This window comes from Pleurodeles waltl, chromosome 9, assembly GCF_031143425.1.
Source record: "Pleurodeles waltl isolate 20211129_DDA chromosome 9, aPleWal1.hap1.20221129, whole genome shotgun sequence".
NCBI lineage: Eukaryota > Metazoa > Chordata > Amphibia > Caudata > Salamandridae > Pleurodeles > Pleurodeles waltl.
The window spans coordinates 1,137,807,328-1,138,095,685 of record NC_090448.1 but is presented as its reverse complement, the minus strand read 5'-3'; the positions used below and the strand labels follow the sequence as shown (position 1 = coordinate 1,138,095,685).

The window sequence follows — 288,358 nt, the reverse complement described above, 5'->3', positions numbered from 1 at the left end:
GCCGCGCCACTGGCGCGCCAAAGGCAAGCTCGTCTGCACCCATCCGCACCTGCACCGCCCCCAGCGCCAGAACCCCTGGCCCCGGCAACAGCCACCCCATCAGCATTTGCTATAACGCCGACACCCTCCACGCACTCAATACCAGCCGAGACACCACCTTCTTCCAGGCCTCTCCAAAGAGCACGCACAGACCCTTCTCCTGCCACAACTGCAGCTTCACCTGCAACAGAGCCCACAAACCTCCTAGGATCAAGACCAACCACCTCCGTTGCATACTCCTCAACACCCGCTCAGCAAGCAAGCACGCCATCGAAGCCTGGGACAGGCTCGACTCCGCCTCCCCGAACGTGGCCTTTCTAACCGAAACTTGGTGGAACGACTCCTCAGCACCCGACATCACCATAGCCATCCCGAACGGATACAAAGTCGCTCTCTGAGACCGCACCAACAGAACCGGAGGAGGCATAGCCATCGTCCACAAAGCCACCCTCAAAGTCAAAACCACCCTGGACGACTCCTTCAGCGCCACCAAACTCCTTCACTTCCAAGTCCGCACCGACCCCAACACCACGCTCAGAGGAACACTCATCTATAGACCCCCAGGACCCAAGTCACCTTTCAGCAACGCCATCACCGACCAGACCAGCACCCACGCACTCGCCTCCACGGACTACATCCTCCTCGGGGACCTGAACTTTCACCTCGAAAACAACAATGACACCAACTCCACCACCCTGACCGAAAACGTCGCCAACCTCAGCTTCACACAGCTCGTCAACACACCCACCCACACAGCCGGTCACACCCTTCACCCCATCTTCTCCACAAGCAACCACGTCACCTTCAACCATACCACTGAACTCTGCTGGACCGACCACCACTGCATCCACTTCACCTTCAAGAAACAGACAGAACACCACCTACCGAACAACCACCACGCCGACGATGGGACATAGTCACTGAATTTCAACTAACCAACCCCCTAGCCCAGAAACCGCCCGTCAATCCCACTGACCCTGACATCGCCGCACACAACCTCAAGCTATGGATCAACGACTGCGCCGACCGCCTTGCTCCACTCAGAAAACCCTCCAACAACCACATCAACAAAAAAGCCACCTGGTTCACCCACGACCTCCAAGCCTCCAAACGCGACTGCCGAAAACTCAAGCAAATATGGCTACTCAAACGCACTCCAGACAACCACACGGCACTCAAGCATGCCACACACAAACACCACCAATTCATCAGGCTAGCAAAAAGATGCTCTTTCAAAACCCACCTAGAAAACAACGCCCACAACTGCACAGAACTTTTCAGCATCGTAAAAGAACTCTCCAACCCAAACGCCACCATCAATGACATCACCCCCTCCCAAGAACTATGCGACGCCCTAGCAACCGCCTTCCACCAAAAAATCACAGACATCCACGACAGCTTCAACTCCCCTCACACTCCGGACGCTCCTACCCCACCCACCACGAACTCCACCTGCTCCAGCCGACTGACCTCCTGGACCAGCATCAGCGACGACGTAACCCGCAAGACCATGAACTCCATCCACTCCGGATCACCATCAGACCCCTGCCCACACCACATCTTCAACAAAGCAGACATAGCCATCGCACCACACCTACGGAAAGCCATCAACATCTCCTTCGAAACTGCAAGATTCCTGGAAAGCTGGAAACACGCCGAAATCAACGCCCTGCTCAAGAAACCAAAGGCGGACACCAAGGACCTGAAAAACTTCCGACCCATCTCTCTGCTCCCTTTCCCGGCAAAGGTCATCAAGAAAGTCGTCAACACTCAGCTCACTCGGTACCTTGAAGACAACAACATCCTCGACCCCTCCCAGTCCGGCTTCAGACGCAACCACAGCACTGAAACCGCCCTCCTCGCCACCACAGACGACATCAGAACCCACCTCGACAATGGAGAAACATCAGCCCTCATCCTCCTAGACCTATCAGCCTCCTTTGACACCGTCTGTCACCACACCCTAAAATCCCACCTCCACGCAGCAGGAATCCAGGACCAGGCCCTCGAATGGACAGAACCCAAAGAGTCCGCCTCCCCCGTACCAATCCAAAGCCTTCAACATCATCTGTGGCGTACCCCAGGGCTCATCCCTCAGCCCGACGCTGTCCAACATCTACATGGCCCCCCTCGCACAAGTGGCCCGTCAGCACAACCTCAACATCATGTCCTACGCTGACGACACCCAACTCATCCTCTCCCTCACCAAGGACCCGCACACCGCCAAAACCAACATCCACGAGGGACTAAAAGCCATCGCCGACTGGATGAGAGACAGCCGGCTGAAAACTTAACTCGGACAAAACAGAGGTCCTTATCCTTGGGCGCACCCCCTCCGCCTGGGACAACTCATGGTGGCCGACCACGCTGGGTCCTCCACCGACACCCACCGACAGCGCACGAAACATCAGCTTCACCCTCGACTCCTCACTCTCCATGTCAAAGCAGGTCAGTGCCATCTCCTCCTCCTGCTACAACACCCTCCGCATGCCTCGCAGAGTCTACAAATGGATCCCAACAGAAACAAGAAAAACAGTAACCCAGGCCCTCGTCAGCAGCAGACTCAACTACGGCAACGCCCTCTACACCGGTATCTCATCCAAACTCTTACAACGCCTCTAACGCATCCAAAACGCCTCCGCCCGACTCATCCTCAACATCCCCCGCCACTGCCACATCACCCCCCACCTAAGAGACCTTCACTGGCTCCCCGTCAACAAGAGGATCACCTTCAAGCTCCTCACCAACGCACACAAGGCACTCCACAACACCGGACCAACATACCTGAACACCAGACTCAGCTTCTACACCCCCACCCGGCATCTCCCCTCCACAAACCTCGCCCTCGCCTCCATCCCCCGCATCCGGCGCAAATCTTCCGGCGGCAGATCATTCTCGTACCTTGCCACCAAGACCTGGAACACCCTCCCGTCGGATCTACGACAGACCCAGGACCTTCTTTCCTTCAGAAAACTCCTCAAGACTTGGCTCTTCGAGCAGTAGCAGCACCGCCCCGCGCCTTGAAACCCTCACGGGTATGTAGCGCGCTTTACAAATTGATTGATTGATTGATTGATTTTACCTTTAAGGAAACACTTGGTACCTTTTATGTGGGCTATCAGGTGTAGGGTGCTTTGTGGCTACTGAGAGGTGTCATTCTTTCTGGTCCATCAAGACAGCAATTCAGGAGACCTTCTCAGCATTCCCTCCTTGACTAATACCACCACCAATAGAACCACCCCCGCCATTATCGACACCACCAATACCACATCACAACACATTTACCATCACCATCTCCAATTCCACCACAATCACACCATCAGCACCACTACCACTAGTATTAAGCACTGGTAAATGCAATGGGGTGTCATTACTGTGCTATCACATGGAAACATCATTGCCAGATGCATGTGTTGTTACATTAAATACAGAGGTATTGGCTTTGCTGATCCTTGTTAATCTTGTACACAGCTGTGCAAACATCAGGTTATATAACATGGGTTAAACGTAACCACAAAGGTATCGCACTGTCAATCAAACCCAAAACACAGTAGCAGCCAGGCCCTCTTCCTGCATCCTGGGTTTATCTGAGTTTTAGAATGTGGAGTGGTGCTCTCAGACACCTTTGTTAGTACAGACCTGTGTTCAGTGAACGTTCAGCTGTGTATCAAGATTCAGCCTCCGACATAACCTCCTCCTAAGGTCCCCGTGAAGGAAATAAATCTCACTTTCTGCATTTCTCCAGGAGCACAATGGCGTTGCTGTTTAAATAAGCAGACCTACCCCAGTTATTAGGTAATGGCCAAACAGTAGATAAATCCCTATTCAATGTATGAAAAATGCTTGTAATGTGAGTCAGACTACAGACTGTGTCATTTTCGAACTATTCCTAATATACCTTCGGTTGTTGCCTGCAGAGGAGAATGAGAAATGTGGAACCACATGCAGAAACAAACATTGGAAACGCCAAAAGGTCTGGCTTTGAAGGAATGTCGTATGGTAATATGAAACATACAAGGTAGCACAGGAATGGATATGTATTTGTGTGGAGGCAAATAACTGCAGAATATCATTGTTGCAGGTTAAAATTTCAGGTGTCATCTCAGGCCTAGGACTGCTGAAGGTAAATGGCTGTCCTCCTTCCATCTGTGATGCTGCGGAAGAAAAACACCATAAATGATCGAGTTAGCTAAGAAACTTTAACAGCATTACAATGTCACTGAGCGCCCCTGAAGGTTCAAGCTCAAGCAGCTGACGTGTGGCTGAAGCAAAAGCCCCTCTCCTGGTGATTCTCACATAATTGTCTGGTGACAACTGCGCTGTCAAGCCAGATCAAAAAAAAAAAAACTCATTGACCACACTCATGTGGATTCTTGTTTGTACACATGTTTTGTACATGTCTGCGGAGCTACAGGAAATACAGAAGGCAGTGCATTAAGATGTGAAAAGGTTTCTTCAGTAAACATTCAGAGTAAGATGTAACATCCCATGCCCCTTAGCTGCACAAAAGTAAGTATAATACTAAATATTGTTCTAAGACATATGTTCTTGTATTCCTCTCCCATGCCCTAAAACAAGCATCGGCAAAGCAAAATGTGTCAGCTGCCAGATTTTTAGCTTGTTTTGTTTTGTTGTGTTTTTGTAAAACGGTATTGTAGAGAGAGTTGCAATGTTAAACAAGAATTTGCAATGCAGTGGGTCTTATGTTTGCTCGAGTTAGAGCTATTAGTGTGGGTCATCTATGCGTCAGCCCACTTAGGTCCTCCTTGTTTTGTTTAACTAGGTCCAGTTATTGTTCACTGACACTTGTGTGGTGCACAATCACCTATCAGTAGGAGCTTGCAGTGACATTTCTTTCAACATTTTCATCGCAGAAGGGGTGTGATGCAGTTTAGTGGAGGTGCACAGTTTGTGTCTGGCAAAGATGTGTGTGTGGTTAGCAGCATCAAGTGCGGCTGGGTGCCTTCAGACCAAGGCACTTATAAATTCAGGACGAGTTGGGCATATGTGCAGCATTCTCTCTTAGGCCCATGTTTATGGGCTGCTGACGCAGTACAGCGCAGCAAATCACCTTGCTGCGCTACCAGTGCTTAATTTGTGCTTGTTGTATTTGTTAGGGCCGGGGCTTATTTTTCTGCCTCAAGCGTTTGCTGAGAGCAAAAGACACATATGGGAAAGACGGAGGAAGGGAAAAACTAAAAAGCGTCATAAAGGGAGAAAGTAGAAAGCTTCCAGAGTGAGCTGAAGGGGCAGGGAGTGCCTGTAAATTGAAGAGGCCCGAGATGGCTTCATGATTACGCTGCCTCTGTATTCGTGTTCACATATTTAATTGCAGCAGCTGCTTGTTTAAGAGGAGGGCTTTGGGCACCAGCACCTTTTTATTTACAAATTTAGCACTGTGCGCTACCATGCGTCAAAGGGAGAGGGCAGGAATGTGCTGTATCTATGCAGTAAGGCACATTACTGTCCTTCCCAATGCCCTGGCACAATTTTGGCAGCCTAGCACAAACGCAGACACTCTTGCACAATGGTGCAAGAGTGTCTGTGTTGTAGGCAGGATCAATCCTGTTTTTTTTTTCTCCTTCTACGTGTGCTGCAGAACGCAGCACACGTAAAAAGAGGAAAAAACTAGGAGGAATAAAGATAATTCTCCTTGTTGCGCCTCCCCTAGTGAGGCATGAGGTTTTGGTGCATACCCAAGTTTACAAGCTCTTGTAAATCCGGGGATGCGTTAAAATCCATGGGTGTTGTGTGGGAACACCCACCTCAACGCCCATATTACTCCTCCCTTATGCAGAGCAAGGCAACGCAGGGATTTGCACTGCCTTGCCATTCAAAGCAACGCAAAGTGACTTTGCATGGCCTCGTAGACATGGTTGAAAGGTTTGAGCCGCGGTTGCGCCACTAATTGTTTGTATGTTATAGGTTTAATCCCCATCACTCCATGGCCCAAAAACCTAGACAAAATCACTGAAAGCACTGAAGTGACTGGTAATCCTTTACATGTAGATAAACAGGGCAGGTGGACCAGGACAAGATGTACTTCAATAATGGACTGATGATTAGACTTGAGGTAGCTTCATTCCTACCTCTCTTTCTATTCCACTCCTTTGACAATCAGTGGCCACACTTACCACTTAATATCTTGTGTTCTCCAAAAACATTTCCCCTAGAATGGAATCATGACCAGATTCTCTGGTGTAATGAAAAGGGCCACATTTGTATCCATCATGTCCATAAAGACTGTTACTGCACCATCCCTGCTTTGTTTCAGTCTTTTTCCTTACTGTATTTACTTTGCATGCTCTGCTGCCTATGAGCACTCTCCATGTCAGTCTGTTTAGTATCAGTGTTGGAACTACAAGAACCTTGGTGTCCAGGTACACTTCCTTCACTCTCCCACACCTCAGATGTCAATTGGTACTGAGGTGGTGAGCGTCTGCCTTGAGACCCAACTCATCGAAACCCCAACGTCTGAGAATGAGAAAATGGGGTATGACACCAGAATATCAAGACCAAAATATTGTGTGACCAGAATATAGCGGTCATACTATCATGATTACAAAAATATAGTAGACAAAAAAAGTTAAGTTTATATTTGTTCTAGTTTTTTAAAACAATATACAAATTTTAAATATGGTTTGGCACAATACTGTTTTTGTTATACTATTTCAGTATGTTCCATTATGCTTTTATTTTTATAATGATTTTATTGTGCTTGTTACTTTTATTTATTTTTAATAAAAGTGTTGCAATGTTTAGTTTCTTTTTTCATGTTGTTGAGTTTATTTGGGTATTGGTGGGAATGTTAATTTTAATATATATATATATATATATATATAAAACTTTATGTTAATTGATTACAATATTATTTGTATATATTAAAAGTGTTAATTATTTGTTTATATGTTTCATTATTTTTATTTATTTTATTTTCTAGTTGTAAGGTTTATTGTAGGACTCCGTGGGTAGTATGTTAATATATACTAATCGATCTTAATTATCATATTATTTGTGTATTTTTTACATTGCCAATTATTATTTACATGTTTTATCATTTGTAAATTATTTATTAGCTTTTAATTTTTCTAATATTTATAGGGGCTCTGTAGTGTACTGGCGATTGGGAAAGTAATTTAATTAAAATATGTATTAATTCAAATTAATTGACTATTATAGTAATTATGTTATTTTTATATTGCTACATATTTATTATCATGTTTAATTATGTTTAAGGTATTTCATTATTTTATGCCACTTATTGGTGGTATGGTTGCATACTTTTTTATTATAAAAATATTAATTGCCAATAATATTTTTTTAAATAAATGTACTGAACTTTTGAGGTTGTGAGATTATTTTGGAAGTACTATCACAATTTATATTAATTTTCTTTTTGATTTGAGGGAGGTTGAGGGGTACTTTTTATTTTTTAAATAATGATGTATTTATTATTTTGAAATGTTGTTTCAAAATTATATATAGTGACGTTTTATAATGATTTAATGAGTGATTAAAATCGTAATACATTTATTTAAACTTTATTTCTTCTAGTTCTGTAAACGTTATGAAAATATTTATGCCGTTTTTTATTTTTTGGATGTACTGTTAGCCGATATTTTTAATAATTAACAGGCAAGACATAGGGTGAGGCAAGAAACAAAGAAGTAGATACAAGAGAAGACATAGATCTGATACCCGGAGGCCATGGAGGACCAGACAGTGACAGCTGGGGCTGAGATATAGTTGGAGGGCCTTCCACGCCATACAGAAACAAAGAACCAATCAGAGTAATGGAAGAATTGCATCCAGGGTGATTTAATCAGTAAAGACAGGGGAACAAGTTGCCTCATAACTTGGTGGTATTGTTCTTGTTTGTTTAGTTTCTGAATTAGAGTTTTCAGTTCAGTTTTAAAGTTGTCAAAAGAGTGGCAAACGCAAGTGTGAGGAGGTAAGGAGTTCCGGTGGAGTGGACCTATCAGGTAGAAGGCACAGAACATGTAGGTGGCCCTGGATTCCTTAGACGATGAAAGGATCTTCTGAACTCCTGATCTACAGTTGCAAGTTTGCGTCTGTCATGAGAGTGCATTGGAGAGGTAGGTCGGAGAGAGATTGCTTGTGGATTTCCACACTAGTATTAGCAAATGTTACTTCTTAGAACAGAACCATCAACCCACAAGTGGCTGAGTGTTCCCCTTGCCACCCATCATAGAAGGAGAAGACATAGCATCTCTGATTCTCACTCCCAGCACTTGGTGGGAGGTTTCCCATTGCTCTGCCTGGCCTGGATCAGAGTGCAAAGGTATGAGGGATGCAAAACATGGGTGTTAGAAATGGGGTCTCTAGTTGGTAGTTGGTTTGCACCCTGTCCAAGTAGGGACCCTCACTCTAGTCAGGATAAGGGAGATACCCGCTCAGATAACCCCTGCTCACCCCCTTGTTAGCTTGGCACGAGCAGTCAGATTTATCTCAGAAGCAATGTGTAAAGCATTTGCACATAACACACAGTAATAAATGAAAACACTACAAAGGGACACCACACCAGTTTTAGAAAAATAGCCAATATTTATCTGTGTAAAACAAGACCAAAATGATAAAAATCCAACATACAATGCTAAAGATATGCATTTTGCAAGGTTTCTTCAAAAATGCAATTCCTTGAAGTCGAGAGCTCCACCTGAGGCTATCACAGCGTCGTGAACAACAAAACCAACAGTTCAGGCCGGCCGCGGTGTCGCCGGCCAGCTACGGTGTCGGGGAGACCTGAAAACAGTATCTTTGGAATTGCAGGGCAGTGTGATCCTCACGGTGAGCTCCAGAGAGCGGCGTCACTGGCGTCGCGGTGTCAGTTCCGGAGTCGGTGCGGGGGTTGTCGGGCCCTTGAAGTCACACGCATTGCAGATCGAACTTCGGGCTGATGAAGTCAGGAGCACTTGTGTGGATGGTGTCAGGGCTGCGGTGCGAAGCAGGACGATGCAACGTGCGTTGCCCACAGGTCATGGTGCAGGCAGAGGCTCAGTGACGGCGTCCAGCAGCATCGGTGAGACCAGGGTTGCGGTGTGAAGCGGGGCGGTGTGACATGCAGTGTCACCAGTTCATACTGCAGGCAGCGGCATCGTTGTTGCTGAAGCACTGTCGTCGGTAGGCCCAAGCCAGCGTGAGGGATGGGACGGTGCTTCATGACCTTCATAAGCGGTGTCCTCAGGCCACAGTGCAGGGAGGGATGCCTGATGACGACACTGGAGTCAATGATGCTGGCGTTGGTGGACCTGGGCTGTGGTGTGGGACAGGACGGTGTTTTGTGTACCTCACGAGTGGTGTCCACAGGCCACAGTGCAAGCAGCAGTGCCAGTGTCAGCAAGAGCAGCGTCATCGGGGATGCCCTGGCTGCGGTGTGAGCAGGCGATGCCGGAATACAGGGCCCACAGGTCGCAGTGCAAGCAGCGGCTCGTGAAGTCGCCTGATGACGGCGTCGGTGAGACCAGGGTCGCGGTGCAAAGCGGGGCAGTGCAGCTTTGTGCGGTGTCAGCTGGTCACGGTGGAGGCCAGCAGCATCGCTGATGGTGTCACAGTGGTTTTTCTCCTTGAACAGCTCAAAACACACAGTTCGCAGAGCTGCAGGAAGAGGAAACTGAAGTCTTTGGTGTGCCTGAGACTGCCGACAGGAGGCAAGCTCTACTCCAAGCCCTGGGAGAACTTTCTCAAGCAGGACACACAGCAAAGTTCACCCTTTGCACTCTTTTCAGACAGAAGCAGAAACTGCAGGCCAGTCCAGCAAAGCAACACAGCAAAGGGCCAGTACTCCTCCTCCAGCTCTTCAGCTCTTCTCCTGGGCAGAGGTTATTCTTGATTCCAGAAAGATTCTAAAAGTCTGGGGTTTTGGGTCCTCTTCTTATACCCTTTTATGCCTCTGAAGTTGACAAACTTCAAAGCAAAGTCTCAAGTGTTTGCAAGATCCTTCCTTGTCCAGGCCAGGCCCCAGACACACACCAGGGGGTTGGAGACTGCATTGTGTGAGGGCAGGCACAATCCTTTCAGGTGTAAGTGACCACTCCTCCCTCCACTCTAGCTCAGATGGATCATCAGGATATGCAGGCTACACCCTAGACCCCTTTTTGTTAGTGTCTAGAGGAGAGGTGTGAACAGCCCAACTGTCAAACTAACCCAGATGGGGAATCCACAAACAGGCAGAGTCACTGAACGGTTTAAGCAAGAAAATGCCTACTTTCTAAAAGTGGCATTTTCAAACTCACAATCTAAAAAACAGTTTCACTAAAAGATGTATTTTTAAATTGTGAGTTCAGAGACCCCCAAACTCCATATTTCTGTCTGCCCTCAAAGGGATTCTGCGCTTTAAAGTTACTTAAAAGCAGCCCCCATGTTAGCCTATGAGGGAGATAGGCTTTGCAACAGTGAAACCTGAATTTGGCAGGATTTCACTGTTAGGACATGTAAAACACATCAGTACATGTCCTACCTAGTAAATACACTGCAACCTGTGCATGGGGCTACCTAGGGCCTACCTTAAAGGTTCCTTACATGTACCAAAAGGGAAGGTTTGGGCCTGGCAAGTGTGTACACTTGCCAGGTCGAATTGGCAGTTTAAACTTGCACACACAGACACTGCAGTGGCAGGTCTGAGCCATGTTTACAGGGCTACTCATGTTGGTGGCACAATCAGTGCTGCAGGTCCACTAGTAGCATTTGATTTTCAGGCCCTGGGCACCTCTAGTGCACTTTACTATGGACTTACCAGTAAATCAAATATGGCAATTATGGATAAACCAATCAGCAGTATAATTTACCTAGGGAGCACTTGCACTTTAGAACTGATTAGAAGTGGTAAAGTGTGCAGAGACAATAAACCAGCAAAAACAGACCTGAAAAAATAGGAGAAAGAAGGCAAAAAGTTTGGGGATAACCCTGCAAAAAGGACCATTCCCAACAATTGGGATCTTCCTTCATCTGCCATTTCAGAGTAACTCCATTGCCCTGGAGTAGGCTTCACTAACATATCTGTGCCTTTACAAGAAAGTCATATGTTCAGTAATCACTTCCTGAGGCTAATATAGTGCCAGCCTCTTTTTTCTGAGATACCATTTCCTGTCCAGACCACACATAAGAAGGTTTGTGCTGGAAAATATGTGTTGCAAGCCATTTGTTCCCTGAATTGTAAGTGTGTTCATCACCTACTCGGTTATGTTTTTGTCCCTGCATTTTTTGCTATATTTTTTACTCTTGTGTACGATCTCATACTGTGTGACATTTTACAACCCTGATTTCAGGGTGGTTTTGGTGCCTGGCATTTCGACCCCGATATCAACCACCCACTGCCAAGAAGTTTTTTCTGCCCTTCGTTGCTTTTTCTAGTTAACTGGGACCCTCTTATGGAGACTTGACACCTTTCACAAGAATGTTACTGTCAATCAAGAAATAAACTAGAGACCTTCACTGCATCCATTCTTTGACAGAAACCTGTAGAAGGCTCTGTTATTGACAGTCAGTCAATATGTTGTCGATATGCAAAGGTGAGGTTTTCCTGTGGTAGATTGAACAGAACCCAGGTTGCAAAATGTATAACTCTGTTAAGTGGTGTAGAGAGGTAATTTTCTAGGCCGACTGGAACGCTCTCACAACAGTGATTTTCCACACTCGTGGGCTTATAATAGTGTTAAAAGGTAGAAACGAATGGATCTTGCATTTGTTAAGTATGCATGCAGCAAGGGCTGGTTTGGAGATGAATGTCTCTATCGAAATGGATTTGCTGAATAGAACACCCAGGTGTCTGGCGGATGATGAAATTGCCAGTAAGTCTGGGTGGAAATGGAGGGCTTTGGAGAAAGGAGGGTGTTATGTGAAGTCAGAAAAGTAGCTAACTTCTGTGTTAGAGCAGATCAGCATAAAAGACCACAGTGCCATCCAGTGGCGGACAGCGGTAAGGCAGTATCATGTGCATGATTGAAAATGAGATGAAAGAATTGGAAAGGATGTTTGGGAGTCGTCAGTTTAGAGGTGACAGAAGAAGATACAAGAAGCCAAATGAGGAATCATCTCGCCAATAGTAGAGGTGTACACTGAGAAGAAGAGGTCGCCCAGGACTGATCCTTGAGGGACACATAATGGGAGCGGGGTTGAATTTGGCTACTCGTGGGACTGAGTAGGAGTTGTTGGAAAAATGGGACTTGAGGTGGTTGAGAACCTAGTCAGTGAAGAGAGGGCATTACTGGTGGATGATGAACAGTGCCAACAACAGCAGAACGATCTGGGAGCATGAGCATATGGGAGAGATGATTGTGATGGGTGGTGTTTATGAGACAGAGCACGTGCCATTGCTGGTTCTGTCGAGTGAGAGTGTGAAAGCCTGGCTGGGGGAGGCGAGGTTGAATAGGTTGTTGGTGAAAAGATAAATGGTGACTCGATAGAGGACCAGGCGTTCTAGTATCTTTCAGAAGAAGTGAAGCAGAGATACTGGATGATAGATGGTATGGGGAGAGGGGGAGCAGGGGATTGGTTATAGAGGGGAAAAACCATTGGCACTTTGAAACATGAGTGGAAAGTGGCTGTAGTGAGCGAGTGGTTGAACACAGACATGAGGCATAAGTGGGTGTTGGACCAAAAGACAGGAGCTTGATGCTGAAAGAGATAAAGGGAGCACAGGGTACATTCACTGCCTTGAGATGTGTTGACATGTGTCAGTGTTACAGCGTTTTGATGGGTTAGGAGTGGTGTGTAATAGGGTGGGCAGCTCTTTAAGTAGTGTGAACAGTCTTTCATGATTGTAGAGACTCCTGAAGAGAAGTGTGTGGCAAAACATTGCTGAATGACAGTGAAGAAATGTTGATGTGTGCCCTGGGAGTGAGAACTGGGAGTTTAAGATGTGTGCAAGACGTTGGGTCTGAGGTTGGAGGGAGGTGATATGGTTTAAAGATATGAGGAAATAGCCCTGTATAAAGCATTACAAAATGTTTTAAGGGCTAATTTCTATTCCTTCAGGTTTATGAGGAATTAACTCTTATTTCTCCGTCATTTGCATGGTGGTGCCACTCACTTTGGTCCAAGGGCCCTGATGCTTGGAGTGATCTATGCTTGTGGGTTGGAAGTGGTGAGGGTGAACGTCTGCAGTGGGCACCGTGCGCTGCATCAATTGAAGTGGTCAAATTACATATTGTGTAGGTCCTCATGAAGAACTTTCAGAAATGCTGGGAGCTGGCCTGGTGAGTGTTTCCTTCTGGGATCTTCGAGGAGACTAGTGCAATGATCAGAATCTGTTAAGGTTATGGTAGCGTTTAAACGAGTAAGTCTGATATGAGCATAAGATGGAGGAGTTTATCTAGGTGGTGTGTGGTTAAGGTGGGTATTTGGCTGAGGAATGGTCTGACAGAAGCTGTGAGAAGAGGATATGTTGGAGTTCACTGCTGAAATAAGCAACAACTATTAAACGTATTCTGGGTGACTATGCCAAGTAAAACCTCAAGTTCTTCAAAGAAGTGGACAGGTGGACCATAAGGGTGACAAATAGCGATGATGTTTCCTTTATCAGGTTAATAATGGCTGTGCAATGTTATTCAAAAGATGAAGGAAAGGTAGTGGGCATGGGCGATGGATTGATCACGAGTGGGTTGGTGACAAGAGATTTGATTTGTTCAAAGAATGCACCCTCCTCTGCCCAAGTCATGAATAGGAGGAGTGGGGGAGAAGGTAGTGAGGTTAGTATGGAGTGCTGCAGGAGTGGCTGGGTCATTGTGGTTGATTCATGTCTTAAGGATAGCAGTAAAAGCGAGTGTGGGCTTGTAGGACTGATCAGGCATTTCAGTGGCAGAATGAGATTGTGTTTGCCTTCGTTGACTTGTGAAGGACCTTAATGGTTTGCTTTAGGTTTAGGCGTGGCGGGTATATGTTGGGATTGCTGTTTTCTTTCGCACCAGGCCTTAGTAGATGTGAAAACAGTGAGTAAGGTCTGACATGAGATGAGTGGTTAATACGGGAAGTTGGGCACCGAAGTAGATGGTGTATGCAAGTAGTTTTGACGAGTGCAAGGTTGACAAGGAAAAAGACTGGTATAGCATTTGAAAGCACGTTGGTGTGAGGAGGTGTTGTGAGTGATGCCGTAGGGACCTGTGAGTAGTGATGATAAATGAATGACACCTATTAGGAGTCATTGAATCTTTCACTCAAAGCTCACTCTGAGAATATATATAGATATAAATAGCGGTTTCCTGTTTTGTCCATTATATATGGAAAGTAACACTGTGCACATTATGAGGATTTTGCAAGCCACCAAGGAGTTTCTTCACCATATGGAGGAGCGAGGCAGAATGCTAATGCCTTTTTAAAATTTTCCTGATCTATTTGCCTTAACTGGGCTGCAGCCTCCTGTTGGGAAAGTTTCCATATTTCATTGTACACTTCGACAAGAAACGCTTCCTACGTGGTGTCTTCGGGCCTGACAAAAAATCTTGCAAGTCAGTGTTATTAGACAAGAGAGTGAGATGTGTCTTGACTGCATCTAGTGAGGATGATCTTAACCATTGTTGGCACAATTTTCCCACACTATATGTAGTAATTATGTCAGCATGTTCTGGTGATATATAGCAAGGGTCTGCCCGACTCGCCCTGAAACCCCCCGATGAGGTGACAAAACGTTGATGACACCCGTTGGTGTCTATAGGCCACAAGAACCACCGCCCGGACGTGTCAATGAAGTGTTAAATGTACCATTATGGACCCAGTCTGTAAGCTCACTAAAAGTGGCATTTATGTATTTCTGCCAGTTATTAATTTTTGCAGGGACAGGTATACTAGCCATGGTCAATTCTCTAATCGTTGCTAAGCCCAAACAGCTAGTCTGTTGTACTGTTTCATTTAAAAAAATCATTTGGACGGGAATGAGACATGCTCTAAACAATGTTTCTCTACCCTTTGTCTGCCAATGTTTTGTTCCCCAAACACTTTTCAAATCAACATTATTTGACCAATATTCATAACCTTCAATCGACAGTCGGGAAACAAAGGAATCTGAGTTTATGAATTTCGTATTAGTCAACAACATTTGCTTATCTTTAGACAGAGTTAACTTAAAATAATATGACTTAGCATTCATTTGATGATGCCCAGAAAAATACGTACATTTGTCAGAATAGATTTTGGAACTCCCTTGCGGGGGAGTTGGGCAATGTTCCCATTGCGTTAAGTCAAATATAGTTTTTGGACTACTTGCTTTATGTATAAAATGGTGCCCATAATAATTATAGCAAAACATGTCACCATAATTGTCTTTAAACTGGTAAACATCTTCATTTTCATAGACAGTATAATATTGTAATTCAGTCATCATGGAATCAACTGTCTTCACATCCCAATCATCAGATACAATGCTAGGTATTACGATATCATTCATAGATAACTTTAGGACATACAGTATTTTAATTATCTCAGTGGGACCGTATATATCAAACATGACTTTATCCCACACAATCCCATCCTGAATTGGCACTGCAGAAATGTTCACAAAGGACAAGTCTCTTCAAACCTTATGTGATGAAAAATGTGGCTTCAACAACTCCTCCACCTGTTCAACCGCTGATCTCTCAGGAAGAAAATGACCATGTATCAACAGAAAAAAGGTAATGACAAATCCTATCCAGAGAAAAAATGCTGATATAGTCAATAGGAGCCACAGATAGTTCCAAGGAAAAACAAAATACGTATCTACAGCCAAAACATCAGCTTACGTGGACCTGGGTCAGTAGTTGAAGAGGCAAACGAGTCCGATAGACCATCGTTGTTGTTGGCAAAGTACCCAGAGGCAGTTCGTGCAAAAGGTGTTGCCGTATTCAATGGAGGTGTTGGTGTTTCTCGCGGTGGTACACTGTAGATAGCACCATCCGCAACGTCAGTAGTCATGGTGACTCGATCAAATGTTTCTAAATTATTTGTTGTCAGTGGAACTAAAGCGAGATCATCACCCACCCTCCCCAAGCTCGGAGAGGCAACAGTGTTGGTATAGATAACTTGGAGCGGAACATCTTTCCCAGTAGTGAGAGGGATTTGGGAACTACTGGATGTTCCTCTTGGTCTGCGGTACAGAATCAGCCACATGTTATAATTTGACATTGTCAATAGAAACAAAGCGATTTTCTTTGGCACCCGGCAACGGTGGTAAAATAACAGTCCTCGTTCCTCGTATCCCCAAAACAGGGACTGGTGCTCGATAGGAAGGGCCTTTTTGACCTTTTCACGCACAAGATCCCCAACTCTGGGAATCCAACCAGTAGTTGTTACTGGCACATCCTTAATTCCTGTGGAGGCAGCACTTTTAGAAGAGTTATCTTCACGGAACTGTTGTAATTCCTGCAAAACAGTGACACGATCATTTATGTCAAAAGGCGTTTCCGCTGCCTCCACACCAGGACCATCAAGATCCAGAACAAACATTTGTGTTCCGAACAGGCACTCATATGAAGTACGACCCCCCAGGGACCTTCTAGGCAAGTTATCTAGTGCTCTCTGAACTCCATACAGGTGGGTTAGCCAACTACGACCCGTACCTAAGACTCTTGCTGTTAAGGATTGCTTTAAATCATGGTTTAATCGCTCCACAACAGAATTTCCCTCGGGATGAAATGGAGACGAGAACTGGAGCTGGACCCCCAACAAAGCCATGATGTCCCTGACTGCCCTTGAGGCAAAAGCAGGGCCTTGATCCGAATGGAATGCCGCAACTGCATATGTACCGACAAAGACACACAAATCTTTAATAACAGTTCGAGCGTCAGCCGAGCGCTGTGGCCACACCCACACAAATCTGGAGCAAGAATCAACAGTGACTAGTATATATTTGTATGCACTATCCGGTGTGAGTGGACTGCAATGATCCAAGTACACACATTGTAATGGTCTGTTCGATATTAAGAGGGGTGTCTGCGGAAGGCGCTTAGCTGTTGAAACTTTAATTTGTTGACAAATGTCACAACAAAGGACATACTGCTTAGTCTCTTTATAGAGACCAGGCCACCAGTAACGGGCCTGTAATAGTGAAATTGTGGCGGCCACGCCAGCATGTGCAGATGCCACTCCCTCATGCGCTGCATTAATCAATTGTGGTCTTACAACTTTATTGGGGATCTCGCGTATGCCTACACTAGGTATTCTAACCTCAGCGTTGAGAATATTTCCCATGATGAAGTATTGATATTTATTAGGAAATCTTTTAGGATAGGGCGTGCCATCAACCGTAGCTTTTATGGCAGCCAGAATCTCTGTGTCTGGTTTGGAACTCGAACGAGTCACTGCGGCCACAGTGGCAACTGCCTCTGCCGACTTTGCGGCTTCATCAGCCAAAGTATTCCCAGCAACGTGTATTCCAACGCGCTGGTGTCCAAGAGTATGTACAACATGGACTTTGGGTAGCGTCTCCTTCAGGTCTGCTACCTTCCCCCACAGTAGTCTGTGTTTTATGGTGTTGCCTTTCGAATCTCTGAACCCATTCAAGCGCCAGTAATGTAGGTATTCATTAAAAGACTGGACGCAATAATATGAATCACAAACAATCAGTGTAAACTGTGTCGGATCCGTATGTTCTAATGCCATCAGCAGAGCCTTCAGCTCAGCCAACTGTGCCGTACAATCCCCTAAGGTCTGTGTATAAGTATGTTGGGGGCAGAATTTCTCCCCCTCCATATGGCCGCTCACTACTGCACATGCAGAAGAATATTGGTGTTTTGTCCCCACCGCCGGTTGCGCAGAGCCATCGGTGTACATGACTACTTATTATTGATCAATAGGCAACGTGTCAGCGGGAACTGGATATTCAACTTCATATTGCAGAAAATCCTGAGTTTGTAACTTTGGGTCAAAAATGTAATCTACATCAGTGGCTGTTAAAGACGTAGCCCATTGTATCCATCGCGGGTGTAGTGCTTTTGCGTTAGGAACGCTCGCTTTTGTAACAGCCTCCATGGCCGGAATAGGGGAAACGACTATAATGCGTTTACCCTGGGCAAGAGTTAGTTCCTTAATAACAGCCATCTGTACAGCAGTGAGAATTTTCTCTGTTGGTGCGAATCGTTGTTCAGCAACCGAATACAAGTGGGACTTGTATCCAATCGGGACTGTCTCACCTTCATTAAATGTGACATACATAAACCCAATGGCCCCAGCTATCACCCTGATGACCAAATGCGTCTTATTGTCCCGTGTATGTAAATGTTTTGCAGCTAGGAGATCTGCTTGTAACTCCCGAAGAGTATGTGTATGTTCAATTGTCCAAAATTTGCTTGAAAAATCAGGACGGATTAATTAGTATAAAGGTTTTATGCGTGTAGCATAATCAGGAATGTATGTTCTGCCAAAATTTAGAAAGCCCAACAATGATTGGAGTTTCTTAATCGTATTAGGTGGTTGCAATTGTGCACACTTTTCTCAAAATTGTGGCGCTAGGCTCTTACCTTCATTCGACAGCTCATATCCCAGGAATATGACGCTGAGGAAGGCAATTTTAGATTTTTTGAAGTTAAATTTGTAGCCAATTTTGGCAAACCCTACAACAATGCGGGCTACCCGTCTTAAATGTTGTAGTAACTTGTCATCCGTGAGATATATATCATCTACATATGACAATGCTTCAGGGTCCAACTCGTGTAAAATTGCAGTCACACGAGCCGCAAACAGTCCCGGGCTATTCTTATACCCCTGAGGCAAATAACAGATTTTTTTCTCTGAGCCTAATGCGCTAAAGCTTATCAAATCCCTACTTTCGGGTGCTATATTCTGGCATTCGAGATGTCTAAAGTCGTTTTATATTTTTTCCGCACAATGTTGTTCATCAACGAGGCGCTATATGAATTTTGAATAGCATATGTACGTGTATGTACGTTCAAATGTCTGTAGTCTAAGACTATTCTATATGAATGGTCCGGTTTAGCTACAGGGAATAAGGGATTATTCATCGGTGAGACACAGGGTTCAATTACCCCCTGGTATTCCAGTTGTGTAAGTAATTCCCTCACCGGTGCCCTTGCTTCATGTTTTATTGGATACTGCGGTTGTGGCTGAGGTTCACCTTTAATTGGAATTACATGATATGGGGAATCCCTATCCCACCCTACGTGATTTCTATATAAGGCAGGTGCTTGTGCTAGAGCCCATTTGATGCAATAGGACTCCGCGAGTTCCCCTGGAACAAGTGGTGAGAACGAAGGTTTAATAACCTCCTCCCCAACTGGGCAGGTGCGAGCAAAGTCAGGTGGCCAATCCTGTTCAGCCAGCAAAATGTCATATATCTTGACTATACGATCCCAAAAGATTGCGTTTATAGTGCGTTCAATGTCTCCTTCCAATTTGTGAAGTCACTGTATACACCCTATCGGGTTCAGAGACACGCATATCTGCTGTTTCAACTTTTCATCAGTTGCTTTCACCTCCAGATGCTCTAGAAGATTCCGGAGACCTATTGTGACCTCTGCCGCGCTGTCTAGCAGTGCTAGTGCCCATGTCTTGTTCTTCAAGAGAACTCTCTTCCTGTGTGGCATGTCTAACTGAGACTGCCGCCACCTTTTTCTTTTTAAACTGTTGTTTTTGTTGCATCGGTTTCTCTTCCTTCTTGACAGAAACCTCCGAAGAGCGTTGTGATTCCTGTCTTGGTTTCACATACTCTGTTCTTCGCTCTGACCGCCCACCTCTCTCATTTCTCTTTTCCGATGAGTCCTGAAAGGAACGAGATTGGCGTGTATCAGTATATTGATATCTATCAGGCGTCTTCAAATTATCCCTATTTCTGAAATTATACCTATTCTGCGGGGTCTCCGTACGCGGAGATTCTCCCCTTTCTTTTTTAGGTGTCTGTTGTTTTTTCTCCCAGCGCTTCTTATTACCCTCAGGTTGTTGTTTAGCATTGTCTTTACTAATTTTTCCTTGAAACTGTGGTTTTTGCGGTCTAGCCCCTAGGCTATCTTGACCGATACTGGAATATGTTTCTGCTATTATTTTAGGCAGTTCCCGCTCCTGATCTAGTTGCGGGACGTCACGAAGACGCATACGCACCGCAAGTGCAACTGCCTCCCCTTTAAGATTACTTAGTATTATTGAGGAAACCGTGGCAAAGTTGCCCATTAGTTGCATTCCCAAATCTAAGGCTGGGGCAGCCCCGTACTCATCCTGAATCTGTTTAAGCACTTCCGGTAGGTTGGCCAAGGTCGGTGTACCGTGTGCCGTTGTATAGAGCGCGGCAAACACCGTGCCCCATGTATTACAATGTTCCACTGTGGGAACCATGCCAAATGGTAAACACATAGTTAATATTCTATGTTTGTCCTGAGGTCCCGTATGGGGAAATACCGCCTCCAGCGTATTAATTTTCTGTGCCAGCCAAAATGGAGTCTCCTCCCGTTTTGCTGGAACTTTACCCATGATAGAGTGTACAGTCGCCGGGTTTATACCTGGAGCTACTGCATGTGGTTGTGCTGGAGCAGCATCGCTGGGTTTGTATTTAGTGTCTGCATCACAAATTGTACTAAGCGTCTATATGTAGCCGTAAAGTCTGTATATAAACAACGAACTTCAGCCACCGGCATATTTGCAACCGCAGGATGTGGTGTAGATGTGGCCAACAAAGGCCAGGTCGGACCATCATTACTCAGTGGACCTAACCTTACTGGCAATATTGTATGGGGTAGGGCGCCATCAAGCCAATTATTATGTTCTTGATAAGATAGAGGTATCTCTAGGTATGCATACGCCCTGTACTGGCCAGGCGTGTTCGCAACCGTATATGTGTGAAATGCATTTGTATTCCCATCAACTGCTGGGAACGTGACACAGGAGTAGAAAAGTTCTGTTCTATAGGCTGCATGGGCAGCCACCACAAACATGACTGGACCACCCTGGATCGTAAGACCATGTGCAAGCAAATGTGCTGTGAGCGGCTGTCTCATATTAAGAGCTATTTGTATTACCTGGGGATTCGCCATTAGAAAAACAGCAATGGTTCAGAGAAGGCACACCAAAACGGGGTCTTTCCTTTTAAGGTTCAAGCTTGAACAACCATCCACTATATTTAGGGTTACCTATATCGCGGTGGTGGAAGTCCTCAGTGCCACGGACGTTTCCGTTAAAGGAACTGAGGGATCATTATCATATATGAGACCGAGAGAGACTGGTGGACCCGAAAATTAGAGCCAGACCAATCGTTGGCGGCGCCATGTCGCATAGGCTCTCATTATCCTAATGAGACTACTGGATTTTTGGGCGGCAAGATCGTTAACCGTGTGGGGGACTAAGTCTAACCCACGGTGAAGGACCCTTGTCATCCCAAATCCGGGTTGAGCTATGGCTTACTAGCAGTGCCTCATCTCTCCCGAAGGGAAGAGACAATTGGGCAGCCGAGCGCATGACATCTTAGTGCTTCCCAGGGAAGTCGTGGTCACTCAGATCCCAACCAGTTCTCTCATACACAGTGTTGTCTCATATATAAATGACAAAGGCAGTTTGAGTTTTAAAGATTGGTTTAATAAAACAACTGCATTTTAGATAACAAGGCGTGAGCCGCCATAACCAGAACCATACAACACACTAGGATTGAAATAGTAACGAGGAGAGTGAAACATAAGAATAACGCTATCATGGTGCAACTAGATTACGTTCTCTTTTCTAAGTTCTATTCTGAGCACAGCATGTTAAGCTCTAAGCCTGCCTTTCAGGTTCCCCCGGGAGGACATCGACCCTCATACCTGAGCAAAGGCCTGTGATCGGGATCAGCATCTGCAACAGGGCAGTCAGCGTCTAGTTGTGGGTTCCTGGTCTGAATCTCCCTCTCAAGTGGACCAGGACTAGGAAGTGTTTTTATAACTAACACGCCGGTGTTCTAAGAAACGTCCCTACGTAAGAATGTGTACTTTCTACGAACCCTAAAGACTAAACTTCTACCACGTCTATCGGCAATGTACCAGACTGTATCCTTGACTGAAGCACAGAGCGAGCAAGAATGTATTGTTTGAGAACTTCAGTGCTGAAATAAGCTAAACAGTGTGATAGAAGAAAATAAAACAAGACCGTGAAACTGGTTATTGTAAAATAACAGTGCGAGGCTAAATAAAATGCATCTAGGGCAAAGTGCACAGAGGCCTAATACTTTAAGCAAACGTGCAGAAAGCTACATTAAAAATGGCTACACTACAATTATAACCTTTTAAAGCTGACTTGCAGAATCCTTTTCACATAGGCAGAGTGTATTTTATTCCTTATAATAAATTGTCACACCATCACATTTAAAACAAACTGCTTAAAGCTTGCTCTTCTCTATTAAAGAGACAGTATGATTGCAGATGTGAAGAATAAAAATGGAATCTGTAGTGCAACACTAAACACACCTAAAATCAGTTTCGTCCAGAACTTAGCATAAAATATCTACAGGTTTTATAGTAAATCTTCTGCCTTCAGAACGATATCAAATAATAATCAGGAGACACCTGTTTGAAGATGACCACATGTTTCTCCTCTATGCAAGTTACCTACAGCAGAAGTACTTCCCCAGTGTTTTTGACACTTTTGTTTTCTTTTCATGGATTACCACATACCATTATTTCTAACAGAGGTACCCATTCTGTTTCTTGTTTTTGGAAAGTGTTGTGTAAGTCATTAGGAGTTGAACAGGTTTTTTCCTCTGGTTATCATTTGGAGTCAAGTGGGCAAACTCGGGTTGGAACGATATCTGCAGTGCTACAAATTGCAGAATTTTCTTATATCTATGCAACTCATAGTGCTATAATGATTCCCATTTGTTTCTGTCTGTTTTATTCCATGAGTTTATCTTGCGTCTCCTTGTATCCTTTGGTTTCAGCAGCTCATGGTTATTTGAGTCAGTTACCTAAACATAGATAATTGATTATTGAACGTTTATTCTGTTCTTAAGTCAAGTTAAAGGATCATGCTGACAATGTAAGATCAGAGTCTTCTCCTTTAGCTCCTGGAGTAAAGGTTGGACTGTCATTTTGTTTTCTCCCTGTTGACAACAGTCATATTTCAACCTCAATATTACGGTCCATTTGTCATCAGTCATTAAATTAATCCTGTCCTTTTGTTGACCCTTTGGTTGAAGTTTCCTGGGAAGACTCATCCTGTTGCTCATTCTTCACAGGTGAAACCATATGTTCAGGATTGTTTTATTCTGAGCCTTTAGCCATTAAGATTCAAGGAGAACCAAATTTGGCTGTCAAGAAATCTGAAATTTCTGGGTGGTTTAAGTTTGTCTTCAATTCCTGGTTTACTGTAAAAATTATCCATCTATGAGCACTCTTGGTAAGATGCTTCCTCTTTTCATGCTCCTTTATTGGTTTGACATTTTTTCCTGCAGCATCTGGATAAACCTAGAGCTTCAGGAAGTGGACATACTGTTACATCCATGCCAAAAGCTTGTCGGAAGCAGTGAGCCTTTAGAAGAAGATGGAGCCCTGCTTCCGCTGTGCAGTGGTGCTGCTTTCCCGGCTGGACAGGCCGGTTTATTTATAACAAAGCAAGGTTGTCCTCTGTGAAAGCGCACTCCCAACAGGTTATATAAACAGGAAGAAAAGCAAAGCCAGCAACTCACAGTGAATTGCTGTAGCGGAAGCAGGTCTGTGTGACTAAAATGGATTGTCACATTTGAACAATTAGGTTGGGATATTTACAGCAAATCCGACAATTTCACTTTGTATTTGCCTACATAGCTTTTGCACTTTTTTCATTATTTCATCTGGCTCTGGCAACCCACTTGGGGTAATATGATATTATGTGCAGGACTACCGGAACCAGCGTGCATTGTAACTCACTTGAGGCCCACTGGGGCAAGGCTGGTATTTAAACAAACTAATCAGGTGCCTGTAATTAGACAAGCTGAAGAGCCACACACTCGGTCCTTCAACAAGGAAAGAAATATTTGGAATATTTCCAGCAATGACTACACCTACGAGGGTGAAATATTTGTATCTTTTTCTCTGCTGATGAAGGGATTTAACCCAGAAACACGTGTCCAGAGATGATTTTACAACGTAAGGCCTGGAATAATGAAAATGCTTTGAGAATTCACTGTGAGTTGCTGGCTTTGCTTTTCTTCCCGTTTATATAACCTGTTGGGAATTGGGTTTCACAGAGGACAACCTTGCTCTGATATATATATATATATATACATACATACACATATATATATATATACACACACATATCACCTGCTGACGGTCGCCAGTAAGTAGTTCTAATTAGGACCTAGTTACTATAGAAAAAGCGTTTTTTATTTGCCTATATCTTTGGTGCCAGTTGACGAAGCTTTGCAAAATTTTCCCCCAAAATGTGATGCTCACGTCAGCTGCTGTCTGGAAAGTTTCAGGGTGATCCATCAAGCGGAGGGCCGAGAAAAAGGGGGGGAGGTCTGGGATTTTGAACAGGAATAGCATCCAACTACTAGACACAATTACACCAAATTTGGCAGAAAGTTAACTCTTGGTCCAGAAAGCACCCTTTTTGTTAGTTGGTGTAAATCCATTTAGTAATTTTTGAGAAATTAAAGAAAAAAATAATTTGTATCTACAAAGTCACGAAGGCTGTTCGAACCTTTCCGATCTCGTGCTGAGATCCCATTGCCCGCCAACACTTCAACAAGGAAGTGTTGGCAGCCATGTTGGGACTCGGCTTCAGCTGAGTGCCAGAACAAAAGAGTAAAAATACAAAAAGGGGACAGGGTAGGGACACTGTGACCCCTGATCTCTGGTACTGGTGTTGGGACCCAAAGGGAAAAAAGCTTTTTTTTTCAGCGGGAGACGCAGCGGATCTGCTGAAAAAAATGTTTAATAAAAGATGCACGGGCTCCCGCGCTTCTTTAAATGCAGCCCCCGGGTGGGCCAGGTCCAGGGGGCATTAACATTTTGAATGTGGGGGGCCGCCCGCTCACAGCCCCAGGCACTGCCACCTCCCCAGGGCTAAACTCATTATGTAAGTGGGCAGGTCTGCCAGGCGCCCCCCAGCCCCATGGACCGGCGCCTCCTCGGGCACTGAAATTATTAGTGCAGGGGGCCACCACCTCCCCAGGGCTTTGAACAAATTGAATGTGGGGTATCTGTGCAGCTTCCCTGCAGCCCTGGGGCCCGCCACCTCCCCGAGGCCTTAAACAAATTGAATGTGGGAGGGTCACCTGAACCTCCACCCCCCGCAGCTCGGGAGACCATAACCTCCCCAGGGCTTTAAACTAAATAGATGCAGAGCTACTGCCCTCCTCCAACCCCGCAACCCCCAGAATTGCCACTCCCCCAGGCCATTAAAATTATCAGTGCAGTGGGCTGTGTGGCCCCCCTGAAGATCTCAACATAAGAAAAATCCCACACCAATTTATAAAAATAGAGTACATTTTAATAAATTATTTGACACCACAAGAACAAAAATCCAATGAGTAGAACCGGAGTTATATATTTAAAAAATTTAAGGGAAAATATAGCACCTAAAAGATCAGAGCGCCAAACGCGGACATCTGGTTGCGCGAGATCGGGGCAAATTCAAAACAATGACTGACCGGGATGGAGCTTGAATCGGATACAAAAAGTGGATTGTACCCAGTTGGCACTTACCTTCGATCTCATAAGAAATTCTGAGACAAATGTTCTGAGAAGGTAAAGTTCAGTGGAGCAAAGCTGTAGGCGGTGTCTGAGGAGGAAGAGCGTTGTCGTTGAGGAGCACCTGCACGAAGCCGTGGTGAAGATTTCTACAGTTTGATTTAGTCTCTTTTTTGGAAGTAAAAAATATCCAGAGGAATGAGGCAGAAGGCTGAGGCCATCAAAAGGCTGGATATCCCTTTGGTGAAAGACCACTGAACAGACTTATCTGCTGCAGAATAAAACAGCAGTAGCTGCTGTTAAGCCAGGCTGATGGGTGATGCAACATGGGTGAACTGATGAGTAGGTTGGCCCTGGTCTCTCTCGTTTCTCTGAGCAGTTTTTAGCCAAAACATTTCAAAGTCCCAAGATTTGGATTTTGGCTACCTGGGCACATTTAGCACCACCACCAAAGATCCAGGACTGAAGGGGAGACACTTGCAAGGTTATGACTCACTCAGGCTGGGTCTAGATTTGAATCCAGGCTGGAGGGAGCCTTTTCTGTCACTAAGACCCTGGCAAACTAGCCATGGGAGTCACTCCGCTCGTTCAGGGTGCAGGTGATGAAGCATTTCTCACGCAGCAAGGCAGGCCTCTGAGGGTTCAAAGCAGGTTCCAGGCAGCAAAGCAGTTCTTTCAGATACAGCAAAGCAGTCATGTGGACTACACAGCAGGAGGCAGTCCTCTGAGAGTCCTTACGCAGGTCCAGAAACTGAACTGAAGAGTGGGTTTGAGGGTCCCCTTTTTATACCTGGTGTCTTCTTTGAAGTAGGAGAAGTTTCTCGAGAATTCCCTTTGAAGTGCTTGAAGTTTCCTGACTTCCCTGCCCTAGCTCCAAGCTGGCTGCATGAACAATGCAGGGGTGACAAGTCATTTGTGTGAAGGCAGACCACAACCTATTCAGTTGCAAGTGCGGCTGTGTCTAGCTCCCCCGCCATCCTGCCAGCTGATGGCCCATCCAGGCATACCTAATAACTCTATTGTGTGGCTGTCTGGAAGGAATAAACAAAGTCCAACTGCCAAACACACCCAGTCAGGTGACCTAGGACTGTCTGCAGACACCAAATAGATTAGGGCAGGAAAATGCCCTTAAAGTGGCATTTTCAAAGTTGTAGCATACACTCCAACTTTACCATTAAAGAGGATTTTTTATTACAGTTTCTCAGGCATCAAACGTAAAATGTTCACCTGTTCCCAATCAAAAACTAGCATTTATTAAACATAATAAGGCAACCCAATGTTATTCTACAGGCGAGGTAGGCTTCACAGCAAGAGTTTTTCACTACCCGGAAATGTTAAACTTAAAAGTACATGTCCATCTTTTTAATTACAATGCATTATGCGCTATTGGCTACCTAGGACCGCAAAGGGGTGGCATATGAAATAAAAGGGGACTTTAATGCTAGGTAAGGGGGTTATTTTGCCAAGTCGAATTGCCAGTTTGAAACTGCATTCAGGCTGCAACAACAGGCCTAGGGCATGTTTTAAGAGACTACTTAAGAGGGTGGCACAATAAGTGCTAGAGCCCTACTACTAGCATTTAATTTGCAGGCCCTGGGTATATGGCATACTACTCTACAAGATACCTATAAGTAAATTAAATATGCTAATCAGGTATATGCCAATTTTACCATGTTTAACAGATAGGGAGCACAAGCACTTTACCAGCGGTTAGCCGTGGTAAAGTGTATAGAGTCCCAAGGTCAACGCAACCGAATTCAGCAAAAATAGGACGAGTGAAGGCAAAAAGTTTGGGGGTGACCCTGCAGAGAGGGCCAAGTCCAACGTCTCTGTTCCCTTATTTGTAAAAACAAAAAGGGGGGGCACATAGAGGTGTTTGCATTCTGATTGAGGCTTATACAGGAAACCTAATACTTTCCTCAATTAATGCAGTATACAATAGTTGTGAAAAACGCATATTTTGTATATAATGCATGCAACTTTCAGGTGTTACTCTGGTAATAACATCAGAATTAGTGCACTGCTAAATGAAAAAATCATTGCAAGCCAAGCAATCATTGTGTAATTCTGCTGTAAAAGAATGGTGCTGAAAGTCAATAAATGAAAATATCAGGGGCTGTAGTGTGGTAAAAGTCAGACAGTTGCATTGACTTAATTTCATACACAAAATTTAGAAAAGTGTGCAAGGGAAAATCCGATCGTATTTTTTTTCGTTTGTTAAATAATTCCAGAAGCTAAAAAGATATCTATACAGCTATGTTTGGTAATTTACTTTCGCCGCAGGATCCTGCAATCATTCTTAATGTTACTTTTACGTTTTAATGCTGTTTTACGGATCTTTTCAAACAAAATCTCACCATAATTGTATTAAAAAGTTTTATCAAACAGGACGGTCAGCCAGAGATAGGTATCTCCAAACAATGTTCAGCAATGACAGACAGGAGTTGCCTTGCTTGGTATTCGTCTGTATGGTGGTTTCATATGCTTTACGAGTAGTGCTTTAGGGGTGTCAAAAGCATATATCAGTCACTCTCAACCATGTGCAATGCGTGGCAAAATGGAAACATCACCTATTATGAAGCAAAGTAAAGCACTTTCAATGGCATACTGTGAGCATTTTTGAGTCGTATCAAGGGTGCCATGGACCTTAATGCAAGATAGGGAAATGGCCCTCTCATGCTGTATCTGGCTAGTTAAAAACTGACCTAGTTTGGGGTACAATGGACACCTCAGACCTCTGGGACCCGCTGCCACTACACCTGCTGCACTAATGATAGGATAGCAGCAGACCTGCATTCTTGGAGTGATTGAACTGAAGTTGGCATAATAGTGTTAGAGTGTAACATTAATAAAAGTGTGAAACTATAACGTAATGAAATAACATGTATTAAAATGATTAAACTGAACATTTGTGTTTTGGAAAATGTGATCGCTTTGGTGGCAGCCATAATGTGGTTCATAAAAATAATAAATAACTGCCTACTGAAGTATATTTTGTCTATTCATAATTAAATGCACTGAAAATGAATATTAATATGTACTAAAAAAGGATTAATAGTTTAAATATTATGAAATGTTTTATTCTTCGTGTTTTAGCATTGGTTTTAAAAAGGCAAAGGCGTCCTGTCCTAATGAATTTTCTAGAAGGCAATGTTTACAATGTTAACGCTGTGAAATATTTCTGTAAGCATCCTGTGTGATTTGCTCACTGTGGAAAAGTCATGTTCTTATGTTATAACATTTGTCTGTCTTCCTTCTATGAGATAATATTTACCCTGGAACAATGGTTTTCAGTGCTTATGAATAACCTGCAACAATTGTATTCTACTGCAGAAACTGGGGACTGCAGTGAGAGAAGATGAGCCAATCGTGAATGCAGAAAATGATGAAAATATACTTCTGAAATGTGGAAGGAAGCTAATTGGTTCAGACCTAATTTACCCCGAAGACTGACCAATAGTAATCTAGTTTCTAGTGTTTTAATATAGCAGTTAAAGGATGATGTAAGAGAGATTCTTTTTAACTTTCGATGCCTGCAGATCTGCTGCTTTGCTATTGCTCAATGGTTCAGTTGCACTAAGCCCAGTCTTACTGAACTGCTTCCCCTGTCCTGAATGAAGACTGAAGATGCTCTTCTGATGATGATTTCGCTGCTTGCTGTTCCGATCCGTTAAGGAGAGTTACAAAAAGTGCATTTGTCTCTTACAGGTTTTTGTGTTTCTCCTTTAGAAATCCAACTGCTATTTTTGATTAGTGCCATAGCTGGTTGTTTGCCAAATTCATATTTTGTCTGTTTTTCTCTTTTTGCATGTGTGACCAAACATGTGTGTCTAATTAGAGCTTAGTTAGGATGTCATTTCTGATTTGACTGTTTGAACAAAATTGATTATTAATTCATCTGTGCTGGCTCAATGTATTCAGTCTTGTTATTCCACATTCTCTTGTTGATTCTCTGTATGGTTATACGCGAATGATAATTACATTGTTTCGGTCTCATGTAATTCTATATTTGCTTTGGGCAACCAGTTTGTTTTGTTACTTTTATCATTGGTGCTTGATATGATCTATGTGACCTTAGCATTGTTAATATAGGGAAATAAATGTTTGAACTTTATTAAACTGATTTGGTTATTCATGGCCAAATGTGTCATGGTGTGTGACTAATGATTGTCTCTTTATGAAAATGTATTTAAATATTGATTAGATTGTTGTGCAATGTGTTTAATATTGTTTAGGGACGTTATCACACTCCTATCCAAAGATCCGTGTCGAGATCTAAGGGTAATCGATGGTTTCCTGTACGTGTCACCTTATAAATAAATTATCATAGAAATATAAGGCTGGACACACCCACAATAGAATAAATCCTTGAAATATGGCAGGCCTGTTTGCCATAATTTAAGCCATATCCAACATAATGGCTCTCATTGTTGACAAACTGGTGACATTCTCGCCATAACCCTAGCGAGTACTGCCATAGAGAAGGTCCTCGCATAATGGTGCACATCCAGGTTGATACCAGCCATGACATAATTGTTGTAACAAGCCCTGGTATAAGAGTGGCCCATGCTTAACAAATTGTAGGTGATCTTTTAAATACCAGCCAAAATTTCGTTCTACTGGTGCCAATGCTTTCTTGGGCATTCATGACAGAATTCTGACCACCCCTGGCAAAATAGTGATAGATGTCTCTGATATATGTGATTATACATGAGCATTAAAGACAGAATCTGTCCACGTGTAACCAGTGCTTAATTTGTGCTTGTTGTTTCCGGTGCTGAGCACCGGCACTTATTTTTGAGGGCCTGGGCTTATTCTTCTGCCTCAAGCATTTACTGCGAGCAGAAGACACATATGGGAAAGACGAAGAAGAGAAGAACGAAAAAGCGTCACAAAGGTAGAAAGTAGAACGCTGCTGGAGTGACCTGAAGGGACAATGAGTTGCTTTAATTGGATTGAAGAGGCCCGAGATGGCTTCAGGACGCTGTGTCAGTACTCTAGGGGCCAGATGTAGCAAAAATAAAAATTGCGACTCGCATTTTGCAAGTTGATGCGACTCGCAAAATGCGAGTCGCAATTTGGAATGCCAGAAAAAAAACCGATCTGATTTTGCGACTCGCAGCCGGACTCGCAACGCATTGAGCGAGTCCGCAGATTGCGAGGTCGCTTTTTGCAAGTGTGCAAAAAAACGAACTCGCAATTAGCGAGTAGATGTCGCAAATTGCGATTACCTCGAAAATTGCTTGCAGGTGCAGCAGAACACTCCAGAAAGCACACCAGAACACTCTGGAAACATTTCCTGGCACATGATGATGACATCACAGCCAGGAAGTTTACTAATACACCTGGGAGGAGGGAGGACCACACCCTTTTATAACTGCCAGTCTTCACACAGAACAAACAGCAGCTGCCATGGAGGGAACCCCACGAAAAAGAAAACTAAAATTTTCTGAGAGGGAGCTGGAGGTGCTGACAGAGGAATGCTGTCAGCACCATGATGAGCTTTTTGGGAGAGCAGCCCTCAATGTTCCTGAGGCCACCAAAAAAAAACTCTGGCAGGACATCCAAGATAAAATCAATTCCCTGGGTGTGAGCCACAGGACAATCGAGGACATTAAGAAGAGGTGGTATGACCTCCGCTCCCGGACCAAGGAGAGGGTGGCTGAAAGGCTCCGGGAGATGAGAGGCACTGGAGGGGGACCATCATCTGTGCCACCACCCACACCCCTGGAAGAAAGGGTGGAAGAAACATTGGAGCAGGAGGCAGTGTGTGGATTTGGGGACCTGGACACCTCAGAGCCCAGCACATCAACCGGTGAGTACCATGTGATAAGCCTGTACCCCTATCAATGTCAACCCCCACCCACCATGTACACAGGTGCATGCACAACCAAAATAGCTCCATTTCAGGGTAGAAATTGCCAGAATGATGCATTATGGGAAATGTAGTCAAATAGGCAGTTCATAGACAAATGTTTAATAGGATGTGTGCAATAGATAGTAGACACTGACAGCCTGTTCCCCATGTCCCACAGGTCTCCAGCAAGACACCCCCAACACCCCAAGCACCCTGGCCCAGGAGGACACCCCAGGACCTGCCAACACCCCCACCTGCACCGTCAGCAGCATCCCTGCAGTAGTAACACCTGCTGCAACTTTCACGCCAGAAGCTGCCCCAGCAACAGGCAGGGAGGACACAGGTGGGAGCACAGGGCAGCCACCGCTGCGCAGGCGTCGCAGGGCAAGACCATCTGGGCTGCTGTCTGCATCCAGGAGACTTCCTCCAACCAACAGTGAGGCACATCTGCTGCGGGGTCAGCGCCTGCAGAACAGAATTTTGGGCAGGATTAGTGGTGTGCTGCACCGCTTTGTGAGAACCAACCATGCAAGCATGCAGCACCTCAACAGACGCATGGACATGATGTGCCAGAACACTGGGGACATTGCCCTTGCCATTAGGGAACTGGCGGGAGGACTGCTGGCCCAGGCAGAGGCTGGGCGGCGCAGAGATCGCCAAATAATGCAACGACTGGACAGGATGGCCACATCGATCGGCAGGCTCGCCATTAATACAACGGGCCTGTCGAGGAGGACAGTTGGGCTGCAAATAGAGATGGGCCATTTTGCTGGGGATGTTGCCAGAGGCCTGGGACGTCTCACCCACATAATAGAACTTATGGAGACACGGGAAATGTCAAGGGCCACAGGGGAAACACCCCAAGACAGTGAAGAGGGCTCAACAGTGAGCAGTGTCTCTGCCACTGACAGCAGGGTGCTGAGGAGTGGTAGGCAGAGCACCATGGACGCAGCAGGGACCAGCCAGGCTGGCAGGAGGGGCAGGAGAACATAGATAACACCCAGGACCATTAACTGTGGCACATGGCGTTAATGTGCCACATGACTGGTTGGCATTTTCCTGCCCATGGACAATTTCTACTTGTATATAGTTCTTAATTACAGTAATAAAACAGTTATTTTTGTTCCACTTAACAAATGGATCTTTTGGTTAATAGGTGAGTATGGTGGGAGTTGACACGTACCGTCCAAAATATTGTGTTGCAATGTGTTCCCGTCTCAGTCTGCCTTGATTAGCTAGACTCCTATCCCCATGATGGCGATGTGGTTGTTCTTGCTCTTCATCATCAGGATCTGGGTCTGCAGGGGTGAGAGGTAGCCCACGTCGGGTGGCTATGTTGTGGAGGATGGCGCATGCGACCACAATTTTGAATGCGGTAATGGGGGTGTATTGGAGGGCGCCTCCACTGCGGTGGAGGCATCTGAATCTTGCCTTCAGGAGTCCGAAGGTGCGCTCTATCAGGTTCCTGGTCCTCTTATGCGCACTGTTGTATTGCCTCTCAGATTCAGTTCTGGGTGTTAAAAACGGAGTCATGATCCAAGGCCTGAGAGCATAGGCACTGTCACCTGTTGGGCACAAAAGTACACTGTTAGGAAGTCCAGATGACCTGTGTGTATGTCTGCAAGTGTCTGTGGCTCTACCTAGGAGGTAACCGTCTCCGAATTCCCCACGTTCCAGGCGTTGATGTATCCCACTATGCCTAAAAATGTATGAGTCATGGGTACTGCCTGGAAACTTAGCTACGATGTCCGTGATGACATAATGGGCATCGCACACAACCTGTATGTTGAGTGAGTGGGTACACTTCCTGTTGCGGAAAATGTGTTCCAGATTTGCAGGGGGGCATATTTGAATGTGTGTCCCATCTACACACCCTATGACATGGGGAAAGTGGGCAATGCGGTAAAAGTCCAGCTTGGTGCTGTTCATTTCTGCCTCATTCCTTGGTAAGTATATGAAGTGAGACATGTGCATGACTAAGGCATCTAGGAAGGCCCTGAGGAACCTTGACACTGCACTTTGGGATACCCCACCTGCCACAGCAATGACCCCCGGATAGCTCCCTGAGGCCAAGAGGTGCAGTGAGCATAGTACTTGCACATGCGTAGGAATGGCGCAGCCACGCAGAGTCTGGTGTTCTAGCTGTGGTTTGAGTAAATCTATTAATTCTAGAATGGCTGCGCTGCTAAGGCGATATTTGTCGTATATGTCATCCTCAGTTTGCTGAAAAAGAGTCTGCCTTGTTCTATATATCTTCTCCTGTCTGTGGCCCCTCCTCCTCCTCTGCTGTGCGGCGTGGACTCTCCTCCTCCTTGCTATCACTTATATCTCAGCCATCTTGAGTAACCCAGATGCCTTCTGGGTCTCCTTTTATACTTTGGTGATGGTTACCACCTGCTCTGAGTTAGTGGTAAATGGGACATGCAAACTGGGCTTTTTGCGACTAGTCGCAATTTGCGAGTTGCAATTGCATAAGGTTTGCGACTCGCAAATTGCGACTTGCTATTTGCGGGTCGCAAAATGGGGTCGCAAGGGATGCGACTCGCAAACGGGTCCCATCGCTTTTTGCGAGTCGGAAATGGGCTTTTTGCATCCCATTTCCGATTTTGCACTGTCGCAAATTGCGATTCGGCCCGTTATGTTCCCACATTTAATTGCAGCAGCCGCGTATTCAAAAGGAGGGCTTTCAGCACCGGTAAGTTTTTATTTACAAATTAAGCACTGCGTGTAACAGCATGACAAATGAGTTCTTGATGACAATGACAAGGCTTGACTAGCATAGAATGAAAGTATTGGGAAAAGCTTCGGGGGGGTGTTTGAGTTGTTACACTCCTCCAATAGTAGTATTTTCTGATAAATAGTTGCACACAGGTGCTTTCAGTCGGGTATGGTGAGATGTCTGTCAGATTTCAACTCAAATGTTTACAAAGACAAAAAAAATGCACATGTGTTTTGAAAGTCCTCAAAAATATTGGTTATTTAATCAAATATTTTCTCTTAGTACCCCTCCCAATCCGCATTCCTCTCCCTTTCCACTGCCCCCTAGGCCACTCTCCTGCGCCCTGCTCGTGATATCATGTATTTTTACAACATATGCCAGCCTGATTGTCAGAAAATCTGAAGCTCCCACCACCCCCAAAATCTTACTGACCAAGCTATGCCCCCGAGTATAGGATCATGTGGGGTGAGAATGCCACTGAATCCTGTTGAAAGATTTGTTTGCTTTGCTTGCTCTTTATCACACAGACTGGTATTTATGTCCCACCACTTCCAAAGTTCATCAGTTTACACCCGACCAAGGTTTACTTCCAAGGCGCTTCGTGAATTAACACCCATGTTCCTCTCTTAAACAAAACACGTTTTACATTAATGGGAGCTTTGGGTCCTATGAATTTATAGGATCATTTAAATGTGAGAAACTTGTTTTCTATGTACGTAGTGGATTAGCAACTGGCTACATCTTTTAACTTGCATGGCACTTAATTTCCTTTATGGCAGTATTTACTGACAACTTAAAAGTCTAACCAGCCCTACTGAGATATTAAGTACCAACCACTGTCTGAAGGAAACACCGCCACTGTTCATGCACTCCATTAATTTAGACCTGCCTGCTGCCATTTTGCCAGCGTCTGGGATTCAAGTTTCCATCAGTGGGACTAAAAAAGGATGCTGTTGGCTCACCCAGGATATTGTACAGGTGTTTACACTGCCTTGCTATTTAACATTCTGTTATTCTCTGTTCTGAATACAAATTGCAAACTTCATATTAATAACTGCATTCTTACTATTTATACATATGTATATATTTTTCCTTTCCTAGTAGCAGATGTAACCTGCTTAACCCATATATTTTGCATATCTTGGTATCTCATGTGGGTTAGTTGTATGTTGAGCACTCTGTCGCCCTTTCAATCCAGTCCAATCCAGATTATATGTAAAAATCAAAAACAAATAAAGCCACTCCAAAAATCAGTGAATGTCTGATACAGCGCAACAATAAATTAACATTATTCATTAATATCAATACTCTATGTAAATACAAGCCACCCAATTGTTATGGCTGATTATTGTTCAAATATTCCCCAAAAATATGGTATTTTGTTGTTTTGATTGCGGTTAGTGTGAATTTCCCTGCTATTTGTTGTAAATGTCTATTTTTTGTTTGAACCCTGCTCAAAATAATCGAGTTTTTTTAATACTAGAAAACGTACTTTGTTAATTGTATGACCGAAACAGATACATAGCTTTCCGATGCCAGCGTTAGCGTGAACTAAATAAATAAAGTTTTAAAACTGCTAAAGGGGCTGTATAATATTTAGACAGAGCCTTTGAGAAGAGCGCACACCTGCCACTGATTAATTCATACTGCGTCTCCCTGCTAGTATTGCACTATGCAAATGTGTTCTGTGTGTGGAACACAGTGTTCTCTGCAGAGAGCCACCTGGCCTCTACATTCAAAATGTATCCATTTCTCACCCCGAGGGCCGGGCTCGTCCGGAGGGATAAATAAACGGACTGAAGGTTGCACAGGGCCTTAACCGAATGATACTACTTGCTGCATGTGTCCCTTTGTGTGATAGCCTATGCACTAGGCCTTCAGCGTTGTGTTATAGCCCTACCGCCACCCTACATTAGCGACGGGAGGCGCAACCCCATTCCCAGGCCCACTCTCTCCGCTGGGCTTCGAGACACCAGGCTGCTGCTGCTGTACGGGGCCGTTTAAGTGGGGTGAAGCTCTGCCCCTCTGTTATGTTCATACCATGTTGGTAGTCAGCAGCAGGGGTGTTCAGAGATGCGGCGCGGACGTTACCATGCTACACCCCTCTGCTGTAGGGCATGAATGGTTTGGCTCCTGACGTAAGCAGCGTACGAATAAAGGTTCGCAGGTTTGGCGCCAAAGGGCCAGACACGAGTACAAATCTAATGGTGCCGGTTGTCATTCTTTTCACCTTACCCCATTTGCCGTATCCACCGGCGTCCTGTCCCCACAAACCAGTATGCGACACCCCTCTACTTTGCTGGTATCTGCCACTCCACGCTGCCAAGGTCCAGAGCGGTAATCTCTCATGGCCTGCAGCTCCGGTGGAACGCGCTGTTCGCCCCCGACAGTGCCCGTGACTGTTCCTGCTGCTGCATGGTCTGCCCAACAGCTCGAGCCCCCCTTGCCGGTTGGGCGAGTGGCTAGAAGAGGCCTAGCTGGGCTCTGCTGCCTGTTCCGGCTGTGTGGGATGGACGGAAGTTGCTGCTCCTACAGCCTATGGCCTCTACAAACCATGGTGCAGCACTGCGTTGCTACGCCCTGACTTCACTTCTCTTGGCCCACGTGGCTCTCACTCTCTCCCCTCACCGCGCGTGTGCCCCCCGTTGAAGATATCCACTAAGGGCTCTGTCTCCAGGTGTCTTGCCTCAAAGCCCCTACTTGTCATCGCTTGCAAATTAACAGTGACTGAAGACAAAGAGACTGTATTCTGGGCCCTCTGCTCTTTTCTACCGCGCACCTAAGGTATTGTGTGGCCAGCTGGCCTTATAAACTCTGCACTGAACTTGACTGGGAGCAATGTCACACTGCCTGGAGTGAAGGCAATATACTGCTGAAGACAAATAAAAATGAAGGTGGAAAGTGAACACTTGGCATCTCTGCGCTGCTGCACGCCCCCCCTGCGCATCTTAGTAGGCACTTGACAATCCACACAAACCAATAAGAGAAAAAGCGAGGGACACACTCCAGGGGTGTGATACGTGTGTACAGAGGATCTCCTACCTGAATAAGGTGCAGAATAACACAGCACGATAAAATGAGTTTGTCACAGCAACCGGGGCAAGCATGCCCTGCTCACGCCCCATGCACACATGCCTCAGTGACACACTTTAGTCAACTGTCAGGTCCCGCCACGGTGGCACTGAGGTGGTGCTCTAGGTTAGGATGATTGCATCACTATTTTCACACCACGAGAGAGGCAGACGGCGTGGTGAAGAGATCCTTACTGATGCACTTTGGGGGCGAGGAACTGTATGAACTCTTTGAGACTCCACCAAAAACTGGAGCAGATGATGACTTTGACGCGGCAGTGGCTGCATTAAATAGACATTTTGACCAGCAGTTGAACCCTGACTACAAACTTTTTGAGTTGCGCCAGGCCAAATAAACAGACACCGAGTCAGTTGACATGTTTTATGCTAGGCTGAGAAAGTTAGCAAGCATGTGCACAGGCATTAATCAGCGTGAGGAGATAAGGGTGCGGGTCATACAAGAGTGTCAATCCAACATGCTCTGACAGCTCATTCTCAGGCAGCCAGGTGTATCCCTGGAAGACATTTTGATCCTTGCCCGGACCCATGAACTCTCCAGTAGCTGTGCCAATGACATGGAGGCAGCTCTAGGCCAAGCCACAGCCACAACAGGATCGTCAAAAAACAGTACAGAAGGAAGAATGAATGAATGGCCTCCAAGTGTGCCACACTCCCCAACATCCACCTAGCACTACATTATCAGCGAATGTCAGCTGCGTCAATTACAGTTCACAACATAAACACCAGGGGTGTGCCCAGCAAAAGGAAAGACATGCTTGAAGTTTGGTCAAGTCAACCACTTCACAAAGGTTTGCTGTGGGGGGAGGCCAAGAATCAGATTTGGGCAACTGAAGCGGGCGGCTGCAGCCCCTGCTGCTTTGCTGTTCCAATGGCTCTCACAAGATTACATTGTCGCAGATGGCAGTTGGCAACCCCCACTTTGGATGTGGGAGTAACCCAGAAAAAAGATGTGACTGTCAATGTCAGAGCGAGCCAAAGGAGACATGCTTGGAATACTGAACTTCCAATTGGAGACCAGGTTCTCATGAAAGACCAACACCACGGGTGGAAGTTTTGGAGGTGTGGGGGTCATCAAGCTCAACGGAACCACTGTCACCGTTCAGAGAAGAGGTCGGACAGTAGTGACAAATGTATCAAGGTTCAAGAGAATGGCTCAAGAAGACTGCATGATCAGTGAGGGATCGGACGACGAGAGTGGAGATGGAGTTGGAAGTTCCCTGTGCAGATCGGACAACCCAATGGAGCCCAAACAATCCAGGTGAGACCAAGGTGGAAACATCTCACTAACCAAATACATCACTGAACAGCAGCTGTCGCCGGCTCAGAAAGCTCTGAGAGTTGGTCGCCGAGAAGACTAGAGTGAGAAGGTGTCCCAAAGCTAGAGGTATGGACTTCGTTCCTACCTTGCTTCCAGCCAGAGGCTGAAAGACTTTGTTTGTTGTCTATAATATTTTGTTTTGTGTGCTATTTGGTTTACTAAAAGAAGGGAGAGGTGTAGAAAGCCACCTGGCCTCTACATTCACAATGTATCCATCTTTCACCCGGAAGGCTGGGCTCAGTCCGAGGAGACAAATAAACGGGCTGAAAGTCACTCGGGCCTTAGCTAAATGATACTATTTGCTGCACGTGTCCCTTTGTGTGACTGCCTATGCACTAAGCCTCCAGCATGGTGTTTTTAGCCCTACTGCCCTACATTCTCCAATTCAAGCTGCTGACCCACACACACAAGGCTCTACACAACCAAGGACCTGCATACATAAACAACCGTCTGAATTTCCATCAACCGACAAAAAGACTACGCTCTGCCTCCCTTTCACTTGTCCATACTCCCCGCATCTACCTAAGAAGAAGGTGGAGGACGCTCCCTCTCTCACATTGCAGCAGAAACCTGGAACAGCCTCCCAACTCACCTCTGGTCCATCATCTCACTTCCGGAATTCCGAATAGCCCTCAAGATCTGGCTGTTTGAATAAGCCTCCGGGACCTGCAAGCACCTGCAGAACCTATTGGGTGATTAGCTGTGCTTTATAAATACTGATTGATTGATAAATTCTCCCTTTCACCTACTTTCATGTTTCAGTAGATCCGTTTGCACATCATTTGAAGCTGGGGGAAGCGGTGTGTGTGTGTATGTGGGTGTGTGTGTGAGAGAGAGAGACTTCGAAAGCTAATATTTTATAGCACTGTGACACATTATTTTCAACTGGTTAAATAAAAAGCATCAACATCAAAACCAGGAGTGTTCGATGACTAATGGCAATATGTGAACACTAGAGGGCAGACTACGCATAACCGATTTTTTATGCGCGAATGAAACATCGACATATGTTCTTCGGATGCAAGGAAATATTTTTTTCAGTGTCTGTAAAAGTAGCTTCTTACGTCCACGTTTAGGCCTGATATTTGTTCAAATGTCTTGCGACTAGTGTCTTACAAAGGATGCCATGCTTACTCTAGATGCATGCAAAGGCTTTAGGCCAGCATGCTTTATCCACTGTCTTTGTCAGTCACATTTTAGTCCCTTTCTCTTCAGTCACAAAACTTTTTGAAGGTGTTCTTTTTAAATGTTCTTTTTTGTATGATATCTTTAAAAAAAGCTATATATTTTGCTTGCTCTTCAGATGGCCAGTTAGATGGCAATTTACATTATTTATCTCCTTTTTATGGGCGAGCACAAAGTGCTCCGTCCATTCTGTAATCTCTCTTTGGGCTTGAAACCACGCCCATGCCACGTCAGTCACTTACATTGGTTCGTGGGCTTGCCTTTTAAAATCCGCTTGCTTTCATTTGTGAAAGGCATGCATACGTCATGCCTTTTCTGGTGTTTAGCCCACCTACACAACACCGGTAAAGTACAAAAATCATTCGAGGCTCGATGTTTTCAGCCTGGAGTCCGGACTACTCTATCTGTTTATTTTCCACGCAGCGCGATCGCGCTGCATTTTACATAGCGCGATAGCGCTGCATTTTTTTTTTGCTTTACAACGCTAATAGCTCTAACTCGAACAAATGCGAAACAAGTTGCATTGAAAATGCTTGTTTAAAGTTGCATTTATAAAGGCTGTAAGTGCCACTGTGACACAGTAGCTGTCTGCAATTTGACTGCTTTGTAGAAAGATGCTCGCTTCTTATCCCCTTCATAAAAACTAATGGGAAAATGCAGGGCACAACCGAAATGTTTCTTTCCTCAAAATTTCCACTGGGGAAACAGCTGCATCAGTGAATGTTTTTAAGTTTTATATTTGTATTGAAAGCATAAGGTAGACATTTAAGTGGTTTATGTGCATTTGCTTGCAATAAAAGGTTAACAAAAAAACCTTAGCCATTGCATCAGCACGCTAAGGCCTGGCCTATTGGATTTGTTGGAAAAGTGGCCTCCAACATGGGATGATAGCGACTAGAAGGTTAGTGTGCTGGTCACAAATGTAAATATTGAACTATGATCCTTACTCCTTCTAAGAAGAAAGTCAATTGAAACTTGTTCTGACTGGGAGGAATGCTGTGCAGTAGTCACTTAAATAATCAAATATACTAGAAACGAAAATACAAGATTACAACATTTACAGAAGATTGCACTTTTGAAGACTGGAACATCAGCCTTTTCTTCGTCCATATGTATTGAGAATAGATTGTATCAACAGCAGTGACACAAACGTCCAATCCCCATCTTTGTTTCATTGCCAAAAACAGTCATGGCAATAATGCTTGCTTTTCATGGTCTCTCGTCAAGTTCTCCTTCGCGCTTCCCACTAAACCCGTAAAATGTCACAGCAGAAATCAGGTATGGAAGTAAATTAGGTCTAATGAGAGGTAGTACCCCTGGCACTGCGCCTGCTATCTCCGGGTTCAGGCTCATGAAGATAGTGGAAGGAATAGGAAGTAAAAAGGGATTAAAAATTGTATTTATGTTTTTTTTTGTAGTTTCTCAGTGGCAGCTGCTGCCAGTCAAGGGTGGTGGTGTAAGAAGGGGAAGGGGGAAGTGTCGTGAGGAGGGGGGGTTAAAGATAAAAAACAAGAAACTTAGCTGCCGCTCCCGATCCTGGCTGTCTCTGTCGCTCCTCTCTTCCCGTCAGTCACTGGGACACAGGCTTCCAATCCAGACGCTGCTCTCATGCTATACCAAGCATGAGAGCAGCACCAGGACTGGTTTAAGCGGGCTGGTTTGACGCTCGTTCAAACGCAGGGAGCCTGTGCCGTTTCTCCAAATCAGCTGTGTAACACAGCTGGTTTGGAGAAATGTAAGTGTGCATGTCGGTTTGGCCATTCTAAGACGGCCAGCCAAACCGACATGTGCACTTTACAGTGCCCAACACCCCTCCCACCTATGGCGTGGCCCCACCCCATCCTAGACTTGCATGGCTCAGTCAGAAAGTGACAAATAAAATTATAAGAACATTATTTTATTATTATTTTATTGGTGGGCATGGCTTGGAGGCCAACAATGGCGGACGCGTGAGAAGAGACTCCTCCAGAACAGCTGCTAGCAGACGATCCTCAAGGCAATGAGGAGGCCTCCATACACACGCACCTAGTTAAGGTGCTAGGAGCCATTGCAGACACTAAGCAAACACTACAGCAAGATATTGGCACGGTGTCAGTAGGACTAGGCTTGCTGCGGGCAGAACACCACAAATTGGCAGAGAGGGTCACCAGGGAGGAGACCTCCATCGAAGAGATAAAACCGGAGCATGCTGAATTGGCATGAACAGTCGGGGACCTAGTCGAGAAGGTGACTGTACTGGATCAAACTGCAGAAGATGCAGAAGGCTGCAACCACTGCAACAATATACATTTGGTGGGATTACCGGAAGGGGCACAGGGTGCAGACATGGTGGCATTCTTGGAGCAATGGATACAGACGGAGGTGGCCCCGGAAGGTCTCACCCCCTTCTTTGCCCTAGAGAGAGCTCATGGGGTACCGATGAAGCCATTAGCACCGGGTCGTCCACCTCACCCAGTGGTGGCATGGTTGCTACATTTCAAGGACCAAGATACCATGCACCATAAAGCACGCAACAATGGACCATATACATTGGGTAATGGGAAAGTGCTAGTGTTGCCAGAATATACTGCCAGAGTGCAGGCACAAAGGGCGTCCTATCAAGCAGTGAAGAGGGCTCTCAGGTAGGCAGGACTGCAATATTCACTCATGTTTCCAGTGAAATTGAGAATCATCCAGGATGGCATCACACACTTCTGCACCTCATCCGAAGATGCCTGGACTTGGTTAGACACATATAAGGCAGGAGCACCATGTCCAAAACCCAAAAGCAAACCCCAAAGGCCCGACAGAGGACCCAGGAAGAAGCCTGAAGGCCAACACAGGGGGAGTCGCTCCGGGCTAGGCCCACCCACTCACAGACGGAACGGGAGAGAGTGTCAGCATTGCAAGCAGTGGCGGAGCTGGGGACAACACACAGAGGAGACGACAGATCGGATGAGGTATTGGAACCAGGCTCGAGCAGGACAAGCTCTGGTTCTTCATGTTCCCTGGGGGCGAGACTGCAAGTTGTAACCCCACAGACAGCCGAAAACACCGTCTGACAACGGAGAGGTGCCGGCAGGCTGGGGGGCTGCTGCTGCTCCCCTCATAACTGAAACAAAAGGGTTGCATTGGGGTACCCTGGACTGAGAGGTGTTAAATACGGCCCAACACAACACCATACAAGGCTGGAGTGGAACATTGGGCTTGGCCTCTATTCGCTTCCCCCCACACAAGAAGACTTCCATACCAGGGATCTCGAAGTGGTGATCTTCTAATAATGTTTTCATTTTTCAGATTTGGACGGTCTGCAGTTGCTGGATTGCCCTGGGGTAGGGACGTTCAATGTGGGAATTGTTGTTGCAGGTCTGGTGAGTGAAGGATATGCATGAGGGCTTCACAGTGCAAAGTAGGGAACACACAGCAGAGCAAAATACACCCATACACCTATGGTGCAGATAGATGAACCACAGCCCAAACTGTCATTTATATCTGGAATGTTAGAGGAATGGGATCAGCTGCTAAGAGGTACAGCATACACAGATACTTAAAACTCAAAGGGGTGGAAATAGTTATGCTACAAGAGACCCATTTAATACAGGGCGAAGTCGAAAGGTTACTCCGCCGATGGCAGGGCCACATATATGCAACCACATACTCTACCTACTCAAGGGGGGTGCTCATATGGGGACATGCAGGTGTCCCATATGCACGTATACACACAGTGACTGATAAGGAGGGGCGGTATGTCCTCATCAGGGGAAGGTTACTGGGTAAGGTAATAATCTTGGGATCTATCTATGCCACGAACCAGGACCAAATACAGTTCTTAAATGAAATATGGACCCCTTTGGCTAACATGGGGGATGGTGGCCTACTCTTAGGTGGGGACTTTAATTGTGTAGTGAATGAGGAACTAGCTCAATCAATACCCCCTTTGTCGGGGGGCCCGGCGTGGAAAGTGTCTGAGGGACTACGACACTGGATGAACCACTGGGACCTGCTGGAGATCTGGAGGGCTCACCATGCTCAGTCAAGGGAATACTCTTATTACTCACCGGTTTACAAGCTACACACTAAATTAGATATGTTTCCGTGCCCCTATCCGCTAGGGCATTCTGCACTTTCTGCAGAGTACTTGGGGTGCACCCTCAGAGCCCGCTGCTATTACAGCTTTGCCTAGTGCAGGCGAGGCCGACGATCCCCCTTTGGCGTCTTAACCCCCCTTTGCTGATGCTCCTTTTAGGGAGACACTGCAAAAGGCCATTGAATAGTTTCTTGAGCACAACCAAGGTACAGCCATGACTAGACTGGCAGAATGGGAGGCCTTGAAGGTGGTGCTCCGTGGGCACTGTATTGGCCAACAGGTGACGGCCAGGAAAGAACTAGAAGAAGAACTTAAGGGGCTGGAGGATAAACCTCAGGAGCTAGATAACCAGTTGGGGTTAGACAGCAGGGGGGTGACTTACATGGAGACACTAGAACTGAATACTTTAAAGCACTAGACCGTCTCTGCTGTTTAGATTACAATGACTATGTGGCAAAGATGCACGATGAAGAGGGCAGAGCAGAGAGGCTTCTGGCCTGGTTGGTCGCATCACCAACTAGGGGAAGGCTAATCACACAGTTGTTAAGAAATGGCGGACTTATAGTCTTCTCGCCAAGTGCTATAAACGAGGCTTTTAGGAAATATTATGAATGCCTATACTGTCTCCCTGGGGTCCCTATAGAGAAAGACATGACTGACTGTTTGAACTGCATTCAACTAAACATGATAGACCCTACCATACAGGGCACCTTAGGTGGATCTGTAACAGTGCAGGAGATTTGGATAGCCATTAAGGAGATGGCACATGACAAGACCCCTGGCCCCGATGGCCTCCCAGCAGAGTTCTATGCTGCCTTCTCCACAATACTTGCACCCAAAGAAGAGACACAGTATGCTGAATCACTTAGAATGTGGCACTTACCGATGTTTACTAACGACACACTGGTGATCCCACTGCCCCAGTCGGAGGCACAGGGAGCGCCAGTAACAGCATTCCGCCCCCCTCCATGCTCAATTTAGATTTTAAAATACTAAGGGCCTGATTACAACTTTGGCGGAGGGGGTTAATCCGTCCCAAATGTGACAGATATCCCGCCCACCGTATTACGAGTCCATAATATCCTATGGAACTCGTAATACGGTGGGCGGGATATCCGTCACATTTGGGACGGATTAACCTCCTCCGCCAAAGTTGTAATCACGCCCTAAGTAAGGCACTAGCCATGAGACTGGCCCCACATATGCAGACCTTGATCTATCCAGATCAGAATGAGTTCATCCCGTAGAGAAGCACTTTCCTCAATATACACAGGCTGTACCATGTTATGTACGACCCGGAAGTGGAACTCCACACGAATGCAATGTTAATATCCATAGAGCTGGAAAAAGCCTTTGATTCATTTAGGTGGGATTTTCTAATCGCGGTTATGCGACAAATGGGGTTGGGCGATGTGTGGGTGAAATGGGTGAAACTACTATATACTGTCCCCGCAGCCAGAGTGTGGATGGGCGGAGTGGTTTCCGCCCAATCTGCTACTATACATAGAGGCACTTGGCAGGGGTGCCCGCTGTCACCAGTCCTGTTTGCATTAGCAGTTGAGCCCTTAGTGGCAATATTTCGCGGAAAAGGGGCAGAACTGGGACTCTTACTGGATGGCCAAGAACATACCATATCTCTATATCCTGACGACTTGCTTGTCTTTCTGAAAGAGGGCACTCACGAGGTGACAAATGTCTATTCTGGAGGAATTCGCTAGATACACTGGCTTGCATGTCAACACCACCAAAACCTACTTATATCCCCTTGAGGGTTGACACTCCTCGGCCACTTGTGATCCCACTTGGACTGGAATGGGCCCCAACCTCCTTTAAGTGTCTGGGAATTTGAGTCTTCCACTCCCGTACGGACCTGCGGGATGCTAATCTGGGGGCCACCCTTAAATCGCTCAGATCATGTGTGACATTTTGGAGGCCCCTGAAGTTACCACTAGTGGCTAGGATCTCCTTAACCAAACTGATAATGCTACCCAGATTGCTCTCTTATTTTGTTAACTTATCGGTTAGGATACCGACCTCATGGTTTAAACAGCTAGACTCCTTGTTCCGTGAATTGATATGGCATGGTGAACGGAATAGAGTTGCGCCTGAGGTCCTACACAACCCCCTAGACGAGGGAGCATTGTGAGTACCAGATTTTGAATTTTATAACATAGCGGCGTAGATGCAATGGGTGGTGGAATGGTTGGGAGGCGCTAATCTCAGAGAGATAGGGGACACAGGGGGTGACAAGGTCAGTGGCCCCTTCTGGCCAAACTACTTAATAAATCAGTGACGGCCACACGCCCACGTGTATTGTTAGAAGTTGCCTCGTAGACATTGAGGAGGTGCCTCAGTAGATCAAAAGGGGCCTGGTATATGCGCTGGCGGTATCATTGGTGGGACTGCCACACAGAGACCCGCTGATGGTATTCACACATAAGCAGCTGGTGTCCTGGATAGAGATGAGACTAACAGTGGGGGACTGCTTTCAGGAGGGAATTCTTTTGCCCCTTGTGGATCTGGGGGAATATGGTGACTTATCACCAGGGCAGTTTTTAACATATCATTCCATTCTGTGCTCTTTTAGAGACCTATGGCAGTGCACTGGCTGGGAGCCAGAGACCCACTTAGTACTACAAAGCTTATTGACCCGAGGGGGCTAGGCACATAGTAAAATGGCTGTACCAAGCACTCTTTAACACAAATAAGAAACCCCTGATTAAGGCCAGGCAGTGATGGGAGACATTAATGGGGCGTGAGATATCGGGCACAGACTGGAAGTAAATATTGTCCTATACCCTTAAGGTAACCAGGAATACTAGATTAAAGTATACTCAATTCAATTATCTGCAAATTACCTACTTAACATCATCTAGGCTGCAAGCCATATATGGGGGATCCAAAAAAAATGCCCAAGGTGCCCATCCCTAATAGCTGCCTTTGGCCATATGACATGGACCTGTCCTGTAATCCGGGAATTCTGGGAAGTGGTTGTTGATAAATTGAATAAGGTGCTGGGGTGTAATCTTGCATGCACCCGGAGGCTTTCTTGGGCAATACCCAGGGTTGGACGGAACAGGTGGGCAATAGATTTGTAGACATGGTCATGATCGTTGCTAAACGAGGCATAGCCAAACAGTGGAAGTCCTGGATGGGCCCACGAGTATTAAGCTGGACACAGGAAGTGACGAAATGGGCGGGGCGGAAGAACCAGCACTGATTCAAGAAGACACATGGGGGATACAGAGACAGACATTAGCAGAGCTGTGGTCAGACATCCTGAGAACATGGAAACATCAGGGAGCAGATACGGGGACAGATACAAGTTCAGCTGCCTCTCCCATATGAACACTTAGGAGGTCTACCTAAAAAGATAGCCATACTTAAAGCTACCAAGCGTCAGAATGAACGATCCCAAGCCAGTAACGTTTGGTGAACCAATAAAAGAAAATGAGGCAACCTGTAGACGAAATAGAAGGCAGGTACAGGCCAGACACCCAACATATAAGCTTATCTAGTACAATATAGACAGGGAAGAATCAAGGGAGCCCTCAGACGAATGGATATACAAAAAAAAATACATCAGTATGAACATAATAGACCCTCGGAAAGACCTCACTTTGGTTTGAAATGTTTTTAGTCTGCATTACAATTTGATCCATCTGGACTGCCGATGAACCTGGTTGTAGAAAATAGCTCAAATGACAGGTGCAGAGGGAACATATGCATCCCTCTCTTATGGAAAGATATGAGGGATTGATAGGAGCGATGTAAGATTATACCACCAGATAACTGAAAAACGAAAATGTTTGTAAGTAATGCTTCTGAATGATAAAATGTAAAATTTAAATGTTTAAGATACATGGTACAGAAAAACAATAAAAAATATGGATTAAACTTTATTATCATGTTATTTGTCGCTGCCTGACTGAGCGGGGGGCGGCGACACTCCTCCGCTATCACGGCAGAGCCGCCCCTTTAGTTTCTACTTTTTGATCTTTGCCTTGCCTCTCAGCAGCAAAACTGCGGATGGTGGAAGGCTATAGTGGTGGGAAGGAGTCATGCTGTGATACCATAGATGGACTTTAAAGGGTGTGTGTTGTCACTTCTGCTAACCCTGGCAATATAGTGAATTCATTGTTGACATCCATGAAATCAGGTGACACACACTTGCCGCCTTTGTTACATATTCATGCATGAGATCAGTGAACAATACTTGCCATTAAACTATCTAACCTTACAAAAGTAACTGATGGTTGGATATATTGGGAGGGATTGGAGTCGCATCGAAGAGCCTGCTGAAACATGACTACCATGGAAGACCATCCTGGCAGGTGCCTTTTGAGGGGTCTGAGGTTCAGAAGGGAGAAGGATGGAACATAAGAATTATGCAGGAGGCTGTTGATCTAAAGGGGAGTGTCAAGAAGGAGGCAGCCCTCAGATTTTGTGCAGAGCATGAGAGTGGGAATACGATATTTGGTCAGAATAAAAAGTGCACATCTTCAATGCCTAGATATTTTGTCTATGTAGAAAAGGCGAGGTGATTGACTGTGGGTATGATTGACAGGCTGACTGACTGCGTCCATGCTCAAACCCAGATGTGGTCGCCTTCGACCCTAAGTGGCAAAGCATCTTCTGCAGTTTGTTAATAATCATGATTGACTCATGTAAGATACTATGCATTATTTTATGTCGATTTGCATGGTGCAGCTGCTCACCCATAAGGGTATCCAGGAACTGAATGACCGTAATTTGTGTGAGAAATTGGGTTATTATTTGTGAAGGATGTGACTCCTTCACAAGTAATAGGTCTACAATTGTCTCCTTACTGGAAACCAAGCACCCCATTGTAGCATTTGATTCCCTCAGGGGTAGTGAAGCAGAGCAGTCCAGGGTGTATTAAGGGGGAGGTGGTGTGGGCTAATAATCCCCATTCTCTGGCACGCAACAACAACACTCAGTAAAATAGTGTCCAATCAGTGCTTTTTGTTTTCAAAACGGAATAGTGCATTTATTACACATTGTATTGAATACTACGCATTAAATTACAACTATATATATATCAGGTAGATGGAATACGTTTGGTAATTAGACCACATTTCACCCCTAGTGGGTGTTGTACTCATAATCACAGTACCCCTCTCTTACCAGATGCAACATCACAATGTAAGGGGTGTCAATTTCAATATATTAGGCCCACTGGCTTGGTCAAGATGTCATTGCTTTAAAATACATACTACAAACCTATTGGCTTTGTCTAGAATTCACCAGATTAATCACGGTAGGAATCACCATGAAAACCATTGGTAACACTAACCGTACTCAAAACCAACTCAGTACCAACCATTGGAAAATTAACCATTACAATGTTAATTTCCCACATTATCAATCAAGCATTTATATTTAAGAACAACCACTTATATGTCAGACCCTTTCTTTTACACTCTTTAGGACATATCAAAAACAGCCATTGACCAATTATAAGGAGTCCATGCACTCCAAACCACACAAGCAAAAGCTCCAACACTTAAAGTGCCTCAATTAATGAGGCTCATTCTGAGGGGCATGGATTTACTACCCCCTAAAACTTAGGGCAACTTTGTAAAATATTCTTTATGGGGGTTGATGCACCTCCTGCAGCCCCTCACAACATACTGGCAAAACGTTGATGGTTCCCTGTTGAGCCTGTGGTCAACACAAGCAACAAGCAGATGAGTAAATTGTCCCGCAAAGGGAATTATGGAGCATTTGTGGCAGGGAGAATTTAATTTCTAATGAGCAGCTTTGCTGCTTTCGTTTTTTAGTTTTTTTGTTCCGTGTTTTCACCTGGGGCACTCACTGCCTTTATTCTTCATTTTCCTCTCATTTTTTTAATCTTACATGGCACTCCCACCCTCGCGAGCTGTCTCCCCGCCTGGTCAGAAAGATCCTTGCTGGCGCAGGCGCCTGCAGCTTTCTTGTCTCCAGGCAGGGTGTGCTGCTGCAGTGTGTGACCAGCTCCACCCCCTCCAGTTCATGGGCATGGAAAGGGGAGCCGAACAAAGCCATGCAGGGGTGCCCTGTCCTCTTGGCTTCGGGATTCCTGCGATGGGCACTTTCAATCAGGTGCTGGTCCTCGACAGGCTTTGGACTCACATTGGCCCTGGGGGAAATGAGGGGTAATTTTAAGAAATATAGCAGAGCCCCACATGTTTCATTATCTTCAAGGTCAAAGGTCGAAATCTTTATGTATTAATATATCTCAGCCCTGTTGGGCTGATTTCGACGATCAGGGGATCGTTTTACACCTGGGGGCAAACTATAGCCACCAGGAGCATTGTACAAGCTCTGGCCACCAGGAGCTTTTTTCACAGGCCTCTTAGTATCTAAAGGGTCACACCTCTCTAAGAACTAGTCTTACTGACTTCTTGTGCCATTTTTCTTCTCTCCTGGCTCCTGGTGCTCTTCTGTTGATAGAAGCATCTTACGCAACCCCTCTGCTATGAGCCAGCAAAGTACCCTCCTGCCAGCACTTCCAGACCTCACAACTGTCTGGATTATCAACTCCTGGGCATTGGAGTCCAGGTCTTCCCCAACTGGCCCTCAAGGAACATAAGGGAGCCAGCACCACTGGTACTGGAGAGACCCTTCTAGTCCTGGGGTCAGCTGGGGACAAAGGCGGTCAGTCTGACCGCGGCGGTCCATGACCGCCAGGGCGGAGGGCAGCGGAAGCACCACCAACAGGCTGGCGGTGCTTCCTGGGCTATTCTGACCGCTGCGGTCAGAAAAGGGGAACCGGCGGTTTCCCGCCGGTTTTCCCCTGGCCCAGGGAATCCGCCATGGCGGCGCTGCTTGCAGCACCGCCATGGGGATTCCGACCCCCTTCCCGCCAGCCTGTTTCTGGCGGTCTTCACCGCCAGAACCAGGATGGCGGGAACGGGTGTCGTGGGGCCCCTGGGGGCCCCTGCACTGCCCATGCCACTGGCATGGGCAGTGCAGGGGCCCCCTCACAGGGCCCCATACAGATTTTCACTGTCTGCTTAGCAGACAGTGAAAATCGCGATGGGTGCCACTGCACCCGTCGCACCCCTGCAACTCCGCCGGCTCCATTCGGAGCCGGCTTCCTCGTTGCAGGGGCTTTCCCGCTGGGCCGGCGGGCGGCCTTTTGGCGGTCGCCCGCCGGCCCAGCGGGAAAGTTGGAATGCCCGCCGCGGTCTTTTGACCGCGGGGCGGTCATTCGGCGGTAACCGCATGGCGGGCGGCGACTGCCGCCCGCCGCGGTCAGAATGACCGCCAAAGTCCTTAGAAAGGTATCAGGTGACTTCTCCTGCCTGCTATCCATTACTCCACTGTTGTCACTTTTCAGGTCCTGAGTCTTCTTCACTGGAGGGTACTGTGGATGCCACATTTATCTCTGGCACAATCTTGTGCATGGAGGAGACTACTGGTACCTCCCTAACAAATAGGGTAAAATGTCTTTGGGGTAACACTACCCACTTTTGCGGCCTTTCCTCTGTGCCCTACTGCAAGCAATCCCATTGTGCCTTTCTCTGCCTAAATCCAACATGGCAAAACTTTTCTTCCGTTGTGCAGATGCTCCTTTGCCCACCCAGAGGTGTAGCCAAGGAAATAAATAGCACCTCCTTTGTGGTCACTCTAAACCAGTTCTTGAAGCAATCCCCCTCCCACTGGAATTGGAGCCATGCTGACTAAAGAGAGAAAAAGGCAGCGGCCCCGGGTGTCAGCAACATCTACCTGCGAGAGGGAAAGCCCCTTTAAAACTAATCAAATTACTGGTCACAGCCCCCAAGCCATCCAGTGAAGGAATGCCAACACCTCCCCAAACCCAAGGACCTTTGACCCTGTCCTGGGAGCATTTCACCCTCACTACTGGAGAGCCATTCAGCAGTGAGGGGACGGGTGAATACTTACACAAAGGCATAAAGAGGCTTTAGGAAGGCAAAAGGTAACTTTTTAAAAGAGTAGTTAGCTTAATAGTTAGACAAAATTCGATTTTACCATTAAATTAGATTTTGAATAACTAATAAAAATGACTCATTGAAATACTTTTCTATCTGCTACCAAACTGAAATTAGCATTTATTAAATGTAACAATGTAGCCCAGTGTTCTCTATGGAAGTAGCGGAGGCAGAGGGTGTGGCGTAACTGTCCAAGCTGCTGACTTTGGTGCTGGGGGATGAAGGTTTCAGTCATGGCTCACCATCCTGTGATTCTGGGCAAATCACTTAATTTCCCCTTGCCTGCAATTCAGTGCCTTGAGACCCTACCAGGTGATGTGCTGTCTTTACAAATCCTGGATTTATTATGTATTCATAAGTATCCAGCCTTGCAACAGAGAAAAGAGGTTTTTTTTTACTGTAAGGACATGTAGAAGATTAAACATTTACATGACCTACTTTTAAATACCATGCAACCTATCCTATGGTCTATAAGGCCTGCTTAAGCTTCACATATTACTATTTAAAAGAAAGGTTTAGGTCGGTCAAAGGGGATTATGCTGATATGTCGAGTTTACACTTTAAATCTGCTGCAAGCATGCTACCTGTGTGCCTGTAGTCTCTCATGTGCATCCCGCACATATGTGTGCACACGTGTAACTAGCCCAGTGCCACTTAACCTAGCTGCGCTGAGGAGGCCTTATCGTAAAGACTCAGGCAGGGAGACTCACCCACAGTAACAGTCCCAAAACCCAGATGATCAAAACTGGAAAATCCTGGGTGAAACACGTTTGCAACAATTTGTTTCATGCAACCAAATGTAGCCTTTGTGGAATTATGTTATACCTGTAAATGGTCCTGTCGCAGGTCGAACAGTATAAAGACCACTGAAGCGTTGTTTAGTTAGGGGTAAGTGGTTTATTATTTTTGGTTTTAGTTAGGCGGAAAGTAGGGTATGTGCAACCAAACCACAAGTATTATAGTCTTTCTTAGTCGCTTTGTTCTTCTTCCATGTCTTTTCCCAGGTTTGTGATTATATGTTCTTGCTTCTTGTTTTACGGGTGACCAGTCTGCCTCGCTCGCTCGTCGGAGTCCGGGTGGATGCCGAAAATAGAAGGGAAAATGCTAAGGTAAGTATGGATTTTTACTTGGGACTCTTCCCTTTTCTCTTATCTCTGGACTGGGAGGTGGTACACACGAAAGGAGGGGGTTGGTGCTGGTGAGGAGTGTTTTAGGGAAATAGTGTGACCACAACTATTTTTCTAGTGTAGGAATAAGTGACACTGGTGAGCTATTTATATTGCCCTTCCCTCTACCTCCCTTTCCAACCCTCCTCTATGACCCCTCCCCAGTCCCTTTCCCTCCAATTTCCCTTCTTTTAGTCCAAATGGACCGTACCTTGTTTAGCCACGACCCTCCAGGGTCGTGGCTGGATTGGTAGTGTTCCTCCTGCTGGTCTCCTGGTTCCAGGCTCTGGGGCTCTTCTTCTCTCCCTCTCTCCTCCAGCTCCTCATCAGCTTCTCTCCTGGTCTTCTGTTCTTCCTCGGTCTTTCCGTGCCTCGCTGTCTCCGTGGTCCTCTCCGCTCCTCCTCTGTGTCCCCTTCCCAGCGCGTCTCCCTCTTTAGGCAGCCCAGCCCGGGAAACTGACGTTGTTTCCCGGGCAACGCCGTCCCGCCTGCCGCTCTCGGACCGCGTCTCCCCGGCAACGGGAAGACGCGGAAATGACGTATCGGCCTCGGCCGATGCGTCATTCGGCTCGCTTGTAGCCGGGATCGCCCGACTACATACCTCTCCCCATGAAAGGTCCTGCTCGAGGACCATAGCAGTGTCTGGATAACGAGATAAATAGTCAGCTGGGGCCTGTTGGTGACCTGGGATGTGACGGACCTGAAAGGAAAATGGTTGCAGTTCAAGGAACCATCTTAAAATCCGGGAATTGGTATCCTTATGGGCAGATAACCACGTGAGGGGAGCATGATCGGTAAAAAGTATGAAGGGACGTCCTAGAAGGTAATATTGTAATGTATCCACGGCCCATTTTATGGCCAGACATTCTTTTTCAATGGTCGGATAGTGTTGTTCCCGGGGAAACAATTTCCTACTGACGTATACTACCGGATGATCCCTACCGTCCCCATCGGGTTGGGCCAACACTCCCCCTAAACCCACATCTGAGGCATCAGTATAGAGATGGAAAGGTTTTGAAAAATCCGGGCATCGGAGAATGGGATCTTTGGTTAGGAAGGATTTTAGTTGTTCAAAACTGGTGTTCTGTTGATCCGAAAAGGGCGCTAGCCTATTAGGATGTGACTTAGACAGTAGGTCCGTGAGTGGGGCGGCTAGTGTAGAATAATCCAGTATGAATCTTCTATAGTAGCCTACTAACCCTAGGAAGGTTCGTAACTCTTTCTTTGTTGTCGGTTTAGGTGCATGAAGTATGGCCTCTACTTTTTTTGTTTGAGGTTTTAGATTCCCTTGAATAATTTTGTAGCCCAAGTATGATATGTCGGGTGTTCCTATGATGCACTTTTTAGGATTGGCAGTTAATCCAGCGGTGATAAGTGTGTGGAAAATCTGGTATAAATGTTTTAGATGATCATCCCAGGTTTCACTAAAAATCACTACATCGTCTAGGTAGGCTGCTGCAAAAGACTGGAAGGGATTTAAGAGTTTATCCATTAACCTCTGGAATGTAGCTGGTGCTCCATGGAGACCAAAGGGAAGCACCGTAAACTGATAAAGACCAGACTGGGTGGCAAACGCTGTTTTCTCTTTATCTTCAGTGGCTAAGGGAATCTGCCAATACCCTTTTGTCAAATCTAAGGTAGTCATATATTTGGCTTTTCCTAATTTCTCTAAAACGTCATCAACTCTGGGTATCGGATATGTGTCAAACATGGAGTTTTCGTTAAGCTTCCTGAAATCAATACAGAATCTAACAGTGCCATCGGGTTTTGGTACCAAAACAACCGGGGAGCACCAGGGACTAGTGGATGGTTCAATCACCCCTTGTTCTAAAATTTTCTGTATTTCAGCCTCCATAATCTGCTTTCTTGCCTCAGGTATACGATACGGCCGTAACCGCACAATTTTCCCTGGTATGGTTCTTATTTTATGGGTTATCAAGGTGGTTTTGCCTGGTAATGCTGAAAAAAAATCTCGGAAGTGTTCTAGTAAGCTGTATACCTGTTCTTTTTCGGCTTTTGTTAAGGTTTCATTTACTGTGGGTAGTTCTTCCCCGTTACTGTGTTCGGTGGGACAGAACTCAATACTTGACTTGTTATTGGGACATAGGAATCCTGCCAATACGCTGGTAGTGTTTGAAGGGTCTGGTTCTTCCCATTTTTTAAGGAGATTTATGTGATAAATCTGTGATTTTTGGGGAGTGTGCGATAATTCAACCAGGTAGGTAACCGGAGATACTGCTCTTATTATCTTATAGGGGCACTGCCATTTGGCGATTAGTTTTTGTTCTGAGGTTGGACGCATTATCAAAACCTGATCTCCTGGTTGTAACACCCGTAACTTGCTCCCTCGGTCATAATATTGTTTTTGAATGGTTTGAGCTTGTTCCATATTTACTTTGACTGAGTCCCATAGACTTTGTAACTGTGATCTCAAATTGTGAGCATATTCTAGAAGGGGCCTTCCCCCTTCTTCTGCCTCTTCTTCCCAAGTTTCGATGGCCATGTCAAGAATAGATCTCGGCTGTCTTCCGAACACCAGCTCAAATGGGCTATGGCCTGTAGAGGACTGTTCATGTGTTCGGATGGCATATAATACTAAGGGTAATTTTTGATCCCAGTCTCTCCCTGACTCTTCTATCAATTTTTTTAGTAAGGTTTTTATTGTTCGGTTATATCGTTCCACTAGTCCATCCGTCTGTGGATGATATACCGAGGTACGGATTTGAGAAATACCCAAGGTCTTACATACTTGCTTCATAAGAGTGGACATAAAAGGAGTCCCCTGGTCGGTAAGTATTTCATGCGGGAACCCAACTCGGGAAAAAAGATTTATCATTGCCTGGGCCACTGTCTTAGTTGTCATACTTTTTAAAGGAACGGCCTCGGGGTATCGGGTGGCATAGTCAACCATGACTAGGATATATGTGTGTCCCTTTGTGGATGGTACTACAGGTCCAATCAGGTCCATTCCTATCCTACTGAAGGGGACGTCTATTATGGGTAGGGGCATCAACGGTGCCTTCCTAGGTCTGCCGGGTTCAGTAAGTTGGCATCTGGGACACTGGGAACAATATTTACGTATGTGAGCAAACACTCCCGGCCAATAGAACCGTCTCAGAAGATATTCTTCTGTTTTTTCCCTCCCATAATAACCTCCCCCGGGTTGACAATGGGCCATCGTTAGGACCTGATTTCTATAATGATCGGGTACCACTAATTGTTGTTTACGTTCTCGGGTACCAGTAGTGGTTATCCGATATAAGAGGTTTTTCTTAATGAGGAAATAGGGACCCACCTCTTCGGTTTCTTCTTCTCTGGCCGACTTCCAGGCATGGGCGAGAGAAGGATCTATTCTTTGCTGTTGGGGAAAACTAACAGGGACTTCATGGGTTTCTGCAATAATGCCGGTGTTCGATCCTGATCTCTCTTTTCCCAAGTAATTCAATTTCTCTATTCGTTTCTCTCTACGGGATAACTTCCTCCTGATTGTGGGGCTTTCTATACTGCTATCAGAAAAAGGAGCGTCTTTCCACCAATCCTGTGTCAGTTTGGGTTGTCGAACATCATCTAGTATTTCTTGGAAATGTTCATAATCAGTTCCAATAATACACTCTTCAATCAGATTGGACATTAGACCCATCGGTAAGACATCCCGGTGTTTTCCCCATTCTACTGTGACGTTACATAAAGGGTATTGTTCCTTATCTCCGTGTATGCAACATATATTCACCCATTGCTCGGTTCCTTTATCAACGATGGGAATTATGTCTTTTCTCACCACTGACTGGCTACACCCTGAGTCAATAAGGGCCCATATTGTTTTTCCGTTGACTTTCAGAAGCTGTTTAAACTTCTGGTTACCTTTTCCGGTACACAGTACCCGTCGCCTAGTAACTCCGATTTCCATTGGCTCACTACTATCCTGTTTTCTGGGGCACATTCGGGCAATGTGGCCCCATTCCCCACAGTTGTAACATTGGGGTCCTGCTACCGGTGGAGGGTTAGGAAATCGGTGAGGTACTGGTTCCTCTGAAAAGGTCCGTGGCGTAATTTTAGGAGAGGAAGTTCCTGGCTTTAGGCTGGGTCGGGGGGATATATTTCTTACATCAGTGGAGCGATGATAAGCACACGCTAGATCAATTGCCATCTCAGTAGTCACTTTTGGATGCTGACGGATCCAGTGCTTAGTGGTGGTAGGCAAGGACTCTAGATATTGTTCAAGGACAATTGTTTGGATCACTTCCTCCCTACTATTTCCGGAAGAACCCAACCATTTTAAGGCCAAATCCTTTACCCGATAATAAAAGGTTCGGGGATCTTCATTCGGTCCCCATTTGATTTTTCTAAATTTTACCCTATAGTATTCCGTGTCATGTCCCACGCGTTCTAAGATACTAGTCTTTATCTCTTGGTATGGGGTGGTTCCCCCCGGGTTTGCTGCTTGATATGCTGCTTGTAATAGCCCTGTAAGTAAGGGGGCGACGTACTGACCCCATCTATCCTCGGGCCATTGAGCGGATGATGCCACTCTCTCAAAATTAGTGAAAAAGGCTTCGGTGTCTTCTCCGTCTTGATATTTCTGTAACACGGAACTTGGAACATTGGGGTGTACTTTACTACTAGCAATAGTCTCAGTCAATGTTTTCATAGCCGTCTCATGGACCAGTTGATTATTCGCAAGGATGGTCGTCTGACTTTTCAAAGCGGACTGTAACGCTTCCCTGTCCTCTTTGGCTTCTCGCTGGTGAGCCTCCCACACCAGCTGGAGATGACGTTGGCCCTCGGCCAATTGCTTTATCATATCCTCCAACGAGGGTTGGTGTAGGAAGTTGGCTCTGTATGTGCTATTTCAAAGTAAGGAATAGCATGCACAGAGTCCAAGGGTTCCCCTTAGAGGTAAAATAGTGGTAAAAAGAGATAATACTAATGCTCTATTTTGTGGTAGTGTGGTCGAGCAGTAGGCTTATCCAAGGAGTAGTGTTAAGCATTTGTTGTACATACACATAGACAATAAATGAGGTACACACACTCAGAGACAAATCCAGTCAATAGGTTTTGTATAGAAAAATATCTTTTCTTAGTTTATTTTAAGAACCACAGGTTCATATTTAACATGTAATATCTTGTTTGAAAGGTATTGCAGGTAAGTACATTAGGAACTTTGAATCATTTCAATTGCATGTATACTTTTCAAGTTATTCACAAATAGCTACTTTAAAAGTGGACACTTAGTGCAATTTTCACAGTTCCTGGGGGAGGTAAGTTTTAGTTAGTTTTACCAGGTAAGTAAGACACTTACAGGGTTCAGTTCTGGGTCCAAGGTAGCCCACCGTTGGGGGTTCAGAGCAACCCCAAAGTTACCACACCAGCAGCTCAGGGCCGGTCAGGTGCAGAGTTCAAAGTGGTGCCCAAAACGCATAGGCTCCAATGGAGAGAAGGGGGTGCCCCGGTTCCAGTCTGCCAGCAGGTAAGTACCCGCGTCTTCGGAGGGCAGACCAGGGGGGTTTTGTAGGGCACCGGGGGGGACACAAGCCCACACAGAAATTTCACCCTCAGCGGCGCGGGGGCGGCCGGGTGCAGTGTTAGAACAAGCGTCGGGTTCGCAATGGAAGTCAATGAGAGATCAAGGGATCTCTTCAGCGCTGCAGGCGGGCAAGGGGGGGCTTCCTCGGGGAAACCTCCACTTGGGCAAGGGAGAGGGACTCCTGGGGGTCACTTCTGCAGTGAAAGTCCGGTCCTTCAGGTCCTGGGGGCTGCGGGTGCAGGGTCTTTTCCAGGCGTCGGGACTTAGGTTTCAGAGAGTCGCGGTCAGGGGAAGCCTCGGGATTCCCTCTGCAGGCGGCGCTGTGGGGGCTCAGGGGGGGACAGGTTTTGGTACTCACAGTCGTAGAGTAGTCCGGGGGTCCTCCCTGAGGTGTTGGTTCTCCACCAGCCGAGTCGGGGTCGCCGGGTGCAGTGTTGCAAGTCTCACGCTTCTTGCGGGGAGATTGCAGGGTTCTTTAAAGCTGCTCCTTTGGATAAAGTTGCAGTCTTTTTGGAGCAGGTCCGCTGTCCTCGGGAGTTTCTTGTCGTCGTCGAAGCAGGGCAGTCCTCAGAGGATTCAGAGGTCGCTGGTCCCTTTGGAAGGCGTCGCTGGATCAGAGTTCTTTGGAAGGCAGGAGACAGGCCGGTGAGTTTCTGGAGCCAAGGCAGTTGTTGTCTTCTGGTCTTCCTCTGCAGGGGTTTTCAGCTAGGCAGTCCTTCTTCTTGTTGTTGCAGGAATCTAATTTTCTAGGGTTCAGGGTAGCCCTTAAATACTAAATTTAAGGGCGTGTTTAGGTCTGGGGGGTTAGTAGCCAATGGCTACTAGCCCTGAGGGTGGGTACACCCTCTTTGTGCCTCCTCCCAAGGGGAGGGGGTCACAATCCTAACCCTATTGGGGGAATCCTCCATCTGCAAGATGGAGGATTTCTAAAAGTTAGAGTCACCTCAGCTCAGGACACCTTAGGGGCTGTCCTGACTGGCCAGTGACTCCTCCTTGTTGCTTTCTTTGTTCCCTCCAGCCTTGCCGCCAAAAGTGGGGGCCGTGGCCGGAGGGGGCGGGCAACTCCACTAAGCTGGAGTGCCCTGCTGGGCTGTGACAAAGGGGTGAGCCTTTGAGGCTCACCGCCAGGTGTTACAGCTCCTGCCTGGGGGAGGTGTTAGCATCTCCACCCAGTGCAGGCTTTGTTACTGGCCTCAGAGTGACAAAGGCACTCTCCCCATGGGGCCAGCAACATGTCTCTAGTGTGGCAGGCTGCTGGAACCAGTCAGCCTACACAGATAGTCGGTTAAGTTTCAGGGGGCACCTCTAAGGTGCCCTCTGTGGTGTATTTTACAATAAAATGTACACTGGCATCAGTGTGCATTTATTGTGCTGAGAAGTTTGATACCAAACTTCCCAGTTTTCAGTGTAGCCATTATGGTGCTGTGGAGTTCGTGTAAAACAGACTCCCAGACCATATACTCTTATGGCTACCCTGCACTTACAATGTCTAAGGTTTTGCTTAGACACTGTAGGGGTACAGTGCTCATGCACTGGTACCCTCACCTATGGTATAGTGCACCCTGCCTTGGGGCTGTAAGGCCTGCTAGAGGGGTGTCTTACCTATACTGCATAGGCAGTGAGAGGCTGGCATGGCACCCTGAGGGGAGTGCCATGTCGACTTACTCATTTTGTTCTCACTAGCACACACAGGCTTGTAAGCAGGGTGTCTGTGCTGAGTGAGGGGTCTCTAGGGTGGCATAATACATGCTGCAGCCCTTAGAGACCTTCCCTGGCATCAGGGCCCTTGGTACCAGAGGTACCAGTTACAAGGGACTTATCTGGATGCCAGGGTGTGCCAATTGTGGAAACAATGGTACATTTTAGGTGAAAGAACACTGGTGCTGGGGCCTGGTTAGCAGGGTCCCAGCACACTTCTCAGTCAAGTCAGCATCAGTATCAGGCAAAAAGTGGGGGGTAACTGCAACAGGGAGCCATTTCTTTACAGTTGGTCACTCATTGTTTCCCAGTCCCTTTCCCTCCAATTTTCTTTTTTTTTTTGTCCAAATGGACCGTACCTTGTTTAGCCACGACCCTCCAGGGTCGTGGCTGGATTGGTAGTGTTCCTCCTGCTGGTCTCCTGGTTCCAGGCTCTGGGGCTCTTCTTCTCTCCCTCTCTCCTCCAGCTCCTCATCAGCTTCTCTCCTGGTCTTCTGTTCTTCCTCGGTCTTTCCGTGCCTCGCTGTCTCCGTGGTCCTCTCCGCTCCTCCTCTGTGTCCCCTTCCCAGCGCGTCTCCCTCTTTAGGCAGCCCAGCCCGGGAAACTGACGTCGTTTCCCGGGCAACGCCGTCCCGCCTGCCGCTCTCGGACCGCGTCTCCCCGGCAACGGGAAGACGCGGAAATGACGTATCGGCCTCGGCCGATACGTCATTCGGCTCGCTTGTAGCCGGGATCGCCCGACTACAGGTCCTCAGCTGTTGAATTTTAAGATATGTGATCCCTTCAATCCTGTTTTCTTTCCACCTCAATTGATCTTCTCTATCTGCTTTGTTATGGGAGAAATCTTCTCAGTGGGCAGCGTTACAGGGCCCTTATGTCCTACTTTGCTGCCCAGACAGCAGCTACTTTGAGGGAGATGCTGCTAAGTGGGCTATATTGATGCCTGATTAAATATTGTGCAGAGTGGTTTTTGGTGTGAATTTCTGCACAATTATCAATTATCCTGTGTCCCCGTCCTGGATTTGCTGACCAGTAAAATCACTTTGGGAAAGGGCTGCATTGCAGATCTGACCTGTTTCCCAACTCCGGCTTGGCTTTCTGCCAAGGCATTTGGGAGCATGAAATGTTCACCCCTGTCAGACAACATCCTCCCCTGCCCTTCCCCACCATCGTCACCCCTACCCTGCACAGGAGCCTTCACAAACATTTACCATCTCCTTAAAGCAGGTGGCAATTTTTTTTATTGAACCTCATGTACTCAGGAATACAGCGTGTACTTTCGCCCAGTGAATTCTTGTCCTGATAGATTTTTCCCATTTTGAGGGGTCTAACTCATAATTGTGGGAATGTTATGCAGGAAATCTGGCTGTTATCAGTAATTTCTGCTGCCAAGAATCTCATGGAATTTCTCACAACTCACAATTGTGTAGCAAGATTAGTTAGTGCCACACAAGTGGAATTAAGACATAGAAATACTCCTTAAAGACAGGACAGGGAGGTCACCATGTGCTGGTCAACAGAATAGCTACCTTCCACATAGATGTTATGTGGACTTTCAGTCATTCTGTCTGTGCTTCCATGCAGATACTCCCCATCTCAGCAGGTTGTTACACAAGGAAGGGGTGAAGGAGCCTGGCCAGCCTCTTTGCCTTGCTCCTGTTCATCTCTCAGAAAAGATTGAGAGAATATATTTGACGAGCCCTTCGGATGGGGTTGTCAGCATTTGAGAAAAGATGGGTGTGATTAGGCCTGGTTGACATTTTATTTACATTTGTGAAATTCATAAATTTTAGGTTAGAAGAAATTGAAAATACTGCATTCTGCCACTTTGTGTTACTTTGGCTCAAAGGAGACTGTTTTGAGCAGAAAATGTTTTGCAAAGAGACAATTCCTACCTGAATGAATTTGCTACCTTTATCTCACATGTATTTCTGTTACCTAAGGTGCCACTTGCTTTAAAAATTCATGTGAAATACTGGCACACTACATTTTGCACCATTCGTTTTGCATAATTTTTCACAGAATTTTGGTAAAAATTATTACGCAGTTTGACACAGCATTATGAACAATGCCAGTGTCTTGGTTTCTACTCGTTATTTAGCTACACTGACTCAGTATCTGGACTCTGATTCTTTTCTGATTTACGAGTGGTCTAGTCCAGTGGTTCCCAACCTTTTGACTTCTGTGGACCCCCACTTTATCATTACTGGAACCTGGGGACCCCCACTGAACCATTATTGGAATCTGGGGACCCCCACTGAGTCATTACTTAAAGATGGGGACCTAATCTGTTAAGATTATTTAATTTTCTAAGCAGTCGCGGACCCCTAAGGAGGCTTTGCAGACCCCCAGGGGTCCCCGGACCACAGTTTGGGAACCACTGAGTGGCGTACAGTGCATAGAGGTTGAGTGGAGTGGCATTTAGTGGAGTGGTGTAGACTGGAGTGGTGTTCATGGAGCAGGGGTAGAGTGCAATAACATATAGTGGAGCAGCATAGAGAGGACTGGCGTCCAATGGACTAGCGTAGAATGGAGTGCCGTAAGGTGGAGTGATGTACACTGTAGTGGCATAGAGTGTAATAACGTATATTGGAGTGGCATACAGTGGAATAGTGTGGACTAGAGCACAGTGGATTGGTGTAGAGTGGAATAGCGTATAGTGGATTAGCGTACAGTTAAGTGGCATTCAGTGAAGTGGTGTAGACAGGAGTGGCATACATTGGAGTGGGGTAAGAGTGTAGTAGCATCCAGTGTAGGGACGCTCATTGGAGTGGCATCCAATGGAATAGCATAGAATGAAGTAGCGTAGAGTGGAGTGCCATACACTGGAGTGGCACAGGGTGGAGTAGCAGAGAGTGGTGTGGCATACAGTGGGCTAGCGAAGAGTGGAGTATTGTAGAGTAGAGTAGTATAAAGTGGAATAGCGAAGAGTGGAGTAGTGTACAGTGTGAAGACACAAAGTGGAACAGCATATTGTAACGTGTAGTGGATTGGCGTACATGGAGTGGTATAGACTGAAGTGGTGTAGCATGAATGTGCGTATAGTGTAAGAGCATAGAGTGTAGTGGTGTACAGTGGAGTTGCGTACAGTGTATTAGCACTGAGTGTAATGGTGTAGAGTGGAGTATTTTACAGTGGAGAGGAATATAGTAGAAGGGTGTAGAGTGGAAGAGCATTTAGCAGAGTGGCGCACAGTGGTGTGGTCGTAGAGTACAGTGATGTACACTAGAGTGGTGTATATTAAAATACCATAGAGTGGAGTGGTGTATAGTGTAGTGGTGTACAGTGGAGTGGCGTATGGATGGGTGTAAAATTTAGCAGTAATGTAGATTATGGTGTGCAGAGTAAAGCAAACAGCCAATTGTGCTTCCTTGCATTTCTCCAGATTTACCAACCAACACAGGACCACGAATGGTAGCCTTGAGTTGATTTGGAAATCTGACTTAGGTATTGCCTTGCCATTGTGACACCATGCATGACACAAAGGTACCACAATGCAATAATACGGGTAGACCTTAGTTATACTTTGGGCCACCGTATCCCGCAATAACTTTGAGACATGCAGATGACAAGCCAGTATATAATTTAGAGGCACTTTGTCTGTGTTTTTACTACACTTTGGCTGTGTTCTGTGTTAAAGCGTTAGATAGTAAGTAGTAGGTTTTATTGTCGTGACCTACCTATTACCACTTTAATAAAATGGTAAATGGTGGGGAAATATATTTCTTTATTGTATATATTTTTAAATATGTTTACGGAGCACTGCGCTAACACCTAGTAAGTACTATATATTTGAGAAAATTTTGAAGGCACTTCCTCGGTTGCCCATACTCTTTTTTTTTTAACAGAATTAAATACGTTAAAAATTGTAAGTACAATGTGCTACACTACACTTGTGAAATATGGGGCCAGATGTACCAAAGGATTTTACCCATTCTGTGTCTATGGGAAAAAGCTTTCGTACATATGGCCCTATGGTATTACAGCGCTTTCTTCAATGTTTAAGATATTTATTTATTTAAAAATTTCTTTTAGTGCCCTAGTACTTCCGAGGTAGTACTGCAGTATTTTGTAACATTTTTTCAAAGTATATGGGGCCAGATGTATGAACAGATGTTGCACTCGCAAACAGCGAAATCGGCCGTTTGGCAGTGCAAAATCGAGGTCTGCAATGCATCAAATGCATTCGCAGACCAAAAACAGAAAATCGCAAAAATTGCGATTTTGTGCGTTGCGACCTGGATTTTGCGAATCGCAATTTGCGATTCGCAAAATCCAGGTCGCAATGCAATTCTGCAAAAAGTCGCCAATTGCGATTTTTCGCAGAATGGTATTTTGCAAGTGCAAAATACCATGACCTGCAACCAGGTGGTAACCTGGTGCAAAATTTAAAAATGCTGTAAAACTGCATTTTTTAATTTGATATGTAAAGCACACATGCCCTTTTGGCATGTGTGTACTTTACATGTGGAAAAAAAAATAATGGGGTGCAGGAGAGGGGGCCTTAGGCCCCCAGCACCCTGGTCCTTTGCTTTTCCCAAATTGCGATTTCTGTTTCAGAAATCGCAATTTGCGAAATGCAAATAATTTGCAGCTATGGGCCAACAGGCGAATGGGGCCAGTATCGCAATTTGCGATTCGGTAATTGCATTTGCGATTTTTAAGAAATCGCAATTACCGAATCGCAAATGTGATACATGGCCCTTTGCGAGTCGGCAATTACCGAATCACAATGGGCCAGATTCATACATCTGGCCCATAGAAACCAATAATTATTTTCCCTACCTAGTACCATTTAAGAAAAGTGGTAATAGGTAGGGAAAATATTAAACGTAATACTTACCTAATTCTAAGTCCCTAAGCTAGAACACTGGCAAAGTAGCCTTAAAACAACATAGCTGCCTTAAACTTTTGTAAAGGCATGCATTATCCAACCTGATAGAGCCTTGTTTTTGCCATGTACTACAGTAGATTCACAAAATTTTACAAAATTCTGCGAAAGTACAGCAATCACAGATATCACTATGTTTAAATTCCTTATAACATCAAAAATACCTAACTTACTTACCCACAGTACCCAAAAAGGATCCTCTGTGCACTATAATGTATAATCCTGTCAAATGTCATGTAAATATGTTCAACTGTCAAACACAATAGTCTATGGAAAATGCATTGATGGAGAAACATGTTTTGTGACTCCCCCTCCCCCCATTTATATTTACACCCACTTAACAATTCACCACAAAAACGTACACCATCGCAAAATGTAGAAAATGCTATAGGTCTAGAAAGTTTTTGGGTGATTTGTCAAACAGCTGGAAAGTTATTAGGGAGCAAAAATCCAAGGAATTACTACCTCTGGGAATCCTAACTATAACTACAAAGTGACAATCAGATTTAACGTAATTTCTTTCTTTTTATTAATTGTATTTGTCATGTATTTGTTTAGTGCTTTGCATAATCATGTGACCATAAACGTGTCTTTTAGTTGTTCATGTAGTAATTTTGAAACTTTACATATGCAATTTAGTTTATTTTTTGTTTATTGCTTTCCATTGCCATCTGCCCATAAATGGATCTTTCAGTTGTTCATGTAGTAAATCTGAAACTTTACATATGCTGTTTAGTTTATTTTTCTTCTTCCTTGCTACGTTTAGTAGTATTGTTCCTCAAAGATATCCCTGATATCTTCATAACAACTTCATAACATCACTTGCAACAGCAAAAGGGATCATCTTCATAGTTTAAGGTACATTTCTGTGAAATTTCATTACAATCTGTTTAGCCGTTTTGCCTCTATGTCCAAAACAAAGGGTCTATGTAAGTCTTTTTTCTTGGCACCCCCTTGGCACCCCCTTGACCAAATGGCGCAAAACTTTCCATCCTCTGCCAATATAATGGGCAATAGGTCTGGAACGTTTTACAGAGATTTGTGAAATGGGATGAAATGTATTAATGGGCAAAAACCCAAGGGATTCCTATCTCTGGTGAGCCTAATTCTAACTACGGAGTGGCCACCACATTTTTGTGTTGCTAATAACTTTGGCCCCATTTGACGAATCTCCACAAAATGTTTCCAAAACGTTCTAATTTTTGCTCTGTGTGCACCCACCCATCTCACATGGCCAAACGCCATATGCAGTATGCGGATGGCTGTCTTTGGAGAGGTTGGCCACAGGCCTTGACCACAGGCCAGGCCTTGTGGCCAACCTCCCACTGTTGTGATTTGATGTAAATCCATTCAGTCGTTTTTTAGAAATAAGTTGCAGAAATATTTGTATATCTGGATGGTTGAGTTGGAGGGACTTTCACAAAAGTCCCTCAAGCTCAATTTTAAAAGACCTGATTGCTCCAGAGAGCTTTTTTTCAACCGGGCCACTTCACTCCCACATAAGCAGGTGCTCTGATTGACTTCCAGCAACGTGAAGAAAAATGCTGCTGACAGCGATTACAGGACTGGGCGACCTAGTCCCCTGCCCTGAAAATGTTTTAAAAAATAATATAAGGGAGCAGAGTAGGGATACCCTGCCCTTCTAGGTCCTGGGGCCAAACACTTAATGGGAGAGGAGTGGGACAAATTGGTCCAGGAAACCCCTGCCCCACCCAAAGACCAAAAGGGACCTGGGAACCCCATTACCCAGGGCCAAAGAATACGTAGGGTTGGGGGTGCACAGCAAACATTGCTCATGCCTGGGTGGAACATACAAAAAGAGCTGCTCCCACCAGCAGGGGCAATGCCGGCTTCCACAGCAACAGTTTATTTTTTGGGTGCCCCAAGTGGGCTCCAGGACATCCACTTGGATGGGAAAAGGATGGTGCCTTCCCTATAATATGTGGTTGACCCTAAGTGGGCTCAGGGAGGGGTCCTAGTGCCCCCTTCCATAAAATATCTGTTTTTGGCCTGAGGGTATGGGGTCTTTGGTGCTCCTAAGGCTTTGGGAGGGTTGTCTCCTCCCCTAGGATTATTTTTTGGCCCATGAGTATGGTGTCCTGAGGCCCAATTAGGGTCAGGAATGGGGGCATGTGCCCCCTCTCCTAAAAAACTTGTTTTGGCACCAGGGGAGATATATGTATATTTTACCTAATGGTGACTGTCAGTAGGTTGTTATAGTTAGGCCTAGTTTCCACAGGAAAAGTGTTTTTGTTTTGCTAATAACTTTGGTGTTTTTGAAGAATCTTCATGGAAGTTTCAAACCTAGTTTGCCACTCACTTCAGCTGCTGTTTGTTAAGTTTTAGGCTGATTCGTAAAGTGGGGGACAAAAAAAGGGCGGGTCCCAAAACACATTTTCCTAATGCAATTTCCCATAGGGATTTTAGACACAGCTACAACCTGAACCACTCAACGAAATTACACCAAATTTGGCAGGAAGCAAGATCTTGGTCCAGAAAGAGTGCTTTCTAATTTGGTGTAAATCTGTTAAGTAGTTTTGGAGTTATTAAAGAAAAAAATATTTATGTATATCTAGAGACGCAGATCCATGTGCCAACAGCAATGTTGTGATTGGGACTGTCTCCCCGTAGCTTTGGCCACTAAAGGGGCAATGCAGGTTTAGCGAAGGAGGTCCCTCAGCAAACAATGCCAATAAGGTGATCAGGATACTTAGCTGGAACGTGGCTGGTCAGGCCCCCGTCATGGCTAGCCCTAATACTGAAGGCTTCTTAAGAAATGCAGATATTCTATGCCTACAGGAATCTTGGACGACTAAGCCCTAGTTCATACCAGGCTTCATAACAACACTGTCCCCTGCACAAAAGAGGAGCTTATTTGGAAGACACATGGGTGGACTTGCAACATACGTCAAACTAGATCTAGCGGTTAAGTTGACGCTTTGGGAGAAGTCAACCAGTGAAGTCCATGTGATAACTATACACGGTCTAGCCCTCTTCAAAAAAACTACACCATTGTCAATCATAAACTTGTATATAAACCCTAATCGGGAAAGCAAGAAGGCAAGGGTTAAAGCCATCCTGGATTTATTAAAGGAGTTCTTAAACAAATATCCAGACCACAAACACCTAATCGCAGGAGATTTTAACATTCAGCACCTTGGTCAGGAGGAAGGACTCCCCGGAGACTCTATAAGATCAAACCTAAAAACCTTTTTCAAGGAATACAACCTGAGAATGGCTAATTGCAGTAATACAGTAGCAAGCATCCCAATTCCTACGTTTAGACAGATGTCCACACTGGTTTACATCTTTTAAAGTCCAGCTTTACTAAGCAGATGTGCATGCCATAAGGTGATAGAAAGATCAGAGAGTGACCACAATCCCATAGCAATATATATCGACCTCCAAGCAGCGAGACACTAGACCTACAAAATCAGGGGGCAGCATCAATCAACCAATCTATGCACTATGACAAAAACGATCAAATGGAGCATGCCCTGCAAGATGAAATCCGAACAATGGAAGCAGGCGAATGGCCCATTAAATCTGGAACGTTAGAAAAGCAGAACTAGTGACCAGTGGGCAAACATGATAAAGAACTTACATGATTCGCTATGCAGCTCAACGCATCAAGGGCTGGCAGGAATCACAACAACTAGGGAATACAGGCAGTGTAAGAGAAAATGCAGGCGGGCAGGGACATACTGGAGAAGGAACAAAACCCTGAAGTGGAAGCTTTCAAGAGGTTGGCGAGGAGAGACCACAAAAAAACTAATATGGGGTTTGAAACAAAAGGAAATTGAAGAATGCTGGATCCATTTACATGCACTATTACCACTGAGCAAAAGCAAAGGATTCTGGGTCTATGTCAACTCGCTGCTCCATAATACAACAAGCAAAGATAACGCAATATCAGCCCGCTCGTGGGAAACCCACATGGGTAATCTTTACGTGGACGCAGAACATACCACAGCCCTGAGCATTAAGGGGTGGCAACACGACCTGGAGGGTCTAGTGGATACGGCAATAGTGACTACGGTCAATTCAGTGAAAACAGTGATCGGTACCATTAGGAGGGATGAAGCTGCGGGACCGAATGGCCTCCCAGGGAGCATATTCAGAGATGACCAAGATTTTTGGGCTGAACTCCTGAGCTCTCTTTTTAACCGCTGTTTACATCATTCTGTGGTCCCAGAAGCATGGAAAGACTCAGTACTGCACCCAATCCATAAAAAAGGTGACTTCACTATCCCGGGAAACTATAGGCTAATAGCCCTTCTGGATGTGGAGGGCAAAGCATATGCAAGGGTGCTGCTACAAAAATGGATTAAAGAGAACAATATTATACCAACATATCAAACCGGCTTCAGACCTAGTTCTTCCACCTTAGATAACGTACTAGTCTTTCATACCTAGGTCAGAAAGCACTGAAACCATCTGCTCAGCCACTGTTTGCATGCTTCATTGACTATGGTGTGGCCTTTAATGGCGTGGTTCCGCACATCCTCTGGAAGAAGCTGGTGACATGGGGGATACTAGGGAAACTGCTAGCTTCCATAATCGCGTTATACTCTGATACCTGGCTGAGAATTAAGATCACAAATTCACATGTGGCTAGGAAAATTTACACCAGCAAAGGCTTAAAACAAGGCTTTGTCATTGCTCCTACCCTTTTTAACTTGTATACGGTAGATCTGGGAGCAGAATTGCTTAAAGGAAACACATTTACCCCGAAATTGGGTAAGACAACGCTCCCCATAATAGAATATGCGGATGGCCTGGTCTTGCTCGCTCAGACCAGGATAGGTCTGAAAAGGGGCCTGGACATACTACATAGTTACAATGAAAAGAATGATTTAAGGGCGGATGCGGCAAAAACCAACGTACTGGTTTTAAACACCAAAGAGAATGGAAGCTCGGTCCACTAACAATAGAAACAGCAGATAAATATCACTACCTTGGAGTCTGGCTATTGAACATTGGGAAAACATCATACCACATAGCGACAATAAGATCTAAAGCAGAAAGAGCTACCTACGCCTTAGCAAAACTCCACCTTTGGCTGCGCTCAACAACACCACAGTCAATCCAGATTGTTATTACAGCCAAGCTACTACCAGCTATCACTTATGGCATCTGGCATACCCCGGCAGGATGACTGCATCATTAGAGACATGCCAGATGACAGCCCACAAAAGGATATTCCAAATCCCTAATTCAACCAAACATGCAGGGCTACGTTTCGAGTTTAATATCACAAGAATGGATACCCAATGTAAAATGGACATAATTAAGCTCTTTCTTTGTGTCTGCAGGGCCAACCCGAATGGCGTGAGGGGTTCCCTTAATATAATCTTTAAGGATGACACAAGCAGTTGGGCCATCTACCTCAGGCAAGCTGAGGAACACTTCAACTTAGTTCCCACCTATGAGCTGGGCCCTCTCATAACGAAGGCACTGTTAAAAAAAACTTTGAAAGCTCATGGTGTGCAAACTTCTAGAGAAAATGATATTGCCACAATCAGGAATATCACTGGAGCAGAGGGCTTGGCTGTGTCCTACTTAACTAACAACGTCCAACCATATATGGAAGTACCAGTGGGAGCTTGTGTGTTTTGGAATATTCTGTTAATGCGTCTCCTAACACCCCCCGTCTGGGACTTTAGACGCAACTGGAAGCCCACATGGGGATATTCTCAAGAATGTGCATTATGCAAATATCACACTGAATCTATAAAGCACACAGTATGTTGCTGTCCACGATTGTCCTTGGAGAGACGTCTCCTACTAAAACTGCTTTTCCTGAAATATGGCGTGAGGTCATGTATAGAAGCCACAAAGCTAATATTCAGGGCTGACATCCCAATGGAACTTGCTCGCTTTGGGACATTTTTTACTATAATGAGATTGGCCATACAGAATGCCTGGAGCCACCAACGTGCAGGATTGAAAAGGGGAGAGGTGACCACCAAAGATACATTATTAACAAAGTGGCTGAAAATTGCACACCAAAGGATGAGCCAGAGCGGTAACTTTAAGCACCTCCAGTCATCGGCACTCTAGTTTTAAAGTTTTAGAATTTTTATAATATTAAACTCATTAGATGGCAGATCTCAAGGACAGCCTTTGGCTTGAGCATCTGCATCGATGTGAAGATAGCATTATATGTAGGTTGCTTGCATATTTAACGTCATTTAAATTGATAACAATTGTGGTGTTTCTGATTTTATAGCACAATGTGCACTGACATTTGCATTTGGTTGCAGTGAGTTTGATGACTGCACATGATTAGAAGTTTTATGGTAAGGTATCTGTATTTTATGCAATGATTGTAAGTAATTATGTAATAAAGTTACTACTACTACTTTTAAAAATGTGATTGGTGCACAGTTACTGTAGATTTTGAGTATTTTGTTATGGAAGAAGTCAGAGAAGCTGTTGCAGAGATCCTGCAAGGTGGTAACAGTGTTGGTGGCAACCGCTGAGTTGGAGAATTCTCTGACAATGTTGAAAAGTTTTTTGCCAGATTTGGAGCAGGATTCCAGTCTCAGTATGAGGGCTGCTTTCCTGGCTTCTTTGATCTGGGGTGTGATACCTTCTGAGTGAGGATTTGTAGTTGTCTCCTGAGGTGTTGTCTCAGCTGGTTCTCCATATTCTCTCTAGTTGCTTACAGTTATGTTTAGAGTTTCTTATATCTTGATCGTTAGTTCTTGCTTACCTAATTTACCTTAGAGAAGGCAGTGTTCTGAGCTGTTATCCAGTTGTTGAATGAGGTTAAGTCTTTCTGTAGAACGCAGGTGAGGATAGGCTGGTTGGATCCGAGGGTGTAGGTCTAGCTCACCTCTGCTATTTTGTTCCAGTTGCATTTGACGTTCCTGGATTGCTTTGGCTTGCTGGAGAGGGGTGCGTTGATGTCAAAGTGTACAACAAAGAATTCCATCCATGTGAGCAGGGTGAGTTGGCTGAAGGTGATGTTGTTGCTGGCTGCGAAGATGGGGTCGAGAGTGTCTCAGACAAGCTGTGTGCATCTGATGTTGTCAAGGCTCTTGAGAAGGGGGGTAGTATTAGGGTCCATTGGGTCATCAAGATGAAGGTTGAGGTTGTCGAGCATTAGAAAGTCAATGGGTTTGATGGTGAAGGGAATGATGAAGTCAGTGAGGAGATTGCTGATGGTGGTGCACTAAAGCAAGGGTGCCTGTGATGGTAGAGCGTGACTGACTTGTAGTCATAAATAAATGAGCTCAATTAACGAGGTGGGTTCATCCATAGAGGTGGTGCAGGTGGTAATGTCTCTATGGATGATTGCAAGACCTCCTCCGGGTTTGCAGTGCCTGTCTCGGCAGATGATCCTGTAGCCAGGAAGGATGGCCTCAGAGATGGCAGGGGTGGATGTCCAGAGAGTGTGTGTCAATCAGGTCCCAGACTTTAGTAGCATGCTTGCAGAGAGATCTGATGTTGAGGAGCATGCATGTGATATGTGGTGAGGCCTGTATGGCAGGTGGCGTAGGAGTAATGCTGCAAGAGAAGCAGCAATAAGAATGGTCCTAACGTGGAGAGAAGTGTGGAGCAGGGCAGCAGTTGTGGCAGGGTCAGGTGTTAAGTGTTTGCAAGTTGCAGGAGAAGTAGCAGTGGCGGTTGGACGGGCCAGAGTCTGTGACAGTGGTCTCGGTCCAGGTATGGATGGGTGCAGAGAGACTTGCTTTTGGCGTGTCAGCGGTGCAGACGCACAGCGGCTGCCCTTCAGTCGGTCCTAGGAGGGGGAGGAGCATGGTGCAGGGCTAAGGAGGAGCGGAATCAGAGGTGGAGAAGCCTCAAGAAAGATGCTGGAGAAACGGGTGAGGAGAGGGAGCTGGAGGGAAGGGGGAAAGCACAGGAGTGGGGAGGCCAGAGAGTCCCTGAAGTGGGGGAATAAACAAGAAAGAAAAGAGAAATAAACAGTCACGGGCACAGAAACTGGCACAAAAAGACAATACAGAGCACAAAACAGGCACAAATGACGGGGCAAAGCACAAAACGGGCAAAATAAATGGGAGAAGCGAGAGTGGAAGGGATCACGGGTGAGAGCAGGAGGAAGCAAGAACAGGAGTGCAAGAAGAGTCAAAGACTGAGTGAGAACAAAAGGATAGCAGAGAAGAGTCAAGAAGGCCAAGCGAGAGTGAGAGCAAAAGGACAGAAGTGGAAGAGAGAGGGGAGGAGCGCATGGAGGTGGGACCTAGAGGCAGAGAGCCGAGTGCGAAAGGGCCTTTTGACTGGTCGGAAGACCAGTTCAGGTAAGTAGGAGCTGGGGCCTAGACTCCTGCCCGATGGAGTCCCACAGCTGCCACCATTAGGTAGCTCCTAAGAGGGTGAGGAGTGGGGATGGCGGGGTTAGAAGGGGCAGGAATCAGAGGCAGGAAAGGCATGAGGAAGATGTGGGAGAGACAGGTAAGGAGAGGGGGAATGAGGGAGGTGGGAAAGCATGGGACTGGGGCAGGTGGGAGACCTTGGACCGGGGGGAGAAACAGGGGAGAAAAGAGGATGAATGGTCACGGGTACAGAAAGGAGAATGAGCACAAAACTGGCACAAAAGATGGGGAAAATCACAAAACAAGCACAATAATGGGAAGAAACAACAGTGAAAGGGAACCCCGGTGAGAGCGGAAAGAAGAGAGAACAAGAATACAAGAAGAGTCAAAGTGAGTGAGCACAAGAGTACAGCAAAGACCAGTAAGAGGACAGCCAAAAAAGTCAATAAGCCAAGAGCGAGTGAGGGCAAGAGGAAAGCAATGGAAGAGGGAGAGAGGAGGAGCACAACAAGGTGGAACGGCAGGGTCTGAAAAGGACTTAGACCAGTTCATGTAAGTAGGAGCTAGGGCCTAACCACCTGCTCAGTGGGGTCGTGCAGCGGCCACCATTAAGTAGTTCCAAGGAGGAGTCGCTATGTGAGGGGCTAGGGAGGGGTGGGAATCAGTGGTGGGAGAAGGCATAAGGAGGACGAGGGAGAAATGGGTAAGGAGAGGAGGATGGGGATGAGGGAGGCTGGAAATCGCAGGAGGGGGGAGGGGGGCGAGTCAATGGAGGGGAAGAAAGGTTGGAGAGAAGAGGAGAAAACAGTTACAGGCACAGAAACAAGACTGAGCACAAAACAGTCACAAAAGACGAGGCAGAGCACAAAACGGCCACAAAAAATAAGACTGAGCACAAAAGTGGCATAAAAGATGGGGCAAAGCACACAAGGGGCACAATAATGGGTAACAGCAAAAGTGAAAAGGAGGACAGCCAAGAGCTGAAGGAAGTGAGAACAAGAGTGCGCAAACAGTCAAAGAGTGAGTGAGAGCACAAGGACAGCAGTAGTAGAGGGAGAGAGGAGAAGCGCAATGAGGCGGGACCTCAAGGCAGACGGAGGGATCTGAAATGGCCTTAGACTGGTCAAAGGACCAGTCAAGGTAAGTGGAAACCTTTGGGTTTTTCGGTGAATATATATATATATATATATATATATATATATATATATATGCTGCATGAGAAGCAGCAGTGAGAGCATGAGAATGCTGCGGGCTCTCAAGGCTACAGTGACATTATAGTTAGGGGTAGTACTAATTTCATACTTCACAGTATACTGAAAAAAACGAAGGTTAAAGTGAGGTTATAGTTAGTTGAAAATGTCAGTAAAAAATACAGTTTTAAACTACAAAAACACTGAAATTCACTGATTATAGTTTACTGTGCAAACTAACTTGTGCCCCCTCCAAGCACTGCTAATGACCTCACATATTACATCACTGAGGGCATATCAAATGACATCATTGAATGCATCACTGAAAACATCACTGATGGCATCATCCACCATACTCCTTTTCAGTTTACACTATAAACCAGTAAAGCCTTTGAAATATGAAAATAAGTACTACATGGCACAGAATTCTGTAGCATACATTGCATAAATATATGGCTTTTATAAAATAATTAGACTGTAGTCCTCTGCCTCCGGACACACAAGCCATATTAGGTGGCCAAGGCTCTACTAGACACATTGGCCCTCATTATGACCCTGGTGGTGTGTGATAAAGAGGCGGTAATGCCGCCAACAGGCTGGCGGTAAGTACCACCAAATTATGACCATGGCGGTGATAACTCCCATAGACAGCCAATGTACCACACCAACCGCCAGGGCAGAAACAACACTCACCACGGCGGTAGTTGCCAACAGCCAAGCGGAAGAGAAAGTACCGCCCACCATATTAAGACACATCACTCCGCCATCTTTTCCTGGGCGGTACCAACGCCATCAAAAGCCTGGCGGAAATGCATCACTGAAGAGACACAGGGAAGAACAACGCCGCCATGGAACCCGAACTGCAAGTCTTTCCGGCGATCTTCTACGTAATGCTCCACCTGGAACACCAATGCCGGCGACGAAGGTGAGTACAGCTGCCTAGCACACAAGTGAGGGAGGGAGGAAAACAAGAGTGACACACACATGCATGACACACACCCGACACACACACACACCATACACATAACCAACTGCACAAAAAAAACAATTTGTCCCCAAAAAACGGCAGAATAAAGCAAGGACAACAGGAATAGATGAAAGTGATTGTGATCAGAAAATTACTAATTCGATTGGTCAATGAAACAGATATGTACACATGTACACAAAGGGGCACTGCCCAGTCCAATGTTCAAAGGCCCATATGGCCACAGGGCACAGTCTAAGGCCCGACTCGAATCCTGACCACATACGGATAGAACACTGCAGGGGCATCAGTTTGCTAATAGGCAGGAACCTCAGGGGGGCAGGGGGCACATCAGCCAGATGCAGGAACAAGCCCACTGGTTCTGGAGGGGGCTCCATGCCCATTGCTCTGTCCTGGGGAGTGCAAGGCCACAGTCTCTGGAGTGGGTGACTTTCCCACTGGTTCTGGAGGGGGCAACTTGCCCATTGCCCTGTCCTGGAGAGTGCAAGGCCACAGTCTCTGGAGTGGGTGACTTTCCCACTGGCTCTGGAGGGGGCAACTTGCCCATTGCTCTGTCCTGGGGAGTGCAAGGCCACAGTCTCTGGAGTGGGTGACTACCCCACTGGATCTGGAGGGGGCAACTTGTACAGCAGCCCCTGGAGTGTGGCCTACATGGTGTTTGCTGGTGGTGACGGCTGCAGTGTGGTGGTGGATGGAGGAGCTTCCTTGGCTGCCTGTGCACTTTCTGATGGTTGCAGTGTGGTGGTGGATGGAGGAGCCTCCTGGGCAGCCGCTGCACTTTCTGGTGGCTGCAGTGTGGTGGTGGATGGAGGAGCCTCCTGGGCAGCCTCTGCACCTTCTGATGGTTGCAGTGTGGTGGTGGATGGAGATGGCTCCTGGGCAGCCTCTGCACTTTCTGATGGCTGCAATTCATCAGCTAGCGGTGGGGGCCTGGGACAGCTGGTGGTGGTGGAGGTGTCACTCTGACAGCCTCTGCAGGAGTAGAGGGCTTTGTCTCCTCCAGTACATGGGACGTGGATTCCTTACCCTTCCTGGCAGAGGTGGATGGGCTCTTCCCCTTCCTGCCTGGTGGTGCAGGCTTGTTCCCCTTCTTGCCTGGTGGTGCAGGCTCCTTCCCCTTCTTGCCTGGTGGTGCTGGCTCCTTCCCCTTCTTCGATGGAGGTGTGGTATCATTACCACCACGAGTAGGTGGTCCTACCACTGTCTTCCTGGACTGTTTGGCTGAGGTGCTGGGCTGTGTCCTTGGTATCTGTTCATATGGGCAGGACGGGGGGAGGTAGAGGGAAGAGGTCAAGTTGGGAAAGGAAAAGCTTTTTAGGGACGTTGGGGCGGGAGGAGGGATGAGTAATGGGAGTGGAGGTTGAGGGAGTGGTTGTTGGAGGTGTATGTCTGCTGGATTTGGGTGCAGGTGCATGGGCTGTATGCTGATGTGAGGTGGATGGCTGTTGGGTGCGTGAGTGCTTGCGTTTGTGTCCTTTGGGGGGGAGGAGAGACAGGGTGGGAGAGGACAGAGTGGACGCTTGCATGGCTGTTGTGGAGGCGTCTGCCAGTGAGATGTGTTTTTCTGCTTGGTGTGGTGATGCTGGTAGTGGATGTTGATTTAGTGCATGCAGGTGTGAGTGTGGACGTGACTGGGAGGTGGTGGAGGAGGAGGAGGAGGGGGAGACAGTGGAGGCAGTGGATGTTGTCATGTCTGCAACTGTATGGTGTGTGCGTGAGTGCTTGTGGGATGAAGTGTGGTGCCTGTGTTTGCCAATGCCACTCTTGGGTGTTGTCTTGTGTGCATACTCATCTGTATGTGTGCCTGGGATGGGTTGGGGTTGAGGAGAATGGGACTGGGAAGTGGTAGTTGGAGGGGGGACGGTAGAAACAGGGACAATGGCTGCCATCAGAGAGGAGGCCAGAGCCTGAATCGATCTCTGTTGGGCCGCCAATCCACTGTGAATGCCCTCCAGGAATGCACTGCATTGCTGCATCTGGGATGCCAGCCCCTGGATGGATTTCAAAATGGTTGACTGCCCTACTAAGATGGATCTCAGGAGGTCAATAGCCTCCTCACTCAGGGCAGCAGGGCTCACTGGGGCAGGGACTGAGGTGCCTGGGGTGAAGGAGATGCCCACCCTCCTGGGTAAGCAGGCACAGGAAACTCGCTGAGGGGCTGCTGGGAGGGCGGTGCTGGTTCAGGGGTGGTGGATGTACCTGCAGCTGTGGTGGTCACAGAGGTGTCCGCCACCACCAGGGAGCTCCCATCGGAGGAAGTATCTAAGTCTGTGTTGTCTCCTCCAGTCTCCACCATGGTGCTCCCTTCGCCCTCCATCCCACTGGTTCCCTCGGCGTCGGTGGACTCTGCCTCCTGGGTCATGTGGGATGCAGCTCCCTCTGTCGCTGGTGCCCCTGCTCCTCCGTCAGATGATGCTAATGCACACAAGGTCAAGATGACAAAACAAGAAAGGGAGGAGAGAGAGACAAAGGATACACTGGGTCAATGACTGCACCAAACACCACAGTTGGCATACACATCACTGTCACACACAGGGAAGAGGCTTAAGCACTATGCATTGCACTACCAGGGATATGGCTAGTCACTAAGGCAAGATGAGGACCACACCCAGCCAACTGCAGCACTACTGGGACCCACAATGCCCTGGCTGAAATGGACTGCTAACAAGCTAGGTCACCTGTATTTGCCATACATCCATTACCCTTCAGATGACCCACGCTTCAGTGTCTGGCCTGGCCTTAGGGTCACCCACTAACACACATCCACCACCTGGATACCACCGACCAGCCAATATATGTATTGATACCCACTGTACTCATCCCCTTGTGGCTGCTGTGAAGCCCTCAAGTGCCCATCCAGCTCAGGGTAGGCCACAGCCAGTATGCGGGCCATCAGAGGGGTCAGGGTCTGACAGGCACCCCTTCCTCGTTGGGAGGCCAACGCCAGCTGGTCCTCCGTGGTTTTCCATGCCCAGCGTCTCAGGTCCTCCCACCGTTTCCAACAGTTAGTGCTCCGCCTGCCATAGACCCCCAGGGTCTGCACGTCATTGGCGATGGCACGCCATAATCCCTTCTTTTGATGGGCGCTGACCTGCAGAGGCAATACAGACAGGGGAACCCCATTAAACAAACAGTCCAGCCTGTCACACAACTGGCCCACCATACCGTTTCCATCACCATTGGCAAACACATAGGCCAGCGCACAACATGTACACCGCCAACAGATAATCCCTCCACCACCCCACCCACCCTTACATGATGCTTGCACACACATCTCCATGCATCCTTGCCACATGCATTGTGGCCAAAGTGCACTCACCTGTTGGTCTGGAAGCCCATACAGCTGTCTGTACTGGGGTAGGACCCCATCCACCAGTCGCTCCAACTCATTCGAAGAGAAGGCAGGGGCCCTTTCCCTAGTCACATGGGCCATGGTAGGTTCCAGACACAGGTCACAGCAGCACACGCAGTGTAGGTCTTCGCCTGTTGAAAGTCAGGAAACAAGTGAGGATTGAGACAGAAAATGGCGGTCACGTCTGCGGCGGTGTACACTGTCACCGCTGGCGTAGATTCCCATTGGCCACTGTACTCTATAGAGCCCCCTATTATCCAATGAGGAATTGCACGGAGGTGGAGGTGAGGTAACTCCGCCTTCCGCCACGACGCCCAACGTCGGCGGAGTTACCTCACTTCCACCTGTCTCTACATACAGGACAGGCGGTCGCCATTTCAGGGGGTGGGGGACAGGCATACCAACTATTGCTGCGTCACAGATTAGATTGGCACATACTTTGCGATTAACATTGTCCTAATACATAAGTGCACCATGTGGACTGCTGTTGTGGTTTTGTTGTTCAAATTGTGACAGCCTACTCACTCTTGTGTCCCTTAGATACCTACCGCTCTGGTTGAATAAGAGGAGGAGATATACCCCGTGTACAGACCCCTGGAGGACTTAGCTACACTGGAGGACAGGCACATTATGCTCACCTATAGACTGGACAGAGCCACAATCACAGAGCTGTGTGCACAGTTGGAGCCCGACCTGATCCCAACTATCCATTATCCAACTGGGAGCCCCCCTCTTGTGCAGGTGCTATCAGTGTTCCATTTCCTGGTGACAGGTTCTTTCCAAGTGACAATGGGCTTGGCAGCAGGAATGTCGCAGCCAATCTTCTCAGTCGTGCTGGCAAGAGTGTTGTCTGCCCTGGTAAAATACATGTGCAGCTACATTGCTTTCCCCAGGTGGAAGATTTGGCCACTGTGAAGGCCAGATTCTATGCACTGGGACATAGCCCCAATATTACTCGGGTGATTGACGGGACACATATTGCGTTTGTCCCCCCCGCCAGAATGAATAGGTGTACAGAAATCGTAGGAGATTCCACTCCATGAATGTGCAGATGGTGTCTCTGGCGGACCACGTCAATGCTAAGTATCCTGGATCGGTGCATGATGCCTTTATCCTGAGGAATAGCAGCATCCCAAATGTGATGTCCCAACTACAGAGGCACATGGTGTGGCTAACAGGTGAGCCTTGGCCCAACCCAGTGTATGTTAGTGCATGCCTTTGGTGTTCACCTCATAAGATTGTGTGTAGCTAAATGTTGTTCCTCAATACCTGCAGGTGACTCTGGCTATCCAAACCTACCGTGGTTGCTGACCCCTGTGAGGAATGCCAGGACAAGGGCTGAAGAACGTTATAATGAGGCACATGGGTGAACCAGACGGATCATCGAAAGAACCTTCCGCCTCCTGAAGGCCAGGTTCAGGTGCCTCCATCTGACAGGTGGATCCCTGTGCTACTCACCGAGAAGGTCTGCCAGATAGTTGTGGCATGCTGCATGCTGCACAACCTGGCTCTGGGGCATCATGTACCTTTTCTGCAGGAGGAGGAGACAGGAGATGCCCCTATGGCTGCAGTAGACCCTGATGACAGTGAGGATGAAGAGGCTGAAGATGAGGATGAGGACAACCCAATCTCATTTATTCGTCAGTACTTCCAATGACACACAGGTGAGACAGTGCAACTTCACAATTCTATGACAATGGCTTAGGCTGTGGCATGATGGCATTAACTACCTTTAACCTCTACTTACTGTCACTTATGGTTTATCATTCTACAGATGTTGGTGCTATGACAGCTGTGTACTGATGTGCTGACTACAGCCAACTACAGGCCATTATTTCTATGCTCTCACAATGTACAGTTCATTTGCAATGGATGTAACTGTTTCCATAAATACACTTTTTCAACACATGACATACAAGTAGTCGAGCCGTGTTCAAGGGTGTTTATTTTAGTGCTAACAAATTGAGGGAAAAGCGCAATGGAATGGGGTGATGATGGAGGAAAGTCCAGGGTATTTTCCCAGTCTGTTTGTAGCACAGGTACAGTGTCCAAGTGGCCTTAGGAAGGGGAGCAACAGCAGTTCAAGGTGGACAAGGTGACTGTGTGGGACACAAGGGGGATAATCAGGAGAGTCTCATTTCCTGGCGGTGGTCTTGGCAAGTGTCTCTGGCTTCTGTCTGGGTCGCAGGGAACGTTTGCGGGGTGGTTCACCTTCTGCAGGGGGAGGGATGCTGGTGGCATGTGGGTCCTGTGGCGGGGCCTCCTGCCCACTAGCGGCAGTGGAAGTGGAGGGCTGGTCAATGGACTGGCTAGTGGCAGGGGCCCGCTGGTGTGCTGTTGCCTCCCTCATGATGTTGGACATGTCTACCAGCACCCCTGCTATGGAGATCAGGGTGGTGTTAATGGCCTGCAAGTCCTCCCTGATCCCCTGATACTGTCCCTCCTGCAGCCGCCTGTTCTCCTGCACGTTGTCAAGGATCTGGCCATCGTGTCCTGGAAATGTTGGTAGGCTCCCAGGATCTGGGAGGGTGCCTCCTGGAGGGTCAGTTCCCTGGTCCTGTCCTCCCCCTGGCGCACAGCAGTCCTCCCAGTGTCCCTGTTGGCATGTGCCTCTGTCCCCTGAACGGTGTACCCACTGCCACTGACCCCAGGTCCCTGATTGTCTTGGGGGCGAGGTGTGGCTTGGGGTCCCTGTACAGGTGGGCACACTGCTGATTGATGTGTCCTGGAGACAGAGGTGTGGGTATGCTGGGTGGGTGCTGTGGTGTTGCATGGGTGAGACTCTGTGGTGATCTGTGAGTGGGCTTGGGTAACTGGCTGTCCAGTGGTCCCTGAAGGGGCAGGTAGGTAATCTAGATCCAGAAGTCCATAGTTACTGTCATCACTAGGGGCATCTTCTATTGGGGAACTGGATAGCCGTGGCACCTCCCCTCCACTGACATTGGCTGGGTACCTGTGGGGATGTAAGTGATGTATTATGCTTCATGTGTATGACATTTGTACATCCCTGGCTTACTCTCTATCGTAAGTGTTGCCCTGCCACATTTTGCTTGTGTATGGTGATGTATTGTGGGAATCTTAGTTTCCCTGTGCTGTGCATGTTTTAGTGATGGTTCGCCATACAGGGCTGGGAGGGGTGTCCATGCATTAGTATAGCATGCAGGGCTTGGCATTGGGGTTAGTCATATGTGTAGGTGCAGTGTGTGGGATGGAGTGGAGTGATGGGAGTGAGGGTGAGGGTGTGAGATGGCATGCAGGTATGGGGGGTGATAAGTAGTAACTATTGACTTACCAGTGTCCAGTCCTCCAGGGAGTCCCTCAGGATGCAGTATTACGAGTACTTGCTCCTCCCATGCTGTGAGCTGTGCGGGAGAAGATGGGGGTCCACCGCCAGTCCTCTGTATGGTGAGCTGGTGCCTTGCTGCAATGGAACGTACCTTCCCCCGTAGGTCGTTCCACCTCTTCCTGATGTTGTCCCTTGTTCTTGGGTGCTGTCCCACGACGTTCACTCTGTCCATGATTTTCCGTCATAGCTCCATCTTCCTTGCAATCAATATCTGCTGTACCTGTGCTCCAAACAGCTGTAGCTCTACCCTAACAATTTCCTCTACCATGACCATTAACTCTTCCTCAGTGAAACGGGGGTGCCTTTGTGGTGCCATGGGAGTTGTGTGGTGTGTGTTGGTGAGAGTACGTTAAGTAATCTGGTGGGGTGTGTAATGTGGGGTGCGTGAGGGATGTATGGGTGTAATTGGTGTGTGTCTAGTTATTGCAGTCGTCTTGGTGTCAGTCTGGTGGCTATGATTTGTATTAGTAAAGGGCTGTGGGTAATGTGGGTGTGTGTTTTATAGTGGTGTGGGAGTGTGGGTGTGGTGTGTGTATGGGTGTCAGGTGTGTGTTTTTGGTATTGGCCAATGTGGTGTCGTTTGTATGTGGGTGTACATTCTGGGAGCAGCAGTATGTACCGCCAATGGTTTACCGCCGTTGAATGTCCACTGTGGTCGATTCGTGAGTCATAATGTGGTGGACGTTGTTTTGTTGGTGCAACGGTATGGGTTTGGGGACCGCCACTTTATCACTGACCTTTGGTCTGGCGGATTTCTGTATGTGACTGTATTCTGTCGTATTGGTGTGTGTGTGTCATAATATGGTGAACGGATATTTGCCACTGCGCCGGCATGTCGGCTGCCGTCAGCATGGCGGTAGGCGGCATTTACCGCCAATGTCATAATGAGGGCCATTGTTTGCAATATTCACAAATTTTCACTGAAAGTCCACTATCTCCAGACACTCAAGCCCAATTAGCGTGTCAAACCCCCACTATGTACAACCTTCGCCCTGACCAGAGCTCTTCGCGGACAGCCCGTTCCCTCCAAGCACCCAAGTCCTACTATGTGGCCAAGCTCCTACCATGCACAGCCATCACCCTAAGTGCAGCCTTTCATGTAACCCAACTACCTACAGACTCTCAAACCCTGTTAGGTGTTTAAGACTACACTACACACAGCCTTTGTCCTATGGACTGCTCTCCACAGAAATCCCACACTACTACACCTGCAGGTTACACTTAGTAGCAGTACAGAAGCTGTTGAAAATTTGCTCTTGATGTAGCTCACTAAATACCTTTCAGTGTCAGAAGCAAATAAAAACTATCATACTCACTGGAGAATAATGTTGGAGATGCAAGTTATAGTTCCCTCAGCAAACTATAACTGGTGAATTTCAGTGTTTTTGTAGATTATAATTGTATTTCAACTGACATTTTCACCTAACTATAACCACACTTTAACCTTTGTTAAAGAGTTGAGGTGGAGCACAGGATCTGACAAGACGTACCCTGAGTAGCCCTTCGGTGTTTACAGGGAGACTGCTCCACATCTTAAAGATAAAGACTCGGCCAAGTTTGGCTCTAAATTGATTGCATTAAGTGCACGGGAGTAACAAGAGACTGCAGACTGGGTCAGAGGGAATTCAACTCCTATTGGCCACTGGCCCTGAAAGGGGATACCAAGAGACTATAATCCTGTGGTTAAAAGACTGAAAGATGTGGTGTGATATCACTAGAAGACAACCTGATGTAAAGAATAATAGAATTAGACACCACTAGAACTGAAGAATATATTTTTATTAAGTGGGTAACAACAGTTTGTATTTAAAAAGTCCAAAGCACTTAGACCAAGCCTGTACTGAGCATTTCCCCGGGAGGCTGGATGGGTGGGGGCTGTTTTTGTTGCTGGGGGGCGGTTTTGTAGCAGTGCAGCAGTTTTAAAAGCACTGTAGAGTTCCTTGTGTATCCAACAGTTTGAAGGCAACAATACAAGTGCCAGGATAACTCTGGTGATTTTTGTGCTAGAGAGAGATTGGAATTTTGTCTAATCGCAGTTTTGACTCATCTAAGGTTGCACAGCGGGTTAATATGCCTGCTGCAAAGAACGTGTACTATGCAGATCATTGAACAATATTTTATGTGCAATGCTCAGTGGGATACTGCTTCTGTCATTGAGATAATTTTTTTACTGTGCAGTTCATAAATTACAATCATAATCTAGCACGGTGAGCTATGAAAGGCTATCAAGAGCTGTATGCCAACTGCGTGGTACAGATTAGAATGTTATGTTTTCTCCAGTCTTTGATTGTCCTCATTTTGATTAAAAAAGGGTTGTTTCGGTCGAAAAATAATAATAATAAAGTCAACGCTGACCACTGTGTTACGTTCTGAATCCTTATTTTATGCTACCAGTATGGATGACGTAAATCCTATACCTTGAGGTCCTCTTTGTCTTATGATACATTTTCTGTACACAGATTTACACACATATCATTCATTGTCTCTATATGTGTGTGTGATGCAAAGTGCTCCAACACCCTATGCTAGTAGGAAATGCGCTGTAAAACTAATGAAATACATGTGAGAGAGGGGCTATAGAGAGATGAGGGGCACCGTTAGAGGGTCATGGTGAGTGAATCAATGATAACCCAAATAGAGATTGCTGTATCCTGGTGCAATAGGTCATCATTTACTATGCTGTCAAAACAAATACAATTGAATATATAATGTAAATGTAGAATGTGCAATTTTGGCATTTTTTCCCTAATCTTCTTGGCGGGAGAACCTCCAACCCCCATTGTAGTGGTCAGGGTCGCTTGCGAAGCACCCTATAGGGGCTGGTCTGACAACTTTTGCCAGGCTGCTTTGGGTTACCATTCTAGTCCTGACTTGGGCAGGAAGACTACTTGGAATTTAATGTTAATTCTACAAAAAAGAGGGGGTAGGACTAGCTGGCACACTCAAGGCTGTTTTCAGAGTGTATCCAAAAGTTCTTAGTGTCATTTTTAAAGTGGTAATGCTTTGGTGTTCTTAGCTTTAATTATAGCTACCTGCAGCCATAAACGTAACCCTTATAGCTGCAAGCCATCCCTCTCAGTACGTCCACGTCTTTCCCACAAGGCAGGCACCTCAGAGAGCAGAGGATGAATGGGTTTCCCTGCAGCTGCTTTAATTTTTCCCTGTGCATATAATCCTCTTTACTCTCAGCATCACAAGAGGACACCCCTTCTTATCTTCAGCCCATAGAAGGTTATAGCCAGTATTAGCTGTGTTCAGGAACAATTGTTTTATAATTTTAAAAATATGTAAAGGACCTGTTTCTGTAAAATCAAAAACAAAAAACTTGAGAATGTCGACTCCAAAAGGTCCTGCCCATTTCGACTTCAGTGACACACAAAGGATGACATTAACAGGACCAAGATGAGTGCAAAAACATTCTTTTTGGAAGCATATCACCCAGGATTGTGTGTACAGGTTCCAACGTCAGAAGACTTATGAGAGATGTATTTACACATTTCTAAGAGAGAGAAGAGACAAAAAATGAGTATGCAGTCAGTGGCTGTGTAAATAGTGAATCGTTTTCTATTTGCTTGGTCTCCAGGCCTCTGATATATGTGGCCACACTCCAACAACCAGGGCAGATTCTTGGCTTTTAAGCCTAGCTTCTCTTCCCACTCACCAATTGCATTTAGGACCTTGTACATGTATGTTTTGTTGTTAATTTGATATTTTACAATTGCGCTAAGCCTTATCTACATAGTTAATATACCAAAGTTCTAAAGCGTTATGGTTATTGTAGCTTTATATGTGACAATTTATGTCCTTTCGGTTTGTTTCATCGCAGCTCCTCATATGTATTTCGCTTTATTAGAAGCTCTCAAGAGTGTAGTGTGCCTTTTCTAAAGCACTTATATTTTGACAACAAAGGGCCTGATTGAGAGTTACTCTGTCACAACAGTGATGAATATCCTGTCCGCCAAAATATAAATCCCATTATCCATTTTGACGGAGTAACTTGTGTCTTGGTACTACATCAGAAAAAGCTATATCTGCCAGGAAACGTCTCCACCTGTAGGTTGACATCAGCCCATTAGGAGGTCACAACTGAATTCCAAAATCCATACTGTGGACGGAGTCCACCAGCGCAACAGTAATTTCAAATGCATTTCACGTCCTTAATATACCTTCTTCTCTTTCTGGTTTACATTTGCATTGTGGTTCATGGAAAACTACATATTTTGCTACTGACATGCTGCTGCAAGGGTACAACCAGTCCTTGGCTTACTTTCGCATATGCTGAAGTCCCTGTGTGTGTTGATAATTGAAGTTGTTCATACATGCTCTCGCGTTTGTAGCCAACAACCAGATAAATATTAGAGGAACCTAACTTTTTTTCTTGGCAACTCTCTAAATAGCCACCTGAAAAGATCAAACTAAATAGAAAATATACATAACAAGCATTGGCAATCCCAATCGGCCTGGTTGCTAACTGAAAGTGCTTCTACAGTGATAAGTCTAAGTACTCAAGACCGATCGAATATGCACTGTGTCACTCATCTTTGCACTACTGCATCCATTCATCTGCTCAGTAACTCATTCTTACATTCATTCACTCATTAATTGACAATAAAACACACACAAGCTCAACAAGCATAGACAAGACAAATTAAAAGGAGAAAAGTAGAAAAATGAAAATGTTACCACATGAACGTGGTGGACATGTGCTTGCAGTTAAGAATAATTAAAACTTCAAACATAGCATTGACAGCATTGAGCAACCATCATAGAATAATATTGTGAATAGTTATTAATTTCTGCACCAATCCAAAACGGCTTATATGTTGCTTCTAAATGTGGTGGTCATCCTGGGATGGTAAAACAATGATACATTACAATTGATCTCCTTCAATATGGTCACTTTATTTAGAATACGTGGCCATGCAGGATCCAATGCACTGCAGACAAAATGAGCAGTAAACTAGCACTTTCAAGGAAGCCACCAGGAGCTACAAAATAAATAAATACAAATTAAAAAAGAGAGAAGGAAAGGAAAAGATGGGACCTATAAAAGGAAAAATTGCAAAACTAAAGTGCTTGGCCCACAATTCCTGGCACCGCAGGAAACTCAATTTCAGGTGGATGATCACATGTGATCAGGCACAGTACTCTAATAGCTCTATAGAGACTATAGCTTAACTGGGCTACCTCTTTGCTCCCTTCTATATGCTGTCATGGGCGGAGGCAAAATGTGAATGACACTGAAATAAACCAATTGCTGAAGAGGACTGAGCCAAAGTCCCTCTATCTATGTATTTGTATGCATGTATTTTTATTATTTTTGTTTTATCAAGAGCCTAGAAAACAACTAAAGATGCCATGCCAGACATACACAGGGCTAAATGCTACGCACACAATTAAAAACATGTAGACAATTGCTGTTAGTAAAACAATCTATACAAATATTTCCATGAATCATAGCAGGGATCCTCAAATGCAATTCTTCTCCCCCTAAGGCGTGTCAAACAGGGTAACAAACACCAAAACCTTTATTTACTATATAATGTGTCTGACTCTATGTAACATAGTTCCTGTCTACAGTTTTAACACAGTGTAAAAACAATCCATCTTTAAATACCCATACTCTTTTTCATCTGCTTTTGCTATGAATATATATGACCTAATGCCTTTTTCACAGCTTTTTGCAATAAATAGACTAGCCATTCAACTTTTCCAATTAACCAATCAGGTCTATAGCATTCACCATTGGCCTTTCACCGTAACCAACAAAAGCATACTGTACAGAGCATAAGCTTTGCTACAAGGCCAACACTAAGCATGCATTGAAAAAATGAGAAATACATACAAAGCAGCATACAACCCCATCCTAAGTGAGCCTAACACGGATTCTCACTGAGAAAATCTGTCATGTCCTGATGGTAGAAATTTTGCACGTGAGATGCTTGTCAGAGAGAGTAATCAACACCAAACCCCCTTGCCTCCCACATGATCTGCGAGATTGTTTAAGTAACAAAATACCTGTGTGCTGTTTTACCAAGTTTAAAAACAAGCCACTCTAAAAGGTCAACTGGTTTAAACATATGTTTTTCAGAATTAAGATGTCGGATCTATCACCTTTATCGCAACTTTTAATAATAAACAGATTTGACCTATGGCATCCGACATTTTTCCGAATGAACCAATCAGGTCAATATACTTTGCCATTGGCTTGAAACTATATTAAACTCAGACCTATAGTATTGAGCATCAACGTTCTAATAAGGCTGTAATGAGGCACACACTTGTAAAATTACATTTGGCAAACATACATACAACCCTTTTTAAGAGGACCTAACAAAGATCATCATCATGCAAATCTCCCACTTCCAGAGTTCATCAGAAAGGGTAACCAACAACACCCTCTGGCTTGGTAATGTGTGAGATTCCATGTGACAAAATATACGTATACAGGATTTAACACCGCATAAGAAAAAGGAGGTGTTGGGTTTACCATCTGGGTCTCATAATAAATGCATCAGGCCTACTGCCTTTGATATAACTTTACAGAATAAACATATCAGACTTAGGACATTTAATTTATTTTCTTTCGCAATGAACCAGTCATGCCTAAAGCGTCTGCATTGCTTTGCTGCCATGACGAAAACTCTGTCCTACAGTATGGAGCTTAAGCTTTCCTACAAAGCAACCATGAAGCATACCATCATGAAGGTACAACTTTGTACAAAATGACCGTTGACAAAAAATACTACCCCTTCTAAACGGGTCTAAAAAAGGATTTTCACAGTGGCAATCATCTAACCTCATGATTAGTCAAAAGTGGAAGCACAAAATATTTTGCTTACTACAGTAACCTCTAAGATTCCATGTGACAAAATCCTTGTCTATGCAATATATCACTGTTGGGATGGAAAAGTCCTTATCATGGCAATGGATGTGGACCCCTGCCCTGGGTGTCTCAACTGTCTTATGGATTTCGGTTTTGTTAGAACTCGATGTGGCACACAAATCGCTAGCCTCATAGTGGTGAAAGGCGACTGCCTTTACCAGGACTTAATCAGCACAAGCACGGTGGTCGCAGCATACCTTGTGGTGATCAGTAGGAGTGACAGGTCCTTTTTACCTGTATCACTGGAGTGAGGACTACAGGCTCACTCATTTAAAGTTCCACTGCTGCTTAGCTCACTCTTGGACTATGTTGGTTTGGTGTGTAGTGTGCACAATGCATGTGTGGTGTACATGTGCTGGATGTATGTGTGCCTGTGAATGGTACAATACAGGGCTAATTTAGTATTGTGAAGTACATGTATGTTATATGTATGTGCTGGGTGTATTTGTGCATGTGAGTGGTACCATACAGGAATGATTTAGTTCTGTGCAGTGCATGTATGGTATGTGCATGCATTGAGTGTATGTGTCCTGTGATAGGAACTATACATGAAGGATGTAGAGCAGTGCATGTATCATGTATACATGTGCTGTGTGAATGTGTGCCTGTGAATGATACAGTACATGGCTGACTCTGGGCTCAATGTTGGAAGAACCAGGGCTGGATGGTGAAAATGAGAGCCAGGCTTCCCCGGTATACTTCAAAGGGTGCTCTTTGATTCAGAGAGAGGTCACAAGGAAGGGGTCGGGTCACATCTCAGGAATGAGATGGAGCTGATAAGAGAATCATAAAGAGTAGTGCTGAGCCCATGGGCTAACCTTTCACACATCACTGTGTTGACATCCAGGTGTGAACTTCTAGTCACTTGTATAGCCTGTGTTGTGAGGCTATCAGCTTTGGCGTCACTCCTCAGTGACAGATAGCTTTCCAGAGAAAGAGAAGGCAGAGAAGTGGACACTTCCAAAGGAAGCAGAACCGCAACATAAACTTCAAAGACTGAGGGCCTCATTTTGAGTTTGGTGGGCGGCGGAGGCCTCCCGCCAAACTATTTAGGACGGAAAACTGCCACTCCGGTTTTCCATCCGCTGGTCCTATTACAAGTTTCCCGCTGGGCCGGTGAACGGAAACAGCGTTTCCACCCGCTGACCCAGCGGGAAACAGGCCACTACATCGATGCTGGCTCGTAATCGAGTGGCGGCAATGTTGCGGTGCGTCAGGTGCAACAGCACCCGTCACGCTTTTCACTGCCTGTAATTCGGGCAGTGAAAAGCGCAACGGGGTTGTCCATGGGGGCCCCTGCACTGCCCATGCCAAGTGCATGGGCAGTGCAGGTGTAGTGCATTGGCAGTGCAGGGGCCCCTAATGGGCCCCCCCTGCATCCCATCTCCACCAGCCTTTGCACAGCAGTGGAACTGCCATGCAAAAGCCGGGTGAGAGGGGAGTCGTAATCCCCAGGGCGGCGCTGCTTGCAGCGATACACTGGCAGATTAAGACCATCGGCACCATCAGGCTGTCGACTGATGGGAACCTGTCGGTGCCGGCGGCCAGACCATGGCGGTTTTGCCAGGGTCACTATGTGGAGGCTGGACCGATGCTTTGGAGGTGGTCCGACCTCCAACGCAGCCCTGGCGGTCTCATGACCGCCAGGGACATAATCAGGGCCTCAGACTCCAAATCACATCACATTTGGTGTCTGGAAATGGACTATAAGAAGGGTAGTTTGAGACCCCAAAAACTGTCATCTTTCAAGCAGCCAGTGTGACAGTGCGAGGAGGGGAACTCTGAAACACATATGCCTGTTACCAGGACTGGGGCCCAAAGCCTGCCAGTCTTCCAGCTGGGTGAGGAGACCAGGGGAATCCAAGAGCACCTGCCTTTGGAGCCTGGAGCACCACCGCCTGCCGGCTTGCCACGACCAGTGTGCCCTGTGAGGAACAGGAGAGCACTGGAGGAGCAAGGACCAGTGTGGAATTCTGATAAGTGGATTCCCTTAGCCAGATGTGAAGAGACGGCTTCTGCACCGATTGGTTTGTTGCCCATGTGCAGGGAAAGTTGGCCAACCTCATGTGCCAGTGTGAAGTAAGCCATGATCATCGATGTGTCAAATGGGTCATCGGCCATGGGCAGTGAGGAGCCGGCAACGCCAGATGCCTGGAGGGGCCACCTTGAAGAGATTGCCTTATGAAGTGGTCCGTCGCCTGTGTGCAGTGGAAAGCCAGTGAACCTAAGAGATTGCCAAACTGAGATTGCCGTAAACCATAAATCCTCTATGCTCAGAGGAAACACCATGAGGAAATCTGCTGTGCCAATTGGGTATGAGCCTGTGCGCAGTGGAGAGATGGTGATCCCTTATGCCAGAGTGGGCCACTGGGACCAAGCAAGAAGTGTGACCTGGTCTGTACCGTCACCGGAGAAGAGAGGCCAACGTGGAGACCCCTATGGCCCTGCACCATGACCAGGGCCACTGGAATTATGAGATTGTGTGGCTGCAGTGATTTTTGTATCATTAAAGATTTGCCACATTATCCATCACCTGCCGCATAATCTGCAGTTTTCACAAAAAAATTGTTTCCAGCTCAAATGGTTCAAAAGTTACAAAAATGCAGCAACATGTGCTGCCACCCCATAAAAGGCCTTTTGCACAGCTGTACTGGTCACCTATCTCTTGCTGATTGTTATATTTGGGTGTTAAACTGGTACTAATGAAGTGCAATCAATGTCCATACAGTGTTACTAAGTTTTAAAATGCTGGAATAATGAAGTACTACTATTACAAAATGTGCCGCATTATGCTGCATTATTTCCCATTCCTGGCCGCATAATGTACTCAAGCCTGCCACATAGGTTGGCCCTCTGCTGCTGCATAATTCCAGTGGCCTTAACCATGACTGAGGACAAGCATTGGGACCTTTGCGGTACTAAAAAATTAGACCTCCTTCCTTTGTCATAACCCTTCATAATAAAAAATATCAGGCCAAAGGCATCAGATGTAACTTTTTTCAATGAACCAATTAGGCCAATAGCCTTTGCACTGACTTATCAAAATGACCAATATAGGGCCACTATATTGAACACAACCTTTCCCAAAAGGGCAACAGGCACACAATAGGCAATAAATATGTACATAATGGGAGCTGTCAAATAATATAAAAGTCCTCCTAAGAGGGTCAAATAAGAATTATAATAATATTGCAAATCTTCTACTAACGATATTTCTCAGAGGGGATAACCAACACCAAAACCCTTGGTTACTAAAAAAATCTGTGAGATTCTGTGTCATAAAATATCTGCCTATAGTTTGTAACACAATTCACCCTTAGAGGCCTGTTGTCTTTAACTTGTGTTTTTTACTTTAAATATGAAAGATCTATTGCTTTTGTTGTTAACATTTCATTAATAAACAGATCAGACATATGACAAGTTTTCCAGATTAACCATTGAAGCCTATATCCTTTATCAGTGGGTTGTCGACAAAGCCAACTGAGGACTACTGTGTTGGACATATGTTTTTGTACAATGTTACCATTGGTATACACTCATAAAATTACAAATATATTCAAAATTATTCTGACTGTATAAATCCTCTAGCCCCAAGGGTTTATGAGACAGGTAAGCAAAACCAAACTCCTTGCCAACTACGGTAATCTGTAGGAGTCCTTACATTAAAATACCTGTGTACAGGCTTTATCACAGTGTAATGACAATTCACCCTTACAGTCCTATTGATTTGAATGCTTTCACTATAAATAAATCAGGCCTACTGCTTTTGTAGTAAATGTTCATAATACCAGATCAGATTGATGGCATTGTCAAAAGGCATAATTGGCTTGCCACTACAACCAATTTAAGCCCACTGTTTTGACACAGGTTTTCCAACAAGGCATAAAGTGTAATACAACCATTATTTTTCAGTGGATGCACACAACTTCTTCCCAATCAAAAGAAGTGGTTAAGGACATCAACATGCAGGAGGATCCAAAATCCATTCTCTTGTAGTGCTTCTTAAAGCTCCATTTCTGTTGATCACATAAGGTATTTGACAACTTTGCTGTTAAGCCGGATGTAGCCGGGAGTTGGAATTCCCGGCTACATCACGGGTTACATCAGGAACGGAGTCCCGGTTTTCTGACCCGTACAAGAAGGACCTTAACGACATCGGGAATCCGGGTGGGTGGATTCCCGATTCCTTGGCGGAACACCACGGTGACGAGGACGCGATCACCATCACTGGGAATCCGGATATCCGGGTTCCCGAGGTGGTGAAAAGAGACAACGGACTACACGCACTGGGTGCGTTAGGAGAAGAGGACGCCAGAGAAGACTGATGCGCGGAGAGAGGAAGGAAACCGGAGCCATCAAGATGACCACCGGACGAGGAACCAAAGGACTCCAGTGTCGAGGACACGGCAACGAGGAAAGAAGATCCAGCAGAGCGCGAACTCCGCCACGTCCCCGGAGGGACGTGGCTCAACCCAGTACGGTCCTATATAAAGGACAGCCTCCGCTTGAAGTGGGGAAGGGAGGGGGCTGCGGGAGGAGAGATCAGGGGAGGGAAGGGAGGCGAAGAGAAGAGGGAAGGGAGGCGAAGAGAAGAGGGGAGGGGGACAGGAAGGAAAGAGGGAAGGGGTTTGAGAAGGGCACCGGAGGAATCACCAAGAACACCATAACAAACAAAGCATAGTAATTATAAGGATCACTCACAGAGGTGACTTCCCTTGATTTCCGACCTGTAGGTCACCACGATATTCTGGGGAGCGGTATCTCTCTCTCTCTCTCTCTCACTCTCTCTTTCTCTCTCTCTCTCTCTCTCTCTCTCTCTCTCCTCTGCACAACTTGCACAACAATATAAAACCTCAGACTCACCGATATTTACGTTCCTCTTATTTTTGCGGTCCACCTGGAAAACCCCTCGGAGCCTGCCATCGCCTGTCACGAGGAACCCTGAGGAAGAAGAGGACAACATAGAATCAATTACCAACAGGCCACAAACATTGGACATTGTCACAGTTAAACTAGATATAATAAAACCAAGTTTACGCACCCTCTCGATTGAGTATCATAGTCCTTATTATCGCCACGCCCACTGCCACACCGGACCTTAACAAACTTTGCCAAAGCCAAAAGGTCTGGTGTTGACCATCAGTCTTTTGGCAATTCTTTTGTCATAGTTTTTACAAAGCGTTATTGTTTGGGAAGATGATGGGCCCTCGTTAAATCTTTTTTTTCAAATCAGCCAAAGGCAGAAGTTTTTTTCTGGTACAACAGTACAACAGCTGAAGTGGGCTAATATTGCCCCTTAATGCAGCAGGTGAAAGAAACATGTGAGTGACACAGTCGTGGTCTAATGGATGAAGTCTGGCTGAAACCCCCTATAACTAATTTTGTTATACATACTCTTAGTAAAATCAAAAGGTCTTGGCTAACACAGACCTAAAAAAGCTATTGTCTGGCATAGGCTGCTAGTCTCCCCATTAAGAAAGAAGGGAAGAACGGAAGGAAGGAGGAGGCAAAAAGAAGAAAAGAGTCAAAAAAGAAAGAAAACAAGAAAGAAAGAAAGGAAAAAACAAAAACTAAGGAAAGAATGAAAGAAAGAGACAAAAAAGAAAGAAGGAAAGAACAAAAAAACAAAGGAATGAAAGAAGGAAAGAGACAAAAAAATGAAAAGAAAGAAGGAACAAGCCAAAAAAGAAAGGAAAGAGATCAAAGAGGGAAAGAAGATAACAGCAAAAAAAGAAAGAGTGAAAGGGCAAACAACAAAAGAAGGAAAGTTAGAAGGAAACAGAAAGAAGGAACAAATCAAAGAAAGGAAAGAAAGCAGACAAAAAGATCAAATCAAATCAAATCATAAGCATTTATAAAGGGCGCTACTCACCCGTGCGGGTCTCAAAGCGCTAGGGACAAAGGGGGTGGTTATCGCTGCTCGAACAGCCAGGTCTTTAGGAGTCTCCGGAAAGCGGAGTGGTCCTGGGTGGTCCTGAGGCTGGTGGGGAGGGAGTTCCAGGTCTTGGCCGCCAGGAAGGAGAAAGATCTCCCACCCGCCGTGGAGCGTCGGATGCGAGGGACGGCAGCGAGTGCGAGGCCAGAGGAGCAGAGGGGGCGGGTGGGGACGTAGAAGTTGAGGCGTCTGTTGAGGTATTCCGGTCCCTTGTCGTGGAGGGCTTTGTGTGCGTGGGTGAGAAGTCGGAAGGTGATCCTTTTGCTGACTGGGAGCCAATGCAGGTGTCTCAGGTGTGCGGAGATGTGGCTGCTGCGGGGTACGTCGAGGATGAGGCGGGCCGAGGCGTTTTGAATGCGTTGTAGGCGATTTTGGAGTTTGGCTGTGGTCCCGGCGTAGAGGGTGTTGCCGTAGTCCAGGCGGCTCGTGACGAGGGCGTGGGTCACGGTTTTTCTGGTGTCGGCAGGGATCCAGCGGAAGATCTTGCGGAGCATGCGGAGGGTGAGGAAGCAGGCGGAGGACACGGCGTTGACTTGCTTGGTCATGGTGAGAAGAGGGTCCAAGATGAAGCCGAGGTTGCGGGCGTGGTCTGCGGGGGTCGGTGCGGTGCCGAGGGCCGTGGACCACCAGGAGTCGTCCCAGGCGGACGGGGTGTTGCCGAGGATGAGGACTTCCGTTTTTTCAGAGTTCAGCTTTAGGCGGCTGAGCCTCATCCAATCTGCGACGTCCTTCATACCATCTTGTAGGTTGGTCTTGGCGCTGGCGGGGTCCTTGGTGAGGGAGAGTATAAGTTGGGTGTCGTCGGCGTAGGAGGTGATGAAGATGTTGTGCTTGCGTACGATGTTGGCGAGGGGGCTCATGTAGACATTGAAGAGTGTCGGGCTGAGTGATGAGCCTTGAGGTACGCCGCAGATGATCTCAGTGGGTTCTGAGCGAAACGGAGGGAGGTAGACTCTTTGGGAGCGGTTTGCGAGGAAGGAGGCGATCCAGTCCAGGGCCTGGTCTTGGATCCCGGTGGAGCGGAGGCGGGTGATTAGGGTGCGGTGACAGACGGTGTCAAAGGCAGCCGAGAGGTCGAGAAGAATGAGGGCGACTGTTTCACCGTTGTCCATCAGGGTTCTGATGTCGTCTGTGACTGAGATGAGGGCGGTTTCAGTGCTGTGGTTGGTTCGGAATCCGGTCTGTGATGGGTCGAGCAGGTTGTTGTCTTCCAGGAAGGTGGTCAGCTGTTTGTTGACGGTCTTCTCTATTACTTTGGCTGGGAAAGGCAGAAGGGAGATGGGGCGGAAGTTTTTCAGGTCGCTCGGGTGAGCCGTAGGTTTCTTTAGTAGGGCGTTGACTTCGGCGTGTTTCCAGCATTCGGGGAAGGTAGCAGAAGAAAAAGAAGAGTTGATGACGGTCTGGAGGTGCGGGGCGATGATGTCGTCGGCTTTGTTAAAGATGAAGTGCGGGCAGGGGTCCGAAGGGGCGCCGGAGTGGATAGAGTTCATGATGGATTTGGTTTCTTCCGTGCTGATATGGGTCCAGTTGTTGAGGGTGATGGTCGGGGATGTGGGTTCGGTGGTGTTTGGTTGGGTCTGGTGTCCGAAGAAAGAACAAAGGAAAATAAAGAAAGCAAAAAAGAAAGAAAGGAATGCAATAAAAAGGCAAAAGGGAATAAAGAAGGAAAGAATCAAAGAAAGGCAAAACAGAAAGAAAGAAAAAAGAGAAGAAGGCAAATAAGAAGAAAGAATAAAAGGAACGACAAAAAGAAAGACTCAAAAAACAACAAAAGAAGGAAAAAGGGACAAAAGAAGGCAAAAGAAAAAGTAAAAAAGGCAACAAAGAAAGAAGGAAACAAAGAAAGAAAACAGGAAAGCATAAAAAGTAAAGAAGGAAACAAAGAAAGAAACAAGATGGATTGAAAGAAGAAAAGAGGGTTCCCAGTATAAACCACTGGATACTAATATCCAAATTACACTCCACCTATATTCATGAGAAACTGTTACAGGTTTCCCACAAATTAAACACCCTAACAATTGGTTTTCTTCCTGGGCAAGGGTTGTTAAAGAATCATTGGTGAAACCGAGTCCAGAAACACACTATGGAATACTGTGAAAAAGCAGCAGTACACTTCAAAACTAATTTACAACAGCACTGGAAGAAGCCAGAACTGATAAAGCTGGAATGGGGCCTGTACTCACCTCAAACATGTCCTACCGTCACATCAGGCAACAATGGCACTAAAGAGAACTATGTTGTGTGTGGATGTGCACCTTGTCCAGAAAGAACAAAATGCAGTCACTCAAAGTGACGTTAACCAGGGGCTTAAGTAGCTGACCCAATGCCCTTTGCTGTAATGGCAAGAAGCAAAATGGGAATGACACAACGGCCTAATGGGTGAAGATAGGGGGCTGAAAGCCCCTGTAAGTAAGTATAATATACATATTAATTTAGTGAATTCAAAACATCTTGGCTAGCAGCAGACCTAAAAAATAGCAGGTTTGCTCATGCAACTTGTTTAAAAAAATGGATGATCACAGATGCTGGGAAGGTAAGCATGCTTTCTGTGGAAGTAGTATACAACTTTTGTTTAAAGAAAAGCGGTATTACTCAAGTGAACTAGGATCTCAGTGAAGTCACAGCGCAGTACTTCTGAAAGCTCTCTTTTTGATAACATGAGGTCTGGCAACAGTGTGCTGTCAAGTCAGATTAAAAAACATGAAATACAAAGAAGGCAACTGGCCAACCCAACTATAACACATCCAAGTATTCTTGGCTAAGAAGCTATGGTAGTCTGAGTCAACTGAGCATTTTGCCGACTTCCCTTTATGTTCTGCGATTTTAGGCATACACTTACTACAAATGGGGAAAGGTGTACTACAAGTTCCAGAAGTCACTGGCATTGGCTAAAAAGCTAAATCTGGCTCTGTGTATGTCACAAGTCACCACGTCCTTTATTGGCGTTGATAAAAGGCAATGGAAACAAATGCTATTTGTCAGGCGTCCCTGGGGGAACAAACATCTGCAAAACTTATCTCTCAATAGTGGCAACGACAAATAACTATCCTGTGTATGTGTGTTTTATAAATTATAAATCAGCATTCGATAGGGTGGACTGGGGAAGGTTCTGGAGGAAACTGGCTTTGTGGAACATTCTGTACGAGTTGTTAAGGGCCCTACAACTATTGCACACTGATATATGGGTCCAAGTGAAACTAGGGGATGGTTCATATTTGTCAAGGGCTATTAAGACAATGCAAGGTCTGAAGCAGGGCTGTGTGCTGGCCACAACTCTCGTTAATCTGTTTTTAGCCGACCTTCCATCGGCCTTAAATGCTGTTAACTGTCCTTCACCCAAAATGGAGAGTATTCAGCTTTCAAACCTCCTACATGTTGATTAATTAGTCCTTGTCAGTAGAACTAAGGTAGGCCTGCAGTGACTTCTAGAAAAAAACTTTGGCTTGTTTAGTGAGAAAGAGCTTTAAGTATCTTGAGGTTTTCTTCAATGCAAAAGGAATGTTTAGTGATCAACTGGAGGAGATAAGAAGGAAAGGTAACACCCTGGCTTTTGGCCTCAGGACCCTTTGTAACAAACTGAAATCTCCAACACTTACTAAAGTCTTGCAGATGGCTCAAGCAAAGGTTCTTCCAACATTGACCTACGGAAGCGAGGCCCTGAGGGTCAGGAAAAGTGTCATCCTGGACAAAATAATACTTAAAGTGTATAGGTCAATTTTTTAATTGCCAGCATATACATCACCGGCCAAAATTAGACTTGAATTTGATATAGCCAAACAATCTCTGACTTGGAAGGTGGCATTTGTGAACTGCTGCCACAGGCTAAAACGTGCTCTGGAGGGTTCTCTGGGACACCATCTCTAGACCGAAATGAAAGACAGGCCTTGTTCTCCTGCACTGGATTATTTACATCTGGCCTTAGTACCCTTTGTCTGTCTAGTGCCTGGGAGTTATCCCTTATCCGCTTAGAGTTTAAAAAACTAGCACTCAGGTGTTATCAATTCCAGAGGACAAAGCCAGCCTGCCTAAAAATAGCCATGGATGGATGGCGCTCTGTGGCTACCCCACGCTCAAACCACAGAATTATTCGCGGGAACTTTGCGGTAACCACGCTAAGGAACAGTTCCTGAAATACAGACTGGGGATACAATCTGTTTTAAAATACTCACCATCATGAAAGCGAAGGGAAGGGCAGGAGACCTGCCGGCTATGTGATCAAGGGAGGGAGGACATCCTCTATGTGCTATGTTTGTGTAGATCTGTTTTGGTGGAACAGTGCATGCTTTTGCACAGGAAATGAAAAGAAAGAGGAATAAAGGTCATGTAAGGAGGCAGTGATTGCTTGTTTTGAATCAACAGATCCCATAGTCAACTGCACAATGGTGAAGTTTCTCTAGAATTTCGGTAAAAAGGTGGCCAAGGATCATGAGGATGCAGTGGAAGAGGCATCAGGCTCAAGCATCTATCTTCTACTGCATAGTGGCCCTCTCACGTAGCAGCACTGAGGAACAATACACTGTAGAGCCAACTGGCATCTCAATCTTAAGACGGAGGGGGATACCCTGTCGGGGAGTATGAGGCATGCATATTGGGGAGGACACAAGCACTTTTGCTTATGCACTTTAGAGGGAGAACTACTAGAACGTGCCTTGAGTGCAATTTCAAAGCTGTTTGGAGCACTTGCACTTTAACCACGCACTGTTCTATGCATTTTAATCAGCTGCTGTCACAAGACGCGGGTGCTGTTCATATTCCTAGGACATTTCAGTAGGGTTGAGCTCCTAGGTTCCACATCCTCAGGGTAACAACATTTGGAGCTGGGGAACCCGCACTTTAGACCTAGGAAGTCCAGTTTGGCATTTTAATCATAAGGGAGTGGGGAACGGTCTAAGTCTTGTTTCCTTAAATTGCTTGTAAGTGAACTGCTAAACTGATGAGGCCAGTATGGAAAGCTTGATACTCTTTAGAGTCAGGCAAAGAATATCCTCGAGAGTTTTGAGGTCTCAGGGCACCTTTGTGCTCCATGGGCTGGAGTTGGTAGGAGTGCCTGTATTTTAGCTTCTCTTTTTACAATTACATGTTCTTAATTGATAATGGGTGAGACTCATAAATCGGCCCCCAGCCCACTGCTATTTGTACATTACATTTTGCTGTCTGTTACTTTAGTCTATTCAGGACAGCTTACAGAATAGGTTTTTGGAGACAGGGTTAACGTTCAGCTGGCTCTGTTCCCATCCACCTTATTTCAAATAAGCAGTCAGGCTTCACTGTACATATGTTTCTTTTGGACAAATATAGGGCTTTGGGATAGCTGGGCATTAAGAAGGATCTTTCCTCTCAACTTACTTAAAATACCCAGGGACAGTAGGTCTATATGACTTCCTTTGCTCAGTGAATTAATTATTTTAAATAGAATCACAGATTGAATATTTTGTAATGCATTTAAGGAAAATGGATCTGGTTGCAAGTGTTTTAGGTACTATATTGCGCTATATGGTACATTCGTATTGAAAGGGCCTTTGCTATCTGTCATTGGGCTCCTGTCACTTTTCTAGCCACGTTTCTTCGTTATGTGGGCGCGGCCTGTTTCGAGCCTTTTTTTTCCCCTAATTCGCGTTTTCCAGGCTAGCTGTTGTGCTTGTTTCTGCTTCTAGCCATTCTCAGCCTCCTGGAGCGGCAGGATTCCGAGCCCAGTCCCTTCGCCGCCGTCCAGGCCATGGCTGAGTACCCGGAGGAGCTGCGCAGCATGGCCCCCGAGCACCTGCTGGAGCGGCTGCGGGACGACGGGCGGGTAACGGTCACTTCCATCGAGCAGGTGAGCGCTTCAGGCAGAGTGGGGTAGGCAGCTGGATGGAGCTGGTGCCCGAGCTTTTGGGGGTGGGGCTCTGGGGCTTGTAGTTTTTTGGTTGCACTGGGAAGAGGAGTGAGTTGTAGGAAGGACTACAGCTCCCAGGATGCTCAGCTCCTGCATGAGCTACAACGCTCCCAACTGTCAGGGTGTTTGAATGGTAGCTTTTGAGGGGTACCCAGGCCCGGTACGCTGCAGGGGGCCAGAGCTGTGAGAGATGGGGTGGCCTCCGCATGGTATCGCTGCAGAGAGCTGAGGCGAAGCGTGGTCCAGGCCTAAGGGTCTTATGGCCTTCTGGTGCAGTGCTGTAGGGGCATGTGGGCACGAAGTAGGCAGCTTGGGTTCCGAGGGCGTGTCTGCGTTAGAAGCTGAAAGAATGTAGAACATTGTCTTCAAACTTTTTAATGCTGTGGCCACCCCCAACCCATCTCGTGGGGGGAAGAAATCACAGGGTTCCCCTCAGAATTGTACACAATTATTCTATTAAGTTGGCAATGTTATGTCTGGATGTACTTAAACAACGCAGTTATGTGGCCTTTTTAAAAATGCAATCAAATACATGATTCCCCCACATACTATCCTGATCAGCCAGGACTTACTAAAGTGTAAACATATCCACATGGTGATTATTAGAAATGGGGCTCGGGGTTTTGAAGAATATTTGGTGTTCCTTCCCTTTTTCACGCATATTCCCAGATAGGATATAAATATGTTAGTAATGGCTAATTACAGAGTGGCTTCATGACGCTCATTTTTCCCCTCTTAAAACAAAGCACTGTTATCTACATTATGCTTCTTTTAGCCACAGCGTGGTGCACCCCAACCCTCGGCATAATTTGAGGCCCCCCTAGGGGGGTCTGCTCCCTAGTATAAAGACACCCGATGCAGAGGTTGGCCCCTAAGGTTCAGTAGACAATGGTTTTCTTATAAACTGTAATCTGTCACAGATAAAACTGGTGGTACCTATGGCAATGGGGGAGATAATGTGTGTTTTGCTCTTTCTAACAGTATCAGCCACCCAGGTAATCTCACAATTTTCGTTTATTAATGCCTAGAGGTATATTCGATACTCTTGAATGTTTCTGTACAGCACGCAAACAGCGGTTTTTGGTTCCTCCAACTCCTTGTGTCACTTCAGAAAATAAAAAATCAGCACCTTGTGACCACGCAAGTCCAGGTCTTTACAGACACTGTGTCCAGTCCTGAACATTCACCTACAAATCTTTGGGTTCAGTGTTGGTAGTCTAAGTACATCAAATGAAGCAAAGCAATACTATGATACCCAGAATGTATTAGGCAATCACAGAAGACCAGGAATGGAAACAGTGGCCATGGTGACTTGGAGGGAGGTGGTCACCTAACCTTGTGAATAGAAATTGCGAGCCTCTGCGTGGATGCTATTAACAGTTAGGGGTGGAGTTCGGGCACAGGACGGGCAGGATTAAAAGGATCAAGGGGCATAGGACCACCCCAAGCAGCCATCCCGAGCTGATGATGCAATAACGATAGCCAACGCCACTGATGGCCGAGCTCTCGAAATAGATGTTGAGTTGTAGGGTAATGTAACCAGGTAACTCTGTTAGATTAGAACCTTGCTTGTTCTTTGATGCCATGTCTTGTGTATTGATGGAGCAGAAGTAATTGGTTTATTTAAATGTCTTGCTTGTACCAGACTTGAAGGACATTGAGACGGTGCACTGAAAAAATTGCAGTACAGAAAAAAGTAGATGCAGTGCAACAAAACATCTTTAAAGACAGGCATACACAAATAATATTACAACAAAAGTGGGAATATGATCAGACAAATAAATAATCATTGACATTGTATAATAGGGGGTTGTATGACAAGCAGAGAAATACAAAGCATAGCTATATCGGTATTAAATGAGTCAGGAGTGCTTCACTAGTAATGATGAGTGACCTTTCATGTGCACAGGGTTCTAAACTATTATCGGAATACGTTAGTCATTCATAGAAACATAATTTGCCAGAATTAAATAGCATCCGAGTGTCTAAAGGTTATATTTCTGTTGAGAGCAGTAATCCCAGATTGGAAATTCGAAGTTCCTTGTCTCCATCACATTGCCAGTATTAGCATAACTGATACTTGTGTTGGAAATTGCTTAGTTAAATAAACTAGACTAATACACTTGATTACCACGATTTAAAACCACACAGGTTTGAACATTTGGGTTCATGCGAGTGAATAAACGCACTGAAGAGTCTTTGCAGGGGGATATTTCAGTGTAAGAAGGGTCGACAAATAGCTCGGGCCTGATCTGGATTGCTGCAGGAAGAGGTGGCCCGGGTCTGTGGGTGCAGCAGACTGCTGGAACAGGGTAGGCAGGTGTGGCCCATCTCTAAAGATGCGCCGTGGGTGCAGCTGGGTCGTTGAAACCTGAGTTGTGCCATGGAAGGCATTCCTGGAGAGCCACATCCATTCAGTTTCAATGATGAGATTTAGAATGCTTCAGGAAGTTGATTGTCGGGGTTGATGCTGTTGAAGTGTGCTGAAGGTGGGATAGTGACATGCAGAGCTCTAAGGGCACAGCATCTGTGACTATGGACGAGGGAAGGTCCTAACCTGGGGGCGCAGTGGTACTTCGGAACATATTTGGAAGATGAGGACTAGTTCTGCAGGAACTGTAAAAGGCCAGGGAAATGCAACAGCAGACCAGTAGGAGGTATTATATGGGTTGTGCGAACATTGGAGGGGGTTCGCAGGAGGGAGTAGTTCAAGAGGGTAAAGTAAAATCTTTAGGTAAAGTAGTCCTCTTGCAGCAGTAGAGAGTGTGCCTGCACCCAACTCTGCAGGTGCCCAACTCCCCGGCGCACACAGCACGGGATTGGGTGCAGGGCCTGGCGAATACATAGCACAGCTGGGGTGGGTGGATGATTAAAAATGAAAAGGCGTCGTTTTGGGTCTCTGGCCCCAGGGTGGGTTCCTCTGAGCACCACCAGGCGAAGGGAGTCCGGGTATCCCTACCATGCCCCCCTGAGGAGTTTGCACTTTTTTGTTTTTTAGGATAGGTTACCGAGTCCCCAAGTCCTAAAATGGCGGCTGCAACATCATTGTTGTTGTTTTGGCACCCAATCACTTCTCATCTTTGGATCTGTCAGATCATGGATCCTCGGTGACATTAAATATGCATACATTTGTAACCTTAACTTCTCTAAAACTACTGAACTCATTTACACAGGATTTTGTTGTCTTGTAACCTTGTGTTTCATATTTCTCCATGGAGATAAAGACTCACTTCAAAGTGTGCCATGGAAAAAACTTAGACTTGCTTTAAAACCTGATACGTTGGTGTGGACAAACTGTAATTTGCGATCCAGAATCCTGGCACTTGGATTGTTTATCCAAGTTGTTATAACAAAACAGGAGACACAGATACACCACTTGATTGAAGTTGATCTAATATCACTCACATTGCAGTTGAAATACAACCACACTGCAAATAATAAATTACTCGCTTGTTTTCTGGTTGCATAGATCTTGTGTATACCCCTGAACAGTCGTAATGTTGGCTTTAGGACAAAATATGAAAGTCGATCAGTGTTATTTTATCACACTCGTGTGCCTACATTCATTGGAAATTTGTAGAAAGCGGAAGTTTGGAAGAACTCTGAAAAGGGCATGTTTTTCAGCAGTAGATTTTAGCTCACAAGCAAAACTTTATAAGTTCAAATTACTGGAGTCTGTTTATAACAAAGACACTGAATGAACAAAAATCTGTTCAGATCTCCTCAACCAGATGAGCCAGAAACATGCGTGCAGCTAAATTTGCTGTTGACGCCAGCACATGTGGATAAAGGCTTTCCAAGAAGAATATTGTGAACAGCTAGATTCCTTAAATGTAAAAATACATTAGATCTAGTACCATGAATCATTTTTACCTTTTTTCCGTTCTATGTCCGCTAGTTTGGGATTTTTTGAAATCCTGCTTTGATGTTTTTGCAAGCAAGAAAAGGGCTGGCTGAATGCTTTTGGAAACCCTAACCTTTAAGAGGACATTTCGGGTCGTGTACTGCTGTACTCCCAAGTCTAATGCTTTTGAAAGTGTCTCTTTGCACTGTAAATAGGGTTATATTGACAACATCCAAAGAAATTTGAAATTTTCACCAGCAGGGCCAACATCATGCCAGTATTCAGATAGAGACCTAATGGTGTTGGTTGAATGTTATTGGCATCTTGTACTTTCGACCCTTAAAGATAGGCTGATATGGAAATATACCCCACATGGTTCTGAACTTCCATTGCAAGTAGTTCATGCAATCTGGGTATTATATTCTGACCTTGTTTGCAGATTAATTGTTTGCATTTTATGATATTGCTTGTATCTTATTCAGTGTGCTACATGTTTTATGATTGTGGTGTGAGGAGCCCGGTAGTTGCAATTTGATGCCAGACTGCTCCTTTCTAAATAATGCACTTTCACACAGTTTTCAAATGTACGGTGTTGGCCATCTTGGTACAGTTCGTTAAACAAAAGAAATTTCTCGGCAGTATCATTACACATACTTGCACATGTGGTGATGCATTCACATGTGGACATGATCAATCTGGCATCACTCTGGGGAGTTCTTACTTTGGATAACAGCAGTAACATTTTTGCTGTTGCTGGACATTATTGGCAAAGCTACAAGGTGAAACCCATTGACTTTGTCAGTACTTGTTTTTTAAGTCTTCTAAATCTTCATTTTATATTGTGGATACATTTATCCAGCAGAGTTGTGGTTGAAATGGTGTCATGACCTTCTCGCTATCGAGTGATCTGTGGATGACATGAATGTCATGACATCTCGATGTTATGTGCTGTCAGTGCCGTTCGCTTCTGTACTGAGGAAGGACGGAAAGGATTGTGGTAAGAATAAAGCACCACAGTGGCCACTATACCGCACTGACACATCCTGACTAAGCCAAGGATCATAAGACTGCTGAAGAGACCTGCAGACCATAAAGTCTGTTCCATTATCTCTCTTTAGGACTGACCTTTTCAGTTACATCCTTTCTCTAACAACAAAAGTGCAACCAAGGAGAATATTTATTGCATACAAAATCTATAAAATTACCACTTACCTACATTCCAAACAATTTTTGATTTAAAGGAGACTTGCTGTGGCTTAAAAGATAGTGAGGTGAAAACAGACCTGTTTTTAGGTTGAGCGTAAGCGTGCGTCCTCTTGTGTACTTCTTCTGTGGTGTGGGCTGTCAGCTATTTCATTTGTTAGTTTAAGTGTCATTCAAAAATCCTTGCTTGCTAGTGGTCAGTCATGCCTCTTCGTCCCTCCTTCTTCTGTGTGGGAGCAGGGACCAACTACTGTATAATTACGCTTTGTCCTGTTTATCTGGGCTGTAGAGGACTTTTTTATTTATTTCTTTTTTTACTTTGTTTCCTGCTCATGTCGAGGGAAGCTTCCCTTTTCATTTGTAGAGCATTCTTACTCTGTGTTAAGTTGAGCTGTAAACAAGTCTATAAATCAGGCTGTTATCATGGTCACATTTGGCCTTTGTTGGCTCTCTGCACTCTCTTAGCTGCCTGGCTCCCGCCCTTCATTGGCTTGGAATTTTGGAATTTCTTAGAGTGTGCCTAGCTGCGATACCTGTGCTGACAGCAAGGACGGAGGATCGCTTGTTTACTTAATTACTTGTTTAATTAATTACTTGTTTTAATTTTGCAAAGGTATTGGAGGTTTTACATGAGTACCAGCTACATTGCACAAGGATATATTCATTTTTAGATGCACAGGGAGATTAAATGATGTTGAGCCGATGCAGTGACTCGAGCCCATGTCCTCTGTTCCAAAGTCAGCAGCTCTAGTCATTGCACCACTCTTTCTTCCTGTTGTAGCATTCTGTATCCGTTGTCTTTCCTTAAACTGCATTCTGCATCAGCTGTGTTTGTCATGATGGTCACACGTCTACTTCTCTTTCCCTAAGCCCTGTTATTCGGGTATGCAGCACATCCACTTTCCAGAAATAGGGCCAGTTTAAAGTAAGTTGTGATGATCAATTATTTTACTTTAGCTCCCAACAGTCTGCTTTGCTCTTCGAGGTGTTAGAGAATCTCACCACTACAAGGGTGCTTATATTGCTTTTCCATCGTCCTTCTCCCCCTCAACATTTTTTAATTAGTCAGTGATATATATTTATATCTACGTCAAAGCATTCAGTGACATTTCACAATTTATTTACAAATCAATTTAGGTAATTTGTGTACTAATTAAAATGATTTAATCAGAAACTGCTCATTTGTAAATAATGATAGTGTGAACCTAATCAAGTATTGTGCTTCATGTGAAATAGTAGCTGAACCTATGACATCATCTACATCCAAGTCTAAGAGTTCAGTACAGTAAGCCTGACTAAGCATCAATGTATATGTCCTGATGTTCTCCATGTAAAGGAGTGCACATTCAAAACAGCAAGTCCCTGTAGAAGTCTGCATGGATTAAGTGCTCTCAGATGTGTCTTGTTTCCACACATTGAACCATCACTACTTTATTGCAACCAGTGGCATAAATAATTATTTAAAACGTTTTCCTCTTTTCAAATCATGTGAAACAAGTAACAAACAAATAATACTGCTGGCAAGGCAGGATCATGGAGTGTCATGTCAGCATTCTTTGCTGCCTAGTCGCCGTGATTGGACACTGGTTCAAAGAGTAATTTAAGTTGATGGGTTTGCAGTTTAACCAATATGCTCAAAATATTAGGTCTGATATTCCTCAATGGTGGCTGAAGGACAGTTATCGCGTGCTACTGAACAATCAGCATACTATTTGTTTAAAAAGTGTCTTTTGTTCTAGAGATTTTTTAGCTTGACAATTCGAGAAATTCATTTATTCACTTCCAACGACTGTTTTTAATATTTAAATCAATGGTCAAATTCCACTTTACAGCTTGAAAATGCTACAAATGTCAAGTGTGGGGACACTGGAATACATTTCATCAAACGTTTTCAGAGATGGATTTGCATTAAAATCGCCCATGTAAAACTGGAAACCCCAATGCATTTGCAAGAAAAATATTGTGGTTTTGGCAGGCTGCAGCATCTGTGTTTATTGTCCAATGGTCAAGTGAAAAACCGAAGCACTGTACTGTGATAGCACCAGAAACTGCATTAGAGATGGATTCAACTTGAAAAAAAAATGCAATAAAAGTCCTAAATATCAACTCTCCATATAGATGTAACCTTTTGAGGATAGCCAAGAATAATGAGGTACTGGGAAATTATGAAAAATGTAGATCTCCTGTATTTACGTAAATGGACATACTACCTTCATTTTAATCACTCAGCAATGTTTAACATAATAGCCACATTTAAAACATACTATCAAAAAAACCATAGCTGTATTTGCTTTTGGGATAAAGGAAATTAATCAAATGCATTTATTGTTCTGCTTTCACTGTCTGTTATTCACCCATATTCATTAATCCCCTTTCTTTATATAGCTCAAATTTCCACTTTACATTTTAATAAAAACACTATCCCTATGCCTGCTGAAACTCATTTGCAACAGGCTTGCCAGCATGCAGTGCCGCCATGTGCCACATGATCGCGGCAGTTTTCACAAGGCCACCCAGTGAACTGCCAATATCACATGGTGAACACAGGGTGAGCCGGAAACCTCTACATGTACTATGTTTCTAATATATTTCTGGAGGATCCGTAGAGTTTAGTTGACTTTCCCGTTTTATAGCCTCCCCAGGCATGAGGAGGCGGATGTTTCTTCAGTGACGGGCACATACGCCTACCCTCTGGCCACTCTACCTCCAGCGTCTGTCTACTGCTATGCCCAGGGACTGACTCAGTCTCACCCCTTCCTGCTCTCCTAGCCATTCCCCAACCCCACAAGACCCTACCTCCTCTCAAAGACGGCGAAAATCCGGCAGGTGAGGTGTGCCCCATGTGTCCAATGGAAGCATTTTCTTTGCCAATCCACGTGAGTGAAGCTAGTGTATCTGGTGCAATAATGTTAGTAGGCAGTGAAAGTGTGCTTACTTTTCTTTGATTTTCAGAAACAAACACCCGGGGAGTCATTTTGTTTCCGAAAACAAAAAAATAAATTATCTGGAGCTTTCCTCCATAGTTTGTGTTGGAGTAGGTTGGTGCCACTGTTTAACAAGAACAGGAAAAATACATTTTTTTTCTGGGAATTGTGTTAGTCAGCGTTAGTCAGATGAAAATGCTGTGCTTTGAAAAGATTAGTTTGGCAACAGACATGGATAGTCTAATCCCCTGAGACACCGCTGCAAAGGTTATGCACTTAAAAAAATGTGCTTTCTTTCGGGACCAGTGGTGGTGCTTAGTTAGTTGTGAGCTCTCTGCAGCACGTTCTCATTGACTTTAATGACCTATTGGTTGCAGTAATTCTGCTAACCGTAGTCCTGGCCACTGAGTTCGATTCTGATGCTTTGTAGCATTCCTGATGTTTTCCCTATGATTGGTGTGACTCCATAAATTTGGGTAGGATCTCAAATAAACATTTTCTGCCCACCTTGGTTCCAGCCTCATTGCCTGTATTACCAATATGGAATAACTGTTCTAAGAAAGATAGTTGACATGAACAGGTGCATATCTTCTTTTCACTTATTTCTTTTCATCTGCGTTAAATAAGGGTATTTAGTATTTTAATTAACTCTCACACAGTTAGCAATATTGTTTTGTGCTACTCTGCTTTATTAACCCCTTCGCTGCCAGGCCTTTTCCCCCTCCTGTGCCAGGCCTTTTTTGCCTATTTGGGGCAGTTCGCGCTTAGGCCCTCATAACTTTTTGTCCACATAAGCTAACCGAGCCAAATTTGCGTCCTTTTTGTCCAACATCCTAGGGATTCTAGCGGTACCCAGACTTTGTGGGTTCCCCTGAAGGAGGCCAAGAAATTAGCCAAAATACAGTGAAAATTTCGTTTTTTTAAACAAAAATTCGAAAAAGTGGCTGCAGAAGAAGGCTTGTGGTTTTTCCCCTGAAAATGGCATCAACAAAGGGTTTGCGGTGCTAAACTCAGCAGCTTCCCAGCTTTCAGGAACAGGCAGACTTGAATCAGAAAACCCCATTTTTCAACACAATTTTGGCATTTTACTGGGACATACCCCATTTTTGCAATTGTTTGTGCTTTCAGCCTCCTTCCAGTCAGTGACAGAAATGGGCATGAAACCAATGCTGGATCCCAGAAACCTAAACATTTCTGAAAAGTAGACACAATTCTGAATTCAGCAAGGGGTCATTTGTGTAGATCCTACAAGGGTTTCCTACAGAAAATAACAACTGATAAAGAAAAATAATATTGAAATTGAGGTGAAAAAAACATCAATTTTTCTCTACGTTTTACTCTGTAACTTTTCCCTGCAATGTCAGATTATCGAAAGCAATATACCGTTATGTCTGCTGGACTTCTCTGGTTGCGGGGATATATAGGGCTTGTAGGTTCATCAAGAACCCGAGGAACCCAGAGCCAATAAATGAGCTGCACCCTGCAGTGCGTTTTTCATTCTATACCGGGTATACAGCAATTCATTTGCTGAAATATAAAGAGTCAAAAATTGCTATCAAGAAAACCTTTGTATTTCCAAAAAGGGCACAAGATAAGGTGTTGAGGAGCAGTGGTTATTTGCACATCTCTGAATTCCAGGGTGACCATACTAGCATGTGAATTACAGGGCATTTCTCAAATAGATGTCATTTTTACACACACTCCTATATTTGGAAGGAAAAAATATAGAGAAAGACAAAGGGCAATAACACTTGTTTTGCTACTCTATGTTCCCCCAAGTCTCCCGATAAAAATGATACCTCACTTGTGTGGGTAGGCCTAGCGCCCGCGACAGGAAACGCCCCAAAGCGCAATGTGGACACATCCAATTTTTTGAAAGAAAACAGAGGTGATTTTTGCGAAGTGCCTACTTGTAGATTTTGGCCTCTAGCTCAGCCGGCACCTAGGGAAACCTACCAAACCTGTGCATTTTTGAAAACTAGAGACCTAGGGGAATCCAATATGGGGTGACTTGTGGGGCTCGGACCAGGTTCTGTTACCCAGAATCCTTTGCAAACCTCAAAATTTGGCTAAAAAAACACATGTTCTCACATTTCTGTGGCAGAAAGTTCTGGAATCTGAGAGGAGCCACAAATTTCCTTCCACCCAGCGTTCCCCCCCCAAAGTCTCCCGATAAAAATGATACCTCACTTGTGTGGGTAGGCCTAGCGCCCGCGACAGGAAACGCCCCGAAGCGCAACGTGGACACATCCAAATTTTTGAAAGAAAACAGAGGTGTTTTTTGCAAAGGGCCTACCTGTGGATTTTGGCCTGTAGCTCAGCCGGCACCTAGGGAAACCTACCAACCCTGTGCATTTTAGAAAACTAGAGACCTAGGGGAATCCAATATGGGGTGACTTGTGGGGCTCGGACCAGGTTCTGTTACCCAGATCCTTTGCAAACCTCAAAAGTTGGCTAAAAAAACACATGTTCCTCACATTTCTGTGGCAGAAAGTTCTGGAATCTGAGAGGAGCCACAAATTCCCTTCCACCCAGCGTTCCCCTAAGTCTCTCGATAAAAATGGTACCTCACTTCTGTGGGTAGGCCTAGCGCCCACGAAAGGAAGTGGCCCAAAACACAACGTGGACACAACATATTTTTTCACAGAAAACAGAGGTGTTTTTTGCAAAGTGCCTACCTGTGGAGTTTGGCCTCTAGCTCAGCCGGCCCCAGGGGGGGGCAGAAATGCCCTAAAATAAATTTGAACCCCCCCCCCTCAAACCCCCCATGCCCGGGAACGACCCGTGCCTACGGGGTCGCTCCCCCTGCGTGACATTGGCTCCAAAAAACAAATCCCCGGTGCCTAGTGGTTTCTGCCCCCTTGGGGGCAGATTGACCTAAAATCGCCCAATCTGCCCCCAAGGGGGGCAGAAATGGCCTAAATACAATTTGCCCCTAAGGGGAGCGACCCTTGCCTGATGGGTTGCTCCCCGTCTCTAAAAAAACAAACAAACAAAAAAAAACCACACAAAAAAAATGTTTTCCCTGGCGCCTAGAGGTTTCTGCCCCCCCTGGGGGCAGATGGGCCTAATAATAGCCCCCCCCCCCCCCCCCCCGGAGCGACCCTTGCCAACGGGGTCGCTCCCCCTGCGTGACATTGGCGCCAAAAAACAAATCCCCGGTGCCTAGTGGTTTCTGCCCCCTTGGGGGCAGATTGACCTAAAATCGGCCAATCTGCCCCCAGGGGGGCAGAAATGGTCTAAATACAATTTGCCCCCCCAGGGAGCGACCCTTGCCTAAGGGGTCGCTCCCCTTGCCTGATGGGTCGCACCCCATCTCTAAAAAAACAAACAAACAAAAAAAAAAACACACCATTTTTTTTTCCCCCTGGCGCCTAGAGGTTTCTGCCCCCCCTGGGGGCAGATCGGCCTAATAATAGGCCAATCTGCCCCCAGGGGGGGACAGAAATGGCCTAAAATAAATTTGCCCCCCCAGGGAGCGACCCTTGCCTAAGGGGTCGCTCCCCTTGCCTAAGGGGTCGCTCCCCTTGCGTGAAATTCATGCAAAGAAACTCCCTGGTGTCTAGTGGTTTCTGCCCCCAAGGGGGGCAGATTGGCCTCATCAAATTAGGCCAATCTGCCCCCAAGGGGGCAGAAATGGCCTAAATATAATTTTCCCCCAAGGGGAGCGACCCTTGCCTAAGGGGTCGCTCCCTACCTAAAAAAAAAAATAAAAAAAAAAAAAAAAAAGTAAAAAAAAATACAAAATTTATCCCTGGTGCCTAGAGGTTTCTGCCTCCCCTGGGGGAAGATCGGCCTAATAATAGGCCGATCTGCCCCCAGGGGGGGCAGAAAAGGCCTTCCCGAAAAAATGCCCCCCCCCTCGGAGCGACCCTTGCCCAAGGGGTCGCTCCCTTATGACAATTTCAGAAAAAAAAAAAAATCCCTGGTGTCTAGTGGGGTTTCAAAAGCCGGATTGCAAGCAATCCGGCCTATGAAACCCTTGGAGAGACTTCAAAGGGAAGGAAATACATTTCCTTCCCTTTGAAGCTCCTCCGGGCCTCCCCCAGTGATTAAAAGGGCGATGGGGAGGCCCCTGTGACAAATCAGCGTGCGCTGACGTCACAGTGGTGAGGGGGGTCGGGGGTGGAAGGGGAAGGTCTTCCCCCTTCCATACCTGCCTTGGGGGGGGGGAGGGGGGTGCACGGGGGCGCGCGCTAGCGCTCCCCCAAGTTCCCCTGTGCCTTGGACGAGGTGACCTCGTCCAAGGCACAGGGGAACTGTAGCCTTGGACCAGGTGACCTCGTCCAAGGCACAGAACAGGTTAATGTTCAAGAACATAGCCTAATTGGATCTCTCATTTTATGACTGTATCACTAATACCTAGAGAATTTTTTGAACAAAAAGAAAAGCACGCTGAGAAGTATAGCTACTGGCTTTGCCGTTGCGTAGATGGGATTGTCCATCAAGCCCGTGGCATTGCTTAGTAGTTACGTTGTACCATTTGTGTTCCCTTTATATTTTGGTGATGTCTATCGAGTAGTTCTTTTGTTGTTAGGCTACATGTATAACCGGAAGAGTAGCATATAATTGAGAACCAACGTGTGTTCTTTGATGTATTTTCTTTGCCGACATGGCAATATTTTACATTTTAATTTGTCTGTGTTTTTTTGGTTTAGGTAGTGCATGCGATTTGGATGTCTAGGGAGATATAAACACTTGGTGCTGCTCACCAACGTTCCTTGAACAATCACGTGATTTACTGCTTTCGTTGTTCACAAAGTAAAGAAGTGTGTTCACATTGGCTTTCTTTGAGATGCAATACAAATATTTCAACCTTCCTTTTGATAGAACTATCTACTCTGAGAATATTGCTGCACATTTCTTTTAAGTTCTGCTCTTGCCACGCCAACTTTATTTTCTGGATCCTTTCCACAAGCCGTACATTATTCAATATCTATGTGCCCCCTTCCTTTGCTTCTATTGTTAAAGCACGTGGTTTTGAGATATTTTCATACACAGATGATACCAGCTAGTCATCTCTTTTGGACATGATATTGATGCAGTGAAAGCTCGTTTCTCTGATTGTATGAGAAAGATAGGAGCCTAGATGATGGAGATTTGCCTGCAAGTGAGTGGTGATAAAACTGAGGTCCTGTTGTTCGGTAAAGGTCAACAGCTATGGACTCAAGATTGGTGGCCCCTCAACTGGGCCCGCCCCATCTCCGCAGTAGACAGTAAACAATCTCAGTATTAAACTTGATCAATCTCTGTTGATGAAGTATCATGGGCCAGATGTATGAAGCTTATTACCGGTCACAAACATCAGGCTACTGGTAAAATGCATTTTGGCATGTTCCAACACTACTTTGCAAGTCGGTAATGTATTACCAACTCGCAAAATAAGGTTTGAGAGTTGCTTTTAGGAACGGGCACATAAAGGACATCCCTTCTGAATAGTGAGTTGCTGAGCCGTGTATGAATGGTTTGCTACCAGAATGCAGTCACAAAACATTCATACATTACCGACTCCGTGAAGGAGGTGGGTAGTAACACATGCGCAAACAGGACAGGGTCCCTAATGGGCCCCTCCCCCCTATGTGAATGGGGGCGCCAACATTTTTTAAGAGCAGGCAGAGGTCCCACAGAGCACTCTTAAAAATGAAAACTTTTCATTTTTATTTTTTAAAAGCATCCCGTTTTCCTTTAAAAAAAAAAAAACTGCTTTATTTAAAAAGCAGTCACAGACATGATGGTCTGCTGACCCCAGCAGATCACCATCCCTGTGAGTGCAGGCCATTACCAATGGGTCGCAAATGGCGACCTGCCTCGTGTATATTGATGAGGCAGGTCCCTTGAGACCCATTTGGGAATTGCTAACAGTGCGAAACACACTGTAGAACATGGCAGTTTATGATTTTGTTAATAACGATTTGCAAAACATCACTATCAAGAAATAGCAAACCACTTCTTTAGTACATCTGACACCATGTCTCTTTCTTCTGTTCCACTTGTTTTGCCACTATGGTCTTGCTAAGGAAAGTGTTCCTTCCTCTGCCAGGAAAACACTAATACAAGCATTAATTATAAGTAGGCCGAACTACAGAAATGATTTATTAATATAGGCCAATGAGACCGATCTCCAAGGTGCAAGTACTGCAGAATACCGCTGTGCTACTTGATAACAATCTTCCTTCAGGCTCTTCCTCTTCATTATTAAGAGCCTTACATTGGCATCCAGTCAGGAAAAGATCAATCTTCAAGCTCTGCTGCCTTATGTACAAAGCACTAATGGGAAAGGATCCAAACTACCTGCAGATGAAGCATAGCTACTACTGTCCGTTTAGAAATCTTAAGGATTCCCATATCCGCTCAGCACGATAATCCCTTATCCCGCTGTCTCACTTTTGACTTTTGGAATAATCTCTTAAATCACATTCCATCTTGCACAGATTATGCCAAACTCAACATAACTATTCTTTTGCGGTGCAGGTTTAATTTGCTACTGCATTATGTTGAGCAAGGGGACCCTACACCCAGCTTCCATACTGCAGTCCAGGATGTTGCTTCAATATTATAGCACCAGAGCACTCTCAAACAGTCATAGCAAGGAATAACACTTCCTTGCAGAAATAAATAGTTCAGAAATACATTAGGCATCCTAAAGTTTCAGATTTTATTCACAAGATGCCAACTCTTCAGTGAGTAATTGCAATCAACAGCTTCGAGGCTTTCAGTTTTCAGCAAGTTTCTTACAATAAACAGCCACATGTTTCGTCTGATACAGTTTTTTTCCTAGTGTTTGTGATCTCTTAAGAAACAGTTGTAGGTTTCAAGTAGTAATGAGTCAACAAGTCTGGTACATGGTTTTAATAAGCAACATGTCGGTGTGTATATATAACTTTGCACCAGTTTGATGAATGTCCGCAAAAGTTTGCAGACCTGCTGCCCTCGTTTCATGGTAGGAGTACTAAAAGTGTTTCCCTGTGTTTGGTCAAGGGGGTGCGAATAACTAAGTGCCCGCCAAAACAGGCTTCAAATCCAATGCATTTTACATAGACTTTTGTATTTAGTGTAGCGCAAAACCAGCCAGTCGGATTTTGCTGAAATTTGGCAGCATTTGATATTAGGGTGCACTGGTAATCCTTTTGGGTACTGCAGTTAAGTAGAGTATTTGTTAAGTTATAATGATTTTCAAGTTATTGATGTCTTGTAGCAAGGAAGCCCAAAAATAGACTAGACCGCATGTGTAAAGTTTCAGATTTACTGCATGACAACTGAAAGACACATTTATGGTCACATGATTACGTAAACCAATAAGCAAATACAATAGATACAAAGAAATAATTTGCATTAAATATGATTGCCGCTCTGTAGTTAGTTAGTATTCCCAAAGAAAGGAATTTCTCAGATATTAGCCCCCTAAGAACTTTCAGTCAATCAATCGAGGTACTTATAGAGCACAAACTTGGCACCCGTGGGGGATCTGTAGGCGCTTTAGTGAATCTGCATGTGTCGTCCTGCTTGAGGTGGTGGCCGAAGAGCCAGGTCTTGAGTTGCTTCCTGAACTCAATGAGAGGGGGAGCCGTGCGAAGGTGGAGGGATAGGTAGTTCCAGGTCTTGGCGGCGAGGTAGGAGAAGGAGCGCTGTGGCTGAGTGGAGTTCTCTTGTCAGTAGGTGGAAGTAGATGCGACTGTTGAGGTAGGCAGGTCCCTTGTTGTGGAGGGACTTGTAACTTTCCACCCGTTTGATAAAACACCACAAAACATTCCAGACCTATAGCATTTTCTGCATTTTCAGATGATGTATATTTTTGTGGTAAATCCTTCAGGGAGTGCAAAGATGAAAGGGGGGGTCCAAAAATGTGTTTTCCGCTAATGCATTTTCCATAGTGTATTGTATTTGACATTGCAAGAAAATGCCTGAATGGATTTACATGAACTCTGGCAGGATTGTATATTATGGTACAGAGATGATGCTTTTTGGGCACTGCAGTTCAGTAGGGTAAGTATTTGTTAAGTTTTTTATAAAGCATTTAAACTTAGTGATACCTCTAACCACAGTAAATTTTCTGAAACTACTGAAGTACATAGCGGTAAAAGTATTAAAAAATATATATATAGAAAAATATAAATTTCCCTACATATTACCGCTTAGATAGAGGTAAGTAGAAGGTCCCTACCTGTTACCACTTTAATTAATGCCCTAACACTGAACACATCCAAAGCGCAGTTAAAACAAATGGCTGGCTTTCACTCTCTAAAAACAGCCGTTACCCAATTCTATCCTGGTTTGTCATCGCCATATACCACGCGTACTGTAAAGTTATCAAAGTTATACTATGGCCCAAAATATAAGTAAGGTCTAGTAGTATTATTGGATTGTGGTAACTTTGCATCACTCATGGTGTTGCATGGGCAATAAAATACTTAACTCAGATTTACAAAGGAATGCAAGGCCACCATGCTGGGCCCTGTGTTGATAGGTAAATCTAGAGAAATAAAAGGCAGCACAATTCGCTGTTTTGCTTTACTTTGCACATAAGATTCAAGATTTGTATTTCGTGATTTGGAACTCCAAGGAGGTCCACATAAAACATGAGCATACAAAAATATAAAACACCTTCCTTTAAGTCATAAAAGCCATTAAACTACTTCCCTCCTACCATACAATCAAATTAACAGATCAAAGGACCAAAGTTTATACTAAAATGTTTCAATTAAAAAATAAAAAGGATTTAAAAAAAGTTAACAAATTTGATACAAAACACTTAATTTGGAGGACTATATAAGAATTGCAAGGCCTCATATTGTCCGCACAGAAAGCTTCAAGAAGAGAGGTCTCGACAGCTTGCGATGACAAAATAGCAAGGCAGGGCAGACAAATAAAACATGCTTCAAGTCCTGGGTACCATTTTGACGAAGGTTTCATACATTTGAGGATCCGTGCCATTTATACCTTAGTACATTTAACAGAGGTATATTCAATCTCATTAAGATCCAAAAGTGCCTAATCCCATGTTGCAAATTCCATGCCAAGGATGGTTGCAAACTTTTCATAATACCAGAATTCATTAATACTTCATCCCTTCCTTTTTTACAGCAGGAGTTGCTGTCCAGACCATGACTTAAATGTACTTAAGATTTGTTTTAGGCTGGCCTTTATTGCGTTGGCAATAAAAAAGATACCACATTTCGATCCAGCACAAGATGGTAAAGTTCATACTTGAAACTTCTAAAACAAAATAAAATAAAAACAAAGACTTTCTTTCTTCGAGTCAAAAAATCTCCTTTCATATAAAGTGCCTTAGGAAGGAAGCATAATTTCTCAACATGCAAAACCTACTGTACCACTCCCACCAAGCCCCGTGTAAATGAACTTTTAATACCAAATTCCAGTCTTAGGGCAGCAGCAATTCCATAAGTGTTACATGAGGATAAACTTCGTAATATTTGACCGTCATCCTTATCTAGAACACCCTATTTTGACACCTCGATTAACTCCGCTGCATACAAGTGGGTGGAATCATATGCTGGTATACTGATTAGAGGTGGGGAATATGTCTCCTACCTACAGCATTATAGAATACACCCAACCCCTTGGCCTATGAATGCGCTTTACCAACACTATTTGAGATGTGATCTGAATCACTTAGGGTACTGGACATCATTTTTCCTAAGAAAGTATGTGATCTAATCCTTTCCAATTTTTGGGAACCCAAATGCCATGAAAAATTACCATTGTACATGCTTTCTTCTCCTGTAAACATAAAATTTTACTATTTGAGGAGGTATTTTTCAAATAATGTATGTCGGCATATTGTTGCAATGCCTCTAAGCAGTTATTTAAACCTTTTTTTTGGTGGTTAGATCAAGGATTACAATGTCATTACCATAAAGTAGGCAAGTTAAAGATCGATCTCCGATACTTGGTAGAAAGCGCAGACCTTCCAAAAGGATGCTGGGCAAATCATATATGCCTAATGAAAATAACAATGGAGCAAGTAAACATCCTTGCTTCAGACTATTATTTTTTGTCAGGAAGCCCATGAATAAACCCCGGTCTCCACCCACCATGACTTGACATCAGGTTGAGAAGTGCAAGGCAATAATGAAATGCAGCAGGGTTTCTGGTTTGCCGAGTTTGGATAACTTTTTTCACAGAGTTGAATGATTGACTTTATAAAAGGCTGTGGAAAGATCTATAAATGTGGCATATATTGAGGAGCCCCGATGGTTTCATATTTTTCGTTAATAAGCTGCAGGGCAGCGATATTATCTAAGGTGCCATGGTTTTCCCGAAAGCCCGTTTGTTCTAATGGGATAATCTTATACCTCTATACCCAGGTATTAGGTTGATCCAGTAAATACCTAGTGAAGATCTTGCCAATTGCATCTAACAAGGCAATTTGATGATAGCGGGCGATTTTGTGTCACCCTTTTTTTAGTCAGTGGAATGATTTCACTTCCAGTCCATGAAAAAGGGTCTGTACTTGAGATAACAGGATTCGAAGATCAGAAAAAGTATTGTTGCCCAGAGTGTAGCCTCCTTTTTTTTTTTTTTTTTTCTAATAAGCAATGTCAGGCCCCCTTGCACCAGACGATCACATTGCGCGGATCAAAGACTCTATTTCACCCACCGAAGGAGGGCCGTAGCTAGCTGTTAACAGCTCTGGGCCAGCAAGCAAATCTTCAATTTGAATTTTAACTCCTGGGTTCTCCTCATAAAGTAATGAAATGTTACCTCCCCACGCATCCTTAGGGATAGGAGAAGTATAAAACCTCACCCTGAACCCATAACAGTTGCCAATGATCTCCTAGAGTCTTCTAGCATTTTTCTTATATGCTGCTTCTCTTAAGTCAACCCACCTGCGATGAGTGCACTGCTATCTTATCCCAGCATTCAATCTGCTTCTTTTCCTCTTCAAAAGAGATATGTCTATCCCTTTCCTTTCAGAGAGAAACAAACTATTCTAATCAATATATTAATGTCCTTATTCAAGGAAAGAAGTGGCAGACATAATGGTTTATAAGAAGGCTTGGAATACATTGGTCGAGCATCCTTTATAATCTGCTTCATGAATAGGAAGAAGAAGCTGAAATTATCGACCTTCCAAAGACCTAAATCTTATACTGCTCTCTCCAACAGCCCTTTCAAATGAGAGATTTTAGAGGGGAACTATTGCAGCCTGTCAGAGTTCTTATTATATTTTGAGTTGAGTCCATCCATTTTCCATGACCCTACAGAGGACAAACTGATCTCTAGGGAAAAGACTAGAAATTTATGATCACTAAGTGGGGAACCTACAATTTTTAAGTAAGTTAGAAGGTGGAAAATAGAGCAGGAAGCAATAAGATAATCAATGATAGAATATCCCTGCGGGGATTTATGGGTGCATTAGGCAGGTGAGTCTTGATTGAATCTTACATTTACAATCACACATTCATTCTTACAGTTCGCACCATAATCTACATTGCTGCTAAGTTTCACATACATCCGTAGCCATGCCACTGTAGCCACTCCACGATACACTATACCACTCTTCGCCACTCCACTGTACAGGACTCCACTCCACTTTATGCTATTACTGTAGGCTTCACCGGTCCACTAGACGCTACTCCATGTACACTATTTGACTCTACACCATTCTGCTTTATTCCACTCAACTCGACTGAAAGCCACTCCATTATACAAAACTTCATTGTACGCTATTCCACTGTATGCCACCCCATTGTACGCTAATCCACTCTACACCATTCCAGTGTGTGGGATCCACCCTACACTTTAAGCTATTACACTGTATGCACCACCACTGTAGGCCACTCTAGTCTGTGTCGCTCCACTGTACGCTACTCTACTGGATGCTATTCCACTCTACGCCATTCTACTGTACACCACTTCACTGTATGCCACTTCACTGTACACTACTCCACATCACTTCACTATACACCACTTCATTTTACGATATTCGATTGGATCCCACTCCAGTCTACGCCACTCCACTGAATGCTATTACACTCTACCCCAATCCACTATACACCACTCCAGTCTGCACCACCCCTCTACGTCACTCCACTCTATGCTGCTACACTGTACATAGCTCCACTCTACACCAGTCCACTCTATGCTATTACACTGTATGTAACTCCACTCTACGCCTCTTCAGTGTATGCTACTCCACTGTAGGCCACTCCGCTATACGCAACTTCAGTATGTTACTCTATGCCATTCTACTGTATGACACTCCACTGTGTGCTATTCCACTCTATGCCACTTAGTTGTATGCTCCTCCACTCCCGTGTATAGCATTCCACTCTGTGCCACTTCATTCTACACTATTTGATTGTATGCCACTCCACTATGTTATTACATTCTACCTCACGCCACTGTATGGCACTCCAGTTTACACCACTCCATTATTCACCACTCCATTGTTCAGTTCTCCACTATGCACTATTAGACTATGCAACTCCACTCTACAACACTTTGCTTTACACCGCTCCACTCTATTACACTGTACACAACTCCACTCTACACTAGTCCACTCTACGGTATTACACTGTATATAACTTCACTCTACGCCTCTTCAGTGTATGCCTTTCCACTGTATTCCACTCTGCTATATGGTACTCCATTGTATACTTTTCCACTCTACCTAACTCCTTTGTATGCCACTCCATTGAATGCTACTCTGCGTCACTCCAGTGTATGCCACTCACTCTACCCCACTCTATTCTACGCTATTCCATTGAATGCCACACCACTGTATGCTATTACACTCTACACAATTCCTGTGTACGCCACTCCAGACTACACCACTTCACTGTATGGTACTTCACTATACGCTATTTCAGTCCACTCTACTCTACTGTACACAACTTTGGTCTATGCCGCTCCACTGTCTGACACTCTACTCCTCTGTATGCATCTCCACTCTGCAAGACACTAGAACACTCTATGCCACGCTGACACTGTTCTCCACTATATGCCTATCCACTCTATGCCACTGTATGACACTCAGCAACACACCACCCAACTTCTCTCTATGGTATGGCACCCCACTCTACGACACTCTTCTCCAATGTACTCTGACACTCCACTTGATGATACTCCACTCTGTGACACTCTACAACACCCTACTCCGCTCTAAAATGCTCTACTCCACTGTGACGGTCTACGGCACCCTACTGTACTGTTCCATATGCCATTCCATTGTGCAACTCGCTGCTCCAGTCTGATACATAACCACTATATGACACCAATGCCGCTACACTTTTTAATACTTTACTACACTGTATGATATGTCACTACTCTCTACTTCACTTGATTCCAATCTGCAATACTCCAGTCTATGACAATAGATTTTACAACACTTTCTTCCAATGTACTGTACAACACTCCACATACCAACTCACGACACTGGACTCTGATTTGAAACACATTTATATTAACCATTTTTAAGAAAACATTAAAATTCAATGAAAAAACAAAGTGTAAAGCTTTGTTATAGTTAGAAAAATGTATTTTCCTTATACAAACAAAGTTTAAACTACACAAAAATTAACAATTCTAGTTCTAACTTTAATTTCCAATTTATCCACCACCTTCAAATTATTACAAGTACCGGACTTCATTTCACACTCTTGTCCACTCTCTAACCAGACAATGCTAACTATAACTCGCCACTCTACCATGCACTGTGTTCTCGCAAATAATGATACTTCACTGTACAACACTATACAGTACAAGACTCTTAAACACTCTACTTACTTAATGCCACTACACTCTACGACACTGTGCTGTATTCTGTGCCACTCTAATCGATGACACTCTACACTTCATTTCATGGCACTCCAGTTGGTGACACTCCACCGTTAAACACTCTGCTCTACTGTTTGACACACCACTCCACTCTACAGTACGCCACTCCACGATACGACACACCATACCAAATCATTGTATAACACTTTACTCCACTGTATGCTACATCCGTCCACTCTACACTGCTCCACTCTGTTCCACTCTACTGTACTCCTCTCTGCGATACTAGACTCTACAATACTCTCCTTTACTCCAATCAATGACACTCCACGCTATGTGAAACACATTTTTATTAATAAAAAAAACATTAACATACAATGAAAAAACAAAGATTACTGATAATTTATCAATAGAAATACATTATATATTCTTTCTATACAAACCCAGCTTACAATACTCAAACATTAAAAAATGTTAAAGGTATAGTTATAACTTCAGTCTATACTTTATGCACCACCTTCAAATTATTTTAAGTTTTGCACCTCTGAACAGTCTTGTCACCACCCTATATTAGCTATAACTCATGCCTTTTCCATGCACTGTTTATACCCTTGCATGCTACATCACTTACAGAATATGAAATCATAGCATTCATAACAACACTTACAACTCCTCAAATTACATTATTTGTCACAACAGAGTGCATGATATAGTGGCAAGTTATAGTTTGTGTTGTCTGGTTAGCGAGCTAAAAAGAGTATGTAACAAGGTCCACTACCTATAATAATTTGAAGGTGGTGGATAGATTGTAAATGAAAGGTATAACTATAAATTTGTATTTTGTAAAGTTTTGTGTAGGGGTTGTGTAGTTTCCTAACTATAAGCGTCACCTTTGGCATTTTCATTAAAAAAATATGTAATACATATGGGAAACCTATTGAATTATAAATATGTTTCTTCATGTGACTGGACTCAATGTTTTTACTGCTTTAGGCTTCACAAAGTCTCCTGTATGTAGTCGTGGTATATTTCAGAGAGGTCTGTAGCCGTTTGGCCATACAATTCAAATTGATGTGTAAATTTAAGTTTGTAGCTGAATGTAATACAAGCTTTAAAAAATAATTCCTAATGTTAATGTGTTTTTTTGATTTCTTCTTTTTAACTTTTCTTTTCTAAATTGCTTCCCATCCCAGATAAAAGTAGAGGACAAAGTTCAAGATGTCTTTAATTCATTCAAAATCACAGAAAGCTGGTTACGGTGAGTTTATTTTCATTAGTATACATAATAAGCAATAATTATTTATTTCCTCTTGTTTGAGCATTACCTTTTTCTGTAGGCGAAAGGTGGGGCTCTGGCATTATAGTTTTGGATTTGAGTTTCAACACTGCAGGTTCAATTTACTAATGATCCCCAATTTTACTTTTACCTAGGTACTGTTTTGCAAATATATATAGTCCTTCGAAATTGATGTGCAATATCTCATTGGGTGACTAGCTCTCACTCCTTTGCCTGTTGTCTGTTGTTAGTTTCATTCTGCAAAGGTTTTTCACATCGGTAAATGTACAACTATCCAAATATGTTATAATGTGTGTTTTCAAGTCAATTGGGCAAAGTCTTGTAATTTTCTTACTGTTTATACCTAATCAAATTAATAAATTCATGGCGCTGAATTTAATGTCAACTGGTCGGAAACCTTAAAATCTGATGTTTTTCGCCCGTAGATTATAGAGAAGAACAATTGATTGAAGTCTTCCAAAAATTTACCATAAAGTGAAATTTATGGGAATATTGTCACATGATACATACCTCATAGCAAGGTTGTGGTTTAGATATCCATGTTAGCGTCAGAAGCCAACAGGGCCAGAGAGCATTTTACAGGTGAAACAGTTTCCTGTTTTTACCTCTTAATAACTTACAAATTGATCTAGTTTGTCTGTAATCTTCTGCATTCATGAAATTGAACAGATTGTGCTTGTACTATGATTTAACTTGTAAGTGGGGAACATAAGTTACAAAATACACTCTTGTCTTAGTCTTATGGAAATGACTATTAAATAAATCTTTTGCAACTTACCTGGATGTTATTTGCTCAGAAGCATATTGTATGCAAAAGTCAAACATAGCTGTTTAAACTGCATAATGCCTAGTGTGCTAACCTATACTAGTAGTCTTGTTTCATTATTAACTCCTGACTCTGACATGTTTTCCATCAGAAGAAAAGGGGGGGCATGGGTTTCTAGTTATCCTAACTTGTGGGCTGTCACTACACTACCAGAGAATCCTTCTCCGTTGAGCACCCTTTGATTTGGTGCTCTTTGAAGACATTGTAGGTTTTTTTTTCTTCTTGTGATGGTTTCTAAGCGAAGCTCAGTGAAGTCAGACTTTCTGTCCATCATAGTTTAACTCCTTTTTGACTCAACCGGCACCTTTAAAAGTAAGCCTTCTCACGTTTGACCTCCATTATTTGCCACTGCACATTGTAAATGCCATTGGGAATTTGGCCGTGGTTCCCCAAACGCCCAGCCAAACAGCTCATCTCAAGAATTTTTCATCCACTTATTTCTGATGGGTCCTCCTGTGAAAGAAACAGTATATCCAGAAATGAGCCACTCTGTATTTTGTTGCCATTTTCTGTACATTCCATAAAATTTTGTAGTGATGAATGTATGTATATACTGTGCTTTAAGTTAGTGTGGTCACAGTAGTTACTACATCGCTACTATCAGTTTAGCAGTTAGAGTGATGGGAGTTGTACCTAGGATCGGATCGGAGGTGATGTTTGGAATTGCGCATTGCTGTATCTGGTAGTATTGGGCCTTAGCAACATCACAAAATAAAAAGGTGGACTTAGTGCTGACACTTTTCAAACACTTACCCCCAGTCACAGCTCTGGGTTTAATCCATCATTATTTTTCTCACCACTTCACCCCAGTTTGGACCCAGCCATATGCAAACCAGTCTTGACCCTCCTTCCCATGGGAACAGTCCAGGCCACCAAAAACAATAATCTTCCGGTGCACATTGCAACATCATAAAATGCTCTCCATCATCCTTTTGTGTTGCTAAAGTCGGCCTAAGTTGCCAGGGTATGCCCAGATGTGGGTTCCTTGCTCACTGTGCCACTGGATTCAAGCTTGCCTGGTTGATGAGGAGTAATGTACTGAAACTGGTACCTGAAACCGCTTGTTTCTGGTCCAGGGAGGACCTGGTCTGGCAGTTCAGGCTGGACTGTTCCCATGGGGAGCAGGATCAAGACTTTGCATTTGGCTGGCTCCAAACAGGGGTGGCATGGTGAACAAAAGAATGATGAATTTTATCCAGATCTGTGACTGGGGGTGAGTGTTTGAAAAGTTTCAGCACTCTGTCCATCATCCTTTAGTATTGGACCATTGCCATATAACTGACATTTAGCTCGGGTATGTGGCACCCCAGAGCTTTATTCTCTTTAATATGAGTGATCTGCCTTCTTTCCCTGTCTTTTGTGTTTGCTTGGCTTGAGGCCTGTGGGCTGGTTGATTCAGAAATTACTGGTTGGAATGTAGTTTTGCCAGCTTCTGCATTTATCATGGACGCCTTGTCTAGAATGCTTTGCGGCTGGAACCAAGTACTTTAAATTTTGATCTGGCTTTCATTGGTAGCCCATGGAGTACTGCAAATGTGTTGTGGTCTTAAACTTTGGTTCCCTATTGCCTAATTGTGTACGTCTTCAGCCTCATGGTGAGCTCCTTGGCTAGGTAGTGTTGTCAGTGCACTTGTGCTGTCATGTCCCAGTCCTATGGCATGAATGAAGTGGAAGATTGACATCTCTGCATATTTTGTACTTTACATCAGGACTATGTAGTGTACTCGGATATAGCACGGTCGGTCTGTGGTTAGTGAACTGTCTGATGCAGTGGCTACTTTGTGTGGATGGTAGCAATTTGTACATGAATGATAGATGAGTCAAATATTATTTCTAAATTCTTTAATCTCTTGACTGGGGAAGCAGTCCCAGTTCTGAGGCTAAGTGAACAGGATAGTGTCATTTCTTTCGACCCCAAAATCAGGATTTCCATTTTGGTGCTATTTAGGCATGGGGAAGTTACTCTACTCCAATGGTGGACAAGGGCTATATACCGATTCTAATTTAAATGTTATTCTTATTTCATTTTTGAAACGGGTAGCTCTGGGTGTTGTCCTCATACATCTAGAATTGTAAGTAATATTAAGGTAGCTGAGCTGGTAGAGTAGTTCTTTGACCTTGCTTTCTAGGTGGGGTATGTTGCCTGCTGTACATTGTTGAAACTCAGGAGTGTAGTGAGGTCCTCCTGGACCCATGTTGGGTCCCTATTTTAGCTTTGTTTTATATTTTACAGGTTTTAGCTGCATTGTTTTTAGTGTGGCTTTTTAGCACTGACATTTTACACACTTTGCTTGCATGATAGTTTTCTAGGACTATATTGTATGAGTTACTTATTTAGTTAGCTGTTTCTCGACATATAATCAGTGCATTCTGTACAAGGCTAGGAACACAGTACACCATATGCTAGTGCTTGAGTTGCCCGTTCAGAAGACTACTTCTAACATCTAGACATATAATTTCATCAGAACTAGGCTTCTGACACAGTGTGGCTTTTATTGACTTGGAAAAGGCAGAGGGACACTCCAGCTGCGACTGTCCTGGGACAAATACTGTATTTGATATGCAGCTCTGCTGGCCCTAATTTACCAGCTTCCCGAGAGGATTGCCATACATACTTCAGGCTGACTCCTGAAGCAGTTTCCAGGTATGGGGTGAAGGCTATTCCCTTGGATGGGGTCAAAGGCAGAGGGTACACCACTGTGCTCTAAGTGTAGCCTTAGGGATATGTAGGAACATCTAGAAATAATTTGTCATGGTTGATTTATTCATCCTCTTTACCATATGTGTAATGCTGATTACTTTACTTTGTTTCATCTGCCCAGCTCATTCTGTCTATGCAAGACAACAATTGTTTGTATTGAAATTTATCTTGTATCATGTGTTTCACCTGGGCATGCATAAAGAATACAATGAAAGGGTGAAGTCTGTTTCCATGACTTCCTTGAAAGTCCCAGTGTCCTGTTCAAGTTGCCACAATTACCTTTCATTCTGGCAGCGTTAGGGGTGTAGATGAGGCACTGTCAGCTAGCCAGGAGTTGGGCTGCGGGTTCTGATGGTGTGGACGAACTTAGTTTCCCACATGGTGAAGTTCGTCCTAATACGCAGCCCTATTATTTTAGTTGGAACCGTATAACATGAGTTCTGGATTGAGCAGGAGTGTGGAATTTCTATAGCCCAATGCCCAGGATATATTGTTTGGGGTCAAGGAGAACAAGTTTCCATTTCTATTTTGTCCTTGGGACAAGTCGGCCCAACCCCCGCAGCACAAACCCTTTGGCTGCCATTTACAGGGAAGGGAGCTCTCTGCAGTTGTGTTAATATTTGTGTCCATGTAAATGCTGGTCACATTTGTATTTATGGTTTATTAATGCAAAGCCTTTATTATCAGGATGAGCGCTTTAATTAAACGTTGTAACCTCACACTGCACTACTGACAGTGGTTCCAGTAAAAAAAATTAGTACGCACGTTCGAAATGTTTAACAATATACGGCTATTATAATGTTTGCAGAATGCTATCTGATTAGATCCAGATGTTTGCAGAAGATTGTAAGCAAGCTTTAAGATTCTTTGCTTTCAAGATAAAATATTCAGAAAAAAATGCAAGTAGCAAAAAATATGGTTTGCTAAATTACCGACATTTTAGGTACTATTTATTTGAAACCATTTAGTAAAATGTGTTGATGCATGATAGTATTTCCAAAAAATATTCATAATGGAAAATCAGTGTAACCAATCTCAACAAGATTATGGGAAACATGAAAATAAACAAGAACTGGCAAAACCAACCGATCTGACATTGGTGGTCAGTCTTTTGGTTTTGTTAACGCATGTGTTGTTTTGACATGGCTTTTGTAAAACTTTATTGTTGTGGGAGCTGCCAGGCCCTCACCATTGTAACAAACATTAGCAAAAAGCCAAAACAGACCAACAATTTTTGGTCTCAAAAAGCATGCATTGCCACAGACGTTCCTAGCACTGAACAAAACTACTTTGTGTGTCAATATGCTCCTTGTGGAAGAGCAGGGGGACTATGACTCACAGTAAAGCCAGCCTATATCTGGATAGAAGAGAAATATAGTTTTAACAAAAACAAAAGGTCTTGGTTAACGCCAGACCTAATTAGGGGCCCAAATCTTCAAGAAAGTCACAATAGTGCACCCATGGTATGTCTTTGCATTACTGCAGAATTATGGCGTACATGAATTTATAGAAGTGGACCAGGAAATTGTACTCCTAGAAAATATTGGTGAACGAACAAATATGCATGTGTAGGTATGCTCAGACGAAAATCTGATATGAAGGGAACCTATGTATTTCTGGATAACAGAGTTTAGGAACAGTGGTTATTTGTCACCTCCTGAATTTTTACCCATACTGTCATGTGAATAAGAGGGTGTTTTGTAAAAGTCTTCTTTCTTGCACGGTGGCTTATGTGTGAACGTTACAAATCCAGAGAAATCCAATTAATAAATGTTCTACCTTTCTGTGTTTCCACACACCTCGTGATTAAAACAGTACCCCACTTGTGTGTGGCTGGGACGAGCACCTGAACACAAAAAACAATCTGGAGACATCATAGTTCATGCAGCAGAATCCACATTTCTTTTTTTTTACAATGTATGTAGCTGTGAATTTTGTACTCTAGCTCAGCCACCACTCAGGGAAATCTAAGTTCCAAGGGATTTCTGATAACTAGACACCAAAGGGTTTGCCAAGATGGTGTGACTTGTGTGGTTCTAACAAGGTTTTCTTATCCAGAAACTTTGAAAACCTTCCTCTTACTCCTGGGAGACACTCACTTGCCTGTTTGCAGGATTACTTTGTAAGAGTACCTTGGGTTTTTAGGGGGTGATAGTCCTTGGGTGAAGTGTCCCACCAGAAACACTGTTGGTTCTGTTAACTCCCTGTTCATCGTGTGCCTTCTGCATACCTGCTCTGATCTGTCCTTGCAGCAGACTTTACTTGGGGACACCACATGGCAAAATACTTTGCTCTTATGATCCTGGCTACAAGTAGTGCTTCAAGTGAAATCCTGCTTCAATAGGACTGGGTACATAATACAACTTTTTTTTGTATTAATCTTTTCACCATACCCCAGAGATAGAATAAGGTTTCTTTTACCACAAGAAGATAACCGAACAGGGCATATTCTTGCTTTATCAGATCCCATCTCTTGCTAATGCTGTTATAAATTCATTTTGGAGTGGCCTTTGTTTATCTGACTACTGCTATTTCACATTAGCTCACACAAACCTTGGATATAAGTTAATCAGTGCACTCTATCTATCCATCTTTATAGCCCTAAATGTATTTTTTTCCTTCCTTCTTTCTTTTCTAGTCGTTCCTTTCTTTTTCACTTGCCTTCTTTCATTCCTTCTTTCTTTCCTTCTTTCATTCTCTCATTTTCCTTTTCTCCTTTTTGTTCTTTCCCTCCCTTTTTTTTTCTTTCTTCTTTCTGGAGTTCTTTCTTTCGTGATGTATTTTTTTCTTTCTTTCTTGACGTTTCTTTTTCTTTCTTGGCTTTTGTTTTTCATGCCTTCTTTCTCAGAGGAATGGGGTTGTCTCCCAGTACCACACACATTGGCTTTTCTGGGCCTGTGTTAGCCAGGACCTTTTGATTTTACTAAAATGATCTATATAACAGGAGTTTTCATCCAGACTTCATTAAGTAGTCTGTGGTTATCATTCATGTTTTTCTTCAGCATGCATCGAGGTGCATCAGCCCACTTCAGCCACCGGCAGACTTCACTATGACTTAGGACATGCTGCCTATCACAAGGAGCACATCTACACACTCTGTAGTTCCCTTCAGTGCCTGGGAGTTCTGTGATAATGTCTGCTTTTTGTTTGTGATATTTCTGGTGGCCAAGCAAAAGTGCCCCCCCTCGCACCTCACCAGAAGCAGGTGCTCAGCCCAGGTCACATTCAACAACAGTCACCAACGGAACACCCAACAAATTGTTATTTGAGGCACCACATATGTAGAAGAAGCAGCACACCACACTGCTTTACATTAAATATGTTTGTATTAACATATTTCTAAATACAACCTTTCATTGACATTGGAGCAATGAAGAACTAAGCTGACGATTCTGGGCTCTGAACACGTGACTTGCAGGTAACACAGAACTCTGCAACACATTCCTGTCACTAATTTTGATAAAACATGTAGACTGAATGATGCTTATCTAAATATATAGAGCACTATGCTGTGCTAGACTAGATACTAAACTGATTTCAATGGAAGTGAGTGGTTAGAGGGTTGGTATGTTACACACTGTGCAATTGCCCTCTAAAGCGTCATTGCATGTGCTAATTAGTCAAAAGAAACACCCACCCGGGATGAAATAAATGCCCTAACCGGAATCAGAAAAGCAGCAGCATCTGAGGTAAGGGACAACAGTTGTTTGGGATGGACTCGGAACAAGAGGCATACTGCAAGAACTAACTAAAATTGTGTTGGTGAGCTTTACATATAACCCACAGGTTAATAGGAGTACCTCTTACAGTAAAATAATAAAAATATTTAACTGACACTAGAACTCTGGTTGATTAGAAGGCAAAGTCACTGACCTTCATCCATATTAATGGAGCAGGCCATCATAAATTGGAGAAAGCAAATAGTACTGAAAATGGAAGGGTCAAAATGGAAGATCAAGTAGAAAGGACCCATGCGCAGAGTGAAGAAGCTAATAAAATGAATATCTAAGGAAATCTTGAGTTGACATAAAAGTTGTAGTGAGAAGTGGAGTGAGGGCGAAATGCTTGGTTGAAGGCAAGAAGTTGCTAAGCATATGGTGATGAGACACTAAAGAGTATGAAAACGAGAGTATAGGAGAGAGTGGGTTAGAGTGGAAGGAAGAGCAAGGAGGGATAACGGATGCCTATTGCTAAACTTAATAGATTAGAGTGGAATGAGAGAGTCAGTTGAGTGAGGAGAGAAATCAGGGTCTGAGTTACATATTGGCGGACGGGTTACTCTGTCACAGTGGTGACGGATATCCAGTCCGCCGAAATCTCAATCCCATTAAATCCTAATGGATTTGGATTTCGGCAAACGGGATATTTGTCACCATTGTGAAAGAGTAACCCATCTACCAATATCGAAATCAGGCCCTAAGTATTGTACAGAAGAGTCATAAGCATTCAGATGAGCATGAAAGGGTTGTGTTTAGAGGTCTTGGAACACCTGGCATGTTCTTGCTGGATATTCTATAGGTTCAAAACCGCACCAGAGAAAGACTAGTTAGCAGCATTCTCCAGTCTGAGACTGCCAGACATTTTAAGTGATTTCTTGAGGTATTCTGGTTGTTTTCTATGGTGTACGTGGCAGATAATGCCAGTGATTTTGAATATGATCCTGGTTTCCAAAGGAGGTCCATGCAGGTCCCTTAGAATGGGAGTGCTACAGACTAGCCGGGGTGCAAAGAGAACTGATATTAAGGAATCAAAGTTTGTTTTCCTCACTCTAATGAGGTTGAGCTCAATAAGAAATGAGATCTTCAACAATTAGCCTGATGAAATGGTTTGCCCTGTTTTTAAAGAACACAGTATTGATGTGGCTGAAAACACAATGTGTGCGAAATGCTAGGGCATGGTAAGATAGTTATCCAGCCAAAAAGTACAAAAAATGTTGCGAGTGAGAGAAACTTATTTACTGCTGGTGCAATAGACAGTAAATAATAAATTATTATTAAAGCAAATCTGTTGCTAAAATAGAGGGTCTGGGAACTTGGGCACACATCATGAACTGAAGTCAGACTGGAGAAAACTGAAAGTTTGAGTTTTTTTGAGGAAAGCAAAGTAGCCTCGTATAGATTTAAATCAAAGAGGGAGGTCATTCCAAAGCTTCAATAGTAAGTAGGCAAAGCAGTAGCCCCCACAAACAGGTTTTGTTGATGGGAGGGACCAAGCTTAGCTGAAGAGAAGTGGAGGCACTGAGTCGAAAGATGAGGCCAGAATTTGTTCCTAAGGCAGAAAGAGACCCACATCATAGAAAGCTCTATGAACCAAGCATAGGAATTTGAATTTAGAGCACTGTTTGATATTTAATCAGTAAAGGTCCTCTAGATGTGAAGAGATGGAAGGTAGGAAGATTCAAGATGAATCAACTTGTAGAGTTTTCAATGATTCAACAGTGTTGAATGATATTGTTGGGGGGTCCCAAGTATAGGCCATTGCAGTATTCGAGACATGAAGTAAACAAAGACTAGATGATTGCTTTGTCTCTTCTCACCTCATTTACCCACAGTCTGTCTTAGTATCCTAAGAAGAATGAAAGACAAAAGAAAGATATTGATAAAAGATGACCCAGAGATTTTTGACTGAGGAAGCAGTCTTCGCAAGTTTAGTGGGCCACAAAAATGCCACCCATAAGATGGATTGCTGGCTAAGCCACAGAACGCCTGTTTTGTCACTGTTCAGTTTAAGGCAGTTGTTCTGCATCCAGCAAGTGACATTTTTCATGCTATAACAAAAGTTAGATGCTGACCGATCTGGGTGCTTGCGGATAGAATCTATGATCTGATTGTAGTTCGAATAGGACTTTGCCTTCAGATAAAAAGTACAGTTGAAGGAAGATGAGAGGGATATATAAACATTAAAAATGGTAGGGCTTAAAGAACTGAAAGGAATTAAAACAAATTGAATTCTGAAAGAGATGAACAAGGAGACCCATTTACCGGATTGGTTCCCAACACCCAGATTGAAGTGGATGTTGGTCATAATGTGATGGGAGATGGTGTGGAAAGCAGATGAGGGAGCTTCCAGAAACACTCAGCCAGAGGTCATCTGTTACTGAAACAAAGGTGGATCTTGTACTATGGTGCAGACGGAAGCCAGACTTAGATTAGTCCATGAGATGTTTGGCTCCAAGAAAAGGTGAGACTTGCTTGTTTTTGGCTCTTTCTAGAATCTTGAATGGGGAAAAGGAGGAGTGATCTCAAATGTTACTTCTTGAGGACTTTGCCAGAATCTTGATTGGGAAAAGGAGGAGTGATCTCAAATGTTACTTCTTGAGGACTTTGCCAGAATCTTGATTGGGAAAAGGAGGAGAGATCTCAAATGTTACTTATTGAGGCCTTTGAAACAGCCAATGCTTTTTTAGCAGGGGAATAATTTTGGCATGTTTCGAGCTACCCGGGTGTTTTGCTTTACTTTTGACTGAGCCAAAATATACACACTGAAAGGAGTTTCAGAAAAGATTCTCTGGAATGCCCTTCTTCATCTGAAGAAGACATTTATTATAGCTTGTCGTAAGGCTCGTGAAGGAAGGCTTGAGTAGCAAAAAGTGTACTTTTAAAATGTGCAACAATGAAGTAAGACCATGTCTAAAGAATCTTCAGTTTATAAATAAAATATATACATGCAAGAATACAAACACATACATTGATATATGTAAATATAGTCATACACAATGCAAAGCAAATAATTCATAAAAATGCATCACTGTAGGGCCTTTCAGGTGCTTAATCTTTCTCCTGCCAGCAAGCTGATGACCCTGTTCGACTGCGAGAAGGAGGGATCTCTACCCTCACGGGAGATATATATCAGGCATTTGACGTCTAAATCCTGATTGAGGTCTCTGAATCTCCTACTGTAGATCAGGGTCTCTTTTATATCTTAAACCGAAGATGGAGCTTTCTGTAAAAAACCCTCTTGCTGGTGCAAGAAGTATTAAAAGAAATGCTGGCTATTTTCGGTCAGGGTTGGAAGAAACAGGTTGGAACTGGCCAGTTTCCCAAGGTATGTCTCCCAAGCCTAATCTGTTCCCTGCTGTACCATCCTTATTGTGCTGACTGACTAACTCCTCCATAATATGTCCTAGCTCTTCGGTGATATGTCCTAACTCTTCGGTGAGAAAGAGAACACGCAGAAATAGAAAACACGTTGCATAACATGTTTGTACGGAAAACTACTTGTACCCTTAACGTGGCAGTGAAGTTAAGGCTAAGCTGAATATAAAATGGAGTCTGTAACTGGTGATCACTAGTGTGACTGTGGACAGCCAAGCCAAGTGCAAAGTGGTGCGACACAAAGTCAGTGGGCAAAATACAAATATCACTACACCGGGACCATGGCAGAACATATGGAAAAATGACATAAGTTTGTGAGCAAGAGACTTGCACTTCTTGAACAAGAGCCATGGAGGAAATGGATGGAGTGGCGCAGCAGATTTGGTTTCCCTAACGTGTGTGTCCTTTTGAAGCACCGTAAAATGTGTAGAGGGGGAGTGGTACTAGAAATGGCAGCAAGCTTGTGGGCGCATAAGACCGTGTCCAGTGTGGGCTGTGGAGGAATGCTGAACTGGATATCAGAAATGTTGATAAGGAAAAAAAGATGAGAAATCCTGACACTGTTCCAGAGAGGGTGAAATCGCAGAGTTTCATGCTGGGGGAGGTAAAGGAGGGGACAGCTTTGACCATAAGAAACATTTCGACTGAGGAGTTAGTAGTTGCATTGGTTTTCTAGCTGTCGTAAGAAAAAAGGACTGCTTGTATTGGCTGGTGATATTTTTCAATGATGAGATAGTTTAAAAAAAAAGGTTTATCTTCATTGGAGATACCTTAGCTATTGGACTGATTTGCAGTAGTGCATAACTGTTCACTTCCTCCATGTACCAAGCAGCAGAAGGAGCATGTCTGCATGGTAAGTTCTTTTAAAGGGAGAAATGTTGAGAAACCTAGAAACCCACGCATTGCAGGAGTCTGCCCAAGCAGAAATGACAGGAAAAGAGTTAAGGAGCAGATTTAGTATATCCAACGAGAGATTGACTGGGGTGATCCTTTGGCAGAGTAAAGATTTAGGGTCAAAGGTGATTGTTGGTGCAAGAGCAGTAAAGATAGTAAAATGAACAGTCAGTCCTGGTTAGCGGAAATGTTGACAAGATAAAGATAGCTGCAGATTTGGAGCATATAGTTGGATCTGTGGGTTGGACGTGTGGATTTAAGTGTGAGACAAAGTACCTCCAGTGAACCAATGAGGAAGTAAACGGCAGGGGAGCTGGGGTCCTTCAGCTGGACGTCAAGGTCGCCCACAAGCAGAAAATTTGATTATTTAAGAATATAAGGGGCTAAAGTCTGGAAGCATTTTAGTTTTACCCGTTTTGGGACAAGATGGGCAATAGTTAAAAGCACTCTATTAGCAAATGGTGTACTTAAAATTGATGGTGGAAAACCCTGATTTCCCCCTTCAGGGATTGCGGAGTATGTATGATGCTGCAGAGGTAGAGCAATAAGTAATGGCAATACCGCCACCCCACTTACCCCAGTTGTGAATATGGCGGCTAGAGTAATCCGGAGAGATGGCTTTGTCAGGTGCAGACGCTTTGTGCATCAAGGTTTTCGTGAGAGAAATGATATCCATCAATGCAGCCCATTGATCTCAAATCAACATTGTTTCAATTAAGCTTAAGAGTAACACTTTATCCACAAAAAAAAAAAACTTATTTTTTTCTTAGTCTCATCGGTGTGTTCATTATTTCTCACTTCTGGTGATGATACAGGTCAGCACACCAGTTCTGTTCTGCCTGTGAATATGTTATTATTCTTTGTGCTATCGCGTCTACCTTAAAATCTCATTTCAAAGAACGTATGTATAAATCTCTTATGCAATCCATTACTATGTTATCTATGATTAACTTTTTTATGTCACAACTAGTCAAGGTGATTTTGATCTTTGTTAATGGGATTAAAAATTTCAGTGCCATTCAAATTATAATTGATGCAACAATTGAAAAGCTAGGCCTCATTTTACGTTTTCCTGAAGTTCTGCTATTTCATTTTTGGGATTTGTTTTTTGGCGGACTGTAGTAAATGTAATTAATACTTGTAAATTGAACCTTGTTATATGACCTCTGCATACGATGAACCACGGCATATAGGATTCACAAGACGTGCTATCTTACAACACCGCACTTGATTGTACCCGCTCTCTCACCCACTTCTGTTATTCTGGTCTGTGTACACATTTTTGGGCCTTTCTTCATGAACCCCATTCTAAATTCATTGTTAAACTATTTCTTGTTGATCTGTTTGATCAATAGATGAACACAAATTCTGATCCTTGAAATAATGCGAATATTTTATTTTTTCACATTTCTGATGGGGTTTCTTTTATTTTAGACTGACTTTGGCCAGAGAGAAACATTTCCACTATCTAAAGAGAGGACTGAAGCACTTGCCTGACTACGAGGTACCTTTTATATAAATGGTCAATCCCAATTGGTCTCTTGTACCTTCCTTTTCTGTTTCGCAAAGCACCAGGGATCAGCAAAAAGTAGCTATTTGCCCCCATAAATACCACTTTTTTCTTCCTGCACAATGTTCCAGTTAAATTATTTGCTGTACTGCATAAAGTGCTTATGAGTTAGTTTTAGTATTGCAATGGCTGATTTGTGTACAGCTGTGAATGTAATATGTAAATTGTATGCTATGTATTCCTTCAACAGACCTTACTTGTGTTGAATGTTCTTCTGTGCGTGGTAAACGTATGCTACATCCCTCTGTGAGTCCCTGCTTTGCTGTCCTCTGTGCATACTGTTCTGGCAGACACACCTACTCTGTCTTAATATTCACCTCCATTTCCTTTTCCACTCGATTGGTCCCTAATGATCTTTCCTCAGTGGCAGCCGAGCAGAATTTTGCACCCTAGTTGCCATTCACATGCCATCTTCAGCATTCATCATGAGTTTATTAAGCACTTTCATGCTTGGTAAAGCACGCAGGGTACTAAAATTTCTCCATGGTGCTCCGAATTCAGTCTCTGCTGTTGGCTAAAGAAATATTAAGAATACAGTCTCGTTGTGCTAAAGCTGTTAGCTACACTTGCATTTTTATCTTTCCGCCCACACCAGGACATTTGCATATTCAGCTTTCATCTGAATAATTCTCTCACATAATAAAGTGCTTTGTGATTCTCGCCTTTTCTGTTTTTTTAAATGCATTTCCATTGCTGCCCTAACATATTCCTGAGCGGCGCCACATAAAGCCAGTTCATTCACGAATATTTTCAGTCAATGCTTTCCCTGTGTGCCTGCGAGAGAGTGACAAGTGCAGTATTGTGAGGCCCCTAAACTAACACAAAGAATGTGTTTTTCTATTGTCTTAGTGTCTAGATGCCAGCCGTCCCTGGTTGTGCTATTGGATCTTACACAGCTTGGCACTACTAGATGAACCTATTTCAGAGTCTACAGCTTCAGAGTAAGTCCTGTTCCTTGGAAATGACTTGCAAGATTTATTAATATGAATTGCCTAAACTAGCTTGCCTTAATGCTAAGCGGAAGTCACGTCAGTTTAAAATACCACTCTACATGGCAAATATTCTCCCTCTTTGCTCTCGTTTTTTTGGGATGGATTTACCTATTTACATTGGACGATACAGAAATCCAGGCTGCACTAAAAAGGATTGCATCTAGGCTACAGGAAAACTAGCGTAGTGCAATTTAAAGCAACTCTCCTGCTGCAGAATGGAGGTACTATAAAAACATATTTCCAGACAGAAAAGTATATGCCCTCTTGGCCTGTAAATGGGTCCCCAATACGTTATGCTGCTTGGCATGTATCGGAATGTCATTGCATGGCAGATCCTCCCTCAAGGTCGTGTACCAGCCCCTAAATTTAGTAGCACCACCAATGAGCGAGACTCCAAAGGAGCCTCAGGGTAGGAGGGCCAGATTCAACAAGCTGTTGCTGCTATTTTGGAGTATTGTAAAAACTGCCCTCTCCCCATGATGAATAAAGTCAGAGAGACAGTAAACGTAATCAAGCGGTCATCTGGGTATGAATCCCGTGGGGGTCTCCCAATCCCCCATCACACCATTTACTGATAGACATTTTGGCTGCAATCATCAACAAGCATTTACAATGCGACGGGTCTCGCGTTTGCTCATGTTAGAGCTGATCGCGTTGTAAACTCTTAACCCGACTTTTCACCTATCGGGCAAAAGTGTATTTATGTACACAACCCGAAAAAGTGAATTCAAGTATGTAAAGCGCTCGACTTCTGCCAAGCGAGATCGGGCTCTAAATTAGAGAAAAAAAAAGTCCACGAGCCCGATGGAAAACAGCGAGCCTCGCATGTTTTCTGTACTTGGTCGCTGCGCTCGAGGAGGGCTTGCCACCGGAAAAGGCATGACATATGGGTGCCTTCGACTAATGAAAGCAATACGATTTTATTAGGGAAGCCCACAAACCAATAAAAAGCACTGACGTGAAGTTGACAGGGCTCCGAGACCTTTTCTAAATACTAAAGAGTCTCCCTGCGTTACGCATGCGCGAGCGCATGCAACGCAGGCTCGACCCTAAAAAGGGACGAAGAGCCCATACCGCCTGTTAATGGGCAAAGGGGCCTCTCCTTAAAACCATCTTGACTGCTAGCTCCCATGACCTACATACCTTTCTTAGTATAGTTGGCACCGTGGGCGAGACTCTAGCACCCATCATCAGTAACTCAGGGAGAGTTTTACCTCCCATTAGCCTGGTCTCCCAGTTCTCCCTAATGTAAAACCAATGCACGGCATGTTGGAGCTCGGCCGCGAGATAGTATAATTTTAAATAGTGAAGTTCAAAGTTGTCAACTTGATCTAGGAAAGAGTCTCTGGACCCGGTTTTATGTGATTATAACTCTGGTTTCTCAGCCCGTTGCAAAACACCCTTCAACAATCTGCTCAAATAGAATGATTAAATCAATCTCATGGTGGCCCGTGGCATATAACAAGGTCCCTTTCCTAATTTTCAGTTATGACCTAGGTACGGAAAACTCTACATTGATCCTCGGAATATTGTGGCACACAATGAGTTTGCGTCACAGAATTCTCCAGTTCGTGTCATGATGCTATACAATTTACCACAGCAGGTGGCCGTCTTCCTCTGGCTGCTTCTAGAGGAGAAAGGGTTTCACCTTCCTCAACCCCTGTGCTGTTAACTCTGCATTTCACTTTGAACAAGCAGAGTAATACCCAGCAGTCTTCACCATATATTTACTTTATGTGGCTAGAAACAGCTGGGAGTTAGGTAACCTTCAAAGAGAGGCTTATTAACGTGCCCTTGGTCACTATTTAAGAGCAACTCCTTATAATGTCCTCTCACTTATCCACTACCTCCCCAAGCCTGCATAAAAACTCAAATGTCCGATAGTAAATCGAATTAATTCTCTCCTTTTTTTTAATACTCTGTCCCCTGTATTTCATTTGTATGCCACATCCTGTAGTTGGACTTAAAAATGTAGATAATTCCACTCTAACACATCATTGGTTAGAAACGAGTTTCAGCTGGAGTTATGTAATTTGTTTTATACAGCACACTATATGCCTCCTCCCTTCTTGTTAAGCAAGTCTTCACCACTAAGAGTTGAAGTCGTAAACTAGTTTTGTGTGTGTACTTGATTAGTTTTATATTGGAAGTAAACACTCCTGTGCCATCTTGAACTTTCTCTAATGTTTCCCGTGGGCAAGCCAGTTTCTGACATGCCACCCATGTAGGATGTTTAGACACTTAAGAAGTGTATCTTGGCATTCATAGCGTATAAGACTGGGGAAAAGTGATGCTCTTTATGCCTTGGATTTCAAACATTCCTAAAAGGACCTTCCATGTCCAACCTGGCGTGCTCTAAATCTAGCAAGTGCCCTCAGGCTGAACCTCCTTACAGCTTTCACCATGAGACCAATTATGTAGGAAAGAGCTGAAGACACACCTCTTCATAGAACACTAAATGAAAATGCAGTTCACTTTCGCGCTTGGAAACCAGCTATGCCTTCTACTAGACATTGACTGTGTCTGCCTGAACACTGCATAGCCGCCCACTGCCTTTTGGCTAGGCTTGTGCTGTGTAAATACCACGTACATACCAAATCACATTTTGAAATATGGTCAGGGTGGCAACAATCGTACTTGGAACAGGAACTAAGCCACTGTCTCTGCTAGAAGAGACAGTGACTTTCCCTCACTTTTCCACATGTGGTGAAGTTTGATGTTTGCTATTGGGATTTTTAATAGTGTATATATTACCCGTAGAGCATCCTGGTGCTAGGAGATTACTGGACTAGTCAAAGATGTGAAAAACGTCAAGGAATTTCGAGATCTAGGTTTTAGCTTTCTTTTAAATTCTTGGAAAGAGCTGGCAGATCGTAGTATGAATGTAACTTGTTTCAGCAATTGGCTGCCAAGTAGGAAAAAGAGCACCCTCTTGTTCACGAGCTGCTGATGCGAGGAGCGTAGGCTAAGTAGAGCGAAGAGGAGCAATGAAGTGAAGCACCCCAGTATCCTTCAGAAAGGAAAGACTGTAGTTGAAGTACCTAGGGATGATGTTGTTGAGGGCTTTGAAATTGTGAAGTAAGCATGTTTCTGCACTGGGAGCTAGTGAAGGCCCGAAGATGATGGATAATCGGCAAGTATGCGGGGTTGGGGGTAGGGTGCGACGGGGGTTGCCTGTCTGGTTGCAGCATTGTTTTTTGCTTGTAGCCTCTTAACCAGATAGTCTGCTGTGCATACATAGATGGCATTGCCAGAGTCTAGTCTACTGGGGATGAGGGTATGTGTAAGTCTTGCTCGTGTGAATGAGCAGCCAAGAGAAGGTTTTATGAAGAAACTTAAGAATGCCAAAGCATGCTGCAGTAACAATCCTAATTGGACTAGCCATCAAGAACTGATTACCAGTGAACAACCCAAGGATCTTAGCTAATGTGACCAGGGTGGGAGCAGGGCCCAGTTCTATGGACTAGCAGTCTCTATACCAGCGTGTAGTACTATTTCTGAACATAACTACCTGTCCTCCAACATTGGATATTTTATATATTCAATTGCTTGACTCATTCTCCATTTCCAGGCTGGGAATCCCCGGTCTGTAAAAATAGCAGTATGCAGTGTAAAATATACAACGTACCGTGTATATAGTGTAAAATGACCATATGCCTGAAACAACATTGTATGTATGTTTAGTAACACATCCACTAGAATTTGAAATAGCCCAAATTTCAGTCCGTGAGGTGGAAGCTTAAGCTCTCCTACTCCCCCTAGAGGCTACCATAGCTCAGAGCCCGACTGCATGCTATGCTCTAACCTTTCATTAAACCTTAAATTGTTTCCTTTTTGGTCTGCGCTAGATTTGAACCAGCCCCATGCTCACCACTACTGTACTGTGAGTTGTTTTTAGAGAAATTGTTAAAAATTTCTGGACCAAGCAGATCGTTTGGTCTGACAATTAACTGTCACCATGGCGGACAAAGAGAAGAAATCTCTTTTGAAAACCTGTATATCTTGTGACAGCAAGACAATTTACAATGATGACCCGCCCTCTGTGTCTTTATCCTAAGCATTAGTCATCAGAATGCACGTTTTGTAATTCTTTCTCAATATAAGACCCTTTTGGACGGAGAAAGGAGGTTTGCATTATTTCATATGAGCTAAGAGAATTTTCTTCCTTCTGAAGAAGATGTTGCCTCTTCAGGGGAAGGGTCTGTGAGAAGCACCCATGCAAGCACTTCCATAAAAGCACAAAAAGAGACTTTTACTGTTTCCTCAGTATGATTTATTTGGTACAGCACTTGAAGCCTCCTCCTCCCCTGACCAACCACATGCGTATAAGCACTACAGAGATTTACCTGTAATAAAAAAATAAGTCTTCAAAGGAAACCTCGTCGATGAGATCTTCAATCTAATCTCCATCATTGATGACAAACATACCATTGATGACTAGCATTTTGTCGACTGACAGTCAACGAAGAGCATTCTGTAGGCGACAACATAGTCGACTTTGAGCATTCAGTTGCTAGTGGAGAGACAGTCAATGATGACCATACCTTTGACCACGCTGTTGACGACAAAGTCACCGTTGATGGCATCACAGTTGGGAACCACACAGTCATTAAAAGACATGGGAGAGAATGTTTTTTCACCTTCAAAGATGAAGGGTTTACATCCAGTGCAATTATTGCTGTCAGACAAGAGGAAAAGGCTAGTGATTATGGATTTATGACAGCTTAAAGACCATCACAATTGGATGTGAGATATATCCCTGATGTTGGAGAGGACGCAATGCAGGGTATATATTTATCAACAGGAGTACAAGTCTGAGAGTACCAGAATTGATATGGAACAGAAAACACCCAAATGTTATAGAGAACCAGATGTAGTCCAAGTGCCAGTGGCCTTCTTGTCAATGTTGTAACAGACGATGGATACTTTTAATCAGTTATTACTGCAACACCCAACTAATAATCCTAGGATGGGATTACCTGCGACACCCATTCGTCCACCTCCTCAACCTGCTTCTTTATCAGGTTCACCTCTTATACGGTCATCACCGCTACCTCCTGCTCCAACACCAAGGGAGTCTGTCACTGGAGAAGATATTGATTATGCTTATTCTAATGGTTCTGCATATTCTGAAATGGAAAGAGAGCTGCCACCAGACGGTGATAGAAAAAGATGCTGGGAATTCATTTTTCCATGTGCAAATGACAGACCAATTCCACCGAACTCTACAGATGATCGCTCTAAATTTCAGTGATTGATTGAAAGAGCTGCCAAAAATGCAGTCTACCCAATGGCCTCTGTAGATCAACCACACTTTCTTTATTAATTTAAAGAGCAACCTTGGAAATACATTGTTTATACCTATTCTTATACCTATGTCTGGTCAGAATGTTTTGAAAATAATAGAGATACCGGATGCTGTTCAAGCTGTGATACCTCGTCTGGAAAAGATATATAAGGCTCTGGATTCATCTCTGACTTGGCTCACTGGTCATTCTAGACCGGATTCAGTAATTGCTTTAGCAGCTCAGAGAAGAGCCGAGAACCCAATAACTCCATCATCAAGTCCGCCAGACAACAATAGCAAGGGTATTAACAATCTGAACCAAAGAATTTCCTCTATGGCAGCAACCTCAATTAGGCAGTCAATGCCTTGGTGATTCTAGGTCGTTCTGATAATCAGATGTGGCATGACAGTGCTCCATTTCTGGAACTTATTCCGGAGGATAAGAGGGAAATGGCAAGAGCTATCCTAGAGGATGGAGAACTAACCTTTTCTTTCATTATTGACACAGCAACGAATGCCTCGAATATTGGTTTTCACCAGTTGGCAGAAGGTACTGTACTAATCCTTCTGTACTGATGTTGAATCTAAAATCTCAGATATGCCATTTGATGGGATAACTCTTTTGATAAACATGTTGCTGAAGCTTTGAAAGGCCTTGAAACCGACACTGACACAGCAAAGGCGTTAGGACTTTTGAGGTATTGCAGATGTGGGATGTCTAATTTTCGTGGCCTACAAAAAGCACAAATTTCAGAGCCGGAGACAATTAGTATGAAAGTCAGGGACGTCCTTCTTATGCTCAAAGACATACTGGCTATGATCAAGGATACCCCTTCAATCGAATCCAAAGACAGGCTTACGAATGTCTTCAGGAAGGAAGAACGGTTCTTCACAAGCATGAACCAATGACGACCAGAAAATAGCTCAGCTCCCAGCTCGTACCCACTTACCATCTGGTCCTCAGAAGTTGGGTGGCAGGGGAGAATTTCCCCTTTTACTCCTGCATAGAAGAACATAACATCAGACAAATGGGTGATGGACCATGTCCAATCAGGCCATACGTTAGAGTTAATTCAGAGACCCCTGAGTTTGTCCACCAAGAAAACAAAATCACCTTCATTTGAAGGAGCTACAAATGGAAATTATCATGCTTCTATTCAGAGGAGTCATAGAGATTGTCCCCAAATTGCAAAGGAATCAGGGTTTTTAGTCCAGGTTCTTCCTCATTTAAAAGAAAATAGGTCAATTGGGACCAATACTGGATCTGAGAGTACTGCACAAGTATGTTAAACAGTCATTTTGGATGCTTACTTTGCAAGAAGTCCTCCTGTTGATGCATGAAGGGGATTTTTTGACCTCCCTGGATCTTCGGGATGCATACGTCTACATTCCCATTCACCAGAAAAACAGAAAATACCTTCTATTCTCAGTAGAAGGTAAGCACCACTAGTTCAAGACGGTCCCTTTTAGATTCAAATCAGCATCGGGAATATTCATCATATGTTTTGTTCCAGTTGCCACTTTTCTCCGGAGAGGTGGTCATTTGGTGTTACCATACCAGGACAAAGGGTTAGTCAAAGCCCCATCCAGGAAAAGAGCAAAAGTTTCTACACTTGCTTGCATCAGTCACTTCCGGAAACTAGGAAACAGGCAAAAATCGTCATTGGCACTCCAAACTAAGATCCAGTTTTTGAAAGCAATCATCAACACTCAGTTGGAAAAAAGCCTTTCCATCAGCAGAAACAGTGAGAACGTTCAAGACAATGGCAAAGACTATTGCTGGACAACAAACCATCATAGTGAGGCAATAAAAGTCTCTGATAGGCCTGATGGCATCATGAAAAGCTCTTACTCTGTTTTGCAGGCTTTGTTAGAGACCAGTTTAGAAAAAGCCAGATTTGCAATGGAAATAGGTAGAAGGCTCATGGGAAGATATGGTCTGTGTCACAAGGTGCTTAAAACAAGCTTTAACATGATGGAGGATTCCATCAACCCTAATTTTCTTTCTTTTCTACAAATAACTGAGGTTATTACTCACCATGAGTGTGCCCATGGACAGATGGGGAGCTCACTGGCAAAAGCTTTCAAACAAAGGCCTCTGGACAAATGCAGAGAAGAGGCTCTTCATCAGTGTGTTGGAACTGTGCATCATAAGACTAGGTGTACAGTTGTTCCTGCCCAGTTTGGCAGGTTAACCAGTGCTAGTCTGAACAAACACAAAATCTATGTTCAACATAGTCAAGCAAGAAGGAACACAGTCCAACATCCTTTCAGAAGAAGATCAGCTGTTCTGGAAATGGCCCATTTCTCACTGGGTAGACATTGCGGTGGAATTTCTGCCAGGCTGTCAGAACGGTCAGGCACGGAGAGTACAAATGTCGAATTGTCACAAGTGTGAACTGGAACAGAAATGAGTGGATTACATTTTCAATCAGTAGGGTCACCCCACAACAGATCAGTTTGCCACTCTGAACAATGGGAAATGCCAGTGCTTCACAAAGCAAGTTTTGGCATCCAGGGATGATGGGCAATGCTCTTTGGATTAGTTGGTCCAGGATATTTGCCTATGCCTGTCCTCCTTTTCCCCTGATCCCCAGGGTGTTTAAGACAACGAAAAAATGCCATTGCATTCTGATCCTCCTTGCTCTAGCATGGCCTCTCCAGTTCTGGTACAGCAAGCTACTGCAATTGGCAGAATGTCTAGCCATTCCTTTGAAGGTGAATTTCAGGATATTGTCCAGAAATCATGGTGAGATTCTACACCACGATCCAAAATCACTGATCTTGACAGCATGATACCTGACCACCCGGAGCCTGGCAATTTGGATCTATTGCAGGAGCGACTCAGATTCTGGCTCAGGCTTGAGCTCCAGCGACCAATAGGAATTACAGTGCTAAACAGAAGTATTTCTGTGTCTGGTGCAGGAATAATGGTCATCATCCACTTTAAATAAAACCTTCATAGATACTTCCTTGTTTGTTAAGTTGAACCAAGAGTGGTCTCAAATATTCTTCAATCAGGGTTCATCTGGCTCCCATCTCAAGATTTAGAAGGTCTGATAGATCAATCCCTGCTCTTTTTTCCGCAAAGGATCATTAAACAGTTTTTGAAAGGGCTCCTCAGAGGATTTCCACATCTTTGACATCCTCCGGTTCCCTGGGAGCTTAATACAGTCCTCGGCCTGCCATTGTTACCTTCTTTTGAGCCTATACCTAGAGAAGACTTAAAATTTGTCTCCTGGACGACAGCTCTTCTGCTGGCTCTGCCATCTACTAGGAGAGTGGGAGCGATTCAGTCATTTACCATCAGAGAATCTTTTCTCTGGTTCACTAAGGACAGAGTGATACTCAGAACCAATCTAAGTTCATTCCCAAGGTGCCTGCTGACTTGCATCTAAATGAACCTATCATCCTTAGATCCTTCTTTCTCAATCCATCTTCAACAGCAGAAAGATCATTACGTTCTCTGGGCTTATGTAGATGTCTCATTCTATGTAGACAATACAATGGACATATGCACATTAAACCATCTATTTATATCATTTGGTCAACCTCGAAAAGGTCAAGCCCTGTCCAAACAGGGGATAGCTTGTTGGCTCCCAGCCTGTATTCTGTCGTGATGCCAAAGCCAAACATCCTATCTGGGGAAGAGTGAGGGCGCATTCCACCAGGGGCATGGCTTCAACTGCAGTACTCTATCCTGGGGTGCCATTGAAAGCCATCTGCTTTGCAGCCACGTGGAGGCGCAGGCGTACGTTCACTAAACATTACTGCATCGATGTGGACGCAGAAACTGATGCAGCAGTTTGTGGCAGGCAGTCCTGAGAAACAGGTTTAAAAAAAGGTGAGCCTGCTTCCTACTTTTTTGTATTTTATAATGTGTACTGCTTGTTGTGATTCAAGCATGTGAATATATAAAAGATCATATGTTGGAGAAGAAATTCACTACTCCTGTAACTCCAGTTCTTCAACGTTGGTATCTTTTATATATTCACATGTGATCGTCCCTGGTGAGAGGCTCATCATATTCATACTTATAGTTGTGCTTTGAAATCTGAGCTATGGTGGCCTCCAGGGGAAGTAGGAGAGCTTAAGCTTCCACCTCCTTGGCTGAAGAGTGGGTTCTTCAAATGAGGTGGTTGGGTTACTAAACATACTATATTGTTTAAGGCCTATGGCCATTTTACATAATATGCTGTGTAATTTGCACTGTATACTGCAATTGTAATGTGCCGGGCATTGCAAGCCCACTGGGAATGATTGAAGCATCCAAATATAGAAAATATACCAATGTTGGAGAACTGTAGTTACAGGTAAGTAACTAATTTTGTTCTTTTCACGGTGTAATTTATGCAGCTTTCTCATATCCAACCAGCAACCTTTATCATACACATGTTAAACTTGGATTGTGTAGGCAGTTGTCTCCAAACTGGAGATGATGCTTTGCCTATCATTTGCATACCACTGAGTCAGATAATTGGTGCTATGGGATAGGTAAAAATTAACAAGCATTGGCAAAGCCAGTAGGTCTCATCTAGACAAGAACTATTGGCTTTGGCTATGTTTTGCCATGTTGTTCATCAGTCTGGCTGCTGTTCAGCATGGCTAAAAGTTAGTGCTGTGGAGTGGGGGAGTAGAGTATTGTAGAGTTCAGTGGCAGAGAGTGTCACAGAGTGAAGTGGGGTGCAATAGGGTGGAGAGGTGGTAGTGGGGTGCATTGGACTTGAGTGGGGTGGATTGGATTGGAGTGGGTTGGGGTGGATTAAAATGTGATGAGTTGGAGTGGGGTGGATTAGAGTGGGGTGGTAAATTGAATTGGAGTGATGGGGTGTGGTGGATTTGGGTGGAGTGTGGTGAATTAGATTAAGGTGGAGTGGATTGGAATGGATTAGGGTAGATTGGATTCACTGGATTGGAGTGGGGTTAACTGGATTGGGATAGGATGAATTGGAGTGGGTAGGATTGGCGTAGGTGCTGGATGGATTGCAGTTGTGTGGGGTGAACTGAACATTGAAGGGGTGAGGTGGATTGAAGGGGGCAGATTGAAATGGGGCAGATTGGATTGGAGCAGATTGGATTGGAGTGTGTTGTGGTGGGCTGCAGTAGGATGGGTTGGATTGGGGTGGGTTGGAGTGGACTGAAATGGGGAGAGGTGGATTGCAGTGGGGTTGATAGTATTGGGTTAGGGTAGATTGGAGTAGGGTAGGCTAGATGGATTGGAGTGTGGTGGACTGATGGGTGGAATGTACTGGGGTAAAGTGGGGTGGTTTGGAGTGGACTGGATTGGTGTAGGGTGGAGTGCAGTGGGATAAGATGGATGGATTGGACTGGTGTAGATTTGGGTGGGGTGGATTGGATTTGGGTGAGGTGGATTGGTGTAGAGTGGATTGTATTGGAGTGGATTGGTGTGGGGTGGACTGGATTGGTGGATTGGAGTGGGGTGAATTGAAAATGGAGTAGGAGTAGATCGGGGTGAAGTGGATTAGATTGGGCTGAATTGGAGTGGGGCAGGTTGTTTTGGATTTGAGTGGGGCAGATTGGATTGAATAGATAGGAGTAGGACATATTGTTTTGGGTTGGAGTGGGGCATATTGTTTTGAAGTGCATTGGGGTAGATCGGAGTGAATTAGAATAGGGCAGATTGTTTTGGATGAAAGTGAGGTGGATTGGAGTGAGATGCATTGTTTTGGATTGGAGTTCAGCAGAGCAGATTGTTTTGGATTGGGGAAGACTGGAGTGGGGCGGATTGTTTGGATTGAAGTGGGCCAGATTGGAATGGGGTAGATGGGAGTGGGGCATATTGTTTTGGACTGGAGTGGGACAGATTGTTTTGGGTTGCAGTGGGGCAGATTGTTTTGGATTGGAGTGCAGCAGATTGCAGTGAGGCAGATTGTTTTGGATTGGAGTGGGGTAGATGTGAGTGGGGCATATTGTCTTGAATTGGAGTGGGGCAGATTGTTTTGGAGTGGTGCTGATTGTTTTGGATTGGAGTTGGCCGAACTGGAGTGGGCAGATTAGAAAGGGATAGGTTAGGAGCATTGGAGTGCTGCAGGATGGAGTGGATTTAATTGGGGTGAGTGGTTTGGGTTGGAGTGGGATGGATTGGTGTGGGTTGAGGTAGGGTGGATTGGGGTAGATTGTATTGGGACGGATTGGAGTAGAGTGGATTGGGATGCACTGCATCATTTAATAAATTACACATACAAAGAAACATTGTTGCTTTGTAATATTTAGAACCAGATAACCGTCATCTTTTGAGAACAGCGGCTACATGCAAAAACAAAAGAAAACATGAGCAATAGTAATAAAAGACGACTTGGCAAAATAAAACAAAGGTAGCTATAAAAAATAAAACGTTGCTATTTTATTGCATTTTTGCCAGTCACGGGCCTTCTGTTTGCGGGGCACTAGAAGTTAAAAAGAACAAAACAGTGCCTCAACCATGTTAGGAGTGGACCGGCACTGATTAAGTTGAATCAGTCAGTGCTTTGTCCCTGCTCCACACAGAGGAATGGAAATGATAGTTGCCCTGCAGTGCCCAGTTATGAGGCTGTAATAAGAGTGCCAGGCAAGCCAACAAATGGTATGCGACATGCGGGCTCCAAAGCCTTCACTGTACACAACAGAGTCTCGCAAGCGAGACGCGTGCGCTTGCACTTGCAGACGCAACCCTAAAAAGTGAAGTGTAGGGCTCAGAGAAGATCCTGGCGGGGTAGGGGAGGGGCTCCGCATATAACGTTTGAGGAGTGGGACTGAAAGCAGCATGTCATACTGAGTGAGTGCGCTTGATCAGAAAATGTTAGAGGCACTTGTTTGCAGCGAGTCAGATGCCAAAGCTGTGTAAGTGTTTCAGCAGCATAGCATAAGATTCCTTGTCAAATCTGCCGATAGTTGTAATATAATCAGGGGTGCAGGTGGTCTGTAGTGCAAAAGGCAGCGTATGTGTCTGTGGCGGGGATGAAGATAGTCTCTGGCGGAAAGTAGCAAAGAACTCAGACTGAGAGGTCAAGAAGCTGGTTCGATTCTAGATAGCTGGATAGTTGGGTGTTGATTTGTTTTTCCAGGACTTAGGCAGGATATGGCAACATGGAGATGGACCTATGGTTAGACAGAGCAGTGGGAGCTGCTGTAGTTTTCTTCAGAAGAGCTAGGCCTTTAGCACACATCCAGTTAGTGGGGAAAGTGGCAATAGTGAGTGACTGATTGAAGAGAGTGGGAAAAGCTGGTCTTATTGGTGAATGCATAATGTACTGGGGTGAAAGTGGGCATAGCAGCTCCAATAGCAGAAACAGATGGAAGGTATGTGAAGAGGAGATCCCTGAAGGGTTGTTTTAGGTTATTGATTTTAGTCTAAGGTCAGCCAGCACGAGAGGTGCATAAATTAGCAGAGAGGCAAATGGTTTACAGTTTTGTAGCCAATTAGGAGAAAGATTTGACAATAGTAAATATGTATTTAGAGGAGTTAGAGCTTTCGTGTATATGGGTAATAAGAGTTGTGCCTAGAGAGGCTTTTTTTAGGGTCTATCTTGAGTGCAGCCCTCTCAGTGTCTGTTATGATCTAGACTAGAGCATCTCCTAATGTGCTTGAGCTGCTTGCATTTGTTATGGCTTAGATCTGTAGTGTCTAATATCCTATGTGCATCAGGTTGCTAAGGTAGCTTTGTGTGGCAAGGGGCAGGTTTTAAGGAGCAATACCATCCAGGGTACTTGTAATCCAGTTACCTTTTTCACCATCTGATATAATATCAGTAGTTTGGTTAGGGAGAGAATTAGACAGCTGATTTTAAGCCATTTTTGTTGATCAGTTTCCAGGATCTCTTTTTCTTAAGTGTTGGGGCTGTCACGGCTGCTGGATTGGCCTGGGGAATTAAATTTTAGTTTTTTTTCTGTGTAAATCAAATTGACTTACATGAAGTTGACTATCCTGTGATTATTTTCCTAAACAGTGTGTGTCAGTTTCTAGCTCGGTGTCAGGGCCCAAATGGAGGATTTGGAGGTGGACCCGGGCAGCATCCTCATCTTGCTCCTACTTATGCAGCTGTGAATGCTCTTTGCATCATTGGCACGCAGGAAGCATATGATGTCATCAACAGGTAGGAATCTATCTTGAAAACTACATTGACCTTATTGATTTGGGCACTTGCTTGCTTCTCTGCAATATTTTTCAGAGATTGTATGTCTGCTGGAAAAATATGAGCCTCGTTAAACAGGCTGGCACTTTTTTAAATAAGGACCTAATAAAATATTGAAGCAAAATTATTTACTTCAGTGTGAAACCTTTGTAGCCTATGTATGTTAACCTATAGGTTTGTGTAAGAATTTAGGGTCATTGGATCCAATCTCATCTATGTTCTTCATTAAAATATTCCAAATTAGAATAGGGCACATAGTTACGGTTGCTAACTTAGCAGACATGTTTATATAGAGTGGCATCCATCCTTTTTGTGCATCTGTTTAGAACTGAAAGGAAATTCCTCAAAATCCACAACAGAGTTATTGCACAGACATAATTAAGGAAAAAGGGGCTGTTTTATTAATTATGTGTTAAAGTAATAGGTATCAACAGGATATCTGAGTGACTTCATGGATTACATTTGGGGCAGTCTAGTATTTTAAGACATGAATAACGGTCTTTGCAAAAAAGTGCATTTTCTGCTAAAATGATGTCTTTCTTTTTTTTCTTTTTTTTTTCCTTTTTTTCTTTTTTTATAATTTAACCCAACCACATGATTTCCATTTATCTAAGTGGTAGTCTGTTTCCTGTTTTTTGTAGTTTCTACCTGTTGGCGGTTTGTGGTAGATGAATATGTGAAACAGTGGGTGAATCTAAAAAGTTGTATTTTTTTTTTTCTTTTAAAGTAGATAAAATGTGAAATTCTGCAAGCATGTTTTGTCAAAGTAGATAATTGTTGAAATAAAAAATTATGAAAATAAGTAGGAAAAAATAGAAATGCTTTCATCTGTATTTTATTGCCAGTGGCAAATTTACAAAAGTAATATATTGTTATGTTTATAAGATTATTCTGCTACCGAAGATGTACAATGTTTGTTTTTTGTCCAAAACACACAATACCAGAAGCCAGCAACTGAACTGCAGTTTATGATGGTTCTTGATTAAGTACCAACCATGCATCAATTCATATGGTAAAATCTAATGCAGCTGCCATTAACCTTTTGACTACTGGGGATTCCCACTGTATAACCTAAGGAAGCTAGGAACCTAGAACTAGGGAATTTCAACAATTTCAACATCAAAGCAATACACAATCACCATCAGAGGTAAAGGTCAAAACTTAGAACATAATATGTGAATGTGGTTGCATTGAGGTCATTATATAGTCTTGGACTTTTCCAGTGACGTGTTAGGTGCACCCACACATGGGAGGTAGTGTTTCCATTTGGAGAAGTATGGGTACGCAAAGTAGTAAAACTTTGTGCATAATTTCTCCAAAACAGCTGAACAGATTTATGCCAACTCACAAAAAGCATGTTTTCTGAGAAAAGATGTAACTTTATGCGAAGTTTGATGTAATTCTGTGCAGACATTTTTTCTGTATCATTGTTTAAAGTTTCCAGTGGAAATTGCATGGGGATAAAAGGTGTTTTGCCACCTCCCTAATCCTCCTTTTGTCAGTCCTTTTTTGACGAGTAACCTCAAACCTTCCAGGAAGGAGCCGATGTGGATTATCTTTTTTTGTGTGTAGAAAGTTTCATCAAGATTTGTCAAATGGCACCAAAGTTATTAGTAAAACGAAAGACTCTTCTTAGGGAAACTATTTACATGTAACTACATAGTGGCAACTTTTGAAAAGCCATTTTTTCCTGCAAACAAAACATTTTGTTAACAGCTTGTGGGCAGCGGTGGTCAATTTTCACCTATTTACTTAAAAATAAACCAATTTTATATACAGAATAATAGTCACTAGAAATAACCCAAGGACAAGAAACTCTTATGATATCTTGGGGACAATCGGAACGTTTCCCTGGGAATGCATTCTGCCACTAGCTTTGTGGTTTGTCACTCAGATTTGCTTGCTTTCTGTTGGCTGGTTATATTTATTTTAGGCTGTCCAGCTTGATTTCGTCCTGTTCCTTGCCCATCCTTATTTACTGTAGGCTTCCACCAGTACCGGATTTCCAGGCCTTTAAATCTTGTTATTATCTTCTCATGTTTGCTGTGCAGTTAGAGACTGGAGTCAAATGCTTGGTGTTTACTTTTACTTTTTCTTTCCCTTCTTTTTATTTTTTTATTTTAAATATATATTTTTACAATTTTATTTTAAGAACCGGGTAGTTAAGAAAAATGATTCATTAGTACACTTCGATTCAAATATGAATACAAAAAAATCTTTACACAATCACGTCCATCTTCAATAAAGGCTCAGTTTTTCCTTTTCTGATCCTACATTATGCCATGTTATCCCAAATTCCCATATATTTTCTGAGTGCCCCTACTCTTTGGGAATACAGCTTCTCCTTCATTTGAACCCATTGCATCTTATTCACTTATGATTCAAAGTTAGATGCCTCACAGGATTTCTACTTCTGCAAAACCAGTGAGCGTGCGATCAACGAGGCAATGCATAAATGTTGCCTCTGTCTCATAGAGGCCTGCCTCGGAGGGGCAACATACCAAACAATGCCTCTAAAGTCCCTGGCATTTTTTGGATCTGCCCTCGCTCGTTAATAACTGCGAATATTCACTGCCAGAAGTCCTTTAGAATAGGGCAGGTGAAACATATATGAAGTAAACCCCACCGGCTCCTGGCCACCTCTGAACATTCTGCCGATCTGGCTGGGTACATTTTCTGAAAACGGCTAGGATTATAATAAAGCTGCCATTTATAGTATAAAGACATTCTTTAAAAAATTGGCGTCCCAGATAGCTTTATGTGCCATCAAATTATAGCAGCTCCAGCAGCGTGGATTTATCTCACTACCAGTCAGGGTCTTCATTTTGGCCAATGCTGCAGGTCCATTTTATCTGCCTGTGAAGTAGACAATATCAATTCCCTACCCTGCTAATGTTGCTTACAAAATAAGCTTTGCTAATGTGCTCCAAGAGTGAGTTTTGCTCAACTTGATTATGATGCATGAAATGTTGAATTTGCAGATAGGAAAAGGATAGCTCAGGAGGGATAGCGGGGTTACTGGTAGGAGTTCCAAAGTTTTAATTTCTTCCGCCAACGTGCGATCACTAATACTGGACAACCTCGCCTTCTCCCAGTTTTCAATAACCCCAGCTTTTATGATTGATCCTAATACAGTACACTAATATGCATCTGGGGATGAAACAATGAAAATTGTATTTGCTCTCTAATCTGTTTGAATCTGTGCTCAAGCATGTGTGTCAGCTTATAACAAGTGTGTTTCGGCAATTTAGGAATCTGAAGAAATACGGGTAACCAAATTGCGACTTCCTGAAGCATGTGTTGGAGATAAAAGCAATGAATGATACTATTCAGATCTGCTGTCCAAGTGAGCCAGTCAAGGAAAGCAGCTTTATAGTACATCTTAATATGTGGCAAAGCTAATCTGCCCTGCTCGATATTCAATTGAATATACAAGCCCACTTACCCTTCTACAAAAAATGACGGAGTATCTGATCAACCTCATTAAAAAAAAAAAAATGGAGTCTGACTTAAATTATCACGTTTGAGAATATGAATAGAAACAGGGGCAGAATAGCCATTTTGATTAGAGCCACACGTCCGGCAAGGGAAAGAGGTAGACTTTGCCATTTTTGTAGTAGCGCACACGCCTTATTCAAAGTGGCAGTATAGTTGTTAGCAAAAAGCTCTCTAAAATAGTGTGAAACATGAATAACCAGATACCTTATAGGATGCGTTATAGAGTAGCGCTGTCCCAATTCTATAGGTAATATTAAAGGGGAGCCAGAAAAATAGTAGTACTTCTGACTTACTATGGTTGACCTTATATCCCCCGATACTGGTGATTGTCTGAAGCTTTGCAAAAGCATTGCAAACATTATACACTGTGGCATCCAGGTAGAGTATCGTGTCATCCGCATAGAGTTTGATCTTTGATGATCCTGCTATATGGGCCTCAATCAGTGGGTCTTTTCGCAGCACAGCTGCCAAAGGCTCAGTAAAGAGCGAAGAGAATAGGTGACATGGGACAACCCTTCCTTGTACCTCTTCTAATCGTACGACGTCCTGAGTTATTCACTATTTCTGCCTCCTCTTTTCCCTATAGGTTTCGCATTTACGTGACACACTTCAGAGGGAACCCTTGGCTTTGAAGGATAGCAATAGTCCCTCCCACTGCACTAGATCAAATGCTTTTTTTGCATCTAGACTAATAATTGCTGCCTTTACTTTATTATGTGAATATTAGTCTAATGCCTAGATCAAGAAATTGGTATTATATGCAGTCGATCTTGTGAGTATAAAACCACTTTAGTCATTGTGAACTAAAGCTTGGGCTGAAGGGGATAATCTAGTCGCTAGAATTTTAGTTAGTAATATATAGTCCATGTTTAAAAGACTGGTCGGACGGTATGAGCTTGGTTGTTCTGGTGGTTTGCCCTTTTTCAGAAAGTTGACGATTGCTGCCTCAATAAAGGAGTGTGGGACTACTCATCCTTCTAATATATCATTGAATAAGACCACCAAAATATTTGCCTGTTGCTCCAAAAAAGGATCATACATTTTGCCTGGCAGGCCGTCCTTCCCGGATGCTTTGGCGTTGGGTAGGGATTGGATAGCTTCCCTTACTTCCGTTAGTGAACGAGGAGTGGTTACTGAGATTTGGCAATCCCGGCTCAGTGCTGGGAGTTCAGTTGGGTGCAGAAAATCCTGTGTTCTTTCGAGGTCAGACCCATTGGGGTATATAGGTAAACATAATGCTAAAAAAAAAAGAAAAACTTACCGATTAATTTGGGTTGTGTAATGGTTGAATTCGTAGTTTAATCAAAAATAGACTTAATTGTCTCACAGTTTTGTTTGTGTTTAGTTGACCATGCTAAAAAGCACCCTGCGTGTGCGCTTTCTTCATAGTATGTCTTAAAGCAGGATAGCTGGTTTATCATTTCTTTGGAGATGAAACTGTATTTTAGGCGCTGATTAGCTTGAACAGCCTTGACTTTAGATACAGTGGAATTGTGTATAAGATGATCACTAACATTCTGATCTAATTCGGACTGTAGGTCCATCTTCATTTCACATCTCAATTTGTTGACTTGAGGCTTCAAAGAGATTGCTTCACCTCTAATGAAAGCTTTACAAGCACCCCATAATGCAAAATTCAAGGGTATACCTACATTCTTACAAAAAATAAATCCTCCACATCGGAACGCGTTTCTGATACCCAACCCTCTGTTAATAGCAATTTATCAAGCTGCCACCATGGACGTTCTATCCTAAAGGCATGTACCGTCACCTCAAAAAACGGGGCCTGATGGTCTGAAAATTGATTTGCCAAAACGCCAGACCTCTTTCTCTCTCATTTGTGAGATACTAAAAAATAGTCAATTTGTAACGCTGAATTGAAATGTTTAGAGTAACAAGTGTACTCGCGCCCGTTAGGTAAATCCATTCACCAAGGATCGATTAAAGCAGAGTCTTTGCATAATTGTACTAGAAAGTGGGCAGCTTTTGGCTTATTTTGAAGCTTATTTTTCTGAAAGGAATCTAAACAAACATCCGGTACTATATTAAAGTCGCCCCAATAATTATTAGGCCCTTAAGAGGAAGTAAAGCCTCATATACTTCTCTTAAAGAAGAGATGTCATCTTCAACGGGGCCATAAAAACTGATGAGATGTAAAAGCATATTGCCACTGCGAGATTCACCATATTCCACTGAGGGTCTCTTACCACCTATACTACCTCTCCTGAAAAGTTACAAGGATAGCTGTCCCTCTTACTGCTGCATTAGCTGATGCATAAAATGTGTGTGTTCTATGTTATAAAATTGGGGGTTTGGGGTGGTCTGGCCTGGGATTTCAGGTTATTCTCTTAAAGTCTGGGCCTTGGACAATTTCAGCTGTGCCAGAATAGCTGTGCCTTTGGTTTGATTATTAATACCATTTACATTGCAGGTGACAGCTCCTTCTACCTAAAGGGCTCTATTAGGGGAATTGAATCCACAGCTTTGTCTCTTTGTGCTTTTCTGCTGGACTGACTCAGTTTGTTCTGCTGAGCTTCCCATTACCATCCAGGCACCTAGACTGCTTAACTTCTGATCGTTTATGTTTACTCTCATTTGACTGACTGCCTGACTTTTCACCCCTGTAGTGCTAGCACCTCTCTCCCCTCCTGTCCCCCCTCCTGTGCCCTTCTACTCCTGGAGCTTCACCCGTCTTAGGCTCCCTGGGGAGCAAATGGACACCCACCCTACTTTGTATCCCTTCCTACCACCACCCCCTTCAGTTTCCCCTCCCACCGAACCCCCTGAATGAGTGCCCTGTCATGGCATTTGGGAAACTGCCACTGTGGTGGCTCAGGCATGCCAGTCTGTTATTTGTGTGACGTGTAGCCTGTTAGTGTTAGGGGCCCCACACTTCTGAAAGTCGTCAATCAAAACTTTAAAATCTTTGTGCCGTTGTGCAGCAATAACTGACATGTCTGAATCCTTTTTGAAGGAATAGTTGTCAGCAGTTTTTATCCCGAATAGTTCTGGAAAGAATGCGTTCTTTGACCCGGAAATCTCCAAAATTCACAAGTAGAGTTTGAGGATATTTATGATTCGGATTAGAGAAAGGCGTTGCAGGGACCCTATGCGTCCAGGTGATGGCGAGGTCCAAATTGCCCTTTGCAGTGTCAGGATCAACATATTTATGAATTAATTCAGTAATTAATCTGGTCACAGAACTTGCCACTTTCTTGGTCTTCCGATATCCCTATGAACTGCAGATTGGCGTGGCGTGATCTGTTCTCAGCATCATCCGGTTCCAATTGTAGTCCAAAAGTTATGCCGTCCTGGCTGCGATTGGAGTCTTCTAGGTCTGATACTCTTTGTTCCACTTAGCTGACTCTCGATGTTAAGAGTTGGATGTTAGCATTAATCATGTTTAGTTGTTCATTGATCTTTTTGTGGGCCTCATCTTCAGAGATTTTCATCACCCTCAATTTGCCTAATACTAGTTGTAGCAGCGGTTCTGTAGACTCCACCTGGGCTACTTGGGACCCTGCTCTTTAGGACGCTATTGCCACTTGTATATTGCATATATTCATCTACATAGCTTCACGTTTCCTGCAAACCTTGTAGTGCTTTGATGCCACTGATATCATCCAAGCTGCCTTTATTTTTTGCCTGCTTATGCATCAGATCAGAGGTCTCCTTCTGGGGTGCCTTAGAGCCAGTATTCAAAAACAAGAGGTAAGTGGGCCAGCTTTTAGATGTTGCATCTGCAGTTGTGGCTGTGGGAGCTGTAGGAGCATTTGGAGAGTTGGTGTGTGCCATTAAGTTATTGCCTGAGGTCAAACTTTGTAAACTGCCTTCTACCAGGTACCCATCTGTAACCTAAACTATTCCATCAGGGTGAGCAGATTGGGCAGGGTCTGCTCTATTTTCAGACGTTAATTCTATTGATTATAATCTGATCAATGCTTGTGCTTGTCTGTCTCTGAGAGAGGCTGGTTGTGCAGTCACTCATGAGAAGCACACTGAAGCGACATTTCTGAGGCCTTCATGGCATTTCATGCAGTTGTTGGGCTAACTGTAGGGTGGTTACGATGTCTCGCGCACCTTAAAACCAGCCCAGGGGACGAGGCCTTGGACGAACCATCTCTTGAGAGCCGCTTCATTTACAACTGAGGGAAGTCTTCTAATTTATATGAAGCATGGTATTCAGTCAGGGAGTACTGCTGGAGTTTTCCCTGGGAGGCCACAAACCACATCCGCTGCTATGCAGGACCACCTCCGCAACTTCCCCAGGATTGCTCCACCTATTGGGGGGGGGGGAGGTTTACAGGGGGGGGCTTTACAGGAGGGGTACCTATTGCACTCCTCTCAGATGACTTTACTCCCTTCCTCCTTGAATGTCACTTAGGGTAGCTATTGCATGGAGGGGCATTGGGGCATCACTCGAATATCCTCAGTAAAATGTGGAAATATTGCTCCTGTATCTGACCAGGTAGCGCATTGTAACCACGCACTTCTTATATGATGATTATCCCCAGCTGCTCGTCCCCCGCACTCTGTGTTGCACTTCACTGCTGCTTAAATGTCTATTCGTTGCTTTGCCAGTCTTTACAGTTTTTACAGAGATGCATTCACAAAAGTTAGGGATATTAAACAGATGTGCATGATCATAGCCCAAAGCTGGGGAGAACTCACTATGCTGCGTGCTGTAACACCGTTCACCCAAAGCTTTTGTGAGGATGAGTTAAGAAAGAGAAAAACAAAACACCCCTTTGCTTCTTCACTGCCGCATCCTGTGCCTCAGAGTCCTGTCACATAAATTGTGTCTAGAGGAGGGCGAGTATCTTGGATGCGCTGAAGCCAACAGTGCACAAGGACCCCAGCAAGCTACACGCCGAACTGGAAGTGTGCTTTCGCTGCACCGGAAGCAGTCTCTGCCACGGAGCATGATGGGTGCTGTACGTGGCCCATTTTTTCCCTGCCTTCTTAGTGAGAGGATTTATGTGACAATCATTGTGGTTACTGGGGGTGTGCAGGATTGAAGTCTGTTTGTTTGTTTTTTGTTGTTTTTTTTTCTAGCATACAACATTTAAGTGGCTGTAAATGAAGTGTGCAGATATTTCAGAATATATCAATTAGGACAGCTTAAATGAAGCACATTGTTTTTGATAATTCTGAAGTGTGGTGGAAACAGATATTTTAAGACGATCAAAACAAATCAATACACTGAGTGATGATATTTCCACACTCCACCATTTGTGCGCTATATACTTTCACCAGTAAAACTATGTCTGTGCAAATGTAATGGTCGTTTCAATTGCAGATGTGTTGTCTGTAATGGCGGTATGCCACCACAGCATGCATACTCCACTTTACCCTACTCCATTGTACTCTGCAACACTCATGCCACTGCACTCTACCGTCCTCTGCGCCACTCCACTCTATGCTACTCTACAACACTGCACTCTACTCTGTCCCACTCCACTCTATGCCACTCTAATCTATTCTGCACTACTTCACTTTATGGCACTCTCCTCCACGCCACTCTACTCTATACCTCTCCACTCTGCTGTACGTTGTCACAGTACTCTACTCTGCACCACTGTTCTACACCACTGTACTCTACGCCAGTGCACTCTGCACCTCTTTGCTCGAAACCAGTGCACTCTAAGGAGCTGCACTTTACGCCAATGTACTCTGCACCACTTCACTCCATGTCATTATACTGTACTCTGCAACACTCTTCTCCACTGCACTCTTAAGCCAGCTGCACTCTATGCCATTATCCTCTACACCACTGCACTCTGCTCTACTTTACACCAATGCACTCTGTGCCACTCCACTCTGTGCCACTCTACTCTGCAACACTGCAGTCTATGCCACTGTACTCTGACACTCTGATCTGCAACACTCCACTCCACTGCACAGTAATCTGCACTACTCTACTCCACTCCATTACTCTGTCAGTGTACTATGTGCCTCTACATCGCTCCACTCTACTCCAGGCCGCTCTAAGCCACTCTAATCAACTCTGCACCACTGCACTCCAACACTCTACTCGATGCCATTGCACTCTACGCCACTCTGCCTAGAGAGACAATATACAGTGTCCCCTGCCATTTGGCTAGGCTCTAATTGTACAAATACCACACACAGCACCACCGCTGTTTTGCTTCTGTAGCTTCTCTTTGATACAAGCAATAGTTCTCGCCTTTGCAAAAGCTATGGCCTTTGCCAATATGTTTTAGCCATGTTCAGAATGGCTAAAGGTTAGTAGGGGAAAATGTTAGAAGGGTTGCTATTCATGGCTCAGCTCCCAAACACTTAATGCACGCCAGACTGTCTGTTTTTTGATAGTTTGCCGAATGTGTTTATATGATTGGGGAGGTAGTTAGTGACCTCTCTGCCACTGCACTATACACCGGTGCAGTCCATGCCACTCTGCTACTGGACTCTGACACTGTACTCTGCAACACTGCACTCTGCCACTGAGTTCTACGCCACTCTACACTGTACCACTGTACTCTGTGCCACCTGTCTACTCTGCACCACTCTACGCCACTCCGCTCTATGCATTCTGCCGCCAAAGGACTCTACACTGTTTCTCTCTAAGCTACTACACTCTATGCCAATCCACTCTACACCACTCTGTTCTACTGTGCACCATGTCACTGACAGTGCACTCTATGCCTCTACTCTGCCCCACTCTACTCTGCCTCACTTTACTATGTACCACTGCAGACTTCGCCACTGCACTCCCTGTACCACTCTACTCTACGCCACTTCACTCCCCTGTGCCACTCTGCACCAATCTGCTACATCTGTGCACTCTACACCACGTTACTCAAAACCAGTGCATGCCACACCAACTACTATGCACCACTGCAGTCTGTCACTGAACTCTACTCTGCTACACTCTACGCCCCTGCATGCTATGTCACTCAGCTGTATGCCATTGCACCCTATGACACTGCACGTATTGACACTCTACTCTGCAAGACTGCCTTCTGTCACAGAACTCTACTCTGCACTACTCAACTACGCCACTCTGCGCCACTACACTCTGCACCACTTAACTCTGTCACTCTACTGCACTCTATACCAATGCACTCTGCGCAGTTACACTGTACATCACTCCACACCACTCTAATCTATTCTGTACCTCTGCACTCTATGCCACTGCATTCTACACTACTCTACACCTGTGTACTCCACCCAGCACTACCCCACTCTGTGCCATTTCACTCTATTCTGAAACAATCTACTCTACGCCACTGCACTCTACACCACTGTGATCTGTGGCACTCTACACCACTACAATCCACTCTGCAACATTCTTCTCTGCCATTCTACGTCACTTAACTCTGACAGTGCAGACTACACCACTTTACTCAAAACCAATGCATTCAACGCCACTGCAGTATACGCCAATCTACTCTGCACCACTGTACTTTACACCACTTCAGTCTAGACCACTCTGACACACAATCTACAATACTACAGTCAGATGCTCTAATCCATTAAACTGTGCCGCTCCACTCTGCGCTGCAACTCTACAGCGCTCTACGCAACTCTCTCAGTGCTACTCCATGACACTTTACTCTACTCTACAGTATTCTACAACATTCTACTCCACACTGCTGTACTCCACTACTCCACTTTGACACTCAGTGGCACTTCACTGTACGCCACTCAACCCTACAACACTACAATCCATACTATGCCATCCCGCTCTTCTACACTACCCCACTCTATGCCCCTCCATTCTGCAACAGTCCACTCTATTCTACTCCATTCTCTCTAAGACCCTCTACGCTGCTCCACTCTGTTCTACACTACTCCATGACAGTCTATGCCACTCCACTCTACTCCAACACAATATTCCAATCTACACAACTCAACTCTACGCCATTGCAATTGACGACATTCACCGAGACTCCACAACACTCAACACCACTCCACTCTACGCCATTCATGACACTGAACTCTACACAACTTTACGCCACTCCATAACACTCCATGCCATGCCACTCTCCTTTACCCCACTAACTTTTAGTCATGCAGATGTACAACATGGCTAAAATGTATTGGCAAAGCCAATAGCTCCTGCATTGATGTGACCTATTGGCTTTGCCAATGTTTGTTTTAGGTGAGAGTACATAGGGCCATTGTGATCTTATAGGATGAAGCCTGAAAGGTTAGGAAAACTGCAGCTGCTCCTTAAAGGAGTAACATACAACCACTACCCCATCTTGCCCTGAAGGTAGCAACTGAGCCAGTTCTTTTATTTTCCGGCTTCCTCTGACACGATCCTGGCGCGCTAAGGACAGCCGTTTTTTCAGGCTGTTACTTCTTGGAAACCTTTCACAGCCTTTAAAAAAAAAAACATTTTCTCTTAACAGAAAATGTTGTTTTTCCTTTGGGCATGCCATCCCTTTTTGTGAAGTGTCCCACTTGAGGGAGACAAAGCCTAATCTGAGGCGTATGCTGTCTGTATTGTGTGTCTTCCTGTCTCATCTGTTGAAAGGAACTGGCAGACATTTTTACCAGGAGAGGCCAGTAAGCAACTTCGCAGATAAAGGTATAAGCAGTAACAAGGCCTCTTACTGTAACCTAGTGCTGCCATTACTGCCAGCTCTTCTCTTCCTGATGAAGTGACAGTAGTCATTCTTGGAAAAGGAGAGGCGCACATGGTGTGCTTCTCTAGACCGCAGATCCCAGCACTGGCTCTTGAACCATTTTGCAAATGGTCCACTGCACCCATGCATGATTTTTGTGTGTTCTGAGGCAGAACAAATACCCTCCAACGTGCTGTAAAGGAATACCGGAGAAGGTGTTAATGCTTAACCAAGCTATGCAGGGAACCAATCCTGTTTGAACAAGGATATGTCCTCCTTCACCCCCCTTTAAGCCCAAATGGGGGCAGAGAGGAGGGCTCTGACTCTAATTCACATTTCCTCCCAGCTCTAAATGAGTGAGACTCTGACACTTGCTTCCTCCAGAGGAATGACTTTATATAATCTCTCTTGGCCGGAGAAGTACTTCCAGCGATTGAAACTAGGCATTGTAGTCCTGAGGAGTCTTAAGAGTGCAGGTAAAACATAGTGTTAATTTTCTACAGCAATGTCCTGTTGGTATAAAAATGTGTAGTCGATCAGTTTGTGGGGATTGGAATACTCACATAAGAGTAGATGGAATGGTGAATAATTCCTAAATTGACGGATTGCTAGATGAAGTCGCATCATATTTGGGTATCAAGATGAACCGTTTTCCTCTTCTCTCCACAGCAACCGGTTCTACCTTCATGCTCAGTTGTAGGAGAACAAGTGTGCTTAGCCTCCTCGTCATGATTATGCACCAAAATGGTTTGAGATCTAAAGTCTGTATCTATTTGCAGAAGGTGTGTGTGTGTGTGTGTGTGAGTCCTGGCCCATCCTTGGTATTGTATAAGTTGTTCTTCCTCTAGACTCTAGGGGCCAGATGTACCAAAGGATTTTACCCATTCTGTGTCTATGGGAAAATGTGTCCGTACATATGGCCCTAAATGTGTTATTTTTCTGTTTTTCAGGGAAAAGCTTTTGGAGTTCTTATTTGCTCTGAAACAACCAGATGGCTCCTTTCTCATGCACATCGGTGGTGAAGTTGATGTCCGGTTAGTTGCAACTATATATTTTCACACATACCAGTGATGTACCAGTTAAAGTTGTCTAACGTTTATGATGATGCGAGTGCATTTTCAGAATCTCAGCTTTTCCCCCCAGCTTCGTGTATTTGTTGGTTAGCTGCTTTTGTAATATACTCAGCCAATGCTGTAGCTATCGTTGCAATTATCTGTGACTGTGCACTTAAGTGTTGTGGGCAGAAAATCCCATTTCATGTTCGTAAACACATGCACATATTGAACCCTAGAATGTACTTGCATGCTTTAACTGCATTTTCTTCCTTTTCTGTATGTGCATACGTGTCTGGATGTACACATAGGCCCTCATTATAACATTGGTGTTAAAAACTGCCCACCGCCTTCGTGATGGGTGCAAACGTACCACCACAGTGGTTACCATCTGTCTGCCATATTATGAGCACTGCATGACTTCCGCCACAATAAGGGCAGAAATCCGGCAGTATTCAGTCCAGCGGACTGTGGTAATCTGACGCTGCTACCACCTGCACCGTCACACCAGTAGAACGCCGCCAGCTGTATTTTAACCAGAAATACGACCTGGTGGTGTTCTGCTGGTGGGGCGCTGCTGGTGGTAGCAGTGCCCCTTCCCGTTCCCTGCCGAACTACCTCCTCGCCGGACAAGGTAAGTCAGACGTCCGACAGAGGAGGGGTTGGGGAGTGCTTGTGTGAATGCGTCTGTGTGTGTGTGTGTGCTGTGGTGTTTGCGTGATTGTATGCATGTGTGAACGCATGTATGAATAGTGAAGTGAGTGCATGTCTGCATGTCAGTGTGTGTGAAAGAATTTCTGTGAGTATGCCTGTATGAATGTGTGTATGCCAGTGATAGTGAATAGGTGTGTGCGTGTGGGTGTCTGTGCGTGTATGGGGGGTGTTTGTGAATCGGAGGGGGTGTGGTGGGTGTGTTTGTGAATCGGAGGGGGTGAGGGTGGGTGGGTGGGTGTGTGTGTGTTTGGATCAGGGGTGGGTGGGTGTATTTGAATATCAGGGGGTTTGCGTGTTGGTGTGCATATTTGGGGGATGACGGGGGGCGTCAGGTGTGTGTTGGGAGGTGGGGGAGCCACCTACTGGTGACAGGGAAGGAATTCCCTTTCACCAGTAGGGCCTACCGCCATGGTTTTTGTGGCATTGCTAACGCCACGAAAACCATGGCAGTAGGCCGGCTCATAATGGTGCCAGTGGTACTATGCCGGCTGCTGGGCTGGAGATTGAAGTCTCCAGCCCGGTGACTGATACTGCAATGGTGGTATGAGTTGAGAAGTGGTGGGTTGGCTGCAGCCAACCCGCCATTCTCATAATGTGGTGGTAGGTACCGCTAGCCTGTTGGTGATATTGCTGCCACAGTACCACTCACCACCGGAGTCATAATGACCCCCCATAGATTTGTGAATTCTGGTTGTAGGGCGTTTGGCAAGATTTGTGGGTGCCCTGCTCAGAAACGTACTGAAATCTATGATGCCTGGCTATCGAATAACAATTTTTGTTGGTCAGATTATTGAAAACTTGTCAGCATCTTCCAATAGTTGGAGGGCTACCTAGTAGAGGTACTCGCCCTACAAGTTGAGCATCTTCACTCTGTCTCACCAGGACTATTGCATTCATTCAGCTTATGCATAAAAATGAATCCCACCACTGTTTTTAAAGAGGATATCGGTATCAGTCTCCCTTACTTTGAATAATGTGGCCTTCTTTGAACCAGCCCTTTTACCCAATGTTTTCATAATATAACAGCAAACAAATACGAAAATCAAGAGGTTGTGAATCGTGAAGAACCAAGAGGGGCCTCTACTGAAATGTTGAATGACAAAATGCACCATTTTGTATTGACATTCTAGGAGCCCTGTGACTGTCTGAAAACAGATCTGATGAATTTAAATGTTTAAAAATGTTTACATGTTTTTGTTGTACTATCTTTATTGTGAGATGGGTATGTTTGTGCTAGCCATTTGATGCTGAGGACAGCCAAGAAGAGCAAGGTGTGATGTTTCACAAATCCAAAAGCTTTATTGCTTGGCCTGGAGTGATAAATGCTTGTTACTTTCTGGCTCACCGTGGATTATATTTTTCTAACCCAATATTTAAAGGCGTTATAAGAATACAGAAATTTGCACAGTGCTATATAAAGACTCCTTTGTGGATTAATGAGTTCCCATAAATTATTCCCTAACCTGCATGAGAATTTACCTAGACTACATCCTTCTGTTTTACATAACATCTGTGAAAGTCTAAGCTTCTGCGGGTTGGTTTGTCACACGTTTTTATCGGTTTTAGCTGAGGGGAACAGAATTGCGGGCAGATTGAATGATCTCTCCCCCACTTTGCTTTAGGCCAGTTAGAACTGATGGGCAAAATGTCCATGACTGACATCTTTGGATTATTTTCTAGGTTCATTTGTATTATTGACCTTCTTCTGTTCCACTCATTAACTTGTCTGGACAAGCTAAAAAAAAAAAATACTGGTCCATGGTCCTGTTATAAGCGCCGATTGTGACATTTACCAGAGTGTAAAGTGAAATAATTCTAATAGTTTCTCATCTCCTGTATCTAAATCACACTTGGCTTCTTACTAAAACTGTTTTGTTTTGGTTTAGCTCACCCACTGTATTGGCTATGTGCCTTTTTAAATTGTCCGTGACTTCATTAAGTAATATTAGGGTTAAAAAAAAGAAGTACGTGAATTTTGATTTGTCTATTTTTTTTTATTACTGTTAGGAGTGCTTATTGTGCTGCATCTGTGGCTTCATTAACGAATATCATTACACCTACGTTATTTGAAGGCACGCCCGAGTGGATTTTGAGGTAAGGTAACTATGGGGTTTGGAGTATATTTGTTATTTGTGCCACGTGGGCATTAAAGGCCACCGTGACGTAACAGTTTCCACTGTGTCTAGATCTAAAACAGTTCTGAGGTCATGAGATGAATAATCTTTAATGTATCAAAACATATGCCAAGTAGGGGAACATTCAGTCATGTCCCACATATAGCTGCTTGACTGCAACCAGGGGTTACTTCATAAGTAATACAATACCAATGACAAATTAAGACACCTGTATCTCTTTAGTATATTTTCTATTCCCACTTTAATAAACCAAAGTTTAGTGGTCATTAGCTATTGGTGATTGAATATGTTGTTCAACCTACAGTATGATGATAGTAAGTACAGCTATAGCCACAAGAGAGTCTGGGGAAGATTATTGATCTAAACCAGCATCAGGTCCTGAAAACAACAATGGATCACACAGTAGGTCACGTGTAACTAAGAAAAACAGTAGGTCATGTATAACTAAGGAAAAGATCCATGACTCTTTGATGGTTATCTGAACTTTCACCTTGGGCAGTCTCTTGATTTTCAAATGTTGATTCTCAAATGCAGATTTTAAAAGTTGGGCTGATACAACTTATCTTCCTTTCTAGTTATTTTCCTGAACCTGTGCCTCAGTCTCTTTAGCCCAGTTCATATTTGGCAACTTGGGTTCGAGTTGAAGCCTAGTACTCTAATTGGTAGCGGGTGAGCAATCGCACACTTTTTTTTGGCGCAAACAAGTGGCAATTCACAACGTGGATGTACTACTCACACGAGATATGACCACTGTTTTTGGCTTGTGAGTTACTGGTTGTTCTTGATTCATGAAATAATTGTATCCTATAACTCTTTCTGTAGTTACTGGTGACAGTGGACCTATGTGCTTTGAGTGCCATGTTGATGGATTTTCTAAGTATGAAAGCATACTCCTTTCTCACTTCATTTCCACGTGTATTGGCAGAGTGACAACTATTGTTAACTGTCCTGATGAATGCCCATAAACCCATGAGAGGTTCTTAGACTGGGCAGAAACGTTTTTTTTTTTTTTGCACCTTAAATATCAACGAATCAGAGAGCAAGCATGACAGTTACATTTGGTATCATCATTAATGTGCATTAATACGATACCTAAATGTTATTACTGTAGCTATGGACATGGTGAGTATTTCGGGTATCATGCCCTCGTTACTTGAAGCCTTATAATGTATAATACAAATCATATTGTAATCAAGAATATCAGAGTAATAAGAACAGTTTCAGCTGGTAAACATTTGGATGTACAGATATCCCCCCCCCCCCCATCCCCCCATTAGAAAGAAGGTTTGGGGGAGGGGGTGAGGGGGTCAGCTCCACCGTGCAGCCCTTTCAGGTCAGTGCCTATATTACAACTTATTAAATCATATCAGAGTGAGGGACGTTCTCATGAGAGGTCAGCTCACGAGGGACATCATCTTCAATTTCTGTTTACTGAACAATGACAAATTAGTGTTGCATAGTGACTATTTTGGCCTCCGCCACTTACAAGTATTTCTGCCAGTTAGGTGGATTAGTTTGGGTTTGGTGCCCCAGGGCAACACATTTTAGAACCTCCTGTTCAGATAGCATGTTATTTTGCAGATCTAGTAACCACTACGCATTGGTGGGGCAGCAGTTTGATTTCCAATGCATAGCTGTTCTGCGCTTCGCCAAGACCAGAGCTAAATCTACAAATGTATTTAGTGGTTTACTGGTTGTTGATCAGGTTGTGACCCTAATAGGAAGTGCAAGGTTGAATCACAGAACCAGAGGAGCATGGTGTGTGGCAACGCCTGTCGTTCTGTTGATAGAGGTGTGAGGCCTCATAGAGGAGGACCGCCATCCCCTCCCAGTAGGGGGTAAGAAGCCTTGGACATACCTAAAACCATATGTGCAAAATCAGCCTCAGTATCCTGGCTTCGGGAACATGAGCTCGAGGACCCTGGGTACAGGTGGGACAGTTTTGGAGGCATGAGGTATGTATGATGGAAATAAATTGTGTATATTTAAAGCATGCGTATATGGAGACAATTTTCGGCAGTGCCAGACACTGTGCCCATTGTTTGTCCGTAAGTATTGTGTCCAAGACTTTGTCCCCGTAAGCACGTAGTGAGGTTCTCACATATTGCTGTGTACAACCATGTGATAGCATGTTGACTAGCTCCATGGGACAACACTACCTGAAGGGGCTTCAAGGAGTCCAGTTCGTCATGTGTTCTGTGCCAGGTTTTGTAAAGGTGTCTTGTCAATGCAGCATAAATTAAGAAGGAGCATGGGGATATGCCATAGTCCGCCTCTAACCTATCAAATATGCAGATTATTTTATCATTGAAGAGGTCTCCATATGTTGTAAGTCCGGATTCCTTCCAACTATGTGCCTCTAATCGGGAGTCAAGTTCAACGCAATCTGGCATCACCCACAGTGCTAATTCTGCAGCGTAAGGCAATGGTATGGTCGAGTAAACCCAATTTGGTTAAGTTGTGGTTTGCTACCCAGCGAGTAGGCCACTGAAGTTGTGCGGCTGCATAACAGTATTCATAGTTTGGTGCAACCAAACCCTATATTTTGGCAAGCGTCGCACGTATTCTATCTTTGCCCCATATTAGGGCAATTAGCAGTGAGCGTAGGTCTTGAAATATTCTTTTGGGCACTAGAATAGGGAGGGCTGAGAAAAAATACAGTAATTTAGGGAGGAGTAGCATCTTAGATGTAGCAACGCATCCAATAGGGGAGAGCGGTAAGGCCATCCAGAAGGGGAAGGAGGCTTGTGCCCTTGCTATTACCCCGCCCATATTACCTTCCATGGGGGAGGGAGAGTTGGGAGGGGGTGAGATATGTATACGAATTCTGTTGCTAGAGATGTGAGCGGGAAAGACTGAGATTTCTCCTAATCAAACCACAGAGGCGTCTCCAAAGCGCTCCAGCAGTGCCATTAGGTGCAAGATCACTGCATTATCATCTTGAAGGTATACAAGGGCATTGTCTGCGTAAATTGATAATATGTGCCAGTGATTCCCTGCACAGGGTCCCCAATGAGGAGTCTCGTTCTGAAAGTGCACACGCCAGGGGCTCCATGGCCAGTGCAAAGATGATCGGGGACATCGGACTGCCCTGACGTGTGCCATATTCAATAATAAATGGATCTGATATAATTTAACCACTTTTCACTCGGGCTAGTGGTGAATTATATAATAATGCTATCCATTTCAAGAATCTTGGTCTGATTCCTAATATGCGAAGAACTGCCTTGAGATATTGCTACCATAGGGTGTCAAATTCCTTCTCAATGTCAAGGAAAGCAACCCAGGGTTGGGTATCCATGGCTTGTGCCCAATCCATCAGCGAGATCACATGACGAAGGTTTAAAAACCTATTCCTGGCAGGTATGAACAAGTTTTGGTTGGGATGAATTACGTGTTGTACTATGGGAATCAGACAGTTGGCTAATACTTTACCAAGGATTTTTTAATCTGTAGTTAACAGTGAAAGTGGGCAGTAGGACCTTAATAACAGTGGGTACCTGTCTGGTTTAGGGAGCACCTCCACTGCCTCCTGTAGGGCGGGTGGCAGCTGGCCCACTGTGTAAGCTTCTATGTAGAGCTTAAGGAGATGGGGGTGGGGAGGGACCAGCTGAGATTGGAAGGTGAAATAAAACTCTACCGGCTAGCTGTCTGCGCCAGGTTTCTTACCACGCGCCATCTGTGTGATTGCTTCAGTGATTTTGTGTTCTGTGAGGGGAGCTTCCAAGACTGCCCTTAGGAGGCTTGTATCTGTGGGAGATTTAACTTCCCCAGGAAGGAGGTTATTGCTGTATGATCCATTTGCGGTGGGGCTGCAATCAGATTGGAATAACAGATTTTGAAGGCAGCGTTTATATCTTCCTGTGTATTGAGCAGTAATCCTGCTATCTCTCGAATTGTTGTGGTCTGGGATCAGTCTACCAGCTTTATCTCCCTCTTTGTGTTGTCTGGCCAGGCATTCCGTATAGTCAAAGGAGCTCAGTTTCTCCAAGGTTGCCGTGTATTTGTGTTCGGACTGGTCTAATGAGGTGGCAACAGTCTGGTCAACGGTTATACATTTTTCCTAGTTCCTAATGTCTGTTTTTAGTTTTTGAAGTTCTTTACAAAGAGTTAATTTGACCCCATATACCGTTTTAGTCACTTGCCCGCGGAGAATTGCTGTGATTGTGTCCCATTAGGTACCAGTTTTTGAAGCTGTGTTAGCATTTTCCTGAAAGTACTGTGTTAGTGTCTGTTCGGTCATTGCAAAATGCTGAATCATATAACGCATTTGCAGGGAGGGGCCAGGTGGCGATACAGGGGTGAGACCGCCCCCAACACAGCTGCATTTGCAGAGGGCAGTGATCTGATATAGTTCTCCCAAGATATTCTGACCTCGTAACCTTCATAAGCGCATCAGTAGTGCAATAGAAGAGATCTGTTCTAGTATGCAGATCATGAAGGCTTGAATAGTACGAGTATTCCCCGACATCGGGGTGTAGTCTGCGCCTTGCATCTGTAACTTGGTTGTTAGTGATCTATCTCTGTAAATGATGTGTGAACAATGGATTAAGCCCCCGGAATTGGCGGATGGGACCGGTCAAGATCTGAGTCTGGAATGCAATTAAAATCACCACCCCAATAGCAAGGGACCAAGGCATTTTGTAGGAGCACTGCGGTTAAGGATTGCAGGATAGGTGCTTGGTTACTATTTGGGGCACAGAGTGAAAACAATGCCAAAGGGGTCCATCCAGAAATCCCTCCAGTATTGCTTATCTCCCTTATGATTCTATTTTGGTGTGTAGTACCACCACCATATTAATACTTCTCTAGAGTAGCTGGAATATGTGGTCCCAACTAGTGTACCCCTCCAACGTTTACTCATAGCTTGTAATGCTGGGGCCATGAGTGGTGTTTCTCGTATTAACGCTATCTGGATGTTGCGCCTACGTAGGTATTCATAAACTTGGTATCTTTTTTTGTAACTGGCTAACTCACGCACATTCCATGATACTACTAGGATTGGCGACCCTTGTGACCTATTAGTAGTAGTCATTGATCTTATAGTACTTTGCTTGGTTATGCGTCTGCACCCCGTGCATGTCCTTTGCCTTGCCCCCACCCATTCCTATTCTGTCACATCTGTTACTGTCACTTTACAATAAACAGCAAACCATTCAAACCTGCAAAGAATTCACCAACTCCCATTCCCAGGACGGTCCTCCAACTGGCGCCCAGCCATTCGCACTGTGGTGCAAGAAAAACAACTTGGTTAAAGCCACCAGTCTAGTGTAGAGTCTCTGCAATGTTCTGAAAGGGGGTGGGAGTGTAATGTATGTGTTTAGTGGTCCGAAAGGTTATCTAGACGAATCCGCCACCCCTAGCCATCTTATGAGCTTCTTGTCTTGTGAATCGCACCCCCTGTAGACATACAAGAGATAATGAAGAGGGTCAACCACAGGTAATATTCAGCTACTTATACCACGTTTGTAACTGTTTGAAGGGTAACTACTCGGCCTCCTCCCAATAATGTATCGATCTAATAATTCAGGTGCCTTCAGAAGCCCCTCAACAATGCTGTCCGATTCTGTGTGTGGAAGTGTCGCTACCCCCTGCTCTACCTTAGCGAGAACTTGCGCATTGTCTTTCGCCGCCTGTTCCACAGATGGGCCAATGACACGTCTGTTGGGACGAGGTCTGCATTGCACAGACCATTCAACAGATGCTTCTTTCCCCCTCTAGGGGTGGATGAGATGCCTTTGCGCTCCAGCCAGTTCTAAGTGTCTTCAGGTCTGGCACAAATAGTGGTAGCATCGTAATAGATGATCCTGAGAGTGGTGGGAAATTGTAATTTATTCTGACTTTCATAGTGAAGTCAGAATAAATGTTCACCTGAGAATTATAAATCATCCATGGGCACCTGGTTTGCAAAACGTGCAGTCTATGGTCTTTGTCTCTTTAGTTAAAAAGGCAGGCTAACCCTGGGTGGGGAGGAGCACCTGAAAGAGGGGGCCTGCCTGGGACTCTGTGAGCTTGTTCAACTGAGAAAAACATTGACTGTTTGCCCTTGAGGATGGTGTTGGTGAACCAGTCTTCCAGGTAAAGTTCCATGCTTGGACCTTCAACATTGTCAGGGAGGCCTACTATTTATACATTATTGCGCCTTGACCTACCCTCTCTGTCTTTTACCGTTTCTGAAGGGAACTGACTTAATCTTGTAGGGCTTGTAGTTGTTTTCCAGCATCCAAAACAGAGGGGTGCAGGGATGCCAGCAACGATCCTGTGTTGTCTACTCGTTCTTTTAATTTCTTGTGGTCCTCGCGTATGTCTATGTGTAGTGCATCGATCTTGGAACCCATTGTGGACTTCATATCAAGAACTGCAGATAATAGTTGATCAAACCTGCGGGTGTGCTTCACTAACTTATTTGTCAGGTATTCATTAGAGGCATCCACTTCGCCTTCTTTCATCTGTTCCCCCCGCATTCCACAAGTCTGAACCAAGATCTATCTTTCTTTGTGCGCCCCATGTCAAGTGTGGCACTTGCTGCAGGCCTTAAGCAGAAGGTAAACTGTTGAATGTCTAGGCCCAAATATGGTTTCAGTCCGCTATGCTGATCCAGGGGTTAGATGTCAACCCCTGTGCAGACTACCACTTCAATGCTTCCTGCACAGCAGCGTGAGAACGATCTTGCCACCTCCGGGAGAGAGCTCATCCGGTTAATATCCGCAAGGACAGGTCCCCTGAGACGTGGGATGTGGGAGAACAGCAGTTTGCAGACACAGGTGGGTCATGGGGAGCCCAATAAGTGTCGTTCCCTGCCTGTGCGGTGTCTGCTGGTGCCCAGGTCCCTTCAGTATATTCACTCTGGAAAGCACTAGCGATACCCGCACATATGGTGATCTTAAGTGAAGGAGTCTTTGTTCAACACTTTATATGTCCTTTACGCCAGATAAGATTTTCCCTGAAACAAACGACAATGAATTTATGCTGTAGTATGTATACTCCTTGTCAGAATGTACAGTCAGTTATCCATATGCCCCAGCCGTGTCCGTGGCTGTGGACAACTCATAGTTTCAGTTCAGGTTGCCCAAGTATCAATAGAGTGGATGCCGTGGGTTTTGCCTCCCAGGAGGGGCCCAGGTGATGTCGTACCTGCTTCGCGTAGGAGACGGGGCTGTGTTGGCACCTCACTTTATGGGAACAGGCTGTAAATTGTGGTTGATAGTCAGTGCCTGCCAAAGAGGTAGATGGCAGCAAGATTATGTGCCATCTCCTAGACGCATGGATTCATACGCCGGTACAGCCAAGAGGGGTGAATTAAGGCCTGCCCCGCACCTGAAACTTGTCTGATTAGTCTGGGGCATGCATTCCTGGGCTCCCCGGAGGAGTGGGGGTGCACAGGATTATTACCATGAGGCTGAGCGCCACGAAGCTTCGGGTTACGTGCCTTACTTGTTGCCATCTTGACCACGTTACCCCTGGGCAAAAACATGTTGACCTGGATATTGGGTTATAGGTTTTTTATTCCCCTGAGTTTTAACCTGCCTATTAGGGACACTCAATAAAATTATTGGTCCACATAATGTAGTTTTATTTAACTTGTTTTCTTTTTTTTCTTTTGACACAATCACTTTGCACTCTGCGCATGTACCCCAGCCACACCTAGCTCTCAAAGGGACATCACTTGCCCCATAAAAACACTCTAAAGAGCTCCTTCCGTTGCCTTCTCTTTAATGTCTAGGCAAGGAAGCTGTAGCCTACACAACTGAATCTGATTTCATGGCGTAAGGAGGAGCCCGATGATGAAGCATGGCCACCTCAGGGTGGGTGAGGGCTTTTGTCCTAAAAAATAAAAATAAAAAAGAAGGATTTCCTAGGAGACAAGTTATGGATCTTTTTCTTAGTTATACGTTACCTACCGGTTTTAATAGTTACACGTGACCTACTGTATCTCTTTGTGAGTTTCATGATAGTAAGAGTAAGACATGAACTTGTTTTGGACGACATTCTTTCCTACTAAAATTGCACAGCCTTGTGGGGAAAAATTAATTGGAAACTACATTTTCTGGGGGTGGGGGGGAATAGCAGGGGACTGCATTACTCCTGAGAAATTAGGAATTAATGAGCAACAACGCTTGATATGTTAAGATAACTTTATTTCTTTTTCTGACTTTTCTGTGATGTTTTCATTATATCAGTGTAGCCAGTTTGTAGTCCAAAGTGCAGATACTAATTCTGTGTTATAACCTGTTCTTTAAACAAGGTGCCAAAACTGGGAAGGTGGAATAGGAGGTGTCCCCGGAATGGAAGCACACGGTGGTTACACATTCTGCGGATTTGCAGCACTCGTCATCCTAAAGAAAGAACGACTATTGGATCTTAAATGTTTGCTGGTATGTGTATTTGGATTATATGGGTTTTTTTTTTAAACATAACTATTGTTACGGCTGCAATACCAGAACGTTTATGGAGCGTGCTCATTGGTATTTGTGCTCAAGCCTACAAACCGGTATTGCTCTCAGGACTGCAACACTATTCTCTTTTAAACCTTTGTCTATAGCTTTCTTCTCTATGCAACCCTGAACTCCACTGCCGGGAGCCAGTATCTCCTTGCCTGCTCAAATTTTACCCTTTTTTAGTCTCTAATTACAGTAAAGGGATTTAATTTATTTTGTATATAGTGCTTGTGTCTCCACTTTTGTAGTGTTGTAACTCTGTAAAACAAATGCACTACTATTCTTCAGCTCCCTGGTATAAAATGTTCCTTTCTTACTCAATTCTGTCATTGATAGAACAAGTGTTTGAAATCAGGTGGGATCACTGTTTGTTCTACATATTGTTTGAACTTTTTAAATATAATTTCTTTGTTCTTGCAGTGACTAAAGAAATGGTATCCGTTTAACAGCAGTGCAACTGAACTGTGATGTATATATATATTTTGTACATGTACCTACATGCTTGGTAGCCATTAATTAAATCCATACATAATGAAAGGGCGTTTACCAGCGAAGTGGTGTATATTCGGTGAATGAAGTTGATTATAAATATTCATACAACTATAATTTGAAAATAAATGATGATTGTGGTACGTGCTATTTGTATTGCAGTTAGTAAAAGGATGGGGGGGGGGGGGGACTGTCCACTTTTACATCGTAGGATCTTCTAGGATAGTCATAAACATCAGAATAATCCCCACTGCATGAGAACACTCAGAACACTGTCTGTCCTCCACAAATAAATAGAAAACGTTAGAGTCCAGCGTATCCAGTTGTTGCAGAGAACCTTCCAAAAGCATATTGAAGGCAAGAGTTTCTGAAGTGAGAACATAATTTCGAAAACCCCATCATAAAACTATATTGCAGCCTCTACCCCCCAATTCCTGCCCACATGTCTAACTAAATCTCAATACAAACACGTGGACAACCTGTACTATCCTTGGAGGGTTCAATCCTCTTGCAGGTGCCATCGCAAGGAGTGCCAGAGAAACCACGTTCTGTGAGGAGACTAAAAAAAAAAAGTCTCAAATACAGCCTGCCCACACCTCATGGTGTCTTCCTTCTAAATGCCATAAGTTACTTCTTGATAGCCCGCCTCTCCATTCGCTGCTCTAGTTGAGTATCTTTATACTTGGAAGAGTGGAAAAATAACACAAACTATGTGGTGCAGACTATTGTAAAACATGGCTACACTCTAATCAAGATATTTTCTGGTACAGAAACAAGGCCAAGTAAATAAGACCAGAAGACTGAATTCAGACCAGTATTGGATCTACGCATGGTCAAAAAGTAAATCAAAAGGGAAACATTCATATGCTAGCCGTTTATCATATTTTTTTCTCAAATCATGCACAGGGAATGATTGTGCGCTGAGTTTTGCAAGATGCCTACTTCCACAGTACTATAATAAAGAAGCACTGGATGCACCTGAGGTTTGAAGTAGGAACATCATACTACCAATAGGCAGTGCTTCCTTTTTTTCTGAAATCTGCACCTCAAACCTGTTCAGAACGCATAGCCTTAGTAGCAGCCCACATTCACAATCAGTGAACATTGGCTTACCCGTCTAATGCTGGGCATACTAGATAATTCTTTAGTCAGAAAGTTCTTCACTTGATGATGGAGCGATCTCCTGCAGACCCTTCTTTGCCAGCCAGTCAACTGGACCAGAAACCTGGAAGGTGCCACCTATGAAAACCGCTAAAAGGCGGAAAAAGGCAGTGGCAGAAAAAAAATCCTCCAAGGAGTTGCCAACAACACCAGTACACCCGTAGAACGGCAAGCAGGCAGATTGGGAACAAGGTAATGGTGACCAACTAACAAACAAACAAAAAAAGGGTAGGCGTGGAAACCAGCAAGGCAGAAAATATCCGGAAGCATTGCATTGCACCGGGTAGTGCTTTTGCAGGGTTTGAATACTAGTCCCTGACCTGAGGGGAAAACTGAAACTACAGTAATGCCGCCATTTCCCTGTGCCCAAGCCTTTGGAAATGGTGGCCATGATGGATTGGGTTAAAGACTAGAAAGTCCCACCTGTTTGTGATGCCACAACGTTGGGCAACTCTCCCAACTTCTCCCTCCCCCCCCCCCCCCCCCATCCCCCCTCCACCTCTCTGCCCTAGAACATAGAGAGGCTCCAGCTGCCTCCACAGATCAACCATTAAAGTTCCCTGCCACGAGAACCATTCCCTTAGGCAGAGGGAGTAAATGTAGGGGTCTGTACTCAATGCAAGATTGGTGTTCAAGCCGTTGCTGCTTCCCTCATGTATATGTCACGGCGAGTGAGTCCTGCTGGTACGCTTAACAACCCTTATCTAAGCAATTGGTTAATAAAGACTCTCAGATTTGAACTAAACTTTTGAGCTACAAAGATGTGACTCAGTCTAGGTCTACAGATCATCATCCAGAAGTCTGTGACTTTTTTTATTTAAATTCTTATCTTGGAGCAGTGCTACACGCAATGCAAACCAAAGTGTTTGTTTTTTGGTAGAGTGCCATCATTCTAGGGGAAATGTAATCTCCTATTGACTGTAGGCCAAGACCATGTAAAGGAGCTTTACCATGCACGGGGATATGCTACCTGTATGAAGAGTCCCCGTGCCACCTTAGGCCTGTAATTCGAATACATAATAATGAAGCCAATGCAGGGCAGGTGCACCAATAACCCTGCACAACCATCACAAAGTGTTGTGATGCATGCATAGGGCAACTCGGTAATGAGCAGCAACAAATGAGGCCTGCATTGTGCAACATGTATGGAAGAGGATCCCAAAACCAGTAATAGAGGCAAATGTATAATCCACTGAGTAATTTCTCTACTACAGTCCATGTCTTCTGCATTTCCCTTGTCCCGAATGCAAGACCTCTCCAGAAGTGTTTAAAGCAATGGTTCCCGATAGCGAAGAGTTGGGATGTCAAACTCTGCATGTCAATAATAGTGAAACAGTCTGTTTCGTAGTAGTGCAATATAGAGAACCTTATCCAAGCAGTCCCTTTTCAGCAGTAACGTCTGATAGATTAATTTCTTTGAGCATGGGGAACACATGTAGGAGCTGTAGGAAGCTGGCTATTCTATGCAGATAGTCCAGGCAACCCCTAGTGGTTTACAGGGGTTACAAAAATATTCCGAAATGCTCTCTTTTGTGGTAGTGTGGGCAAGCAGTTTTAGGATTATGAGAGGGTAGTGCTAAGCATTTGTTGAACACGCAGAGTCAAACATTTGAGACACACACCCGAGAAGAAACTCAAGACCAATGTTTAGAAAAAATATAGGTACTTTTATAGAATGTTCCACACCAGAAAAATTTCAAATAATTTAAGTTCTGTTGCAGTGTATCGATTTTTGCAAGTAACAAGTTCACTCAAATGTGCTTTTACGCGGTAAAGGACTTTTTTAGGAAAAAGTTCTCTTACTGCTAAGGAGTCCTTGCAGTCAGTTCTCGGGGGTCCACTTTGAGGTTGTAGGGTCCTGAGGGAGGGGGGGGGGGGGCAAAGTCACTAGAAAAACTAGCAGTACAGTTTTACTTCCCCTTAAGGGTGCAGAGGTGCTGGATGGGTTTGGTGCCTTGCTCACAGCACGGTTGGCACAGAGGGGGCCACCTGGAAAAAGGCTGCAAAGGGGGAGTTGGGGACCAGCACTGGAGCTTCCAATGGGTGCTCGGTCGGTGGGGGACCTGGGAGCATGGGAACACCGTCAGTTGTCTTAGACCCGGGCCATGGAGTTTGGGTGCTGTGGGCTTTGGTTGTCTGGTGTTCCTGCATCAAGGTGCCTACGGTTCTTGGGTGGTCCTGCAAGAAGGGGACAAAACAGGACAGATAGATCACTATCTGTGATGTCCTCTGCGTTGCTGATGTCCATCAACGGTCTTTGGTTTTGGCGTTGGAGTCCAGTTTGCACTCCAAACAAGTGTTGGTTGCTGCAAGAGGTCAGGTACCCCAAGTATCTCTGCACAGTGGCTCCTGTGGATCCTGTTGTCTTCTCACTTGGTCCTTAACATTGGCTATTACCGCACTTTTAAGATTTTCTTTTTAAACAATGTATTTTCCCCCCATTATCTTCAATGCAGCCCACCCCTACAACACACTCACTCTTTCACTTCCCTTTTAACTCTCTTCTCTGAAGTGACAACTTATTTTGCTGACTGCTAAATAGCATTTATAGTGCAAATAACCTCATGCAACTTTGACTCTCTCCTATCAACCATACATACTCTTCTGAATCTTCCTATTCTTGGTCTATGTGCCGTTATTTAGTCAGGCAAACCCCCAGAAGAATCAGAAAATTACAAGAACAGTGAAGCTTTCTGAAAGTTGCCACAAACTGATCCGCTTTTACAATTCCCCATGATCTCTAATTTGTACACTGTAAAGTTTAGATTTAAAATGTGTTTGTAAAATGGATCTCTACACCGTTGAATCAGTTTTTCTCTGTCCAAGTTAAAGCTTTCAGAAATGCCTAAAAATGTCTTTGGCCTTAGACCCCAAGCAAAATAATAACATAGTGGTACAAGTTTGTTTCTTTCCACAGATAACTTACGAGAATCAGTTACTACAATGTTCATCATGAATTTCTCTTTGCCATGTATACCAGGTCACCATTGGTTCTGAATGTTGTGTAATCCTTCGGTTAGCCGGCATCAGTTTTGAATCTGATAGGGGTGTAATTAATTATTTGAATTTCATAAGAAGGTGTTTTAGTAAGTTGTCTGATTATGCCTTGATTCTGAGATTCAGTATCTAGCTTAAGGACTGAGGTGTGAACACTTTAATTTGGCGTGAAAGGTTTCCTTCCCTACGAAGTTGCAGTTGGTGTATGTCTTTTTTTAATTAATCTACATTTATTTCCCATTACAGTTGTTAAATAAGTAGTGTTTTAGTGTGCACATTCTGAATAATCTTTTATTTACTTATTTCTCTTATAGCTGTTTGAGTCCCAAACGTATATACTGGTCACTTAATCCGTTTTAATCACATTCTTTTCTGTTTTTCTTCAGCGGTGGGTTACTGGCAGGCAAATGCGATTTGAGGGTGGATTTCAGGGTCGCTGTAACAAGCTGGTGGATGGGTGTTATTCATTCTGGCAAGCAGGGTTGCTGCCGCTTATACAGAGAACACTCAATGCTGAAGGTGAGCATTCAATGGTCTAGAAATTATTTTTTGATGTTACTGCTGTTCATCTTCTTAGCTGCTTTGCCTAACATGGTTTCCTTGTTACCGTTTTCCTTAATTAGCACCAGTGTGGTACACAGTGTACCCTCGGATTTGTGTTAAACTAGATCTCCCATTCCTTCATTCATTCGAACCGGTCTCCACAAGGTCTTTGAGATAGAGCCCGATTCTGTAACCACCTTAGTTGTTGTTCACGCTTTACAATCAAAACTAAATAAGTACTGCTGTTATTTACATTATTGTGTGCACTGCCTTTGTGAAAAAGGTGACATGGAAGTGATTGTACAAATTGCAGCATGCTCTGGTATCCAAAATGGGTGTGTTGGATCCATGAGGATTCTGAGTTTGAACATCCTGGAGATATGTGGATCAGGCTTGGCTAATTGTTTTAGAAGAACATTAGAGGGGTGCAAATTGCCAGTTGCTATAGTCTCTGACGTTCCTGTAGAACCAACCGGTCCCACTGGATTCTCTCATTATAAGTGTAGTGTGTGCTTCGCTGTTACGTGATGTAAGCAGAATTCCCAGAGCTGGTGAGGCCGATGTAACAGTCATTGATGTGACAAACCCCATGTGCTCATGTAATGTACTGCTGGTGCACTGTTCATCTTCAGGGTGAGTCAGCATCGCACCATGTATTCTTAAGTGCTAGACTGCATGTGGTGAAGAAACCCTCCACTAGCTCTGAAACATAGGTGTACAGATGTTAGTCTGACTTCAACCTATGGCTGCTGGTTAATAATTCCTCACAGGAATCGTTTTTTTATTTGGCAAATTGAAGTCCTAGAGATGAACATTCAAAATAAATTAAACCGGAGAATACGAAATATATATCAGAAAGAGCATCGTGCGTCGAAATAAAGGAATCTCGTTCAGCAAATGGCGATATCCTACCAAACAATTGTACCCAGGTTTCCCCATCTGGCATCCAGGAGTGAGCTATAGAGTGATGATTGCAAAATGACTCAGATCTCAATGCGATATCATTCTGGGTCATATCCAGAAGACCATTGATAGAACCATGCTTGTATAGGATTCCAAATACGAAGAAGGTTCAACCTGAAAATATCACTTGGTAATATCGAAATTTGTAAACCACAGACTGTAATAAACTCTGACTACCAGAATAAGGGGTTAGGTGTATACTTCTGAAGCCACAATCGCACCAACCAAAGTCTAGTCAGTGTGATTGCCAGAAAATACATACCAAGAAAACGCTGGGCAATATCTCAGACGCTTCCTGAGATAATCCACTTAGGGTCCTATGCAACCTGCCCATCAAATATTCAGTTAATCTTCTCAAATACAAAATTCGGTTATCTTTTAATCACCTGGTAAGTTGTGAAAATATGAATGGCATCGGCTGCCTCCATAGTGCAATGAAATCACCAAGCGTCCTCTTGTAACCCCCTCTTATGTAATCAAAAAGGTGTGTGGTATAAATCGTTAACTGGTGTGCCTCAATACGCGGAAAATTAAAAGTAGTCTGAGTCAACATGTTACATTAGCTATATCATGGGATGTCACTGGCTGGCCTAAGTATCAACTCCGTTTCAAAGTCAGCGAACCTCACAAGAATCCCAAGCTACATGGCTTCTGTGGGATTCTTATTATCACACCAAAGTTGGAATCAGATTTGCCCAGCCTATTGCAGGCCTCCATCTGCTAAAGATACTGTAAAATTTCGCCCTTTGTTTCGAGGTTGAACTTTGTCAAACTTAAGTGATCTGGGTTTAATCCTTCGTTTTTATTTTTACCACCATGCCACCCTAGTATGGACCCAGCCATATGCAAATCAGCATTGACCCTGCTCCACATGTCCAGCCCAAACTGTCAGGCCAGGCCCTCCCTGGGCCGGAAACCAGCATCGTGGGACTGGTTTCGGGTATCGCCCCTCATCAGCCAGGCTAGCTTGATCCAGTGGCACAGTGAGCATGGGACCCACATCCGGGCACACCCTTCCCACTTAGGGTGACAAAAGAAAAAAGAACAGATGATGGACATAATGCTGAACAATGCAAATATTCACCCCCGGTCCCAGATCTGGGTTGAATCCATCGTTTTTTTTCCAACTATGCCAGCCTGAGTTTATTTAAAATTATCCAGAACATTCTGTACTGTATTCTCAAGATACTGGCAACATTTCACTGGTTTAGTAATTACTTGTGTCGATCTGGTTTCTATAGGAGACGCTGCGCTAAGTCCAACTCACTGGATGTTTGACCAGCAGGCTTTACAAGAGTACATTCTCCTGTGCTGTCAGTGCCCATCTGGTGGATTACTGGATAAACCTGGCAAGTGAGTATTTATGCGAGAGGTGATGGTTTGATGCTTTTTTTTGTTAACTAGTTTGCACGTTATGTTCACTTAGCAGCGTTTACACTTCAGGGTCCTGAATAAGAGTATGGTGGGCTCAAGCCACCATTATGGATGCAAGCCCATGCGAGCTCTGAAATAGGACTTGAGCTGCACCTCACTGATTAATACAAGGCTCAACCTTGTCCTGAGTTGGTTTTGTTCTGTCTGGCCCCTTTCTTTAATGGCACTGTGAGCAAAATACAGTAGCCTGGAATATGTTTTAAGTAGTTACTCGTGACTGAGATTCATTTTTCTCCACATAATGTTATTGTTTTTCACAATGAATGGTCTTCCCCATTGCAGCAATCGTTATCTCATAAAAAAATCTTCAGAATCTACACAGGAATTAAAGGCGTGATGAAATAACATTACACAATGGTTTTACAAATACATATGGTGCTTAAAGTGGTCCATATCAGGAGAAATGTAACCATTGCAAAATGCACAAGGGGCCAGAAGACGTGAAAGGAACATAAATAGGCATTAGTGACAAAAACAAAATAATTACAGGATGGAAGGACATTGAGGATTTTCCATTGATTTGTAAAAGAAATATGCACAACCCCATGCCCCCACCCCGTACCCCCCCCACCCCTAACAAAATTAAAATAGATGTGGGAAAAAAAAGGATACAAACGCTATGAAATCCGTTTGGTTTCTTTAAGTAAAAGTTATCTCAAGAATCCCAATTTGTGGAAATGTATGTGGATACCTGCAAGAGGTAAGTTTAATGTGCACATGTTAGTGTTTTGAAAAAGTCTGCTTCATATATGTACACTCAAGCCTAAGATAGCCTTCTGAGACCTAAATGGTTTTAACTTCTCAAATAAGACATTCTGACCTACTCCACGAACACAACTGAAATACTATTCTCCAATGAGTAGGTTCCCTGCAGTTCATCCTTGTAAGGTGGCTGCTCATAAATGTCTGGGGTATAGGACCTCCTGACTATGAGGAGCCAATGGCCTTCACTAGGAATGCTAGCAGATCAACTCTCACAAACCAGTCTCCAAGAGAGTTGAAGATTCTTCTCCCCTGAATACATGTCTTCACCAAGCTTAAAACACTTTTCTGACTATTTTGAAAGGGACAGGCCTCGTGATGAATATCAAATGCATTGATCCTATTTATTCTGTCATATTAAAATATACGTTTTGTCCTTTATTTAAGTTGATATTTGTTATTGTGTGCTAGATCTTCTGAGGAAGGTGGTTACCGAAATATGTTACATTCAATAAAACTACATTGCATGGATTCCTGGAGTGCAGGTGTTTTTTTCACTGTTAGAAACATATTGGACGGATATGGCATGACATGAAATAATCGTACTTCTATAGGGAGCAATAGAGGCCATATTACCAAAGAAATCAAGGATTCTGCTCTAGATTCTTTCTGATAAAGAATATAGGACTACAGAGAACTAAGCTGGACCTCAGAATTAAACAAGTCCCCTAAGAAGCGGTCCTTTCAGATAGCGACCCTCCAGAAAGCCCTTCTGATGTTTCAAGAAGGGAGTACCTTCCCTTCCTTGATCTTCAGGATGCATATTTTCACAACCCCTTTCATCAAAAACCACAGCAAATGCCTCTGCTTTTTAATGGCTAGAAAACACTTCTTAGTTCAAGGTGCTCCTTTTTGGACTCAACTTTGCATCTGAAATTTTCTCAAGTGTATAGCATCAGCTGCTGTGTTACTGCGGCTGTAGGGTCACCAGATACACCCATATTTAACTACTGACTTCTTAAAGTTCAAAGGTAGTGGTTAATGTTCTACAACTACCTCCATCAATGTATTGAACAAATTGGGACTAACGCTACAGAGAAAAATCTTCTGTTGATCCGGTCACAAGACTCCTGTTCTTCTGAGTCATCCTGGGCACGCAAATGAGGAAAGCCTTTCCTTCAGCAGAGAGAATGGTTAGACTTCAAACATTGCAAAAGCATTCTGGTCCAAACAAACCATTTCCGTCATAATGTACAAGACCCTTCTATGCCTTATGTCATCCTCCATAGGACTGATGTCCATTTGCAGACTCAGGATGAGACCCATTTAGTAAGAGCTGGACCATCAATGATGTCAAATAGCTTAGAGTATGATACAGTCCACAGACAATAAGTCTCAAATAGGTGTTGCTGTGATAGAGATTCCAAACAAACATCACAGCGGGCCTCCCATTCCAAACCTTTGACAAATGTAATAGTGATGACCATGGACACATCCATGGAGGTCTGGGGATCCCGTGTGCAAGAGACAACCAGAGACCTCTGTTCTTATATGTAACAGAAGTTCCATGTCAACATCCTGGAGCTTTGGGCAATATAGGTGGGCCTATATTTGTACCTACTGAGGCTAGCCTCTCTAGGGCTTTTACTTTCGAGGCCGTGGGCACAGTCCCAACAACATCAACAACAAAAGAAGAACACTAGTCCTAACTTCTCCCTCCTCCTCCTCCATCCCCTCTTGCCCCCAACACTGCAGGCAAACTGCTGCAGCTCCCTCTTGTTTGAGCACAACCAACCAGTTGAAGGACGGGTAGCCTCCTTTCCACAAGCATAGAGGGCCATTACTTCAGATCTGTGGCTCTTGCAGATTGTGGCATGGGGAAATGCCATACATTTCAACAAACTAACTCTTCTCGCCCTCTACCACCCTCCTTACTTCTGCCAGACTACCTATGTGTGTTACCACAGGAAGTAGAACTTTGGCTATTTTGACAAACTGAGTTTGCAAATGCAAAAATGCCTTTTCTTATGTACAAAGCCCAAACTGCGATTGGGTAACCTGTTAGTGAAACGCGATTTGGGTTTGTGAATCAGTATTTGCAAGGGCTTGTTTGGGGTGTCCCTTACAAATACCTATTTGCATTGGTATGTACGAATGTTTTGCGACTAAAATGCAGCCACAAAACATTTGCCCTTTACCGCCAACTCAAAGTTGGTGGTAACCCATTTCGTTTTGAGAATGGTCAAATAAATATTTATGAGCAGGCAGTGGTCACCTGGAACACTGATTACTCTTAAAAAATAAAAATGAAACATTTCATTTTTTATTTTTAAACCTATCCTGGTTTCTTTAAGGAAAACGGGCTGCTTTAAAAACAAAAGAAAAGAAATACATTATTTTATTAAAAAGCAATCACAGACATGGTTGTCTGCTGACCCCCAGCAGGCCACTATTTCTGTAATGGCAGCGAATCCTAGTGGGTCACAAATAGCCTACCTCATTAATATCCATGACCCACTACGAATCAGTAATGGGACCGATGTTACTTTTGTACATTGGTAATAACGATTACCAAATAGCAATTTACAAAAATTGCTACTTGGAAATCACTATTACTAATCTTCGTACATCTAGCCCCGCAGCCTTTTGGAATTCTCAAATTTCAAGGAGCCCTACTTTGAGATTTACTTTTGGTGCCTCCTTCAGCACAGTAGCCACTTAATGTTCCACGGACAGTTTAAAACCTACTGTTTGGTGGATAGGTTACTCTGCTGTCATTGTGGGTCAGTCAGAGCCCAGAAATCTTTTGGTGCAGGTAGACTGTCTAAACTAAATGAATAAATACATCTGTGCCTGCTATGACCAAACATGCTTCATTTAAATTCTTGAGTGATGTTACCATACTCTTCAGGGATGGGTAATTCCTTTTATCCAACACCCAACACATATTGTTTGGGGTCAAGGAGAACACGTATTCAAGGTAAATTATTCTACTGAATAAGTCAGTCCAATCATCTACAGCAGAAGCTCTTTGTTGCCAGCTTAGAGTACCAAAATATGAATCTGAGAAAGAGTACTGTCTGCCATAAGGCATGTTTTTATCCGTCTGAAGAAGTTGTTCAAATTTAGATATGATTCAGTAATGCAAATCCTTTTTTTTTTTTTTTTTTTTTTTATTAAGGCAAGCATTCATAGGAAATGGTGTGAACGCAGTTTGCATTACTGGAAGTAGCCCCAGTGGCTTTAATGTAAATATGTATGCAATACTACAATTTGAGAATTTTTACTATGTTACCAGAACACTGCCTGATTGTTTGGCAATCTGTGCATAATCGTGAAAGCAAGATTGGTGGTATTTTGCTTTCAGAATAAATGTACATTAAAATAAAATAAGCAACTTGAAACAAGTACAAGAAACATGTACATGCCACTATGTAATACATATGTAAAATAAAAGCTAGAGGAGAATTAGTGCAAACCCATTGTGGGCAGCTTGAAAATAAATTAAAGAACACCATCTTTAAAAACAAAAGTCACAAATGTTGCAGGTATATGTCCTTGCATTGCTGAAGAGTTTTGACTTTTTAGGAATTCACAATAGTTTACAGAACTATGACTGAAATAACTACTCCTAGCACAATTGTGAATTCCATTTTCCTGCAAGCAAATGTACTATTTTATATTTGTTCATGTCGGCTGAGGGATTGCAAGTTCACTTTTCCTACACCCCCTATTTTTTTTACCAACTCTCGAAAAAGTTTTACTCATGCCCTTATCAATCTTTTCCAGTATGAGAACATATTGCAGAGGAAGGAGTTGGTGAATATCCTTAAACATGTTAGTTTGTGGGCAGACACAGACTCCTAGAGCACTTCAACCCTGGGTCTACCATCGCCTGACTGTTCCTCTGTGTAGATTTGCAGATTGACGGCACCATCAGAGCCTTGCTGGAATCCAAACCTGGATATAATACAACCCCTAACATAATCCAAAAGGCTAATACTAGAGTTCTGATATATTGAAAACGTTGTTATAGTAGTCACCTCACTGCATGGCACCAAAATAGACAAGTTGATTTGTATTTTTTTAAAGAACAAATAGATTTATGAAGCCTCCCATTGCTTGGACAAGTAAATAGTTTGGAAAAAAAAAACACAACCCTGACCTTTAATCCTGAAGGTTAATTTTATCTTAAGTACAGAATGTCTAACTGCTCAATAGTACTGCAGAAGGTGGCAAAACACTTCAGAAATTGAGGCCTCATGATTGGTCGTCTTCTCTACTCCCAGATACTACCCACATCTTCCACATAGTCCTCCTCTAAATTCGACGGTTCCTTCTTTTTCAGAGAGGACATACCATAGCCTTACGGTGCAATACTTTCTTTGGCTTCAAATCGTTTAAATTTTAAATCTTCTAACTTGTTCTTTTGGTTTAAGTACTCCTATGCCAGTAGTTGATCTCTAATTTCTTTGTAATTTTTATCCTTCTTTTGTACATCAGTTGATATTATTTGTAACAATGAAGACCAATCCATCTAGTATTTACAGAATCCTGAAACAAAGCTACCTGGCTTGACTGGTATGCCATAATCATCAAATGGTTCCAATCTCTAATACAACAAAGAGAACAGATTATCAACACTTCTATTTTACATATCAAACATCCAGATACTAGATATAAAAAATGGTTCAAGAATTTAAATCAGATGGAACTACATCCTCTATCTTATTTTGTCTAACACCCCATCAGTCTGGTTTGTATCATAGTTCTAATGTACTTCCTCTTCCAGGCATCAAAACGTCTAGAGCTCACTACCCAGATCTACATGACTTGTTTTTTAGCCATGGTGATGGCATTGTATTGCAGATAAGACAAACGATTAAAGGGTAGATTTAATTCTAGGCCAAAAACAACCAAAGATATGCCTGCATACTTGGGCCTGAAAAGAGACTTTGGCATTAAATCATTATCCCAGGAAAGAGTTAGTCTATTACAGGTTGCAAGCATGTGGCTGAGAGAGGATCGCAGATCCAAACATCTCAGGTAGGCTTTAATTCTAGCCCAAAACTTTGTAAGATTGTCATGGGAGAAATAAAAAAGTGACAGGAAAAAGGTGAGGCTTCCTTTGATTGACAGGCTTCACATTGATATCCACTAACAATTACAATTGTAGCTAATACTTATCTTCTAAAGGAAGGTTTAATGCCATCTCCCACATTCCATATTCTTTCAGCTATGCATTGGAATTTCACAACAGCTTGAAATGTCAGTTCTTTCCCTAGTTGATTACATGCCAATTTGAGGCTCTGTCTCTCCAATCTCTCTTAGCCTGAGCTAATTCCATATGTATTATTTGTTAAACCTTAGGCTAGGAAAGAGCAGACACCCCCATCTCTTATTTAGTGATTCTACAATTCTTGTTCTCTATGGCCACAAATCCTGCACTGATACTAGTCACAGGTTTGATGAGGACTTCACTGTGTTTTGACTTTGTAAACCATGAAGACTGCTGTTCCATGTAGTTCAGAAATTACTAAAATGGGGTACTTTTGCTTTTGTTGAGATCATAACTGTGCTTCTTTTCATATATATCCATTTTTCACAATGTAGTTGGGTGCTCAACTTCTACAAATGCCTTGTTTTCTTTGGGGGGGTTTATTGTGTTTGTGATGTTGCTTGGTGCACAATTATAAATCTGCTCAATGTATTGGAGCAGAATATTCAGAACATACGCCTGTGCATTTTCTAACTTAATGTTTCCACAATGTATGACATTGAATTATTTCAAAATAAGTGTTTTTTTGCATTTTTTCTCACACTCTGCATTTGTGTTCTCCATTGAGAATTATTTTTTTCTTGGCAATCGATCCAGTTCCGAACTTACACGATGCACCTTTCAGAAAAGTTTACTTAAGAGTGGCGTTACTGTCCAGTTTCTGGATTTGTACAGCTAAACGTTTGGTGCCTCTCCTACATGAGACAATGTTAGACCATATATTTGCTTTTGAATTGCACCACTAACTAATTTCCTTATGCCATCAATACTGCCATTCCATCTATTCGCATTATTTATTCCTCTGCTCAGAGGAAGGGTAGCTTTGCACAACTTGAAGCCAGAACCTGAGCTTTTATTATGAGAAGGAAATTGCCTTTTGTCGGTCAGTCTCTGGAAGCTCCTAAGGCTTCTTATCAATCCTAGTAATTGTTTAACGACTCCTCTTGTGCTCTTTTCAAGGTTTTTCCTGACAGAGTTGCTGAAAAAGAAATGATTTGGATATTAATTGTGCATAAACCTGGGCATGAATCTGTAATGTCCTTATTGTGGCAACTGCAATTGATGCATTGGCTCTGCATATAATAAAATATGAAACATGCCTGCGTTTGCAAGGACCAATCCCAAAATGGTGAAGAATCCATAGAAAATATGCAGATTGTGAGTGTGGGTTTCCAGTAATTATGTATTATGAACATTAATGCATTTCACCCACCCTCATCGCTGCTTCCATCAGCCCGGAACATTTCCTTTCAGTTTTTGTCCTCTTTCTCTCCAGCATCCCGCAGCTATTTCAGTGCAGTCTTAGTTCCTCCTAAGTCTACTACCATCTCTCTCTCACCTTTCCTTGTAATCTGTGAGATGATTTGTATAGGGCAGAGGGGACTTGTAGCTTGGTGCTTTTGATTTATTATAATTTTTTTTCCTGGGTGCCCAGAAGATAGAAATAGCTGATATAACACATGTTGTTTGTGCTTGTGAACACTTTTATGAAAAATAAAAATCTGAAGATGAAGTCTACATTGAAACAGTTGTGCGTTTCAGGTCTCATTCTGTTGATGGTCGACTTTCTAAACACTTTAACAAACCAAGCGTTCAATACCGAAACTTCGCACCTCCTGATGATTTGACATGAGAGGGAACATTCATCTGTGGTGCAGGCTCATAGCAGCTTTTATTGGTAAATGCACACCAGACACCAAACAAAATTTGGGAAAGTGTATCAATTTAGAACGCTAACAGCACAAGAGCTCTACCATAGACATTTTGCTGCATCTAAGCAATCTTTTCCTTTTTTAGGTTGTCCGTAAAAGAGTGCCCCAATATGACTCTCATTCAGAAAAGTTCCAAGCACCCTTTGGGTGGAGAAAGGGATACAGGGATTCACATTTGATGAAATTAGATCTCAAGTTAGGTGAAGGAGAGCAAATTATTTTGTGTTCCATAAATGCTTTATTTTAGACACCATTGTGTATTAGATAGAAAACTCAAATTCCATATGCACTTTCACTGGAAGCCATGAATGACTGACCTTGGTTGTTGTTTTGCTTTACTTCTGACTGAGCCAAAATATACACACTGAAAGGAGTCGAAAAGATTCTCTGGAATGCACTTCTTAATCCGAAGAAGACATTTATTATAGCTTTTCGCAAGGCTCGTGAAGGAAGGCTTGAATAGCCAAAAGTATACTTTTAAAATGTGCAACAATGAAGTAACACCATGTATAAAGAATCTTCAATCTATAAACAGCAAATATATACATGCAAGGATACAAACACTTATATTGATATATGTATACATATTCATACACAATGCAGAGCAAATAATTAATAAAAGTGCATCACTGTAGGGCCTGTCAGGTGCTTCATCCTGCTCCTGCCAGCAAACTGATGACCTTGTTTGGCTGTGAGATAGAGAGATCTCTACCCTCACTGGAAATATATCAGGCATTCGACGTCTAAAATCCTGATTGAGGTCTCGGAATCTCCTACTGTCGATCTGGGTCCCTTTTGTATCTTAAAAAAACGAAGAAGGAGCTGTCTGGAAAAAACCCTCCTGTTTGCGCAAGAAGTATTAAAAACTGCTTGCTATTTTAGATCAGGGTTGGAAGAAACCGGTTGGAACTAGCCAGTTTCCCAAGGTGTCTCTCTCAAGCCTAAGCCGTTCCCTGCTGTACCATCTTTATCGTGCTGACTAACTCCTTCATATTATGTCCTAGCTCTTCAGTGATAATATGTCCTAGCTCTTCTGTGAGAAAGAGAACACGCACAATAGAAAACCCGTTGCATAACATGTTTGTACGGAGAACTACTTGCATCTTTAACGGGGTAGGCTAAGCTGATACAAAAGGGAGTCTGTAACTGGTGATCACTAATGTGACGGTGGACAGCTAAGCCAAGTGCAGAGTGGTGCGACACTGAGTCATTGGTCAAAATACAGATATCACTACAGTTGAATAGTCTCTCTTTTTGAGACTTTTATGATTTGATAGCAAAAGATATTTTGAGCCTGGAGACCAGCGTAAAGAGCTAGTTAAACGCCAGGCATAATAGAGCTGTCTTCCCATGGAATAAATGACTTGTGAAGGGAGCATAAGTCTAGGGTGTTTTTTCTAATGGTTTTCATCTGTACCTATTAGTCAGCCTCATCCACTGTGTATTATTGAACTAAGAACTCCACTACACAGTGTATTTCCCAAAATAATGAAATTAAAATGTTGGAAAGTTGTTGCAAGACATGTATTTATTTTTTAATTCTAGGGCAAGAGATTTTTATCATACCTGTTATTGCCTGAGTGGGTTGTCAATAGCTCAGCACTATGGTGGTGGTGAGATCCTCCATGAAGTTATTGTTGGTGCACCAGAAAACCGTTTGGTAAGACCTTTTTTGCTTATTTCTGTACTTCGGCGCATACTTCCTTAAATTGAGCTCTGTGTTTGGTAGTCAGTAGTATAAATTAATCTGGTGTCTGATGAATTTGCTCTATTGACTATCATGAATTTTGATATCCGCTTTTGTTGTCATGCTTGATTTGTCTGTCATTTATTTTTGCAACTAGAGCCTGTGAGATGCAGCCTGTAATTTTGTATACGTTTGACTAACATTGTTCTAGCTAAGATTAAAACAGTTTGATTTAACTGTCTGAAATTATAAACAGCCACATGGGTTATCCACAACCTAAGGTTAAGTGTTTATATTTAGCTAGCACTACAGGCACTATCTATTCAAAATGTGTTAGAATTTAGTACTGGCTCATTGTGAACCTTACTGTAAAATTGCTTTAATATGTGTGTGATTTAAAAAAAAAAAAAAAAGATTTACGTCGGCTAGATCTCTGCAATCTTAAATCAAAAATGTCTTAACCTGTGCAAAAAGTAGGGATGCTAAGAACAGTCACCGTACCCATTATGACCTTGCTGCAATTGTAAACAACATGGGTTTTTAGTTATTTTAAAACATCTGTATGCTGGAAGGTAAAGAATAAAGAAATGGTGCATGCGGCGTTAAAAAAAAAAAAAAAAAAAGTTTTAATATTAGTGGTTATGATTCATTTTACTAGAAATCCATCTTGCACAGTGTAGTTGTTTGTCAACCAGTGTATAACATCGATCACAATTTCAGCAGCCAACACATCTGGTTTGAATGTGGTTGTAGAGGATAAACCTTTGAGTATTTACACTCCGCTGAGCTTCAGAATATTTTACTGTTGGTCTCTCAGTCCTACCTTTTCATCAGTAATAATGATTGCCCATTAATATTTTATTCAACTTATACAATATTTTCATTAAAGCAATGAACAAATAGAAGCAGTAGCAAACCGATTTGAAAAATGAGTGCATGTTGTCTGCATAACCCATAAAGGCATAGCAGTAGGCAAGTGTTCCTTTAGTAGAGAGCTAAAGAAGTGTAAATTAGCTATATAGTGGATAGAAAGGTAAGTAAGAAAGTTTGGTCAGGTTTGGGGTATGTGGAGGGACTATCATGGCCTCTTGCCATATGCCAAACAAGGCTCCATACACGGAAACTCTGTAACAGAGCCTTAATTTTATCCATTTGCTGTCATCTCTTTTTAGAGATAATAAGACGGTGTGGTTGGGGGGGGGGATAGAAAACTGTGGTTATACTGCATGTCCTCTGGATGGAGAAGTACTGGGAGGGGTGTTCATTGGAAGTCCCAGGAGCTTGGTTTGACTCCCCAGGCCTGCAGGCCACTGTATGTTCTTGAGTTGTATAATATCCTACCATTGCTGTAAGCATTATGTTATAGACTCACACTGTTTCTTTGAGTATGAAATTGTTAAATAAACCTATTTGGAAAAAAAGAAAGGGAAGTAATCCCAGTTCAAGTCAAGTCAAGAAAAGAAAATGAGTAAGACCAGATGAGTGTGGGAAGAATGAGGTGATAGAAGCTGGAGCTGACACACAACAGCAGTTACATGTAGGAGAATAGACTGAACCCAGAGTGAAAAAAGAGGCAGTGAATAGTGAAAGTTATACATAGAAATCCTTAAATAATACAATAACACTTGAGTGAAAGGGGAGCCAGCAAAGAAAGGGACGAGATGGAGTACTTTGCACCACAGGAAGTTAAATAAATAAAAGATGAAGGGAAAAATTAAAGATAGACCTTAGATGTAGGAGAATAGGCAACAAGTCCAATTAATGGAGAGGAGCACTAACTACGATTAGGGAGCTCAAAGATAGAGATGAGCAACGTCATTAGCATGGAAAAATACTGTAGATAAATGTGAGTGATAGAAGAAACAAAAAGGTAAGAAAGAAAGTAGAGAATTTAAAAGCATGTCGTGTTTCCAAGTAAAAATGATTTGAAGGGAAGCTGCAAGATATAGAATGGACAGTGGGGAGGGCATGAGAAGATGATGCTGAGAAAGTATTTCACGTTTAGTAGGTTTAACATGAAGAGAGTGAGAAAACCGCTCATTCTGTAGAAAGGACTCCAGTTGGCTAAACGTTTGTTCAAGCAGGGGACTTAAATAAAGAGAAGACAAAGATGTCAGAGTTGTCTGCATAGAATTAACAGGATATTCAAAAGGGAAAAATGGAAGCCGCAGGAACCGTGTTGAAAAAAGAGGGGTTCTAGTACAGTTGCTTTTGTAACACAGGAATAAAGAGTTCAAAGACTTAAGAATCTCAAAAGTAGCCGCCAATAGCCCTATCTCTCAAACATGTCGCTGACATGCTCTGCTCCTTCAAATCTACTTCCTATGGCAAGTTCTTACCCACATCCTTTATCAAAACTCACTGCGGGAAAGCTTTCTCAACCTTTGCTCAATGCCTCCTTCACTTAAAGCATCATCCCAGAAGCACTAAAGAGCGCCCCGATCCACCCACTACTAAAGAAACCTGTATTAGACCCTGTTGAATTTAATAGCTACTTGTCCATCACTAACCTACTCTTTATTGACAACATGACTGAAAAATATATCTATGCTGAACTCCAAGATCACATCACTGCTCACGACCTCCTTCACAGCCACCAATCTGGCTTTAACTTGCGCTGAAAAACAGAGACCACTAGCTTGCACGTCACAGATGATGGCCTCTTGACTACATATGAAGATGTCTTCTGATAATTGCTGGATCTCTTGCAGCCATCAACATATTTGACCATCAAACCCTTAGCCACACCCTGGAGTCTCAAATGGAATTCATGGGTTTTCCTAACTTTCATTCTTCTACTTTTCTAACTGACACTAGTTCATTCACATGTTCCCCAGATTTAAAAAGTCCCTGTCACATGTGCAGTCCCTAAGTGTACCATATGGTCATAGGGCCTCTTGGGCTCTACTTCAAGATAGCCACATCACAATCACCAATACAACAGTACTCTACTTGAAAGCCTCATCTTCTCCAGCTCATCAGATGTTACCTGCACATCATACAGAGCTAAATGTTAAGCACTTGCCTGAAGTTCAACTCCACCAAGATATAATTTCTGTTATTTGTTAAGAACAACCAGCAAGAAATAGTACAAATCTTTGTGGCTTCAATACCCCAACTTGCAGCAACTGCTAAGCCATATGGATCCACCCTGGACATCAAACTTACTCTCAAGAAACAAAGAAACAGATCGACTGAAGAAAAGCAGAATTAGCTTGGTATCAGTTATCTATTTAAAAAATAAATAAAAAAAAAAGGTGAAACCATTTCTTCCAAAACACAACTTTAAAACTACTGTTCAAGCCTTCCTCGTCTTGCACTTTGAAAGTAGAAGCGCCTATTCCTTGACCTTTTAGACTTCACATGGTCAATCTTTAGGGCATTGTAGACGCCGCACCTCATCTTTTCCAGGGCCTGACAAATTAGTATTGTATCACCCCTATCCTAATTGAAACTATTAGCTCCCTGTTCTGGTCCCTTACCAGCTTAAAAACAAGCTCCATCATTTACAAAGCAGTCCTGACCCACAGCACCCCGCGTATTTTGCTGACCACTCACCATCAGGACCACCTAAACGCTGCTCCATTTGAGGAAAGAGTTGAAGGCTTATCTCTTTAAAGAACACTACACCACAGTGCAGTAGCAGTACACCTCTGCTTCCAGAACCCTGCTGCTCTCTTATCACTCATTGACAAACCACTTCCTTTGGTTCTGCAAGTGCTCCACTGCCTTTTGGCTAGATTTCTGCTGTACAAATGTAACATAACATACGTAGAAGGGTTGGCAAAAAGAATCAGAAAATGCAGTACCGCTGACTCTCAGAAATACTGGAAAAAACAAAATAATTACACGATGTTGCTTGCATGCAACTACAGTTTTCCACTGTTAGTATATTTCATAGCTTGCCACACAAGTTATTTTTTTGCTGTCAGGCTCCAAATTCTTGGTATAAATGTTAAATAAGCAGTACCAATATGTAGTCATTTAACATAATACCACGTACAACCTTTAGACCTTATTGTGAAACCAACCAGAAGAAGGCACTCTGACCTTAAGCAGCCCCCCTCCTTAGAATCTTTCAAAGCTGAGATTTTCCCCAGTTGTTAAAAAAAAAAAAAAGGCATTTATAAAGCATCATGAAAAAGAACAAGTAAAACCCACATACTGTACATGATACTAATGTTAGTAAACACCAGATGCTGGTAATATAGATTATGGATTCACAAGCTTAAATTATGGTCAGCACTTTGAACTAATAAACAGCAAAGGTAGGTGGGGAGGAGTCTCACCATGGCAAAAAGAAAACAAGCTTTTCAACACTTCCCGTCAAGTGCAGACATTGCAGACTTTTAAACACTGCTGTGTAGTAACCATGACGTTGTCTGTCAGCAGAATACCAGCAAAGAGTGCTGCTGTTAGAGCAATTCCTTGGTTTAAAATTGCTGCTTGCAGGCGAGGCTTTCTCCTGCATTTGATGCATTTGAAGATGTCCGCTGCAACGCAGTGGACAATCCCTTGCTTGTACAATGTGTGTGCCTTACTTTGAATTCTCATATGCTAGAAATAGTCAGACTTCTAGAAATACTTGTAGTGATGGATACTTCCAACCACTGATTCCTTAGCTCTAGCATATCTCTAGCGACAGACTGGATTTGGAGAATCCTTCGATAGTGTTCCCACGAGCCGACAGGTGGGCCTATGTGGCATCACTATGACTTTACTGCCATGGATGTGACAGAGTGCAGATGCATATAAGCTCCATCCGTATGTACTGATGTACATTTCTTTCATCCTTAGAAGGAGAGCCAGAGCTCCCAAAGTTCTTGGTCTTCTGACAACTTTCATATTTTTTCAGCAGTGTGCTAGAAATAAGTCTCTCCCAAAAACAATAGGATTCAAGCGATGCTGAGACTTCACAAAGCAGATGTCTGTCACAGACCTGCACGTTGTGTCTCTCTGGTACTTGGGTTCTGGTCATGGCTTGAAGCTGGGCAATACATGTGCTACAATGCCCCCATAGGATATCCAAGAGCAGGAGGCAGATCTACGTTGTAGAACAGGAGACAACACCAATCCAGACTTCCACCCTGGCACCTGGGTCCACACCAGTCCTTTCTGGGACAATGATGACTGCAGCAGTACCAGCCCCAGACTCCTTTCTGGTTCATGTCTCTGACGCCAAACTGACGTCAGCCTGCTTCAGGTTTACACTGGACTAGGAGATTCCGAAAGTGCTGCCAGTCATTGTGCAACAGGACTCTAATCCTCTGCTTCGGAGACAGTATTCTCTGAAGCTAAAGTCTTATCTGATCCGACACTGACAGAGTTCAGGGTACACAAAAACTTCTCCACAACACCAATGATGATGATGATGATGATGAGGTGGACAATCTGTTACTCCCTCATTATTCCGATGAAGGACTTCATCTGAATTTATAGAATGTTGGTGAGCTGGGCACAGCTCCCGAAGCTGAGCTGCGCATATATCTGAATTGCCAACAGAAGAAAGTTCTCTTTCACAATAATAGTGTGAAGGACAGCATATATGCTGGACTTAAAGTTGCTTACTGTTGATACGAAGGCAAATTCATTCGAGCCACAGCACAGTCCTTGAGACTTTGTCTCTCACCAAACAATTCCAACAACAGTACAGAAAACATTGGGGCTGTTCCGGGGGCTAGCTTGCAGACACCAGCCCTCCTAACCTGTACAGCAGCAACAAACCCACTCCTTTCAGAGCATACAACATGAATGCGGCTGAGGCCGTTAACACCAGTAGGGAACAGCGCCCTTCTCTTTTCCTCACCTTGTGAAGCAGTTGCCAAACTGCTTTAATGTGCCCTCACAGGCCCACACCAGGCTAGACATACTATGACCAGGCATACTATGGCCTTCGTGGATGCAGATCGTTCACATGCAAAAAATGGGCCTTACAATTCAATAAAGGGACATTTATGTCCCCCTCCCACATAAGAGCGACCTTCAGCAGGCCACTCCACAGTCTTGTTGCAAGAAGCCGACCTTTTGTTGGCTAAGGGTGCCAACAAGCGGTGATGGATTCAGAGAGAGGAGAGGGAATGCTATTTGTGCTATTTCCTTGTATTGAAGAAGGGTTGAGGCCTCAGGAGTATACAAGACCTCTATCCACTGAATGCCTTTCTGAGGAAAAATAAATCCAAAATGCTGACCCTGTTTCACATTCTTTGTGCTCTGGACCCGAGACTGGATGATGTCCCTGACTTGAGAACATATTTGGTTGTGGCATGTATAGCTGTAGATTTATAAGCGCTGCATACTGCTGCCATCTAGCATTGAGCTCAGACATTTACAACTTGATATTCTTTGAAGAAGTCGTTTGAGTCACAAGGTAGTGCGACTTCTCCTATGACTAGTATTGGGCATGATCATCGGTTACGTTGTTATATTTTCTTCCACTGTTAGGACATGTGTCGCTGAAGCAGATGCCGCATGGTCTGTCTGAGCCTTCCAGTGCTTCCACCACCATTGGCACAAATTAATAGTGATTGCAGTTTGTCTGTCACAGACCAGTTCAGGGATATTCCTCAGCTCTTCGGCCACTCACTTAGAGAATGTGCTACCTGTGACGGAAAGGATCCCCATTCAGTATTGCCCACAATGCCTTCCCACATTGTAATGGAACGATCACCACTTGGTCTGCAACAAAGCCTCCTGCTCCACTTGCCTTGCATTCAGGTTCAAGAAGACCCTCCGGTACCAACACGACTGTAAACTTGCTTGGAGCAAGATTGTACAGTGGCAAGACAACGATAACCCCGACATCTTCGGTGTAGATGTCGAAGAAGAAGAAGCAAGCTCCTCCAAATCTGCAGGGCGCCTAACCTGTTTCAGTCCGGAGACAAGCTCTCCTTCGGACTCGGAAGGCGAAGACCAGCTACCCCCACGTCGAGTTCACCACCTCCCCAACAGCCTTCCAGGCTACCACTTAATCCAAGCCATAGCCAGCACCAACACCGTGCTTCGAAGCTGGTCTGACTCTGACGCGGAAACATGCGACCTGGCCTTCTTCAAGGCTGACAGTGCACTCGGCACTGGCACAACCCTGGCATTTGGAAACAAAGCACCCCTTGACACTGAGACCAACTATGGAGTTGAAAAAGATGTCGAGACCAATTGGTGCCGACCCATCCATCCAAGGCACCCTCTTCAACGGACTTGGAGGACCTCAAGACTCCCATCTTACTGCACCTCTAGGAGGAGTTGGACAGTAGGCAGAGGAGAATTTTTAATCACCCTCAAATGGGTAAAATTGTTGCAACCCACCAGTGAAGGTGCAGGACATTCTTCCTTGCAAAAGGAAGCTTCTCTTCAAGGAACAGCTTGCAGTGGAACCACCAACACCTCCTCCCAAGCCCAAGATATATCGAGATAGGGGAACCAGCCACCTGCCTTCTCAACCCCATCCTTCTTTTTCTCCTCCCCTTCACCTCATGGGTCACCTCCACCAGCTTCGCCTGGGAGGGTTCTCACATTTCTCATATGGGGAGGTTAGCCCAATAGATCCTGTGGACCCATATGATGCCCTGTACGGCCAAGAGCCCCAGGATGATCCTTGCGACGATTATAAGGGTGCCCCTACTGGAGCCAACGATCCAGACCTCTAACTTGCAAAGCCATCCCCTGCAGATGATACTACTTTGCATCACGAGGTCATTTACAGGGGGGCCACATTTCACAAGGTGAACTTACATACCATCACTGAGGAGGATGACTTTTTAGTAGAGATGCTTTCCCTCGTACAGCAGTCAACCCAATTACAACCTATGCTCAGGGAATGTTAAAATCCACACACAATGTGTTTAAAGAACAGTGCTTAATTTGTGCTTGTTGTTTCCGGTGCTAGGCACCGGTACTTATTTTTGAGGGCCGGCACTTATTTTTCTGCCCTAAGCATTTACTGCAAGCAAGAGAGACATATGGGAAACATGGAGGGCGAGAAAAACGAATAAGCGTCACAATGGGAGAAAGCAGAAAGCAGCAAGAGTGAGCTGTAGGGGCAGGGAGTGGCTTTAAAAGGATTAAAAAGGCCCAAGATGGTTTCAGGACTACGCTGCCTTAGTATTCCGTGTTCACACATTTAATTGCAGCAGCATGATTAAGAGCAGAGTTTTGAGCACCGGCACGTTTTTATTTTCAAATTAAGCTTGGTTAAAGATCCATTGAAGCTTAGAGTAGTCACACCTAGAGTTGATGATAAATATAAGGCCTCCCCTCAAATCCCCCATATATTAGATGTCTGCTTTCCATGGACTATCTTGGTGGTGCAATCTTCCCGTAAAAGAGCGAATGCTAAAGGTACTGGGGATGCCTCACTGCCGGATATGAAGAGCAAGAAAATAGATGCGGTGGGCAAAAGAGAGTCCACACTTTCTGCCACCCATTGGTTCATCACTGACGTGGTTGGCCTCCTCTCATTCTACGACCGAGCTCAATGGGGTGAGATGGTGGGGGGGGGGGGGAGCTTGTCCAGCTTCTCCCTGACCAATATACGCAAAGGGCTCAGGAGCCTGTTGCTGAGAGCCAGACCATCTCCAACACCACCATCAGGTGTGCCCTAGATGCGACGGACACCGCTGTCAGGGATATTAACTTCAGCATCCTAATCTGTCAGCATGCCTAGCTCCTTGTCTCTGGTTTTATCCATCACCACGCTGGTCCTTTCTGCGCACAGTTTTGGGGCGGCACCACAACCATCTCTCCGGAGGCCTCCACCTTTTACCAGAAGAAACATCAGCAGCAGCAAGCCTCCTGTGATTATTCTATGGGGTGTCTAAAGGGGTAATAACTCAAAGGGCAGAAGTGGAGGGTGTGCACCAAAGGGAACCCTTCCGCAAAGCAGTGACTTTCTCCCCCCCTCCTTTCGCTCAACACCTGTCGGGGGCCATATACACATGGGTGCCTCACCCAGTGGCAACACATTACCTCCGACCAATGGGTTCTGTCATCATGCAACATGCTAGTGTCTGGAACTCTTAATGCTCCGCCACCAAACATTCCCCAACCCTTTCTCCTATCCCTCCAAATACTCCCTCCCAAGCGTCCATCAGGACCTTATCCAAGAAGAAGTGAACACCCTACTGCTCAAAGGGGCTAGAAAGCCTGTCCTGCCTCACCACCACAGTAAAGGGATGTACTCACTGTACATTCTCATCCCTGAGAAAGATTGGTCCCTTAGGCCCATTATTGATCTCAGGCCCCTCAACAAATACATTGTCTGCACACTTCCACATGGTCACACTCCAGGATGTCATCCCATTGCTGCGTCAAGGCAATTTCATGACCTCCCCTGACCTGAAAGATGTCTATTTCCACATCCCAATTCATCCTGCCCACTGCCACTACCTCAGATTCATGGAAAGTAGACACCACTTTCAGGTCAAGGCTCTGCCCTTCTAGATAACTACAGTAGTCAGAGTCTTTACCAAATGCCTTGCAGTGTTAGCCTCTCATCTCAGGAGAAGGGGCGTCCACGTATTTCCATACCTCATCGACTGGCTTATAAAGAGTGGAAGCAGAGAACAGTGTCTCAACTATTCAGTTGGCTAGTAAAGCCAAGGTCGTGGAGGAGATCACCTTAGATCTCCTCCACGACCTTGGCTTTACTATCAATCTGGGGAAAATCCACTTCAGATACAGCCCCCTTTGGGGGCAATCTTAAATTCCGTTGCCGGGAAATCTTATCCCAGCCCTGTAAGGGTCCAAGCCTTCCAGCACCTTCTGCCTCTATTGCAGCCAAATCGACTGGTAACGATCAGGGAAGTGATACGTCTCCTGTGCATGATGGCCTCTTGCATTGCCATGATCCCTCTCGCACTATTACACATGCATCCACTCCAGGAGTGGCTAAGTACTCAGTGGTCACAAGCAGGGGAGGTGTCTGTGAGTGGATATAGTGTTGATTTGGGCCAATACCCATCATTCTCTGTAGTGGTGGAAGAGCAACAACCTGTTGCAGGGCAGGCTCTTTCTAGACCCAATCCCACAAGTTACCATTACCATGGATTCTTCCCTCCTTCATCTACTAAATAGGACTGTCCTGGATCACCACCTGAAGTTGGTGGCAATCCAATTAGCACTCAAAGCTTTTTAGCTCCACATACGTCACAAAACAATCCTGATCAGAACAGACAACATGACTGCTGTGTATTTCCTTCAGAAAACAGAGGATCATATACTCTCCGCAACTATTTAAGTTAGCATGCAGCATTTGGTGTTGGGCAATTCACCACAGGTTTCACCTGTTAGCGGAGCACCTTTGAGGAGTGGACAATGAATTTGCAGACCTGTTCAGCAGAATGCAGCAACAAGTCCACGAGTGTACGTTGGGGTTTTGCAATGTGAACCTATTTCCAACCGCAGAAAATGCCAAAAGCCCAAGCTTCGCCTCCACGTTACCACCCCGGAGTCCATAGGCAATGTGCAATAGACAAACTAGTGAAGAATATTTGCCTTTGCTTTTCTATCTCTCCCACTTCTCCTGTGCGTGTTCTGGAGGCTAAGACAGACCTCTCTCAACGTCATACTGGTATTTCCCACATGGGTCAGGCAGCCATGGTTTGCAGCCTTTCTCGAACTGTCATTAGTCGCAAACAAGAAACTTCCAAACAGGTCTGACCTTCTCACTCAGCATCTGGGTACATCAGTCAAGAACCCCAACCCCAGGCATATATATCAACCTAGCAAACTTGCTGCTGAGATCTTAAAGTTTAAGTATTCTCAATTTGCCAGCTGATAGGATATCCATACTTAGACTCTGCGTCCACAACCCTAGCCTGCTTTGCGGCCAAGTGGAAGAGGCCTGTGAACTGCTGGCTTCCCAAACACATTGATCCCCTTAAACGGTCTCATGACTGGATGTGTTGATTTTTGGTCAGTCTCGCTCCTTAATTCTGATTTGATGGTTTTCCTCTCTATTCCTGTGTTTGTCCTACCCATTAACATTTCAGTATCACTCCATCTTGATTGAAAGGCAATTACTCTGCCAATGCCAAAGTCAGACCTTGCATTGCAGTGTATATAAAGAACTATTTTCTCCCCGCCTTTCCCTGCCCCTAGGTCTCCTCCTAGCCCCTTTCTTTATTAATCTTCCTTTTTAATTGAGCTCCTGGCCCTATTCGCGTCTGCTAGCCCCAATCTCCCTCACACTTTCAGCACCATCCGCCACTTTATCGGTAGGTGACCTTCTTATAATTTTATTTAAACCTTTCTAAGATGGCAGCCAATGTATGCACAGTGAGTATTTTTCTAGTTTGTTACATTTAATGACATACTATTCAGAGATAGCCATCATGGATGCATGGGTATTCTCAGTGGCCATCAAGTTAAAAAAAAAAAAAAAAAAACGGAAAGGCCAGTAGATTTAATTGACGAGATCTATTGCCTTTGCCTGTATTTATTTCAATGTATTTACAGCTTTGTTTCCACCACTTCTGAGGAAAGGTCATTCTATTCATTTGCCATGTTTCTTCATAAAAGGTTTTTCTAATGTTTTTGAGCTTTAGCTTGTCCTTCCATGCTCGAGTCATGGCCTGGTTTAAGGAATAACAGTCTTCTCATTGAGCTTACATCTCCTACTGTTGCCTAGCTTGAAGCATTTAAATATCTAGGGCGCATTTCCTTTCTCCTTTGGTCAGTGTAATATGCGCCTTATGTCCTGGAACCTCTGCTATGTCTTCACACCGTGTATGGTTTTTACCAGACAGCCTCTGTTGTCTGGTTGCGAAAAACCTATTGTGAGCATAACAAAACTTATAGTGGGCTTAAAGCTTGCGCATTGCTTATCTTTGTCACTCTCGTTTACTTGCTTCTTATTCAGTAGTTTGCCTATTCTGTTGTGTTTTTCTCTCTCCTGGAGCATTTCCTGTTTAATAATCTTTTGATTGTCTTATTTGCAATCTTCGCTGCTCAAATTCAAAACACTGCCTTTTGCTTTTTTCTTTCTTCACTACATGAGAATGTGTGTGTTTTCTAGTTCTCTCCTTTGTGTGCTGTTTCCTTCCATCAAACACCCGTCCCCACACCCAAGCGTGCACTGTCTCATTCTTTTGTGCTGCTTCCCACCTCCCTCCGGCTTCACTTTAATTCCTCTCCCCCCATCCTTCCATTGTTTCCCCACCCCTCCCACTCCTGCTTTACTCTCTCACGAGCATTTACATTTTTTCCCTATTTGCTGCCGGGTGCACCACTCCCAAAAAAAAAACTTAACATTTCTGTTTCCTATTTGCTGATGTAAGTGGTGTCCAGCATGTTAGATCGGTCAAAAAGGATATTGCGCTCATATTATTCTGTGGGTTCTCCCATGGTGTTGCATGTACAAACACCATTGGCAAGGCCTATTTTGCCTTTGCCAATGCTTGTTTAGTTTATCACACGATAGACTGGAGAAAATCTCAGACTTTCTGGATATGTGGCAACAAGATGTAGATTTAATATAGAAGTGGATGACCTATCAGTTAAAGTCTTACTAGTAATAAAAGCTCCTTTTTAGGTCTTGCTTGAGATTGCACATCTGATGTCACTTGCTAGACATTTTGTTAGGTTAAAGAGGGAGTAGAGCCAGCCCATTGATTACCATTGGTTGGCTCATCGGCCCTCTTATTTCCATGCTTATGTTTGGTTAGTGCATGCTGGTTTTATTTTTGTTTGTCCCTCTGGTGGCAGGCCAAAGTACTGCTTTTGTTGCAGTGAGTGTCCTTCCTCTCTTTGCGCTTTGACGGCTGCCCTATTTTCTTATCTTTTGGAGGAATCACTCGAGAATTCATCTATAAGGAAGCACTCTATAATACTGCAACTTTTTTGCAGGCCGCCTATTTCAATCCTACTTCAAGTGTGCTTCACTGTGGCAAATTTTATTTTCAGACTGCACATATTCATTATACTTTTCTGCTTTTTACTGTTTTTGATGTATGACCGACATGTTCTTCCGTGTTGACTTTGCATCCATCTCCCTTCTGTCCAAGTTGCCTTTGCCCATTTGTCCCCCATCTCCCACCCTGTGCCTTTGTCCTCCTCCCACCCTTTGTGCCTGTGGTTTTTGCTCCTTCCAGTTACCATGCCATGCTATACAATGGCAGGCCACGCCATTTCATACCAAATCTATACATTAACAGACTGTGCCATACTACATTATACGATGATATGCCATACTATACAGTGACAGGCTCTACCATATAATACTGTACAATGACATGCCATAAGCCATATCATACCATGTGACAGGCCATACTATACAACAACAGACCATACCACATTATAAAATGAACAGCAGCCGCTGTGCACAACATGGCAAAAACAATAGAGACAAAACCAAGAGATCTTGCATAGGGTAGAACTATTGGCTGTGGCTACGCTTTTCATACTGGTTGTATTGCTCCATATCTTGTCCTACATCGCTATTGCTCATCTCCTGCTTTGTTGAAATGCTGTTTGCCCACATTGTGGTTTTCAGATCGGTTTACTACAGCACTCCTCTGGTGTTTTCTTGGAAGACCTTGCTTCCCTCTTTGTACCGCATCAACAGAAGTTCTGCAAATGAACCCTTTTGTATTGCTACAGATTGAGTTAATGAGTCATGTGCTAATCTTTATTTTCAATACTTGTCATTAAACAGCAACCTACACACCCAGTGTACAACATTGCCCCCGACAAAGTTCTGCAAGCAGTGATGCATTTTCTCCAGAAACCCGTACCTGGGTCGAAAAGTGCAGCGGCAGATTAGACGGCTGGTTTCAAAGAAACTTGGATATGTCAGAATTGTTATGACCGTACTGTACTGCAAGAGCCTTAGCCGTACTGGCACCCCAGTGCTGGATCGATGTCTGCGGAGTTCACGAGCAGTCGGTGTCCCCTGCTGCTCCCAGAAGGGCTCAGGATCCCCGCCAGACCCAAAAAAAAGTGAAGCAAAATGCACTGTAACCGGATATTTAATGGAACTCCATCCTCTTTAGGACTGCTAAACAGTATGTCAGCTTGGAAGAGCCCTAACATCTGCAAATAATTGTACTATGAACTCTGAATATTTTGACATGAATAAAATTGGAGATTCCGGCATTTATGATGTAGGGGACCCAGTATATTTTGCGAGTCTAATGTCCTGCATATTATGCGTCCTCCTTAATTTTCTAGTTGACATTTTGTTCAGATGTAGTTTTTCTTAAACAAGAGTTATGGGCTATTAAACACTTATTAAATCTTAATATGCCAAACCATGTTGGAAAGCACCTCACTAATCTCAAATGAAAGAAATGTTGAGGACATATCTAACTTGTGTGTGTGTTTTTTTTGGTTCCAGGGCTCATGAGTCAGCCGTCTTTACCTCATCTTTGTGCACCCTTATTAGCAGGTTGGGGTTCAGGAATGTATCATGTATGTTGGGCCACCCTTCTCCTGTTCATTGCCTTCCTGTTCCTTTATGTGTGCACAATGATCTGTGTGTTCCTGAAAAACGCTAGCCTGAAGAACTCTACCTGACATATCCATTTATTTTTTAAATATCTTATGATTATATTGTCAAGGGTCAACCTGATGCATGCACATATTTTGACACATCGTAGGGGGGGGCGTGCTGGCGGCTGATGGAGCCTCACGCTTAGAAAGGAGCTCCGGGGAGGCAAACAGGGCTCGGCTCACTTCAAACCCCTGATAACCACCCTAAGCTGACTCCAGTGGATCGGGAATGTGTCGGAATGCGCCGAGACAACAGGAGAGTTGTTTCCATCCAGAAACAAACTCGGGACCCTACTTAATTTCAGACATTTTCATCTGCGGCCGCCTGAGACAAAATGGTGGCTGTGACCAAGTGAGCCCCTCGGAGTCTCGCCTCGGAACACCAAGGAGACGGGGCACCCGCGACGAGAACCAGGTGGCCCCCGCTAACCGGGGGGGGGCCGAAGTGGAGGCAATTTATCGACGGTACCCTGGATGAGCCGGTGAGTGGGGGGGGAGCGCGAAGGCCCGGAAACCTTTGCCCAGCCTCGGCCTGGAGACCGCCCACCAGACCGGGGACCCCTGAATTCCCCAAAAAAGGGCGGGCGGAAAAAAAGAAATCTTGAAGAGAAGCACGGGGACCTCTGCCAATACCAACGCGGAGGCGCTTCCCCTGCTATAAACTGACATAGGAGCGCCCCAGCTGTTCGCCGCCGTGGGCGCGTGAGAGAGGCGAACCTCCCTTGGGCCGGGGCCACGGAGCAAAACAAATAACACAGGACTACCTGGTCGCATGGGTTCCCCCCCCCCCCCCCCCCCCCCCCCCCCCCCCCCAAAAAGACATGAGCAATGAAACCCCCCTCAAATTTGAAGCCCAGAGAGTGGGGGGGGAATAAGTCAGGGGTCCAATGCTTGCAACTTGTAGGTTCTGGAAAATATGAGAAGACCGGGTGTTAAAGGCCTCCCCCCTCAACAGCAGCGATTCGAACTGCGACGCAGAGCGGGGTCGCCTTGCGCTGAAGTCCCCCCCTCCTGTCACGAGATGAGTTGCTGAGCACAAAATGATCACAGGCCCCACCGCAGGATAACCTGGAGGACCCCCGTAACAATACAAGTCTAGGACGGGAACGGAAAGCATCAGTGAAACTCAGCCTGGGCAAGCCCAGTTGAACAGTATCATTCGGACTCGAAATCCCTGAGGTCGGGGGGGAGAGTGGGACCCACACATTCCCCCGTGCATAAACTAAACAGTCAGCTAATTACCCACTGTTCCGCCCACCCCCTGAAGGAAAATAGTGGGTCTTAATACCACTGTGGGTCCTTCCCCCCCCCCCACGCGCCCCCACAGATACTATGGAGGCTTTTCTGGAAAGCTGGGTCAAAACCACAATACCCGAGGAGGGCCTTTCAGCATTCTTCGCAATATAAAGAGCCTATAGGGTCCCCCCAACAGAATGCCTCCACCTGGAGCTAGACCTCGACCAATTGTCGCAAAGTTGTTGCACGACAGAGACTATATCCTCTCGTAAACACGTCAACTAGGTGAGATTACATGCAATAACCAAAGAATTATGATCTTCCCAGATTCCTTCAGAGAAACACAAGCACAAAGGGCCTCTTTCAATGACTCTAAGAGAGCACCACGCGAGTGCGGTATAAAATATGCATTGCTCTTCCCGGCTAAGCTCCGTGTGGAACACAACGGCAAAACACACTTCTTTCTATCACCGCAGCTAGTACAGGAATGGATGGAAACCTTAAACATAAATAACCCGCCCCCTCCCTCCTCCTAGAACCCCGCGCAATCCCGGCAAGAAACGCAGCAGATCCGCCAACCGAACCCTGGAAGCAGCCCCACCAAGACACCAATCACTTCGGGAGATGAGGAATGCGGTAGAAACGGCAGCAGCTCTAAGTGGAGGAGCCAGCCCTCGACCTCGGACCCCGGACCATGTCTCCGATCTCGACTCTGACTGTCGGCGCTCATCGACATCGTCGCGGGACACTATCACAAGCCTGCCCAAAATAATGCCAGGTACCGCGGAGGAGATTATCTAATCGCTGTCTATAAGGATCAAGTTTTATGTGATTACCAACATGGTCCTAATTAGCACATCCAGGATAATAAGCAAGTATCCCCTCAAACCAACTGATAGTTAAGGCCTCTTGGGTGCACGCTAATGGAAGCAACACATTGCACAGCCGGGCCCCGGGAGCAGCTCTGTGCAGGGGCTCTCGACCGCCGACACATCTCCCACCTATAGGACTCTAATTTAAGAATGTTTATGGTTTGGATGGGAAATGTTCTGGTCACTGGTCCTCGGGAGAGGGAGTTGGGGATTAAATTTGTTTACATAGTTAGAGGGGTTCAAAAGGCACTAACCACCAATGAGTCAAAAATTCTCGTCCTAGATCCTCAATAAGTATTCCTAACAGAAAACCTAACAATAGGTCTACTCCCACCCACACTCACAAAACTAAAATCCACAGATCATGGCAGCAATCCACAAACTGATAACATGGAACGTCAGAGGCTTAAATAATATGTCCAAACGGTATAAAGTATACAACTACCTCAAGCGCAGAGGGACACATAGCCCTATTACAGGAAACACATCTGTTAGAACAGGAAGTCACCGCACTAAAAAAAAAAAAAAAGATGGCGAGGCTAAATATTTGCCACTACTTACTCAGCATTTGCCAGGGGAGTGTTTATATGGATCCGACCAGGGGTTCCCTTCCAGGCACTACAAACAACCATAGACAAAGAAGGTAGATACGTAGTGGTCAAGGGCAGACTAGAATGGGAAACCTTCAAAATAGTTACCAGGGGCAAATGTATTGGCGAGAGTGTAGGAGTCTGAAATTCAATTGAGAATGAACTAAAAAAAACTTGAAGACTCCCTCAGAGAAGTAGAGCGTAAGATCCCAACTCACCCTGAATTGACCCCCCTCATGACTGAAACCACAACTAAATTTACTGAGGCAAACACTAGATTGTCGCGCTTTGACTATAAGCAGTATATAAGCCAACAACATGCAGAAGGCGACAAAGCAGGCGCCCTGTTAGCATGGCTAGCTAGGCCCCCCAAACAGCAAACCACAATAGTTGAACTCGAGACACAAGGGGGTGACCGAGTACATTGTCAAAGGGAGATTAGTACGAGATTCCTAGAATACTACTCAATTCTTTATGCCACACCTAAGGACACTATTATAACACTCAGGTCCAGGAACTAGAGGCTCTCACCCTTCCTAAACTAGGAGCAGAGGAATGCCTGTCTCTAGCTGCCCCAATAACAATAGCGGAAATTAAAACAGCGATACAGGGCATGGCAAGGGGGAAAGTCCCGGGAACGGATAGACTCCCAATGGAGTTCTATTTACTATTCCAGGATCTATTAGCTCCGAAACTTTGCGCAATATACACTGAAGCATGGCGCAACAATAAACTGCCTCAATCAACCAATGAGGCTATAATGATTCCCCTACTTAAGCCCGATAAACCTCCCTCAGACGTTCATTCTTACCGCCCATCACCTATGTTGAATCTAGATTATAAAATACTAAGTCGGATACTGGCAAACAGACTTTTACCCCACATGACATCACTGATACATCAAGACCAATCAGGATTTATCCCGGAACGCAGTACAGCACAAAACATCAGGCGCTTAGTTTCAATACTGCATGCCTTACCCTCAACAATGCCTCAAGCAGCGATCATCTCCGTAGATATAGAAAAAGCCTTCGATAGCTTAAGGTGGGACTACTTAGAACAGGTCATGCTAAAACTTGGACTAGGAGAGGGATTTACACGCTGGACAAAACTACTGTATACCAACCCCACCCCGAGAGTACGTACAGGCAACACCATTTCCGACTCCTTCCCCATAGGTAGAGGAACCAGACAGGGCTGTCCACTTTCTCCCCTCCTGTTTGCTATAGCAGTAGTAGAGCCCCTTGCACAAACAGCAAGATCCAAGAAGTGCTTTGAGGGTATTTTAATCAATAACTGGACACACCACATAGCTTTATACGCAGATGATATGCTATTATTCCTTAAAAACCTGGATATAGACTATCCGGTGCAATAAACATGCTTGAAAATTTTGGTATGGCCTCCGGTCTCCGAATCAACTGGAGAAAGTCCTCCATCTTCCCACTAACTAGGGACACTTCAGAACCTGCAGATACCAAGGGCTTACCCTGGTCCCCTAACACTTTCAAATACCTAGGGGTCAACATATACCTCACAGCAGAAGATCTATTAGAGGGAAATGTACAGAGGGCAATTGGAGGAATCAAAGCCAATATGCTCTTCTGGAGCACATTGCCATTGACAGTATTTGGGAGAGTTGCCCTGCTCAAAATGATAGTACTACCCAGGTTACTGTACTACTTTTCCACTATCCCGTTAATAATCCTGAAAAGAGTGTTAAAAAACATAGACTCCCTAATTGTGAATTTCCTATGGGGCCCGAATAGGCACAGAATCGCTCTTAACACCCTCAGACGGCCCACTGCAGAGGGAGGATTGGCCATGCCGGACTTGGAAATATACTACTGGGTGGGGCAACTACAATGGCTGGCTAAATTAGTCAGTGAACCCCCAGGCACAAAGGATTTACGAATCACCCTAAACTGTCCTCTCAAACAAATTGTACATATAATACTGAACCCCAAAAAATCTAAAGAACCGCTCCCGTTGGAATGGGAAACATCATGACGTTGCTGAGAACAATTTCTGAGACGCTCCTGTACAAACTCCCCATACTCTCCTGAGCTCCCCCTGGTAGCCTTAAATCCCACCCTGAAGGGATACATCGCAACACCCACTAATAAACTGATAGCACACAACATCATGAAAGTGGGGGATTTGTACAGTAATGGTAAGCTCTGCTCCTACGCAGAGCTCCAGGAGCAGTTTAATCTCCCCCCCCCGGCCTGTTCCTTACTCACAATGCCTTAGTTAACACCATCCAAAAACTATGGGGAACAAAATCTAGTGAGCCAAACACACATGAAGGATGTCAGTTCCTCTGTTCAATGGGAGACCAGAAGGGGACAGTCTCTGGAATATACAGATCCCTGCAGGGCTGTACCTGTGCACCAATGAACAAGCTCAGAACCAAATGGCAGACGGATCTAGACATTATACTAGAGGACACCCAATGGACTAGAATCACCTCTCACATCTACTCAGTATCTAGGAATGCAAGGTTCAAACTGATAAACTTATAGATCTACCATCGGGCATACCTTACCCCACAATTTAAATCCAAATTCTACAACACGAGTAACTCTAATTGCCCCCGTTGTGAAGAACCTAAAGCAGACCTGGTACATATGCTATGGAATTGCCCGAGAATTAACTCATACTGGTCAGAAGTGTTCAGGAAAATATCCTCCAGCACAGATAAATCTCTCCCGTCTACCCCAGTGGTGGCAATACTTGGGGACTTTCCTCGCTCTTCATCTAAAAAAATAACCAATAGATTCACAGACCTGGCATTAATACTAGCAAGGAGAGAAATAACGTCGCACTGGAAGGACCCAGGAGGGCCCCAAATGACAAGGTGGCAAATTGCGCTAGAGAAATGGGCTGGAACTGAAGGATCAGTCCTGTTAAAAGAAGCCCTACAGGGGCAAAGGCCTAGAGATGATGCTATACATTGGGACTCCCTGCTGGAAAATTTAAAGTCTATGGATGCTCCTACATCAGAGGATAATAACTCTGACAATAAACCAGAAATTGAGTAGACCGTCACAATCACAGCGCAAAAACACCATGGAACACTGACATAGCCCCGTACAGTAGAGAATTGTTGTAATAAGAGTATTTGAAAATGGACTGAGTGCACGACGGGGGGAGGGGGGGATAAGTTCTTATGGTTGGGTCCACTTAGTAAATTGTATCATTACATGCTATAACCCCGTGTTAAAAGCAATAACAAATTATTTAAAAAAAAATATATATATATATTTTGACACATCGTATTTGTCATTGACTGTTCACTTTCTATGGGATGTGCTGTGGAGAGAACCCTAATTTTTTATTTTATTTTAATTATTATATTTAGGTACTTTTGTTTCTTCTCTAAATTCATTTCTTTCCTCTTCCATCCTCTTCTCCCTTCATTTTCTATTTTGTTCTCATAATGGATGTTAGAAATTGGGTTTCTCGTTGGCTAGGGTTGGCACCTAAGCCAGGCAGTAACCACCACTCTAGTTAGAGCAAGGGAGCTACACATGTAAGATAACCTCTACTCACCCCCTTTGTAACTTGGCATGAACAGTCAGACTTAACCCAGAGGCAATGTGTAAAGCGTTCGCACAACACACATAACCCAGTGGCACAATAAATACACAACAAAGGAAGCTCCACAACCAGTTATATAAAATAAACTGTATTGCATAAAACATTACCAAAACAACATAAATCAGTAATGCTCTGCTAAGCAAGCAGTAGTCAGACCATCGTCCTCATGAGTGCAAACACAAAGTAACATTTCCATATTGCACATGTCCTCATAACACTCCCTCCTCCTGCATAGAAAGTAGACCCTGAGAACAAGTATGTCACCCCAGCATGGTAAGCATGACATATATCATTACATAAAGTTATGAAACTGCAGGGTAAACAATGAGGGCAATCCTAGAGGTGTAATCACCCCACAGCACCTTTATGAAACCTCAGCACGTCTGGGCTTCTTTATGTATACTACGGGAAATGGAGCACACTCCTTTCACGCTGGAGCCCAGGCGCTCCCCTCCTAGAAAATACAGTATTTTTCAAGAATAACACTAACGGGGTCGGACACCTCAGTCGACGGCCACCACCTCATCCTGTTATCTGCACAAGAAATGCCCCCAAAGAGATGTCACTACTATTAGGTGGGGCTCACACTATGGCAATCTGAGTGATGATCTCACTGGGCCTCCTGCCTGAAAGGGGTCAAAGGTGCCTTCCTGTGATGTTGCCCTGATGCTGTGGCGGGTCCAGAGTGTCTCCAGAGACCTCTCCAGGACCCCCTCTCTTGGCGGGAAGAACTCAAGGCAGCCGCCTGTGTCCGCATGGTGCAGCTACTGGCCTCAGGACTCCTTCACCTGATCCTCACAGTGCGGGCAGGAAGAGTAGTCACCCTTCCCCCTCTCCTGAGGCTGGATCAGTGCGGCACTGCTCAACCAAAGCAGGCTGTGTGTTCTCTCTGCTCACGGGCCAGCAGTGAACGGCCTTCGGAGTAGGGGCCTGCTTGTGCTGCCGGGCCACGAAAGAGCGCGTGCCTCGTCCATGCAGAAATGTTTGGGAATGACCCTGCAAAAAGGGCCAGGTCCATCAATGGGGGTAGCCCTGTTTTGCTCGCTATCACACTACAGTGCCCCTTTTTTCCATCCTTCATCTCAGCACCCTGGTTTTCTGTGTTGGGAGGAGGGAGTCGGTTGTGTTTGTGCTCATGGTTTGGTTTTTACGTACCCCTTTACATATTTCCCTACCTTCCTCATTTCTGTGCCACACCATCCTCTTTCTTTGTTTTATTTTTGTAGAGCTGTCTTTGTGCCAGTGGTGAAAGAACGTACCATAATGTGTTTTTATTTTTTCATTAATAATGTACGTTTCAATTCCTGTTTTGCAGGAATTGTGGTAACACTGGGCCTGATTTATATATTGATGGAGAGGGTACCCCATCGCAACAGCGTCTGAGTTCCCTCCTCGTCCATATAGTGGTCCACTCACCAAATCTAATTTCGGGCAGACCTTAAGCTTGGCCACAGGCGCCGTCTCCACCATGGCCACACTCCTACGACGGCCCTGGGGAGTAACAGTCATCGGAGAAATGGCTATATCTCAGCCCATCCAGTGTAGTTGGGTGGACATGTTAGTCATTTGTTTTTGTTTTTATTTACTGTTCCTGGCGGTAAGAAACAGTAAAATCGTTCTAATGCTCCCTCGCCATGGGAGAAGGCTCCCATAGCGAGGGAGCATTCCTTTTTTTTCTTTTCTTTTCAAAAAGTAAATCCCGTTTCAGGAATTTCCTTTTTGAAAAAGGAAAAAAAGAATGCTGTTTGCTATAGGGATGGTTCTTTTCTGACGCAGCCGTGTACCAAACAATAAAATGCATTGACAAAAACCACTGTGGTGCCTGCAAGGTGGTTAATTATAAAGGTGTCCAGTCACAAGGACTGACTTTTCTTGTTGGTAATGCACATGGACATCATCTCCATGGTTAAATTATTTTCTTTCAGTCAGTGGGTTCAAATTGTTGCTCCAGATCAACCTTGTCACAGCACTGCCTTTGGCCTCCCCAATTCCTCTCCCTCTGTCAGTATTGTTTCTGTTTGAGTTCTCTTATCTATTGTCTCGGGTCAAAATCTGGATCCTTCCATTCGAGAGACTCTCCTGTCATCCTTGGCCCCTCACATGGTCTCGCCCTTCAGAGCCTCCCCATTTCATCGCTTCCATTATCGACAATTCCTCATCTGTGATGGAACACATGCCCTTCAGATGCTGTCCTCGCTACCACATAAAGAATCCCTGGACTATTCTCCACCAGGTCTGTAACCTCGGATTCTCGCCCAAGCACAAGGCACGAAAAAGACATGCCGCAATCGCCGGGCTCGACACCTCAAGAAGTCACGTAGTTGTACAGACGACACATCAGACCTCTTTGGCACCCAGGACCTTGAGGGGGAGCAACATGCACAGCAGTCAGCTGCTGATGAGGTTTTCTCGTCATACGCTAGTTCTGGCTCCAACCTGGAGATCGAAGACCTTTAACCTTCACAAATGGTTGTGAGCATGGCTCCTCCTCTTGATTCCCCTCGACACCGTTCACACATTTAGCAGCCTACTGCAAATGGGTGTCTGGCCACTCTGGATCCAGAGGGTGGCCTCAAGGCCACCACTGATTTGGAACCATGATCAACATCGAACATCTGCTACAGACTCAACGCCCAGCCTCGGCTCGGTGCCAAAGAAACTATCAAAGCCACCTCACTCTGCACCAGCTGTTCCAGCCTGGGCACTGATCCGCCTGTCTGGGCCAAAATCCTTGGTGTAAAAGCCGAAATCAGCACTGGTCCTAAAACTCTGTACTAACAACCGTCAAACGGATCCTCCAAAAACTTCGGGAGGACATCAGCCTTTGGCAACGGCTCATTGTTATTCACTCGTACACTGGCCTGATCCTCACCCGCTTACCAGTTTGTCAGTCAGTCATAAAACTTTATTCGGCTTAAAGAGCCATAAAAGATCAAGGTACAAACATTACACATGCAGTTCATTTCATACAATAGACAAATGGTAAAAGGCATTGTCAAGTAAAAGAGCGATTAATTAAGAATACATCTGCAACATTAAAAATAACCCAAAACAAGCCCTGCAAATCGGCCCAATTAGTAGTATCTTTTTCTAATGTTAAGTGATCCTCTAATAAGTCTAATTACAGTGTGATAAATGTCTGGCAAATCCAGGTACAATAAAAGTCTAAAGTCTTCCTAATGTGAATTAAAACTACGTGAACGCAGCAGTAGAATAAAAAATAAAAAAAACACGTGATCTCATTAATTTATAAAGTGAGCAAAAATTCTAATGTGCTTTGTCTAGAAATATTGTCGAAGGGGCACGAAGGGAGTTTCTCAAACCATGCTGCTTGTTGTTGGAAAGCCAATAGAAATGCAATGTCCCCAAGCTGAGCCAAGTTAAATAAAACCTGTATCGAGAATTTTTATATAAAAAAGATAAAATGTAATCTCATTGCCGAGTACTAGGACATAATATTTTGCCAGAGAAGTAAGGGGAGCAGCTTGTTGCCTATTCACAAGCTGCGCCTGCTCAAAAAAGGCAAACTTAGCTCTAGTTGAGCAGGACGTTCGGGCAGGGTTATAAAAAGCTGTATGGCTCCCAACCTACTAAAAGTGTGCTTAACCTCCCCAAGCCATGGTATAGACTCAGCATTATCCAGGGCCAGACACTCCTGGATAATGTATTTAGAAAACTCTAATTCTGGGGTTTGCCAGATTTTTAACCAAAGTAATAAGGGAGCCAGACCCAAAGTGTCCCCCACAAACTTGTCCCACTTCCGAGTGACTAAAGAAGGATGGTGCTTCCTGCGGGATCATCATGAGTCTTCGAAGGAAACTCTTTTATTTTTTACAATTTGTAGTCTCGTGCAATCACAAACCCCCAAACTCCAGCCCCTTACTTACAAATTGAGAAACACTAAGAGGCATATTTAAGAAAAGTGGCGCTGCAATTGGTGCGGGCCCCTTTTTTTTTTTTTTTTTTTTGTCCCTTAGCGCTCCCCCTACCATGTGTGTGACCTATTTCAAATATGGCTCAGGGTAGGGGGCAATAGTGTCATTTTTCTTGACACTATTGATGTAGTCTGCAGGAGAACGCCCCCTTTGCATGCAAGATGCCTGGCGCAGGCATAATGTAGCGCAAAGGGTTACAAAGTGGTGCGTTTTTTGCCTTCTAATGCCATATTAGCTTAAAAAAAATACACTAATGTTGCGTTGGAATGGCACTAGGGGCTCTTAAATATGCCCCTTACCTTTTTATAAAGTAATAATTTCTCTCCCTGGTCTGTAGCCTAACTAAGGCACAAAGCCAAATAATTTTGCTTCCACAGCTCTCTTTGTTTGTTACACCTGCATCACTGTAGGAAGCTGGCCTGGTGTGTGGTGGATACCCAAGTTACTTACACCAGGTCCAGGTATCCCCTCTCAGTGAAGTGTAGGCATCGTCTAGAAGCCAGCCTCTCTAGAGGTAGCTGTGGATGAGCAGCCAAGGCTTATCTGGGAGACATGCAAAGCTCTTGGAAAACCACTATAGTCACACAGCATCTACACGCACGAAAGAAAACACTCAGTTATACAATAATAAAGGTACTTTATTTTTGGTTACACAATACCACAAAATACTAGAAGGGCAACCCTCCAATAGGTGGTAAGTAATACACTAATTATATACACTAGTAAACAGTAATAAGCATAGAAAAGGTTAGAAAACAGTGCCAATAGTGACTCTAGGGGGAGCCCGAACCATATACTAAAAAAATGGAATGCAAACACAGGACTCCCACCTAGGTAAGTGGAGTGTGTAGAGGGTAGCAGGGAGTACTAGAAAACCAGAGGTAAGTACCCCACACACAGTACCCCCCCCCCCCCCAGCGACCAGGAAAGCAGGAGTATATCACTGGAATTTCCCCGAACCACCCAAGCGGTGGATTTCTGGAGAGGAAGACCTGTAGAGAGAGGGGACCAAGTCCAAGAGTCTCCAAGGAGTAGGAGCTAAAACCGACCCAGCAGTACTTGCAGGAGTTGGTTGACTGTGATGATCAGGTCAGCACTGTAGTCCTGGAGATGGGAAAGAGTTCCTGATGGATGCAGAAGATGTCCCATGCTGGAGTGAAGATTGCAAATGGGTGTTGGTGCAGGAATTCCACCAACAAGCCTTTTTCAAAGGCAAATTCATTGTTAGTGGAAAAGTGGAGTTGCTGGGGGACCCTCAAAGTCCAGGAGGACTCATCCCAGGAGGGAGAGTCAGAGGGGACTCTCAGCGACACAAAGAGCCCACAGGAACAATCGCAGCATCCACAGGAGTTCCAAAGGACGGGGACACAGAAGTCGCAGAAGGAGCGCACGCAGCCCTACAGAAAGGGATCCCATGCCGTAGGAGAACCATGCAGAGGGCTGTGTGTTGCAGGAAGGAGTGCTGGACCCTGAAGCTACACATCGCCTGAAGATCCCTTGGAGGAGATGCAAACAAGCCTTGGCAGCTGCAAGAGACAGTGTAAGGGGGTAATGTCCCGCATGGGCAGCCAAGGGCTTACGTCCACCAAAGCTGGACTGCTGGCAGAGAGGACCACTCTGGACCACCATCCGTGATGCAGGATCCAAGCAGCTCAGAATGAGAGGAGATCCATGCAGCCGGTCGTCATTGCAGCAGGTGCCTCTGGATGCAATGGAGTGACTTCTTCACTCCAAGGGAGATACCTTCTTTCTTCTAGTGCAGACTGAAGACACGCCATCCTCAGTGGATGCACAGCCGGTGGAAATGTTGCAATTGCTGGCAGGAGCCTTGGAAACAATGTTGCGGAAGAGTTCTTCTTGGAGGCAGAGTGTCAGGTCCTGGAGAGTCCAGGCACAGTTCCTGAGGCTAGAAGTCGAAGTGAAGGTTGCAGGGGAATCCTGCTGGAATCTTGCAAGCCGAATCTGAGGACCCACCCAAGAGAGAGACCCTAAATAGCCCTGAAAGGGGGATTGGTCAACTTGCCAGGTATGCACCTATCAGAAGAGAGCTCTGATGTCACCTGCCTTGCCTGGCCACTCAGATGCTCCCAGAGTTCCCTGCCAACCTTGGAAACAAGATAAAATAACCCAGGGTCCCTCTGGAGGAACTCTGAGCACCACCCCTGGAGTCACCTTTCCATTGTTCAGTTTCGCACCAGAGCATGGACTTGGGGGGGGGGACTGGGGGGTGCGGGAGGTGAGTGGTGAGGTCCCTGAACCGGTGTGTACTGGTTTATGCTTGGAGGGTACCAAGTGTGCCCTTCAAAGCATACCAGTGGCTTGGGGAGGCTACCCTCCCCAAGCCAGTCACACCTATTTCCAAAGGGAGAGGGTGTTACCTCCCTCTCCCAAAGGAAATCCTTTGTTCTGCCTTCCTGGGATTCATCAGATCAAGCAGCAGGAGGGCAGAAACCTGTCTGAGGGGTGGCAGCAGGTTGGGCGGCCTGGAAAACCCTGTACGACTTGTGGGAGAAATGCTGGGGGTCCTCTAAGGAGCCCCCGGAGTGCATGGAAACATACTTCCAATACTTGCAACAGTATTGGGGTATGATTCTGACATGTTTGATACCAAACATGCCGAGGTTAGGAGTTACCATTATGTAGCTGGACATAGGTCACTACCTATGTCCAGTAGGTGCGTAAAATGGTGTCCCTGCACCCTGCCCTCTGGGCTGAGAGGGCCTACCATAGGGGTGACTTGCAGTGACCTGTTGTGAAAACGGGTGCATGCACCCGTTTCACGCAGATTGCAATGGCAGACCAGCAGAACCTTTTGCATGAGCTCCCTATGGGTGGCAGAATAACTGCTGCAGCCCATAGGGATCCCCTGGTACCCCAATGCTCTGGGTACCATATACTAGGGACTTGCCAGGGGGGACCAGTATGCCAAATGTGGGAGGAAAATGGTACAGTTACCAAAATTTACAGGAGAGAGCATAACCATTGGGGTCCTGGTTAGCAGGCAGAAAATGGTTGTAACCATGCCAAGAAGGAGGGCACTTTCTTACAATCACCATCAGGGACTCCCAGTTAAAGGGTCAAAGGGCAGTCCTAAATAACAAAAACTCTACTTTGGTGACTGTGGCTCCCTGAATGAAAAAGGCTTGAGATTTACTTTTCTTTTGCCCACAAACCATTATGAAAACTTCTGCTGGTTAACCTTCAAGTCTAGAGATGGCATAAACTCCACAAAGGAGTCCAGGCCTTTCTGAAGGCTGATTGCAGTCCTGGATAATAGGACTGTATCATCTGCCTAAAGAATTGCAGGGTTAAAATGAGTGCCTGCCCTCGGGAAATACAATTTCTTTTGGAGTAGATTAGCTTCTGAGCCGTTTATGTAAATAAGAAACAAAAAATGGGGCTAGGATGCAGCCCTGCTGAACATCTTAATGACATTATATAGATGACTAGATTCTCCCCGAGAGCCAAAAGGGTTGTTAACCAAAGTGTTCTAGTGCAGTCTGCGAAAGACGGCACCCAGGGGTTCCTCTACCCCTACATTGCCCATCATGTCCCACAATTTGGACTGATTGACCATGTTGAAAGCACACAACAGGTCCAGGGATGCTAGGTGTAAATAGCCTTTCATGAACTTGGTGTGGTTACCAACAATGAGCTGTAGGTTCAGTCATTTCTCAACTGTACTCAGTACTTGTCTGAAACGTATTGGGCTTTAGAGAGGATGTTGTTTGAGATAGCCCACCCCTTCAGTCGTGCCATTAGAATCCTATCCAGGATCTTAACTGTAGAATCCAAAAGAGAAACTGGCCTATAACAGGTCGGGTCGGATCGATCACCTTTTTTAAAGATAGGTACTACAATGGCCTCTTTCCATGTTGAGGGGATGGTCCAATAATAGCTGCTTTAAATACATTGGTGGGCACTGAGGCCAGAGTTCGAGATTATCTCTAAACAGGTCTGCAGGGACGGTTCGGCCCGGGGCTTTCCTTCACTGACTTTACTTACTAGACACCTCAACTTCCTTCAGAGTAATGTGAAAAATGTGTGCCCATGACTGGTCTGGGTTGGACAATCTACATTAGGAGATGACCCTTTAGAAAATAATGAGCAGTTCACTCCCACCCAAAATCGCCTTGTACACCTTGAGCTCCCAGCGGCCACAAATCGGACCAAGCCTCGTTTCTGAGTTCGGCCTTCCTACCCATTACAGTAGCTTTGTATACTTTTCGCACAATAGCAATGGTTTCCCTATTTTTTTTGGTATGGACTTAAGGGGGCGGCCTTTAACTGTTTATGTGATTTTTGAGCAGGCTGTATTAACCCTTCGATCAAGGAGAGGGATAGAAGTGGGACGTTTTACAGTTAAGGCCTGCGAGACGGCTGAGCAAACACTGGCAAAATCCTAAAATGTACAAAACAGGGAAACCTCCAGGGACCGGCACCTGTATGTTAACCCATAATTTTCAGAAGCATTTTTCCCAAAAGAGTTTTGAGTCAATCTGAGGACCTTTATTGGACCCAAAAGTAAAAGGGGCTGCTATTGGTCAACTAGCGCTAAGTCTATTTTAAAAGAGGATACTAAACGGTATGTTCACTAGCACAATTTCGAGAGATTTTTAAGTCAGCCACTAAAAAATAATATCATTTGAAATTAACATAAAGGCAATTGTAATATTTCCTCCCCCCCACCCCCCATGAAAGATGGATATGGCTTAGGCATGACCCTAACACAGTCACTCAAAAATACTAGCTTCTTAGAATATAGAATGTTGTTGAAAGTATCCCCCTATTTAGGCCCATAGTTATCCTTTTTTTGCGCCTCATTTGTGCCATTTTTAAATGCAAAAGTGGCGCAAACTTATAAAATACAATTATATTTTGTAAGTTTGCACCACTTTTGCGTCAAAAAATGACGCAAATGCATCACAAAACAGTATTAATATGTGCCTTAGTGTCTAACCTGACCATCCTTGTTTTCGAGGCCACAGACCCAAAAGTGCAACAATTAAAGTAGCCCACCCAGAGCAAACCATGTGTCTGATTTTTTTACGCTTGTATTTGCAATTGCATTGTTCAACATAGCCACAATATTAGTGCAACAGTGATCAAATATATTATGATAAAAATGTACAATTAGCAGGTTTACTGTGCCCAACCCTGAAAAGCAGTAGTAATTGAAACCAGAGAGAGGAGACAACAGATTTAACATTAATACCAGATAGCTTGATAGAAATTAAAATGGCTAGCCCTCCCATTGCCCTCACTGAGACAGATGACACAGCAGGGTTACAAAAAGAGAGGTAGCTATTAATATAAAAATCTTTTATGGCCCAAATCTCTTGCAGGCAAATCAAATTCTTTGATGAAACTCAGCCAGTCATCATTGGAGAGCATTGAGCAGGTCCCAGCAGTGTTCCAGGATAATAATAAAAAAAAACAATTCAGGACAAGGTGTTATAGATAGAGAATTTACACTTGGATCTGATTTTGCTAACTGAGCTGGAACCATAAACTTACTTAGAGGGGTTGCGGGTTAAGGTGGTCATCATGGAACCGTTCTATATAGATTGCAGTGGTCATCAGTCAGTTTCTTGCAGGTTACTGAGGGCAGAAAAATGATTGCTCAGTGGAAACAATGGAGATTGCAAAAGGGTGGTGAAATTGACGTTACCCTGGCGCTCAACAGCTGCCACTCTGCAGTGGTCTTGAGGGTTATAAAATGACCTAGAGAAAGTGCTCTGATTCGACCAGGGGAGTCAACTAAATATCTCAAAGCTGAAAATAAACGTCCCATCAGCCCAGGATTCCTAAAATTGACAACACACCCCTGCCAATAATTATGTTTTGTGACCGACCCCATGAACTCTCCTGACTGACAGGATGTCAGTTGAAAGGTCATCTACCCATCCTGCTTTGATGCCAATGCATGGCTTTGTTTCAAATCCACCCTGATTCCCTCTTTGCTGTGTTTAAAGGGGAGGGGGGGGAGGAGGACTTAATCGATCATGACAACAAAAGGAGTTGACTCTGGGGGAGATGTAGATAGTGCTGGTGAGAGGAATTATGGGATGTTCTACCACCCTGCCATGGGGTGGGTGGAATAGGCTGTAGTAAAAGGGGAATCTGATCTCTTAGGGACCAACGATGAAGAAATCATTGTGTGATTTTTTTTTTACTAAACCTGTCAAAAGCAGGGTGGCTACCGCCTGACTAGAAAAAGTCTGGTTAGGCAGAACATTAGGACTAGGATCTAGATAGGAGTTTAAGAAAAGGTGTTCTTTCCTTGGTAGTTCTTCGCTTAGGCATAGAGAGAGCAGAGGATGCCATGATGTTGCCAATCCCCTGCTCGATTTTAGTTGTTAAATCCTCTCTTAAAGATTTTAACAGTACATCCAGTCTACTAAATAAAGCATCACAATGGGCCTTCATCCTGCAGTCAGTTACGTTACCCAGGGAGAAAAAGCACTCTCTTCTTGAAGCTCATTGGTAGGAGAAAGGCCGTTGCATCCTCCTGCCAATGCTGGATGGAGCTGAAGTTTCTTTTTTGGGAGCCACTTCGTCTTCATTTTTTGGGGCAAGGGGAGTTCAAGTAAAAAGAGGGTTCTACAATGTAAGTCACCAACTCCACAGTGGAAATAACCACCCCACGAAGCCTGTCTGAGTGACAAAGATCCTGTACTACAAGTCTCCTCCTGTTAGTACTGGTGATCGGACTGCTACTCATACTGTTCACTTTCTTGGCCATGCCTCCATCCTTTGGACCGGGCCCTGGTATATCCCTGTTTAAGTTTATTAAATAACTAAAGTCACTCTACGCCTGTGAGGCAGTAGACAATGACTTGGAACGCTGCCAGGCCCTGTCAATTTTTACTTCCACCCGTCCAGTTTTGGAGTTAATGGCTCCCTTTACAGAGTACAGATAGTTTGTGATGGAGAGAGTATGAACTGATGAAGAGGCCTTCGCTCCACGACGCCCTGGGTTTTTCTTTTCCCCATAGTCTTCACTTAGCTTAAAACAAAAGGTCTTGAGGCCAAAAATAGTGATGTATCAAATCCTCAAAGAAAGGTCTTACCTCAAAAGGAGTTGACTCAAAGAAAGGTGGCCCAGCCCAGACTCTTCTGGGTTCTGGAGCAGATGGGCCTGCTCTTGGCTTGGTCTTCACCCGGGCAAGTCCTGCGCTGCAGGAGTGCAGAGCTCCTTTTAAGTGCCTGTCAGGAGCTGATGAAATGCAGGGGAAACCGCCCACCTGCAGGAGTGCTGGTCACTGTAGTCCAGGCCCCAGCAGGGCTGAATTTGTGTCCTGCGCTGCAGGAGTGCACAGCTCCTTTTAAGCACCTGCCTGGTGCTGATGAAATGCAGGTGAAGCTGCCCTCACCAGTGCTGGTCACTGCAGTCTGGGATCCAGCAGGGCTGAATTTGTGTCCCGCCAGTGACTACCCCACAGACCTCTAAACGCCAGTTGAGCTTTGAAGAGGCTATTGTTGTTTCCATTCTGATGAAACATTGAATGAAATCAGACAAGGCCACCAGCCTTCTCCCGGACATTGACTTACCGCCACTCCCCCTCAGTGCTCCCCATGCCCCTCACCTCCACCAAGACCACAGCACTCCCATCCCCACCTAATTCTCCACATGACCCGTTTCATGCACACCTCCGGGGTCACTGTACTCAGACATGGAGAGGCATGGGAGGGGATACCTACGAAACCCTCCCACATGGTGACTCTTATGACATTGATTCTCCAGGAGGGGAGGGGCATAGATTCAGACCTATACCTAGTCTTACCACAAGCTTGACATGCATGTGTACCCAAAAGGAGAGGATTTCCTCTTTGAAACCCTCTCCACCACCATTCCACCCAATAACCACCCATGCTGCAATGTGCCCCTGATATCTTTCAAGACCTAGTCAGGGCTATCACTTACCAGGTGGATAAGAAATATAAAGCATCTCCAACAGACCCCATCTTCATTCGGGGCCAACTACACCTGACTCCTTGATGGTGCACAGTGGATGAACTCTGAAGGAACTCGTGAAGCCCATCCACTGCATAAGGAGAGTAAACGAATCAACCCCAAAGGTAAGAGTTGCTGCACAGTCAGCTAATCATTAGCGCATCGCCATTTTGATTGCTCTCCTTTTACGTTATGACCGCGCCCACTGGGACAAAATGGAGGCGCTTCTCCAGTACTTTCCAGATGAGCACAGAAAAAGGAGACATGAGATAGTCTCAGAAGGCGAACTCATCTCAAACCCCTCCATTTAGTATGCCCCGGATGCTGCTGACACTGCCGCTTGGGACATCAGCTCAAGCGTCCTTCTGCGTAGGCATGCTTGGCTCCATGTGCAGCATTGACAGCTGTCACCTTTTCGGCCTGCAGGTCGACCAAATGCTAGAAAAAATATGGAGACCGCGAATGCTGTGGGCACCCTGCAAATGCCCACCCCTTGCAGGTCCCATTGCCACATACACTACTGTGGAAGCTCGAAGAGCACCTCCTCTGATGCCTCCATGACTTTTCAGTACTCACAGACCCGGCAGCTTTCCCCTGAAGGCTACTTCAGAGGGTCCTACTGAGGCAACAATGTCAAAGGTAGAGGCAAAGGTGGCTCTCCCAATGGAGATGCCACCATCAAGCTCTCTCTTACCTCTTCTCCCTGCTGATCACACAGCACTTGTAGGGGGCGTCTATAAAGGTTCTTTCCTGCATGACAGAACGGCACCTCTGACCAGTGGGTTTGACTCATGCTCCAACATGATTACTGCTGGGAGCTTACTTCCACACTTTCCACCATACCACTTCACTAATGCAGACTCTACCCAGAACACCAACATCTGCTCAGGGAAGAGGTCACATCGCTTCTCCTCAGAGGGGCCACAGAGCTTGTCCTAAATATTCAGCAGGGCACAGGAGTCTACTCCCTTTACCTCCAGATCCCCAAGAAGGACAGGACCTTCTGGGCTATCCTAGACCTCAGGCCCTTAGTGAATACAATTAATCAGAGCACATTCACATGGTCCCTCTTCAGGACTTTATTTTGCTGCTACAGCAAGCTGACTTTGTGGCCTCTGTCAACCTCAAAGAGGCCTACTTCCACATACCAATCCACCCAGCGCTTCACTGTTATCTCAGTTTTGTGGCCAGCAGAATATATTACCAGTTCAAGGTGCTTCACCTGGTGTCATCACGGCACCTCGGGTCTTCGCCAAGTGCTTCACAGTAGTGTCTGCTCACCTGTGCAGACAGGGTGTCCATGTATTCCCTTAACTGAATGCCTGGTTGATCAGGAGTGCCGCTCGCCATCAATGTTGCAAACACATACAGGTTATGATCAACCTTTTGCACAAATTCCACCTCCAACCCCTCCAGATCCAGCCCTATCTTGGAGAAATTCTCAAACCAGAACTCTTCATGACATATCTAAACACTGCCTAAATACAGTCCTTCCAAAGTTGGTCTCCCTGGTATACCCTAACCAGTCTATTGAATTCCCCATTTACTTTCCACAACCTGACTCAGTTGTGAAACAGGCTCTCCACACCTTTAGATGTTCTATACTGACAGGATAAAACCTTTCAGAAAGACTCAAGAACTCTTTGTTGTATTCTCTAAATCCCATAAAGAGAAGGCTCTGTCTAATCAGGCTTAGCCAGGTTGTTAGTCAAATATATTCACACTTGCCTTGCAAAAGCCATAAGGGCTTTGCCTATTCCTCTGAGAGCCCACTCCACTTGGAAAAAGAGGGGCCTTTGTGGCTTTCTTGGGAAACATCCCCATAGCTGATATCTGTAAAGCAGCAGCATGGCCCACTCCACACACCTTCACAAACTCTACTGTATGGATGTGCTGACCTGCCAATGTTGGCCAAGCAGTTCTCTGTATGCTGTTTCATTCCTCTGCAACACCCACAGCCTAGCCACCGATTTTTAGGGAGGACTGCTTTACAGTCTGTGCAGAGCATGTATATCTACAGCCACATGCCTTGAATGGAAAATGTTCCCCTTTAAGCATCTGTTTGTGGCATGTAATGATGTAGATTCACAAGCACCCACCCTGCTCTGTCAATGCCTGTGGCTGTTACAGTAATCACTTTTCATCAATACTTCAGTGCAACATCAATAGAGCCGTGAATACAGATTAACAATACAGAGCAGTGTACCTAAAGAACATGTGCAAATGTATGAACTTTGAGATACTCCAATGTACAGCGGACTTTGGCAGAATGAGCTCAATATTCTTGGCAGTATATTGAGAGACTTGCATGGCAGCAATAACAACTGAGCAGAAACTGCATGTAGTGCACATTTTCTTATGGTGTGAACCAGGACAAACAGAGACATTATTTAAAACAAGCTACACCAATGCAAAAATGAATCCATGTCAGTGCTGCTGCAAAGCATCAACTTCTTAAATTGGTTACATTTTCTTTTATATAGCATGTTCCGACCAATTATGAGTCCCAAATCTAATTTCAATAATAGATTAAAAGGTGCTTGTTTGTTGTGCCTAGTTGGCGGTGTGTTTTTTATTTTGGTGTTGTATATGAGGTTTAAAGGTTGTGCTCCTATCATGTTTCAACAGACTTGTGGCTTTGCTTAAACATGGTGTTATTACTTACATCTTCCATAATTACCTTACTAAGTAGATGGTCTGTATGGACCCTCGAAATTCAATGAAGGAACAAACCAAGGATATTTATAGATGTACCAGTAGATGGTCTATAATGTATGACCCATAACCGTTGGGCAGTGCAGTCTACAAACCACTCAATAGAGGGTCTATGAGGCTCACCCAGAACCAATGGCATAGGCCAAGGATTTTCACAAACACCTTAGATAGTCTATAATGTCCCATCTATAAAGGTGGAGAACGAAAGATCTATGGGGTCCTGCTAGAAGTGGTGATGGTGCAAGCCATGGATATGTCAGTACCCGCTGTCAGGTTCTAAGATGTATCTCCTAGTTGCGGTGGAGACGGAGTCCACAGACAAGGGTCTATGGAGTACACCCAAAAGCACTGAGGACACAAGCCAATAATATTCACATAAACATCAGAGGGCCAATAATGCACCGTCTAGAATCAAAGGAGACACAAATTGTAAGTGAGCTTCGTGAAAAAACATTTAAGGAATGCATGTAAATAAAAGGGAGAGGGCAGTATAGAGAAGGTTTCAAGAGAGGATTTGAGTGGAAGAGACAAAGGGGGGGGTGTTAGACACTAAGGGCCAGATGTATCATTCTTTCCAATAGCGATTACCACATTGTGTTTTTTTGCGATTCGCAATTAAGTAATCGCTATTGGAATGTATGAAACTCCCGGAGTTTCATATAGCGATTTGCAAGGGCTCGCAAATGGACCTACCTCATTAATATTCATGAGTTAGGTCCATTTGCGAGCCCTTGCGAATGGCTACAATCACAGGGAAAGTGGCTTGCTAGGCTCAGCAGACAACCATGTCTGTGATTGTTTTCAAATAAAGCAATTTTTTTTATTTAATTTTTTATGCAGGGCGTTTTCCTTAGAGGAAAACGGGATCCGTTTAAAAAAGAAAAATTAAACGTTTTCTTTACATTTTTTAAGAGTAGGCAGTGGTCTGTGGGAACACTGCCTGCTGCTAAATAATGTTTTTGCATGCATTCACAAAGGAGAATGGGTCCCTTGGGGGTCCCTTCCCCTTTGCGAATTGGTTACCACCAATTTGAAATTGGTGGTAACTGCGATTGTTTTGCTACCGCATTCACGGTCACAAAACAATCATACATGCCTCTGCGATTCGGTATTAGGAAGGGATGCCCTTGACACACCCCTTCCTAATACTGAATCGGTATGTAGTCACAAATCCAATCCAATTTGCCATTCGGTAACAAGTTACCGAATCGCAAATTGGAATTGATACATACCAAAATGCATTTTTGCGATCGCAAAAAAGTTTGATACACCTGGCCCTAAGCCCTTTGTAGATCCAAGGCACAAAAAAGGGAAGACATCATTAAACTCCATCCTTCACATGAATTCCTGAGTTGGATGCATTAGGGAGAATTTTGGGAGGGTAGCAAAGTGAAGACATGGAATGGTTGTGAAGCCCAAGTCATTTGCGGACAGGGGCCAGATGAGTAGGCAAAGTAGAGCTTTTGTGATGAGAGGCAGAAGATAAAACAAGAGGCAGCATGACTTGTGAAACAAGCACTGACAAAGACAATAGATTTTGCCTATGTGAGAGCTATAGCCTTTGGCAGTGTGTTTTAGCCATGTTCTACACCAGTATGGCTGCTGTTTAGCTTGGCTAAAAGTTAGTGGCGTTTGGTGGGGTGGGGTAGACTAGTATGGTAGATTGGGGTAGACTGTAGTTGGGTAGATTGTAGTGGGGTAGTTTGTAGTGGGGTAGATGGGGTCATTGGATAGATTGGAGTTGGGTGGAGTGGGCTAGATTGTGGTAGATTGAGGTAGAGCGGAGTAGTGTGGGTGGATTGCAGTGGGGTAGAATGGAGCTAAATTGGGTAAATTGTGGTAGATTGGAGTGGTGCAGATTGGAGTGGAGATTGCAGTGGGATAGATAGTGGAGTGGGCTAGATTAGGGCGGAGTGGGCTAGATTGGAGTGGATTTTAGTAGATTGGGGTGACTGGATTAGGTCAGAGTTGGGTAGAGTGGAGCAGAATAGAATGGGGTAGATTCTAGCGGAGTGGGGTCGATTGGAGTGGGGTAAATTGGAGTAGAGTGGAGTGGGGTAAATTGGGGTTGATTGGGGTAGAGAGGAGTGGAGTAAGTGGTGTGGAGGGGTGCAGAGTGTCTTAGAGTGGAGGAGTGGACTGGCATGTTGTGGATCGGATTGATGTAGAGTTGTGGATTGGAGTGGCATAGAGTGGAGGGGCATAGACTGGAGTAAAGTTCTGAATAGTGAAGTGGTGTAATGTGGAATATGCATGCTGTGGTAGCTCACTGCCATTACAAAAAACATTTTCAATTGAAATGACCATTAGGTTTGCCTAAACAAAGTTTCACTGTGCAGATACAATAATATGTGGAAATGTCATCACCCAGTGTATTGTTGTGTTTTGATCATATTCAAATATTTGTTTCCACCACACAAGAACACAAAAGTGTGTAATTTCCTAATTCTGAAATATCAGCACAGTTCATTTCTGCCTTGTGCTACAAAAAAGGGTTTTCATTTCACAGCAAGATTGCCACATATATCTCTCACTTTGAAGTTAAAGAAAGAAAAGTAAATACCAAGCTCATGCTGAAGACAGAGCCTGGCATTTGACTTCTATCTTTGAATGCACAGCAAATGTAACAAGATAGGAACACGATTTAAAGACCTTTTTTTTTTTTTTTTACAGAAAGCGATTACTTAGGATACAGCATAACTGGTGATGCTCCACGAGAGGGTTGAACTCAAGCTGGAAAGCCCTAAACTAATAAAGCCAGCAAATAGAAAGCTAGAAACTGTGAGTTACCAACCAAAAAGCCAATGGTAAGCAGTGGGCGGAATGCATTCCCCAGAAAGCTTTCAGAATGCCCACAAGTAGTTAGCAAACCAGGCAACTGCGCAGCCTGGTAGGGTTCAACCTAAAAGGGCCAGCAAAGCACAAACTAAGAAACAAAAGAAAAGCAACCCTTGAATTTTTTTAAAAGTACTAAATATTCCATTGCATGATGGTGTCGCGTGGGCTCTCAATATCCTAAATGAGACTACTGGATTTCTAGGCAGCAGGATCATTCACGGTGTGGGGGACTGAGTCTGGCCCACGTGGAAGGAACTCTGTCACCCTAAATCCGGTTTTTGCTCCGGCTAACTAGCAGTGCCTCATTTCTCCCGTAGGGAAGAGATGATTGGGCAGCCGAGCGCATGACATCTTTGGAACTTCTCAGGGAAGTCGTGGTCACTCAGATCCAAACCAACTCTCTCATTTACAGTATGATCTCATATACAAATGACAAAGGCAGTATAAGTTTTATATAATGTTTTAATAAAAACGACTGCATTTTAGATAATAAGGCGTGAGCCGCAATAACCAGAACCATACAACACAGTAGGATTGAAATAGTCACCAGGAGAGTAAAACATAAGAATAACGCTATCATGATGTTTAATAGTTTCTACTCTCCCTCTGCTCGTTCTATTTCGAGCACAGCATGTTAAGCTTCTAACTTGCCTTTCTGAATCCCTGGGGAGACATCGGCCCTCATACCTGAGCAAAGGCCTGTGATCTTGGTTCAGCATCTGCAACGAGGCAGTCAGCGTCTAGTTGTAGTTCCCTGGTCGGAATCTCCCTCTACCGTGTATTGGGACAAGGAAGTGTTTTTATAACTAACATGTCAGTGTGATCACAAAATGTCCCTACGCAGGAATGCCAAAGACTAAACTCCTACCACGTCTATCGGCAATGTACCAGACTGTATCCTTGACTGAAGCACAGAGTGAACAAGAATGTGTTATGGAGAACTCCAGTGCTGAAGTAGGCTAAACAGTGTGATATGAAATATAAAACAAGACCGTAGAACTGGCTATTTGAAAAATAACAGTACGAAGCTGAATAAAAAGCATTTAGAGCAAAGTGCACAGAGGCTCTAAGCTGCGAGCAAATGAATAAAATACATCCAGGGCAAAGTGCACAAAGGCCTAAAGCCTGAAGCTAATGCGCAGAGGATACGTAAAACTGACCACACTACACCCTCCCCTTGTCGGTAGCAAGTGGTTCCAATAATATAAAAGTATGCCCCAGATATAAACAATACATAAAAATATATATATTTCGAAAAGGTCAGAGGACCACAAAGTCATAAATTTGGGAAGCATGTGACGATAAAGCCAAATCAATATAATGTCAACTTTTGAGAGAAAAAAAAAATCCAATTGTCAGACAGAAGCAATAGAAAGCAGGAGTTCCTCCACTTCGATATATGTCAAGATCGGAAGATCCAAGCCAAAAAGTACCATGGAGCAGGTGTGTTCCAAAGCCCCAAAACCATCCAGGGCGGCATCCCGTGCAGGGCCTATGAATGAGACAATACCATCTTCCTCCAGGAAGGGAATCTCATAAACCGCCTCACGAAGCAAACGCAACCGTAGTACACAAGTCTGGGAATGAGCCCTAATCGGGAACATCAACAGATCATGATCGACCACTGGAGGGCGCTGCAGCGAGAGACAGAGAGCCAGTGCATGTTCAAATGAGCACCAGAGGCACCGAAAGACGGGTTGCACACAATCCAAAACCGGCCGGAACGTCAGAGACCAGTCACACTCCAAATGTCCCAGGAGTGTTGCTCCAAAATGCTGCAACATGCGTTCACGACACAGCTGCTCCGACGGAAGCATCAATATAGGATCTCGTCGTGGCGGGACAGCCATTGCGGAAGAACAGCAGCAATAGCAAGACTCCAGCCAATAAAGCCAAAGTAATCGGGAAACCCCCACAAATGCTTCCGAATATAGAGTGTATAGCCGAAGGTATTAAACCGAATACGGAAGAGAAGGTGTGAGCAAAACCAACACCAACGGCTTTGAAAAAATGTGCAATTCCAGCAGTGCTGGACGCATTAAATATACCAAAGTGACTCGGAAAGTTAGTATTCAAAAGGGACTGTATTTCCGCTGATGACCTTGCCACCTGAAGTGCGTAGGTCTCGCTAGCAGATGTAAGGGCCACATGCTTTTGAAATAATAAAGCCTTTAGTCGACTCAACTTGTCGAAATTTACCTTGGAAGTAGCAATATGAGGCCAGATGTCTGCTACCTCCCTAATTTGAGTGGGGGGAAACAACACATTCCCGCAGCACGTAACGGCCTTGGTGACAACGACTACGTAAACTATTCCGGCACCCATGCCACAACAGTGTTCGCTGTTAAGAACAATGTAACTGCCGTTAGAAAGCACCTGGAAAGTGTTTTTAATAACTGGGACTGGAATCCCCTTCAGATAACAAGCTAAGTTAGCAATCGAAGCGTTACACGCCCCGTGCAAGGACAGCTGTTTACAAACCATGGAATGGCTGACAGAAGTTTCGCATTCGCTACCGCTAAGAAAAACTTCCCTCAAACCATTAATACATCTGTATAGAAAGGGAAGCTCCCACACCTCGTGTATGTAACTGTCTCCCAACCGTTCGTATCTTATCACCGGAATGTGCTTCAAACAAGAAGTAAATTGCAGAGTGGAGATAGGCAAATTAATAACCCCATGAATCAACCACTCAGCTGACGGAATCTCAGCAACCGTAAAAGGCAGTTTTTCCAATTTTTCAATATTTAACATAACATACGTCGCTTCCTTTTTAGCCATCAGCTGTTGTTGACGAGTCAAATTAAAGGAAACAAAGATCTCCCTGGCACGAATGTGCTGCCACGGAACGCGACCTGCCTTCAAGGTCTGTAGAGTCCAACCCAGCTGCATGATGGACCGCGTCTGACTCTGCCCATGATATAAAGAAGACATATCCGATTTAATAATGTCTATAGCAGAGGAAACGATGCTGTCAATTGTGTAAACACGGTCAGAAAGGGTATGCATCCCATTATCCACAACAGACAAAGCCTGTATCAAATTTTCCTGATCAATTTGTCTCAACCGGGCTGCTGCCTCTTGTTGTGAATGCTTCCAAATCTCATTATATACTTCATATAAAAAACATTTCTTCCGAGCCTCCGTGGTCCTGACAAAAAATCTTGCAAGTCAGTATCATTAGACAGCAACGTGAGATGTGATTTAACTGCATCCAGCATGGATGATTTTAACCATTGCTGACAAAGCTTTCCCACGCTATATGTAGTTATGATATCAGCATGTTCTGGTAATATGTAGCGAGGGTCAGCCCTACTAGTCCTGAACCCCCCTGAAGAGGTGACAAAACGTTGATGACACCTATTAGTGTCTACAGGCCATAATAACCACCCGCCTGGATGTATCAATGAAGTGTTAAGCGTTCCATTCTGGACCCAGTGTGTAAACTCACTAAACGTGGCATTAACATATCGCTGCCAATCGTTCAATTTGGAAGGGACAGGTATACCAGGCAAATTCAACTCTCTAATCGTTGCTAAGCCCAAACAGCTAGTCTGTTGTACTGTGTCATTGAGGAAAATCATCTGCACAGGGATAATACATGCCCTAAATAATGTGTCCCTGCCTCGCATTTGCCAATTTTTCGTTCCCCAGACACTTTTTAAATCAACAGTCTTGGACCAATATTCATACCCCTCAACCGAAAGTTTAGATACAAACAAATTTGAATACAGTAATTTAGTATCGGTCAATAACATTTGCTTATTAGCATGCGGAGTAACTTTAAAATAGTAAGACTAAGCATTCTGTTTATTATGCCCAGTAAAATATGCACATTTATCATAATATGTTTTAGAACTCCCCTGTGGAGGAGTCGGGCAATGTTCCCATTGCACGTATTCAAATATGGACTGAGGGATACTTGCTTTATGAATAAAGTGGTGTCCATAATAATTGTAGCAAAACATGTCACCATGATTATCTCTAAATAGGTAAGTATCTTCATCGTCATAGACAGTATAATATTGCAATTCTGTCAGCATAGAATCTACTGTCTTCACATCCCAATCATCAGAAACAATGCCTGGTATAACAATATCATTCATTGATAACTTGAGAACATAAGGTATTTGAATCAATTCAGTGGGACCATATATATCAAACATAACTTTATCCCACACAATCCCATCCGGAATCGGTATTGCAGAAATGTTTACATTGGACAAGTCTCTTCGGACCATATGAGACGAAAAATGTGGTTTCAACACCGTCTCCACGTGCTCAATGTCAGATCGTTCAGGAAAAAAATGACCATGTATTACCAGAAAAAAAGTAATCACAAATCCCAACCACAAAAAAAGAGTCATTACAGCCATAAAAAGCCACAAATAGTTCCAAGGAAAAACAAAATATGTGCGTTTAAGCCAACACAGCAGCTTACGCGGACCTCGGATTGAAGATATTGAGGACGAGGAGTCTGACACGGCATCATCAGTGTCGTTGAAGCAGCCAGAGGCAGTTCTTGCAAAAGGTGCAACTGTGAACAAAGAAGCAGATGGAGGCTCTCGCCTTGGCACACTGTAAACCACATGTTCTGAAATATCAGTAGAACATACAGCAACTTGATCAAAAGATTCCAAATTAATCGCCGTCTGTGGAACAATCGCAAGATCAGCTTCCACCCTCCCCAAGCTCGGAGAGGAAACAGCATCGGTGCAGATCACCTGCAGCGGGACTTCTTCCCCAGTAGTGAGGGGGATTCCGGAACTACTGGGTGTCCCTCTTGGTCTGCAGTGCAGAATCGGCCACATGTTGTAACTTGACATTATCAATGGAAACAAAGCGATTTCCTTTGGCCCCGTGCAGCGGCGGTAAAATCACAGTTCTCGTGCCGCTAACCCCTAACACAGGGACTGGTGCTCGATAAGAAGGACCAAATTCTTTCTTTACTGCGACCTTTTCACGCACTAGATCCCCAATCCTGGGTATCCAACCAGTAGGCGTTACTGGCTCATCCTTAATTCCTGAGGAGGCAGCACTTGCAGAAGAGTTATCTTCACGGAATTGTTGTAAATCCTGCAAAACAGTGACACGATCATTTATGTCAAAGGGCGTATCTGCCGCCTCCACACCAGGACCATCTAGATCAGGAACATACATTTGGGTTCCAAACAGGCACTCATATGAAGTACGACCCCCCAGGGACCTTCTAGGCAAGTTATTAAGTGCTCTCTGTACTCCATACAGGTGGGCTAGCCAACTACAACCCGTACCTATAACTCTGGCCATTAAGGATTGCTTTAAATCACGATGTAAATGCTCCATAACAGAATTTCCCTCAGGATGAAATGGAGACGAGAATTGGAGTTGGACCCCCAACGAAGCCATGGTGTCCCTGAATGCCTTAGAGGCAAAAGCAGGGCCCTGGTCCGAATGAAAAGCAGCAACTGCAAATGTATCGACAAAGATGCGCAAATCTTTAATAACAGTCCGAGCGTCAGCCGAGCGCTGTGGCCAGACCCACACAAATCTGGAGCACGAATCTACAGCAACCAATATATATTTGTATGCACTATCTGGAGTCAGCGGACCACAGTGGTCCAAGTACACACACTGTAAAGGTTTATTAGAAATCAGAAGGGACGTCTGCTGCGGGCGTCTAGCCGTCGAAGCTTTAATTTGTTGACAGACGTCACAACAAAGGACATACTGCTTTGTCTCCTTATAGAGACCAGGCCACCAGTAACGAGCCTGTAAAAGTGAAATTGTGGCAGCCACACCAGCATGTGCAGATGCCGCTCCCTCATGTGCTGCAGATATTAATCGAGGTCTCTCAGCTTTATTTGGCATTTCACGTACACCAACGCCGGGAATTTTAACAACAGCATTTAGCATACTACCCAAGCAGTAACTATATTTAGAAGGGAATCCTTTAGGAAATGGCGTGCCATCAGCCGTAGCTTTTATGGCAGCTGAAATCTCTGTGTCTGGTTTGGAACTTGAATGAGTCACTGCGGCCACAGTGGCGACAGCCACTGCCGACTTCGCGGCTTCATCAGCCAAAGTGTTCCCAGCAACGTGTATACCAACGCGCTGGTGTCCAAGTGTATGTACAACATGGTCTTTAGGAAGCGTTTCCTTCAGATTCGCAACCTTCCCCCACAGCAATTTGTGTTTAATGGTGTTGAATTTAGAATCTCTGAACCCGTTTAACCTCCAGTAGTGCAAATATTCATTGAAAGACTGAACACAGTAGTATGAGTCACAGACCAGCAAGGTCAGTATCGCCGGATCCGCGTGTTCCAATGCTAACAATGGAGCTTTGAGCTCAGCCAACTGTGCAGTACAATCTCCCAAGGTCTGTGTATAAGTATGTCAGGGGCAGAACACTTCCCCCTCCATAGTGCCGCTCACCGCCACACATGCAGCAGAATACTGTTGTTTAGTCCCAACCGCTGGTTGCTCAGAGCCATCGGTGTACATGACCACCTGATATTGGTTAATAGGCAATGTGCCAGCGGGAGCTAGGTACTCCATTTTATATTGAAGAAATTCTTGAGTCTGTAGTTTAGGGTCAAATATGTAATCTACATCAGTGGCTGTCAAAGACGTAGCCCATTGTATCCATCGCGGGTGTAAAGCTTTCGAATTAGGAACACTCGCTTTTGTAACAGCCTCTAAGGCCGGAATTGGGGAAACGACAACAATGCGTTGGCCCTGGGCAAGAGGTCTTTCTTTAATCACAGCCATCTGTACTGCAGTGAGTATTTTCTCAATTTGTGCAAATCGTTGTTCTGCAGCAGAATACAAGTGGGACTTGTATGCAATCGGGACTGTCTCACCCTCATTAAAGGTGACATATGTAAACCCAACAGCCCCAGGTATCACCCTGATGACTAAATGCGTTTTATTGTCCCGTGTGTGTAAATGTTTAACTGCTAAGAGATCAGTTTGCAAATCTCGTAGTATATGTGTATGCTCAATCGTTCAGAATCTACTAGAAAATTTCAGGCGAATCAACTCGTATAAGGGTTTGATACGTGTAGCATAATCAGGAATGTAAGTTCTGCCAAAATTCAGAAACCCCAACAATGACTGGAGCTTCCGAACCGTATTAGGAGGCTGCAATTGAGCACATTTCTCCCAAAAATGTGGCGCTAAACTCTTGCCCTCACTCGACAACTCATATCCCAGGAGAATGACGCTGAGGAAGGCAATCTTCGATTTCTTAAAATTAAACTTATAGCTAATTTCAGCAAACCCCACAACAATGCGTGCTACACGCCTTAGATGTTGCATAATTTCGTCTGTCAAATATATGTCATCAACATATGATAACGCTTCAGGGTCCAACTCGTGCAGAATTTCAGTTACACGAGCTGAAAATAGTCCTGGGCTATTCTTATACCCCTGAGGCAAACGACAAAACATTTTCTGAGAGCCAAACGCACTGAAACTGGTATAGTCCCGACTTTCGGGCGCTATATTTTGGCAGAAAAATCCATTTGAGATATCCAATGTTGTTTTGTATTTTTTACGCACTATATTATTCATAAGCGCTGCGCTATGTGAATTCTGTATTGCATATGTGCGTGTATGTCCATTTAAGTGTCTGTAATCCACCACTATCCTATATGAATGATCCGGTTTAGCAACTGGAAATAAGGGATTATTCATCGGCGAGACACAGGGTTCAATTACACCCTGGTACTCCAATTGTGTAAGAATTTTTCTAACCAATGCCCTTGCTTCAAATTTGATAGGATACTGCGGCTGCGGCTGAGGTTCGCCCTTTATTGGAATTACATGATAAGGTGATTGTCTATCCCACCCCACGTTATTTCTATATAGGGCGGGGGCCTGTGCTAGAACCCATGTTTTACTATAGGACTCCGCCAGTTCTCTCGGAACAAGTGGTGAGAAGGAAGGTGTAATAACCTCCTCTCCAACCGGACAGTCGCGAACAAAATCAGGTGGCCAATCTTGTTCGGCCAGCAGAACGTCATACAATTGTACCATATGGTCCCAAAAGATGGCCTGTATAATGCGGTCAATGTCCCCTTCTAATTGCAAAGTAATCTCATATACTCTATCAGGCTCAGAGACACGCATGTCTGACGTTTCGACTTGTATGAAGTCATCAGTTGCTTTCACCTCCAGATGCTCTAGAAGACTCCGGCGAACTATTGTGACCACTGCCGCGCTGTCTAACAGTGCCAACGCCCATGTCTTGTTCGTCAAGAGAACTCTCTTCTTGAGTGGCATGTCTAACCGAGACTGCTGCCACCTTCTTCTTTTTAAATTGTTGCTTTTGCTGGACTGGTTTCTCTTCCTGTTTAATAGAAACCTCCGTTGAGCGTTGTGATTCCTGTCTCGGTTTCACGTACTCAGATCTCCGCTCTGACCGCCCACCTCTCTCACTTCTCTTGTCTGAGGAGTCCTGAAAGGAACAAGATTGGCGTGTATCAGTATATTGATATCTATCAGGCGTCTTCAAATTATCCCTATTCCTGAGATTATACCTATTCTGTGGGGTCTCCGGTTGCGGAAACTGTCCCCCATCTTTCTTAGGTGTTTGCTGTTTCTTTTCCCAGCGCTTTTTAGTACCCTCAGGTTGCTGTTGTTTAGCATTTTCTTTATTATTTTTACCCTGTAGTTGGGGGTTTTGTGGTCTAGCCCCAGGCTATCGCGACCAATACTAGAATATGTTTCTGCAATTATTCTCGGGAGTTCCCGCTCTTGATTAATCTGCGGAATGTCCCGAAGACGCATTCGCACTGCTAGTGCTACTGCCTCTCCCTTGAGATTACTCAAAATAATAGAAGAAACTGCGGCAAAATTGCCCATCAACTGCATGCCTAAATCTAAGGCGGGGGCAGCCCCATATTCATCTTGAATTTGTTTAAGCACTTCCGGCAAATTAGCTAATGTTGGCGTACCGTGTGCTGTAGTGAAGAGCGCGGCAAACCCAATGCCCCATGTATTACAAAGGTCCACTGGAGGAACCATTCCATACGGCAAACACATCGTCAATATTCTATGTTTATCCTGAGGTCCCGTATGGGGAAATACTGCTTCCAGCGTATTAATTGTTTGCGCCAGCCAAAATGGAGTCTCCTCAAGTTTAGCCGGTACCTTACCCATAACTGAGTGTACAGTGGCTGGATTGATACCCGGAACCACTGCCTGTGGGTGCGCCGGAGCAGCACGCGCTGCATTAGTATTTAATGCCTGCATTACAAACTGAACCAGTCGTCTGTATGTAGTTGCTAAGTCTATATATAAACGACGCACGTCAGCCACTGCCAAATTAGCAACCGCAGGATATGGTGTGTAAGTAGCCAATAAAGGCCAGGTCGGACCATCATTACTCAGTGGACCAAACCTTACTTGTGCTACTGTGTGTGGGAGGGCGCCATCAAGCCAATTATGGTGTTCTTGATAAGATAAAGGTATCTCTAAGTATGCATAAGCCCTGTTCTGTCCAGGGAAATTCGCAACAGTGTATTCGTGAAAAGTGTTTGTACCCCCATGGACTGCTGGAAACACGACCCAAGAATAAAAAAGTTCAGTTCTATAAGCTGCATGGGTGTCCACCACAAAAGTGACCGGACCCCCCTGGTTCGTCAGGCCATGTGCTAACAGATGTCCCGTGAGCGGTTGGCACATATTAAGCGCTACTTGCACCACTACCGGATTCGTCATCTAGAGAAAAACAACACCTGGGTAGAGAAGGCACACCAATAACAGGGTTTTTCCTTTCAAAGTTCAAGCTTGAACAACCAACCACTAAGTAATAGGATGTACCTATCCCGTGGCGGCGGAAATCCTCAGCCCCACGGACGTCTCCGCATACGGAACCAAGGAGTCAATATATATATGAGACCGAGAGAGTCAGCCGGACCCAAAAATTAGAGCCAGACCAATCGTTGGCGGCGCCATGTCGCGTGGGCTCTCATTATCCTAAATGAGACTACTTGATTTCTAGGCAGCAGGATCATTCACGGTGTGGGGGACTGAGTATGGCCCACGTGGAAGGAACTCTGTCACCCTAAATCCGGTTTTTGCTCCGGCTAACTAGCAGTGCCTCATTTCTCCCGTAGGGAAGAGATGATTGGGCAGCCGAGCGCATGACATCTTTGGAACTTCTCAGAGAAGTCGTGGTCACTCAGATCTAAACCAACTCTCTCATTTACAGTATGATCTCATATACAAATGACAAAGGCAGTATAAGTTTTATATAATGTTTTAATAAAAACGACTGCATTTTAGATAATAAGGCGTGAGCCGCAATAACCAGAACCATACAACACAGTAGGATTGAAATAGTCACCAGGAGAGTAAAACATAAGAATAACGCTATCATGGTGTTTAATAGTTTCTACTCTCTCTCTGCTAGTTCTATTTCGAGCACAGCATGTTAAGCTTCTAACTTGCCTTTCTGAATCCCTGGGGAGACATCAGCCCTCATACCTGAGCAAAGGCCTGTGATCTTGGTTCAGCATCTGCAACGAGGCAGTCAGCGTCTAGTTGTAGTTCCCTGGTCGGAATCTCCCTCTACCGTGTATTGGGACAAGGAAGTGTTTTTATAACTAACATGTAAGCGTGATCACAAAATGTCCCTACGCAGGAATGCCAAAGACTACACTCCTACCACGTCTATCGGCAATGTGCCAGACTGTATCCTTGACTGAAGCACAGAGTGAACAAGAATGTGTTATGGAGAACTCCAGTGCTGAAGTAGGCTAAACAGTGTGATATGAAATATAAAACAAGACCGTAGAACTGGCTATTTGAAAAATAACAGTACGAAGATGAATAAAAAGCATTTAGAGCAAAGTGCACAGAGGCTCTAAGCTGCAAGCAAATGAATAAAATACATCCAGGGCAAAGTGCACAAAGGCCTAAAGCCTGAAGCTAATGTGCAGAGGATACATAAAACTGACCACACTACAATGGCTTTGCCACAAATATGATAAATGAGTTCAGTCTCATGTCAGAGCAGACTGAAACTCATTTTATTACAACACACTGCATGCTATAGTAGAATACCAATGCTCTAAAACTGAAAAAAGCTGTTTATCCATAACATGCATTATACAAATGTACATTTTGTAGCCAACCTTTTAAAAGTAATTTTAATAAATGTCCCATAATTAAGATGGAAATAACAAAAACATAGGATAAAACCAAATGATAACAAAAACTGTGAGGGATAAATAGAAAGACATGGTGAAATAAAACAGTACTTATTTGCAAAGTCAATAGGTCCTGCATATGAGTGAGCTATTGGCTTTGCTAATGTCTTTTAGGCATGTTGTGCAGCACTATGGCTGCTGCTCAGTATAGCTAAAAGTTAGTGGTGTGGCGCAGAGTAGAGTGGCATAAAGGAGAGTGACGTAGAGTGGCATGGAGTGACTCAGTAGAGTGGCGTGTTGTAGAGTGGCATTGTGTTCAGTGGCATAGAATGGCTTAAAGGGGAGTGGAATGGAGTTGTGTACAGCTGAGCAGAGTAAAATGGAGCAGATTATTGTGGCGTAAAGTGGGGTGGAGTAGAGTAGCATGGAGTGGCTTAGATTAGAGTGGAGCAGCGTAGAGTAGCACAGTTGTGGGTTTAATTAACTAAAGTGTCAATAGAGATGGCAGTTTCAGGCAGCAGCAAACATAACTGGTGGTGCATATATTTAACCCACTGACAGCCACTTGTTAAAAAAAAATTACAAAAAATACAGCAGTGCCCTTATGCTCATCGCCAAAGCTCTCAGGCGAGGTCTGTTTTAAACAATGTTTATAACTGGCCATGACAGAGATCTTGGGAGTTGAGGCTGGAGGCACTGCAAGTTTCTCACAGTGCCTGTCACTGAGTTAAATTAAATTAAAATAAAATAAATAAAGATTTACCTACCCATTGCTCCTCTTCATCTCGGCAGTCAGTAGCTCCTCCAGCACCGACAGCAGGCTCCTAGAGCCTCATCCAACTCCCCTCTACCAGTCCCGTTGTTGCTCTCTTGTTGCTCAGGCAGCATGAGAGAAGGCTGGAGTATGCTGGTACAATGCTCCTTCAAGCCCTGGAGACCTGTGCTTCCTCTCCACCTAGCTGTCTAAGGCAACTTGGGTGGAGTGTTGAAAGTGTGCATGCCAGGCTGGCCTTTGCAAGACAGCTGACCAAATTGACATGTGTACTGTAAACAGAAGTGCACACTGTTCCTCCCTGCTGTGGGCCTCACCCTCAGACTCAGCTGCTGCCAGAATGAAAAATAAAATGATAATACATTTTTTATAGTCAATTTATTTGTCATGTTTCCATCACTCTCAGTGGAGGGGCAACGCTCCTCCGCCCTCATGGAGGTACAGCCGCTGAGTGATGGCAAATAGGGTAAAAGCAACATAAATAGGAAGCTGCATGCCTGTGTTAAAATTAGGAAAGCACATTGTACCTGCAGGAATACCAAAACGCTTATAATATTTAAAAAAATAGTGTGTTGCAAAAAGATGAGGAAGAATACATGGTCCATGCTTCAGGGAGGAGCTAACATGAGAAAGGGAAGGACACCTACAGGTGCTAAGCAATCGAAAAGTTGCAAATGAGAATGACAATAAAAACAGCTAATGGTATGATGTGAGCGACTTGTAAGCCCACTGAATTGTAAACAATACGTCTTGCAGCACAGTGTATGCGTGGTGTAGGGCAGACTGAAAAGGGTGGGAAGAAGTAAACTTATAGTTGTGCAGAAAAGATGTTACTTTCTGATAACATGTATGTGCAAAAATAGTCCACCCTAAAAATCCAAATACTACGCAAGGTGGTAATGCAGCCCTGCTGAGCAATGCGGAGAGCATCACGCGTCCGTCCATTGTGTTTTATATCTTCCCAGGAGAATAACGGGAAGATTGTCAATTTGTGGTCATTCAGTTCCTGATCAGTATCCCCCTAACAAACACACACTGTCTCCTCACTATAAGGATTAGCAAGTTTCTGTGTCAAAAGCAAAACAGCTGCATACTCAACACACAGGCCCAGATTTATATCGAAGTAACACAACACAGGGCAGCAAGTAAAGTTACTGCCCTGCATTGCGTGAATGGGAGAGAGCAGAACAGTGACTTACCATCTATGGTGTGCTGTTTTTTCCTCTCCCTGCGCTGGCGCATTTTTGACTGTCATGCACCAACGCTGACACCCTTACACATTAGTGCAAGAGTGTCTGCATTGTGGGAAGTGTAGCTTTTGTGCTAGAAGGGGTCCCTTTAAGTAAAAAAAACAGAAAAAAAAAAAAACTATGCTTTAAGGCGTTTTCCACTTACTATGTGCGCTGTGCAATGCAGCACACGTGCAAAGTGGGAAGAACGAGAAAATAATTTTCACAGGATTAGGTCACAAGTCACCATCTACAGCTCTTTGTGGATAGCGATTTGATCTAAAAGCATGGGTGGTTTAATGGGAGTGCCATGCAGCACCCATGTGACGCAAGGCAGCGCATTGCGCAGCTTTGCGTTGCTAAAACCTTATAGCCTGCTGTAGTGGGCTATACCAGCCATTAAAGACCTGCTCCAGCGTTTGATGATGGCCTATCACACAGGGCCATGCTTTTAGTGTCCTGTATAGCCTGCTACAGCGGGATGTAAGGCTATTAAAACATTCAGCCCCATGAGGATAGAATGCTCTAGTTTAAATCAAAAAACAAAAAAAGCACCTGGCAGACGCAAGGGTTTTATAACCCACTCGTACTCTGGAGACTTGAGAGCTTTTCACAGCATTTGCAGTGTGTGCGTAGTCGATACTAGAGCATGCACACAGCACAGGGTCAAAGTAAGCTTTATTGTTCCATTAGTTAAAATCATTACAATATATATCAAATGCAATAGAAAACGTCCTTGTTGGATAAGGGAGGGAAGATGTCCAATGTCCGGGTCTGTGGCTATAAAGATTATGGAGTCCTTCTTGGTGCAAGTATGCATGGAGCAGCTTAGCAGGCATATAACATGAATTAACATTAGTCCACAGGCTAGTCTGCTTCTGCAAAAGAAAAATGTATGCAAGGATAGTGTAGGGTAGCGGTTGGAACTATTACCTTGCTAATGATGATATCAGTGCAGCCATGCAAATTATTCATGTGGCCGAAGTGCGGAAAAGATTTGTTCAAGAAGGACTAGGGCACATGGTTAATTCAGCACAGCAAGTAAGCCGAAGTAGCTTTCGTCCGTGTTATGGTTGGTATGGTTGGGAGGTTACATCACTCCCATCCAAGTGGGGGGGGGGGGGGGGGGGGGGGGTAAGTGTTCAAGGCTGAATAAACTGTTCAGGCTGGTAGGATGCTGTGCTTAGGCCCCGTCAATTCCCTGGAGATATTTTACTGTTCGGGAGATTACTCAAGGGTGTGCAGAGTTTAGGCATGATATTATAACTTGTCTACAAGTACGCATCACTACCTGGTTCCAGAAGCCCAGAGCCAGCGACGATGCAGATTGAAGCTGGACCTGCAAAGGCAGATAGTGTGGATTGCAGCCTCCTTTGGTTGACCACGCAGCCTGTATGGAGCCTTTCCTTCTCCCCTTAACCATGGTGCTGCTTGCGCCTTAGTAGGGAGGATGCCTAGCCGTTGTTTAAAAAGGTTTCCCTTGGTCCTGCTGCTTAAAGCCTTGTCCAGGTATTGCTGTGATCTTAGGGATGTGTAACTGTTTAACACCACCCACACACGGGCATGGTTCCTTAGAGATGCCCTGTCCTCCAGAGATGAAATATGTTTTGTAAACGGTTCTTTGTAACGTTTTCAGGCTTGGCGTTGTAGATCATATTTGTGCTAGCCCAAGCAGGACGATTGATTTTTTTTTTTTTTAAAGATACTCTCCGGCCGCTGAATGGGACTTGTTTATTTCCAGCCAAATGTGATATGGTGTTCCTTTCGGCGGACTGAAGCCTGTAGCATACGGTGGTAAATGCAGCGCGTCTTGGTATTGACTGTTTGGCTAGATCAATTTCTAGCCTACTTTGGGCGGGTGAGGTGTATCTAGACTCTTTGTCCCGAGTTCTTGAGGTCCTGCCCTGAAGAGCTTCATTTTCGTATGCCAGGGTTGGATTATCTTGGCCCTTGCTATTTCTGAAATGGGGCTGTACGACAGACCATTCAGGTTCCTGAATAGCACGCTAAAACCTGCTGCCAAAGTGAGCCCTTTCCTTTTTATTTCCTCTCTGTGGGGCTTAAAGTTTCCATTATTGTCAAATGTAAGTCAGAGGTATTTATATTTGCTGACTTCATCGACCTTGGTAGAATCAATTAACCAGTTGATTTTATCACTTATTCTTCTAGAACAGTTCACTATTTTGGTTTCTTGGTGCTGATTGTTAAGACATTTTTTATTGAATATTAATGGGTGGCGTTCAGAAGGTGTTTCATACCGACCTAAGTCCAGCTGATCAGCACCGAGTCGTCAGCGTAGAGATTTGAAAGGAGAATAGAGCCAAGCTTCGGGGCATGGGAGTTAACAGAAGCCAGAAATGAAAAAAGGTCTGCCAGAAATAGGTTGAAAAGAGTGGGGCGCTAGGACACAACCTGCTTAATCCCACAGGATGTTGGAATGGCCCTGGAGGGGTAAGCCCCACTGCCCAGTTTTACTCTGACCCAAGTGTTCGGATATAGATTTTCAATCACTCGTAGGAGCACCATTGGTGCAGGACAGATTCTCAAGTTGCTCCAAAGCCTGTTCTTGGTAACAAAGTCAAAGGCAGCTTTGTATTTTATGTAGCATAGGTAAACTTGTCATTTGGCTGTTTTTGAGGGACTGAGGTGCAGATATTTTTGGTCACGGCAAGGGCAAGTTCCAGCTCCTGGGGCAGATGGTCACTCTCCTTTCTTTCACTCATTGTGAATGAGCAAACTTGCTGTAATGGAGACAGGGATCCACACCTGTAGTCGATCAGAAGGTTTCCGTTGGTGGAGTGAAAGGACATGGCAGGTGGGATCTCACCTTGGTAGCGGCCATTGAGGGCCCTAAAACCCAGGTGTTCAAGTTTACCGAGCAGGTTAAGGCCATTTTGGTTCCTCCTCCCTATTTCAGTTTGCTTGTTTTGGTATATCCCATTGACGCTCTTGTGCTTCAGTGATTTCACTCTTTGTTGATGGACCTAGCAGATACGTATTGAAGTTGCCTGTTACTGTGATCAAGGAGTGTGGTTGGGACACCCCTGCTTTGAGGAGGCTGTTGCACAGTTTCTTCAGTTCCTCTGCATTGTCTTTGCAGTTGGGTGGTGCATAAAGGTTTACTAAAATCACTGTGATGGCTGTGTGCCCCTCTTCCATTGTTACATGCAGTATTTGGATATCGTCCGAGTCATTTTGGTCCGTGCTACTGGCTTTAATTGCTGGGGACAAGTAGATTGTGAGGCCCCCGCTGCTTCATCAAAATTTTTAGTTTTTGGTCACTGGAATTATAGTGTAAGGGAATCCTGGGAAGGCCATTGCTTCTTGAGCCAAGGTCTCCTGGAGGGCACCCACCAAGAAGGTTTGGAGAAAGGTGAGGCACTCCTGATTTTTTAGCTTACTTGCTAGGCAGTGTATGTTCCATCAGCAGAGTGGGAGGGCAGGTGTTGCATGTTCCGTGAAGTCTGCTTGATCTGCCTCAGGTCACCTTGCAGGCTGTGGCTTGTTTAACAATCTTGAAATCCATCCCCACTCATACCTTGCTGACTCTCTCCTGTGCTGAATCAGAGTGGAAAATAGGGACTGATTTGGTCGCTTTTTCCTTGCTTGGTGGGCTTACACCTATGCCTTTTTCAGCACTGAGCACGGTTTTGGTGGTGTATTCAATTCCCCTGGCCCAGAGCATTCTGTCCTCCTTAGTGGGTAAGGGTACCCTGGTTCTAGGTATCTTTCCTGATTGTGTCCCATCCCAGGAAGCAGTTGCTTTCGTTCTGTACCTTGTACACCATGTCAGGTGTGCTCAAGGTGACCTTTGTTGTTTCTCCCTGGTGCCCTTGGTTTGTATTTACAAATTGAATATATTCGATGTCGGTAGAGGTTGCCCTGCGAAGTTTCTATAATTCAGCAGCATTATAATGTTGCCTCGGTTACGGATGTCATCATATCCTGTTGAGTGGTAAAGTGGATGGAACAGGGTCGCACTGTGTCCCCTTGCTTGAGAGTTCTTACACGGTGTCAGTGTACTCTTGATCAGCAACTGAAGCTTGGTTGGGGCTCTGTTCTCTTTACCCCTATGTAGTGCCAGGGGCCTCTCCGGTCCATTTTGGATAATTATTTTTAAGCCCAAGTTAAAACTGTTACATGGCATGGTTCCAGGGCAGATAGCGTGTATTGTTATTGCTTAAATTGATGAGCCACAGGCCACCTCGTCAAGTTTTCTTCGACTGAGTTGACTGGTGAGTGGTTGTGAAAAGAAGGTGGCCCTTTCCTTAAGTTCTGGGCCGCTGGAGTGCCACGTGATGTTATTGCTGGAGCTGACGAGCCATAGGCCATCCCAGCAGGGTTTTCTTCAACTGCGTCAACTGGCAAGAGGTTGTGAGTAGAAGGTGACCCTTTCCTTAAATTCTGGGCCACTGAATTGAGTAGTGGGCTCATCGTCTTGGCCCTCTGCAACTAGTGCTGCTAAGGTGGAAGTCAGTTTTTCCTCAGTTATGCGATCCGTTCTTGCCTTGTTCTCACTAGGATTGTCTACCCCTTGCCTTCCTAGCATTGAGGTTGTGTTTCTAAAAATTGAATAATTCCTCAGCCAATTGATTTTATGGAGAATTTTGTACCTTGGCTTTCTTTTCAGGCACCTTTTAGGTCTTGCAGCTGTGCCAGCTTTGATTGAGGGTGCAGGTGGAGTATTTTGGGGCAGTCCGTTGAGGTTGTGTTGGCTATACCCTGCATTGCTGCTGACATTGTTGTTAGTGGTGTCTCTCTTTTTGTTCTATTTTTTGGCTGCCCCAGGCTCTGTTGCCATGGTCTCACTGGGGAGAGGAAATCTAGAGATGGTAGCGGACCAGGGAGAGATTGAACATCTGAAGGGAGGTCTCTGTGCACTAATTGAGCGCCTGTGGTGTCATCTGGGCTCCGCCTTCTTGACCTGAGTCTTTTCTGTATGTTTTATTGGCACAGGGTTGCAGGGTCGGTCTGACTGGAAGGGGACTATCCTTGAGGTCGTGCCCATTGCTTCACCTTGACCTGAGTCTTTTCAGCCTGTTTTATTGGCACAGGGTTGCACGCTCCATCCGAATGGAAGGGGGCTATCCCTGAGGTTGTGGCCATTGATTCATTTGATGCGGCTGGGTCCAGGGAGGAGAATACTTGATGTGTAGTGTGGAGAATAATTCCGTTCTCCACTGCTGGGGTGCTTACTGCCATGGAAGCTGAGTTTGATTGAGTGGGATGGCCTGCATCCTGGCTAATAGGGTTGGAGGTAAGATCTTTGATCCCCTCCAGTTCTGGTATCTTGCTTGCTAGGCTTGCAAAGTGCCCTCCTTCTGCTTTGTCAGTATCGTAATTGTCGCTTTGGTGGGCCAAAAGTGGGAATTGGGAGTTAGATATCCCTGCTGAAGTCAGAGGTGTTGCATGCAACATAACTGGGACTGAGCGTTGTGGTGTAGTCCTGGTGCGTACTTCTATTATTGGTATTAGTGGAGCTTGCTATCAGTTGTGGCCAAGTTTTTCTTCTTTCAGGAACTGAAGTTTTGAGGTGATTTTAGGTTGTTTGTCAGCATAGGCTACCTGAACCCAAGTGGCAGTGGCCCATTGAGTGAGCTATCTCCGTTTGCAACCCTGCAATGGTGAGCATCTGGCCTTTCCTGACCTCATGCTGTTGGATATGTTGTATTTGGGCTATATGCTGCTGGCCTATTCTAGGTCTCAGTGGGTGATCTGAATGGACCTAATGGGCTGAGTAAACTGATGTGGAGTGCTGGAGGTGCACTTCTTCAATCTCCAGGTCATCCATACTCCGTGCACCACGCTGTTAACACTTTGGCTTTGTGTGCTGTCTCATCTAATCAGTTCAGGCAGGCGTTGCTTTGCCTCCCCAAGGTTATGAGTACCCACAATTCGCTGGGGAGGGGCACGAGCATGCCACATACAGGATCCAGATGTCTTTGGCTTGGTAGGGAGGGCTCTTCTTGGGCCCACTCAGTGCATTTAGCGCTTAGGTGCAGCAGTAATCCCTCTTAAAGCTGTTGCAATTGGCTTTATTGAGCAACTGAGAAAACTTTTAGCAGCTGGATTTGTTGGATCGTGTAATTAACTGGGGAGCGGCCGCGCTCAACCGATTGTTTTAGTTCCTGATACTTTGTGTGTTAGATTTGGGGCTGTGGGTTGGTCCGAGGCCCCTTATCTGCGCTGTGCTGTTCTTCATGTAGCCTTCTTACCCTGACCTGACAAGGGTTGACACTTGACAGAAACCAGAAGGTGGCAGAGAGTATTATAGTATGGTGCTGACTACTGGCTATAGCTGCGTAATGCTCTTGTTCTTCTTACTTTTGCTGGTGGTGATGAAGAGTGAGATAGGTAAGGCAAGTAAAGCAATGCATAGCTTCCAAAACTCTGCTAGCCACTCCCCCCCCCCACCTTGTGATCTGTTCTGGTCTACCGGGGCTTAGTTTTGTCTGGGTTGTTCGTCTTCCATGCAGCCTTTCCAAGCATACCCATCTGAAACAAGAAAAAGGTAATGACAAAACCAATCCAAAGTAGAAAGGCTAGGACAGTCAAAGAGAGCCATAGATAATTCCATGGAAAAATAAAATACATTTCTTTAAGCCAATTTGTTAGCTTACGTGTACTTGACAAATCAGCTGTTGAAGAGGCGAATGAGTCTGAGAAATCATCGTTGAAGTCGGCAAAGTAACCAGAGGCAGTTTGTGCAAATGGCGGAGCCGTTTTCAGTGGTGGAGTTGGTGTTCCTGCGGTGGCACACTATAGATGGCACCATCCGTTTGGCCTGAATTCGAGTTGACTTGGTCAAATGTTTTTAAATTAGTTGACGTTAGTGCAACTAATGCAAGATCATCTTCCACCCTCCCCATGCTCGGAGAGGTGTTGGTGTAAACAACTTGTAGAGGAACTTCATCGCCAGTAGTGAGAGGGATTCAGGAACTACTGGATGTTCCTCTTGGTCGACTGTGCAGGATCAGCCACATGGTGTAGTTTGACACTGTCAATAGAGACAAAACGAATTTCTTTGGCACCTGCCAACGGTGGTAGAATAACAGTTCTGGTACTGTGTATCCCTAGTACAGGGACTGGTGCTCGATAAGAAGGGCCAAATTCCTTTTTCACTGTGACTTTTTCACGTACAAGATCCTTAACTCTGGGAATCCAGCCGGTAGATGTTACAGGCACATCCTTAATTCCTGTGGAGGCGGCACTTTTGGAAAAATTATCATCACGGAACTGTTGCAATTCCTGTAAGACAGTGACACGTTCATTTATGTCAAAAGGTGTTTCTGCTGCCTCCACGCCAGGACCATCAAGATCAGGAACATACATTTGAGTTCTGAATAGGCACTCATATGAAGTACAACTCCCCAGGGATCTTCTAGGCAGATTATTTAGTGCTCTCTGGACTCCATACAGGTGATTAAGCCAACTACGAACCGTACCTAAGACTCTGGCTGTTAAGGATTGCTTTAAAACATGGTTTATTCACTCCACGACACTATGTCCCTCGGGATGAAATGGAGACGAGTACTGGAGTTGGACCCCCTACGAAGCCATGGCGTCCCTGAATGCCCTTGAGGCGAAAGCAGGGCCCTGGTCCGAATGGAAAGCCACAAATGCATATGTACCAATAAAAACTCGCAAATCTTTAATAACAGTCTGAGCGTCAGCCGAGCGTTCTGGCCACACCCATACAAATCTGGAGCATGAATCAACAGTGACTAAAATGTATTTGTATGCACTATCAGGTGTTAAGGGACCACAGTGGTCCAAGTACACACATTGTAATGGTTTGTTTGAAATTAAGAGGGGTGTCTGCGGCGGGCACTTGGCAGTGGAAACTTTGATTTGTTGACATGTCACAACAAAGGACATACTGCCTAGTCTCTTTGTAGAGACCTGGCCACCAATAACGGGCCTGCAAGATCGAAATTGTTGCCGCCATACCAGCATGGGCAGATGCCACCCATTCATGCGCTGCTTTAATCAATTGTGGTCTTATGTCTTTGTTAGGGATGTCTCGTACACCTACGCCTGGTATCTTAACCTCAGCGTTCAGCATACTTCCCATACAATAATGATATTTGTTAGGAAATCCTTTAGGATGGGGCGTACCCTCAGCTGTAGCTTTCACGGCAGCCCAATAGTCTGGTTCCGGTTTGGAACTCGAGCGAGTCACTGCAGCTACATTGGCTACTGCCACTGCTGACTTTGCGGCTTCATCAGCGAATGTTTTTCCAGCAACATGTATTTCAACGCGCTGGTGTCCAAGTGTGTGTACAACATGCACATTTGGTAGCGTCTCTTTCAGGTCAGCTACTTTCCCCCACAGTAGTCTGTGTTTAATGATGGTGCCTTTGGAATCTCTGAACCCATTCTGGCGCCAATAATGCAGGTATTAATTAAAGGACTGGACACAGTAATATGAATCACAAACAATCAGCGTAGGGTGTGCTGGATCCGTGTGTTCCAGTGCCATCAGCAGAGCTTTTAGCTCAGCCAATTGTGCTGTACAATCCCCTAGGGTTTGCGTAAAGGTATGTAGAGGACAAAATTTATTGCCCTTCATATAGCCACTTACGACTGCGCAAGCAGCAGAATATTGATGTTTAGTTCCAATTGCAGGTTGTGCAGAACCATTGGTGTACATGACTCTATGATATTGATCAATAGGCAAAGTATTTGCTGGAATTGGATATTCTATTTCATTTTGTAGAAATTCCTGAGTTTGTACCTTTGGGTCAAAAATGTAGTCTACATCAGTGGCTGTCAGAGACGTAGCCCATTGTATCCAATGTGGATGTAATGCTTTTGCGTTTGGAACGCTAGCTTTTGTAACAGCCTCTAGGGCTGGGATTGGAGAAACGATAATAATGCGTTTTCCTTGGGCAAGAGGTCTTTCTTTAATAACAGCCATCTGTACAGCAGTGACAATTTTCTCTGTGGGAGCAAAGCGTTGTTCTGCTGCTGAGTACAAATGCGATTTGTATGCTATCAGGAATGTCTCACCTTCATTAAACGTCACATAGGTGAAACCGATGGCCCCAGCTAGTACTCTGATGACCAAATGTGTTTTGTTGTCCCTTGTGTGTAAATGTTGTGCTGCAAGCATGTCTGTCTGCAACTCTCGAAGAATGCGTGTATGTTCAATTGTCCAGAATTTATTTGAAAAATCAGGACGTATTAAGTCATATAAAGGTTTTATGCATGTAGCATAATCTGGAATGTAAGTTCTGCCAAAATTTAAGAAACCCAATAATGATTGAAGTTTTTTAATCGTATTCGGCGGTTGTAACTGTACGCACTTCTCTAAGAATTGTGGTGCTAGGCTCTTCCCTTCACTTGACAGCTCATATCTTAGGAACAGGACGCTGAGGAAGGCTATTTTTGTTTTTTTTAAGTTAAATTTGTAGCCAAATTCGGCAAACCCTACAACAATGCGGGCTACCCGTCTTAAATGTTGTAGTAGTTCATCATCAGTGAGATATATATCATCCACATAGGACAATGCTTCAGGGTCGATTCTCGTGCAATATAGCAGTGACATGAGCTGCGAACAGTCCTAGGCTGTTCTTATACCCCTGAGGTAAACAACTGAATTTTTTCTGGGAGCCTAGTGCGCTGAAACTTGTTAAGTCTCTACTCTCAGGTGCTATATTCTGGCAGAAAAACCCATTGGAAATGTCTAGTGTTGTTTTATATTTTTTACTCACTATGTTGCTCATTAGTGCTGTGCTATGCGAATTTTGGATAGCATAGGTACGAGTATGACTGTTTAAACATCTGTAGTCTAAGACTATTCTGTATGAATGGTCTGGTTTAGCTACGGGGAATAATGGGTTATTCATTGGTGAGACACAGGGTTCAATCACACCCTGGTACTCTAATTACATTAGCATTTCTCACTGGTGCTTTTGCTTCATGTTTTATAGGATACTGCGGTTGTGGCTGAGGTTCACTTTTAATTGGAATTACATGGTAGGGGGATTCTTAATACCATCCTACGTGATTTCTGTATAATGCAGGTGCTTGTGCTAAAGCCCATTCAATGGAATAGGATTCAGCGAGGGAACACGGGGCGAGAAGGAAGGCTTAATGACATCTCCATATGGGCAGGTACGGACAAAGTCAATATTGTTCGGCCAACAAGACATCATATACTTTTACTATGTGATCCCAAAAGATTGCATCTATTGTGCGTTCAATGTCTCCTTCTAACTGTAGCGTTACTTTGTACACCCTATAAGGCATGGAGACACGCATGTCCGCAGTTTCTACTTGTATAAAGTCATCAGTTGCTTTCACCTGCAGATGCTCTAGAAGATTCCGGCGAACTATTGTGACCTCTGTCGCGCTGTCTAGCAAGGCTACAGCCCAATTCTTGTTCTTCAACAGGACCCTCTTCCAGTGTGGCATATCGGACGGCGTGTATCAGTATATTGATATCTATCAGGCGTTTTTATATTATCTCTGTTTCTGAGATTATACCTATTTTGTGGGGTCTCCATACGCGGAGATTCTCCCCTCTCTTTCTTAGGAGTTTGTTGCTTTTTATCCCAGCATTTCTTATTACCCTCAGGTGGTTGCTTGGTGGTATCTTTGTTTGATTTACCCTGAAATTGAGGTTTTTGTGGTCTGGCCCCTAAGCTATCTCGACCAATACTTGAATAGGTCTCTGCTATTATTTTAGGCAGCTCTCGTTCTTGATCCTGTTGTGGAACATCAAGAAGCCGCATGCGCACTGCAAGCGCGACTGCTTCCCCTTTAAGATTACTTAAAATGACTGAGGATACTGTGGCAAAATTGCCCATCAATTGCATCCCCAAATCTAGGGCCAGGGCCGCCCCATATTCATCTTGAATTTGTTTCAACGCTTCAGGTAAACTGGCAAGTTTCGGTGTACCATGTGCAATTGTGTAGAGCGCGGCAAATACCGTGCCCCAAGTATTACAGTTTTCTACTGTAGGGACCATCCAAAAAGGCAAGCACATTGTTAGTATTCTATGTTTATCCTGAGGTCCCGTATGGGGAAACACTGCCTCCATGGTATTAATTTTCTGTGCTAACCAAAACGGAGTTTCTTCTCGTTTGGCGGGTATTTTACCCATAATCGAATGTACAGTCGCAGGATTTATACCTGGCGTTACTGCATGTGGATGCGCTGGGTTTGTATTTAGTGTTTGCATCACAAATTGTACTAATCGTCTATATATTGCTATTAATTCAATATATAAGCGACGAACCTCAGCTACTGCTAAATTTGCAACCGCAGGATGTGGTGTATAGGTGGCCAATAAAGGCCAGGTAGGACCGTCATTACTTAGTGGGCCTAACCTTACTAGTAATATTGTGTGGGGTAGGGCGCCATCAAGCCAATTATTATGTTCTTGATAAGATAGAGGTATCTCTAAATATGCGTATGCTCTGTATTGTCCAGGCGTCTTCTTGGTGAAATGTATTTGTGTTCCATCAACTGCCAGAAATGTGACCCAAGAGTAAAAAAGTTCTGTTCTATAAGCTGCATGAGCATCCACCACGAATGTGAGTGGACCTCCCTGGGCCGTTAGGCCATTTGCTAGTAAGTGTGCTGTGAGAGGTTGTCTCATATTAACAGGTATTTGTACCTGTTGGAGATTCGCCATAATAGTAACACTATGAGTTCAGAGAAGGTACACCAAAAAATGGGGTTTCCTTTTAAAGTTCAAGCTTGAACAACCGCCAGTTGTAGTAGGATTACCTACACAGCTGTAGTGGAAATCCTCAGCACCACGGACATCTCCGCATACGGCATTGAGGTGTCATTATATATAATGAGACAGAGATACTCCGGAGGACCCAAAAATTAGAGCCTGGCCCCACGTTGGGCGCCATGTCGTGCAGGCTCTCATTATTCTAATGAGACTACTGGATTTTGACCAGCAAGATCGTCCACGATGTGGGAGACTGAGTCTGACCCACTGTGGGTGACACCTGTCGCTCTAAATCCAGGTTTTGCTCCGGCTAACTAGCAGTGCCTCATCTCTACCAAAGATAGGGATGATTGGGCAGCCGAGCGCATGACATATTAGGCTTCTCAGGGAAGTCGTGGTCACTCAGGTCGCATCCAGTTCTCTCATTCACAATTCGGTCTCATACATAAATGACAAACAGAAGCAGTATATATTCTAATGATTGGTTTAATAAAACAACTGCATTTTAGATAGCAAAGCGTGAGCTGCAATAACCAGGACGACACAACATCACAATATTAAAATGGTGGCTAGGAGAGTGAAGCACAAGAATAACGCTATCATATTGTCACTATGGACTATCTCCTATCTAAGTCATAATCTGAGCACAGCATGTTAACCTCTAATTCTGCCTTTCAGGTTCCCCCGGGAGGACGTCGACCCTCATACCTGAGCAAAGGCCTGTAGTCTGCGTTAGCATCTGTAGCGAAGCATTCAGCAATCAGCATACAGTCGTGGTTCCCTGGCTGGAATCTCCCTCTTAACGTGTAATGTGACTAGGAAGTGTTTTTATAATAACACAGCTGATGTTCTAAGAAAATGTCCCTACGTACGGATGTGTATTTTCTACGAATGTTGGAGACTAAACTTCTCCCACATTCACCGGCAATGTACTAAACTGTAGCCTTGACTGAAGCACAAAGTGATCAAGAATGTCTTGTTTGAGAACACAGTGCTGGGCTAAGCAAAAACAGTTAGATAGATGAAAATAAAACAAGACCGTAAAACTGGTTATTGTAAAAATAACAATGCGAAGCCAATTAAAATATATCTAGGTCAAAGTGCACAGCGGCCTAGTGTGTTAAACTAACGTGCATGGAGGTATAACTAAAATGGCTAAACAACAGTACCACATCTCAACAGTGCAAGTAAAGGTGCCGTCATTTTCCATCCATGGACACTATTCGTCCTGGATTTAAGTAACTTGCTTATTATATAAAATAGCCATTCCCTAAATTTTCATAAAAATCAAATGCTTCTTTTTGCTGTAACTGAATTAATTTGTGAAAAAGAAAAATGACAATATTTTCTAAACATATGTTTCTGATGGAAACTTCTACCCATAGAAACCTCACCTTGCGAATATTCCCCATGCATCAGACTGGATTTGACTAATTCAAAGCAGTGTCCTGCATGCTCGTAGGTGGCATCATGCGGCTCTGCACCAAAGATGTTCAACACAGGAAGTGACAAGTGGAGCCGCTTAAAAGCCACCCATCTGTGTTGACATAAGTTCCTTTCTTTCCTCACCTTCAGGCGCTGATCGCAATGGAAAATATCACTCCCTAAACCAACAGGATTCAAGACGTTTAGGGACTGTTGCAAACATAATCTGTGATGGACCCCCATGAAGTATTCTTATGGTGTATGGGGTCAGAGCAGATTCTAGAACTTGCTGTGCTCAGAAGAATCTGAAGGTCATACATAACTCCAAGGTGAAGTTGTATGTTGCTAAACATCAAAAGACTAAAGGAAGGTCCCGTTCCCTCTCCTGAAGTTGTTTCTGTGGTAGATCTTTGTCACCGCTGAAGTCTTTGGAAGTATATTCAAAGCGGGGTTATGCAATTCCCGCCACTCAAACTCCAGATGTTAACGTGTCTCCTGGTTGCATTCTGCATTCGCACCAATTCTGAGTTTAGTCCCGATGCATCCCAAATTCCTGGATCAGTCAGCAACATAGCAGCAAGTGGAGGCCTTAGGGAGGCCATACTGTGTGTCTGATGGCCTTTTGGGCCCTGGCGATTGGTCTGCCCTCTGCATCATATGTGCCTCTGAAACCTGCATCAGGTCTGCAGCGGCTCTAATGAAGACTTTGGTTCTGACACCACCTAATAAGCTTGTCCATCTTGCATCAAAGCTGGAGGAAGATTTACAGCCTATTGTGCTTTCCGACTCTGAGCAAAATCTACCACGACCTCTACTGAGGCCTTTCTTAGTTTCTACCAGAGTGCAGCCTTTGGGTAATCCCTGTGATTATAATACTTTGCCATTACCGCATGGTAGAGCTCAAACTTTGCACAATCTTTTTGGCACTGATTCAGCGAATACCAGTTTTGATGAGGGGGATGATTTTGGCCACTGTTATGATGAAGAAAACTGTTATGAAGAACTCCAAGATGCTAAAAGCCTGGATACTGGGCTCGTTTCTGCTCTAAGCCCTGCCACTGAGGAAAGCATCTCCTTTGTCATCAGACAGAACAACTATACTTGCACCTCCCCACTATTGAGGCGAAGGCCAATGTTTTGACGTAAGTGCTTCAGCCTGGTCAAGCTTCCACAGAAATTCTATTGATCCTTAATGAATTCCTTATGGATAACCTATTATTAGGCATTATGGCAAACCCATGTTCAGGTCCGTCAGCTAATTAGAAGGTGTCGCTGTCCAGCACCAGGGGACCCTGCTTTTTTTTTTTGGTACAGCATCTTATGCCAGAGAGCTTGGCAGTGCAGGCATCCACCAGTAAGGTAAATCCCAGTGCCTTCACCATCACCTCACCTAATAGCGAGTTCAAAGAAATTGAAACTTTTGGAAAACATATTTGTTCGTCCACAAGCCGTACTCTGCAATCCGTTATTGCCAGCTGCCTTCTAGGCCACTACTCCCATTCCTTATGGGATATTGCCTCTAGTATTGCCAGCATTTCCAGACAACCTCCAGGTACCCCCGAATCAAGGGTTCCAGGATGGCTGCAACACAGCAAAGTTTGTAATCCTATCTGGTAGGTGGTAGGGACAGGACTTACAGCATAGGTCGAGCAATTGATATTTCAGGGCTGTGCCTGGATGAGGTCAGTGGGCTTTTCTGAAGATGACCAGGCATCTTTGATGGACATTCCGTTTAATGGCGCTCTCCTTTTTTGGTAACTAGGCAGATTTGGCCATGGAGTGATTTAGGGAAAGCAGGGCCACCCCACTTTCCTTCGGCCTTTCCTCAACATTAGACAGTTCCAACGATATCACTGCTTTCATGTCTATGGCAGGAGATTTCAGTTTAACCACAGTATGATCCCTCCAACAGCCCAGTAAGCTTTCCAGCCCTTTAATGACCTAGGCCAAGGCTCACAAAGACAACATATTACAATCAAGTATGCAGTTCCTTTTATAGAAGAGATGAGTAGATGTTTATGCAAGAGTAGGTACAGTTAAGAACTGAGGTGTCAGCCAGAGTTTGGCGCTTCAGGAGCAAATACACTCACACACTCAAAAGGGTGTCATGATTCATCATAGGCCTGCTCCTCATTGGGCTGGTGCTGCAATGCCCGACAGGCACCCTCAAGGGGCCTCTTTGTCAGCAATCTTTTCTCTGAGATGTTGTATGTGTGGGGCTAATAGTGTAGATTGATGTGAATGGTGGGGTGCATGTTAGTAGTGCAAACTAAAATAGAGTAGGTGGGATTCTATGTTTTTTGTTTTTGTTTTTTTAATCAGCGAGTCCCCCTTGTTTAGTGAGAAGAGTGAAAGCTATTGGTTGAGACAATGATCTTCAATAACTTAGTGGGTCAACATGTGCCTTGCCTAATCAAGTCACTACTGATATGTGGCAATACTTTAGGATCAATAGGATCTAATCTACACAGTTGTTGGAATCCTTAGTAGTGTGTGTCAAAAGATTATCAATCACTGCTAACCACCCATCTGTGTGGAACAATAGTGTATAAATGTAACAACCGACCTAAAAAGTAGAAAAGAACAATAAAGAAGCATTATTGCAAGTTCAAGAGCACACTTCAAAATGAAGGTGTTGCTATGCAGTAATAAAACGCTGGCTGAACACATGCGTAGGAAGAAGAGAGACCTTGGGATAAATAACTCAACTCCACAAAAACATAAGTGACAGTAAAGTGAAAAACACATCACATATATCGCCCATACTGTGTCTGAAAAGGGTTAACTCGCCACCAATTTGGATAATCGTAGGGAACTTCGAGCAAAGGCAGAGACGACGCTAAATGGCATACTAAAATCAAATAAAAACATAAGAAAATTAAACTAGAATCGGTCGCAGTGTCCTGCCAATGCGGGTGGACCCCGTAAAATAAATCTATTCAAGTAATACTCACAGGATCGCTGAGAGGTGTCCACAGTACAACGTACCCTAATAGGCGCCATCTTTTAAAACCGCGAGTGGCATCCGTGCGTATGCTTATGAATTAGACTGCCAACAGGGACTCCTAAAGGCTAAAACAAAGCACAATGTAAAGTGCTCTGTTGCAGGAGAGTAAAGCCATCAACAAAATGTCAAAGTTTGTAATAAGTAACAGAGGCAGCACTTAGGGGGAGGCTCGTACGGGCACTTAAATGATAAAACACCCTAATGCAGTAATCAATAACAAAGAGGTGTTTAATAATGTGTAATACACAGAGCCCAAAATGTCATCAAATGAGCTTTAATCGTGTGAGAAACCACCCTGACAAACAGCTGCTGCCAGCAAATGCTTCCAACGAAACATTGTTTGATTAAACAAAACGTTCTAACATGAACGCTTTTCTAAACATGCTGGTTCTCGAGACGAGTGCGTGGCAACCCTTGCCATCGCGCGCTCGTATAGCGAGCCGGCATGCAAAGAGAATATTACATGGGTTTTCCTTTTCCACACAAAGCAATAGGAAGCAAAATAATACAAAAATCAATCAGATTATAAGTGCAATCAAAAATACTCACTCAACCATATATACTACAGAAATACATCTACTGTAAAACTTTGAAGAGATATACAGAAATACTCATATCCAATCACTTCTATATGACTAAAAATATAAACTTGCTCACATCTATAAAGGCTATTGTAAGCTTTCTCCCAACTATTGTAAGACCTTTAAGAGGTAGAAGGAAATACTTAAATACAAATACATATACTTTGTCATTAACTAAGCTAACTCACTACTAATGCGAGATACATTTAAGCAAAGAAAAAACACATACAAAAGATCATTAGAGACATAAACTCAGCATTAACGACTATCAAGTTATGATAAGGATCAAACTTGGATATAAACGTATCTATATTTGTAGGGTTTGCATCGTACATGTGAACTTTTGCGTATTATCGAGAACTTGTTGTTACCGTCACTGGAGGCATTTTTCTCCTGTTTACCAACATGTTCTTCCTCACTGAAATGGCCATTACTAGGTACATCTCCACCAGATGGGGTGTCAACAGATGGGGAGTGAAACTTCACAACCTTAGACCCATTCCCCCAATGCCCACCGTCCACCTTGACAGCATTACCACATATTTCATTGACCACGACAGGAGCGGAAAACTTGGTGTCACCCATCTTGACATAACCACCAAGTTTGATTTTAACACAATCACCCACTTTTACAGACATCCTGGACACTTTCATTCTTTTGCCATAATAATGTTTGTGTGAAGCTTGGGCATTGCTCACATTTTTTCTTACGAGACAATCTATACCTTGAACATCTACCTTTTGTTTCAACAATCTGGACATCCATGCAGGTCTAAACTCAGTGGCTGGCTTCCTACCACAGAGTAGTTCGAAAGGTGAAACAAGAGTAGACAATTGAGTTGTAGTCCTATAGCATAGACTGTACAGCAGAATAAATGTCATCCTTGTTCTGCAGGGACCACTTTATACAATCTCCTAGGACACTGTTAAAGCGTTCTACAAGACCATTTGTTTGGGGGTGATGTAAAGAACTTTTTAAGTGTTTGATACCACTGTGCTTAAGAAAATCTTTAACTTTGTTAGAAACAAATTGTACACCATTATCAGAGATGATAAATTCAGGGAAACCTTCTCTCATGCAAATATCTCTGATGAATTTTACAACTGCTTTGGAATTGGGTTCACCAATAAATCCAACTTCTGACCATTTGGAGTAATAAAACTACTAACGCATACTTTGAGCTGGCTGGAAGTGTATTAAAAGGACCAACCAAATCAATCCTAACTTTTACCCACTGTCCCGTGGGGAGTTCAGTGGGGTTTAATGGTGGTACAGAGGTCCTAAGGACTTTATTGCTAGCTGCACAAGTAACACACCCTTTGACCACCTCATCCACTTCACTATCCATCCGTGGGCACCAGAACGTGGCTTGCACCCTGCGTTTGGTGAATGTCGAACCTAAGTGCCCCTCATGAGCCTTCTTTATTATTAGAGGTTTGATGACCTCAGGGGGTACACATTTTTCTGCCCTCATAACCAACCCACTCTCTAGAGACAAATCCATTTATTTTAAAGAAAGGTTGAATAGTAGGCTCTAGCAACTTCTCCTTGGGCCAACCCTCCTAGATATACTTGGAGACCGTCCTCGAAACAGGATCGCAGCCCGTGGCAGAAATCCATTCTACCTCAGAGAATGGACCAGGATCATCCATTTCAAGAGAAGCAACTAAACAACTTTCATCTTCAAACTCTTCCATCAGAGCATGAGGCGACGTGTTTGGAGGGAACCTAGACAAATAATCAGCTCGCACATTCTTATCACCAGGAATGTGTACGATTTCAAAATGAAATTGAAGTAAGAGGGCAGATAATCTTCCAATCCTGGGTGTACATTTCGTGACATTCCTCCCACTAAAGACCAGGGGCTTGTGGTCTGTTTGAAGAATACATTTAGTTCCCCACAGATATGTGCAAAACTTTTCAGTAGCCCACCAGCAGGCCAACAGTTCTTTTTCAATCACAGAATACAGGCATTCTGTTTCTCTTAAGACTCGAGAAGCAAACCCTATTGTGTTTTCGCCAAAACAGGTTTTCTGAGTAAGGACTGCACCTAAGCCAACATTACTGGCATCGACAGTGAGTATGCACATCAGTTCTGGATCATAGGGTTTAAGTACTTCACTGTTCGATAGCTGAGCCTTTAACCACTCAAATGCTATAGCACAATCGTTTTCCCAACAAAATTCAGTACCAGGTTTAAGCAGATTCGAGATCCACCTTACCCTGAAAGCAAAATCCTTAATAAACCATGAGTAAAATTCACATAGGCCCAGGAAACTTTTAATGCCAATTTTATCGGTGGGGGGAGGGGCTTACCCTAGAACTAGAAATCACATGACCCAGGTAGTCGACTTTTTCCTTCAAAAAAATCACACATATCTTTTTAGAACGCCTCCTTGTTGTTAAAAAATAGACAGAACTCGCCTGAGAGTGGCAACATGGGATTGACATCCTTGAATACGGCTACCCATCTCACGTCTTTTAGTAGGATTTCCATGACTCTCTGACGCAGCGAATGACAAGCCGAAAGGTAAGCGACAATATTGGTACACCCCCATGGTGAGACAAAAGCCGTGAAGTGTTGAGAATCAGGTTCTAGTTCTATTTGGTGGTAAGCTAATTTTGTAAAGAATTTTGCCCCGGCAACTTGAGCTAACATATCATTGATTTTAGGTAAAGGGTGAGAATCAACCCAAATTTCTTTGTTTAGACCACAATGATCAATGCAAACCCTAAGCGCACCATTTTTCTTTCTAACAACCATAAGGGGAGAAAGCCGGAGAGAAGAATCAACTCGTTCAATGATGCCAGTATTAGTTAACATGTCTACTTCTTTTTGTAAGTCCTGATGAACACTAACTGGTACCCCCTCATCTTATGTTTTATGCGTAACACCCCTTCCTTTACTTTAATTTTGTGTTTGAAACCTTTGACCTTACCCCGTTCACCAGAAAAAACTTTGGGCAACTCATTTAACAGGTTTTCTACTAATTCAGAATCCCTAATAGCGAGCACTTGTTCTCATGTACCATCATGAATCCACCCTAGGATATTAAGACCTTTGACAGCCACATAGACTTTGCCCATGATAGCTCTCTCTTTAAACTTTAGAATGTCTTCGAAATAACTAACTAGTTCAATCTTTCATCCTTCATATGACACTGGAGAGTGGTCAGGAGGCAAAAGTGTTCTTTTGTCCCACGTAGCTTGAAATAACTCCTTGGTGATCATAGTGATGCATGCACTGGCATCTACTAACAGATGAAGTTCCTTGTCACCAACACTTATGTCTAGATAAGGATGAACAAAATCAGAAGGATCACGCCACTTGACAACATCAACATCGACCGCTAAAACCATGTCCTGCATTTCTGTGATCAATTCATTGTCTTGTAAATCCTGTATCTCGTCTGTGACTACACCAACATTGGTTTTCTCGAGAGTTGAACTTTAACATACTTTAGCAAAATGTCCCACTTGGTTACACAATCTACATGACACGTATCTGCCCGGGCAAGGTTTGCTCCCTTTCTTGTGACTGACGTTACCACATCTGAAACATGTGTTAGGTGGAGAAAAAAATGTTTTGGAGTTACTGTATTTCGATGAAGTAATCCCTTTTTTTAATGTGAGTTTTCTTCTCTGCTGTAGACAGGACTAACATGTTCTAGGGGTTTGTCCTCAAGTTCTTTTACTGACCGTACTGAGGTTTCAATGCTCTTAGCTATTCTAATGAATTAGTTAAGTGTTGGGTTTCCCAAAGACAAACGTTTTTGATGAATGTTTTTGTCAGAGAAGTGGCAGATGAATTGATCTCTAATTAGTTGATCACAAAAGATCTTGAACTCACATTCAGCCACCAATATTCTTAATGCAAATATGTACATGTCTATATCTTAATTTGCCCTTTGTGAATGTTTGAAGAATTTGTCTGGACACCACTAAACTTTGAGGTATATCAACCCTAGTTTCAAATTTCTTTACAGTTTCTTGAAATTCATCAAGATCTTCATTTTATAGGGAAGGTAAGTCTGGTAAATGTTTAAAAATTGCCCTCCCTCTAAAACCGAACGAGTGTAACAAAAGGCATTTCTTCCTTTCTGGTCTGAACCTTGTAGCGCCCAGTGCACCCAAATATGTTTCAAAGGCATTGAACCAACGTTTTCATTGGATTGGAGGATCACCAGGAGTTTCCAAGAATGGTGGTGGAGGTGACACAGGCTGCATTGTAAATTACAAGGTTTTATTATAAGTAAGAAAAAGCTATAAAAAAAAAAACACAAAAAAAACAATCAGAGACTAGAGGTCCAATGTAGCTGCTGAGACAACCATTCAAAATAAATGTCATTTATGTGGAGAGAATTAATGTAGCCTATTTTAACACTGTAGCAGCTGAAGAAGATTTTTTTTTTTCACAGCTACGTTTTATAAACTTGGTTCTGGGTGCCTTGAAGGTTCATTAAATTTGCTCAGAAATCGTATATCGCTCATCTCACAGTCGAAAGTACCCAAGCAACACCCAAAAAATTTTTTTTAGCTACAATGAGACATGGATAACTTGCACTCTTGACTATGTGCGCTCTAGGTGGGTTTTTTTTTGGGAGTAGTGGCTACACCCACTCCTAAACTTGATGGTAAAGCTGGCTTGAGAAATGCTGTAAAGTTCTGCACAGCGCTCTCATCTCCGATTGTGGCTTGAATGAGAAGGCGACGTGGCTTGGATGGAGGCCCAGTATGAATTTGCAGCATATTACAGGTATGCGCAGGTTCAATTAACGGGTGGTTTCTCTGCTCATCACCACTTTAAGATGTAATAATATGAGCTTTAACTGTGTGAGAAACCACCCTGACAAACAGCAGCAAACGCTTCTGACGAAACATTGTTTTCTCCGTCGTTTGATTAAACAAAACGTTCTAACATTAACGCTATTCTAAACATGCCGGTTCTAAAGACGAGCGCTCAGCAACCCTTGACATCGTGCACCGGTGTCAAGAGCTAGCGTGCAAAGAGAATATTACAAGATGCATGTGAGTTCTAACCCAAACTCAATTATTGATCTATGAAAGCACATTATATCCTACTGCAAAAAGAAAAGGCTTGCCCAGAAGCACAAGGCAGCACAAGTAGCAAAAATAAAGAAATAAAGATAATAATAACTGGTCCTTATGGTCCTATGTAGAGGAAAGAAGGAAAACATGTTTTCACAGAGCTCCATTAAAAATCAAAGACTCCCTCAGGTAAAATGCCAGAGCACCTGCTTATTACAGTGAGATTGGAAGACCCAATAAAAAGAAAAGGTGGGACCACCTCTCCACAATGCACCACTAAATGTCAAAGGGATTGGCATGTTAAGGATCCCATAGGTGAAACAAAAGCACACCTACTTATTACAGAAGAATTGGATGACCCTAACCCGGGGTACGGCTAGTAGTCTAATTAATTCCATGGATGTCATCATTGAGGCCATCAGTGTGTGTGGACAGATGGAAAACCCACTTCTGTTCACTTCTGAATAGATTGTTTTTACTCATGTATTGATGTGCCTCAATACAGTCCAACGTAAATCATTAGATAAGTGGCTCTCAGTCAGATAGTGTGTGGTAATTTTTGTGCTGGCCTTTTTGCATCGCATGGTACTGCGGTGTTCTATGATTTGCACGTTAACTGATCTTGTGGTCATGCCTATATACCTTTTCCCACAGGGGCATGTGATCATGTAAATGCAATTTCTAGAAATACAGTTGGTATGCGTGACCTGTCTCCAAATATTATTGGTGTCCAATCTGATTTCCTTGGTAGCCTCTGTAAAGTTACAAATTGCACACAAACCACATCGGAAATGGCCACTTACAGTGGCCATTGTACCTTTCCTACCAATTTACGTGGTCTTGTGTGTACTAGCATATCTTTCAAGTTGGTGGTCTGTTTAAAGGCAAACTGGGGTTGTGGAATTGCTATGTTTCCCTTCTGTAAGATGGCTAAATGCTTTTGGATGATTTAACATAGGGTGTTGGAATCAGGTGTGAAGGTGGTGACGCATGTAAGTACATCAGCACTTGTTTTCACACGTGGTAGAGCTGCCCTGTTGTTATTTCTGGTGCATTTGAAAGTTGTTCTCACACAGTGATATGGATACTGTTGTGCCTCTAAATTGGCTGCTAAGTGTTGTGCTCGTGTCCCATAATCATGTATGCTGCTACAGTTACGGCACAGTCAAAAAAACTGTCCGTAAGGAAGATTGTCACTGAGTGACTTTTGGGTTATGGCTGCCACACAGTGAAAGACTATTACTGTCTGTTGGTTTTTGTAGGTGGTAGTATAAAGTTTGCCCGTAGTGTAGTAAATGATCAGATCCAAATAAGTAAGGCACCTGTCAGAGATATTTTTAGTGAAACGTAAAAAAGGCTTCAGGGTGTTCATCCAGTCACAGAACTTCTCACAGAACCTCCTAAACCCTATACAAAAAAAATCAGAATATCATCTATGTATCGGCGCCATAACAAAATGTTTGAGTAATATGGATTGATGAAGCAGAAGATAATATCATTTTGAAAGTCGGTTTTGTGACAAATTTGGTCACCATATTGAAAATAATTTTCACTGAGAGCTAAAGTTGCACACTTCATAATGAAACTAACAGGAGTGGGTTATGTCCATTCCTCCGAAAGCAGTGTCCTCTCTATCACTTTCAAAGTAGACAACACCCAGGACAGCAGGAACAATGGGCAGCAGAGTCCCCCACCCCTCCAGCATCCACCGACTACTGGCACACAGCCACCCTTTCGGAGGCAGGATCTGATATTTCTTTCCAAAGATGGCAAGCCATCACTTCAGGAAATATGTATAATGGGGCTACACCCTACCATGTTTCTCCACCCGCTGTAGTGTCTGCATGATTTAGAACAGTACCTTTCTGGCTCCCTGAGAACTCAGTATCAGTGTGACATAATCGCTAGAAAAGAATGTAATGAAAGCTTGGTTTATAATGTTGGAGTTCACTGATACACGCAGAGGAATAAAGACATGTGATGTACAACTCCGGGTGTGGCCTAGTCATTCAGCAGGTACCATGCTGGGGAAGATGCTACAACTGGCGACAAGATAGGTGATAAGTAACACAAAGAAGAAAGTGCTTTCCTGGAGAAGTTGCCTTAGTCCAAGCAAACTAATTGTGCATGCCACGTGTGTCCTCTTCAAAGTGCTGAGTCGACGGTTGGCATATGTGGAGTTAAAGCTCAACTCCAGCCGATGTGAAGAGTGTGTATGGAAAGAGAGCTTCATGGAAAAGTCTATGCATTGTTGGTCAAGAAACTACGACCAAGATCATACAAAAAGCTACAGTGCTGCCATGCAAAATATTGTTACACAGTATAGGGAGGGTTAACGCTGAAGGCGGATACAACCAGACTTATAAAGTGCGGATAAAGAAAATCATAAATCACCATATATTACTATGAATAATAGTGCTGGCTGACAGAACACGCAAAAAAAAGAATCATGCTGCTATTACTCTTGCCTGAGTCTTGATAAGTGGAGCATTACGACCTCAACACCGGGCAAGGAGACCCAAGAAGCAGCACTGGGGTTGTTCTTACTGAGCTGTTCAATACCTGAAGCGTTACACTGTCAAAGCCGTGGCTGCTTAGAACAACTCCTGAGATCTCCACAAGTGACAGGGCTACAATGGAGGTCAATAAGACGGTCAAAACTACAAAGACTTCCTTGGATGACCCTGAGGCTGAAACATAGTCAGGTCTCAGTGATGATGCAGATTCCCAGGGGCAGTCGACCGCATTTGACAGAGCTCCACCCTTGAAGTCAGCCACTCCCATGAACAGTTACCATACTGCCACCATTTGACACTGCCAGAAAGCAAAACATTGGCGATAGATGGATTGCTTGGATGTAGAGATTTGAAGATTTCATAGATAACTGAAAGATTATCAAATATCTCACAAATATTGCTAGTGTGAAAGAAGTCATAAAGAAAATGGCAACAACTGGCAAAGAAGTGACATATGTCACATGAAGAATGTGTTGAATCACAAGGTTTAATCCAGTACCAAACATTGACGGTGAACAATATGTTTTCAGTCAAGAACATCAGGGTTGGCGAAACAATCAAAGATTTTGTGGAAAAACTCAACACCCTCATTAAACACTGTGAGTTCAATGAGTTCACTGACGAAGAAACCATGCAGCTGAGAGTGGGCAAGGGTTTCTTGTCTGTTTCATTCAGACGATGAACGCTGAGAGAAACTCCTAGTCTGGAGCAAGTGTTAATGGCTCCCAGAGCTGAGGAATGTGCTCAGACACAAGCTGCCGACATGGAGCCTGGAGGTGCCCAGAGCGAGTCAGTCATGAGTGTGAAAAGTAATTTGGAATAAAAGACTGAAGGACACAAAGTGATCTCTAAATGCAAAAAGAAGTCGTGTTTTGGGTGTGGATTTGCATGTCATATGAAGGGAAGTCTCCCTTCATTGGTCAGATACGCAAAGGCTGTGGTAAAAGAGAACCATTTTTTTGATGATGTGGAAAGAAGAGGAAAAAGTAAGGGAGGGGTTTATGAAAATTTAGCGCCACCTTAACGTAATTTTTTGACGTAAAAGCGGCACACACTTACAAAATATAATTATATTTTGTAAGTGTTCCCCGCTTTTGCATCAAAAATGACTTAATGGCAGCGCTAACCTTTCATAAATCAGGCCGTCACTGTGTCACGGCACAAAGACAAAATGGCCACTAGAACGTTAAAGAAGCAACGTTCGGCCAAGTGGCAACATCAGTTGAAGCAAATAGATACTAAATGAAGTCAATCGTCATCTAAATCATCGTCAAACAGTTCTTCCGCCTCAATAATAAGTGAAAAAAGTGATTGTGCCATGTCAATGCTTACCTCAGAAAAACGTGCACAAGTCGGACTGGTCGTCTGTGAGGAGAAAAGGCAGTCAAAGGAAAGTCGACATGACAAAGCAAAAAAATCATACAAACACTGTCCAAAGATTATATTGAAAATAAATGGATGTTCATTACCTTTCATTATCAATAGTGGTGCATCAATAATTATAATGCCTGAAGAAAAGTCAAATAAACTGCCTCTATTACAGCGGCTTACACCATCATAGACCAAAGTGTGAATTTGGACTGCATCTATGCCCATGAAAAGTCGAGGTTCGTTTATAGCGACCGTGAAACATAAGAAAACGAAAGTACAATCGCTGATCCATGTGCTTCATGGTACGGCGGCAAGTGCCTGCTTGCTCAGTTTCAACATGGTTGCTGACATGGGAATGATTCCGGTGAATTACGACATGAATGTCCATCACGAAATAGTGAGTCAATTTCCTTCATTGTTTCATGATTTAGGAAAGTTAAAGACTATGAAAGTAAAATTGCATATTAATGAGACATCTGTCCTGTTGCTCAGAGACATAGACGAGTTGCTTTTATTTACAAGAAGCTGTTGAAAAAGAGCTTGAATCATTACTTAAGCAGAACATTATTGAACATTCCACTTGTCCAGCAACATGGGTTTCTCCCGTAATAGTAGCACCTAAAAAGGATCGTACAGGAGCTGTGTGCATATGCATTGACATGAGCAAGGCGAACAAAGCAATTGAATGAGAACGACATCCAGGGTCCCACTTTGCTGACACGATAACACAATTAAATGGTGCCAAAATATTATCTTGACTTGATTTTAATAAAAGTTAGCAGTTAGAACTTAAAGGAAACTGCAGATATATTTCAATCTTTTCAACATGTGTTGGTTTGTTTACCTATAAGAGACTTAGGTTTGGTGTCATCGGCTGCAGAACTTTTCCAAGACGTCATATGAAATATTATACAACCTTTTGTGAATACATTCAATTATAGTGATGATATTAGTTTTTGGAGCGACTCAGAATGGACCCGATAAAGCCCTCACACCAGTATATCAGTTACTCAGTGATGCAGGTTTAACCTTAAATGCAGACAAGTGTGAGTTCAGTAAGACAAAACTGAAATTCTTTGGCCATACCTCTTCTCATGAGGGTATGACACCTGATCCTGCAGAAGAACACGCTTTAGCAAATGCAGAACCCCCACAAGATGTTTCAATGTTACATTCTTTTCTTGGAATGGCCAGTTACTGTTCAAGATACATAAAGGACTTTGCCACTGTTAGTGCTCAGTTACGTGAGTTAACAAAGAACAATGGGCCATATGTACGAACATTTTTTCCCATAGACACAGAATGGGGAAAAACCTTTGCTACATCTGGCCCAATGTCTCTTTTACATGGTCACGGGAATGTGAAAAATGTTTCAAGACAATCAAACAAGCCATTGAAAATGCTACAAAAGTGGTGTACTTTAATCCAAAGCTTCATACAGAGATTGTGGTTGATGCTAGCCCTGTTGGGTTAGGTGCTATACTTGCACAGCACACTGGATATTGTGGCCTGTGCTAGTAGAAGTTTGTCTCAACCAGAACATGCTTACTTACAACCTGAGAAGGAAAGTTTGGCTGTAGTATGGTCCTGTGAACATTTCCATATATTTCTGTATGGGAAGCCTTTTACATTGATGACTGATCATCAAGCTTTGCTGACTATTTTCAGCAATCCAAAAGCCAAGATGCCTCCTCAGATTAAATGATGGGGACTATGATTACAAGAGTATAATCAAACAATTGTGCATCGACCAGGAAAAGATCAAAATCCTGCTGGCTATTTTTAGAGTGTGCCTATTCAGTGTCATGGTACTCCATCCAAAACAGCTGAGGCCTATATCAATTTCATTGTCATGTCAAATACACCATCTGATGTATTGTTAGCCCAGATTGTCATGGTCATGAGTTATGGTAGTAACCTGCTGAAGTTAAAAGACATAATTACACATAATTCGAAGAATTAACACATTCTACCCTTCATGAGTGATGAAGAATATAAAAAATACAAAAATGTTAAAGATGAATTGTCCATAACTCAGGAAGGAGTTATACTGCGAGGGTCGAGGATTTTGATTCAAGAGAGTCTACGAGAAAAGGCAATCAAAGTGGCTCATGAAGGACATTGTGGTATTGTTACTACAAAGATAGCTCTCTGAGACTGAGTTTGGTTCCATTCTTAAATGAAAAAGATTGAAAAGGAACAAGTTCTGTCACATATGCAATTTCCTGTCAACCAAAATCACAAAACAAACACTCTGAACATGTCAGAACTCCCTAAACATGCCTGGGAGAGAATAGCCATCAATTTCTTTGATCCACTTGATAACGGACATCATTTAATGGTGATTACAGATGAATATTCATAATTTCCTAGGTCGAAGATCTTTCATCCATGACAGATCAGCGATTAATTGAAAAACTTGATGGCATCTTTGCAACATGGAGTATAACAGCATTGTAAAGTCTGACAATGGTCCACCCCTCAACAGCAAAGAATTTAAAGAAATTTTGGAGCATCTGAACATAAAGCATCAGATGGAGGGTGGTGTAGATGCCCACGTAAAACACCACTGTCGTGGTACTCCAACAAGCAAGGTGTAGAGAGGCCTTGGATCTTGTGCTAGGAGTCTCTGCACCTCTGGAAGTGGCTAGACTGCCAGTGAATTTCTCTGGTGGTGAACAACCTAGCTGAGCTCTAAACACAGACAGACAGACTCAGTTGCCGAAACTTAGTAGACCACAAATGTCAGTTAGTGGAGAGGGTACAATGGGGAGAGCCCTGTATCGATCTTTTTCACTTCTGCCAAGAATGCTGAATGTCAAAACGTTTGCACGCTTGAGTTTCCAAGAAGGCCTTCTCTCTGAGACGCATTCAGTCTACAGTGATGTTCTGGACTCCTGTATTCCTTCCTGCTACTTCCTCTCCTGCCCCAAGTACTGAAGATCAGAATGATCACACTCAAGTCATCCTAATGGCACTAGATTGAGCAAGGAGAGTGTGGTACCCTAAACTCCCAGACATGAGGCTCTATTCTCTGATCAAACTGCTGCTTCTGGAGGATCTTCTGCCATCAAAGCAGCAAGGCAGGGTCCTAGGCCTGGGCCTTCACAATGCACATATCCATGCTTGGAGATTGAGCAGTAGACAGCTTTCATCCTTCCTTCTGAAGCTGCTGATGTCATCTTGCTGGCAAGGCATCCCTCTACAAAATCAGTGTACACCAGTCATTGGGGCAGATTTGTGGGTTGGTGCAGCACCGGCCAAATAGATCCACTGCATTCCAAGAAATCTGAAGTGTTGCTGTTTGTGTTATACCTGGTCCAGTAAGGATTTGCTCTTGGTACATGTAAAAGTTTTCTGTCAGCTCTTTTGGCCTTTTCACAGTCGCCAGATCATCCTTCTTTATTTCATGCAGCTACTTTGACTCCAAGAGGCTTTTGCATTGTTCGCGCCAAAGAACATCAGGTGGGTGATCAGCTTTGTGGGATTCCCTGGGCCAAAAAAGGGCAAAGCAGTGAAAGAGTGGGCCATCTCTTGATAAATTCTTCTCTGCATTAAGATCTGCTATACATTGGCTAAGAAGCAACCTGCAGAGGACTTATGGGTTAGAGCCAATACTCCTACCATTCTATTGGCACCTGGAATGCCTGTCCTGGATTTTTGGCTGGTGGCTATGTGGGGATTGGTGCATGTGTTCTTAAAGCACCATCACCTCAACAGTTATGTCTGTCGAGTGGAGCATTTTGCCTGCAGGACTCTTTGTTCTGAGCCAGCTCACAGACCCCCCACCTGGGGAGGTACCTCTTGTACCTATTCACAAAGTGAAGAATCTGCAGTTAGAAGTATCCATCAGAAGAACAATTTATTTACCTTCAGTAATGCTCCTTCTGGTGGATACTAACTGCACATTCCTCACCAACGTTCCCACCTCCCCATTCTGTGAACTTGACTCTTTTCCATCTAAAAAGGTCCCAGTTTAGAGATCTGCACTCTTGTCATGCCAGTCTGTTGAAAAACTGCATCCCAGGGTGCAGACAGCAAAGAAATCAGCTTCTGATGGACACTTTTAACTGCAGATTCCTCACCTTCTGAATACCCCTGGTACCAGACCGGATCCTGAGATTTTTCTCAGCAGTTCCCTCACGTGTTGGTAGATGTTGGAAAATTGCTCCTCATGGGATCCACCCTACCCCAGATGTGACTTCGGGGCTCCTACATAACCACCACCTTTATGTGCTGAAGTCGGTTCCTTTTTTTCTGCGCCTTCCAACATGGATTGCTCCCTCAATTCTGTCAGGTTGACAGACCATTTATTCTGCAACTTTTACCAGTGTGGAACGGAGAAGTACCCTCCTTAAACAGCAGCATTGAAACAGTTTATGGACTGCCTCCAACAGTTGTAGGTGACAGACCTCCATGAAGTCTGTCTCTTGGGTCTGGGCTCCAAACACAACTCATCATCATCTGATAAATGTACAAAGATGAACCTGAAGGTCATCCCCCGTCTGCAAGACTAAACTTTACATCGCAGACCAATGTCAGTAGTCCAAGAAGATTCAGGGCCTGATTCTAACTTTGGAGGACGGTGTTAAACCGTCCCAAAAGTGGCGGATATACCACCTACCGTATTACGAGTTCCATAGGATATAATGGACTCGTAATACGGTAGGTGGTATATCCGCCACTTTTGGGACGGTTTAACACCGTCCTCCAAAGTTAGAATCAGGCCCTCAGTCTCCATCGAAGGGGAGAGCTCGTACATGCTCTTGTGAACAATCTTCTTTGAGAGCAAAGACATCAGGTAAGTCGAAGAAGCATAAAAGTCGAAACGAGGTTCCTCTTCATCCTACAGCTCCCATCATGAGGAGCTGTGTGACGCCTCAGATACTGCTAGGCTGCAAAGCGTCTCTGTCTTCTGAACTGATTCCACCCCTTGTCCCATTGTGCCCCAAATTCCAGGGCCCTCCAGCAACACCACAACAAATCTGCAATTGAAGGAAGTCAATGATAACATTTTTGGTGTCCATGCCTTTAAGTCCTAAAGATTTGAGGTGTTCTCCAGTCTACTGGCGGTGGATTTGTTCCTAACGGCAATTGTGCCACTTGATCTCCACAGAGGTCAGCCCTGACCTTTGGCACAGCACCAAACCCTACACCTCTTTGACCTTTTAAGTCGACAGTACTGATGCTGGGGTGGGAATCAATAGTCCTCCCAGACTCTGAAGCCCACCCAGAGCGACTTCTATTGACATCACATTTACCTCAATCTCTTCGCACTCCCATCCCGAGATGCAGTATGGCGATCATGATCCTGATGGTGACAGTAACTTGTATGAAGTGGAGAACGTGTTTTTAGCATACAGGATGCTAGTGACCTGGAGACTGCTCCTGACACCAGCCTCCACTCCAGTTTACTGGCTGCGGCTACTGAAGATTCTTCTTCTTCCTTCACAGCTGTCATTAGGAGAGTAGCGGTGGTGTTAGATCTTACATTGCCTACCACTGAGGTCAAAACAGATGTCCTCACAGAAGTGCTCCATCAAGGACAGAATGCTCAGAAACCTCTTCTCTATTTTAATGAGACCCTCAAAGGCACATTCCTCGGCACCTAAGCAAAGCTGGGATCTTCCTCTTAGTAAGCCGGCAGATGAAATGCAGTATAGACATGCTCCAGAGGACCTTGCCATCTTCCTTCAGCACCCGACCCCACACAGCCTGGTGGTGCAAGCCTCCACAAGTCGTCTTATCCTAAATGCTCCTTCAACACCCCACCAAACAGACACACATGGAGGCATTTGCCAAAAGAATGTTCCCATCAGCCAGCCTTGTCTTCACGTTGGTGAACACCAGCTGCCCTCTGGGAAGACACTGTCAAGCTTGCCAGCTGCACCTGATATCTGGCCCAAATCCAACACCTCCTTCGAGATAAAGCTTGGGTAGGGCATTCGGGACCAGTTTGGTGCTTTGGCACCATGCTTGGATTTGCCCCACCAGTTTTTTTAACAGCTTTCAACAATCCCTCATGGACAAGCTATTTGTTGACACACATCTCTTCAGAGGTAAGGCAGCCCTGAAGTGTTTTAAAGTGAGCAAGGCAACATAGCGATCTCTTAGGTTAGCACCACCTGTACAGCAGTTTCCAAGCAATTTCACCCCTAGTAAGGTTTTTGAAAGGGATACCAGCAGAGGCAACATCGCACCTTTCCTCAATAACAACAAGCCTTTTAAGCAGAGGTCCGGAATTCAGTGTCCAGGATCCAGGGCAGCAAAGTAACTAATCTCCCGCCCTACCCACTGCAGTCACTGCAAAACTGCTTTAAGTTGCCATTGGCAAAGCATGATTGCCTGGTAGGAGGCCATATCAACTTTTACATCCTCAGGTGAAAAGCCTTACATCCAACCAGTGGGTGCTCCAGATTGTGCAGAATGATTACTCCCTTCCTGTCACTCCCATCTGACATGCCTCCCACACCACCTCTCAAAAGACCACTTGTTCATTTTCCGAGGAACGTTTGTGCTCTCTTGATTCAGGGACCCATAGACAGGGAGGGATTAGTTGTCATTCCTGCTATTTTCTTGATGCTGAAAAAGGATGGAGACCTCGATCCTGTCCTCGATCTTTGCCCTCTGAATTTTTTTCTCCAGGAGCAAGTTCAAAATGCTCACCCTGGCCCAAATTCTGTCTGCCCTAGACCCAGCTGACTGGAAGGAGATATTGGTTTTGCAAGACACTTATTGCCACATTCCTTTTCTGCTGTCTCAAATGCTGCCTGTGGTTTCATGTAAACCAGCAGCACTTTCACGTCTCGGTGCTCCCATTTGAATTTACCAGTGCACCCCGGGTGTTCACAAAGATGATGGTGGTCACTGCCCATCTACGGAGGTTGGGAAAATCAGATTTCCATACCCTCAATAACTGGGTGCTGAGGGCTGGCTTGCCTTAAACAATCGTCGGAGGCTACCACCAGATGACAGCTGATCTCTTAACTTCATTGGGCTTTTCCATCAACATGCCTAAGTCACATCTGACTCCTTCACAACAGCTCCCATTCTTTGGAGCTATCCTGGACACATGCTCTTCTGAGCCATCTGTCTGACTCAACATATCCAGGACATTTGTGCGATAATCCCATATTCAACCTTTGTCCTGGGTCTTATCGAGATTGTCTCTGAGACCTCTTGGCCTACTGCATTCTGCCGGTGAACCACTCCAGGTAGCACATGTGGGCTATGCAGTGGGATCTGAATTGTCAGTGGGCTCAGCACCAATGAAACCTTCTGGATTCCATCTAGGTGTCGGAGTCTTGCAGTGGTGGCTGCTAGACCTCAACCAGACTGGTGGCATATCCCTTTGCCTACCTGTCTGCACTCATTCCATTAGAGCAAAGGCTGCTAACACTGGGTGAATGGTATGCCATTTTTTGACATCTGTCAGACACCTATGTGTGCAGCAGTACATATGTTTACAAAATCCTAATGCCTGGTTAGCCAGGACCGGTGGGACTGACATTTTGTCCAATCTGTCCTCCAGAATTTCATGGTCTACGCCATTCCACAAACCCACCACCTAGGGAGGTACTTTTTTCTTTATCTATTCACTAGGTGATGAATCTGCATTTAGAAGTATCTGGCAAAAGTGACTTACCTTCATTAACATTCTTTTTGTTGATAACCGCAGACCCCTTCATTAACAACCCTCCTCCCCGTTCTACAGAATAGACTTATCTAGTCCATGTTAATAAGATTCCAATCTAGAGATCTATGCACTGGTTGAATCTGATTTCCGACGGTTCTTCTCTGTGCCCAATAGCGTGGACAGGGATCAAAATAAATTGATGTCAGCATGCAGAGGTGCTGCTAGGTAGGAGTCCCAACGTCATATGTGGCGCGGGTTGGATCCGATGCAGAGCCACACTGTGCAAGAGAATTGCTGAGAAAATTCTCTTTATCCAGTCTGGCACTTGAGGGTGTTCTCAAGGTGAGGAACTTGCAGTTAGAGTATCCACCAGAAAGAGTGTTAACAAAAGTAAGTAACTGTTGTAGGTATGCAAGGGTGGTGCTCATATACAGCTCTGCTCATCACTTCTGGAGCAGAACTATATTGGCACGTAGCCTCATGACTCCACCTGCTAGTATGCAGGAATACTGTTTTTTTTCCCAGACCCAGTCTGATGCCTGGGGAATATATGGGAAATTAGATAGATTATCCACTACAAACAGTGTATTTGCGTGAAGTCATTTGTCATGGAAAGCTGGTTTAGATTTTGGAAACAATGTAGGAAATTGGATGAGCTCTGCAGAGCACTAAGGTCCATACTTTTGTATTCCCATCAAGAAAGCAGGCAGCAATATTTAACTTTTCTAATGGGGGCTTGCACTCTGCATATGCCTACAATTTGACCAGAATTTCGCCCATGGTGTGGTCTTGATAATTCTTTTAGGTTTTTTTGCCCTTCTTCAGAAACAGCCTACCTTTACTTCTGTTTGGGTGAGTATGCAAAGACTGCTGTGATTAGACAGACTTCTTTGAGACTTTGCCTTCTGTACAACAGTACACAACTTGACACGTTGCCAGAGGATACAGGTCCAGATTTAAAAAGAGTTCACACAACTCAGGGCAAAGAATATAGTTGTTGAGTTACGTTGTGTGAATGTCTACCAAGGAGAGGTGCAATTCTCCCTTCCTGAGCTGGTGCACTTCTGGCAGTCATTAGCTAAAGCGAGCACCCTTGTGCCACAGCGCAAGAGTGTCTGAATGATAATTAGCATCCTTTTTGTGCAGGAAGGTGTCCCTTCCTGCACTAAAAGTATGCTTTAAGCAAAAATCTACATAGTTGCCTGCCAAATGTGCAGGTTAGGCACTCCGCATGCCAACACAGTGGTAGCAGCTGGAGTGCTGCTTTTTAGCCAGTAGGTAGCAGATCTTGATGCAGAGAACAATCCATCGGGAGACAGTCTGTTTTTGTGCTGCTTTGCCCTTCTTTGCCCCAGAGAACCCCCAAAAGAGCTGATCATCCACCCAATGTTCTTTGGGTGAGCTATATTAAAACTCAGTGCACTTTTAGGATTCAACCTATGTAGTTTTTCTTCTTCCTTGAATGCTGGGTGGGTGATAGCCTGCCCAACATGAAATTGGGCAACCATAGAAAAGAAGCTCAGGTCCACAATTATTCTTTCCAAGTAAGTTATGTTCTATAACGTGGGTTAACAGAAACAGCCTGCAGCTCACCCACATGCCTAGCCTATGTAATGGCAATGAGAGACTGTTTTCAAGGCTAAAAGTCTCAATGGACAACTGTGGAATGGCTCAAAAAGGATGCACATCAAAAAAGACAGCACTAAATTCAAGTTCCACTGTGGCATCACAAAGAGTTTGTTGGACATATATGTTGCAAACCTTTCAAACATCACAACAGGTGACATAAATGAAGAAGGCTGGTCTGCCAACCGTAGAAAACATGAAAGAGCCTACAAATAGCCTTTCAATGCCCAAATCAAGTCCTTGCTGGGCCAGAGAAAAAAACTCACAAAACATCTGACATCTTGGCTTATAGTGGGTCAATTTGGCAGAAGGTGATGCACAGAGGCACAAATTTGTCCCAACAACTGGAGTACACCTAATTTGTGGAGCGGCGCCTTGCCACCCATATGACCTCAGCAATGCTACAAAAGAATATCCTCTGAAGTTCCTGCCAAAGCAGCAGCTTGATCAGAAGACAGAAGCTAATGCCCAGGAGTTGTGAGAGCCACACTCTCCTGGCCTAAGCGGGTGCCACTCAGATGACTTTGACCTGGTCATTCCTGATCATCTTCAGAACTCATGGTAGGAGAGGCATCAGTGTGAGGGCATACATGCATCCCAAGCTCCATTCTAGTTGGAAAGAGCCTCTAAGAGAGAGCCTTCTGGGGAGTTCCAACATGCAAAGGGTTTTCACCATTGATCGAAGATACCCTGCACCACCTGCAGGTGTAAATGATGTTCTTGGTCATCTAGGCATCAGTGGCTGCGTTCATCCACCCTGGAGTTCATAGACACCGCCAGGTAGTTCACTACCAGATAAATTCCCCAGTAAGTCAGTCACTTTCAGAGGCCTGGAGCATACTGGCACAGGATCCAAGACCACATCCCAACCTGCTTGTTGCAGTACCACATGGTGTTGATGTTGTCCGTGAACACCTGCAGCCGCTTTCATCTGATGCTGGGCAGAAAAGCTTTCAACGCTAAGCAACCACCAACAAATTGCTTTCACCTGAGACTTCTGACCTCCACCTCTCCCAGATAGCCCGAGCCAAAAAGTGGTGCATCAGTCCCCATTGACAAATTGGGTGGGTAGGCACAAGGGTCTGCCACTGACCCACTCACGGTTCAGTAGCCATTACTGAGATTGTTTGCAGTCTCCTCAAATCTGGATACAATCCGACAGATTCCCATGATGCTGTCCCAATGTAACTTGAGATCCCGCTGCAGGGCCCAAATATATGCCATCTGCCATGTTTCACCAGGAGGATGCAGGAGGCCCACACTCTTCAGAGTCATCCACACTGAGATCCAGAACAGAGGCTGAAACATCAGGATGATAACCCGAATGTCCGGGACTCTCCTCTCTGGGGCAAGGCATTAAACCATACTGTATCCAGAATGGCTCAGATGAATGGGAGTGTCTACAAAGGAGTGAGGTGTGAATTTGGCACATTGATAGTGAACCCCAACAATGTTAGGTGGTTGACGACTGACTGGAGCAAGCCCACCTTCATTGGCCAGTTGTTCAGGAAGAGGAAGAAAGATACTCCCTAACCCTGAAGGTAGACTGATTCCACCGCTACCACGTTTGTGAACACCGGAGAGTCACTGGTGAGGCCGAAAGGGAGCATTGAAAATGCTCTTGGCCCACATTAAACCGTAGGCAGCACCTCTAGGTCTGCAGGATGGGGATATGGAAATGAGCGTCCAGTAGGTCTAACGCCACCATGCATTCTTCAGGGTCTAGGGTAGCTAGGACCTGGGCTGATGTGAGCATCTCAAATCTGTCCTTTAGAAGGAAGGCTATGAGAGGGCAGAAATCTAAAATAGGACAAATGCCTCTGTCTTTCTTCAGCAGCAGAAAGTAGAAAAAGTAACACCCAGCTCCTACTTCTGATGCCGGAACCCTCTCGATGGCCCCTTTCAGTCCAAAGGGCCTACACTTCCTACTCCTTCATTAGCTGTCCTTTAAGTTGAGGGTGTGGCAGGTGGAATTAAATGGGAGGCGGTAACCCTCAATGTATAGTTTGGAGGAGCCACTTATCTAAAGGGATGGCTTGCCACCTCTGGTGGAAATATTGGATCCTGCCTCTGACAGGGTGGATGCTGGAGGGGCAGGGGTCTGAGCTACACCTTGTCCCTGCTGTCCTGGGCATTGTCCTTGTGAGCTGTTATCTCAGCCACGAAAAGACCTCATGGCTGGCGGAGGAGTCTGTTGTGGGCGAAACTGAAATCCACTACCATAGCCACAAAGTGGGTGAAATTGCTGGTGGAACTGTCTGATGGGGGAAGATAGACCCAAAGAACATGCTGTGTGGCCCTGCCTTCTTCAAACATTTAAGGGCCGAATTCCCTTTGTTGACAAAAGGTCAAAAGCCATCAAATGGCATGCGCATTGAAGATGTCTAGGCATCCTTTGAAAAGTTTGTATACTCAATCCAAGCGTGGAGCCGAAGTGTCACAGTCACCCATTACCAGACCTAAGCAGTTGTTGTGTCCAAGCCTGAGTGAATAACAGATTCAGCTACATCACAGCCATCCTGGATAGCTTGGGGCTGTAAGGTCGCCCTGAACTGCCTGTAAAACTTGAGTAACCATGTCCCATAGGAAATGGTAGTAGTGGCCCAGAAGACGGCTGGCATTTTCTAATAGCAGACTAAGTCTTGTGGAGGAAAAGATACACTGCCAAACATCTCTCTTCTGTTGCCTCATGATCTGGTAGGTTGGTGGGGAAGGTGTTGGGATTTACCTTACTTGTACACACCTGCACCACCAAGCTCTTTTGAGTGAAATGTTCTGTGAGAAGGTTTGGGTTGCCTGGTGCTGCATTATGGCATTGGTGACCTGCCTATTAACTGGTGGTGCACAAATGGTTTCACTGAAGTGCCCAAGAGGGTATTAGTGAGGGCCTCATTAAATGGGAATAGAGGTTCTGTAAGTGCTTGATCAGACTTAAGTACTTCTGTCAGAACATTTGACTTCACCTCCATAGTAGGAAGTTGTAGGCCTTATACTTCCTGCTGTCTTTCTCAGAACGATGGCAAAGGAGGTGCTTTCCCCAGTGGGAGGTCCAGGGGTGGAGAGAAGACATTATCTAGAGAAGTATCCAGGATACAGGCATATTGGAAATCAGTTGTCCTCATCATACTGGAGAACAAAAACATCCTCTTCATCAAAACGGTCACTGTCTGAATCAGTGCCAAAAGGATTGTGCAAAGTCTGTGCCCTATCACGTGGTAAGGGCAAACTATCATAATCAGAACGCTTGATGGCTGGCTTCACTCTGTTAGGAGCAGGAGGCAGCCTAGGTCGCAGAGGATTCTGATTAGAGTTGGAAAGTACAATGAGCTACAAATCCTCCTCCAGCGTCACTTGCATCAATGCCAATGGAGCCGGCACAGTGGGTAGCCATGGAACCGAAGCGGACACCAGAGCTGGTACTGAACCCGATGCAGGTTCGAGGGGCACAGGCGGCAATGAGGGTGGACAAGCCGGCTGAAGCTCAACTGGAGGCACCTGAAAATCCTTGGGGCCCAAAAGGCACACAATGTGGAACCATAAAGTGCTAAAATATGCAACATGGCCTCCTGAAAAGGCCTCCACTTGCTGCAACTTCACAGGCACCCCCAAAAATGCAAGGTGCATTGGGACTAGACTCTGGATAGGCTCAGATGGAGATTGGTAGCAAGACCAGGTGGCATGTTAATGCCCTTGTGCCCTCTATGGAGTCCAAGAATGGCGGAAAGGGGCTGGTTACACCACTGAGTTCTTATGCTTCTTGAACTTACCTGAAGCCGTGGCCTTCTGATTAATCTATATGCAAAGTAGAGGGGTTTGCCCATATAACCCGGGCTTTACACAATCAAAAAATACAAAAGTGGTATATGTAATGGTGATCAATTCACAATAATCAAACTGAGAACAATAAGACATCAAGTTCTCATTAAGACTTGATTTAATCAAGCATGTTTGTTACACTTAATGAAAAATATTATATTGCCAACATTCATTATATCAAAAGCACCCCACAATCCCTAAAGACAAATATATTTACAATTTATCGTAGTACAAAGCACAAACCACATATATTATATACATCAGTAAACGTGATCCAGATTCTTTTGTATAAATAGTTTCCAAAGCAGGTGTCCAAACACTGAGTCTACATAATAATCTACCTAAAAGGTAGTCACTCTGACCAGGAGATTCAGAGAAAATCACCTTTATCCTTGTCATCCAAACACATTCGTCAAATTAATTCATTTGCTGAAGACTCCTCTATAAACAGTTGACTTGTTTCTGCCTTGACAATTATAGACCTCTTCAGGACAAATTCGAAAGGACAAGACGCCTATTGCCTGCAAAAAAACATTAAAAAAATTGAGATATGTATGATACTGCTCAGGGACACACTCTGCCTAGCCATCACACTGAGCGCAAATAAAAACAACATAAGGGGAAGAAGAAATCACCCAAAGCAAAAGCTCAGGACAACCACATGCTAAAAAGGAAAAGACTGTGCTAATACCATGTACTATGTGCAGAGGGGCGTGCAGCTAGATTAAAAACTCAAAGAATGCCCCACATACCACATGCAAAAAGTCAAAAACACCTTCTGATTATAAAATCACCATGATGTGGGTGTCCTTCAAGGATAATCCAGTTGAGCATTCTGTGACGGTTCTTGATGATATCAGAATGCTCCAGGAGAAGGGATTTAGCACAGTATTAGTGAATTTCAGTGCTTTATTCGATACTCTTCACCTCCATTATGATACATAGATTACATACCCTAAGCATACAAGGGGGAGCATTTGAGTGGCATACCTTTTTCTTATCTAACCGAATCCAAGCGCTACGGATGTCCTCCTTTTCCTTGAAGAATAGATTACTGTCTTGATGGGGCCCTTAGGGCTGTATTCTAAGTACCACCTAGTTGATTCTGTAGATCTTGGTTTGCCTCATGTATTAAGCAGCTACCACCCAAACTGTAGTATAAGTCAGAGGCAGCAGCTAACTTTAATGACGGTATGGTGTTGATGACTCAGTGGATGTGCATAAATGCACTGAAACTGAATGGATACAAGACAGAATTTTTTAGGTATGGCCCTTTAGCCATCACTTGTTCACCATATTAGTGGCCAGTAGATTTCAGAGCACCCCACCCCCTTCAGTCCCAACAGCAAGGATTCTGGGTCTTATAATTGGTACAGGCCTAAATATGGGAAAACATAAACACTGGTTCAGCCTCATACTCTCTGGGAGTATCACGCAAAGTGCTTCGTATGCTTTCAAGCAAAGCAAACGCAAAACCTTTAGTTAGTCAGCAATTTTATTCAGCTTGGACTACTGTAATGTTTTGTATTTCTTTCTGTCAACTAAAACGAAAGCTAGTCTACAAGGTTCTCACAACTGGCAGCAAAACTTCTAGCTGGAATCAAGCTCCAAAGCTCTGCATTGGTTACCGGTGAAAAAAGGAGTACTTTTCAAGATTGCGTGCTTGACAGATAGGGCTAGGCCCCAAGATTCTTTTAGCTTAACTACATAGTTATCTACCATGCAGACCTCTAAGATTGGCACATGTGCTACTTCCACTCAACTTTGATCGTAGGGGTGGGACTTTCGTGTCCCCTAAGTTTTCGAATAGCCTCCCCCTATCGCTAGGTGAAGCCAATCACTTGAAATTTCAAAAGCGTGAAAACATGGATATTTCAGAAGGAACACTGAGCTCATTGGTTTCAGCTCAATGGCACCCTTGTTAGGGTAGCTATAGTGCATTATAAGGACTATGTTGCCCTGTGAGCATCTGTCCATAACATATAGTACTGTAGATTCTCATACTCAGCATAAACCTACTATCTAGGGTTGGGCCCGGACAATTGCAACTTGTTTTTCTTCAAATAAATTTTTAGAGTCATGATGTCTCGGTGACTCCTTCTTTGGTTGTGGATGAACATAGGCCCAATTCAATTGTTAGATTATGTTTTGCCCAACAGGTGAGGGTAGAAATGGAGTAGTGAGCAGAAAAGAGTAGTGTCCATGAGTATAGAGAGAGAATAGTATGGTGTGAAAGACACTGGAATCCGGGATGTAAATCGACAGCACTACATTCAACGAGCAAATGCTTGCATCCGTTTGCTGCATGTGTGGCTGTAGATACACGTGATCTACATCAACTGTAATGCAGTACCCACCTAAGGACAGTTTGGCCAACTCCAGCTTGCTGCCTATCAAGAAAGTCCACAAAATAATGCTTTGTGAATGTATGTGGAGTGGACCATGTGGCTGTCCTACAAATGCCTGCTGTGGACAGGTTTCCCAAAAAGGCCATAGTAGCCCCCTGTTTTCCAGGGTAGTGTGGCTTGAGGTGGAAAGGTAGGGTTCTTTTAGCTTTTGCTTGGCAGATTTGGGAGCTCTATGTCTGGTTAAGATGGAATGAGGAGACCACCTTGGGTAAGAATTTTTCATTGGTTCTAAGAACCAACCCCCTTGGTGAACCTGTAGAAAGGGTCCTGAAATGTGAGGGCCTGTAGTTCACCAATACAACTCAGACATTCTTGCTACCAGGAAGGCAACCTTCCAAGAAAGAAGCTGTAAACTGCATGAATGCAGTGACTCAAATGGAGGCCCACAGAAGACTGGTGAGGACAAAACTGAGACTCCAGACTAGGCTGGGGGTACCCTTGTCAGAATGACACACACTCGAGGCCCTCCATAAAAGCTTTAACTACAGGAATTTTGAAGTGGGGTATATGCAGCCACAGAGGATAAATCTAGCCAGACTGATGTGTAGTCTAACCCTGACTGTTGTAAGAGTAGGAGGTAGCAAATGATGTCTTGCACTGTAGGCGTAAGAGGGTTTGTGCTTTGGAGTACAGTAATGAAAAATTGTTTCCACTTAGCAGCATAGCAGGTGTGCTTACAGGCTTCCCTGACTATGCCCATGCACTCTTAAGGTAGGTCAAGGTAACCAAACTCTACGACCTTAGAAGCCAAATCGCCAGGTTGAGTTGTCTGGGGGTCTGACTTTGCTGTGCTTGTGTGTGAGAAGGTCTGGCCTGTTGTTGAGGCCCACATGAGGGGCGATGGACATTTCTAGAAGGGTTGTTTGGCCCATGTTGGGGCCACCAGGGTGAGGGATGTTTGCTTGTTCTTCCTGACCACGTAAGGAAACAGTGGGAGAGAAGGAGAAGCGTATGCAAGGATCCCTGACCAATTCATCCACAGAGCATTTCCCATAGGCTTGAGGTGTGGAAACCTAGCAGCAAAGTTTGGACATTTTGCATGTTCATGTGTAGCAAAAAGGTCTACGTTTCAGGTGCCCCATCTTTGGAAGTAAGGGAGTAGGACTTGAGGGTGGACTTCCCACTCATGGAATTTGTGCTGTTAGCCTGCTCAGCAGGTCTGCAAAGCTGTTGTCAACTCCCAAAATATACTCTGGCAGGTGAAGAACTTGGTGATGGATGGCCCAGCACCAAAGGACTACCTTGCCTTTAATCTTTTGAAGAAAGGCTTAGAATGATAGATGAATGGATAACAGTGGATAATAATTCCAAGTGGTAGATGTAGAGACCCATTTCAGGAAGTGGCCAGAGACCCTATACTGTCATATTGTTGAGGTGCGCTCCCCAGTCGACTAGGGTGGCAACCATGATTATGATCACTTGCAAACCTGAATCTGCAAAGGGCTTGCCCTGTAACAGATTGGTGTTATTCCACCACTGTAGAGCACGTTAGATGCTGGCCCTACCGACATTAGGTCTTTCAACTCATTCTCTGCTAGTGATCACTGGCTTGAGAGGCATTCTTGAAGCAGGCCCATATGTAGTCTGGCATGGGGCACTAAAACAATGCACAAAGCCATCATTCCCAGAAGGAGGATTACTGTCTGAACTGAAAGTGGATGGAGTGATTGAAAAACAGAGAGAAGCTGATACAATTCTTGTACCCTTTTAGGGGCTGTGGAAGGCTTTGCCCACTACAGAGTAGAGTACTGACCCTAAGAAGGGATGAATTTGAAGCAGCTCAAAGTGTGACTTGGTGGCATTCACTGTGAAGCCCAGGCTGTGCAACAGTGAGATTGCGTCCTCAGTGTAGGTTAGGCATTCCTGTCTGTTCTTGATATGCTAAATATTGACGTAATGGAAGACGCAAGTCCCTCCCCTCCTGAGGTGAGCAGCTACCATCTCTAGATCCTTGGGACCATGGTAATGGCAAAGGGTAGTTCCTTGAACTGGTAGTGTTGCCCACTTCTATGAAGCAAGGTAGCGCTGATGAGCTGGATGCCCCAAACCACCTCTTTTACTAATGTGAGATGTTCTGAGCTGAGGGTGTGGGTGTGAGGTAAGGTGGGACTGAAAGGAACTCAAGGCAGCAGCTGTGTTCAATGATAGATAGGACCCATCAGTCTGTGGTGATCTCTTCTCAGAAGGAAAATAAATCCCTGAAGTCTCCCCAACAGGTGTGTGATCAGGAGGGAAGTGAGGCAAGTCAGTTCTTAGAGGCTGAGGCTCCCTTACTAGAGTGGCCTCTGCCTATGGTGTCGAAGTAAGCCTCAGCAAGGCCTACTAGTGCAAGGGGTTCGCCCTTCTCTGTACAAAGTCCTCAGACCATATAAGAAGAAGTTGGCACAGAAACTGAAATAAAAGACAAAGTTTATTAAACCTCATGAGGTGGTACTACAGTTCAAACAGCACCCTTCAGCAGTGTTTGAAGTAGCACACTGAACTAAGAGAGCATGGTTCTTTTATACCCACGCAGGGGCTAAAAAGAAGGTGGTACAATTATAGAAGCAAGACTTATATACATATAAGGTCATATGGAAATGCACAGTCAACAGGTAGGAGGGGCTAACAGTTTTCAAGGCCTAGTAGACACATTACTGTCTGTTACTGATTACTAACTGCTGCAGATCTTACTGGGCATGTGCGAAAGTAGGAGATGCTAAATATAACTTGCCACTAGACAGATTTTCAAGAGTAGTTAACAGGAAGGTAGGACAGAGCACATGGCAGCATGTGGAAGAGATAATGGCTGCCATGAATACAAATGGATTCCGCAAAATGTTCACAATAGTTGCTAAATACAAGATGTCTTCTGCTAATGCTTAATCTAATTGCTACTGACTTACAACAATGGCAGTGGAACCATTCCCTCTAAAGATGCCACGTGTGGAACCCCTTTCAACCGGTGGGTGATAATTCTGTTGCTGCTGATGAGAGGACTAAGGGACAGATTTAAAAGCCCCTTGCACCATCTAACGTCAC

At 44.3% G+C, this 288,358-nt stretch overlaps 1 protein-coding gene across 1 annotated transcript; it reads left to right on the top strand.

Annotated features, from left to right (window-relative positions):
• Nucleotides 1-93,404: 93,404 nt before the first annotated feature.
• On the top strand, nucleotides 93,405-207,135 carry FNTB (farnesyltransferase, CAAX box, subunit beta). Its single transcript, XM_069208902.1, has 13 exons — nucleotides 93,405-93,603; nucleotides 100,718-100,878; nucleotides 123,843-123,907; nucleotides 136,896-136,965; nucleotides 137,881-137,972; nucleotides 151,257-151,403; nucleotides 164,485-164,568; nucleotides 167,308-167,394; nucleotides 175,681-175,810; nucleotides 180,907-181,039; nucleotides 183,268-183,379; nucleotides 192,698-192,812; nucleotides 206,488-207,135. The coding sequence occupies exons 1-13, from the start codon at nucleotides 93,453-93,455 to the stop codon at nucleotides 206,593-206,595; spliced, it is 1,455 nt and encodes a 484-aa protein (XP_069065003.1). The 5' UTR covers nucleotides 93,405-93,452; the 3' UTR covers nucleotides 206,596-207,135.
• Nucleotides 207,136-288,358: the final 81,223 nt, after the last annotated feature.

Coding starts and splice junctions, on each gene's coding strand:
- FNTB (XM_069208902.1), top strand. CDS start 93,453: ATGCGCGGAGAGAGGAAGGAAACCGGAGCCATCAAGATGACCACCGGA. Junction 93,604..100,717: donor GAGGGACGTGGCTCAACCCA/GTACGGTCCTAT, acceptor TTCTGCTTCTAG/CCATTCTCAGCCTCCTGGAG. Junction 181,040..183,267: donor GAGAACACTCAATGCTGAAG/GTGAGCATTCAA, acceptor TGGTTTCTATAG/GAGACGCTGCGCTAAGTCCA.